This window comes from Chiloscyllium plagiosum, unplaced genomic scaffold, assembly GCF_037043375.1.
Source record: "Chiloscyllium plagiosum isolate Xiang-an unplaced genomic scaffold, Cpla_swu_hap1 HiC_scaffold_39, whole genome shotgun sequence".
In the NCBI taxonomy this organism is placed as follows: Eukaryota; Metazoa; Chordata; class Chondrichthyes; order Orectolobiformes; family Hemiscylliidae; genus Chiloscyllium; species Chiloscyllium plagiosum.
The window spans coordinates 74830237-75118594 of record NW_028270177.1 but is presented as its reverse complement, the minus strand read 5'-3'; the positions used below and the strand labels follow the sequence as shown (position 1 = coordinate 75118594).

At 45.9% G+C, this 288358-nt stretch overlaps 1 protein-coding gene across 1 annotated transcript; it reads right to left on the bottom strand.

Moving 5' to 3' along the window:
• Positions 1–141399: 141399 nt before the first annotated feature.
• Positions 141400–264619, bottom strand: LOC148138770 (putative G protein-coupled receptor 139). Its single transcript, XM_087981262.1, has 2 exons — positions 264481–264619; positions 141400–142310 (listed from the first exon to the last, which is right to left on the bottom strand). Exons 1-2 carry the CDS (start codon positions 264617–264619, stop codon positions 141400–141402), a joined length of 1050 nt encoding a protein of 349 aa, XP_087837388.1.
• Between the last annotated feature and the right edge of the window lie 23739 nt (positions 264620–288358).

The window sequence follows — 288358 nt, the reverse complement described above, 5'->3', positions numbered from 1 at the left end:
TAGGCTGCTGCTTCTGAGGCAGGTAATATTTTTCTCCCACCCTGTGCTAAAATATGCAATAATGCCAACTGAACACCAAAAAGGACCATGTGTGATTTCGTTGAATATTCTCTGGAATGGATGACAAGGTCCTATATGCAAATGCATCAATACTGCTGTTGTACATTGAGCCTTTCCTTAGCAACAACAAAAAAACAAAATCCCAGCTGTATAATTTGACGGCATGTTTACATGTGTCTGCATAATTATAAGAAATCGGTTGATGTCTTCATTACATCTGCGTTAAAATCAATTTTACGACAGAGCGTGAAGCCCTTCGTTGTGGTTGTGTTCGCCGAGCTGGGAATTTGTGTTGCAGACGTTTCGTTCCCTGTCTAGGTGACATCCTCAGTGCTTGAGAGCCTCCTGTGAAGCGCTTCGGTGATATTTCCTCCAGCATTTATAGTGATTTTGCAATTCCCATGCATGGACTGCACAAAACACTCCATAGGACAAACAGGAAGACAGCTAACAATCCGCATCCATGGACACCAACTCGCCACGAAACGAGAAGACCAGCTAACCTTAGTAGCCACACAGGCAGATGACAAGTAACATGAGTTCAACTGGGAAAACACTACTATTATAGGACAAGCCAAACAGAGAACAGCCAGGGAATTCCTAGAGGCATGGCACTCATCCACAGATTCAATCAATAAGCACATCGACCTGGATCCAATATACCAGCCACTGCAGTGGACAGCTGGAACTGACAACCGGAAGCGGCAGAGATAGACTACTGCAAATGCCGGAGGAAACATCACAGAAGCGCTTCACAGGAGGCTCCGAAGCACTGAGGATGTCACTGAGACAGGGGACGAAACGTCTGCAACACAAATTCCCAGCTCGGCGAACAGAACCATAACAACGAGCACCCCAGCTACAAATCTTCTCACAAACTTTGAAGCCCTTCTGCTAATTTAAACCAGACCCACAGAAAAAAAATCACCTCGCCTCATAGTCGAGGTAAAAGTGTGAGTGACAAAGAACAACCAAATCCCACTATTTATAGAAAACAATAACAGTTTATTCTTTAACTCCAAGAAAGAAAGAGAACGTCGATTTTCCTGTAAATCTACCTCTGTCGGTTTTCCTGGGTCTTTTCTTTGGTTTTCTGCTGCACTGATTTCATAGAAACAGGTACGTTTCAGAGAGCGATTCTGCAGGCAGTCTGCATTTGTTAGTGCTCTTTGCTGCTCTGACTAACTGTTCAAAATGCTCGCTTTTATACCACAAAACATCAAATTGTCTCATTGGTTTTATATCATTAAAATTCAAATTCAATAATACTCAGCTCAGTTATTTGTTTCAGCCAAAGGTTACTTTTTAAAAAACTTTTCAGCACACTTTGTGCTTGTTACGTCCTTGCCAACTTTCACTCTCTTTAAAAGGTACAGTACCCGCCTATGCATTCATAACAATCAATGCAGTTTATTCTTAAAATGTATAAATGTATTCCGTAGTTTTAAACACTCTTACAAGAGAAAATATGTATCCAGCTGATTTTCTCAAAATCGTGTATGGTTCAAAAAAGATTTCGCTTCCAATACCTAAATTGACAATTATTCATATCCCAGGAACGTGTGTACAGGGAGGAGGAGAGTCATGTTTCGGGCACGTTCCTGATGAAGGGCTGATGCCCGAAACATTGAATTTCCTGCTCCTCTGATGCTGCCTGACCTGCTGTGCATTTCCAGTGCAACACGTTTCGACTCTGACCTCCAGCATCTGCAGTCTCGCTGTCCAGATGCAGTAAAACATTGCTACGACTAAACCCGATACCCTTTCCCAGAAGCAACATCATTTCCAACCAATTGCTACATCTGCAGACTAACTTCATGGATAGGAGCAGCAGTTGGCCATTTGGCTGCACCATTCAGAATGCTCATGGCTGATCCGAGTGCATCTGACCATCGGACTCCGGTCTGTTCCCAATAAACATTGACTCTCCTGTCCAGCAAAGATCACTCGAGCTCAGCCTTGAATATCGTCAATAATCGCGTCTTTACTGCTCTCTGAGGAAAAGTGCACCACAGATAGCACAGCACTAAAGGGAAAGGAACGTCCTTTGCAGGACCCGCTATTTTAAAACTGTGTTAACCTAACATCAAATTGTCACCTTGTTAGAAACATATGGACAGAATAATTAGGAATAGACATAGACTATACAGCCCTCTAAACGTGTCCAACATTACCACTGACTCATTCTCTGCTCCTGTCCCAGGAAGAGAATACCAGATAGCATAACACCACACGAGCATTTAAAAAAGGAGCAGAATTAGGCCATTCGGCACATCGAGTCTGAATGTCATTCAATAATGTCTAAGAGGTTTCTCAACATCATTCTCCTGACGTCTCTCTGCAACCCCTGCTACCCTTATTCATCACAAACCTATCTGTGTCTGGCTTATAGACTCAAGTGCCTGTGTTTCTTTGTGTCTGTCTGCGTGCGTGTCTGTTTGTTCATGTGTTTGTGTGTCTGTGTATTTGTGTGTATACATTTGTTCTTCCGTGTGTTAGCCTCTGCGTGTTATCTGTTTTCGTCTGTTTGTGTGTGACTGTGTATGTCTCTGTATGCCTCTACATGTGTGCGGGTCCTTCTCAGTGCATGTGCTGTGAGTGGTAGTATATTGGGGTGTTTACATATGTCTCTAAGTATTTCTGTGTCTGCATCTTTCTGCAATGAGATATTTGTTGTTTTCGGAGGGAAAGAAGTAGCAGAACAGACATAGCTGTTCAAGTGAGTATTGCCCTCCACAGAACCTTGTTTCTTACTCAGTTGGTTGGATGTGGATATTACGGAATCTCCGTACGATTAACTCGGTCCCCTCCAGCTCATGCTAGAGTCCTCCCAACATGGCGGGAAGAGGGAGGAAAGGGAAGGAATATCGGACACTCCACCACCCGGCTTGGCCTTTTCTGTCTTGTTCCAGGCTGTTTATCCTGTAATGGGAGAAAGGGAAGCGGGGAATGAGCTGTTCGTACTGTTTTAGGTGGTGGTAGGGGAGAGGGTTGCTGAATGGTGAGGTGTCTGGAGGGAGTCAGTCCATAAGGCGTTATTGGTGTGGAGGTATTGCATAGGCGACAGACAATATGATGGAAGGAAGGTGCTGAATTCAACAGTGATAGTGGTTGTACATGAACGTTATTTGGAGATGGCGAGTGAGCCTTGTTCGGCAGTAGGTGCGAGAACAGATATACAGTGAGTGTGAGGGAGCAGAGAGAATACGGTGACACTTATCCTGGCAGAACGAGGATACAGTATGTACTGTATTGCTGGACAATTCTTCAGATTACCTCAGCGTCGAGATGAGCCTAAATGAACGTCTTCTCTAAGTCTGTCACTAATAATGCCACCGATCCTGTCCTTCAGATCCCACAGAATCGGTTTGGGAGGATCTTAGCAATGAGAAACAAGCATTGATGTTTTCTGCCGTGCAAAATTGTCGTGCAAGTTTTGTATATATTATACTGTGGAAAATTGGTATTGTTGGTGCTGCAGTAATACTGAATTATCTCACGTTACATCTAAACTGCATAAACTAAGTCACTGCTAATGCTGTGAAAAATAAATTCCAGAAGTGTGTATCAGGTAGCTTGAAGAGTATGTTGTGATCCAAACTAGAGACAAGTTTAGTTTGGATTTGGTGATGTGTGCTCAGAAGGACTAATTAATAACCTTGTTCTGAGGAAAAGTGACAATAATATGTTGTGTTTTACACGGCATCTGCATACAATATCGAATGCTGAACATGATGGTCAAACATAATGGAAGCCTGGAGGCTGGAAGCTCAAGTTCGCTCCAGTGAAATGGGAAAGTACAATATAGCATTCAGTGGGAGACAAATAATGGTTGTCAGAGTCATAGAGTCCTAAAGCACAGAGGAAGACCCTTTCTTCCAAACCGGTCCATTCCGACCAAAATGTGCATTCACACTAACCCCATCTCCCTGCCATTGCCCCGTTTCCATCTAATCCTTTCCTATCCGTGTATTTGTCCAAATTTCTTTTAAATTTTGTTAATGTAACCCCCTCAACCACTGGCTGCTCATTCCATATGTGAAACAGCCTCTGTGTAAAAGAAGTTGCCCCTCAGGTTCCCTTTAATTCATTCCCATCTGACCATAAACTGATGCCCTTAAGTCTATGATTCACAACACTGAGAAAAGATTGAGTGTATTTACCCTATCTATGTCTCTCATGATCTTATATACTTCTGTAATATATCATCTCAGTCTTGAACACTCTAAAGAAAAAATATCCAGCCTGTCCAAACTCTCCGTATAACTCAACTATTGAGTACTGGCGATATCCTTGTGAATTTCTTCAGCACTCTTTCCAATTTCATCACATCCTTCATGGACCAAATTGAACAAAACCGAACACAGTACTCCAAGCCCAGCCTCACCAGCATCCTGTACAACTGCAACGTAACTCCCCAACTTCTATGTTCAATTCCCTGACTAATGAAGGCCAGTGTGTCAAAAGCACTCCTCTCTGTCGTCTACCTGTGACTCTACTTTGAGAGAACCGTGCACCTGAATTCCAAGAACTCTCTGTTCCACTGCACTCCTTCAGGCCCAACTGTTAACCATGAAACTCCTACCTTGATTGGATTTTCCAAAATGCAAGAATTCACATTAATCTATATTAAGCTCCATTTGCCATTTCTCGACCCACTACCCCAGCTGATCAAGGTCCTGCTGCAAATTCTGATAACCTTCCTCACTATCCACGATACCGTCTATTTTAGTGTCATCAGCAAAATTACTAATCATGCCTTGTCCATTCTCAACAAAATCATTGATAGAGATAACAGCAATGGTCCCAGCACAGACCCCTGAGGCACTCCATTTGCCACAGGCCTCCAGTCCGACAAGCATTCTTCCACTATTACACTCTGCTACCTACCATCAAGCCAATTGTGTGTTCAGTTTTCCAGCTCCCTCTGGATTCCTTGAGATCGAACATTTCAGAGCAGCCTATCATGTGGAATCTTGGGGCGACACGGTGGCTGAGTGGTTAGCACTGCTGCCTCACAGCGCCAGGGACCTGTATTCAATTCCCGCCTGAGGCAACTGACTGTTTGGAGTTTAAACATTCTCCCGTGTCTGCGTGGGTTTCCTCCCAGTGTTCCGGTTTCCTCCCGCAGTCCAAAGATGTGAATTGGTCATGCTAAATTGCCCGTAGTGTTAGGTGCATGAGTCAGGGTGGGTTGCTCTTCGGAGGGGTGATGTGGACTTGTTGGGCCGGAGGGCCTGTTCCCACACTGTAGGGAATCTAATCTAACCTAAAAGCCTTTCTGAAATCTATGTAGACTACGTTTGTCACCCTACTCTCGTCAACATTCCTGGTCAGTTCATCAAAAAACTCTAAAAATTAGTAAATTGTGATCTTCCATGCACAAAGCCATGCTGACTCCTCCGCGTCTTTCCAAATGTATGTATATCTAATCACGGAGTCTTCTCAAGTAACACACCTATCACAGTTGTGAAGCTAACTGGTTTATAGTTCCTATGTTCTTTGTTGCAGCTCTTCTTGAATAAGGCACAACATTCGCTCCCCACCAGTCTTCGCTGACTTCAGCCGTGGCTAACGATGATGCAAAATTATCAGCCAGGGCTCCCGCAATTTCTTCTCTCCCCAATTGCTGTGTTCTTGGATAAATCTGGTCAGGACCAGGAGATCTATAGAAATATTGCATAGTCTGAAAAATACGTCTATTTTTTTAAGGTACAATTACCAAAGAAAGGGGAAGTTATGATGGTTAGCATAACAAATTAAAAATTATATTAATCATAGGAAATGACTTCACAAGAATTTCAGACATTGAGAAAAGGTGAGAATACTCAGACATTCGTCTGTGTGGAGTTTCCAATGCACACCACATATCTGACCCAGAGTTTTGGTTGAATTTGCGGAAAACTATTTATTCTAATCTTTGCATTTCCACTTCGGCTCTGAGTCGAGAGATGGGTGAGCGAATGGGTGTGACGTTGATTTGTTCATATATTTGGTTGTTGAATGTGAAGTGTGTTGTGATGCACAGGTCCAGTAGTTTGAGTATGCCGTCTTTGTTGATAGAACAAAGAATGAAACCTGAAAGCAACAACACCCCCAGATTCTATGGATTACCTAAAGTTCACAAAGCAGACATCCCACTCAGACCAATAGCATCACTACCAGGGACACCATCACACAAACTGGCTAAACAACTACAGCAGAAACTGAAACACCTGACCAGCGGATCCAGACACTCTATACAGTCAACACAGGAATTCTTGGACATCATCAGAAATATACACATAGACAAGGAAGAAACTATGGTCTTATTCGATGTAACGGCACTGTTCCCCTCGATCGACAAATCCCTAGCAAGAGAAACAATAGCCAACCTGCTGGACATACAGAACAGACAACAAGACGGGGAACCTATCAACAAAGAATGCATACTCAGACGACTGGACCTGTGCCTCACAACACACTTCACATTCAAAAACCAAATATATGAACAAATCAACGGCACACACATGGGCTCACCCGTCCCTGGACTCATAGCAGAAGCTGTAATGCAAAGATTAGAACAAACAGGCTTACCACAAATTCAACCCAACTCTGGGTCAGATATGTGGATGACATCTTTGTAATCATTAAAAATACATAAATAGAGAACACACACCGGATCATCAACGCCACACTCACAGAAATCCGATTCACGAGAGAGGAAGAACAGGACAACCAATTCCCATTCCTAGACGTGATGGAACAGAGAACACCGAACGGGGAATTCACCACAAAGGTATACAGGAAAGCCACACACACAGACCATGTCCTGAATTACGAAAGCAACCACCCCAACACACACAAAAGAAGTTGCATCAAGACACGTTTCAAGAGTGCCACAACACACTGCAATACACCAGAACTGCAAAAAGAGGAAGAAGAACACCAATACAATGTATTCGTCAAAAACGGATACCCGCGCAATTTCATCAACAGATGCCGAAGGGAAAGACAACGGAACGAGGAGATGCCGCAACCCAAAGGACGAGCCACACTACCATACATCAAGAGCATTTCCGAACTGACAGCCAGACTACTGCGACCACTAGGACTCATAACAGCACACAAACCAACAGCCACTCTCAGACAACAACTCACCAGAACGAAGGACCCGATACCCAGCCTGAGCAAAACCAATGTAGTGTACAAATTCCCATGCAACGACTGCACAAAACACTACATAGGACAAACAGGAAGACAGGTAACGATCCGCATCCATGAACACCAACTAGCCACGAAACGACATGACCAGTATCTTTAGTAGCCTCACACGCAAATGGCAAGCAACATGAATTCGACTGGGACAACACTACTATTATAGGACAAGCCAATCATAGAACAGCTTGGGAATTCCTAGAGGCATGGCACTCATCCACAGATTCAATCAATAAGCACCTCGACCTGGACCCAATACACCGACCACTGCAACGGACAGGTGGAACTGACAACCAGAAGCGGCAGATTCAAACCATTACAAATGCCGGAGGAAACATCACAGAAGCGCTTCACAAGAGGCTCCCAAGCACTGAGGATGTCACCTTGACAGTGGACGAAACGTCTCCAACACAAATTCCCAGCTCGGTGAACAGAACCACAACAACGAGCTCCCGAGCAACAAATCTTCTCACAAACTTTGAGTTATTCCTTCGCTCCGTTTAAAAAGGTGTTCCTTTACCTTAAGGCTGTGTACTTGGGTACAAGTCTCCCCCAAAAATGAAAACATTTTTCCAACAGCTACTCTGCCTTTGCCATTCCGTATTCTTTATGTTTGAAGGAGACCCCGTCTCACCCTTCGATCCTCCATCGAATAGAGTCCCAAAGTCCACAAACATCCATAAAATCTGAAGCTTGTCATTTCTTGGATCATTCCGCTGAACCTCCTCTCAAACGTGCCTCGTAGCGATTGCTAAATGAGAATCATCACTTCATGAATGTCTCCTGATTTGTCACCTTAACTTTGCACAGTATTTCCATCCATATAATTACCCAATGGTCTCTTGATTGCCGCAGTTGTTTTTGTTTCCATGACGGTTCGATCTCGTGCATCCCATTCCCTAATTTCTCATTGTTGTTAAAGATGCACTCATGGGATGATTATGTGGCTGGCTATGTCAGCATTTATTGTCCATTCCGAATTGCTCAGAAGGCATTGAGTCTCGACGAGATTTGCGTGGATGTGGAGTTACATTGTATCTGGGCTCCCACCGCAAAGAAAAATGGTCACCACTTGGTAGCAGAACAGACGCGACATTGCCAGCATTGAAAAAAGCCTTACTTTCAACTATTGCCTGTAATTAAAAGGGAATTTATAGACAGATGCCGGTGGATGAAGCAGAAATTGAAAGGATGTGGTTTTATACTTCTCAATCCTAAGTGCAGACATTTAAGTAAGTTGTATTCTGAAGAAAATGGGATTGTGCATCAAGAAAAGTAAGTCCTTCTGCATGCTATTTCAGTTCATCCTTTTATTTTTTTTTATACAGCGTCACAAAAACGAAATTTCAAGCATGAATTTTGTCATACCTCGCACGGAGTGAGTGCAAAATTCGTCATTGAAACATTTCGTTCTATTTTTCTCCTGTCCCTGAACCTCTATTGCTAAATAATGCAAGAATCACGCACAATCCAAAAATGTGCAGGCTTCCAAAGCTGTGCATGCGACTTTCCTCATAGGGTTCAAGGATTTGTTGGTAAGGTGCATTTGTCACGTGTAGGATAATGGGGAAGGCAATAGGTCTGATTGGGTTACACTTGCAGAGTCGGTGTGGACATATTGGGACGAAGAACCTGTTTCCGCACCATAGGGATTTTACTTTTTTTAAAAAAAGTGCTAAATCTCGCTATCATGCATCTGCACGTATTCAACAGGCTATCCATTCCCTAGCAACCCCCCAACCCACCACAATGGCAGTCCACTAGCGCGGTGTCCTGCGTGTATGTAAGTTGAAAAATGCTGAACTTTAAGGAAGATATACACTATAAAATGAAACGTGATGTCGAGAATGTGGAGGAGTGATATTGTGAAACTTAACCAGAATCGCCCAATTGAAATGATGTTCCTGCAATCAAAAAGATCGGTTTTAACAGACTTAAGTAGTGAAATTTGGAAATTGCTTCAGTTCTACAAAGATTGCGTATTAGGTCTTTTCCCATGCGTCCGGTGTAGTTCATGAACTGTGATTTGTCTTTTTTATGTCAGTGCATGAGGAAGATGCAGCCTTTCGAATCCTTGATCACACTTGCCTGAGTGCACTCAAGATGTTTGCACTTTGCACGACGCGCATAAGATTGAATCGAGTGGAGGTATCCTTGAATATTTGTGACAATTATTTCCTTCCATCGTGAAGACAAAGTATTTCTTTTTTTGTTCAGAAACAAATCTCATGCAACCGAGAAGACAGCTTCGAAAGCGCAATCCCCTGAATAGGAATCGAACGTGAGTCACAGTAGGGAAAAAGTCAATTGCTAAACACTAGACTTACAAGGAACGACAATAGCAGGCATCTCTAAAAGTCAGCTAAAGCACATTGCTTCGACAACTTTCCACTGACCTTGAACTGCAAGGAACTGCAGTAATGTTTGTTTACATTGGTAACTAACAAATTGCAGTCTCAGAATCACTTGTAATGGCTTCTCCTGATCCGCACAATTAACTCTGAAGACCCAACTGGATCTATTTACGGCCTCACGATTAATGATCTACATTGGTCTCTTCAGCATCAGCATCAGAAACCATAACACTCAATTTCCACTGAAGCCGTTGACACTTAGCTCCACTCCCTGTCCAAGTCAGTCATCTCCAGGACATCTGCATTCAGAGAATGTAATATTAAAGCTAGAAGCAGGAGTACTCACTTCAGCATTTCTCTGTCATTCTATATTTTCTTCGTTAATCCTCTTTCTCCATACCATATTCCTGTTTTATTTTCACGCCCTTTGAAGCTTTTGATGTCAAATAAAATTAATGTATTCTTGCAAATATTCGGTGACTTGGGCTCCACAACCTTTTGTGGTAGCGAATTACAGAGGTGTCCTCTCTGACTCAAGAAATATTTCTTCATGTCAATTAAAGTTGTTCTACCCACTATACGAAGTCTGGTACTCCTCGTTCTATACTCTGCAATCAGGGGAAAACATCCAGCTAATCTCTCTATTCCTGTGAGAATTTTATGTGTTTCAATCAGATTCTGTTCCTTGTTTCCAAACTTTAGTGACTATGTACCTAGCTGAACCAATCTCTTTTTAAATGACAATACTATCATTTCCAGTGTCAGCCTGGTTTTGTTGCTGTACTCCCTCTCCATCTTTCAGTTTTCAAATCAGTTTGCATAAATTCATAATAATTAACACTGCACTGCATCAGCTTGCTTGCACCTGCAATTTCTTTTCCAAACTGCCCTTATACTTCCTTCTATCTTCCTCAAAACTCACAACCCCAATTTGTTTTAGTTTGCAGCAATATGCTTTTAGACAATGCGTCACCGAGAAAAAAAAAGACAATTTGAATCCATTCTGCTTATTTTTGCCAACTAATTCAAAATCCATATTACAACATTCCACCAATTTTAAATCGTTCAATTTTCCCAAATAACTTTACCATGTGAGACCTGATCAAAAGCATTCTGAGAATCTATGTCATAACCAGAGAAGCAATTGTGTTGATGATTAGTTCTCTTGAAGACAAGGAAGGAAGGAAGGGGGTGAGTTGAATATGAAGGAACTTGATGGAATTGAATGTCTATTCGAAACTGTGGGCGGAGGACAGACTTCACATTGAACTTGGAGCATAGCCGAAAATATGACAGTGTATACTCTTAAGAAAGTATGAACGAACTAACTTCAATTAAGAGAGAGGAAGAAGTGCCAACGTTTTCAAAATAGGGAGCTGACATGCTACCAATTCAGAATTTATTTGGCAATGACATACATGTTCCTGGTTGTTATTTTCAATGTTGGTCAGCATGGGAGAATCAGTAGGAAGCAGATCATCGTCTCTAAAATTTGAAGCTATAAATGAAGTTCCTGTCTGCAAACATCTGGAAATATGGTTAGTCGCGTCTAAATAAGATAAGACTATAACCTTAACGATTCTGAACGATGATACAAAATGCTATCATAGAATTTCTCAATATGATCTGTGCTCCTGATTAATTCAGCGAATACCCTCCCAGAGTAGGTGATCTATGAACTACACAGCGCAGTACATTTGAACATTTTTTAGTATTTATCTTTGGACCAATTTGTCTTTGAAACGCCTATGGTGTCCCCTTTCATTACTACAATATTCTCCTGAACCAATGCCACCTTTTCCTACCTTTCCTAACTTTTCTGAACACCTTGCACTCAGGGGCAATTAAGAATCAATTCTACTCCCTTAGGTAGTAGATTTACATAAATTATTTAAAACTTCAACCAGACCATAACTTACTAACTGAATCATATCTGCAATGGGGGTCGGATATCAGATAAGACATATGTAAACCATAACCTTCCCTCTGTGACACGTTTTGAATACTTTGAGAACAGTCGGAGAATTTCTAACAGTTCATCTCTTTTGAATAACACCATGAACTATTGACTGGACACATGGCTGCTCTTGATGTAGACTGATATTACTCCTTTAAAGGTGGGAGAGAGAAAGGATGGAAAATTATCGAAATGCTCAGCAAATCTGGCAGCATTTTCCAATTCGAATGTAAGGTTATCAGCTTAAAAGTCGAATCCGCTTTTGATTCCATGATGCTGTCGGCGCTGCTGTGTATTTCCAGCAGATATAGATCATTTTTGTGTGAAACTGAGGAATGGCTGTTTTTTTTTTCTCTTTGGTATGCATCAGCAGCGTTCGGAGCAATCTAACCGACCACCCCTTGGTCTTTATCTGTGGTGACAGTCACAAGATACTAATGATTTTGGCATTTTTACGTTTCAAAGTTCTAAAGGTTTTCTTGTCTCTGTATGCAATAGGCGAATATTTGCTTTTGTAATGATTTCCTCTCCATATACATTATTGTTGATTCCTGGAGTATATAATTCTCAAATGAGCAATGAGTTCATAGTTCATCTAATTTTCATAGCTTATACCGAGTGGAATATGTATTAAACGATTTTAAAGGTCTGCATAATAATATATTGTTAATGAAATGCAACTTTGTCATCTGCAGAATGAGGGTATTACCTCATAATTTTTGACCACATGTGTTAAGGCACTCTGGGGCATCGGAGATCAATTTCTCACATCCTGAACTGTCAAAGAGCTGGAATCGTGAAAGGTAAATATACATTTCAGGGTCGATATGTCACATTGTTTCAACTGATATCATTTATGAAATTCTCTTTCTTTGACTTTGTCTCTTTGTCTACCCTGTGTCGCTGTCCGGAATTTAAAAGAAAATCCCTCTCGGGTAGATGTTTGGATTGACAGGGTTTTTTTTTACGATTTGATTGGCTAACTATATGAAATATGGAGCAGGAAATACTACCAGTGATTTGCTGTTATTGCATTAAATATCCCTGCCGGATATTGCAAGGCCAGGATAACGCGAGAGTAGTTATTTTAAGCTGAAAATCTATGTTCAGATATCCCGTCAAAAATTTCATTTTAAAACAGCTCCCGTGAAAATGAACAAAACACAAATACTATCTATTAGATTTTAATTTATCCATCTCTCAAGCAGCTATATATGGTAGTCATGGGCCATCAAAGAGGCAAAGCATGCATAAGCACAGAGAATATACAGCCTTTACCAGTACAGCCGTGAAATGCAGAGCATGTAGAAGAGTATTAAAGCCATCACCAACTACAGCGCAGAACCATCTGCATATGCTGGTGATGCACCCCCCTCCCCCCTACCCCCCCCCCCCCCCCCCCCAAGCACCCCCACACCTCGCGGATGAGTTGAACAACTTCTATGCGTGGTTTAAGGCATGAAATAATGTGGAAGCAAGGAAGGTCATATCACCATATCAATGACCAGGTGTTGAGTCTTATCACGACTGATGTGACGCAAACCCTTTGCAGAGTCAACGCACATAAGGCTGCTGGACCACATAAGATCTCTCGCAGAATGCTCAGAGGATGATCGGACGTGCTGGTGGATGTTCATGGACATATTTAACATTTCCCTGAGTTGTGCCACAGTCCCAACGTGCTTCAAGGCCACTACTATCGTCTCTGTGCCGAAATATTCTTCAGTATCTTGCCTCAATGACTACTGTTCCATTGCGTGAACACATCAGCATGAAGAGTTTCGAGCTGCTCGTGATAAGGCAGATTAATACCATGTTGTCCACTGCCACCACCCACCGTCACTGGACAATCTGCAGTTTGCATATTGTTCCAAACTCTCAACAGGTGATGTCATCTCCACCACCCTGAATCTGGCCCTCACCCATGTGGTAAAGAAGGACACCTACATCAGGTTACTGTTTATTGACTTCAGTTCTGCATTCAACAGCATCATTCGTCAGCACCTGTTTGGAAAGCTGAGTCTGCTCGGCTTGAATACGTCCCTCTGTAACTGGATCTTGGACTTACTGACTGGGAGACGCCAGTCAAACCGGATTGGAAACAACATCTCCAGCAGCATCACACTGAGCACGGGGTCACCACAGGGCCTTGTGCTCACTCCACTGCTGTTAACCCTGCTTTCACACGACTAAGCATTGATTTCCAGCTTAAATTATTTTATTATGTTCGCTGTTGACACGACGGTAGTGGGTCTCATTAGCAGGAACGAAGAGTCAGACTACAGAGAGAAGATGCTGTGGCTAACGGACGAGTGCAGAGCCAACAACCTGTCTATGAACGTGGACAAAACGAAAGAGATGGTTGTTGACTTCAGGAGAGCACACACCGATCACTATCTGTTGAATGTCGATGGTTTCCCACATGGAGATTGTGAAGAGCACAATCTCGTTGCATCCATCTGGCAGATAATTTCACCTGGACTCTCAACACCAGCTTCATAGCCAAGAAAGCCCGGCAACAACTCTATTGTCTGCGTAGTTTGATGAAAGCCCATTCGACATCCCCTATCTTCACCGCGTTCTACAGCTGGTTAATTGAGAATACGGTGCGCAGCTGCATCACTGCCTGGTTCGGGAATTGCATCATCTTGAATTATAAATCCCGTCAACCGGAGGTGAGTACAGCTGAGACGATCATCGGATCCTTCTTCTATCCATTACAGACATGGTTAAGAGACGCTGCATCTGCAAGATCAACAGCATTGTGGCCGGCCCCAAACATCTTTGATTCAAATTCTTCGCCCTCCTGCCATCTGACATAAGATACCAGAGAATGCAGTCTCTCACGGCCAGACTCTGCAAGATTTTCTTCATCTAAGCCATGAGACTTCTTAACACTGTATGATCCCACACTCTTCTATTTACAATTTTTCGACTACTTTTTGAATGGCTGCTAAAGCAATGTTTCATTAATGATCATTCATTAATGCAATGCAATTTGTCACGCGTTGTCTCTATTGTCTTGTCTTGTCACTGCACTGTCTTGTATGTTTTGCATGTGTATGCACTTTATGCTGCCCTGTGTATGACTGTGCTGTCCTGTTGTCAATGTGTTCAAATAGAATCTTGGTCCTAGAGCAACGCTGTCTCGTTTTTATTGTACCAGTTGTATATGGTAGAAATGACATCAAAACTACTCCACTCTCTCTCTAACACACTCTACAATTGGTCAGTTTTGAAATTACTTCTGACTCTTTACAGCCGAACATTAACTTCAAATTGAATGGAAGCTCAAGCTCCACGATATCCAAAAGATTGAGACGGTAGTGGGTCTCATTAGCACTTCAACGCTGTGAGCAGGGAGACCCCATTGGATTTCAAATCCAAACGCCTTAACCACACGGTCATGTCAATTTTCATAGGCAAGCAACCAAACGTATGAAAGATATAAGTTGTCGGAAGAACAAATTTCAAGATGCAACGATTTCTCCAAATCCTTTGCACAGACCGTGACGAAGGTCACCTTTTCAGGTTGACCGGCTTTCATCATAACCTGGATTCTGACATAGCTGAATTTTCAGGAATGGCATTCGTAGAGTTATAGAGGCACGGAATTTACACCATACGAAATGAAGTCCTTTGCCTCATTGTGTCTGCATTTCCAATCGGTTTTGACTCAATTGTCCAGCATCTCGTGCCGAAATAGATATGCTGCTGAGTTTTAATATTCAGCGCAATATGGTGTCAGAAATATCCATGCCAAGTACTTAAACACTGGTGCGCATTCGAGAAAAGATATAGGAATTAGAAAGAATGCAGAACCGTTTTACAGGAATGGTTTCAGAAATCAAACTCATAAATTCAGACATGAGCTAAAGAAAGTGTGAGTATAAGAGAGGAAGATTAACCAAAGATTTGGAACTGGAAACTGTTTTCATGGAACCGGTTCCATTATTTTTGTTGCTGTTCTATAATCATCAAGTCATAGAGCAATACATCATGGAATACGGCCCTTCGGTCCAACCTGACCATGCTGGACAGATATCCTAAATCAACCAGCTTCCATTTGCCAATATTTAGCCCACATCCCTCTAAAACTTTGTTACTCATGTACCCAACCAGATGCCAATAAATGTTGCAGTTGTAACAGTCCCCACCACTTTCTCTGACAGCTCATTCAAGACACACGAGAAAAAAAAGTTGCCCTAAGGTCCCTTTTAATTTTTTAACCTGTCATTTTAACTTGCACTTTATAGTTTTGAGCTCGCTCACCAGCAGGAAAGTACTTTGTCGCGTCACACTATCCATGTCCCTCATGATTTAATAAATTGCAACTATTTGCCTTTAACATACTTGTCAGGTGGGAAAGGTGTGTAGATTATTATTTCGAAGGTAACAGTTTGAAAACTGACTGATGTAGAAAGTCTGATGTGCAGACTTGTAGAAATGCATATTGGCGTCGTTTTCAATAAGTCATTGAAGTCTAGCAGTAGTTACAGAAATCTGTTGTAAAAGCTGCAGAATGACAAACTTTCCAGCTGAAGGATTTTAGAGCACGAGAAAGAAGTCCTATTTCCAATGTATGGTAGCTCAGCGAGACCGCACTTGGAGTACAGTATGGGGATTTATAATCCTCAGTATAGGAAAGATACTATTGCCGTATGAGTAATACCACGAATGTTGGTTAGCCTTGTCACCATGAATGGACGTTTGTACTTTGCGTTGAAAGGACGCAATACGGCCTTAACTAATTTATTACTGTTTCAAAGCATGTGAGATAATCTCATCGAATGTTGCAAAATATTGGAAGAGACAAATAGGAATGGTGCAGTTTAATTGTGTTCACTCCTTGATGAATCTGTAAGCAGGCAGGCAAAATTTTAATTTTAATTGTGATTTATGACCACGATGAGGTCTTTTTGATTTTAGTCTAAGCCATGAGAAATTTTACAGTTCTCCACTGAAGTGAGCCTTGGATATTCAGTCTTTGAGTTCCTTTAAGTTGTTCATTAAATTTTGGAATTAACAACGGTCTGAAGTTTTATGTGGTTGTGCCTGTACAAAGCTTACATCTGTTTGAACGCCCATTATCAACTTAAATAGCTGAGCAGGCTTTCCCGAATAAATCGCTCTTCTGTCCTTTCATAATTACACTGCGTACACTCTAAAGATACTTCTTTCAGAGTGAACCAGATCCATTGACAACACTCTCTCTCTCTCTCGTGTAGGGCTGTTCCTTGGGCTGAAAATGCATTTTAACGATAAAATTAATTTAATTTGATTTTTTTTTTGTTTGTGAATGTAAAGGTCATATTTCATGCACTTGAAAACTGCCCTGCAGCCAAAAGTCCAACGTTGAGATAACTTTGACTGCGTCACAAAAATAGTCACAGAATGTTGCCAAACAAAGCTATCTGTGCCGTTCCATAAGCCCACTATGCGTTGAAGCACCTGAAGTCAGATGGAGATAAAGGCCCGATTGGATTGAAGACAGTTAATAGAATCACAACACTGTTATGGTGGTAAAGGACGACATTCGTCATGTCGTAGAGCATAAGGCATAGGAACAGAGATTAGGTATTAAAGCCCATTGGGTCTACTTCACCGTTCAATCATGACTGATCAGTTTGTCAACCTTTGTCTCCCGCCTTCTCCCCGTAATCCTTAATTCCCTTGATACTCATTAACCTATCTATCTCAGTCTTAAATATACTCAATGACCTGCACTCTATAGCACTCTGTGGCTATAAATCCCCTTGACTTAACACACGCTGGCAGAAGACGTTCCTGCTTCATTCCGTTGTAAAAGGTCTTCTCTTTGCCCTAAGGCTGTGCAAGGACAAGTCTCTCCCAAAAATGCGAACATCTTTGCAACATCTACTCTGCCTTGGCCATTCAGTGTTCTTTATGTTTGAATGGCATCCACGTTCATCCTTCCAGACTCCACCGTGTGTAAACCCAGAGGGGTCAAACATTCCTCAAATGTGAAGCATTTCATTATTGCGACCATTCTATTGAACCTGCTCTGAAACGTGCCTGGTAGCAATTGCTAAATGAGAATCATTACCTCATGAAAATCTCCTGATTTTTCGCCTTTACTTTGCACACTATTTCTATCCGTATAACTACCAAATGTTGTCTTGAATGCCTCAATTATTTTTTGTCTCCAGGACATTTCCATTTCATGCTTTCCATTCTCTAAATTCTCACTGTCGATTTTTGAAAATTCATTCATGAGTTGATTATGAGGCTGGCTATGTCAGCATTAATTGTCCAGCTCGAATTGCTTAGAAAGCATTGAGTTTCAACGAGATTTGTGTGGATCTAGATTACATTATGCCTGCTCTCCCACCGGAAAGGACATGAGTGATTCTAATGATGAACCTATGACAGGTACCTCGACTCACCACCTTGGCAGCAGAACACACGTAACATTATCAGCACTGAAAATAAGTTTTATTTAAAAATATTCTATGTAATCATAATGGAATGTACGGACAAATTCTTATCGGGTGAAACAGATATTGAAAGCATATTGCATTATATTTTTCATCCCAAAGGACAGTCTTGTAAGTTGGCTATATTCTGAAGAAGATAGGAGTAGTCATCAAGGAAAATATGTTTTTCTGCATGCTAGATCAGTTCGTTCTTTCCTTCTTTTAGACAGTGTCAAAAAGAACGAAATGCCAAGGACGCCTTTTGTCATAACTCGGAGGTAGTGAATACAAAATGGTTCATTGAAATGGTTCATAGTTATATTTTACCTGCACGTGAACGTCTACTGGTAGATAAAAATCTCGCACAATCAAAAGATTTGCAGGTTAGCGGGACTGGCCATGCGAAATTCTCCATACTGTTCAGGGATGTGTTGGTTAGGTGCGTTTGTCACATGTAAACACAGTACAACGGGGTAGGGGAATGAGTCTGGGTGTGTTATTCTTTGGAGGGTTTGTGTGCACTTGTTGGGCCGAAGGACCTGTTTCCAAATTCTAGGGATTCTATTTTAAAAATGGAACATTGCTCATTTCAGCTAACATGCGCCTGCACATATCCTCCAGCCACCACCCTCTTCACCCCAACTATACCCTACCACAACCACAATCAACTGACGCGATGTCCTGCGTGTATGTAAATTGGAAAATGCTGAAATTTATGGAAGATACACGGTATAAAATGAAACGTGATTTTCCAAATATGGGGCAGTGATCTAATTAAACTTAATCAGAATCGCCCAATTGAAGTGTTGTTACAACACGTAACAAAATCGGTTGAAACACGTGGGGGCTGGATTTGGTAAATTTCTTCAGTTCCAAAAAGACTGCATTGTAGATCTTTTCCCAGGTGTGTAGTGTAGTTTATAAACTGTGATGCATCTTTATTTTTATATCAGTAAGTGAGGAAGATGTAGCCTTTCGAATCCTTGATTGCCACTTGCTTGAGTGGGGATAGAAAGTGAGCACGTCCACAGGATTGAATGGAAAGTCAATACTCCTTCAATATTTCTGACAACTTTTCGCTTCCATAATGAAGAGAATGATTAGATTACATTACAGTATGGAAACAGGCCCTTCGGCCCAACAAATCCACACCGACCCGCCGAAGCGTAACCCACCCCTACCCCTACATTTACCCCTTACGTAACACGGTGGGCAATTTAGCATGGCCAATTCACCTGACCTGCACATCTTTGGACTGTGGGAGGAAACCGAAGCACCCGGAGAATGTGCAAACATCACACAGTCAGCCGCCTGAGGCGGGAATTGAACCCAGGTCTCTGGCGTTGTGAGGTAGCAGTGCTAACCACTGTGCCGCCCACAATGATGCAATTGTTTCAGAAGCAAATCTCGTGCAACCGAGAAAAAAGCTTCAAAGCTTAATTCCCGGATTAGGTATCAAACCTGAATTACATTGGAGAAAGGACGAACTCTTAAACACTAAACCGCCAGGGAACTACAATCACAGGCATCCGTCAAAATTAACTGGAACATGTTGTTTCAACAATTTTCCAATGTCCTTGAACTCCAAGGAACTGCACGAACATTTGTTTCCATTGTTACCGAACAAATGACAGTCAGAAACACCTGTAATGGATACTTTTGGCCCACGCAATCAACTCTGACGACCCAAAATAATACATTTATGTCCCCGCTATTCGTCATCTACATTCGCCTCGTCAGCATTAACATCAGAAAACTTCGTATTCGTTTTTGTGTGATGCTATTGCCTTTTTCATGCACTCCATGTGGGAGTCAGTCACCTTCAACACATCGCCATTCAGACATAGTAACGCTAAAACTAGGAGCAGGAGTAGGTCCTTCAAACGTAATCTGTGATTCAAGATAATCTTGTTTAACCCATTATCTCCTCACCGAATTCTTGCTTTCTCTCCACGCTCTTTGAAGCCTTTGATTATCAAATAAAATTAACATATTCTGCCATATACTCGGTGACCTGGCCTCCACAACCTTTTGAGGTAGGTAATTACCGTGGTACCCTCTCTGAATCACGAAATGTTTCTTCATGTCAGTCTTACCTCGAACGTCGGAACCCTCGATTTCAGTTGCCAGCAACAGGAAGAGCGAGAACTCGGACCAGGCAAGGAGAGTCACAGTTTTAAAACGTTAAAAGCTTGCATCGAGTGTCGGCAGTGGCAGCACCTCGGACTGTATATGATCTTTTTTAAACCCTCAGCGATATAGGAGCATGCTTTCTAAACCCACGACACTACCTTTGTAGAGCCTTCCATCCATCCACCTCCTGTAACCTTATACATCGGGGACACGTCAGGTAATCTGCTATTTTTGTCTTACCTTTTGATCAGGGCATGAGCAGGGAGAGGAATGTTCATTCTGCATGATATTAGAGGTGAGGATCGCCTTTAGTGTCCTATCCAAGTACAACTGCAGGAAGTGTACCCAACAATTGCTCCTCCAAGACCGCATCGGGGAGCGAGAGCTGGAAGAACTTTGGATCATTGGGGAAGCAGAGTCTCTGATAGGTACGAGTTACAGGGAACTAGTTACTCCGAGACACAAAGAAAGCTGGATAACTGTTAGCAGGGGAAAAGAAACTGTCAGTGCAGAGATCTCTTGAGATCGTTTCCCTGAAAGAAAACAAAAGTATAACATTTTGGATACTGTTGGGGCGACGACTTACCAGGGGCATCCACTGGAAGGCAGTTAGTTGGCACAGCGTCTGTCGCTATCGCACAGAGTGAAGGGGAAAGCAGGAGAACGTTGTTCATTGGGGACTGAATACTGAGTGGGTCAGAGAGAAGGTTCATTGTGAACGATAGAGACTCACTGCTGGTGTGTTGCCACCCAGGTGCCAGGGTCCGTGATGTCTGAGATCATGTCTTTGGGGTCCTTAAGGTGACCAGCCCACGTTTTGTTCTACTTAGGTGCCAACGACATATTTAGAAAGAATGGTAGGGATCTATGGCAGGATTTAAGGGAGGTAGGATGGAAGATGAGAGCGAGATGAGTGTGCTTCCAATTAAACCTGTTGAACTATAACCTGGTGTCGTGTGATTTTTAACTGAGAGTAGACAGAGTTGTTATCTCTGGATTGTTAGCCATGCCGCGTGATAGTGAGACAAAGAAAAGGGAAATATATCAACTGAGCAATTGGCTGCAAGAATGGTGTAGGAGGGAGGGTTTCAGCTTTATGGATAATCCGGGCTCATTCTGAGGAAGGTGGGACCTCTACATTCAGGACGGACTTCACTTGAATTACAGGCATACAAATATCCTGGGTGGGAGATTTGCTAGTGCTATTCAGGTGAATTCAAACTAGCTCCGCGGTGGGATTTGAACTTGTGTTGTAGTTCCAGTACACAGGTGGATGACAGTAGGGAGGCCATCGACAAGATTTCACGGGGACAGGATTTTGCTGTCAGGCAGCAAGCTGCTTCAATGCCAGGAGTCTACGGAATAAGGTAGGTGAGCTTGCAGCATGGCTAGGTACCCGGAGTTCGATGTTGTGGCCACTACTGTGACATGGATAGAGCAGGGTCAGGGATGGGTGTTGCAGTTTCCAGGCTATAGATCTTTGATTAAGATTAGGGAAGGTGGTATACGATGGGGAGGTATGGCTTTTTTTATTAGTCAATGACGCTATGACGCCGGCTGAAAGAACATTTGACGAGGTCAAGTCTACTGAGATGGTATGGATTGAGCTTAGAAACAGGCGTGGAGAGAGTACACTGTTGGGAGCTTTTTATAGGCCTCCCCAAAGTTCCAGTGATGTGCAGGAGAGGGTTGGCAAAACTATTCTGGGCAGAAAAAAAAATAACAGTGTGATTATTATGGGGGGACTTTTAACTTCCTCAACATTGACAGGAAATGCTATAGTCCCAGTAAGTCAGAAGGATCACCTTTTGCTCAATATGTACAGGAGAGTTTCCTGACACAGTGTATCGAAGGGCAGACAAAAGGGGAGGTCACATTGGATCTGGTGGTGAGCAATGAACCAGGCCAGGTGATTTGATTAAGTGATAGGTGAGCACTTTGGAGACAGTAGCCATAATTTGGTTACATTTAATTCAGCGATAGAAAGGGACAGATCCATGCCAAACGGAAAGAATTAATTGGGAGGAAGGTCAATTATAATGCGATTACGCAAGACGTAGGAGGCATAGAATGGGTCAGAAAAATGCAGGGTATTGGGACAATCGAAATGTGGTGCTGGTCGAAGGAACAGATATTGTGTGTATTTGATAGCTGTGTCCCTGTCAGGGAAGGAGGAAGTGATAAGGTCAGGGAACTGTGGTATCTCCCATTAAGCGGAATAAGCATGTTTATGTGACATTGAGGCGAGATGCGGCCGATGAGGCGATGGAGAGTTACAGAGTAGATTGAAAGGATTTAAAGAGAGAATTGAGAAGAGCAATGAGGGGACATGAGCAGTCTTTAGCAGGTAGAAAAAAGGAGAACGCTAAAGATTTCTTCAGATACGTGAGGAATAAAAGGATGACGAGGGTAGGAATACGGCCTGTCAGAGACAGGAGTGGGAGGTTCTGTGTCACCCTGTAGAGATCGGAGAGATGCTAAACAAATATGGTTAATCGGTATTCACTCAGTAAAGGAGAATATTGTAGAGGGGAAGACTGAAATAGGGGCTATTAAAATTGAAAAGATTGCGTTTAGTCAGGAGGAGGTATTATCAATTCTGGAAGGTGTGAAAGTAGATAAGTCCCCTGGGACGGATGGGAATTTTCTTATAATTCTCAGGGAAGCTAGGAAGGAGGTGCTCGAGACTTTGGCCTTGATCCTAGTGTAGTCATTGTCAACAGGTTTAGTACCAGAAGACTGGAGGATTGCAACTGCCATGCCCTGGTTCAAGAATGGCAGTAGAGATAATCCAGGTAGTTGTAGACCTGTGAGGTTTACGTTTGTTGTAGGAAAACGTTTGGAAAGGAGTATAAGAGATAGGATTTATAATCATAGAGAAAGCAATAATTTGATTGGAAATCGTCAGCACAGATTCGTCAAAGGCAGGTCATGTCTCACGTGTCTCTATGGATTTTTTGAGATGGTGACCAAGCATGTAGATGAGGGTAGGGCAATTGAAGTGTTGTACATGGACTTCAGCAAATATGTTGCACGTTGTGACTGCATGAAACATTATATAGGACAAACAACTCACGACAGGCATTCATGAAAACCAACTAGACACTAAATACTACTGCCAGGTGTTCTCAGTAGGTGTACTCATGACACTGCGTGTCACTGATTCCATGGCTGGAAGTTCGGATTGTGTGACAGTCTGCAGCAATGGAGAGTGTGTTGCTGGAAAAGTACAGCAGGTTAGGCAGCATCCAAGATGCAGGAGATTAGACGTTTCTGGCATGAGCCCAAAACGTCGATTCTCCTGGTCCTCGGATGCTGCCTGATCTGTTGTGTTTTCCAGCACCACACTCTCGACTCTGATCTCCAGTATCTACAGTCCTCAGTTTCTCCTCCGTCTGCAGCTGTAGTCAATTCCTTGTGTGAAGGAACTGTTGATATAACCAATGTAAAATTCGATTGCTGATTGAGAAATACAACCAGGTCCGTCGTCCAAAATAGTCTTTCTGTTGTTTCTCATGTGCCGTTACTGGCACGGCCTCTGGCTCTGTACTTATTTTTGAGTTTCCTGGCTATTCAATGTGTGCTTCTGTGACCGCATAGGTGCGAGTACTCTGGGGAGCGGCTGCAATTATCGGCGTTCGCAACTGAGATGCTATTGATGTGGTTTCCGTTGTTCTTGATTTGTGCAACAGTAACACATTGATGGATCAATTGAAATTACAAGATGGCAGACAGGCGTGGAGAATGTCGAGGCTCTGGTGACATTTGTACACTGATTAGCGATTCCCTAGATTCAGGAGAAAAGAATGTTGAATTCTTTCGAGTCGTGATGAATAACAGTCAGGGAAACAAGTCATCAGAGGGTGTAGTTTCGAAGCGCACTCACAGGTACCACAATACGAAATAAAGTGGACAAACGAACATGAGGAAGACAGATGAAGGATGATAGTGATCATGGGTGACCTGACGTCCACTCCCCATCTCCTCCAATACCCACTCCCAGCTCCATTGTAAACAAATTTTAGAGAGCCATAAGCATCAACGTTGTTCATTAGAACGACTCAAGTATTTTCTTCATTTTCGAGTATTAGTTACATAGGCTATTAGTGTCAGTTTATTTTACTTTCCAGAGAAACCATCTCTTTCATTGTGAGCATTCGGAAAGGAAGCCATCCATTTTGCCAGGGAAAGAATATGATACTAAACTTTGTTTGTGTCATGCAGAAGATTCCTCTGTGTCTCATTTTTTTTCTACTTTCTGTCGATTTTCATAGTACTCTGTCTTTTGACTCTTCAGACCAAAGTGCATGACCTCATAATCCTTCACTCTGCCACTTGCTCCATGCTATTAACAGAGAGATAATTGAAGCCTTGAATATACCCAGTTTCTGCTGTAAATACTTCTTCATACTTGCTGCCCTCTGAATGTGAGAACATCCTCCTCATCTGTGTCTTAAGTTGGTAACCTCTTCCTCTGACAGTAGGACCTCCGGTCCAGCACTATTCTAGATATGAACCAAAGCAGAGCAAACGCTTAAAGTGAAGCATAAACTCACTGGCGTCTCCAGTGCCAGTTCTGAGTATTCTGTTTTGACCGCTGGTTGAACAAACTGCCCTGATTAGCACATTAGATTTGACAATGACACATCTGCTTCAAAGGTACTTCAGTGCCTGTGACTGAAGTGACACTGAAAGGCGCAATAAAAATACAAGGACACCTTTATTACTCGAACATCGCCGTATTATTACTCTCTCTGCTCATGAAGATGGATCCATCCCATCCACTCTATGTCTCATCAATACCGAGCATGTTTCCCTCACTGCTGATTTTAAATGGTTTCCTGTTGGATAAGTTATCCCTGCAACTCCAGAAAAATCGGCTCAACACTTCGACATTTTCTCAGGTCAGTTCATTTGTTGACATTCAGGAAACTTGTGGTCTGAACCAGAAACAGACCTGATTCAAAACGTTAGCAATGTTCCTCTATGCAGAGATAATAACAAACGCATTTGATTTCTGCAGGTTTTGCTGGGTTTTTTCCAAACAAATTGTGTTTTCCATTACATGTCTTCACTCCTCGTCTTCTGGTCATTTGCCGTGGTCAGAGGTAGCAGTTCCTTCTGACGACTAACCCACCCATCCACACCGCTTTCTCACACATCATTATAAACGTCCCCAGGAAATCTCCCATTAAACTTCTTTGCTCCAAACAAAACATTCCCAGAGTCAGGAATCTCTCCTCAAAAGGAGATTTATTTATCTCTGGACATGGTGCAAAGCAAAGAATTGTGAAGAGATTCTGGGAAAATGTTGCCAAGTGGCAGGTGGGAAAACTGACAAGAAGAAAAACAGAAATCCCAGTCTCGAGCTTTGTGAATCTTTAGATCCGCCTTGGGAAGCGGATTCAGAAGAGAATGAAGGGTGAACTGTCCGACTGAGCAGAGACAGTTTAGAAAACTTCCCGTACTTTTGGAGGCCGGTATATTGACTCTGATGTTCACCGGACATGAACTGACCTGTGACATTGAAAGGATTTTCGTTCCTGCACGTCAGGCGGTCCAATCTCAACTCAGCTCCAGGACAATGTGAAAACGCGGGAACAGACAAAACACTGAAAGGCTGGAAGGGAGATGATCCCGGTTGGAGGAGAACTAGTACCCGGTGCCATGGATGTGGCTATAGAGAGTGGAATCAGACAATTCCCATGTCTTCACCACGAATTTCCCAGCATTTATTTCGTAAAAGTAAAGCGAATTGATGACGATTGTTAATCCAGGAGAGAAGGCAAAAGCTTGCATTCGAAAATCAATGACGCTGTTGGCTCATCAGTCTCTATGGCGATTAGGTCAGTGCGTTTGGCTTTTCTACGACAGGTTGCTCTTCTCCCACTACCCAGGAACGAAGCGACAGCTGTTCTCTCACCATATTTTCTTTGCTGCACAGTTCCGGATTTTTAATGCTGTCAGGAATAGGTTACTCATAAGGCTCGAAGGGAGACGATCCCAGTTGTGGGAGAACTGGTTCGCCGTGACATGGGTGTGTCTGCAAAGGGTGAGAACAGCCTATTCCCATTATCGACAATGAATGCCCAAGGCTTTCTTTTGGAAACGTAAAACGACTTGCGGACAGTTGTCATTTGGTGAAGGGCAGGCAAAAGCTTGAATTCACTAACAATCTGCTTTGTGAGATCCTGCAAGGGACCTGCAGCAAGGGACTCCCTCGTCTCTGTGTTGCAATTAGTCCTCTCGTTCACGGATGGGTGCACCTACGGCAGTCGCTGTCCTTATCCATCTGAATCCTTTGCTCTGCAGTTCCGAGTTTTTAATACAGTCAGGGATATGTTCCCCAAAGGGAAACCTTATGCAGTGAGGAACCAAAAGGTGGTTCTGTGTTTTGTAATGGCTCACAAAGGGTTACAGATGCTGGGAATCTGAATCAGAAACAGAAACTGCTGAAGAAACTCGGCAGGTTTGGCAGTAACTGTGGGAGAAAACAGAGTTCTGAGAAACGTCTGAAGAAGCAACGAATCGTTGTCTCTGTTTCTCTCTCCACAGATGCTGCCAGACCTGCTTAGTTTCTCCTGCAAATTCTGCCTTTGGTTTCAATTGAATGACCATTCCAACTGTTGGGATTGATCACCCAGACCAAAAATGTCCTGACCCTTAATCCTGTCGAAGCTGTGGTGATTAAATTGAAACAATGGCTCCTTGTCCCTCAGCTCCACAGGTAGGGAGAACTTGAAAAAACTCGCGTGCACTGCAGTTGTGGCCAAGTGTTTGATATAATAGGCTTTAAATACACCGTTGTTTCATCGTGCAGTTAAGCAATTAGCTGACTGTGATTAAGAGGTGAGAGTGAACTCGAACAGTGCTTGTTCTCTGCTTTCTTGTTTGAGATTCAAATCGCAGGATGAGGTAAAATGCATATAACCCAGATAAGGAATGTTGGGAATCTGCAAAGAACTGCCTGTCAGGATGGAAAAGGCAGAAACCTCCAGAGCAGGAAAGACCCATTGAGTTGTCCACTTCCATTACTGAATTCCTTTTGTGCCTCTGAGCCAATTGCTGCGAAATGAGAAAAGAACAGTCAGGGAATTGTCTTGAACGGTTGCAGACATAGTAGCCCAGAGGGCATTTTCTGTGCTAGACACCTCCATGACCAGCTGTGAGGAGCTCAGTTAGTGAAGTGAAAGGACATTGTTTGCAAAATGTCCCTCAGCGAGGAAGGGGGTCGAAACTACTCTCGGCTGGTCTGCCTGTCAGTTACGGGACATTGGGACATTTCCATTGGTAATAACTGGTACGGTGCAAATTGCTGGAATCAGTCTAGAGGGTAATCAGGAAGATGAAACCGTGGTGTCTTATTATCCTTCCGTGAGCAAGCCCTTGTGTCTTACATTCTCTGGCTCTGATTTCGAGATAAAGATTGCTTTCACGATCTGCCTGCATTTTTAAGGCAGTTCATTGAACTCGGGACTGGACGTTCAGAGGAAGCTGGAGCTGTGACAGGGACAGAAACAGAACGAGACGAAACGTGAAAGTAGTTAGTGTTGGTCATGTGCCAGTTGTTTTTAGTGAGGAATGTCTGCTGGGCGCTATCCTGTCAGATCCCAGGAGCCGCAGGGTCTGCATTGGTGGGACTTGTTTAATTGAAAGTTGCACATGAGAAGCGCGTGAGACTCTTTCGGCTCAGTATCCACTTCATGTCCCAGCTCAACCCAACGGTTCACATTTTCTGGAGAAGTGGCTTGTGTTCCACGATAAGCCGCTTTTTTCTCGGAGAACCTTGTGAACTTGACGCACGTGGAATGGGGATAATGCTATGGCCTCTGTCATTGTCGGGGGGTGTGCCTGTTTACCGCCTGAGTGTGTGAACCATAAGAATGCGTTCCTCGTGGAGGTTATAACGCGTCAAACTTCAGTCCCATTGTTGTGTCATATAAGATCACAAAGAGAATCACATTGACATTTTACCTGGAAACATCAAAACACTCAAAGTTATGGTCCAAATGCTGCAAACGCGGACGAGAATAGATGGATGTCTTATAACCTGCGCTGCACTATGGACGAATGGCCCTTCCCCACCATCCTTTTAAAACTCGAGGACAGAGAGAAACTGACCTGACGAAAAAATCTCTTAACAATCTTACATAACCTTTTTTTTTCAATATCCCCTCTACTATTTGAGTGGGAGCAGCGGCCGAGTTGAGGTGAACCCGGGAGACTACAGCTAAGGTAAGAGTTTTTTTCAAAATTACTTACCTGTAGCGGGCATCGGTGTTTTGTTTTCTCTCTCCTTCACAGAAAGAGCGGGAGCAGCAGAGGAAGTGACGGCAAGCAGAGGGGCAGCCGGGAAGGAGAACTGTGAGTATAAATACTCACTGTTTCACCACCAACGGTCATTTGAGTGGGAGCAGCGGCCGAGTTGAGGTGAACCCGGGAGACTACAGCTAAGGTAAGAGTTTTTTTCAAAATTACTTACCTGTAGCGGGCATCGGTGTTTTGTTTTCTCTCTCCTTCACAGAAAGAGCGGGAGCAGCAGAGGAAGTGACGGCAAGCAGAGGGGCAGCCGGGAAGGAGAACTGTGAGTATAAATACTCACTGTTTCACCACCAACGGTCATTTGAGTGGGAGCAGCGGCCGAGTTGAGGTGAACCCGGGAGACTACAGCTAAGGTAAGAGTTTTTTTCAAAATTACTTACCTGTAGCGGGCATCGGTGTTTTGTTTTCTCTCTCCTTCACAGAAAGAGCGGGAGCAGCAGAGGAAGTGACGGCAAGCAGAGGGGCAGCCGGGAAGGAGAACTGTGAGTATAAATACTCACTGTTTCACCACCAACGGTCATTTGAGTGGGAGCAGCGGCCGAGTTGAGGTGAACCCGGGAGACTACAGCTAAGGTAAGAGTTTTTTTCAAAATTACTTACCTGTAGCGGGCATCGGTGTTTTGTTTTCTCTCTCCTTCACAGAAAGAGCGGGAGCAGCAGAGGAAGTGACGGCAAGCAGAGGGGCAGCCGGGAAGGAGAACTGTGAGTATAAATACTCACTGTTTCACCACCAACGGTCATTTGAGTGGGAGCAGCGGCCGAGTTGAGATGAACCCGGGAGACTACAGCTAAGGTAAGAGTTTTTTTCAAAATTACTTACCTGTAGCGGGCATCGGTGTTTTGTTTTCTCTCTCCTTCACAGAAAGAGCGGGAGCAGCAGAGGAAGTGACGGCAAGCAGAGGGGCAGCCGGGAAGGAGAACTGTGAGTATAAATACTCACTGTTTCACCACCAACGGTCATTTGAGTGGGAGCAGCGGCCGAGTTGAGGTGAACCCGGGAGACTACAGCTAAGGTAAGAGTTTTTTTCAAAATTACTTACCTGTAGCGGGCATCGGTGTTTTGTTTTCTCTCTCCTTCACAGAAAGAGCGGGAGCAGCAGAGGAAGTGACGGCAAGCAGAGGGGCAGCCGGGAAGGAGAACTGTGAGTAAAAATACTCACTGTTTCACCACCAACGGTCATTTGAGTGGGAGCAGCGGCCGAGTTGAGGTGAACCCGGGAGACTACAGCTAAGGTAAGAGTTTTTTTCAAAATTACTTACCTGTAGCGGGCATCGGTGTTTTGTTTTCTCTCTCCTTCACAGAAAGAGCGGGAGCAGCAGAGGAAGTGACGGCAAGCAGAGGGGCAGCCGGGAAGGAGAACTGTGAGTAAAAATACTCACTGTTTCACCACCAACGGTCATTTGAGTGGGAGCAGCGGCCGAGTTGAGGTGAACCCGGGAGACTACAGCTAAGGTAAGAGTTTTTTTCAAAATTACTTACCTGTAGCGGGCATCGGTGTTTTGTTTTCTCTCTCCTTCACAGAAAGACCGGGAGCAGCAGAGGAAGTGACGGCAAGCAGAGGGGCAGCCGAGACCCGGAAGCAGTTAGTGTAAGCTTAGCTGGGTTAGTTTTTTCCCCCTTTAAAAGCGTGAAGGAGAGGAACCCGAGGCACTACACGGGTAGTGCCTCCCACCCGCCCTCCTCCTCTAACCTAATAATAACATCTGTTGTGGCAAGCAGGTAAGTGCTGAATTTTGCTTGTATTATTTAGACACAGTTTTTGTTTAAACAGTTAGCTTTAGAGGGATGGCAGTGAAGGCAGTGCAATGTTCCTCCTGCAACATGTATGAGGTGAGGGATGCCATCGACGTCCCTGCCGATTACACTTGCAGGAAGTGCACCCATCTCCAGCTCCTCCAAGACCGTGTTAGGGAACTGGAGCTGGAGTTGGATGAACTTCGGATCATTCGGGAGGCAGAGGGGGTCATAGATCAGAGTTATAGGGAAGTAGTAACTCCAAAGATGGCAGATAGATGGGTTACAGTGAGGGGGACTGGGAGGAAGCAGCCAGTGCAGGGACCTCCTGCGGCCATTCCCCTCAAGAACAAGTATACCGTTTTGGATACTTGTGGGGGGGATGACTTACCAGGGGTAAGTAACGGGGCTCAGGTCTCTGGCACGGAGCCTGTCCCCGTTACTCAGAAGGGAAGGGTGAAGAAGAGCAGAGCAGTAGTAATTGGGGACTCGATAGTTAGGGGCACAGATAGGCGGTTTTGTGGGAACGAGAGAGACTCACGTTTGGTATGTTGCCTCCCAGGTGCAAGGGTACGTGATGTCTCTGATCGTGTTTTCCGGGTCCTGGAGGGGGAGGGGGAGCAACCCGAAGTCGTGGTCCACATTGGCACCAACGACATAGGTAGGAGGAGTGCTGAGGATGTTAGACAGGCTTTCAGGGAGCTAGGTTGGAAGCTTGGAGTTAGAACAAACAGAGTTGTTGTCTCTGGTTTGTTACCCGTGCCACGTGATAGAGATTCGAGGAATAGGGAGAGAGAACAATTAAATGCGTGGCTTCAGGGATGGTGCAGGAGGGAGGGGTTCCAGTTTTTGGATAACTGGGGTTCTTTCTGGGGACGGTGGGACCTCTATAAACAGGATGGTCTACACCTGAACCTGAGGGGAACCAGTATCCTTGGGGGGAGGTTTGCTAGTGCTCTTGGGGGGGGTTTAAACTAACTCGGCAGGGGCATGGGAACCCAGATTGTAGCTTCAGGGTGCAGGGCCTGGAGTGTAGGGAGGTGAGGAACATGGCATCAATTTCCAAGGAGGGTGCCTGTAAACAGGGAAGTGGCTTGAAGTGTGTATACTTCAATGCAAGAAGTATACGAAATAAGGTAGGTGAACTTGCAGCGTTGGTTGGTACCTGGGACTTCGATGTTGTGGCTATTACGGAGACATGGCTAGAACAGGGACAGGATTGGCTGTTGCAGGTTCCGGGATTTAAATGTTTTAGTAGGTTTAGAGGTGGGGGTAAAAGAGGGGGAGGTGTGGCATTGCTTGTCAAAGATAGTATTACAGCGGTGGAAAGGACGATGGAGGAGGACTTGCCATCTGAGGTAGTTTGGGCTGAGGTTAGGAATAGGAAAGGTGAGCTCACCCTGTTAGGAGTCTTTTACAGGCCTCCTAATAGTCCTAGAATCATTGAAGAAAGGATTGGGAAGGTGATTCAGGAGATGAGTGACAGTAATAGGGTGGTTGTTATGGGGGACTTTAACTTTCCTGATATTGATTGGGAAAGCTATAGCTCAAGTTCGTTAGATGGGTCAGTGTTTGTTCAATGTGTGCAGGAGAGTTTCCTGACACAATATGTAGACAGGCCAACAAGAGGTGAGGCCATACTGGATTTGGTTCTGGGTAACGAACCAGGCCAGGTGTTAGAATTAGAGGTAGGTGAGCACTTTGGGGATAGTGACCATAATTCGGTGATTTTTACACTTGTGATGGAGAGGGATAAGTGTGTACTACAGGGCAAGAATTATAGCTGGGGTAAGGGAAATTATGATGCGGTGAGGCATGACTTAGGATGTGTGGCTTGGAAAAGTAGACTCCAAGGCAAGAGTGTAAATGATATGTGGAACTTGTTCAAGGGGCAACTATTGAGTGTCCTTGATAATTATGTACCTGTCAGGCAGGTAGGAAAGGGTCGTGCGAGGGAGCCGTGGTTTAATAAGGAATTGGAATCCCTTGTTAAATGGAAGAGGGCGGCCTATCTCAAGATGAGACGTGAAGGTTCAATTGGGGCGATTGAGAGTTATAGGGTAGCCAGGAAGGACCTGAAGAGAGAGCTAAAAGCAGCAAGGAGGGGACATGAAAGGTCCTTAGTAGATAGGATTAGGGAAAACCCTAAGGCTTTCTATAGGTATGTTAGGAATAAAAGAATGACGAGGGTAGGAATAGGTCCAGTCAAGGATAGTAGGGGGAACTTGCGTGTGGAGGCGGAAGAGATTGGGGAGACACTGAATGAATACTTTTCTTCAGTATTCACTCAGGAACAGGGCATTGTTGTCGATGAGAATACTGAGGCACAAATAAGTAGAATGGATGGCTTTGAGGTATGTAGAGAAGAGGTGTTGGAAATCCTGGAAAAGGTGAAAATAGATAAGTCCCCTGGGCCTGATGGCATTTATCCTAGGATTCTCTGGGAAGCAAGGGAGGAGATTGCAGAGCCATTGGCCTTGATTTTTATGTCCTCTTTGTCTACAGGAGTAGTCCCAGAAGACTGGAGGATAGCAAATGTGGTTCCCTTGTTCGAAAAGGGGAGTAGGGATAGCCCTAGTAACTATAGGCCGGTGAGTCTCACTTCTGTTGTGGGCAAAGTCTTAGAGAGAATTGTAAGGGATAGGATTTATGCACATCTAGATAGGAATAATGTGATCAAGGATAGTCAGCATGGTTTTGTGAAGGGCAAGTCGTGCCTCACAAACCTTATTGAATTCTTTGAAAAGGTGACGAAGGAGGTTGATGAGGGGAAAGCGGTAGATGTGGTATATATGGATTTTAGTAAGGCGTTTGATAAGGTTCCCCATGGTAGGCTACTGCAGAAAATACGGAGATATGGCATTGAGGGTGAGTTGGAGGTTTGGATTAGGAATTGGCTGGATGGAAGAAGACAGAGGGTAGTAGTTGATGGCAAAGTTTCTTCATGGAGTGCCGTCACTAGCGGTGTTCCGCAAGGATCTGTTTTGGGACCATTGCTGTTTGTCATTTTTATAAATGACCTGGAAGAGGGGTTAGAAGGTTGGGTGAGCAAGTTTGCGGATGACACGAAAGTCGGAGGAGTTGTTGACAGTGAGGAAGCATGTGGCAGGTTACAGCAGGATATAGAGAAGCTGCAGAGCTGGGCAGAAAGGTGGCAGATGGAATTCAATGTAGCTAAGTGCGAGGTGATTCACTTTGGGAAGAATAACAAAAAGATGGGGTACTGGGCTAATGGTCGGATACTTGGTAGTGTGGATGAGCAGAGGGATCTTGGTGTCCATGTACACAGATCTCTGAAAGTTGCCACCCAGGTAAATAGTGCGGTGAGGAAGGCATATGGCGTACTGGCTTTTATTGGTAGAGGAATTGAGTTCCGGAGTCCTGAGGTCATGATGCAGTTGTATAAGACTCTGGTACGGCCGCATCTGGAATATTGTGTGCAGTTTTGGTCGCCATACTATAGGAAGGATGTGGAGGCATTGGAACGGGTGCAGAGGAGGTTTACCAGGATGTTGCCTGGTATGGAAGGAAAATCGTATGAGGAAAGACTGAGGCACTTGGGGCTGTTTTCACTAGAGAAAAGAAGGTTTAGGGGTGACTTGATTGAGGTGTACAAGATGATTAGGGGGTTAGATAGGGTCGACAGTATGAACCTTTTCCCGCGTATTGAGTCGGGTATTACAAGGGGGCATAGCTTTAAATTAAGGGGGGGTAGATATAGGACTGAAGTTAGGGGTAGGTTCTTCACTCAGCGAGTCGTTAGTTCATGGAATGCCCTGCCAGTAACAGTGGTGGACTCTCCCTCTTTATGGGCATTTAAGAGGGCATTGGATAGGTATATGGAGGATAGTGGGTTAGTGTAGTTTAGGTGGGCTTGGATCGGCGCAACATCGAGGGCCCAAGGGCCTGTACTGCGCTGTATTCTTCTATGTTCTATGTTCTATGTTCTACTACCAATTCTCGTGTCATCTGCAAACTTACTTACCATGCTTTGTATATTTGCTTCTAAATCATTTCTATAAATGAAAAAAAAATGAAAGTGGAACACCGATGGTTCCAGTCCTCCAGTTTGAAATCTACCCTCCACCTCCATTCTAAGCCTCCTACTATTACTCTAATTTTATATCTAATTGGAAAGCTAACCTTAACTATATGTGATCTAACTTTATGAATTAGTCAACTATGTGGAACCATGTAAAAAGTTTTATTAAAGTCCAAGTGAACACTTTTGTCCTCATCAGTCTTCTTGGTTAAGTCCTCAAAAACGTCAATCATATTTATGAGACACAATTTCCAGCGCGCAAAAATATGCCAATGATCCCTATTCCTTCTTCTTTGTCAAAATGTAGAGAAATCCTATCGTTTAGAGTTGCATCCAACAACTTACCCACGAACATAGCCAGGCACACAGGTCTATGTTTCCCAGGCTTCTCCATGTAATCATTCCTAAACAAAGGCATTACATTAGCCACTCCTCAATTATTCGGCACCTCACACATAGTAATAGATGATGCAAAAACTTCAACGAAATGCCTAATAGTTTATTTCCCTAACTTCCCACAAAGTTCCGGAATACACGCGATAAAATCCTGGGGAAATATTCAACTTTATATTTTCCAAGTCCTCCAGCACTTCATCTTTTCAATGTGAACTTCTTTCAAAACATCAAAATCTACTTGCAGCCGCCATTTCGTTCTCGACGATATAAACTGATATGAAGTGAACATTCAATATCTCCCCCATGTGCTGAAGTTCAAGACAAAGGTAAGCTATTCCATCTTTTAGCTGTCGCATTTGGTCTCCAGCTCTTCAAGTACTTGTAGAATCTCTTTGGATAATCCTTAACTTTAAGAACTATCGCTTTCTAATGTTCTCGCTTTAAATTTGTGATGTTCTCCTGAAGAATGCCCCTCCACATGAAATCCCTTGAAATTCACTTGAAATCAAATGGTTTTATGAAAGCAGTGACTTTAAAAAAAAAATTCAGGTCAAGCCCTTCGTCCCTGCGATCAACTTTGTTCTAATATAATATCTACATTATGGGAGCAAGCCATTCGGCCCAAGAAGTCCCCACTAATCCTGTGATGGGCATCGCATCCAAAGTCACACCTCTAACCGATTCCTGTAACTCTGCATTTCCCATGGCCAAAGAAGGTCAGCGACACCTCTTCAGTCTGGGGAGGAAACCCAGACAGAAACAGAGAGGATGTGCAAACTCCAAATACAACGTCGTACAAAGTAGAAATTGAACCAACATCGCTAAGGTTGCAAGGCAGTCGACTCACCACTGAGACCATTATAAACCCGCCTCTCATTACACATCATCGCTTAGATATGGGGCCAAAAGCTACAACAATGATCCAAATGCATCTGTCCAGAGCCTCTTATTGATGCAGTTGTGAACCTCTGCACGTGTTTTTTTCACTCGCTTGAACTGAACGCCTACATTGTATTTGCCTTCCTAAACACCAACTAAAACTGCATGTTAAACATAAGAGAAAGTTGAACTGGATCTCAGAAGTGCCTTTTCGTTTTAGATCTATGAATTCCTTCCGCTTTCAGAAAAATTTCTATGCCTCTATTCTTTCCACCAAATGCATGACCTCATACTTTTCCACACAATGTTGCAACTATTTTATCCAAACACTCAGCCCGTTCAAGTCATTCTGAATCATGTCCGCTTCCTCTATAAGGCATGTTCTTCCACCTATCATTGTGTCTTCTGAAAATGGAGGAACAGTACCCTCAGTTCCTTTCACCGTTTCATACATAACGTGAATAGCTGTGGTGCCAACACTAACCCTTGCTGAACTCCACTAGTCACGGGCTGCCATCCTGGAAATGACCCCTTTACTCAACTGTAGGCCTTCTGCCTGTCAGCCAATTCTCCAGATATAATCTCTTATTTAGCAGTTTGAAATACTGCGCCTTGACAAATGCCTATTGGGAATTAAAGCTGGTCACCTCCACATGCTAGACTTCGTTGAACTTGCTCAGTACCTCCTCAAAGAATTCTAACATATTTGTCAGACATAATTTCCCATTGAGAAGCTGTGCTGGTGCTTCAACTACTCTGTAATCCCATTCTTCCATTGACCTTTGATACTGTATTTAACACAAAGCTGATTTATTTGATTGTAATCTCGAATATTAAAAATTTGCTTTCAGTCCTGAATGTGATGAGAAAAAAAGATCAATTGCTGTTGAGATCCGTAAATTCTGCGCTCCCTCAGCAGGGTACATGAGTGAGCTAACTGTTTTTCTCACATGCAGCAGGTAAATGCTTTCTGCCCAGTGAAAACTCGCTCGTGTACTGAGTGTTGAGATAATCACCTGGACCTATTCTGGAATAAATGCACTTGAAACGTATCTCATCTTGCAAAAATATCGATGGGACCTCAGTTCTAAAGAGACTGGAGAGCACATCCCACAGACTAGATATTTGATAGGTCTCTCCTCAATGTAAAGACGTTCATGATAAAGTGTCCCCAGGAACGTTTATAGTGATTATTGTCTTTTCTCAGTGTGAACACGTTGATGACACGTTCGTACCCGAGGAACGGGTGCAGCACTTCCCGCAGTCTGGGCACTTAGAAAGACCTGTTAATACTGTGAGGAAGTTCATGAGACATCCGGTGAATCGGACTTTTAAAGAAAGTCCCACACGTTTGGAATTGAATATGTCTTTCTTCGGGCGAGCACGTGGATCTGACGTCAGGTTTCTAGAAGTCTTAAAGGTCTCTTATTCATGTGAGCATATTTCTCAGAGATGATAGGGAGACACCTTGTCTACACCCACAATATGTGAACGATTTCTGTCCCATTGTTGCCAGAGCTTTTTCTTTCCACGTTGAAAATCTGATCAAGTTCTAATTGGGATAAAATGCGCGACTTCATCAGATCATGGTGAAGAGGCTGGTTTATGAATATTCCCATTCTCATATCTTGCGAAATTGATGTTATACAAAGAAAGAGAGTGTGAAAGAGTCTTTCAAAAGACTCTGGATTCTGTCTGAAGTTGTGGGCTGAAGGTAAGGGATTTTCGACACCAAAGATTTGACCAGAATTTTATCAGAATGTTTCATTAACACAGCCTCCTTCACAGAGAACTAGCAGGTTAGCAGGTGGATATGAAAACCATTACCTCCCCGTTCCCACTCGGTCAAATAATGCTCTGACTTATCTGACGTCCAGTCCTGTTGGAGCCGACATTTTTTTTACAATTGAGTGAGGGCAAAACTGGGTATTGTCTTCAATACCCAGCCCAAAATTCACTGCATCGCCACTTAGTGAGGAGTGTGATGCTGGAAAAGCACAGCAGGGCGGGCAGCATCCAAGGAGCAGGAGAATCGATACTTCGGGCAAGAGCTCTTCATCAGAAAGAGGCTTGTGAACCGAGGGGCTGGAGAAACAAATGGGAGGGGGTGTGGTTCCGGCAAGGTAGCTGAGAGTGTGATAAGTGGATGGACGTGGGGGTAATGGTGAAAGGTCGCAGAGCAGGGTGGAGAATAAAGTTGGGAAGGAAGATAGACAGATAGGACAGTTCAAGAGTGCGGTGGAAGCCCAGTACCTGCATTAACTTGGCTGAGAGGGAGGGAGAATTGACGTGTTCGGCCACGGGCCAGTTTTGTTATTTGTTGCGGGTATCCCGTAGGTATTTTCTGAAGTGGTCTGAAATTTGGTATCCTGTCTCTTCAATGCAGAAGAGACTGCATCGGGAGCAATGGATACAGTAAATGTCATGTGTGGGAGTGCTGGTAAAATTCTGATGGATGTGGAAGGCTCCTTTCGAGTTGAGGGCAGAGGTGTGGGTGGAGGTTTTGCAAATCACGAGTTGGAATGAGAGGGTGCCGAGAGGGAAGGGTGGACATGACAAGGGGTTCGCGGAGGGAATGATCTTTACAGAAAGCTGATTCCTTTTGACGACCATCCGTCCTCTCAAATTCCCTCTCTGCTCTGGTCTAACTCCGTCTGCCTCTATTAAAGGATGTATTTGCGTTCTATTCAGTGTTTCATTGTTCCTTGTCTGAATAACATTTTTTTCCAACGCCCATTTTCCCATTTTCGCAGCCTTGTATTTCCACACGGACTCCCACATGATGTAATGGAAGAATTGTGGATTTTTTCACCCAGTGATGTAATCCTGAGGTCTTCAAATAACTCTGCTGCATTTGGGAGAAATCACAACAAGTGTTGTTCACTCATCACCGGGTGGCTAATTTCCAAAGTTTTCATCATTTTCTGCAAATCTCTTGACAATCTTCACTCTATCACTGTCATGTCCTCCAGCAAATTCAAGAGGAGTTAGAGCTGTTCAATAAATGCCAACCCAGCCAACGGACATGTCGCCCAAGATTTTGTTTTAAAATGCACTCTCAGATATCTGCATTCCCTCGAATTCCCACCTCTGGAGTATGTTCGATTTGATCTGTTTCACGTTTGGTGCCTAAACGTCATCTACCAAGGCCATAAATTGTCAAATCCCTTCACTATGTAAATTTCACACTGCTATAGGAAAGGAATTACTCACGAAATGATGAAGAAAAAACTGTAATACATGCTGAAATCAAGGGCAATTAATTGCTATCAATACTACATCGTGCCTTTTACGTAATGGAAACTTCAAAGCTTTTCCTCTGGAGGGAGTTCAAACAAATTTTGATCCCAGTCACATAATGAGATGTTGGAAAACTGACAAAGTATTATATCAAACAAGTGATCAAAAAAGTGTCTTTCAAGTCGTATTTTAAAACACAAAACGAAGCTTGCATCACAAACCTGGGATGACCGAATTTGTTCTGGTAGAGGTGATCATTTTTTGTCTGTCTTACAACGCTTTCCTTGTTGATGTCTCCATCGCTCAGTGCATAGGGTTGTGATTCTGTAAACTAGAGGTGGTGTGTTCGGTTCTTGCTGAATTTTCTTACAAGCATCCAAACGTGCGTTCTCCATGTTTTTTGGAATTACCACTGATGGAACATCGCGAATTCATTTTCCCCACAGACCAGGCCTCATCTGTTTGAGTTTGGAAGCCCACGCCCGTGTTTCTCCTTCGAGGAGCAGGAGGCTGACAAGCTTCTGATGCAAAGAATGCTCGAGTTTGGCAGGAAGAACAACGTGACACTGTTGAACAGTAAAGTAACGGAGAAACAGTGGGGAGGAAAACCTTCACGGAAGCGGCTGAATGCTTCTGTTCGTTATGGAGCGACAGGAATCGAAATTAAACACGTAGGAGGCTGGAGGAGTACAGCTATCCAGGCAACCTAAAGCGGGGAGAAGTCAACGTTGAGCATGTACCAATTATTCACGACTGGGCTAGTCCTTGAAGGACAGACTCCTGCCTGTTTACTCCTTTGCTTCGCTAAATAGACTCGAGTTCTAAAGTTTGAAGTGAAGGAAGAAGATGACAAACGGTTCAAGTCCTAATTTTCTGAATGTTGGCCTCTCCTAAGGCCTTTGTCATTCTCACAAGATGTTTCTGTATGGGTGAAAATGAGGTTCAGTTCTCCCGCAGGTCATGAACAAATTTAATGATATCTGACTTCAGTCTCATTCGTTGGTTCATTTGAGATTAAACCTTTGCAGTGAAAGTATCTTTGAGATGAACACTTCAGACGTCAGGCTGCTGGAAGAGTACTGGAAACTGGAAATGGGAATGGATGGATGTTTGATGACTGGCAGTGACATGATACATTATTCTATGCTGTAAATGCTGGGAGTCACGAACATATTTGTTGGAAGAACCTTTTCATCGAAGGAAAAAAAGCTATGCTATGATGACGTCCGAAATGCCGACTAGTGGTTACGATTCTGCGCTTTCACCCCTGTGGTTTGGGTTCATTTCCTCATCAGAGAATCAAGATTTATTGTTCCTGATAACAAAAAAAGCAGAGCATCTCTGACAGGAATCGCATTTCACACGCTTCCGCACTTGCCTTGCAATATTGTTGCAGGGCAGCAAGTTGGCTCACAGGTAAGCACTGCTGCCTGACAGCGCCAGAGACATGTTTTGACTCCAACTGGGTCGACTGTCAGGAGCAAATGAAGAGTAATAGGGTAAAGAATTGTTCTGTGAGTTTGAATCCCTGCAGGGTCGGTCCCAATTTGTTGCATCGACGGGCCAGTTTCTGAACTGCAGGCATTCTATGATCCCTTACTGTGCTGCTTTAGCACATGTTCAGAGAGGGGAGAAACGTGAGGAAAAACAATCCCTTCCCAGTCACGGATTGATCCATTGTGTGACAAACAACCGATTCACCTGTGAATGAACTAAATCCCATCTCCCCGACACTGGCAATGGCAGTATAAACAATTAGAGTGGGTTTTAACGGGTTGCATTGGACCCAGCATCCTTTCTCAAGATGGACTTTACCGGGGTATAAAGAGATGAGAGATGGAAATGTGTTGCTGGAAAAGCGCAGCAGGTCAGGCAGCACCTAGGGAACAGGAGAATTGACGTTTCGGGCATTAGCCCTTCCTGAAGAAGAGCTAATGCCCGAAACGTCGATTCTCCTGTTCCCTAGATGCTGCCTGACCTGCTGCGCTTTTCCAGCAACACATTTCCATCTCTGATCTCCAGCATCTGCAGACCTCACTTTCTCCTATAAAGAGATGATAAAAGATATGGACGGCGATGACTGGAATCAAAAGACGTCAGGAAGAATGGACAGCGTTTATTTGGAAACAGAGAAATGTAAGGAAGGCAACGAGATGCTGGGGGACTACGCCATGAGAAAAGCCAAGGCGGGGTTTCATGGGATGGTGGAACAGACGAATAGATCGTGTGGCGTGAAAGCAGGTAAAACTGAATTGCGTCCATATGGAAGTTTTCTAGATGATGTGGATTTGATGAGAGTAAACAGGAGGGAAATTCACTCATTCAGATGGATCTATAACGAGAGTTTAGAAATTCAAATACAGCTATGAAAAATAAAGAAAAGTTTGGAGTATGGTTTTTCTTGTCATTCTACAGTTATTCAAATCGAACATGTTTTTTTTAATCTGGAAAAAAAGTTTCGGAAGCTGATTTTAAAATATTTGTTAAGTCACGTGCAAACACACAAGGAGTGAATTTCACCGGGACAGGGAGTCTGGGTGGCTGGGATGTGTACGTTTTAGGTGCACACTCTCCAATTGGTTAACATTAATTGGAAAGAAACCACATGCCACCTGCAACTGAGTACGACTAAGTATAGCATGAGCTGAGTACGAGGAAAGTTTTAGCAGCTCTTTCTACGTGAACTTCTATAAAATGTAAAATAACTGAGTTATTTGTGTTCGCTCAGCATTAAAGTGAAGCCGGTTATCTCATTCCGCTGCAGTACTGGTTTATGATTTAACGTGACGCCAAAATTTGGGATTAATTCTCGCAATGTCTCACCTTACCATCGGGATCCTGATTTCCCCACTTACCTAATCCTTTCGACGATGGTTACAACCAAAGTGAAATTACACTATAGTGAGTTGGAACTGACCTGTCGATATAACACACCTTTTTTTCATCTGTTGCCTTGGCCGCAATCACAGAGAAGAGAGTGAGTCTATTTGCTGCGCACCCATCTCCCCCCAAAATATCCAGCAACTAGACTTTGAAAAATGTTCCTATTTGAATGCTGTAATCTTCATTGCATTACGTAAAAAAAAACATTTCGATTCCAGTTTTTCCGACAACTCTCAAAATGTCCAATGAAATAAATCTAATACTTTTTGGATTGTTTAATGGCCTGTGAGAAGTTGCACAAAATCAGTAATATGAATTTAGCGAAACATCCTTTCCAGAATTTAACACAGCGCAGGATCAACGATGTGAAAAACGTCAGCGACTTCAAACGTCACCTTTGTATCTATATTGAGAGATCGATATACACTCAGAGAGTATTTCTGGCTGGTCTTAAGTAACTGAGGTATTTATCAAGGACAGGACTCTCCCCAAAATCATAAGATGTTGTTTTTTTAGAATAAATGCCGTTTTACTTAACGTTCTTTTGCAACTTTTAAATACATGTGCGCACACATATATGTGTTTATACACATATATATATATATATATATGTGTGTGTGTGTGTGTGTGTACGTGAATTCAGAACATTAGGAATGCATGGCCGTGCCATTTGAACGTTCTTCCTGTAGAATGTGGGAGGTAAGAGTCTTCAATAATGTCACTGATATCTGCATCTGTGCGATGTGCACCCAACTCCAGCTCCTCGGCAACTGCGTTAGGGAACTGGAGCTGGATGTCCGATCATTCGGGAGTTTGAGGGGAACTGATAGGAATTATAGGGAGGCAGTAACAATTCAGGTACAAGAAAAAGGTCGATGGGATACAGTCGGGAGATGAAAAGGGAACAGGCAGACAATGCAGGCATCCGCTGTGGCCGTGACCCTCAGCAACAAGTACACCATATTTGTCATTTTTTGGGGGATGATTTACGAGGGATAAGCGATAGGTTACAAGTCCCTGACACAGTATTTGTCCCTGTTGATCAGAGGGGTAGGGGATGATGAGGAGAGCATTAGTTATTGGAGACTCCATAGTGAGGGGGACAGAGTGCAGATTCTGTGGGCGCACTCATGATTGGTGTGCTGTCTCCCAACTACCAGGGTTTTTGATGTCTCACATCCTGTCTTCAGGATCCTTAAGTGGGAAGAGGAGCAGCCCCAAGTCATGGTCCACATATGCACCAATAACATAGGTAAGAAAAGTGACGTGGATGTATTGCAGAAATTCAGGGATATAGGGTGCCATCTTAGATCTAGATCAAACAGAGTTGTTCTCTCTGATTGGTTACCCATGCCACCTCGTAGTGAGGTGAAGAATAGGGAGAGAGCAGTTGAACATGTGGTTACAAGGATGATGCAGGAGGGAGGAATTCGGATACCTGGATAGTTGGGGCTCTTTCTGGAGTCGGTGAAACCTCTACAAACAGGATGGTCTTCACCTGAACCAGAAGGATAGAAATATCCTGTAGGGATAAGATTCTATTGCTCTTCAGGAGAGTTTAAACGAATTCAGCAGCGCCGTGGGAACCTGAATTGTAGCTCCCGTTTGCAGAAGGTTGTGAGTGATTAGGTCATGAATAGATTTTCAGCTTGACAGGAGTGGACCGGCAAGGATGAAGGTGGGTTGAAGTGTGTCTACTTCAACGCCATCTGGGATAAGGTAGGTGTCATGGGTTGTTACCTGTGACTTCGATGTTGTGGCCATTTCAGACACATCAATGGAGCACTGAAAGGAATGTTTTTTCTGGTACCTCCGTTTTGATTTTTCAGTAAAAACAGGAAGGTCGTTACAGAGGGGGCGATGTGGCATTATTAGTCAAGGACAGCACTATGGTAGCAGAAAGGATATTTGATGAGGTCTCGACTGAATCTGCTGAATGAGCATAGACTGAGATTAGAATCAGGAAAGGAGAGGTCACCACCAAAATATTCTAGAGATATGGAGGAAAAGATTGCAAAGATGATTCTGGACAGGCAAGTGAGTAACAGGGTAGTTGTTATGGGGAACATTATCTTTCCAAATATGAATATGAAATTCATACTTGAAAGCCACGAAACGCCACGACCAGCTATCCTTAGTAGCCACACACGCAGACGACAAGCAACATGAATTCGACTGGGACAATACTACCATTATAGGGCAAGCCAAACAAAGAACAGCTAGGGAATTCCTAGAAGTATGGCACTCATCCACAAACTCCATCAACAAACACATCGACCTGGACCCAATATACCGACCACTACAGAGCACAGCTGAAACTGACAACCGGAAGCGGCAGGGACAGGCCACTATAAATGCCGGAGGAAACACCACAGAAGCGCTTCGCAGGAGGCTCCCAAGCACTGAGGATGTCATCAAGACAGGGGATGAAACATTTGCAACAAAAATTTCCAGCTCGGCGAACAGAACCACAACAACGAGCACCCGAGCTACAAATCTTCACCCAAACTTTGAATTTCAAATTCATATTTGTAAAGATAATGTTCCCCATAACAGCTACCCTGTTACTTTCTTGCCTATCCAGAATCATCTTTGCAATCTTTTCCTCCATATCTCTAGAATATTTTGGTGGTGACCTCTCATTTCCTGATTCTAATCTGAGCCTATTCTCATTCAGCAGATTCAGTAGAGACCTCATCAAATATCCTTTCTGCTACCATAGGGAAGCCACACACACAGACCAAGTCCTGAACTAAGAAAGCAACCACCCCAACACACACAAACGAAGTTGCATCAAGACACTATTCAAAAGGACCACAACACACTGCAGCACACCAGAACTGCAAAAAGAGGAAGAGGAACACCTGTACAAGGTATTCGTCAAAAAGGGATACCCGCGCAATTTCATCAACAGATGCCTAAGAGAAAGACAACGGAACGAGGACATGCCGCAACCCAAAGGACTAGCCACACTACCATACATCAGGAGGATTTCAGAACTGACAGCCAGACTACTGCGACCACTAGGACTTACAACAGCACTCAAACCAACAGCCACCCTCAGACAACAACTCACCAGAAAGAAGGACCCGATACCCAGCATGAGCAAAACTAATGTAGTGTATAAAATCCCATGCAAGGACTGCACAAAACACTATTTAGGACAAACAGGAAGACAGCGAACGATCCGCATCCATGAACATCAACTAGCTACGAAACGCCACAACCAGCTATCCTTAGTAGCCACAAACGCAGACGACAAGCAACATGAATTCGACAGGGGCAACACTACCATTATAGGGCAAGCCAAACAAAGAACAGCCAGGGAATTCCTAGAAGCGTGGCACTCATCCACAAACTCCATCAACAAACACATCGACCTGGACCCAATATACCGGCCACTACAGCGGACAGCTGAAACTTACAACCGGAAGTGACAGGGACAGGCCACTATAAATGCCGGAGGAAACACCACAAAAGCGCTTCACAGGAGGCTCCCAAGCACTGAGGATGTCACCTAGACAGGGGACGAAACGTTTGCAACAAACCTTTCCAGCTCGGCGAACCAAACCACAACAATGAATTTGAAATGTTATCGTTTGAGTACCTCTGATTGGTCAATTTTGTCCAATGTTTGCAGGAGGGTTTCCTGGCGCAGCATGTAGACAGACCAACAATAAGCAAAGCCACATTGGATTTGGTACTGCGTAATGAACCAAGCCAGCTGTTCGATTCGAAGGTAAAGGGCAACTTTTTCACACAGAGGGTGGTACGTGTATGCAATGAGCTGCCAGAGGAAGTGGTTGAGGCTGGAACAATTGCAACACTTAAGAGGCATTTGGATGGATATATGAAGAGTAAGGGTTTGGAGTGATATGGTAGGTGGGACTAGATTGGGTTGGGATATCTGGACGACTAGGACGGGTTTGACCGAAGCGTCTGTTTCCATGCTGTACATCTCTATGACTCTATGACTGTTTAATTAATGATGGATAGATATATATGGAATAGATAATGGGATATATAATGATGGAATAGATATATATCGCAGAGCATGAAGTATCGTTGGGAGGAAGGTCATTATGATGCGATTTTGCAAACGTTAGGATGCACCGGATGGGGGAAGTAACTGTAGGGGTTGTGCACACCTGCAATATGTAGCTTGTTCAGGAAAGAGCTACTGCATGTCCTTGATAGGTATCTATGTGTCATGCAGAGAATGCGAGTTCGAGACAGGGAGCCGTGTTTACTGAAGGAGCTGAATCTCTTGTCAAGAGGGAGAAGGAGGCGTACGTAAACATGAGATATGAAGGCTGAGGCAGGGCGCTTGAGAATTAAAAGCTAGCCAGGAAGGTCCTCAAGAGAGAGCTACTTAGAGCGAAGAGGTGCATGAGAAGTCTCCGGCTGGCAGGATCAATGAAAACTCTGAAGCTTTCTATTGATATTTCAAGAATAAAAGAATGTCTAGGATATTATTTGGACCTGTCAAGAACAGCAGTTGCAAGTTGTAAGCGGAGTCCAAGGATAGGACAGGTAATGAATGTATATTTTTCATCATATCACAAATGAAAAGGACAATGTTGTCGAAGAGAATATGGACATGCAACCTATTAGAATAAAAGAGATTGATATTCATAAAGAGGAGATCTTCGCAATTCTTGAAAGTCTGAAAATAGTTTTATTCTCTGGGCTTGATGGGATGTATCCTAGGATTATCGGCTAATCATGGGTATAGATTGCTGAACCTTTGACTATGAACTTTATTTCGTCAGTGTCTGTGTGATTAGTGTGAGAAGACTCGAGTTTAGCAAATATTGTCACCTTCTTCACGAAGATGAGTAGAGACAACCCTGGTAATAATAGAACAGTGAGCCTTAATTTCCTTGTGGGGAAAATTTTGGATATGATTATGAGAGATAGGATTTATGATCATCTAAAGAAGATGATTCCCGTTAGTCAACACGATTTTGTGAATAGTAGTTTGTGTCTCACAAACCTTATTGAGCTCTTTGAGAATGTGAGCAAACAGGTGGATGAGAGTAAAGTGGTTGATGTGGTGGATATGGTTTTCACAAGACACAGTCGGCTGTTGAATAAAGTACAGAAACATGGGATTGAGGGTGATTTAGCGGTATGGATCAGCAATTGGCTCGTTGAAGGAAGACAGAATGTGGTCGTTGATGGGAAATTTTCATCCTGGAGTTCAATTCACTCATGGTGTATCACAAGGTTCCTTTTTGGATTCACTGAAGTTTATCATTTGTATAAATGACCTGGATTAGGGCATGGATTGATGGCTTAGTGAATTTGCAGATGACACTAAGCACTATGGAGTTGCCAACAGTGCCAAAGTCTGCTTAAGGTTACAGAGGGACATGGATAGTCTGCAGAGCTGAGCTCAGATGTGGCAAATGGAGTTTAATGTGGAAAAGTGTGACATCATTTATTTTGGTTGGAGCAACAAGAATAACGAGTTCTGGGCTAATTGTCATATTCTTCTAAGTTTAGATGAGCAGTGAGATCTCGGTGCCCATGTACATAAAATTTTGAAAGTTACTACCCACGTTGATAGGTTTGCTTGCAAGGAGCACGGTATGTTAGTTTTTTATTGGGAGAGGGATTGACTTTCGGAGCTCGGTGATCACTTTGCAGCTCCAGAAATTCTCTGATGTGGCCGCACTTGCAGAGTTGCGTGCAGGTCTGGTCGCCACATTATTGGATGGATGTGAAAGCATTGGAAAGGATGTAGAGTAGATTTCCTGGGATGTTGCCTTCTGCAGAGGGAATGTCTTCTGAGGAAAGGCTGAGGGACTTGAGGCTTTTTGATAGAGACAAAAAGTTTGAGAGATGATTTAATAGAGACATAGAAGATGACCAGAGGCTGCTGTAAGGTGGACGATGAAGGCCTTTTTCTGCAAATGGTAATGGTTGGCATAAGGGCACATCGATGTAAATTGAAAGTGATAGATGCCGAGGTAGGTTCCTTTCTCAGAGAGTGGTAATGTGCTGAACGCCTTGCCTTCAAGAATCGTAGACTCACCAACTTTCAGGGCAATTAAATGGTCATTGGATAAACGTACGGCTTATCATGGTAAAATGCTGGTCAGATGGACTTAAGATTGGTATCACAGGTCGGTGCAACATTAGGGCCAAAGGAACTATATTGCCGTGTCATGTTTAGTGTTTGAAATGTTTTTTCAGTTTGAAGTTGCAATCGTCTCTCTTCACTATCAGTAAAACCAAAACCTGGCGAGAATAGAATGCACAACTTTGGCAGCTCGTGCACTTCCATTCTGTCTTGCAAGTACAGCAAGCTGACGAATTGTACCACAGGAGCTGCCATATACTGATGATTAACGCCTTCTGATCTTACCAATGTGCCCCTCAAACCAGTTATTCAATTTTTGCTATGGATCTGAAATGGAACACAGTGGAGAGAAGGTTACTGATAATGGAACATCGATTATGGAGTATCAGGTTCAGGAAAATGACATATAAAAATATGGTTAAAATAGGCATTACCGGATACTGTGTACATTTTCCGTGGCTTCCTGCGTTGATCACTGGCAATGTTATGTCGCCACTTTACTGGGATTTTCCTTCTATCGGCTTCAATTCGTCAGAGAATCCCATTCACTGACACTTCAACAACTTCCTTTGGAATGTTCCTACGACACAATAAGCCACACTGCACACCACGGCAACAAACTTCAGAATTACTTCATCCAAGAGCACGTGGCATATCTTATTTTATAAAGAGAAGATTGAATAACGTTGTGCAAGATTAAATTAAATTTCAGTTTAATTCGTAAAGTCGCAAGAATCCAGAGTGAGATTCAAAATGAAATTCATGTTCATTACCTTGGCTAGAATTCCAGCCCAGCAAAGGGGAAACCTGTCCCTGAATCCCCAGCATCCATGTAATCGCTTGCTCCATGTGCCCACTTGGAAACCTATGTGAAGGAACATTCAACCTGACAGAGAACATGTGAGAATCCTCCACTGTGTGATCGAAAGCTGAAACAGGGGCTATCTATTTCAGCCGGGAGGGAAGCGAGGTTGAGGTGAGAACAAAATATTCCTTGGTGTATATTCACATTCTAGTCATTGTGATTGTTTGAAAACCTGGGCCAGAAATGGCACAGACAGAAAGGAGCAGAAACATGCCTTTCTTAACACCGCTCCTGCTTCACCACGCCATTCGATATCATCATGGCTGACAAAGCAATTTTATGTCTTTTTCCAGCATATCCACAGTATCTTGTTGCCTATTGGCTAACATATATTTATCGATATCTATCATAAAGAGACATCGAAATTGTTCATTTGTGAGAGGAAAATGTTGCGTTTCGAGACAGTTGGGTTTCTGCACGAATACTGTAGATTTTGCAGCTGAGCCGCCTAGTCTGATCTGACCACATTTCAAGCCATAAACTGAAACTCGACTCTGATGCGATTTTAGCCCACAGTCTTTGAATTGCAACCTTAACAAATACATAGAAGTTCAACCTGCTTTCTGTTGCGCCAGAGACACGCCAGCTGCTACCTTTAAGCACACAAGTTTGCCTTTGACACATTGCGTTCGGGGCATCCATCATGCATCTGTCTGTCCTCGTCATACTTTCCAATATCTGGTCCTTATCCAGGTGTGCTCTGGCTCTTCAACTGTTCGGCTACATACTGCTGAAATGTTATGACGGCACCTAGCTTTACCACACGTTCAGATAATAAATTCCAAATAAACAACACTCTATGGATGAAAGCGTTCTTCCTTAATCTACTCTAAACCTCTTGTCTCCTGCTTTACATCTATGTCACTATTTATTATTCTTTCCCATAACAGGCTTATTCCTGTCATACATATCTATTCTCTTCATAAAATGTGCACGTTAATAGGTTTCTCACAAACCTTGTCTGCGCTTAGATATACAGTCCCAGCATATCTCGCCTACCTTCAAAATGGGAATGGTCCAGCCCTTGGCATACTTTTCATCCCCTGCGAACAACTCCTCCTGCAATCAGACTCTTCCTGCAGAATGGCGGTGACAACGGAAAAAAAATTCTCTGAAGGAAAGCGAAAATGTCTAAACAAAATCAGCAGCTCTTGTCCAGCTATGATGAGAAAGGAGAGTGAACGTTTTGAGGAGAAAGTGAGGTCTGCAGATGCTGGAGATCAGAGGTGAAAATGTGTTGCTGGAAAAGCGCAGCAGGTCAGGCAGCATCCAGGGAACAGGAGAATCGACGTTTCGGGCATAAGCCCTTCTTCAGGAGCCCTTCCTGACGAAGGCCTCATGCCCAAAACGTTGATTCTCCTGTTCCCTGGATGCTGCTTGACCTGCTGCGCTTTTCCAGCAACACATTTTCAGCAGTGAACGTTTTGAGTCCAATGATCCGTCTTCGGAACTGATGTGATGTGCGGGTGGGTGAAGAATTTGGAAGAGGGTGGAGGGGTTTTAAAACGATTGAACTCGATGTTGGGTCCGAAAGGTTTCATTGTCTGTCAGTAGAAATTAAGTTGCCGTTCTTCCTGTTTGTGATGTACCTTGAAGGAGCACTGCAGCAGACCAGAGATTGATATGGTGGCTTGGGTACACAGTATAATGTTGAAGTGAGAGGAGACTGGAAGACTGGGATAATCTTTATTGATTCTGGACAGAACGAAATGATCTCAGCTTTGTCGCCAACACTGTTTTCCTCTCTCCATTGTAAAGTGATCATATTTTGTGCAGGAAATACAGTTGCCTACATTGAATGAAGTGCACACAAATCATTGGAATATGTGTCTGGAATCTTCCACAGCGAAGATAGATATCTGAAACCGGCAGGTAATGTAGCTTAGAACATAGAACGTTACAGTGCAGTACAGGCACTCCGGCCCTCGATGTTGCACCGACCTGTGAAAATAATGTGATGTCCATTTCAATGGAAAATTAAGATTTATTTTGAAACCAATGAAAACATAGGGAAACAAAGAAGCAAGGGCTTGACTTTGCAGAGGGCAAGTATTGCAGACAGACGAAAAAAAAACCTGTAAAGTTAAACCGAAATAATAGCAAAATTGCAAGGCCAGTAAACTACCACATCAACAGTCAAGGAATGAAAAGACAAGACCATATCTGAAAAGGAACTTGAACGTTTCAGGTTCCTGACCTTGGGGTGTTGAGAAGAAAAAGCGAATTACAGTATAAAGGGAACATGTGAAAGCTATCAGGCACCCATTATATGAGGCGTCTGGCCAATGTATTACCTGGGACACGGAAAAGTTGAATTTGATAGAACAACAAGCGGTTCATGCTGAAAATGTGCTGGCCCAAGGGAAAGATAAACGGAAATTAAAGTTGGAACAGTAAGCACATAAAGCTCAGCTTATTGTGATGCAAATGGTCGCCCAGCCTTTGGAGGGAGTTGATGCGTGAAAAGAGAGGCTGGCAGAGGTCGATCTGGCGGGTGCTTTGTTTGCAGAGCAATGGAGCACTGAGTGAGGCATTGCCCGCACAGACAGCCTAAGTCGGCCCTGGAAGCTGGACAGCAGGGTGACTGACAGAGGAAGGCTAAGGTGGAGGTGGGCAGCCCACAAGGAACAGGTAAGCCTCTTGGCTTTATTTTGGCAACGAAGCCTCGCTTATGCTAATCGCTTGAACGAACCTTACAGGCACTGAAACATGTCCCACCTCTATATTGAGCGCTGAGATTGCAAAGCGAGGACCATATTTTCAGTAAAACGATGATGCATATAAGTCAATGCCTTCCTCACTATTATATGTGGAAGGTGAGACAGTTACCTTTTTGGTAGATACAGGGGCAACATAGTCCGTCCTTAAATCAAGGCAGTTCAGAAGGTCAATTCCAAGAAAGCTGAGTAGAACGTTACTGAACTCAATGGGTGCTTCAGGAGTCGTGATAGGGGTGAGATTTATCACACCCCTATTGTGCGAAACCAGAAATGGGGAAACATTCCAATTCTCATTTCTGTTATCGGAGTTCTGTTCTTTAAATCTGATGTCTCAGGATCTCATAGTGAGACTGGGTTCGGATTTGCTCAGTACGCCGACGTGCTTGCAGGTAATACAAAAAGAAGATTTGCCAGTGCAGGATGTAAAATCCGACTAACGACCACTGATGCATGCCTATGAGTGGCGATTAAGCCAGAGAGCGATAGTTCAGTGAGCGATTCACTCGCTCAGTAAGCAAGTATCCATGTTAATCCCATTAACATCGATTTTCGTGATGGGGGTATGCTGCATTGCACAGCATACATACATCGCGATGGCCCTGACAAATCATATGAGATGGATTGGTTCAGGAGATTGGTTAAATCAGATCAGTCGTTATTGTGCGAATTTTATTGGAATTATCACAGATGCGCAGTCAGTGTAAACTTATCGAAAGTATCTGTAACGGCAAGTAGACCATGTCTTTTTGATGTGGAGGGCTCTTTTCCTCAAGTATCATAGGGGAAGGCTTCCAAGCGACAGGTGGCAAGATTTGGGACCAAGGGTACGACAAACACAAACATCGAAAGATTGTGTCTTCAGGGACGATGTGGGTATCTGCTTCAATGCAGATATGTGGACATATAAGGAGAAACTGAAATGGCTAACTCAGGCAGATAGGGCAGTCCAGGTAACTCCCACCAGGAGGGTAGTCTGGCGTTTAGGTATGGTAGATGTCACTAACCCAAGATTAGAAAGTATTCCTACTGAGTTCAGTGCAAATTGCAAACATGATGTGGGGTTCATACGAGGTTATGAATCCATAAGAATAATCCCGAAGTCTGAGTATCGTCCTTGCAGAGCACAAGGCACCTTAAAACCTGAGGCTGTGGTCGGAATTACTCCAGTCTTTGAATCCCTCCTAAAGGCTGGTTTGATAATCTCTTGTGGATAATCACCGGTGAGAAACACCACTTTTCCATCAAAAAGGCAAACATTCCAGGTTAATCCGGGGTATGGAGGCTTTTCGGCTAAACTCGATCCCGTAGCAGCAGGACTATCTAAATGCCTGCGACCCGTGTCTGCAGCTGAAAAGGCTGTTGTAGCGTCCAGGGACATAGGCGGATACATTGAATTAACCCTACTGATCCCACATGCAGTACCTTAATACTTTCCGAGCAAAACACAGCACACATGTCGGCAGCAAGTTGAGTCAGATACAAAACGGTGTTTTTGGAGATGCTTAACATTAAACTAAGAGATGTAACGTCCTTTACCCTGCTAGCCTTCTCCCCACAGAAGGAGACGGAGACCCACATGACTGTGTCGCTGTAATTAATGAAATTTACAGCCCTAGACCAGACGTGCAGGAATCAACAATTTCAATCCGTGTATGGCGTTTTTTGTGGATGAGTCAACATTCAGGAGCAAAGAGACAGGCCAGAATTGTGTTGGGTATGCTGTAGTAAATACCCACGAAGTAGTCAAACCGGGGTCACTCCCTTCTCATCTGTCAGCGCAAACAGCAGAGCTGATTGCCTTGACAAATGCATGTAAATTGGCTTAGGGAAGGACAGTGATTATTTTCCCCGATAGCAATTTTGCATTCGGCGTTGTACATAATTTTGGAAAGCTGTGGAAATACAGGGGCTTCTAGAACTCCCCTGGAAAACCCATCACACGCCGTGGCCTGATTTCTGACCTCCAGGAAGCTGTCCTATTGCCGAAATCTATCGCTGTATGTAAATGTGAAGCACACACGAAAAAGTATGATTCCATTTCTCAAGGCAGTGCGAAGGCACACTCAGTGGCAAGAACGGCAGCCAGCAGCCGCCATGTAATCAGTTTGACATGTTTATGTAAAATATTTGTAACCCAACAGCAGACATATAGGAGTTACAGTCGCAGGCCAAGCCGGAGGAGAAGCGTGAGTCGACAAGGGCAGGGTGCAGAATGAGAGATGGGGTGTGGTGTGGCCCCAATGGCAAACCCTGTCTACCACGATCATTATTCCCATTATATGCCAAAATAACAAACGGTAAGGAGCATGTGTCAAACGGGGAGATGTACGACAGTATTTCAGCACACTGGTATACTCAGGATTTACTCATTATTCCTCAAAATATTTTGAATGATGTGTTACTTGTGCCACTAATAATGTGGAGAGGGGAAGACAGACGAGTCAGGCAGAACATCCCCAATCCCAAAGACACTTTGAACATTTACAGATGGACTTTATTGAACTAGCATCCAGCGAAGGTAAAAGGCATTGTCTGGTCATAGTTGATACGTTTTTCAAATGGGAAGACGCGCTGCCCACGTCTAAACAGGATGTCAATGCAGTTACCAAGGCCTTACTAACAGAAATAATTCCGAAATGTGGTATCCATGAAAGGCTTTGCAGTGACAATGGGACACCATTTGTCAATATTGACCTACCGATCAATGATTACTTAGGAATAAACGTGAGACAACAATATGCCTACTACCCAGCGAGCGGTGGGGCAGTGGAAAGAGAGAATGCTACCCGAAAAAATAAATTGACTAAATGTGAGGAACTAGGCATGACATGGACAAAGGCACTTCCAATTGTGCTAAACTATGAGATCTAGATGGCGAAGAAGAGCTAATCTTAGCACGTTTGAGATTTTGTTTGGTAGGCTGCCCAATACAGGAATTGGCCCAAGACCTATGATAAGACAGATAACATACCACTGTGAGGATGAGATGTTATGTTACTGTATAAAATTCTCTACGCTTTTGTCTCAAATACAGAATCACTTGAAGTCAGCACTACCCCAATAGGCAGAAGGGAAGATGCACGACCTAGAACCTGGAGACTGGATAGTGGTGAAAGACGTCAGGAGGAAAAGCTTGAAGGTGAAGAGGTGGCTTGGAACGTTTCAGGTGCTCCTTACAACACAGACAACTGGAAAGATCGCCGCAAGAGCCACGTGGATACACATCAGTCATTGCAAACGTGTAGCTGGACTTGAGGAGACATCTGACAACACTGGAACCAAAAAAGTGCAAGTAGTGATTTGAAGCCTCATACCGGACGATCCATGAAGGCAGGGGTGTCTGGGACACAGTCACAGGCGGTAATCGTAACCGAGGATGTTAACGTGAGGTTTACATGCGCCCATGGACGTTTAGTAACCATCGCGACTATAAATGGGACGACAAATATTTATGCAATGATCCTTGTGGTCCCAGTGACTAGCACTTAGTAGTAGCCACCACGGCTACAGGGACATCTGACATGGGAAATAGGTATCTATTATCAATGAATCAATGAAGGAGGTGCCATGGCACGGGTAATAATAAGAAAGTCTCAGAAGAGCAACGAGGGAGCCAGGTGGTGTGGAAGAGATAGTCCCTTCTCCGACATCTATAGACAGGTGAATATAGTGGAACAGCACCCCCCCCCCCCCACCCCCACCCCCCACCACCGAGATGCATTGCAGAAGGTCCTACAGGAAATAGTAGAATCAGGGCAAGGCTACCATCCAAACCAAATCATGGACCTAACCCCAAGCCGGGTAGAGACCATTAATGTAACGCCAGAACCTGTAGGGAGTTGGTTGGATCTCAGAAGCAAGTCTAACTCGATAATGGAATTGACCCTTCATGCAATAAATGGCTTAAATGCGATGCCACTAAGTTGGGTGGTGCGAAGGGCCATCGCTAGATGTGAAGGGAAAAGAACGTATGCCTTGGGCCTAATGCCACATCGGAAATTAGAGGTTGGCTACCCTTGTTGGATATGTTTGCAAACAGCCCAACGATGGTCTGTCAAACAAATTACAGAGGGCCTAGCACGAAATGTTAGCTGCCTGATTCCGTTGGCGGGGACTACACTGGACACCCCACGACATTGAAATGGGTACACACTCGCAGAACCCTGGACTACGCTAGGAGTGAACATTGGGTGGTACATTCTCTTGGGAGCAGGGACAATGGTGGCATTCAACAAGATGAATGGTCTCGCATATAATATATTACTGTTAGCAGATGAGACGGACGAAGGCCTAACCCTTGTCAATACTGATTTAACGACATTAAGTGAAGCAGTGACACAAAATCGAATAGTACTAGACATACTGACGGCCGAGAGAAGGGGCGATTGTTAAACGTTAGGTACTTCATGCTGTTTTAATATTACTGATGAGTTCCAGAATATCACTAGTGTAATAAATCATATGAAGGCGGCAATAAGACCGCCTCCCCAGCAGATGACACCTGGTTCCAATGGCTTACCACACTTTGGGGAAAATGGGATTATTGGATTCTACATGCTCTACTAGTTGTAGGCCTGGTCTTACACATGGTGCTTTGTATATGACGCTGCTTGTGTACCTGCCTACGGCATTGGCTTATGAGTGCAGCGGAATACCAAATGGTAAAACGATCAAAGGCCCCACAGCAGGAAGTTCCGATTGCATTGATCCCACCATGCTGTAACGTTGAAGAGTATTACGTATGAAAAATGGGCTATATACAGGGCACACCAGAGCAAGGGACGTTACCATATGAAAGCTGTTTAGACAGGTAGCTGGTGTCTGAGGAAAGACTGGGACGCTAAGAATTTTGATGCATAGCTGTCTGGCTCGGTACACTTTTTTCATTGTCGTCATAAAATGACAAAAACGGAGGAAATGTAATGGAAAATTAACATTTATTGTGAAATCTATAAAAGCATAGAGAAAAGAAAGAACTAGGGGCAAGTATTGCAGACAGACAGAAAAATATGTAAAGGCAAACCTACCTAACAGAAGACTTACAAGGCCAGTTAAATCAACAACAACAGTCAAAGAATGAGAGAAACAACTCCACATCTGGAAAGGAAATCTAATTTTCCAAGCTTCTGGCCTTGAGGTGTTGACAAGGAGAAGCAAAGTGAATCTAATCAAATCCAGATTGCAATTGGTAACCTTCACGTTACAGTATTATTGCATAAAAGGAATATGTGAATGATATCAGGCGCCCCTTACATGAGGCGTCTTTCCAATGTATCAGGTCCCTTTGTGAAGGTCTAATGATCTAAAATAAACTTTTCTCTTTGGTCTTGCTACCATTTGAGTCGGATGAATTTAATTTCCACGACAGTATGAATGAGTGCTTCAGTGGCGAGCAGAAGTTGCAGTAGCTTGTTGGCAGGTGCAGAAGGTGCTCGCCTCTCAACCCGCGCATTTTGTTAGTTTTTTTTTGAAGGTGATTGGTTCGAAACCAACCAGAGATTAAGGTTTTCCGAACGTTTGCTGCCAATGACCATTCTTCTTGACACATTCTCAAGTTCTCCGTGAAAGATTTTAGGCTGTAGAAAATCGTTTAACACCCTCAGCTCTCCAGTGAATCCAAAAACTGACAGTTATTAATATGGAACAGAAACAGAACTGACAAAGATAACTTATTTCCTGGCGCACCGAAGCATGAATGCTCTCTGTGAGGCAGTGTGAGTCATCCGGGTCAAGGACTGCTCGCACAAATGGCAGCGAGGCAATTCCAAACGGTGCTCACAAACTCACTGGAGCCTTAGTGCACCACTGTTACCCGGAAAGTGCTCAAGTAATATAGAACAGAACAGACTAACAGTGAACCACGAAAAGTGAAGATTACCAATTGCAATCTGGATTAGATGACGTTCACAATGCGCTGTTGCCTCCACCGGATCAAGAGGGCCGATCACCAGCCTCTGTCATGTGGACAGAAATGCAGGAAATGAGAGAAAAGTAATTCAGTGTCATGTTGCGATTGCCCTCTTTTTCGCCACAACAACAAAAAACGGCGAGCGGATTCAGTACACAATCTGGTTTCACAACAGCGGTGAAATAACGATCTCTATTTACTTTCGGACAAAACAGTGAACAACGCAAATGACCTGAAATATGCCAGTCCCCTATTATGCGGAGGGCCTTTCCAGCTGGAGCTCACGTGATAACCAGAACGGGTGGGGAACAAAGCGTGGACACTAACACGTTGGAGGCTCTGTGCTATGCCACATCGCAGCGTGGTTTAGAAATGATTAGGTTTTATTCTGTACAACTTCAAGATAGCTTACCCCGCCAAACGTTGCCAGTCTAATCCATTAACAAAAGTGGCGACCATGGGATTCAAACCTGAGACCTAGAACTTAAAGGGTTGAATCTCAGCTTGCTCAGCCACCATGGCAAACATGTGCAAACTGGGAAGCGGAGACAATTTACCTGACAATACCTTGCAGCATGCTCACAACAAGTGCGCCTATTCTGCAGAATAAGCAGCAGAAACGTATTCCTGCACCTGAAAACTGCGCTAGCACTGGAATCCGAGAATGGCCGACCACGTAGCGAGGTTATTTGAAACGCAGTGCCACAACGAGTTGCAACTTTCCTTGTCTTTCTCCTTATCCGTATATTTTCCAGCAGAGCCATGAGCAAATGCTACCTGGCTGCCAGATGATTTGCAAACATATGTGGGAATCGAAGAGATGCGACTCACTTGCTGTCAGTAAATCAAACGGTTCTTACTTTGAGTTGTACAATAATCAGTTTCTAAACATATTGAAAGGTCAAAGGCGATCTGAGATGTGAAATAGGTGCTAACTGTACGTGATTGTTCTTTGTTCGATGTGCGAAATGGTCTCCCTCTTTAGTCGAATTCATGTCTCTGTTTGATGATTGAATCAGACAGAAGGTGCTTCACCAGTGTTGCATTTGATTTGCATTCCCCTCTCTCCCTGGTCATACTTTCCTACAACACTGTGATATCAGGAAAATAAAATGGATACAATGACATTCGGCACCCTGTCCGTAGTTTCGTCAATATCAGTTGGATTGATTTCAGACCACATCATAATATTAGTGACTGTATGCGAGTGTGAGTCAAGCAGCTCATCTGAGTGCGTAAATATTTTCATTCCTGTTGATGACTGAATGAGGTGTAAGCATGCCCAGTGCTTAGAAACTCGAATGTGCGAACTGCTCCAAAACACGATTGAGGATTTCTGGTTTTGGTTCACACAGGTTGAGTTACACCAGAGAGCGTCGAAATGAGGCGTTTCATAGCCCACTTTGGGATGCATTTGACAGAGACTACATCAGGAATCAAGTGCTCGCTGTGACAGGAGCAAATGAGTGTTCTCCTTGACACTGATCCAGGACGCCTTCACATGTAAAGCAAATGCCTTACTGCAGGTACAGAAAGGATAAATGCCCAGTAACTTGCTCTGAAAGTGGACGCCCATCGAGGTATTCAAGTCGAAGCATATCCCCAACCAGGGCGGAGAAAAATTTAGTTGAGAGTGTGCTGCTGGAAAAGCACAGCAGGTCAGGCAGCATCCGAGCATCAGGAGAAACGGCGTTTCTGGCAGTAGCGCTTCATCATCTCCAGTCCTCACTTTATCCGAGGAGAGAAGGTCAGCAAAGTTTCACACCGTGATAAATTGGAATTGTAATTCTTTTCAGCACAGCAGCAGATATGGGCGAGCAAACTCAAAGCAGGTTTGTTCATGAGAACAACAAGCACGAATGCTCTGTTCCCAACAATTCAAAAATCTACAGCATGTACCAAGGGGATAAACCAAACTCCGGCTTGATTTTGAACTGGGGTCGTTGAGGGTGTGACGTGAACGGGGAAACGACGTCACAATCGTGCAACCGTGCCTGCTGACATTCGTAGAGCACTGAAATTGGCAGCCGCTCAATGCACTGCCTTGCTGTTTCGAGTACATTAATGTTGTCCGGGGTTGTGAGCATGATTGAAAATGTTAGGAGAGGTAATAATAAAAGAGAAGCTGAGTATAAAAGTGGAAATCAGGAGATATCCAATAAAACTAAGTGTGCAGAACGGCACAGGGAGATAGACATCGAACAAGAAGTGTCACTGATCCCGAAATCTTAAATCTGTTTGGCTTTCCAGTTTACTTCCAGACCTGCTGAGATTTTCCAGCAATTTCTTTTGTTGGTACAGAAATAGAAGATGGGAGAGTGATCCTGGACCAATCCGCTCTTTCTGCTCTGTGGATATATGACTTCCCTGTTCAACCGGATCACTTCTGTCCCACAGTGAATCCTCACAACCCTGCCCCACCCCCACTCCTGTTACTGACAATAAACTGTTCATTACATAAACCCACATGAGCACACAACAAAATAATTTTCCTTGTGAATTGGGAAACAAGTGGCCATTCCCATTCAGTGTCTCGGAGCACTTTGGTTGGTGCACGGCTGGAGCGGAACATCACATTTTGAAAGGGTCATTGATAGACTTGTCTCTGGTACTTCCAGTGAAGTGGAGACTGTTTTCACTCAGAAATCGACCTATGATCAAAAACAGGGGGACCAACGTGTCAACAAAAGCAGCGCTGTCTTGTCATACTGCAAGTGGGATAGAAAGCCAGGGTTCTATCAACGAGGAAAATCGCCCACCGTGGGGCGTGACTCCACGACCTGAGACCAAGAGTTTTCTTCTCCACCGACTGAGCTAGCCAACCCAGGTGCACAGTGGCTTAGTTTGTCATTTCATACTGAGCATAATTCACGTGGCACTGCAATTTACAAGGTTCCATTCATTGCTCCCAATCGCAAATAGCAGTTACACCTTTCACTTCTCATTATTATTCCTTCAGAACATTAAAATTTAGTTCGCACTTGTAGCGGTATTTAAGATTCAATATTAATTCTTCAAAATGTTTTACCTCATGTTTAGGTCGCCGATGTGATCCCCAGTCAGTCTGGCAGACGGCAAATCAATCGGAAAATTACCTAATGAAACACAACTATTTCTGGTTAGAGTGTAGGAAACCCCCGACTGCCTGACGAGACGCAATCCTCACAATCAACACTATATAGTCAGTGCATTTGACCAATCAGCCATACTAGCACAGACGCGCACTGCGCTACATTTGCCATCATTAGTGTTTCAGCATTCCTTCACTTCACTCTGAATGAGTATACAGACAGGAAGGGTTTGGAGAAATAAGGGACAAATATTGGCAAATATGTTTCGATTGAATTCAATTGTCTTTTCAGCAGTGACAAGTTGGATTGGAGGGTCTGTTTCCATGCTCCGCAACTCTAAGACGCTGCAGCAGCTAACGCCAGTTTGAATGACGAGTGTTTCATCACAAAGACGCTGCTTGTTAGTCAGTCAGCGGGTTTGGTTATTTTTCTGGAGGGTGGATGTTTGTACCTGACCGAGAGCATGATTCAAGCTCCAGTCTCTATCGAATAGCGGCTTCGAATCCCACCTCTGCCAACATGACGAGTGAACTACTGCAGGCAGTTGTATACGACAGAACTACACAGGCGCTTTTCGCGTTCATTTCAGTTTTTCCGGATATTTTCTACCATTGACGATTCTACTTGACACATTCCCAAGTCCTCTATCAAAAGTTTTGTCTGTGCAAAAATACCTCAGAAATTGTGTTACGCCTTCAGCTTTTCATCGAATCCAAAAGCTGTCAGCTCTTCACGTGGAACAGAAACAAAACTGAAAAGGTGGAGACATTCTCAGACACGCCGAAGCATGAATGCTGTCGGTGAGGCAGTGCAAGTCGTGTATGTCATGAACAGCTCACACAAATGGCAGGTAGGCAATTCCAAATGGTGCTTACAAACATCCTGCATTGACAAGTCCCAGAAAGAGATCAAGTAACAGAAAATAAAACAGAACAACAATGAAACATGAAAAGTGAAGATTACCAATTCCATTCTTGATTACATTAGGTCAACATCTGAGCCTCCATCTGATCTAGAGAGCCAATCACCAGCCTCCCACACCAAGACAGTAATGAAGAAAATTAGAGAAGTATTCATAACAACGTTTCATAACGCAATTGGCCACCATTTCGCCACAGCAACAAAAAGCAGCGAGCAGATTCATTGCAGGATCTGGCTTCACAACAGCGATGAAATAACGATCTCCATTCACTTTCAAGGAAAACGATGCACAACGCAAATTGTGTGGAATTCGGCCCACCTCGCCCCGGCTGCTTTGGTCCCGTATTCTACTTCTGCCCTGTTTTCATATGAAAAGATAGTGTTTGCGGCTTTCCATGTGACAGTGGCAGCTGTTGCCCTCGCTCTTATACCGTCCTTGATAGTATTGTGGTTGGTATTCTCACTTTGCACGCGGGAGTTCAGGATGCAATTCTCTGCTGCAGAAAACCATAGAGTTCTGGAGCAGAAATATGTGAAGCTCGGGTACCTCGGAGTTGTTGGGATTTTCGGCGGAGCTGGGAAGACGGTTTGCAGCCTTTTCCTCCCTTTTCTCGGTGACATTCCCAGGGCTGCAGAGGCTCCTGTGAAGCGCTGCTGTCCTGTGGTGGCATGAATTGTATTAGTTTAAATCCCGATGCTTCCAGTTGTTGGGGTTGCAGATTTGTTCCAGATCAAAGTGGTTATTGATGGAATCTGTGGATGAGTGCCCTGCTTCCAGAAATTTACTGACTGCCTTCTGTTTTCCCTGTCCAATTATTGTTTTGCTGTACTTGTCGAATTTGTGGCCCTTGCTGTCTCTACGTATTGCTACTTGGGACAGCTAGCCGTGGCTATTATTTGACTGCCACACAAATTCTTTGGAAGAATGGATAAACCTACAACTTCATTTCCAGATGCCTGACACAGGAACTTCGCAACCAAGATATCCCCTGAGGTAATTTTAAAACCATGCTTCACTGTATTTAAAAAAAAAATTGGGATCTGACAGCCAGACTCATGCTTACACTCGGATTTAGAAAGGCACAGAAACCGATAGCCTCACTCAGACAACTCGCCAGAACACAATACCCATCGTGTGCAGGACAAATGTAGTTGACGATATTCCACGCAGGGACTGCACGAAGCACTATATAGGAGCGAGTTAGACAACTAGCGAGCTGCATTGATAAATTTCATCTAGCCCATAAACGCCACGGACAGCTGTTCCTCATAGCTATTTGCAGGACACTGAGTATCTCTGATTCCGGGAGTTGGAACTGGGATTACATGACCATCAGCAGCACTGCTTACTTCCTTGTGTGAGGTGACTCCTTATGAAACACATGCAAAACCATGTTGCCCATTGAGAAATACATCCAAAATAGTAGCCCAGAGCAGGATTTCTGTTGTTTTTTTCTGGTTCTGTACTTGACATGCCGTACAACACTGTACTTATTCTGTGCTTCCTGACGGATCAGTGAGTGCTTCCATGATCGTATTGTTGGCAGTGATCTGCGTTTTAGCTTCAATACCGTGCGTGTGAAGCCCAGGCCCAACAATGTCTTTTTTGTCTTTCTTTTATTATGTGCCATTGCAACACAGTAAAGAATCAATTAATATTGGAAGATGACATACAGAGGCGTGCGAAGTGCCGAGATTTTCGTGATATTTATGCAGTGGTTAGAGATTGTCTTGATTCAGGAAATAAGGATGTAAAATGTGTTTAGTGTCGAGATGATAACAGTGAGGAAAGAAGTCACCAGCATGTGTAGTTGACAAGTCTACTGGCAGTAACCACATTGTGAAATCAGCCGTGCAAGATAAAATACTGTGTGTGTGTTTGAAAAAAGATGACAATATCCATGGGTGATCCTCTCTCCCACTCCCGGTCCTATTGTAAAGAATGTTTGGAGAATAATAATCAATAAACTATGTATACCCCATAGAACAATACGAGCCATATCTTGCTCATTGATTACTTCACAGTCGACTTAGTTTCCGTCTTTTCTTGGAAACCATCTCTTACATTCTGAGCATCTAGAAAGGCAAATTCGTTTGCCAGAAAAAAAAAATTCGGTAACCTTTGTTGGTTTCGACTCGAAAACATTCCTTGAACCACACTTTTATTGGGCTTCTTTCGATTTTAATAGTAGTCAGTCGTTTGATTCTTCCTAACAAAATGCATGACCTCAACATGAAACTGCGAGATTCCTCCACTCACTCACACTATCTATGTCTTTTTGCAGATGTTCACGTCCTCATCAAAATAAGCCCGCCCACTGATTGCATATCGGCAGCAGCACTGGACACTTTTCACTCTGCCACTTGCTCCAACTCATTAAGACAGTTAAGTCATTGAAGTCCGATGACTGACAATTCTGGATTTCACTAACTATATCTTTTCAACATGAAAACTGCTCGATAATCCCGATGTGGTGACTTCTTATAAGTACACAGTGGACAGCTAATGCTGATTTATTACCCAACACCGTGAACTCCTTGATTGTCCCATGATATTTTATATGGCTCCTTATTGAGTGCTTGATAGAAATTCAAAAAGACTATACTGAGCAGCTCCCTTGATCAACTCTGCTGGTCATGTTAGCAAAGAAATCTGGCAAATTGGCAAGTGTGATATTCCTTTCAATAAATAATGTTGACTCAGTTTGCCTGCAAACATCTCTTCCGAACTTTGTGTTTTTATTCTTTTAAAATAGTGTCTAGCATTTTCCAAATGACAGCAAATACGTTAAAGCAGGTAGAAGCAATTTAGCCCATCAAGTCGGAGATAGCTTTCAAAGATATCCCTGCTTATTTGTTTAATCCTCAACTCCCCTTTTTAGCCTTATCTCCATGGCCTTTGATTGTGGACTGACTAAATGTCTGTCTATATCAGCCTTGAATACACACAGTCTTGATAGTCCTCTGTTGGATGGACTTCCACAGATTTGCTATCCTCTGAAAGAGAGAATATCTTCTTCATCTGAGACTTACATGTTTGATCCCTTCCGATGTGATAAGGCCCTCTGTTCCCACATCTTCCCAGGTATAAATCAGAGAAGAATAAACACCTGAAGGTCGGTCTGCACTCTGCAGAGCTAGCTGTGAGTATTTGAAACATTTTCATACCTGGACCTCTGATTAAACAATATACCGGAATTGCATATTAGATTTGCCAATAGTGAAACGTCATCAAGAGCACTTCATTGGCTGTAATTCAGCTGGCGGTGAAAGCGCCAGACAAATACAATGACTTTTTTTTCCTCGATTAATTGCTATGTTTATTAATCTCTCTGCACATGAAAATCGATCCTTCCCATCCACTTTAATGAATTGGATTCCCTCCAGGGTAGCTCTTCGGCCCAATTAGTTCGCACCGACCCTCTGAAGAGAAACCCACCCTGAATCATTTCCCTGTAAATAATGTACTTAACACTATCGGCAATTTACCATAGCCAATTCACCTGACCCGCACATCTTTGGACCGTGGGAGGAAACCCATGCAGACAGGGGGAGAATGTGCAATTGAACACAGAGAGTGGCCTGACGTTGGAAGAAAACCTGGGACTCTGGTGCTGTGAGGCAGCAGTGCTAACTGCAGAGCCATAATTATCTCTCATCAATGCGTGTAATTCAACTTGATCTCCCAGCATCCTACTCCACTGTGAACCAAGAGAGGAGGATAGCGAATACTGGGGTCATCATGTTGATAGGGCAACCAAATACTGGTGCTTCCCGGTTGGAAACGTCCATTCGATAGGATGTGCCCAGCACGGGCGGTAAATGTGTAGTCGGGGCCGTGTGGTTAATGCGATTGGTTAAAATTCCAGTGGGACTTCTCCAAGCAGTTTCGTAATCCTGCCGACTACGTTTTCAATGACTTCCTACAGGGCGATTTTGCGCTCAAACTTGAAAAAAAAACCCATCTCGACAAACCATGCTACTTATTCGATTAGATTTCGTAACGTCGAGTTCGTAATCAGAAAGGTACCACTATCAAAATGTTGAATCGGTTTCTCTTTCCACGGATACTGCTGGACTCATCGAGTTTCTGCAGTATTCTCTGAATGTACGATGAAAAAGTACAAGTTTACATTTGATTCCTTTAATCACAGTCCTCTGTTTCCTGATCCTGGTCAGTGGCAAGTTTTCTACCTGCTCGCAAAAGCGCCAATCCCCACCGCCCCCTCCCACATCATTATAAACAGCCGCAGGAAATCTCTGGTTAACGTTATTCGCTCCAAAGTGAAACATAACAACCTCTGGACTCTCTCCTCAAAAAGCAAATTCTCATTCCCGGACATGGTGCAAGACAAAGGATAGTGAAGAGATTTTGACGAAATATTGTCAGTTGACAGCAGAAAAATATTAAGGAGACAAAACACGGAAACCAGTTTCCAGCTTTGTGGATCTTCAAAAACACTTTGAGAAGTTGAATCGGAGGCGAATGGGCATGGGTGAACTGTCGGACTGAGCAGAGACAGTCAAGACAGCCTCCCCTTCTTTAAAGGGAGAGGACATTAACTCTGATGTTCTCGGGACACGAACTGATCTGAGACATTGAAAGATTTCTAGTTCTTGTACATTAGGAATTCCAACTTCATTTGGACTCCGGGACAATGAAAACGTGCGGGTCAGACAAACACTGAGAGGCTCCAACCCAGACTGTCCCGGTTGTAAGTGAGCTGGTTACCCGTTACATGGGTATGTCTGCAGTGGGTGGGATCAGACTCTTCCTATGTCTCCACAATGAACGTCCCTGGCTTTATTTTGGAAAAGTACATCTGATAGAGGACAGTTGTCATTCTGGGAAGGGCAGACTGAAGTTGAGATTCAGTAGCAGCCTACTTTGGAGGATCGTGCGAGATGCTGGATTGCACATATCACCGCATTCGGCTGCTGAATGAAATTTAGCTGATTCAAGAGTCCCCAGGGAGACAGTGATAGCTGTCTTTCATGCATCTGTTAGCTTTGCTGCACTGTTTCGGTGTCTAATGAGGTCAGAAAGATAGTCTCCAAATAGAAACATTACCGTGTGATGAACAACAAAGACATTTCCGCACTGCTTTCAAGATTAATGCCAAAAAAGAAACTGCTACAGAAACTAGCTGATTTAGGAGTACCTTTGGGAGTAAACACAATGCTGATGAAGTTCTGAAACATTGTCCCTGAAAGTCTCTCCAGAGATGCTACCAGATCTGCTGGGTTTCTCCTGCAAATTCTGTTTTTATTTTAACTGAATGCCCATTCCATCTATCAGAATGATACAAACAGTCTCACCATGCACCGACATTTTACGCGTTTGGAAGCTGTGAAATAGTTGGATTCAAATTAAACTAATAATGATTTACTCTCCCTCAGCTCCACAAGGAGACGTACCTGGAAAGTAAAGCCAGTGTCATCCTGTCGTCGTGGATGAGTGTTAAATGCAATGGAATTGAAATTTATATGGTTTTCACCATGCAGCCTCGAATCCTACTGATTGCGATAGAGAAATGTCAAACAATGCAATGGGAGATTGCTCTCTGTCTTCGACTGCAAGAGTCAACTCAAAACGAAAAACCAATATGGACAAATTGGAAATGGTGGCAATCTGCAACTCACTGCCTGCTAGGGTGTAGCAAGCAGAAATGTCCAGAGAAATTTGAGAAGCATTGAGATGTACACTTCTATCACCAACTGCGTTTGAAGCTGTGAACCAACAGTTGGAAAAATGACACGAGGACATTCAGGGACCTGTATTCGACTGGTGCAAATTGTTGAGCTGAAGTGCATTTTCTGTGCTGCAGAAATCTTTGACCGTCTGCGGTGATGTGCTTGGAGAATCTAGCGGATGTGAAGCACGTTAAATTAGTCTAATCCTGAGATCTCTCCTCCACTCGGGGGATTTGTCTCTGTGTCCACCTGTGAGGGTGAAAATGAGGATGATTTCCTCGGCAGGACTATAAAATAGCGTAACCATGTCAAAGTTCAGTCCCATTGTTGTGTCATTTAAGAGCACAGGGAGACTTTCATTGAAATTTAACCTGGAAACATCATAACAAGCAAGGTTATGGCCTCATGCTGGAAACTGGGACGCGAGTAGATGGATGTCCGATGAACCGTTCTGAAGATGGGCGGAAAGTCCTTTTCCACGCTGAAAGAAATGGAAGAATGAAAGAAACTCATATGCAGCTAAAATGTTCACAAGTGATAAAGTAAAAATGGATTCATTAATAAAACCTAAAGCGCCATTTTTCACTTTCCCTGGAAGTCTACTGGTAAGGATTTACTGCATTCATTGCTGTGGCTTTGGGAGTTTTCCTCTGACCCCTTATCTTGTTGACATCCTTCCCAAAGCAGGGAATGTTGTATGGAGCTGGCACTTGATCGAGTTTTGTGACCAGCACGATTCAGACTAGCATAAAACAAAGAACTGCGAATCCTGTAAATCTGAATCAAAAACAGGAATTGACAGCGAAACTCAGCTGGCCTGACAGCATGTGTGGAGAGAAAGAGATTGTATGCTTCACATCGATAGAATCAGGCGACTTATGCATTTAAAATGCTTTAGTTCCTGGGTAATTATCAGTTTCACTTCGCTTATCAGCATACTTATCAAAATTTCTCATTAGTTGACAAACGTCATCTGCAAAAAGTAAAATGGCTTTATCGGCTGTAATGCTGTTGCTGTTGCTTTGAGTTGGTGAAAGGCTGGCCTTTATTCATTACCTTCTTCTTCTCCTTTTTGTCCATGAGCAGCCACGTTGAAAGGAGACTTTCTGTTTTCAGTGTCTAACTTCATATGCCTATCTATTTGTTTCTGTTTGTTTCTCTGTACCATCTCACGCTCTTCGACATTCTCCCACTCTTTGTCTGTCAATATCCCTAATTTTCCATTTCTATTCCTGGAAAAGTCTGAAATTCAGAGACAGTTTGTGAGTATACCTGCTAAGTGGCTTTGTCCGCCCCGCTTGGCTGGAGTGTGTAGAACTGGGTTCACATTCTCCAGGTAATGTCTCTGTCACCCATTTCTGAAGTCAGGTGACATTTCTTCACTCAAAACATTACGAGCTTTTACAATTCTAAAAGTAATTCATAATCGATTCGAAAAAGAAAACCAGTTTCACTTCAATTATGCGATTTCAATGACGCCATTGCTGTTTGCCTAAAATTAATGAATGGTGACAGCAGACAATGAGAGCCAACATCTCGCAGTGGAAGTGTCATTACCACAACATTGCCTTGCAAGTCTGCAGTGTCGCCTACCTCACATCATCATTCCCAAAAAATCTCGGAATGGCTGATGGAGAATAAAATTAGAAGAGATGGAGATTTCCTTGTCGAACAAAGTAAAGAATCTCTGGCGTTGAATTAGCAGGACTGAACATTGACTAAAAAGTCCGCAGCAGGTTGAAGGGCTTGGTATCACGAAATAACAACAGGCTGAGCTCAAACACGAGAAGCATACTGAGCCTTCACTTTCGCGATGTTGGATCAACAATACGGCTTTTACAAGAAGTTGAAGAACTGAACTTTCAATGTACAGGGCATTTGACAGCATTTTACACCGTAGCGCCTGGTTATTACCAGATGCTTTAACTGACGAAGCCACAGACTCTGTTCTTCAAACACACATGTGCATTAAATTAACTATTTGATCACAGTAACTCGGCCTTCCTTTCTGTAATAAAGCTGCTCGACAAGAATTTAAATCAACCTCCGCTTATGCAGGAAAGAACAGTTCACAGCTGGTCATCTCCACTGAAAATACACAGAAGGAGGCAATCTCTTCTTGTTTGCTTTCAAACTGATGCCTTTACTTCTTTAATCTGACAGGAGAAAGAGGATGTGTTGATCCTCTTGGAGCCGATTAACCGCGTGAATATGGACAGAGGGAATCTCATACTAAGAGACGAGGGTAATTGTGGTGAATTTACCAGGAGTGGTGTGTGAGTCGGTGTTAACAGTGGGCAGCAAGGGCTAACATATTTGCACTGACATTGTGCCTTGCACCAGCAGCAACTCACTCACTCCCTGCCGCATGCCTCACAGTCATCATTGACTTTCAGTTTATCGTACTCCCCCTTCGAAACTTCTCACTTGTCCTGACCACTTTCGGGTGTCCACTTAGAAACAGTAGCTTTTAGATACGAACTTCTCGAGTATGCCCGTCACTCTTTGGGACAGGCTTCACTACCCATCCATAATTACTCCAGAGATTAAGATGTTAAGGTTGTTTACAGAATCCTGGAAGCACTCAGTACAGAGGTACAGCAATGATGTCGCTAGGGAGGGATTTCCAGGAATTAGAGCCAGCGACATTGATGGAACAGCGAGATAGTTTCAGCTCAGAAAGCAAGATCCTTAGATGGGATTTGCGGTGACAGTTGTCTCGTGTATCTGCCGCCAGTATCCTTCTAGATAGATGCAAACAATCACTGGATTGATTCCGGCAGGTTCCGCGTCTGTGCTCTGTGTGGAAGCAGGAAATGATTTTCATTCCGATAATCCACAAGAAGACAACGAAATCATCATTTCCTGACTGGCAATTGTATCCAGGTCTGGGTGATTCAAACTCAGACTCTGAAGCAGGGACTCTATTGATTCTAACAATATCACTTGTGACTTAATCTGTCGAAACTCTTATGCCTGTTGTTCTTTCTCCCCACATTTTGGTGCACCGGTCGTTTCCGTGCGTGGTGAAGGAGCTAACTAATCCCTCGCAGAAAATCAGTGGGGCCAGAGACCCGATCGATCTGTCTCGCAGCGGGGATTGCTTTGCTCAGAAATGACCGAATTTGCTGTATGGGACTGAAACTGAGCAGGATCACACACAGGCACGCTGTAACAGCTGCGTGCAGATGAGGAGATGGTTGGGGCGGATTCAGACCCACTATAAGATAAATACTGGATCCTAAATTCACGGGGACGAAGTGTCACAGAGAGAAGGCTGGAGAATTTATGTTGGGAATGACATCAGCCATGATCAAATAGCCGGACAGACTAGCTGGGCTGAAAGCTCTAATTGTCCTCCGATGCCTTCTGGTCTCTGCCCATCTGGTATCTAAGGAAATAGAAACAGAGTAAATTGTTCAGTTCGAAATCCTCCGGTCATAACTGGGTGAAGTGAGAAATGGAACAGGTCTGATATAAATTTAGAGACTGGGAAAATGGTAGATGAAGATGTCATAAAAGAAAAACTGAGTATAAAGTTGCAAGTCAGGAGTTATTCAATAAAAAGGAAGGGTGTGGTAAGGCAGAGGGAGATGGATATGGAAAAATAAGTGTCACTCGTTTTGAAGTCTTAACCCTGTTTCACTTCCAGAATGCAACCAGAACAGCTGAGATTTTCCAGAAATTTCATTTATTGGTACAGAAACAGAAAATGGGAGTGTGACCCTGGACCAATCGGCTCTCTCTGCTCTGTGGACGTTTGAATTCCTCGTTCGACCACATCACCTCTGACCCACAGGAAAACCTCACCATCCTGCCCCCACCCCCACCCCCACCCCCCGCCCCCCCTGTTTACTGGCAATAAACTGTTCATTACATAATCCCACGTGGGCACACATCGGGATGATTTGCGAGTGAATTGGGATACGTTCAGGGAGGGTTCCATTCGCTTTCCATCAGAGAATTCTGAATAATTTAAATTTGGTTCAGCTCCATTTGACATAGAAACGTCACTGTCAATCGCCCCAGCAAGTGACCATTCGCATTCCATGTGTCTGGATACTTTGGTTGGTGCACGGTTGGAGTAGAACACCACGGTTTGAAATGGAAATTGTTTTTCGTATATTCAGCTGCACAGATAAACTTGTCTCTGGCACTTCCGGTAAAGTGAAGAAAGTTGATCAAACGAACAGGTGATCAAAAGCAGTGGGACTAATGCATCAACAAAAGCAGTAAGAGAGAACGAATGCGCTCTTGTCTGGGGTTGCAACATGGTAAGTGGAACGAAGATCTGCGAACCTATAAACAGATGAAAGTGCACAGCTGGAACCCACCACACTGAGATTATAGGTCGTATGCTCCACGGACTGAGCTAGCTGGGAATGTCATGAGGGTGGTTAGATTATCATTTCATGCTGAGCATAATTCATCTAGCACTGCAACTTGCAACGAGCTAGTTCATTCTTTCCGGTTACAAGAAATATCATGCATACCTTTCACTTCTCAGCTGTTATTCCTTCAGAACATTCCAATCCATTTAGGACTTGCCCCGGGATTTAAGATTCAATGTTAATATTTTCATATTTTTACCCTGATCCTTGGGTCTCAAAGTGATTCTCAGTCACTCTGGCAGACAGCAAATCAATCGGGAAATTTCCAAGGGAAAACAAATCATTTCTGACGAGACTGCAGGGAATATCATCTGCTGACGAGACAGAGTCCTCACAATTAACACTTTGTTTGTAATTCCTGCCGACAAATTTTGCCAATTCTCATTTTCGAGACAGGTGTTTTGTTTATAAAATGTTACAAGAACGGGAACAATCTCCTGAAGCCATTTCCAGTTTACATTGGAATTTTTGCCCCTCTCACACTGGGACAGCTGTAACTGTGGAAGGAATTTCCATGAGCTGTGTCCTTGGGCTGGGCGTGAAGCCTCTGATTGAAGCTGCAGTGGCTGCTTTCTGTTGGCAGGGCTTGTGGAGAGTGGGGTCACATTCTGCTGCGCATAACTGTCTCACTCACTGCGGACTGAGGGTCAATTGTAGTTGCGTTCTCGTGATTGCAATATCGGTACATGGCCGCTCTCAGTGCTTGATCTGAAATATTTGAGGCTCTGTGCCCTGCCTGGGCGAGGAGTACCAACCTTTCAGCCAAATGCCCTGACCATTTGAGACACAGAAACTGGCACCAAAATTGGCCGTGCTTCTATCCGAGTGCAAAGTGGTCGAGAGGATTTAGACAGCAGCAGCTCTCACTATTTTCAGAGTCAGTCGCTAATCTTTCCTGTTTATCGCGTAGAGGATGAGAGGCCTGACAAGCTACAAACACTCCCTGGAGCTATGTAGCGCTGTCAAACATAACAGAATGCAGTGGCTTACTCGCAAAGTTGAAAACAGTGGGATTCGAACCCACGACTCACTGGAGACTGCAGCACAAACCCAACGCCTTAAACGACTCGAACACACTACCAAACAACAGCTTAGTGCCAAATGTGTCATGACTAACGTTTAAGCATCGCTTCACTTCAGGCACTTACCCCTAGCGCATTCAATGACTAAAATTAGCATAATTTAGAAAGTGTTTACAAAGATTAGGCTACGACAGTTTTCCCGGCAGCTTCATGGCTGAGGGATAGCCTTAGAAAAGTTTATACATTCATGAAGGAAACGGACAGAGAATATATTCAAGCAGTACTTTTTCACAAGGCACGCGAGTTCCAAGCTGGATAGCATAGTTATAATGTGGGAGCGGTAGAAGTTTAAAGGGATGTGGGAGACACTTGCTTTTCACACAGAAATCTTTTTGCATGTGGAATGAATTGCACATTTATTCGCAGAGTTTGGTGCACTCATGACATTTCAAATGTAGCTGGATGGGTAGACAGGAAGGATTCGGAGAGATACTGGACAACTATTGGCAAATATGTTTCGATTATTTACGGTTATTTGTTAACCAGGGGCAAGTTGGGTTGGAAGATTTGCTTCCGTGTTCGGCAACTCTGACACGCTCCAATTGCTGACACAATTTTGAATATACTATTTGCAAAAGCGCATGCTGTTTGCAACTCAGTGAGATTGTTTGGCTTTTTTCTGTTGGAGGCTAGATGGTTTGAACCGACCCAGAGCTGAAGATTTTCTGGACTTTTTCTGCCAATGACCACTCTCCTTGACACATTCCCAAGTTCTCCACCAAAGGTTTTGGTTGATAAAAAAAAACCCTCAAAAATCGTGTTACCCACTCAGCTCTCCAGCGAATCCAAAAACTGACAGCTCTTAACGTGGAGCAGAAGCAAAACTGAAAAGGCAGAAACATGATCAGTCACACCGAATCATGAATTCTGTCTGTGAGGCAGTACGAGTCGTGTATGTCATGAACTGCTCACACAAATCGCAGCGGCGCAATTCCAAACGTTGCTTCAAGGCATACTGGAGATTTAGTGCATTGCCAAGTCCCAGAAAGTGCTCAAGTAACAGCAAATAAAGCAGAACAACAATGAACCATGAAAAGTGAAGATGAACAATTACTTTCTCGATTAAATTGGGTTAACAATGCCCTGGTGCCTCCATCTGATCGAGAAGGCCAAACGCCAGCATCCCTAGCCAGGACAGTAATGAAGGAAATAAGAGAAATATAACAACGTTTCAATCCCGATTTCCCACCGTTTCGCCACTGTAAAAAAAAACAGCGAGCAGATTCAATGCAGGATTTGGCTTCACAACGGCGGTGAAATTACGACCTCCATTCACTTTCAGGAAAAACGGTGAACAACGCAAACTGTCTGGAATGTGAATACCAAGTGCAGGCTGTTTGGGTCCCGTATTCTACTGCTGCACCGACTTTGATATGAAAAGGTATCTTTCAAGGAAGGCGTTTGTGGCATTTCACTGACAGTGGCAGCTGTTGTCTTCACTCTTACTACCGTCTTTGGTACTGTAGGATTTGGTATCCTTACCTTGCACACGGGAGTACTGGTTGCAATTCTCTGCTTCGGAATAGCGGAGTGTTCTGAAGCAGAAAGGTGTGATGCTCGGGTGCCTCTGGAGTTATTGTTGAAAAGTTCGGTGGAGCTAGGAAGATGGCTTGCTGCCTTTTCCTCACCTTTTTGGGTGTCATGCTCGGGGCTGCAGAGGCTCCTGTGAAGTTCTGCTCTCCTGTTTTGGTACGAATTCATTTGGTTTCGTTCCCGCTGCTTCCGGTTTTAGGGACTGCAGATTGGTTCCTAATCAAATTGTTTATTGATGGAATCCGTGGATGAGTGCCCTGTTTCCAGAAATTCTCCGGCTGCCTTCTGTTTGCCCTGTCCTTTTATTGTTGTGCTGTTCTCAATGACCTTGTGGTCCTTGCCGTCTGTAGGTATTGCTACTCGGGACAGCTCGTCGTGGCAATTAGTGAATGCCACACAAATTCTTTGTCAAGAACCGCTATCCCCACTGCTTCATTCGCAGATGCATTGCACATGAACTTCGCAACGAGGATATGCCATGCGGTAATTTTAAAATCATGCGTCCCTGTATTTTAAAAAAAAATCTGTGAAACGATATCCAGACTCCTCCGAACACTTAGACTTACGACAGCACAGAAACCGACAACTCTCCAGAACATAAGACCCAATACCCATCATATGCAAGACAAACGTGGTTGACGAAACTCCACGCAGGGACTGCACAAGAAAGAGGCAGACAACTAGCGAGTGGATTGATAAAGTACATCTAGCCCGTAAACGTCATGGGCAGCTGTTCCTTGTAGTTATACGCAGGACACTGAATGTCGCTGATTCTGGGGCTTGGAATTGGGATTGTGTGTAGCACTGGTTACTTCATTGTGCAAGGTAACCCCTGATGGAATACATATGAAACTCTGTTGCACATTGAGTAATACACCCAAAATAGTAGCCCAGAGCAGTATTTCTGTTGTATTTTTGGTACTGTTCTCGACATGCCCTTGGCACTGTACTTATTCAGTCGTTCCTGATGGTTCAGTGGGCGTTTCCATGATCGTATGATGGGCAGTAATCTGCGTTTGAGGTACAATAACGTGCATGTCAAGCCCCGATCCATCAATCTCTATTTTATTGTCCTCTTACTATGCGCAACTGCAACACAGTAAAGATTCAATTAATATTGTAAGATGACATACAAACGCGTATGAAATACCGAGGTTTTAATGAAATTTATGCAATGGTTAGAGATTACCTTGATTCAGGAGATAAAGATGTAAACTCTGTTTGGTTAGAGTTGAGGAACAGTGAGGAAAGAAGTCACCAGCAGGTGTAGTTTAAAAGCACACTCGCAGGAACCACAATGCGAAATAAAACGTACAAGAAAATAAAACTGTGTATGAGTGATAAAAGATGGCAATAATCGTGTTTGATCGTAATTTCCCCTCTCCACCTCCGGGTTCCATTATAAAGAAAGTTTGGAGACCAATAATAAATAAATCACACATGTCCCATCGAACAACATGAGGCATATATTGGTAATCGATTACTTTACAGGAGACTTAGCTTTCATATTTTCTTGGAAACAATCTCTTTCATTGCGAGCACCAGAAAAAGCCATTTCTTGCAAGAAAGAAATACATTTGTCATTAACCTATGTGGAGTTCATTTCCAAGAACACTCAGACTCCTCTACACTGCACTTTTTTTTTTGCGTTTCTATCGATTTTAATAGCAGTCTGTCTTTTGCTTCTTCCGAAGGAAGAATGTCACCTCACATTCCCTACTTGAAACTGCACCTGCCAAGATTTCTCCACTCACTCATACTATGTATATACCTGTTTGCAGATATCACAATGTGCTCGTCCACCTATTGTGCATCGGCATCAAAATTGGACACATTTCACTCTGCCATTTCTCCAAGTCATTAAGAACGAGTTACAACATTGAAGCCTGATAACTGAACAATCTAATTAAAGTACACCTGCTATTCTTCAGCTTACTATCCCAGCGGTACTCTTAATTCTGTTGTATCATAGATAACTTTCTTCACTGTCCACTTTACCACCAATTTCAGTGTCACCCAAAAAAAAAACGTACTTACCAGGAAACAATTATTCCGATCCAAACCATTTCTCGAAATGACAAACAACAGTCGATCCACGACACTGCTGGACACATGCTTCCAGTCAGAACAACAACATGTCTCCCATCACCCTCTGTTTCCTACCATCAAGCCAATTTTGTATCCAGTCGATTAGCTGCTCCTGAATGCCATGTTATTTTCCATTGATCTGAGCTTATCCAAGTCTACCATACGAAAGTGGAACACAGACCAGTACAACACAAGCCCCTTCGGCCATGATGCCATGCCAACCGTTTTTCCGACTGTAATATCAAAGTAAGCTTAATACCCTTCATTTTGCGATCATCCATGTGCTTATCCAAGAGTCTATTAAGTGCCCCTAATGTATCTAATTTTACGACCGAAATTGGCAGTGCGGTCCAACAGTGTAAAGAACCGAATTCTGAAAGCACCCCTTATCCATCCTCCATTCACCTTGAAACTTATGCCGCCGTGTAACAGCCACTTATGCCATAGGAGAAAAAGTCTCTCACTATTCACTCTATCTGTGCCTCTCATCATCTCGTTCACCTCTGTCAAGTCGCCCCGACCCCTTCTTCACTCCAATTTGCAAAGCCTTAGCTCTCTCAACCTTTCTTCATAACAAATGCCCTCCATTCCAGGAAGCATCCTGGTAAGTCTCCTGTGTATCCTCTCTAAAATCTGCACATCCTTCTTTTAAAGAAGGGAACAGAAGTGAACAGAATATTCCAAGTGTGGTCTCACCAGGACGCTATAAAGATGCAGTAAAACCTCACGGCTCTTTAAATAAATCCCCTTGCTAAGGAAAGCCAACACAGCATATGCCTATTTAACAACACTATCAACGTGCGTGGCAACTTTGAGGGATATATAGACATGGACCCCATGATCTCTCTATTCCTCCACATTGCCAAGTATTCTGCCTTTTAACCTGTATTCTGCATTCAAATTCGACCTTCCAGAATTTTCCAGATTGTAATCCATCTCCCACTTCCAGCCCAGCTCTGCGTCCTGTCAATGTCCCATTGCAACTTATACAACAGCCCACCACATTACTCATTACTCCACCAAATTTCGTGTGATTGGCAAACTTACTAACCCACTCTCCAACATCAACATCCAAGTAATTTATAAAATCACAAAACGCAGAGTCCCAGAGCCGATTGTTACAGAAAACTACTAGTCACTGAGCTACAGGCTCACTACTGTCCATTTGTTGCTACCCGATGTCTTCTCTGGGCCATCCAATCCTGTATCCAGACAAACAGACTGCCCTGTATCCCATGACTCCTTATTATCTGAATGAACCATCAACGTATTCTGTCACTTCCTCAAACAAGTCAATAAGGTTTGTGAATCATGATCTGCCCCTCATAATCCCATGCTGACTGTCTCTAATTTAACAGTGGTTTTTCAAGTCGTCATAAACCCTGTATCTCAGAGTCCTCTCCAATAATCTGCACGCCACAGTCATTAGACTGAATCTGTAATTCCCAGGATTCTACCTCCATAACATGGCCCGTACTCTACAAATCTACCCTCCTCTGCCATATTACCCAGAAGGGCACTGGAGAATAGTAGGGATTACAGAGATAGTGAGGGATATCAGGACAGGAGGATTTTGCAGACATTAGGAGGTTTGCAGTGCAAAAAGCAGGCTTCAGTAATTGCAAGGTTTCATGATGATGAAGACATTTGAGGCTGAAGGGAGGGAGGATTTTCGGAAGTTGAGAGATTTCACATTTTAGGTGTTTTGTTAGGACGGCAAGTGGTTACTGAGTTGGGGATGTTTAAGCCCTGGTAGATATTACAGAAATATGGTTTTGGTAGCAATGTTAGGAAGAGGATTCAGGAAACTGGAGAGTATGCGGTCTGAACGAGGTTACAAAAATGGGAAAAGTAGTCAGGAGTGGAGGTATTTACAAGACAGCAATAGTTTGATCTGGGGAAGAGGACCCAGATTGGAAGGGTTGTGGGGACTAGAGGTGGTTTCGCAGTGAAGGAGGACCATAGAGCCACAGGATGTCACAGGAATGTGGAGAGCTGTAGGGCTGAAAGGGGTTCATGGAGTTGGGAATGTTGGGAGGGATGGAGAAGTTTACGGGGGTAAGAATGCTTGTAGGACAGGGTTGGATCACAGACAGGAAGTGTTTTAGAGAGCTGAGCAAATTACAGAAATAAAAATGTTTGTATTGACAGGAAGAACAAACAAACATATCGTGGGTCGACCTGACGGAAGATGTTTATAGAAAAAGAAAGGCTTAGATTCACGGGGTTATTTAGACATGGAGGCTGTGGAATCTGTATTGTTTTACCCAGAGATTGGGGTAGCAAATTTGGTTGAAGACAGTTTCACAGATATGGGTGCATTGCACAAACAGGAGGAAGTTCCTGCTGCGGGGAGGGTTGTAGGGAAAGTTGACGTTGACACAGATTGGGGTGTAAGAGCTGGAGAACGATATGAATATGGGTAGATGGATGACGAGACTGGAGGAGCTCACATTGAAAGGGTGGGTGATCGTGACGGGAGGGTGTTAAAGAGATAGTGGGTCTGGCAGGAACTGGATTGGCAGAGGCATTGGAGTGGGCTCTCCAGATCAGGAGTGCTGCACGGACCTGAGAAGATTACACTGATAGGGATGGTGGTCGGGTCTGATGGTGTTTAGGGACTGGAGGAGGTTTTGTCGACAGGGATAACTGTAAGAGCTGCAGGAGCTTATGGAGAGTTGTAGAGTTGGAGCAGCTTACATATGGAGGTTTCTAAGATAGTAGTGGGTTCCAGATAGTGAGGGTTGTGTGGTCTGAGCAAGTTAAAGGGGGGGGGGGGGTATTCGGTTCTGGAAGAGATTACACTGACAGGGACTGTTGAAGAGACAGAAGCAAAAATGCATGGAGAAGGTTATACAGATAGGGAGGTGAGTAGGGACTGAAGGTGAATACACAGACATGGAGGGTTTTATTGTTAGATGGAGCTGAGAGAGACAGGGACTGGTGTAGGGATTTGAACAGATAGGGAACGTTGCGTTTTTGGAGAAGGTAACACTGATACAGACAGTGTTGGGGAATGTTTAATGGACTACAGAGGAGCTCAGTGAGAATGTATTATGGGGGGTAGAGGAGATTACAGACACAGAGATGGTTGTAGATTTGAAAAGTGCTTCTACAGATCATGGAAGGCGGTTATAATAGTGAGTGTTGCCAATATTTAATTACTTTATTGATATTGAGCAAGTCTCACTACGTAACTGTCAAAACGAAGTTGACAAAGTCCAGGTGAGTTTTCAGAGATCCAAACGTCTATGGGAGTTTCAAGAGGGAACAGTGATTGGGGGTGCTGTCAAGAATGTAAATAATTTTAGGGAGGGTTCGAAGAGCAGGAAGAGGTGACAGTCATATCGATCTTTGTAAGGACTGGAGAATCTTACATCGACAAGGAGTGTTTTAGAGACTGGAGGAGATTACAGATGATAAGGAGAGTTTTGGGGATGAGGCAAGGTTCAAGAGACGGGGATAGCTGAGAGAACTGGACAATAATCTGAATAGAAACTCCACAGTGTGGAAACAGGCCATTCAGCCCAAGCAGTCCATTCCAAACCTCTGAAGAGCATCCTATCCAAACTCACCCCTCTACCTATCCATTAAACCCTGCATTTCTCATGGTGAACTTACTTATTCCACACATCCCTGAATACTACAGTCAATTTATGATGGCCAACCGGCTTATCGTGCAAAGTTTGGACTGTGGGAGGACACAAGAGCACCCGGAAGAAACCTACGCAGTCAGGGAGGAGAACATGCGGCCACACAGACAGTCGCCCAAGGCTGGAATTGAAACCAGTTCCCTGACGCTATGAGGCTGCAGTGCTAACTACTGAGCCACCCTGTACCTGATTACACAGAGCACTGCAGACATTAGACCAGGTCACAAAGTTCACAAGGGTTTATTGAAACTGAAGGAGAATATAGTCAGGAACAGGAGAAGATGCCCATGAGAGGGCCTGGAGGAGCTTAACGCAATAGGGAGGGATGTGGACTGTCTAGACAATTACATGCTTTGGGACAGTTGGGGAGACTGGATGAAGTTAGTAATATGCTGAGTTGTACACAGTGGGTGAGGTTACCGAGTTAGCTTGGATTCTATGGACTGGTTGAGGTTATAGACAGAGGCAGTTGTGTGAACGAAAGTTGTCACAACAACTGAAAGGACATTTCAGACACATGGATGAATTTCGTGTCTGCAGGATGTTCGAGAGGAGGAAGGCTAGTATTAACTGGAGGTGGTCAGAGGTAAGGAACATTGTAGTGATGGGAGTTAGTCACGGAGACAGACAATATTCAAGAGAGAGGGCAAGGATACAGATCACGGAAGCGTTCAAGTGGTTCAGAACGTTACACAAAGGGAGGATTGGCTGGAAACTCTGCAGGAACTGGAGGACTCTGTACAGACAGGGAGGTGAAATGGATGGTGGAAGGTTAGAGGTAATGAGGTGCTATACGACAGGATGGAGGAGTGCTGTCGGAACTGGTGAAAGTTACAGTGACACCATGTGCTGGAGAGGCTGCAAAAAATTACACAGATGGGGAGGTCAGTAAGGGCTGGATATTACAGACACAGTGGGCTGTAAGTGCTGGACAAGGTGACAGACATGAGGATTTTTATAGTGATTTGGCGATCGTGGACATAACACTTGGTTTTAAAGTCATTTTGGAATGATATAAGGATAGGGCAGAAGCGAAGTGGCCAAATTTGGGGAAACACCCGATTCGTTACAATATCACTGTCACTGGGCATTATCACTATAACGAGACAGGATCTGGCAAACACAGATTCTGAGGAACTATTTGCAGTTGGGTTCATATTCGGAAAGTGGAAGTATGTTAACGTGATACAGTGAGAATCCGGGGTCAGAGTGAACAGTGAATGCGAAAGACAGTTACTCCATCGAAAAGGGGGAGAGATAGGAGGATTTGTGGCGACGAGAGAGACTCGCGGTTGGTGTGTTGCCTCCCATGTGCGAGGGTTCGTGATGTCTCTGATCGTGTTTTTGGGATCCTTAAGGGGGGCGGGGAGGGGGAGCAGCCCAAGTCGTGGTCCACATCGGCACAAACGACATAGGTAGGAAGAGAGAAAGGGATTTAAGGCAGAAATTCTGGGGGCTAGGATGGAAGCTTAGAGTTCGGACGAACAGAGGTGCTGTGTTTGGTGTGTTGCCCGTGCCACGTGCTAGTGACGCAAGGAATCGGGAGAGAGAGGAGTTGAACACGTGGCTACAGGGATGGTGCAAGAGGGAGGGTTTTGGATTCTTTGATAAGTGGGGCTGTTTCTGGGGTAGGTTGGATCTCCAAAAGCAGGGTGGTCTTCATCTGAACCAGATGGGGACCAATATCCTTGGTGGGAAATTCGCTAAGGCTATTGGGATGAGTTCAATCTAATCCAGCATCGGGGTGGGAACCAAAATTGTAGTTCGAGTACAGAAATGGTTGAGAGTAGGGAGGTCCGAAATCAAGTTTCAGGGACGCAAGATGGCACCGACAAGCAAGACGTTGGTTTGAAGTGTGTCTACGTCAATGCCAGGAGCATCCGGGATAAGTTGGGTGAACTTGCAGCATGGGTTGGTACCTGGGACTTCGATGTTGTTGCCATTTCGGAGACATGGATAGAGCAGGGACAGGAATGGTTGCTAAAGTTTTCAGGATTTAGATGTTTCAGTAAGAACAGAGAAGATGGTAAAAGGCGGGGGGGGGGGGGGCGGAGGGGAGTGTGTGAGGGGCATTGTTGGTCAAGGACAGTATTACAGTTGCAGAAAGGATGTAGTATAGGATGAGGTAAGAAACAGGAAAATTCCCGGATGGGAATTTTCTATAGGCCTCTGAATAGTTCCGGAGATGTAGAGGAAAGGATAGCAAAGATGATTCTCGATAGGAGTGAAAGAGACAGGGTAGTTGTCATGGGGGACTTCAACTTTCTAAATATTGAACGGGAAATCCATCGTACGAGTACAATACATGGGTCAGTTTTTGTCCAGTGTGTGCAGGATAGCTTCCTGACACAGTATGTAGACTGGCCAACAAGGGACGAAGCCACATTAAATTTGGTACTGGATAATGAGCCCGGCCAGGTGTTAGACTTGGACGTAGGTGAGCACTTTGATGATAGCGATCACAATTCTGTCATGCTTACTTTTGTGATAGAAAGGGATAGGTGTATACGTCTGGGCAAGAGTTACAGCTGTGGGAAAGGCAATTACAATGCGATTAGGCAAGATTTTGGAAGCATACGATGGGGGAGGAAACTGCAGGGGATGGGCAAATTAAAGATTTGGAGCTTATTCAAGGAAAAGCTCCGGTGTGTCCTAGAAAAGTATGTACCTGTCAGTCAGGAAGAATCTGTAGAGCGCGGGAGCCGTGGTTTACGAAGGAAGTGGAATCTCTGGTCAAGAGGAAGAAGAAGGCTGATGTGAGGATAAGATGTGAAGGCTCAGTTATAGCGCTGGAGGGTTACAAGGTAGCCAGGAAAGACCTAAAGAGAGAGTTCAGAAGAGCCAGGAGGAGACATGAGAAGTTGTTGTCGGATCAGGGTAAACCCTAAGGCTTTCTCTAGGGATTTAAGGAATAAAAGAATGACGAGAGTAAGAGTAGGGCCAATCAAGGATAGTAGTGGGAAGTTGTGTATGGAGTCAGGGGAGAGAGGGGAAGCACTTAATAAATATTTTTCGACAGTATTCACTGTGAAAACGACAATGTTGTCGAGGAGAATACTGAGACAGAGGCTACTAAACTAGGTGTGATTGAGGTTAACAAGGAAGAGGTACTAGATATCCTGCAGAGCGTGAAAATAGTTAGGTCGCCGGGCCAGATGGGATTTAACCTAGGATCACCTGGGACGTCAGGGGGGAGATTGCCGAGCTTTTGGCATTGATCTTTAAATCGTCATTGTCTACAGGAATAGTGCCAGAAGACTGGAGGATAGAAAATGTGGTTCCCCTGTTCAAGAAGGGGAGTAGAGACAACCCAGATTATTATCAAACAGTGAGCCTTACTTCAGTTGTTGGTAAAGTGTTGGAAAAGGTTATAACAGATATGACTTATAATCATCTAGAAAAGAATAATTTGATTAGGGATAGTCAGCACGGTTTTGTGAAGGGTTTGTCGTGCCTCACAAACCTTACTGAGTTCTTTGAGGAGGTGACTAAATTGGTAGATGAGCGTAAACCGGCTGATGCGGTGTATATGGATTTCAGCAAGGCATTCGATAAGGTTCCCCACAATAGGCTATTGTACAAAATGCAGAAGAATTGGATGTGGGAGATATAGCAGTTTGGATCAGTACTTGGCTTGCTGAAAGAAGACAGAGGGTGGTGTTTGATGGGAAATGTTCATACTGGAATCCAGTTACGAGTGGTGTACCTCAATGGTCGGTGTTGGGTCCACTGCTGTTCATATTTTTTATAAACGACTGGGATGAGAGCGTAGAAGGGTGGGTTAGTAAATTTGCAGACGGCACTAAGGTCGGTGGAGTTGTGGATAGAGACGAAGGATGTTGTAGGTTACAGAGAGAGATAGATAAGCCGCAGAACTGGTCTGAGCAGTGGCAAATGGAGTTTAATGCGGACAAGTGTGAGGTGATCCATGTTGGTCTGAGTAACCAGAATGTAAAGTACTGGGCTAATGGTAAGATTCTTGGTAATGTAGATGAGCAGAGAGATCTCGGTGTCGTGGTACAGAGTTCCTTGAAAGTTGCCACCCAGATTCACAGGGTTGTGAAGAAGGCATACAGTGTTTTACCTTTTATTAATAGAGGGATCGAGTTCCGGAACCATGAGGTTATGCTGCAGTTGTACAAAACCCTGGTGCGGCCGCAGTTGGAGTATTGTGTATAGTTCTGGTCACCGCATTATGAGAAGGATGTGGAAGCTTTGGAAAGTGTGCAGAGGAAGTCTACTGGGATGTTGCTAAAGATGGAGGAAAAGTCTTACGAGGAAAGGCTGAGTGACTTGAGGCTGTTTTCATTAGAGAGAAGAGAGGTGACTTAATAGAGACATCGAAGATAATCAGAGGGTGAGACAGGGTGGACAGGGACAGCCTTTTTCCAAGTATGGTGACGGCGAGCACGAGGGGACGTAGCTTTAAATTGAGGGGTGATAGATATAGGACACATGTCAGAGGTAGTTTCTTTACTCAGAGAGTAGTAAGAGTATGGAATGCTTTGCCCGCAATGGTAGTATATTCGCCAACTTTAAGTATATTTACGTCGTAATTGGACAAGCATATGGACGTACATGGAATAGTGTCGGTAAGATGTGCTTCAGATTGGTATGACAGGTCGGCACAACATCGAAGGTTGGAGGGCCTGTACTGCGCTGTAATGTTGGATGTTCTATGTTATAAAACTGGTCAAGCGATATTGTGAGCTTGATTAAAAAATAGTACAGTGTGATGAAAACAGGTGATGCCCTTCAAAAGTACAGCCACCGCAAGGGGAATCCTTAAAAATGAGGTGGAAAGAATGGCCTTGAAATATCCTTGGCAGATACTTTTAAGGAAAGGCCACAAGGTATTTTATCAGATAGAGTTAGAGAAGGAGGGTTCTCAGATAAATAGGGGGGGGGCTGTTCGAAACCAAAGGAACAATTTGTACATGGAGCCAGAGGAAGTAGGTGATATCTTCAATGAATACTTCTCATCTGTATTCAAATCGGAGAAAGGCATTGTAGCGAGGGTTTTCAGTCGGGATGGTGAGGTTCTGGAACATGTTAAGATCAACAAGGAGGAGGTATTAAATGATTCCACTGGTTTAAAGGTGGAGAAATCCCCAATGCCCCATGAATTGTCTGCCGGCAGCAATGGGAGGTAAGTGAGGAGATTGCGAAGGCCCTGGTGATATATTTAAAACCTTGCTGGCCAAAGGTTAGGTGCCACATGACTGGAGGACAGCTAATATGGTTCCTTTGCTCAAGAAGAGCAGCAGGGATAGGCCAGGTAATTACAGAGCAGATAGCCTGACAGCAATGGGAGGGAAAGTATTGGAAACAATTCTGAGGATGAATCAACACATGCACAGGCAAGGATGAAATCGGCTGACTCATCACGGATTTGCCAGAGGAAGATAGTATCTGTGGAATTCAGTGGATTCTTTTGAAATGGTGTCTGAATATATTGATGAGGGCAGTGCAGATGATGTGGTTTACATGTACTTGAATAAGGCCTTTGGCAAGATCACACATGAAAGGCTGGTCCAAAACGAAAGAGCCTATGGGATCCAAGGAAAGTTGGTAAATTAGGTACAAAATTGGTGGATAAACTTCTTTCTGTTTGAAATTCTTTCACAAGCGGGTATACCACAGAGGTCCGTGCAGGAACCATTGCTGGCCATTCTGTGGAATAATAAAGTTGGATTTGAAAGCAGAAGGCATCATTAGTCGGTTTGAAGATGTAATTAAAGTTGTGGATGTTGTTCACAGTGAGGCGGATGGTCTCAAGCTACAGTCCAATGTCGATCAAATGATAATCTGAGCAGAGTTTAGTACTGATCAATGTCTTATCCTGCGGGAGGTATGATACGCGAAGGACAGACATAATGTATGGTCGGTCCTTGTGGAAAACTGAGGAACACAGGGACCATAGTGGACAAATCCCTAGATCCATGAATGTGACAGCACAGGGAAACAGGGTGGGGACTGAACTGGCAGTGGGAGGGGGACCTATATCTTGGTGGGCAAAATTGCTCAAGCTGCTCCAGAGAATATAAACTAGTCTGGCAGGGTGTTGGACCTTAAATAGCCATTCGCCCAGAAATAAGTTTGAGGCTGGAACACAAGGTAAAGAGAGCAATTTCAACAGACAAGACAGGCAAGAACATAACAGGGAATGGAGAAAAATCGATGATTAAACTGCATTTATTTCAACGCAAGGGACCTGACTGCTAAGGAAGTTGAACTCAGGGCATGGATTGGAACATGGGAATGGGATATCTTAGTTATTACAGAAACACAGCTGAGGGAGGGTCGGGACTGGCTGCTCATTGTTTCAAGGCTGCATGATGCATCAAAGCGGAGGCAAGGGAGGACACTAGATGTTGGGTTTTGATTGTATGAATCAGCCCAGCAGTACTGAGAGAGATATTCGCGTGGGATCGGCCAGTGAAGCAATGTTAGTGGAACTGAGAAATAAGACTTTGATACGATTGTACTGCTGAACCCGAATAATCAGTGGCAGATGGAGGAACAAATTTATCAGGAAAACTGAAATATCAATCATAATAATAAGGCTGTTAGGTTAGATTAGATTCTTTCCAATGTGGAAAGAGGTCATATCAGCCTAACTAGTCCACACCTACCCTCTAAAGAGCAACCCACCCAAACCTATTCCCCTTTATCTATCCCTAACACTGGACAAGTTTCCTGATCTGCACATTTTTGGACTGTGATAGGAAACCCATGCAGATGCGCGGAGAATGTGCAAAACTCCAAACAGGCAGCCCCCTGAGGCTGAAATTGAACCTGGGTTGTTGAACGCTGTAAGAGAGCAGCGCTAGCCACTGATCCACCGTGCTACCGCCTGCTAGGTAGGGTTTTTTGACTTTCCTAATCTCGACTAGGTAGGCCAGTGTTCAGTGTTTGCAAGGGAGGAATTTGGGAATTGCGTTCCAGAAAACTCCCAATCATTATTAAAATTGCCTAAAAAGAGAAAGAGGCAAAACCTGACCTCCCCTTGGGAAACAAGATAGGGAAAGGGACTGAGGTGTTAGTGGGAAAGCATTTTGCCAAAGTGACCACAACTCTATAAGTGTGAAAATAACGATGGAAAAGGACAGGCCTGGTCAACAAGTTCAAGGCATAAAATGGATCCGGATCAATCAAGATAGTATGAGCCAGGAAATTTCAGAACGTGGTTGAGGTGTCTACTTGCAAGGAAAGGGAAGTCTAGCAATTGAGAATATTTTAAAAGTGAGACAAATTGAGCATTCAACACCAGCATGTTCCTGTCTGTACGCAGGTCACAGATGACAGCATTAGGAAATACTGGTCGTTTATTGAGGGTTTTGTCAAGGAAAAGGGGGCACATGTCAGGTATAGACAGCTGGATCAAAGGAATCCATGGCGACCACAGGGGCTGGAGGATGGAAATCAGAAACAGGACCACATATGGGGCCCTAAAAATCAATGAAGCCATCGATGTGTGGAACTGCAGGACATAGCTAAGATCCTAAACAAAATATTTTCACTCCAGAACTTATTGTGCAGGAAGACTAGGGAACTAAGGGAACTAAAGAGAACGACATTGCACCACAATTGGTGTACTCTGTGCAATTCCAGTCTCCCTGGTCTCGGAAGGATGTTGTGAAATCTGAAAGGCCTCAGAGAAGATCATCAACGTGTTGTCAGTTTTATTGAAGAGTAAGCTGGGGCTATTTTCCCTGAAGCGTCGGAGACTGAGGGGTGACCCCACAGTGGTTTGTAGAAACATGAGGGACATGGATTGTATGAACATTCAAGGTCCTTTCCCAGGGGTTGTGGAGTCCAAAACAAGAGGGCAGAAGTTTAAGAGAGACTTAAGGGACAGCTTTTTCAAGCACATGGTGATGCATGTATGGAATGAGCTGAAAGAAAATGTAACGGAGAGTGATACTATGACAAAATGTAAAAGGTATCTGGATGGGTATATGAATAATAAGGGTTTAGAGGTACATGGGCCAAATGCTGGAAAATGGGACATATTTTTTAGATATTCTGGTCATCGTGGACGAGTTAGACCGAAGTGTCTGTTTCCATGCGATGCATCTCTATGACTTGAAAAGTGTGTGTGTTCTTGAAGAGGTGGTGCGAGAGGTTTTAAACACAAAGGTATGGAAAACCCCAGGACCTGATTAAGTGTACAATAGAACATTGTGGAGTGCTGGCAACAAATCGTGGAGCCATGAGCAAAGGTATTTGTACCATTGACAGCCATGTGCGATGTGCTGGAACCTGGAGGGTGGCATAGTGGACAGTGAAGAAAGTTTGCTAAGATTACAAAGGGATCTTGATGATGTGGGTGAATGGGCTGAAAAACTATGGATGGAATTCAATCTGAATAAATGTAAAGTAATGTATTTGGTAAAACGAACAAAAGGGTAGAGCTTATACAATTAATGTTAGGGCTCGGTTAGTGTTTTAAAGAAGAGGGACCCCCGGGTTCAAGTACATAATTCTTGAAGCTTGCATCACAAGATGGATAAGGCAGTGCTTGGCATGCTTGACTATTGTTCAGTCCATTGAGTGTAGGATCTGGGGCGTTATGTTGAGATTGTACAGACATTGGTGAGGCCTTTTCTGCAGTACTCTGTCCAGTTCTGATCGCCCAGTTATAGGAAGGATATTATTAAGCTGCAGAGCGTTCAGAAGAGATTTACCAGGACGTTGCTGGGTATGGAAGGCTTGAGTTATGAAAAATGGCTGGATAGGTTGAGACCTTTTTCACTGGAGCCTGGAGATTGAGTCGTGACCTTATAGAAGTTTATGTTAAAGAATTAGTGATATAGATAGAGTTAATGGCAGTTGCCTTTTCCCCAGGATGGGGGAGTCTCAAGAGAAGGCAAAATATTTTTAATGTTAGAATAGGGAGATGTTCAAAAACAATTATAGCGTTTAAAAGACATTTGGACAAGTACGGAATAGGAAAGGGTAGGAGGGATATGGGACAGCAACAGGCAGCTGGGACAAGCTTAGTTTTAGATTATAGTTGGTATCATCCGAAGTACATTTCCATGCTGTGTGACTCTATGGAACGAAAGAGCAAGTAGTCCAATGTCGATGGTGGGTACGTTCTGGAAGTGATCCTGCCAGACAGGAATTCATTCATTTGAAAATGCAAGGATTGTTGCAAGATAATGTGCCCAGCTTTGTGCATACAAATTCAGGTCTCACAAACTTGATTGCTTTTGCTGAAGTGGTGACTAAACATTGTCTACATTCATATCAGCAAGGTCTTTGACAGGATTTAGCATGATATAGTGGTTCATAAGGTTAGATCACATCTGATCATGGAGAGCTGGCAAACTGGGTACAAAATTAGCTTGACAGTATGAGACAGAAGGTGGTGGCAGAGGGTTGTTGTTCAGTCTGGAGGCATGTGACCAGCAGTGTGCTATAAAAATCGGAGCTGGGTCAACTGATTTACATCACCTACGTAAAGGATTTGGTTGTGAATATAGGAGCCATTATTAGTAATTTTGTAGATGATCAAATTAATGGTAGAGTGGGCAGTGAATATGATGTTCAAAGGGAATCGTGAACAAGGGGCCAGTGGACCAAGGAATGCAAGATGGAGTTGAAGTATGGTGATGGAATTTGTTTCGACAAACCAGGGAGGACTAACACAGTTAATGGTAGGGTCCTGGGCAGTGTTGCCGAACAGAGAGAGACCAAGTGGTGCAGTTACATTGTACCTTGGAAGTGGCATCAAGTTTCGACAGGGTGGTGAAAGCGGCATTTGGCACACTTACTATCATTATCCAGAGTTTTCATACATGAGTTGGAGATATTTGTAACAGTGTCTTAAATATTTCCCTTGGGCAGACTGGTCTACGGATTGACCTTTTAAATGGTTATAAAACCATCTGGGGCCTTAGGAAGGTGAAACGCCCAGGGCAGGTGAGTTCAAAATTGAAGTTATAAACGTGAGGTGAGAGAGCAAGGATGGAAAGAATGAGCTGAGGGTCAACATTATCCACAGAGAATGGTGCATAGGTGGAAGGGATTGTCAGAGGAAATGGGAGAAACATGTACAATTACAACATGGAAAAGGCATAGGAACGGTACATGAAGAGGAGAAGGTTTGAAGAGATATGGGTCAAACACAGGCAAATGTGACACATTTAAAATATGAGTCGTGGTCAGCATTGATGAGTTGGACCGAAGGTTCTGTTTCCATGCTGCATGACTCTGTAACCAGTTAAAGAGGAGGAGACTACTGAGATAAGGCATGTTGCAGACACTGAAGCAAGTTGCAGCGATAGGATTGGTTGTCTGAAATATAGTACGTTTCAAATATATGGAGGAACTGTAGGGAGGGGAGGAGGTTTCAGAGATAGCAACTGTTATAGAACTTAAAAACTTATTGAAGACAGTGGTCACCAAGAAATGTTATAGATACAGTGTTGCAGAGTAGTGAGTCTTAGTCAAACAGAACTTAGAGTAGAGGTGGTGATTGAGCCTGGGGTTTGTCTGTACTGTGCTCTCCCTTCAGCACTGTATCTATGTCATGTCTTGTTAAGCGATGTTTGGAGCCAGCTCATTGCTCTCTGCTCTGTGCACAGTGAGTGATCTTACCTCACTGAAGGATATATTGAAGGCTCCAGATCACCCTCCCCTAAGTCTCTCTGGCAAACCAACCATCTTTAATGAGGCGATGGACAAGACACCCAGAAGGTGGGAAGTCTAATGAGTCTGGAACTTCCTGAGTTCCTACAGGAGACAGAGAAATAGGCAGAATGGGAAGTTAGACTGATGCAGTGAGGGTTACACATGGAGAATGGCATTGAGTCCCACAAAGATCTGGAAAATCCCAGTTTCGATTACTGGCCTGTGCTGATGCGTTTCTCTTCAGTGGAGAATTCTGTTGGCTTAGGATCTGGAGTAGCTGCAAGAGCAAGAGGTGCTGACAGAGGCAGCATTAAATCCACACAGTGAGGGATACCACATGGAGAGATACTGAGTGATACAACCGGAGTGCAGGACGATTTCAGAATCAAACGATTGTGACAGAAGAACGGGTTTAGCTTCATGATATACTGGTATTAGTGCGCAGGAATAAGCAACCAGTGAGCAGGCGAAGTGATAGCCTATTGGTATTATTGTGAGAGCATGTTTCCCAAAACCTCAGCTAATGTTCAGGGGAGGCAGATTTGAATCCCACCATCAGAAATGGGGGGATTCGAAATCGATAGTTCTAAACATAGTAATTAACAATCCACAAATAAGTATGACACAATTGCTGATGTACAAAAAATCCAAACACTTGTTCGTTAGAGAAAAATGTCTGCGCATCCTCACGTTGTCTGCACGACATACCCACAGCAAAGTGTTTGCCTCTCAATTACCCTTTGAAATAGCCGAGCAAGCTATTCAGCTCAAGAGAAGCTAGAGCTGGGCAAGAAAGGCTGGTCAGTCAGTGACACCCAAATCCCATACCTGATTTTAAAAAATAACCCATTTGTATCCTGGCTAATCATGTCGGTAGGTTTATGGTCAGGGTATTAAACTGACAAAGATGATGCAGGGACAAGGACAGGGTTCAGGTGAAAGGAGCTTTCCAAATCCAAAGAGAAAAGGTGAAGCATCGGAACAGCATGGGATTGTGGCTGAAGACAAGCAGAAAGGAACAGGATGGGGCAGAGTTTAACTAAAACATTACATCAGCCAATAGGTTTGTGACAGGAACTTGTGGGAAAGAATAAATTATATTTTTTTGGAAAGGACCATGTCTCGTCAATATGATAGATGGATTTGCGAAACAGAGATAAAAGAGATTTAGACACCAGGGAGACGTGGCTACAGGGCGAACATAAATATTCAATGGTTCACAACCTTGCGGAAATTCAGGCAAAATGGGTAATGCTAACAATAATGGATAATAAAGGCATGACAGAGAAAGCATTTGGCCGCAGATCACGCAGTAGACTCAGGCTGAATGTAAATTTTAGCTACTACTTGCAAGGACACAAGCAACAGGACAGTTTCAAGCCACCTAACAGCATTACATTGTTCAGCACTACATTAAACAGGAACTCATCAGAATTTTATTAACAAAGGTGTTGTGATAATTTTGGGAAACCTCAATATTCGCATTATCTGGGCAACCACACTGACAAGAGTGATATTTGAAGAGGAGTTCGGAGATTTATTTTTCAGTGTTTCGTTGAATAACACATTGTGCAACAGGCTAGAGATGTAACTGTCTCAGATCGACCGTTGGGTGATGAAACTTAGTGAATGAGTAATGTCACCTGAAGAGATCTTCCGGGAAATTGCGATATAGAGCAGTCTAAAGGAATATAAAGATTTAAAGTGAATCACAGAGAGGACAAGCTACAACTAGAAACAAAAATAGCCAATTACATAAGTTTGAGAGGAAAACTGACCAAGGTATAGAACATAGAACATTACAGCGCACAACAGGCCCTTCGGCCCTCGACGTTGCACCGCCCTGTCATACTAATCTGAAGCCCACCCCACCTACACTAATTCTTGTAAGTCCATATGCCTGTCCAATGACGACTTAAATGCACTTACACTTGGCGAAACTACTACCGTTGCAGGCAAAGCATTCCATACCCGTACTACTCTCTGAGTAAAGAAACTACCTCTAACATCTGTCTTACACCTATCTCCCCTCACTTCAATGTTGTATCCCCTCCTGTTTGCTGTCCCCATACTTGGAAAAAGGTTCTCCATGTCCACACTATCTATCACTCTGATTATCTTGTATGTCTCTATTAAGTCACCTCTCAACCTTCTTCTCTCTAACGCGAACAGCGTCAAGGCCCTCAGTCTTTCCTCGTAAGACATTCCTTCCACACCAGGCAACATCCTAGTAAAACTCCTCTGCACCCTTTCCAAAGCATCGACATCCTTCGTATAATGCGGTGACCAGAACTGTACACAATACTCCGAGTGTGGCTGCACCAGAGCTTTGTACAGCTGCAGCGTAACCTCCTGATTCTGGAACTCAATTCCTCTATTAATAAAGGCCAAAACACTGTATGACTTCTTAACAACCCTGTCAATCTGGGTGGCAACTTTCAGAGATCTGTGTACATGAACACCCAGATCTCTCTGCTCATCTGCACTCCCAAGAATCTTACCATTCGCCCAATAGTTTGCATTACTCCGTCCAAAGTGTATCACCTCACAATTGTCCACACTAAACTCCATTTGCCACCTCTCAGCCCGGCCCTGCAGCTTATCTATGTCTCTCTGCAACCTACTACATCGTTAGTCACTATCCACAACTCCACCGACCATAGTGTCGTCCGAAAATTTACTTACACACCCTTCTAAGCTCTCATCCAGGTCATTTATAAAAATGACGAACAGTAGTGGACCCAACAACGACCCTTGCGGTACGCTGCTAGTAACTGGACACTAAGATGAACATGTTCCATCAGCTACAACCCTCTGTTTTCTTTCAGTAAACCAATTACTGATCCAAACTGCTATGTCTCCCACAATCCCATTCCTTCGCATTTGTATAATAGCCTACTGTGTGGAACCTTAACGATCGCCTTGCTGAAATCCATATACACCACATCAACTGGTTTACTCTCATCTACCTGTTTGGCCACTTTGTCAAAAAACTCAATAAGATTCTTCCTATTGATCAACAATGATTTTATGGTGGCCTCACCAATGTCCTGTACAGCCACAACATGATATCCGAACTCCTACTCTCAATGCTCTGACCAATGAAGGTAACCATCCCAAACGCCTGCTTCACCAGCCTGTCTACCTGTGACACCATTTTAAAGAAATGTGCAACAACATCCCTGGGCCTCTGATTGACAACACTACCGAGGGCCCGAACATTCACAGTACAAGTCCAGTCCTGGTTTGTTTCACCAAAATGGATCACTTCACATTTATCTAATTAAAGTCTATCTGCAATTCTTCAGCTCATAATCCCAATAGTACTGTTAGCCCTGTTTTATCATAGATAACTTTCTTCACTGTCTACTTTCCCACCAATTTCAGTGTCACCCAAAAAACGTACTTACCAGAAAACCAATTATCCGATCCAAACCATTTATCGAAATGACAACCACAGTCGACCTACGACACCCCTCGTCACATGCCACCAGTCAGAAAAACAACATGTCTCCCATCATCCTCTGTCTCCAACCATCAAGCCAATTTTGTGTCCAGTTGACTAGCTCCTCCTGAATGCAATTTCCTTTTACACTGATCTGAGCTTTTTACCCAGTTTACCATACGGAACGTAGAACACAGAACAGTACAGCACAAAATCCTTAGGTCATGATGCCATGCCAATCATTTATATGACCGCAAGATCAAACTAACCAACATATCCTTCAATTTAGTATAATCCATGTGCCTATCCAGAAGTATATTAAATGTCCATGATACATCTAGTTTTACTGCTACCGCTGGCAGTGCATATCACTCACCCAGCACTCATTGTTCCATGATCTGAGCTTATTACCAAGTCTACCATACGGAACGTAGAATACAGAACAGTGCAGCACAAGACCCTTCGGCCATGATGTCATGCAAACCTTTTATCCGACTGTAATATCAAACTAACGTACATACCCTTCAATTTACCATCTTCTATGTGCCTATCCAAGAGTCTACTAAATGTCCCAAATGCATCTAATTTTAATGCCACAGCTGGCCGTGTATTCCATTTATGCCACCCGAAAAAGAAGTCTCGCACTATTCACTCTATCTATGCCTCACACCATCTGGCTCACCTCGACCAAATCGTCACTCAACCTTTTTCACTCCAATGAGAAATGCATTAGCTCCCTCAAACTTTCTTCATGAGTCATGCTCTCCAATACAGGCAGCATCCTCGTAAATCTCCTTTTTATCCTGTCTAAAGCTTCCACATCCTTCCAGTAATGAAGGGACCAAAACTGAACACAATCTTCAAAGTGGGGTCTAACCTGGGCCGCATAGAGCTGCAGCATAACTTCACGGCTTTAAAACTCAATCCCCCAGCTCAGGAAAGCCAACACAACATATTCCTTCCTAACAATCCTATCAGCTTGGGTGGCAAATTTGAGGGATCTATGGAAAAGGAACCAAGATCCCTCTGTTACTCCACAATGCCAACAATCCCGCCTTTATCCTTCTATTCTGAAATCAAGTTCGACCTTCTGAAATGAATCACTTCACACTTTTCCAGATTGAACTCCATCTGCCACTTCTCAGCCCAGCTCTGCATCCTGTAAATGTCCCATTGCAACCTACAACAGACCTCCACACTACCCATCACTTCACCAACATTCGTGTCATTGGCAAACTTACTAACCCACTCTTCCACTCCCACATCCAAGTCATTTATAAAAATCACAAAGAGCATAGGTCCTGAAACCGATCCCTGCAACATACCACAGGTGACCGAGCTCGAGGCTGAATGCTTTCCATCTATCATCACACTCTGTCTTCTGTGGGCCAGGATTTTTGTATGCAAATAGACAGGCTTCCTGTATCCCATGCCACCGTGCTTTCTGAATGAGCCATAAACATGTTTGGTCACATTCTCGAAGGATTCGATAAGATTTGTGAAGCATGAACTGCCCCTTACAATGCCATGCTCGACTATCTCTAATCAAACTATATTTTTTCAATGAATCATAAATCCTGTCTCTCAGAGTCCTCACCAATAATCTGTACACCACAGACATAAAACTGAAAGGTCTGTAATTTCTAAGATTATCCCTATTCCATTTCCTGAGCAAGGGAATAACATTTGCCACCCTCCAATCATCTGGTACGACTCCAGTGGACAGTGACGATGCAAAGGCCATCGCCAAAGGCGCACCGATCTCTTTCCTCGCATCCTGAAGTAACGTTGGGTATATCCCATCTGGTGCACCAGTCTTATCTATCCTTATGGTTTTCAAAATTCTCAGCACATGCTCCGTCTTAATATCAACTTGATCACATATATCAGCCTGTTTCACACTGTCCTCATAAAAGACAAGATCCCTCTCAGTATTTATTTATTAGGAACTCGCCTACCTCCTCCAACTCCAGGCACAAGCTCCCTCTACTATCCCTTATCAGCCCTATCCTCACTCTAGCTATCCTCTTGTTCCTCACGTAAGTGGAGACTGTCTTATGCTTTTCCTTAATGCTTCCCAACAAAGCTTTTCCATGCCCACTTCTAGTTTTCCTAAGTCCAGTCTTCAGTTCCTCCCTGGCTACCGTCAGAGAATACTAACAGTGTGGAAACAGAGCATTTGGCCCAAACACTTCCATACCAACGCTCCAAAGACTATCCCATCCAGATCCATTCCCTCAACCGATTACTCTCAATTTCCCCACTAAAGGGCCAATCCTACACATCCCTGAACACTATGGGTAATCTAGCATGGCTGAGTCACCTAATCTGCACATCTATGAGCTGTCAATCGAAAGTGGAGAACCGGGAAGAAACACACACAGACGGTGTGAGAACGTGCAAACTCCACATACAGTCGCCTGGGGCTGGAATCAAAACCGGTTCCCGGGTGCTATGAGGCAGCAGTGTTAACCACTGAACCATTATGCCACCCCATGTAACCCTGTAGATGTCTATCAGATCCTTGCTTCATCAAACTCAAGGAAGCGTATTTCTTCCTCTTGACTAGATGTTCTATATCACTTGGAAACTTATCGAATGCTTTGATGGAGTCCATGTGGACAACATTGACTGCTCTACCTTTATTTATCTTTTGGTAACCTCCTCATTCCTGATGAAGGGCTCTGGCCAGAAATGTCGATTTTCCTGCTCCTCGAATGCTGCCTGGCCCCTTGTGCTTTTTCAGCAACACACTTTCAACTCTGATCTCCAGCATCTGCAGACCTCACTGTCTCCACCTCCTTGAAGAGTCAATCCGGTTTGTAAAACATGATTTTTCATTCACAACACCAAGCTGACTCTCTTTAATCAACCCTTGCCTTTCCAAACATGCGTCGCTCCTTTCTCTCAGAATCTCATCCAAAATCCTCCCTATCACTGGCGTCACTGGGCAGTAATTTCCTGTTTTTTTCCCTATAGCCCTGAAGTGATGGAACAGTATTAGTCACCCTCCAGTCTTCTGGCATATCATTGCGTCTGTTGATAAAGTAAATATCTCTGCTAGGGACACTGGCTTCCCACAATGTTCTCGGACCGACCCAATGAGCTACTGACGATTGATCTAACTTTACTTGTTTTAAGATTCCAGCACTTTCTCGTCTCTGTTGAGGATTGTTTCCAAGACATCACTATTTATTTCCCCATGTTCCCGAGCTTTCATGTCTTTCTCCACAGTAAACACAGACAAGACTATTTTGTCTAATATCTCACCCATCCCCCCTGGCTCCACATATACGCGACCTTCTTGATCTTTGAGGGGCCCTTTCTCTGTCAGGTTACTCTTTAGCCCTTATTGAACCTTGTATAAAGGCCTTCAGAAATTTCAAATAATCCATATCCTTCGTACCACCGCACAATTCCTACACTCTTATCTGTTCTGGCATTTATATTCACACCAACAAATAAAATCCAATAGGCTCAAAAACAAATTCTCTTGTATAAAATGTGTTAATATCGGTCCAGTTATTGTATATTGACATATACTTTTCAACAAATTTCAGCATGCTCCCGACTTACTGTCAGGCTAACAGTAATTGGTTTCAGACTGTCAGCTGAAAGGGTTGTGGGAGTTCTTTCTTATCAACCTGAAAAAGGTAGCTTACAGAGTTAGCAGGTAATAGAGAAAGCAAATCAAATGCTGCCAATCATTACAAAGGGAACAAAGTCTAAAAATAGGGAGATATTACTAAAACGATGTAAGGTATATGTCAGACCACACCTAGAATATTATGATCAGTCTGATTGCCCAAGCAAAACTATTGTCGCTTTGGAAGAAGGCCAGAGAAGGTTCACTCAGCTGATCCTGGGAATGGGGAGAATTTCCAATGAGAAGAGGTGGAGTAGATTGAGGTTGAACCCATTGACGTTCAGAAAAACATGAGAGAGAAATTGAATGAAACATTCAAGATTCTGAGGGGCTTTGCCAGGTTAAATGCTGGGAAATTAGAAAACAGAACAGTACAGCACAGCAATAGGACCTTTAGCCCACCATGTCTGTGCCGACAACGATGCTCTTCTCAAATCATACCATCTGCCTGCACATGGTCCATATCCCTCTATTCTCTACCTGTTCATGTGTCTGTCCAAATACAAAATCAAATATTGCTCATATTTCTGCTTCTGCAGCCTCCCTCAGTATCTTCAACTGTCTACATTTAAAAAAAAACCTGCCTCACACATCTCGTATAAACTTCTTCTTTCTCACCTTAAACCGATGCGCTCCAGTATATGAAACTTGCACATTGGTAAAGAGATTCTGACTATCCACATGATCTATCCCTGTCCCAATGTTATATCCCTGTACCTGGTCGCCTGTCAGCCTCTGATATTCTCACAAAGCAATCCAACTTTGTTTAATTTTCTCTTACACCCAAGACACACTTAAAAACCCTAACACAGGCATCGACGTAAGAAAACCTTTTTGCGCCCTCTCCAAAGCCTCCACATCCCTCCTATTGTGTGGAGATGAGAACTGCACACAGTACTCCAAATGCTGCCAAACAAACATTTTATACAATTACAACATCAGATACAAACCACTATACCCAACATTGTGACTGATGAAGGCCAGTGTTCTATTTGCTTTCTTTCCCATCTGAAATACTTCTGTTGCCATTTTCATGGAGTTACTGACTTGCACCAAGATCCTTCTATATATCCATGTCCCTCAGTATGATAATTTTCTTCTTGCATTTACGATGACCTCACAATTGTCCAGATTAAACTCAATTTGCCATTTCCCTGCTCACCTTTCCACCTGATCAGTAACCTCCTGCAACCTTGGATATGCTTGGTCATTAACCCCAACTACACTAATTTTCATGTCATCTGCAATAGTTATCTTTGTCACTCCTTTTCATTTCAATTGTATGAGAATTTACAACCAGAGGGCATAAAGTCCCAGCAAGGGCTCACTCATTCAAAACGGAGATGAGGAAGAATATCTTAGGATCGTGACTGTGTGGGAATTTCTGACTGTAGAGGACTGTCGAGGCTGGATCATTAAGAATATTTATAGCAGAGATGGTCAGGTTTTAATTAATCAGTGAAACAAGAGTTTTGTGGGAAAGGCAGGAAAGTAGAGTTGAAGATCTCAGATCAGACATGGTCTCATTGAAGGACAGAATCTACTCAGTGGGCCAAATAGCCTAATTCCGCTCCTCCATCCCATGGTCTGAACTCAAACTCAGTTTCTACGTTATAACGTTATGGGTCTCAAAATTCCTTTATAATCAGATACACTATACCGTTGGTCACATGCCCCCAGTCAGAAAAACAACAGGTCTCCCATCACCTTGTGTCTCCTACCATCAAGCCAATTTTGTATCCAATTGAGTAGCTCCTCCTGAATGCCATATCCTTTTACACTGATCTGAACTCCTTACCAAGTTTACCATATGGAACGTAGAACATAGAACAATACAGCACAACACCCTTCAGCCCTTGATGTCATGCCAACCAGTTATCCTACTGTAACATCAATCTAACCTACATACCCTTCAGTTTACTATCATCGATGTGCCTATCCAAGAGTCTATTAAATGCCCATAACGTATCTACATTTACTACCACCGCTAGCAGTGCATTACACCCACACACAACTCTCTTTGTAAAGAACCTATCTCTGAAATCTCCCCTTAACCATCCTCAAATCACCTTAAAATTATACCCCCCTCATAATAGCCATTTCTGCCAGAGGAAAACAAAATCTCACTATTCATACTATCTGTGCCTCTCATCATCTTATTCATCCGCACCAAGTCGCCCCTCACCCTTCTTCACTCAATCCCTCAGGTAAGGAAAGCCAGCACAACGTATTCCTTCTTAACATTCCTGTCATCTTGCATGGTAACTTTATGGGATATATGGACTTGGAATTCAAGATCCCTCTGTTGCTCCACACTGTCACGAATCCTGTCTTTCACTCTATAATCTGCATTCAAGTTCGAAATTCCAAAATGAATCACTTCTCATTTTTCCAGATTGAACTCCATCTGCCACTTCTCAGACAAGTTCTGAATCCTAGCATTGTCCCGTTGCAACCTACAGCAGTAGAATTCATTAAGGACCTCCAAAACCTCGTCACCCAACAAACAAAATCCAACAAAAACAAATTGTATTTTATAAAATGTGTTTCGAAGGGTGCAGTTATTGTATATTTACATATCCTTTCTAACACATTTCAGCATGTTCCTGACTTACTATCAGGCTAACAGTAATTGGTTTCAAACTGTCAACTGAAAGGGATGTGGGAGTTCTTACTTTTCAACCTGAAAAAGATAGCTTACAGTGTTAGCAGATAATAGAGAAGGCAAATTAAATGCTGCCATTGTTAAAAAGGAAATGGAGTCTAAAATCAGGGAGATCTTACTCAAATCTTGCTGACATTATACAAGATACGAGAGAGACCACACCTAGAATATTATGAACAGTGTGAGTGCCCGAAGGAAATATATTCTTGCATTGGAGGCAGGCCAGAGAAGGTTCACTGGGCTGGTTCTGGGAATGGATGGATTTTCTACTGAGAAGAAGAGGAGTAGATTGAATTTGAACCCATTGAAGATTGGAAAAATTGGTGAGAAATGGAAAGAAATATCCAAGATTTTAAATGCTTTGATCGGGTAGATCCTGGAAAGTAAAATAATAGAAGAGTACAACACAGATATAGGCACTTCGACCCACCATGGCTGTGCTGCCCATAATGCTATTCTCTACTCATAACATCTGCCTACACCTGTTCCATATCCCTCCATTCTCTACCTGTTCACACGTCTGTCTAAATGTCACTTCAAAACTTTACACCAGAATTTGAAATTTACACATTGGACAAGACATTCTGACTATCCACATTATCTGTCCCTACCCTAATGTTATATTCCTGTACCTAGTAGCCTGTCAGCCTCTGACACTGTCACAAATCCAACTTTGTTTAATTTCCTCTTACACCTAACACACCCTTAAAAACCCAAACACAGGCAATGAGCTGATGAACCCCTTTTTTTATTCCTTCTCCAAAGCCTCCACATCCTTCCTATTGTGAGGAGATGAGAACTGCACACAGTACTCCAAATGTGGCCAAAGAGAAGCTTTATACAATTACAACATCAGATGCAAACCACTGTACCCAACATTGTGACCGATGAAGGACAGTGTTCCATTTGCTTTCTTTCCCATCTGAAACACTTCTGTTGCCATTTTCAGGGAGTTACTGGCTTGCACCAAGATCCTTCAATACATTACGAATTAACAGGGTTTCTGAGGTAACTTCCAGCAGCAAAAATCCTCAACTGAGAATCTGGGAAAATTTCACGGAGTATGGTCAGTTGGAGCAAAAGTAAGGAAGTCGTTCGTTTCTGCAGTGTTTCACAATACTACCTTTCCCGTGTGCAGTAGAACACACGAAATGATTGTGCCACAGAGTGCGACGGCAAGCTCCGCTAAAAAGTAATCCTTTAAATCCGGTGTAAGCGACACGACGGTATTGGGGTACACCGCGTGGAAACAGATACTTCGGTGTATCTCGTCCATGCTCAACACATAGCCAAAATTAAACAAGTCCCGTTCCCCAGCATTTGGCCCCAATCCGTTTGAACCCATCCTACAGAAACTCATCCGATTACCTTTGCAATTTTCTGAGTGTAATAGCCCCCTCCACTTCCTCTGGTAGCTCATTCCAAACACGCACAACCTTCTGTGTGGGAAATGTGCCTCAGGTCATTTGTCAATTTCAGCTCAGTCACCTTAAACCTAAGCTCTCGAGTTTTCAACTCACCCCAACTTGGGTAAAACACGTAAATGCTCAGTTTACAACCCTTCCATAAGATCATGTCGCAGTCGTCCCAACCTATTCCACCTCGCCCTACCGTCCAAACATTGACGACATCTTTGTTTATATTTTGTCATCAATTTCACGTGTCTTTTCTTTTACGTTTTCAAGATGTCAATTACGCTGGACAACAACGAGCTTTTGGAAACAGAAAGGTGCAACGTAGAATGGCTTCAACTTTCAGTGCTGGATGCCAGTGAGCCGCAGCACGGCCGGTGGAGGAGGCTTGTTTGTGTAGTGTCGTGGTCATCACGTTCGCCTAACATGGGAAGTATCCCCAGTTCGAAACTGGGCAGGAAACTGCTTTGTTCTTCAACTGCAGCCTTTAACATGGACAAGAACGGAGCTTTCTTGCTTGCTTTCCCATCTGCAAACCTGCCTTCGACTTTGCTTGAACAAATCTGCTCTCGTAGTGAAATGTAAGGCAATTCCATTTAATTACTGTGCAAAGCATTGTAAAGTTTTTCTCCAACCTGGTTCTGATCATATGCCATTCTGTTTGAGAGTTCTGATCCTTCCACAAAAAGCAGTACCGCATTTGCATTCCTTGCGGAGGCGGCTCGGTTCAAAGACAGAGAAGAAGCTGATGCGCTGGTGTCACAGCGCACCACGGATTCCTGAACTTGTCTGTCTGTCAAATGTACCCCAAAGTCGTCTCTGAAAGGCCTCATTTGGAAGCTGTCTGTCGTTATTGAACGTGCGAGAATTGGCACCAGAGGTCCTGAGTCATGTTTTGGAGCAGTTCACTCGTTAGTGGCTCATTCAATCAGCAACAGCAATGAAAGAAATTACACTCTTAGAGGAACCTTTGGACTTTCACCAGAGCTGCAACTGCCTCACTTCCCCACTCGCCCTCCCCGTTTACATTTCCCTGCTCGTCAGTGATTTAAAGAAAACCAAATGGATGCGATGTCATTCTGTAGCCTCTCTGTAGATTCCTCCGTTTCAGTTCCAACATGACTTAGGTCTCGGAGCGGACCGTAATACGAGCGACGCCACGAAAGCAACCCTGTTACCTCAGTCTGATAACAGGCCATTTGTTTGAAAAAAAAATGGCCCTCTAAAGAGTAACCCACCCAAACACTTTTCCCGATCATATTTCTTCACATTTACTGCTGACTAATACACATATCCTGAACACAATGTGCAATTTAGCATGGCCAGCTCACCTAACCTGCACATCTTTGGATTGTGGGAGGACACCACAGCAAAGTCACATCGACTTGGGGAGAACGTGCAAAGTCCTCACAGTCACCCGAGGAGGGTATTAAACCAATGTCCCTAGCGCTGTGAGGCAGCATTGCTAACCACTGAGGTACCATGTAATCTTATGCAATAAGTAAAATCAGTGAAAGATACGAAAAAACAAGTTTCAAATGAACACTCTCCGATATTGTCAAAGCATGTCAATCTTACATTCAATACGAATAATTGTATTGAAAACAAAAAAAAAAACAAAATCCCAGCAATTCACGAATGAACAATAATTAAAAATTTAATTTGATCAAAGGTCATAACAATATTTAGACGAATTGCAATTTTTAATAACAAATATAGGTAATTAGCTGACTAATGAATAATCACCCCCAGCCTGACCCTCACTGCCATCAACACACCGTCCCAGCCTGACCTCCACCGCCGATCCCACACAGCCAACAGCCTGACCCCGACCACCGTCCACATACTGCCCCCGGCCTGATGCTCACTGCCATACACACCACCCCCAGCCTGGCCATCACCACCGTCCACATACCGCCCCCAGCCTTACCCACACCCCCGTTCAACAACGCCCCCAGCCTGAACCTCACCGCCGTCCACACACCGCCCACAGCCTGACCTTAACGCTATACAACAACATCCCCAACCTGAATCTTAATTCTGTTCACACACCGCCCCAGCCTGACCATCACCGCACAACCACACACCGCCCCCTGCCTGAACCACACTGCCATCCACAAACCACCTCAAACCTTATGGTCACCGCCATCCACACACTGCCCACAGCCTGAACCTCACTGCCGTCCTCACACCGCCCCCTGCCTGACACTCACTGCCGCCCAAACACTGCCTCCAGCCTGACTCTCACCGCCGTCCAACAACGCACCCAGCCTGAAACTCACCGCCATCTGCACACTGCCACAAGACTGACCCCCACCACCGTGCACCATCGCCCCCAGCCTGACCCTCACCGTTGTCTACACACCGCCCCCAGCCTGACCCTCACTGCCACGCACACACCGTCCCCAGACTGACTTCATCGCCGTTCATGCACCGCCTCCAGCCTGAACCTCACTGCCGCGCACACACCGCCCCCAGCCTGACACTCACCCCTGTCCACACACCGCCCTCCAGCCTGACCCTAACCTCCGTCCACACACCGCCCCCAGCCTGACCCTCACCACCGTCCACACACTGCCCTCACCCTGATTCCTCCGCCGTCCAACATCACCCCCAGCCTGACCCTCACCGCCGTTCACAAACCACCCCCAGCCTGAACCGAACGCCGTCCAACATCGCGCACAGCCGGACCCTCATCACCATCCACACACAGACACAAACCAGTCCCTCACCGCCGTCCACACACTACCCCCAGCCTGACCCTCACATCCGTCCATCCACCTCCCCCAGCCTGTCCCTCACCACTGTCCAACTCCCCCCAGCCTGTCCATCACCGGATTACAAAACCATCCCCAGCCTGAACCTCTCTGACCACACGACATCCCCAACCTGACCCTCACCACCGTCCACGCAACATCCCCAACCTGACCCTCACCACCGTCCATGCAACACCCCCATCCTGACCCTCACCACTGCCCATACACCTCCCCCAGCCTGTCCCTCACCACCATTCAACACTGCTCCAAGCCTGACCCCCCACTGCGGTCCACACACTGCCCCCAGCCTGACCCTCACTGCCATCCTCACACCGCACCCAACCTGACCCTCACTGCCGTCCACACACCGGCCCCATCCTGACCCTTACAGCCATCCGCGCACCGCCAGTAGATTGATCCTCACTGCCGTCCAACATCGCCCCTAGACTGACCCTCACTACCGCCCACATACTGCCTGCAGCCTGACCTCACCGCTCCCAGCCTGAACCTCACCGCCGTCCACACATCGTTCAACCCCACCCATAGCCTGACCCTCAATGCCGTCCGACACTGCCCCAGCCTGACTGTCTCCGCCGTCCACACACCATCCCCAGCCTGATTGTCACCGCCATCGACACACCGTCCCAGCCTGGCACTCACCGCGCCAGCCTGAACCCCTCCGCTATCCACACAGGGCAGCCAGCCTTACCTTCACCACCCCATGCCTGACCCTCACAACCCACAGCCTGACCCCCTCCGCTGTCCACACACCGTCCCAAGCCTGCCCCTCACTGCTGTTCAATACCACCCCAGCCTGACCCCCACCACCGCCCACACACCGCCCCCAGCCTGGCACTCACCACTGTTCAAAACCGCCCCCAGCCTGACCCCCATCGCCGTCCACACACCACCTGCAACCTGACCCTTACCGCCATCCTCTCACTGCCATCCACTCACCGCTAGCAGCCTGAATCTCACCACCATCCACACACCGGCCGCAGCCTGACACTCAATGCTGTCCAACTCCTCCATGCTGACCCTCATTACCGTCCACACACCACCCCCTGCCTGAGACTCACTGCCATCCACATACCACCCACAATCATGACACTCACCGTAGTCCACACACCGCCTCCAGCCTGACCCTCGCCGCCGTTCAACATCACCCCCAACCTGACCCTCACCACCGTCCACACACCACTCCCAGCCTGAACCTAGCGCTGTCCAACCTCGCCCACTGCCGGACCCTCATCACCATCCACATTCGGACCCAAGCCTGTCCCTCATCGCCGTCCACACCCCACCCCCAGCCTGATCCTCATATCTGTCCTGACACCTCCCCAAGCCTGTCCCTCACCACTGTCCAACTCGGCCAGTCTGTCCATCACCGGAGTACAAAACTATCCCCAGCCTGAACCTTTATGCCATCCAAAACATCCCCAACCACACCCTCACCACCGTCTACACAGCGCCACCAGCCTTACCCTCACCACTGACCACACACCGCCCCCAGCCTGACCCGCACTGCCGTCCACACACCGCCGCCAGCATGACCCTCACGACCGCCCACACACGGCCCCCAGCCTGTCCCTCACTACCGTTCAACACCGCCCCAGCCTGACCCCCACCGCCGTCCACAAACTGCCCGCAGCATGAATCTCACTGCCATCCACTCACAGCCACCAGCTTGAATCTCACCACCGTCCACACACCGCCCCCCCGCCTGGACCTCACCGCTGTCCACATACCATCCCAAACTGACCCTCACTGCCGTTTAACACCACCCCCAAGCCTGACACTCACTGCTATTCAACACTGCCCCAGCCTGCTCTCACCGCCATTCAACAGCACCCCCAGCCTGACCATCACTGCCGTCTATACATCACCCCCAGCCTGACCCTCACTGCCGTCAACATACCGTCCCAGCCTGACCTTCACCGCCGACCCCACACAGCCAACAGCCTGACCCCGACCGCCGTCCACGTACTGCCCCCGGACTGACGCTCACTGCCATAAACAAACAACCCCCAGCCTGGCCATCACCGCCGTCCACATACCGCCCCCAGCCTTACCCTCACCCCCGTTCAACAACGTCCTCAGCCTGACCCTCGCCGCCATCCAAACACCGCCCCCAGCCTGAACCTCACCGCCGTCCACACACCGCCCCCAGCCTGACCTTAACGCTATACAACAACTTCCCCAGCCTGAATCTTAATTCTGTTCACACAGCGCCCCAGCCTGGCCATCACCGTACACCCACACACCACCCCCTGCCTGAATCACACTGCCGTCCACACACCGCCCCCTGCATGACACTCACTGCCGTCGACAGACTGCCCCCTGCCTGACACTCACTACAGTCCACAAACCACTTCAAACCTTACGCTCACCGCCATCCACACACTGCCCCCAGACTGACCCTCACTGCCATCCTCACATCGCCCCCTGCCTGACACTCATTGCTGTCCACACACTGCCTCCAGCCTGACACCCACTGCCGTCCTACACTGAATCTCAACACCACCCTCACACCATGCTCAGCCTGACCCTCACCACCGTCCACACACCACCCCCAGCCTGATCCTCATATCTGTCCTGACACCTCCCCCAGCCTGTCCCTCACCACTGTCCAACTCCGCCAGTCTGTCCATCACCGGAGTACAAAACCGCCCCTAGCCTGAACCTCTATGCCATCCAAAACATCCCCAACCAGACCCTCGCCACCTTCTACACAGAACCCCCAGCCTGACCCTCACCACTGCCCACACACCGCCGCCAGCCTGACCCGCACCGCCGTCCACACACCGCCGCCAGCATGACCCTCACGACCGACCACGCACGGCCCCCAGCCTGTCCCTTACTACCATTCAACACCGCCCCAGCCTGACCCCCACCGCCGTCAACAAACCGCCCGTAGCCTGAATCTCACTGCCATCCACTCACCGCCACCAGCTTGTATCTCACCACCGTCCCTCACCACTGAGTTAGCTGGGCACTGAGTTGTTTAAAGAGTTAGCTTTAGAGGGATGGCAGTGAAGGCAGTGCAATGTTCCTCCTGCAACATGTATGAGGTGAGGGATGCCATCGACGTCCCTGCCGATTACACTTGCAGGAAGTGCACCCATCTCCAGCTCCTCCAAGACCGTGTTAGGGAACTGGAGCTGGAGTTGGATGAACTTCGGATCATTCGGGAGGCAGAGGGGGTCATAGATCAGAGTTATAGGGAAGTAGTAACTCCAAAGATGGCAGATAGATGGGTTACAGTGAGGGGGACTGGGAGGAAGCAGCCAGTGCAGGGACCTCCTGCGGCCATTCCCCTCAAGAACAAGTATACCGTTTTGGATACTTGTGGGGGGGATGACTTACCAGGGGTAAGTAACGGGGCTCAGGTCTCTGGCACGGAGCCTGTCCCCGTTACTCAGAAGGGAAGGGTGAAGAAGAGCAGAGCAGTAGTAATTGGGGACTCGATAGTTCGTGGCACAGATAGGCGGTTTTGTGGGAACGAGAGAGACTCACGTTTGGTATGTTGCCTCCCAGGTGCAAGGGTACGTGATGTCTCTGATCGTGTTTTCCGGGTCCTGGAGGGGGAGGGGGAGCAACCCGAAGTCGTGGTCCACATTGGCACCAACGACATAGGTAGGAGGAGTGCTGAGGATGTTAGACAGGCTTTCAGGGAGCTAGGTTGGAAGCTTGGAGTTAGAACAAACAGAGTTGTTGTCTCTGGTTTGTTACCCGTGCCACGTGATAGAGATTCGAGGAATAGGGAGAGAGAACAATTAAATGCGTGGCTTCAGGGATGGTGCAGGAGGGAGGGGTTCCAGTTTTTGGATAACTGGGGTTCTTTCTGGGGACGGTGGGACCTCTATAAACAGGATGGTCTACACCTGAACCTGAGGGGAACCAGTATCCTTGGGGGGAGGTTTGCTAGTGCTCTTGGGGGGGGTTTAAACTAACTCGGCAGGGGCATGGGTACCCAGATTGTAGCTTCAGGGTGCAGGGCCTGGAGTGTAGGGAGGTGAGGAACATGGCATCAATTTCCAAGGAGGGTGCCTGTAAACAGGGAAGTGGTTTGAAGTGTGTATACTTCAATGCAAGAAGTATACGAAATAAGGTAGGTGAACTTGCAGCGTGGGTTGGTACCTGGGACTTCGATGTTGTGGCTATTACGGAGACATGGCTAGAACAGGGACAGGATTGGCTGTTGCAGGTTCCGGGATTTAAATGTTTTAGTAGGTTTAGAGGTGGGGGTAAAAGAGGGGGAGGTGTGGCATTGCTTGTCAAAGATAGTATTACAGCGGTGGAAAGGACGATGGATGAGGACTTGCCATCTGAGGTAGTTTGGGCTGAGGTTAGGAATAGGAAAGGTGAGGTCACCCTGTTAGGAGTCTTTTACAGGCCTCCTAATAGTCCTAGAATCATTGAAGAAAGGATTGGGAAGGTGATTCAGGAGATGAGTGACAGTAATAGGGTGGTTGTTATGGGGGACTTTAACTTTCCTGATATTGATTGGGAAAGCTATAGCTCAAGTTCGTTAGATGGGTCAGTGTTTGTTCAATGTGTGCAGGAGAGTTTCCTGACACAATATGTAGACAGGCCAACAAGAGGTGAGGCCATACTGGATTTGGTTCTGGGTAACGAACCAGGCCAGGTGTTAGAATTAGAGGTAGGTGAGCACTTTGGGGATAGTGACCATAATTCGGTGATTTTTACACTCGTGATGGAGAGGGATAAGTGTGTACTACAGGGCAAGAATTATAGCTGGGGTAAGGGAAATTATGATGCGGTGAGGCATGACTTAGGATGTGTGGCTTGGAAAAGTAGACTCCAAGGCAAGAGTGTAAATGATATGTGGAACTTGTTCAAGGGGCAACTATTGAGTGTCCTTGATAATTATGTACCTGTCAGGCAGGTAGGAAAGGGTCGTGCGAGGGAGCCGTGGTTTAATAAGGAATTGGAATCCCTTGTTAAATGGAAGAGGGCGGCCTATCTCAAGATGAGACGTGAAGGTTCAATTGGGGCGATTGAGAGTTATAGGGTAGCCAGGAAGGACCTGAAGAGAGAGCTAAAAGCAGCAAGGAGGGGACATGAAAGGTCCTTAGTAGATAGGATTAGGGAAAACCCTAAGGCTTTCTATAGGTATGTTAGGAATAAAAGAATGACTAGGGTAGGAATAGGTCCAGTCAAGGATAGTAGGGGGAAGTTGCGTGTGGAGGCGGAAAATATTGGGGAGACACTGAATGAATACTTTTCTTCAGTATTCACTCAGGAACAGGGCATTGTTGTCGATGAGAATACTGAGGCACAAATAAGTAGAATGGATGGCTTTGAGGTATGTAGAGAAGAGGTGTTGGAAATCCTGGAAAAGGTGAAAATAGATAAGTCCCCTGGGCCTGATGGCATTTATCCTAGGATTCTCTGGGAAGCAAGGGAGGAGATTGCAGAGCCATTGGCCTTGATTTTTATGTCCTCTTTGTCTACAGGAGTAGTCCCAGAAGACTGGAGGATAGCAAATGTGGTTCCCTTGTTCAAAAAGGGGAGTAGGGATAGCCCTAGTAACTATAGGCCGGTGAGTCTCACTTCTGTTGTGGGCAAAGTCTTAGAGAGAATTGTAAGGGATAGGATTTATGCACATCTAGATAGGAATAATGTGATCAAGGATAGTCAGCATGGTTTTGTGAAGGGCAAGTCGTGCCTCACAAACCTTATTGAATTCTTTGAAAAGGTGACGAAGGAGGTTGATGAGGGGAAAGCGGTAGATGTGGTATATATGGATTTTAGTAAGGCGTTCGATAAGGTTCCCCATGGTAGGCTACTGCAGAAAATACGGAGATATGGCATTGAGGGTGAGTTGGAGGTTTGGATTAGGAATTGGCTGGATGGAAGAAGACAGAGGGTAGTAGTTGATGGCAAAGTTTCTTCATGGAGTGCCGTCACTCGCGGTGTTCCGCAAGGATCTGTTTTGGGACCATTGCTGTTTGTCATTTTTATAAATGACCTGGAAGAGGGGTTAGAAGGTTGGGTGAGCAAGTTTGCGGATGACACGAAAGTCGGAGGAGTTGTTGACAGTGAGGAAGCATGTGGCAGGTTACAGCAGGATATAGAGAAGCTGCAGAGCTGGGCAGAAAGGTGGCAGATGGAATTCAATGTAGCTAAGTGCGAGGTGATTCACTTTGGGAAGAATAACAAAAAGATGGGGTACTGGGCTAATGGTCGGATACTTGGTAGTGTGGATGAGCAGAGGGATCTTGGTGTCCATGTACACAGATCTCTGAAAGTTGCCACCCAGGTAAATAGTGCGGTGAGGAAGGCATATGGCGTACTGGCTTTTATTGGTAGAGGAATTGAGTTCCGGAGTCCTGAGGTCATGATGCAGTTGTATAAGACTCTGGTACGGCCGCATCTGGAATATTGTGTGCAGTTTTGGTCGCCATACTATAGGAAGGATGTGGAGGCATTGGAACGGGTGCAGAGGAGGTTTACCAGGATGTTGCCTGGTATGGAAGGAAAATCGTATGAGGAAAGACTGAGGCACTTGGGGCTGTTTTCACTAGAGAAAAGAAGGTTTAGGGGTGACTTGATTGAGGTGTACAAGATGATTAGGGGGTTAGATAGGGTCGACAGTATGAACCTTTTCCCGCGTATTGAGTCGGGTATTACAAGGGGGCATAGCTTTAAATTAAGGGGGGGTAGATATAGGACTGATGTTAGGGGTAGGTTCTTCACTCAGCGAGTCGTTAGTTCATGGAATGCCCTGCCAGTAACAGTGGTGGACTCTCCCTCTTTATGGGCATTTAAGAGGGCATTGGATAGGTATATGGAGGATAGTGGGTTAGTGTAGTTTAGGTGGGCTTGGATCGGCGCAACATCGAGGGCCCAAGGGCCTGTACTGCGCTGTATTCTTCTATGTTCTATGTTCTATGTCCACACACCGCCCCCAGCATGACCCTCACCATCATCCACACACCATCCCCAGCCTGTCCCTCACTGCAGGCCAACTCCCCCAGCCTGTCCCTCACCGCAGTGCAACACCGCCCCCATCCTTGCCCACACCCCTGCCCACACACAGCCCCCAGCCTAACCCTCACTGCCGACCACACACCACCCCCAACCTGACCCTCATTGCTGTCGACACCCTGCCCACAGTCTGACCTCACCACCATCCAATACCGCCCACAACCTGACCCTCACCGCCGCCTACGCACCGCTCCCAGCCTGAATCTCAACACCACCCTCACACCATGCTCAGCCTGACACTCACCGCCGTCCAACACAGCCCCCAGCCTGACCATCACCGCTGTCCACACACCGCCCCCAGCCTGACGCTTACCGCTGTCCACACTTAGCCCTCTGCCTGACCTTCACTGCGGTCCACACACCGCCCGCAGCCTGACACTCATCGCCGTACACACACCGCTCACAGCCTGATTGTCACCATTGTGCACACACCGCCCCCAGCATGACCCGCACCACCGGTCCCTCAGCCTGTCCCTCACTGTCCCAAATACCACCCCTAGCCTGACCCTCACAGCCATCCACACACCGCCCCCAGCCTGACCCTCAACGCTAAACCCATCGTCCCAAGCCTGACCCTCACCGCCGCCCACACATCGCTCCCAGCCTTACTCGCAACGCCAAACACACCACCCCCAGCCTGACCATCACCAGCGCACACACACCACCCCCAGCCTGATTCTCACTGCCCCTCACACCGCCCTCAGCCTGAACCTAACCACCGTTCACACACAGCCTCCAGCCTGACCATCACCGCTGTCTACACACCACCCAAAGCCTGGCCCTCATCGTTGTCCTCGCACCGTCCCCAGCCTGAACCTCAATGCCACCCACGCACCGCCCCCAGCCTTAACATCACAGCCTTCCAACTCCTTCATCAGCCTGATACTCACCGCCATCCACACACTGCCCCCAGCCTGACCCTTACCACTGTACACACATCGCTACTAGCCTGACCACCACCACCGTCCAACACCGCCCCCAGCCTGACCCTCACCGCAGTCCACACACCGCATGACCCTCAATGCCACACACACACAGCCCCCAGCCTTACCATCACAGCGTTCCAACACCGCCACCAGCCTGACACTCACTGCCGTCCACACAACGCCCCCAGCCTGACACTCACCACCATCCAGCACTGCCACCAGACTGACCCTCACTGCTGACAAGACATCGCCCCCCAGCCTGACCTTCACCACCATCCACACACCGCCGCCAGCCTGACACTCACCGCCTCCACCCACCGCCACCAGCCTGACCCTTACCGCCGTACACACATCGCTGCCAGTCTGACCCACACCGCCATCCACACACCGCTACTAGCCTGACCACCACCACCGTCCAACATCGCCCCCAGCCTGACTCTCACCACCATCGACACACCGTCCCCAAGCTGACATCACCACCGTGTACACACCGCCCACAGCCAGACCCTCACGGCCGTCCACACACTGCCCCCTGCCTGAACCCACCGCTGTCCAACATCGTCCACAGCTGGACCCACACCGTCGTTCAACACTGCAACCAGCCTGACCCTCACCGCCGTCCACACACTCCCCTCAGCCTGACCAACCGCTGTCCAACATCGCCGACAGCCGGAACTTAACTGCCGTCCACACACCGCCCCCAGCCTGTCCCTCACCGCGGTCCACACACCGCCCCCAGCCTGACCCTCACCGCGGTCCACACACCGCCCCCAGCCTGACCGTCACCGCGGTCCACACACCGCCCCCAGCCTGACACTCACTGCCATCCACACATTGCCCCAGCCTTTCACTTACCACAATCCAACTCCCATAGCCTGTCCCTCACCGCCATGCAACACTGCCTCCAGCCTGACGCTCACCTCCGTCCACACACTGCCCCCAGCCTGACCCTCACTGCCGTCTACACACCGCCCCCTGCCTGACACTCACTGCCGTGCACACACTGTCCCATGCCTGTCCCTCACCGCTGTCCACACACCGTCCCCAGTCTGACCCTCACCACCGTTCAACACCACCCCCAGCCTGTCCCTCACTATCTCCGACACGCCATCCCCAGCCTGACCACCACTGCTGTCCACACACCTTCCCCAGCTTGAGCATCAGCACCGTCTACACACCGCCACAAGCCTGACCCTCACCGCCATCCACACACAGCCCCCAGCGTGACCACCACCACTGTCCAACTCCCATAGCCTGTCCATCACATCCATACAACACCGCTCCCACCCTGATCCTCACCGTCATCCACACTCCGCCCCCAGCCTGACCCTCACTGCCGTTCATCACCTCTCCCAGCCTGACCTTCACCGCCGTCTACACACCACCCCCAATCCTGACGCTTACCGCCGTCCACATACTTCCCTTAGCCTGACCCTCACCGTCGTACACACACCACCCCCTGCCTGACCCTCACTGCCATCCACACATTGCCCTCATCCTGATCCTCACGGCCGTCCATACATTGCCTCCAGCCTGACCCGCAACGCCGTCCACTCAGCGCCCCCTGCCTGAAAATTACTGCCGTCCACACACCGCCTGCTGCCTGACCCACACTACCGTTCACACACCGTCTCAAGCCTGAAATTCACCGGCATCCACACACTGCCCCCAGCCTGTCCCTCACCGCTGTCCAACTCCCCCAGCCTGTCCCTCTACGCAGTACATCACCGCCACCAGCCTATCCCTCACCCCCACCCACACACTGCAACCAGCCTGACCCTCACTGCCGACCACACACCACCACCAACCTGACCCACACCGCCGGCGGAACCCTTCCCACAGTCTGACCTTCACTGCCGACCAATACCATCCCCAGCCTGACCCTCACCGCCGCCTACGCACCACCCCCAGCCTGACACTCACCACCGTCCAACACCACCCCCAACCTGGCCCTCACTCCCTCCTACACCCACCCCCAGCATGACAATCACCACCGTCCAAACAGCGCCCCCCCGACCCTCACTGCCATTCATCACCGGCCCCAGCCTGAATCTCACCTCTGTCCAGAAAGCACCCCCAGCCTGATGCTTACCATTGTTCACACACTGCCCTCAGCCTGACCTGCACTGCCGTTCGCACACCGCCCCCTGCCTGATCCTCACAGCCATCCACAAACGGTCCCCAGCCTGACCCTCAACATCGTCCACACCCCGGCCCCAGCATGACCCTCACCACCGTCCACACACCGTCCCCAGCCTGACTCACTCAGCCGTCCACGCAATGCCCCCATCCTGAACCTCACGGCCATCGACTCACTGCCTCCAGGCTGACCCTCACTGCCGTCCAAACAGCGCCCCCAGCCTGACCGACACTGCCATCCACACACTACCCCCAGCCTGACCCTCACTGTCGTCCACACACCGTCCCCAACCTGCCCCTCACCGCCGTTCAACACTACCCACAGCCTGACCCTCACTATCTCCGACACACCATCCCCAGCCTGACCACCACTGCTGTGCACACACCACCCCCAGCTTGAACCTCACCGCCATAAACACGCTGCCCCCAGCCTAACCCTCACCGCCGTCCACACACCGTCCCAGCCTGTCCCTCACCGCAGTCCAAATCCCATAGCGTGTCCCTCACCGCATTACAACATTGCCCCCAGCCTGACCCTCACCGCCTTCCACACACTGCCGTCAGCCTGACCCTCACCATCGTGCACTCACCGCCCGCAGCATGACCCGCACCACTGTTCCCTCAGCCTGTCCCTCACTGGCCCCCACACCGCCCCCAGCCTGACCTTCACATCCGCCCACACACCACCACCAGCCTGACCTTCAACGCCAAACACACCGCCCCCAGCCTGATCATCACCGCCGCACACACACCGCCCCCAGCCGGACGCCCACTGCCATTCACACATCGTCCCCAAGCTGACCCTCATCGCCGTTCAACACCAACCCCAGCCTGAGCCTCCCAAAACCAACACACCGTCACCAGCCTGACCCTCACCGCTGTTCAAACACCGCCCCAAGCCTGACCCTCACCACAGTCCACATTTCGCTTCCAGCCTGACCCACACCGCCATCTGCACACTGCCACTAGCCTGACACCCACTACTGTCCAACATCGCCCCCAGCTTGACCCTCACCGCTGTTCACACTCCGCCCCCAGCCTGACCCTCACTGCTGTCCACAACTTGACCTCACTGCCGGATTCACAGCACCGCCAGCCTGACCCTCACTGCCGTCGACACACTGCCCACAGTCTGTCCCTCACGGCCGTCCAATACCGTCCCAGCCTGACTCTCACCGCCAACCTTACACCACCCGCTGCCTGACACTTACCACCGCCCAACACCGTCCCCAACCTGCCCCTCACTCCCGCCCAGACACCACCCCCAGCCTGACCCTCACCGCCGTCCACACACCGCCCCCAAACTCTCCCTCACCGCAGTCCAAATCCCATAGCATGTCCCTCACCGCAGTACAACACCGCCCCCAGCCTGACCCTCCCAGCCCTCCACACACCGCCCCTGGATTGAACTTCACTGTTGTACACACACCGCCTCCTGCCTGAACCTTACTGCCATCCACACACTGCCCTCAGTCTGATCCTCACCATCGTGCACACACCGCCCCCTGCCTGAACCTTACCGCCGTCCACACACTGCTCTCAGCCTGACCCTCACCATCATGCACACACCGCCCGCAGCATGACTGCACCACCATTCTCTCAGCCTGTACCTCACTGGCCCCCATACCGTCCCCAGCCTGACCCTCACATCCGTCCACACATCGCCCCCAGCCTGACCCTCGCCGCAGTTCAACACTACCCACAGCCTGACCCTCACTATCTCCGACACACCATCCCCAGCCTGACCACCACTGCTGTGCACACACCACCCCCAGCTTGAACCTCACCGCCATAAACACACTGCCCCCAGCCTAGCCCTCACCGCCGTCCACACACCGTCCCAGCCTGTCCCTCACCACAGTCCAAATCCGGTAGCGTGTCCCACACCGCATTACAACAGTGCCCCCAGCCTGACCCTCACCGCCTTCCACACACTGCCGTCAGCCTGACCCTCACCATCGTGCACTCACCGCCCGCAGCATGACCCGCACCACTGTTCCCTCAGCCTGTCCCTCACTGGCCCCCACACCGCCCCCAGCCTCACCTTCACATCCGCCCACACACCACCACCAGCCTGACCTTCAACGCCAAACACACCGCCCCCAGCCTGATCATCACCGCCGCACACACACCGTCCCCAGCCGGACCCCACTGCCATTCACACATTGTCCCCAAGCTGACCCTCATCGCCGTTCAACACCAATCCCAGCCTGAGCCTCCCAAAACCAACACACCGTCCCCAACCTGACCCTCACCGCCGTTCAACACCACCCCCAGCCTGACCCTCACTATCTCCGACTCACCATCCCCAGCCGGACCACCACTGCTGTCCACACACCAACCCAGCCTGTCCCTCACCGCAGTCCAAATCCCATAGCCTGTCCATCACCGCAGTCCAACACTGCCCCCAGCCTGACCCTCACCACCGTCAACACACCGCCCCTAGCTTGATCCTCACTGTTGTCCATACTCCGCCCCCTGCCTGACACTCACTGCTGTGCACACATCGAACCCATCCTGACCCTCACGGGCATCCACACACCGCTCCCTGCCTGATACTCACTGCCATCCACACACCGCTCCATGCCTGACCCTCACCGCCATCCACACACTGTCCCCAAACTGACCCTCACCGCCGTTCAACACCATCCCCAGCCTGGCACTCCCTATCTCCGACACACAATCACCAACCTGACCCCCACTGCTGTCCACACACGTCCCTAACCCTGAGCATTAGCGCTGTCCACACACTGCCGCCAGCCTGATCCTCACTGCCATCTACACACTATCCCCAAACTGACCCGCACAGCTGTTCAACACCGCCCCTAGCCTTACCCTCACCGCCGTCCACTCACCACCCCCAGCCTGACCCTCATCGCTGTTCAAACACCGCCCCCTGCCTGAACCTTACTGCCGTCCACACACTGCCCTCAGCCTGACCCTCACCATCATGCACACACCGCCCGCTTTTTGACTGCACCACCATTCTCTCAGCCTGTACCTCACTGGCTCCCATACCGTCCCCAGCCTGACCCTCACATCCGTCCACACACCGCCCCCAGCCTGACCCTCACATCCGTCCACACACCGCCCCAAGCTTGGCCCCCACTGCTGTCTACAGCCAACCCCAAGACTGGCCCTCACATCTGTCTCCATACAATCTCCAGCCTGACGCTAACTGCCGTCCATACACCGACTCTAGCCTGACCCTCATTGCTGTTTGCACACGACACCCCGCCTGCCCCTCATTGCCGCCCACACACCGTCCCCAACCTGACCATCATGGCCCTCCAACACCAACACCAGCCTGACCTTTAACACCGTCTACAAACCGCCCCTAACCTGACGCTTACCGCCATCTACACACTGCCCTCAGCCTGACACTCACTGCTGTCCACACACCGCCCCCTGCCTGACCCTCACAGCCATCCACACATTGCCTCCAGACTGATCCTCACCACCGTCCACACCCCGCCCCAGCCTGTCCCTCACCGCAGTCCAAATCCCATATCCTGTCCTTCACCGCAGTACAACACCGCCCCCAGCCTGACCCTCACCAGCGTCTACACACCGCCCCGAGCTTGAAACTCACTGCCATCCACACACTGCCCCCTGCCTGACACTCACTGCCCGTCCACACAACGCCCCCTTCCTGACCTTCACGGCCGTCCTCACACCACCTCCAGCCTGACCCTCACTGCCGTCCACACAGCGCCCCCAGCCTGAACCTCATTGTCATCCACACACCGCCTCCAGCCTGATGCTCACCACCGTCCACACACTGCCCCCAGCCTGACCCTCACTGCCGTTCACACACTGCCTCTGCCTGACCCTCACCACCGTCTACACACTGTCACCAAACAGATCCTCAATGCCGTTCAACACCACCCCAAGCCTGGCCCTCACTATCTCCGATACACCATCCCCAGCCTGACCCCCACTGCTGTCCACACACCTCTCCCAGCCTGAGCATCAGCACCGTCCACACACCACTGCAAGCCTGACCCTCATCGCCATCCACACACAGCCCCATGCCTGACCTTCACCGCCGACCACACACTGCCTCCAACCTGACCCTCACTGCCATCCACACACCGCTCCCAACCTGTCCCACACCGCTGTCCAACTCCTCCGGCCTGTCCCTCACCGCAGTACAACACCGCCCCCAGCCTGTCATTCTCTGCCGTCCAACACCGACCCCATCCTGGCGCTAACCCCTGCACATACACCGCACACAGCCTGACCCTCACTGCTGAACACACACCACTACCAACCTGACCCTCACCACCGTCGACACCCTGTCGCCAGACTGACCCTTCCCCCGTCCACACACTGCCCCCAACTTGACAATCACCGCAGTCTACACACCGCCCCCTGCCTGAACCTTACCGCCGTCCACACACTGCCCCCAGCCTGACCTTCACCATCGTGCACACACTGCCCGCAGCATGACCCGCACCACCGTTCCCTCAACCTGTCCCTCACTGGCCCACACTCTACCCCCAGCCTGACCCTCACAGCCATCCACACATCACAACCAGCCTGACATTCAACGCCAAATGCTCCGCCACCAGCCTGACCCTCAACACCGTCCAGACACTGCCCCCAGCCTGACCCTCACTGCCGTCCACACACTGCCTCCAACCTGACCCTCACCGCCGTCCACACACCGTCCCCAACCTGATCCTCACCGCCATTCAACACCACCCCCAACCTGACCCTCACTATCTCCGACACACCATCCCCAGCCTGAGCCCAACTGCTGTCCACACAACTCCCACAGCCAGAACCTCACCACCATAGACACACCGCCCCCAGCCTGCCCTTCACCGCAGTCCAAATCCCATAGCGTGTCCCTCACCGCATTACAACACTGCCTCCAGCCTGACCCTCTCCGCCATCCACACAGCGCCCCCAATCTGAACCTCACTGCCATCCACCCACCGCCCCCTGCCTTACTCTCTCCGCTGTCCACACACTGTCCCCAACCTGACCGTCACCGCCGTTCAACACCATCCCCAGCCTGACCCTCCGTATCTCCGACACACCATCCCCAGCCTGACCCCACTACTGTCCAAACACCTCCCCCAGCCTGAGCATCAGCGCTGTCCACACACTGCCGCCATCCTGACCCTCACTGACATCCACACACTATCCCCAACCTGACCAGCACAGCCATTCAACACCACCCCTAGCCTGACCCTCACCGCCGTCCACACACCGCCCCCACCCTGACCCTCACTGTCGTCCACATTTCGCTTCCAGCCTGACCCACACCGCCATCTGCACACTGCCACAAGCCTGACCCCCACCACTCTCCAACATCACCCCCAGCCTGACCCTTACCACTGTCCACACTCCACCCCCAGCCTGACCCTCACTGCTGTCCACACACCATCCGCAACTTGACCTCACCGCCGGATACACACCAACGCCAGCCTGACAGTCACTGCCATCGACACACTGCCCACAATCTGTCCCTCACAGCCGTCCAATACCGCCCCAGCCTGAATATCACCGCCACCCGCTGCCTGACACTTACCACCGCCCAGCACCGCCCCCAACCCGGCCCCACTCCAGCCCACACACCACACCCAGCCTGACCCTCACTGCCATCCACACACCGCTCCCAAACTGTCCCACACCGCTGTCCAACTCCTCCGGCCTGTCCCTCACCGCAGTACAACACCGCCCCCAGCCTGTCATTCTCTGCCGTCCAACACCGACCCCATCCTGGCGCTAACCCCTGCACATACACCGCACACAGCCTGACCCTCACTGCTGAACACACACCACTACCAACCTGACCCTCACCACCGTCGACACCCTGTCGCCAGACTGACCCTTACCCCGTCCACACACTGCCCCCAACTTGACAATCACCGCAGTCTACACACCGCCCCCTGCCTGAACCTTACCGCCATCCACACACTGCCCCCAGCCTGACCTTCACCATCGTGCACACACTGCCCGCAGCATGACCCGCACCACCGTTCCCTCAACCTGTCCCTCACTGGCCCACACTCTACCCCCAGCCTGACCCTCACAGCCATCCACACATCACAACCAGCCTGACATTCAACGCCAAATGCTCCGCCACCAGCCTGACCCTCAACGCCGTCCACACACTGCCCCCAGCCTGACCCTCACTGCCGTCCACACACTGCCTCCAACCTGACCCTCACCGCCGTCCACACACCGTCCCCAACCTGATCCTCACCGCCATTCAACACCACCCCCAACCTGACCCTCACTATCTCCGACACACCATCCCCAGCCTGAGCCCAACTGCTGTCCACACAACTCCCACAGCCAGAACCTCACCACCATAGACACACCGCCCCCAGCCTGCCCTTCACCGCAGTCCAAATCCCATAGCGTGTCCCTCACCGCATTACAACACTGCCTCCAGCCTGACCCACTCCGCCATCCACACAGCGCCCCCAATCTGAACCTCACTGCCATCCACACACCGCCCCCTGCCTTACTCTCTCCGCTGTCCACACACTGTCCCCAACCTGACCGTCACCGCCGTTCAACACCATCCCCAGCCTGACCCTCCGTATCTCCGACACACCATCCCCAGCCTGACCCCACTACTGTCCAAACACCTCCCCCAGCCTGAGCATCAGCGCTGTCCACACACTGCCGCCATCCTGACCCTCACTGACATCCACACACTATCCCCAACCTGACCAGCACAGCCATTCAACACCACCCCTAGCCTGACCCTCACCGCCGTCCACACACCGCCCCCACCCTGACCCTCACTGTCGTCCACATTTCGCTTCCAGCCTGACCCACACCGCCATCTGCACACTGCCACAAGCCTGACCCCCACCACTCTCCAACATCACCCCCAGCCTGACCCTTACCACTGTCCACACTCCACCCCCAGCCTGACCCTCACTGCTGTCCACACACCATCCGCAACTTGACCTCACCGCCGGATACACACCAACGCCAGCCTGACACTCACTGCCATCGACACACTGCCCACAATCTGTCCCTCACAGCCGTCCAATACCGCCCCAGCCTGAATATCACCGCCACCCGCTGCCTGACACTTACCACCGCCCAGCACCGCCCCCAACCCGGCCCCACTCCAGCCCACACACCACACCCAGCCTGACCCTCACCGCCGTCCACACACCGCCTCCAAACTGAATCTCAACGCCGTCCACACACCGCCCCCTGCCTGACACTCATCGGCTCCACACACCACCCTCAGCCTGAACTTTACTGCCTTACACACTCTGCCCTCAGCCTGTCCCTCTCTGCCGTCCAATACCGACCCCATACTAATCCTCACCGCCACCCATACACTGCACCCAGCCTGACCCTCACTGCCAACCACATACCACCACCAACCTGACCCTCACCACCGTCGACACCCTGCCGCCAGCCTGACCCTTTCGCCATCTACACACTGCCCCCAACTTAACACTCACCGCCATCGATACACCGCCCCCTGCCTGAACCTTACCGCCGTCCACACACTGCCCTCAACGAGAACCTCACCATCGTGCACACACCGCCCGCAGGATGACCCACACCACCGTTCCCTCAGCGTCTCCCTCACTGGCCCACACTCCGCCCCCAGCTTGACCCTCACAGCCGTCCACAGACCACTACCAGCCTGATCCTCAAGGCCAAACGCACCACCCCCAGCTTGACCATCACCGCCGCCCACAAACCGCCCCCAGCCTGACCCTCACTGCCGTCAACATACCACCCCCGCCTGAGCTTCACCTCTGTCCACACACCACCCACAGCCAGACCCTAACTGCCGTCCAGACACAGCCACCAGCCTGACCTTCAACGTCATCCACACAGCGACCCAGCATGAACCTCACTGCCATCCACACATTGCCCCCTGCCTGACACTCACTGCCGTCCACACACCGCCCCCAGCCTGACCTACACTGCCGTCCACACACCGTCCCCAGCATGACCCTCACCACCACCCAACACCTCCCTCAGCCTCACTCTCACTGCCGTCCAAATACCGCCCCCAGCCTGACCTTCAATGCCAAACACCCCGCTCCCAGCTTGACCATCACCGCAGCACACACACCGCCCCCAGCCTGATTCCCACTACCCCAGACAACGTCCCCAGCCTGACCCTCTCCGCCATCCACACACCTCCCACAGCCTGATGCTCACCGCTGTCTACACACCGTCCCCAGGCTGAGCATCACTGCCAGCCACACACTGCTCCCAGCCTGACCCTCACTACTGTCCACACACCGACTCCAGACTAACCCTCATTTCTGTTTGCACATCGTCCCCAGTCTGACCCTCAATGCCACCAGCACAGTGCCCCCAGCCTGACCCTCACGTCCTTCCAAAACCGACACCAGCCTGAAACTCACCGCCATCCACACACCGACCCCAGTCTGACCCTCACCACCATCCAAGACTGCCAACAGCCTGACCCTCACCGCCGTCCATGCACAGCGCCCAGCTTGACCCTCATTGCTGTCCACACACCGCCTCCAGCCTGACCCTCACCGCCATACACACGCCACCCCCAGCCTGACTTTCACCACCTCCCACATCACCCCAGTCTGACCATCACCACCGCCCACACGCCGTTCACAGCCTGAGACTCACTGCTGTAAACACACCGCCCCCAGCCTGGCACTCACCGCCATCCACACACCGCCCCAGCCTGTCACTCACCACAGTCCAACTCCCATAGCCTGACCCTCACCGCCGTCTACACACTGCCCCCAGCCTGACGCTTACCACCGTCCACGCACTGCCCTCAGCCTGATCCTCACCGCTGTCCACACACCCCACCCAGCCTGACACTCACTGCCGAAAACACACCACCACAATCCTGACTCTCACCATCAACACCCTGCCGAGATTCTGACCCTCACCGCTGCCCAATACCGACCCCAGGCTGACCCTCACCGCCGCCTATGCACCGCCCCAAGCCTGAATCTCACCGCCACCCTCACACTATCCGCAGCATGACACTCACGCCGTCTACACACCGCCTCCAGCCTGACCCTCACTGCCATTCATCACTGCCTGCAGCCCAAATCTCACCGCCGTCCACACACTGCCCCCAGCCTGATGCTTAATGCTGTCCACACACCGCCCCCACCTGACCCTCACAGCCATCCACAAAACGCCCCCAGCCTGACCCTCACCGCCATCCACACACTGCCCTCAGCTTGTCGCTCATCACAGTCCAACTCGCACAGCCTGTCCCACACCACAGTACAACACCGCCCTCAGCCTGACCCTCAACGCCGTCACACCGCCCACAGCCTGAACCTCACTGCTGTCCACACATTGCCCCCTTCCTGACACTCACTGCCGTGCACACACTGCCCCAATCCTGAACCTCATGACCGTACACAGGCCACCTCCAACTTGACCCTCACCGCCGTCCACACAGCACCCCCAGCCTGACTCACTGACGTCCACACACCGCCCCCAGCCTAACCGACACTGCCATCCACACACCGCCTCCAGCCTGAAGCTCACCGCCGTCCACACACTGCCCCCATCCTGACCCTCACTGCCGTCCACACACTGCCCCCAGCCTGACCCTCACCGCCGACCATACACATCTCCAACCTGACCCTAACAGCCGTTCAACACCACCCCCATCCTGACCCTCAGTATTTCGACACACCATCGCTCGCCTGACCCCCACTGCCCTGTCCACACACCGACCACATCCTGACCCTCACCGCTGTCCATACACCGCCCCAGCATGTCCCTCACCGCAGTCCAAATCCCATAGTGTCCCTCACCGCAGTACAACAGCGCCTCCAGCCTGACCCTCATTGTTGCCCACACAACGCCCCCAGCCTGACCTTACATGCCAAACACACTGCCCCCAGCCTGACCATCACCGCTACACACACGCCGCCCCCACCTGACCCTCACCGCCATCCACACACTGCCCCAGCCTGATCCTCACCGCTGTCTACACACCGCCTCCAGCCTGATGCTCACCGCTATCCACACACTGCCCCCAGTTTGACCCTCACTACCTTTCACACACTGCCCCCTGCCTGACCCTCACCGACGTTCAACACCACGGACAGCCTGACACTCACTATCTCCGACACACCATCCCGAGCCTGACCCCCACTGTTGTCCACACACCTCCCCTAGACAGAACATCACTGCCGTCCACACCGCCGCCAGCCTGACCCTCACCGCCATCCACTCACTGCCCTCATCCTGATCGTCACCGCTGTTCAACCACCACTCCCAGCCTGACACTTTCCACCGCCCAACACCGCGCCCAACCTGCCCCTCACTCCCACCCACACACCATCCCCAGCCTGGCCCTCACTGCCATCCACACACTGCCCCCAACTTGACACTCACTGCCGTCCACGCACCGCCCCCTGTCTGACACTCATCGCCATCCACACTCCGCCCCCAAACTGACCCTTACCGCCATCCACACACTGCTCTCAGCCTGACCCACTCCATCGTGCACACACCGCCCGCAGCATGACCCGCACCACAATTCCCTCAACCTGTCGTCACTGGCCCCACACCACCCCATCCTGATCCTCAACGTCAAACACACAGCCTTCAGCCTTGCCCTCACTCCCGCCCACACACCACCCCTAACATGACACTCACCGCCGTCCACAGGCCACCCATCGCCTGAACCTCACCGCCGGCCAACCCAGCATCCCCATCCTGACCCTCACTGCCATACAAACACTTCCCCCTCTCTGACACTCATTGCCGTCTACACAACGCCCGCAGCATGACCCGCAACACCGTTCCCTCACCCTGCCCTCAGTGGCCTCCTCACCGCCCCCAGCCTGACCCTCACAACCGTCTACACACCACAACCAGCCTGATCCACAATGGCAAACACACTGCCCCCAGCCTGACCCTCACTGCCATCCACACACTGCCCCCAGCCTGACCATCACCACCGCACACACACCGCCCGCAGCGTGACCCCCACTACCCCATACACTGTTCCCAGCCTGACCCTCAATGCCATTCACACACCGCCCGCAGCTTGACCCACACTGCTGTCTACCCCCCGCCTCAAGACTGGAATTCACCACTGCCTGCACACCACTTCCAGCCTGACTTTAACCGCCGTCCACACACCAACTCCAGCCTGACCCTCACTGATGTTTGCAAACGAACCCCAGCCTGACTCTCATCGCCGCCCACACACCGTCCCCATCACCGCCATCCACACACTGCTCCAAGCCTGACCCTCACCACCATCCACACACCGACTCCAGCCTGACCCTCATGGCCACCAACACACCGCCCCCAGCCTGACCCTCATGACCACCAACACACCGCCTCCAGCCTAACCCTCACGGCCTTCCAATACCGACACCAGCCTGACTCTCACCGTCGTCCACACACCGCCTCCAGCCTGACGCTCATCACTGTCCATGCACAGCCCCCAACCTGACCCTCACTGCCGTCCATGTACCGCCCCCAGCCTGGTCTTCAATGCCTAACACACCGCCAAAAGCCTGATCATCGCCGCCGCACACACACCGCCCCCAGCCTGACCCTCACTGCCCCCATAACCTCCCCAGCCTGACTTTCACTGCCATCCACACACCTCACCCAGCCTGATCCTTACCGCTGTCTACACACCGCCCCAAGACTGCCCCTCGCCGCTGTCTACACAGTGCCCCCAGCCTGACCCTCACCACCATCCGCACACCGAATCCAGCCTGACCCTCATTGCTGTTTGCACACGACTCCCAGCCTGACCCTCATCGGCGCCCACACACCTCCCAAGCTTGACCCTCACCACCATCCAACAGCGCTCCCAGCCTGACCTTCACCTCTGTCCACACACCGCCCCCAGCCAGACGCTCACTGCCGTCCAGACACAGCCCCAGCCTGATCTTCAACCCCGTCAACACACCGCCCCCAGCCAGACCGTCAGTGCCGTCCAGACACAGCCCCCAGCCTGACCTTCAACCCCATCCTGACCTTCAACCCATCCACACACCGCCGCCAGCCTGACCCTCACCGCCATCCACACATCGCCCCAAGCCTGACCATCACCGCTGTCCACACACCACCCCCGGCCTGACCCACACCGGCATTTGCACACCACCCCAACCTGACCCTCACCGCCATCCACACACCTTCCCCAACATCATCTCACCACCGTATACACGCCACCCACAGCCAGACCCTCATGGCCGTCCACACACTGCCCCCAAACTGACCCTCACCACCATCCCCACACCCCCCGCAGCATGACCCGCATCACCATTCCCTCAGCCTGTCCCTCACTGTCCCCACACCATCCCTAGCGTGACCTTCACTGCCATCCACACACATCACCCAACCTGATCCACACCGCTGTCTACACACCACCGGAAGCCTGGCCCTCACCGCTGTCTACACACCGCCCAAAGTCTGACCAACTCCGCCATCCACACACTGCTACCAGTCTGACCCTCACCGCCGTCCACCCACCGACTCCCGCCTAACCCTCATTGCTGTTTCCTCACTGTCCCCAGCCTGGCCCTCAATGACACCAACACACCGCCCCCAGCCTGACTCTCATCCCCCTCCAACACCGCCCCCAGCCTGACCCTCACCACTGCCCACACGCTGTCCCCCCTGAACCTCACTGCCATAAACACATCACCCTCAGCCTGACACTCACTGCCGTCGACACACGGCCCCAGCCTGTCCCTCACCGCAGTCCAACTCCCACAGCCTGTCCCTCACTGCAGTACAAAACTTCCCCAAGCCTGATCCTCGCCACCGTCCACACACCGCCCCCAGCCTGAACCTCACTGCCGTCCACACACCACCCCCTGCCTGACGCTCACTACCATCGACACAACATGCCCAGCCTTTCCCTCACCACTGTGAAACTCCCCCAGCCTGTCCCTCACCGCAGTACAGCACCACCTCCAGCCTAAGCCGCACTGCCTCACTGCCCTCCACACACTGCCCCCAAGCTGACCCTCATTGCCATTCATTACCGACCCCTGGCTGACACTCACCGCCGTCCACACACTGCCCTCAGCCTGACCCTCACCGCTGTCCACATACCGCCCACTGCCTGGCATTCACGGCCATTCACACACCGCCCCAGCCTGACGCTTACTGCCGTCCACACATTGCCCTCAGCCTGACCCTCACCGCCATCCACATACTGCCCCCTGCTTGCCACTCACGGCCATCCACACCCCCCCTCCCCAGCCTGACCCTCGCACCGTCCACACACCGGCCCTAGCATAAGACTCATGGCCAGCCACACAGCGCCCCCAGCCTGAACCTCACTGCCGTCCACACACCACCCCCAGCCTGCCCCTCACCACTGTCCAACTCCCCCAGCCTAACACTAATCGCCATCAACAAACTGCCCTCAGCCTGACCCTCACCGCAATCCACACACCTCCCCCACCCTTACCCTCATCACTTTCCACACATCGCCCGCAGCATGACCTGGACCACCATTCCCTCAGCCTGTCCCTCACTTTCCCCCACAACGTCTCCAGCCTGACCTTCACCGCCATCCACCTACAGACCCCAGCCTGATCCTCACCGCTGTCTACACGCCGCCCCCAGCCTAACCATCACCGCCATCCACACACTGCTCCAAAACCTGACCCTCACCGCCATCCACACACCGACTCCAGCCTGACCCTCATTGATGTTTGCACACCGTACCCAGCTTGACCCTCAATGCCACAACACCCCGCCCCCAGCCTGACCCTCACAGCCTTCCAAGACCGACACCAGCATGACCCTCACCGCCGTCCATGCACAGTCCACAGTCTGACCCTCATTGCTGTCCACACACCGCCCCCAGCATCACCCTCACTGCCGTCGACGTACCGCTGCCAGCCGGACCTTCACCGCTATATACACACCGCGCCCAGCAAGACCCTCACAGCCGTCCAGACACAGCCCCCAGCCTGACCTTCAACACCGTCCATACACACCCCCCAGCCTGACTCTCACCGCTGTCCAGACACCGCTTTCAGCCTGACACAAACCGCCATCCGTACACCGCCACTAGCCTACCCCACCACCTTCCAACATCACCCCCAGCCTGACCCTCACCGGCGTCCACACTCCGCCCCCAGCCTGACCCTCACCACCATCCACACACCGTCCCCAACCTGACCTCACCACCGTATAAACACCATCCACAGACAGACCCTCACGGCCGTCCATACACAGCCCCCATCCTGACCCTCACTGTCATTCATCACCGCCGCCAGCCTAAATATCACTGCCGCCCACACACCGATCCCAGCCTGATCCTCACTATCATCCACACACCTCCCCCAGCCTGAAACTCATTGCAGTTCATCACCGCCCCCATCCTGACCCTCGCCGAGGTCCACACTCCGCCCCCAGCCTGATCCTCACCCCCTCCAACACTGTCCCCAGCCTGACACTCACCGCTGCCCACACACTGGCCCAGCCTCTCCCTCACCGCAGTCCAATTCCCATGGCCTTTCCCTCACCACAGTAAAAAACTTCCCCAGCCTGACCCTCACCGCCGTCCACACACCGCCCCCAGCCTGAACCTCACTGCCGTCCACTCACCACACCCTGCCTGACACTCACTGCCGTCCACACACTGTCCCCAGCCTGACCCTCACCGCTGTCCACACACTGCCCCAAGCCTGAATCACACTGCAGTTCATCACCGCCCCCAGCCTGACCCTCACCGCCATCAACACACATCCACCAGCCTGACGTTTACTGCCGTCCACACACTGCCCCCAGCCTGACCCTCACTCCCTCCAACACTGTCTCCAGCCTGACACTCACCGCTGTCCACACACTGGCCCAGCCTCTCCCTCACCACAGTCCAATTCCCATAGCCTATCCCTCACCGCAGTACAAACCTTCCCCAGCCTGACCCTCACCGCCGTCCACACACTGCCCCCAGCCTGAACCTCACTGCCGTCCACACACCACACCCTACCTGACACTCACTGCCGTCCACACACTGCCCCAGCCTGACACTCACCGCCGTCCACACACCGCCCCCAGCCTGAATCACACTGCAGTTTATCACTGCCCCCAGCCTGACCCTCACTGCCATCCACACAACACCACCAGCCTGATGCTTACTGCCGTCAACAAACTGCCCTCAGCCTGACCCTCACCGCTGTATACACACCGCGCCCAGCAAGACCCTCACTGCCGTCCAGACACAGCCCCCAGCCTGACTCTCACCGCTGTCCAGACACCGCCTCCAGCCTGACCCAAACCGCCATCCGTACACCGCCACTAGCCTACTCCACCACCGTCCAACATCACCCCCAGCCTGACCCTCACCGGCGTCCACACTCCGCCCCCAGCCTGACCCTCACCACCATCCACACACCGTCCCCAACCTGACCTCACCACCGTATAAACACCGCCCACAGACAGACCCTCACGGCCGTGCATACACAGCCCCCATCCTGACCCTCACTGCCATTCATCACCGCTGCCAGCCTAAATATCACTGCCGTCCACACACCGCCCCCAGCCTGACCCTCACCACCGGCCACACACCGCCCCCAGCCTGACGCTTACTGCCGTCCACACACCTCCCGCAGCATGACCCGCACCACCGTTCCCTCAGCTTGTCCCTCACTGCCCCCCACACCGTCCCCAGCCTGACTACACCGGCGTCCACACACCGCCCCCTGCCTGTCCCTCACCGCTGTCTAACTCCAACAGCCTGTTCCTCACCGCAGTACAGCACTGTCTCCAGCCTGGTGACCCTCACCGCCATCCACACACTGCCCCAGCCTGACCCTGAACGCCATCCACACACCCGCCCCAGCCTGATCCTCACCCCCTCCTACACTGTCCCCAGCCTGACACTCACCGCTGTCCACACACTGCCCCAGCCTCCCTCTCACCGCAGTCCAACTCCCATAGCCTGTCCCTCACCGCAGTACAAAACTTCCACAGCCTGACCCTCACCGCCGTCCACACACCGCCCCCAGCCTGACCTTCACCGCCATCCACACACAGCCCTAGCCTGATCCTCACGACTGACTACACACCGCCCCAAGCCTGGCCCTCACCGCTGACTACACACCGCCCCCAGCCTGACCATCACCGCTACCCATACACCGACTCCAGCATGACCCACGTTGCTGTTTGCACACTGTCCCCAGCCTGACCTTAACTGCCATTCATCACCGACCCCAACCTGAATCTCACTGTCGACCACACACCGCACCCCAACCTGATCCTCACCGCCATCCTCACACCGCCCCCAGCCTGACCCTCACCACTGTCCAACTCCCCCAGTCTGTCCCTCACCACAGTATAGCACCGCCTGAAGCCTGACCCTCACTGCCATTCATCACTGGTCCCAGCCTAAATCTCACTGCCATCCACACACCGCCCCCAGCCTGACCCTCACTGCCGTTCATCACTGCCCCCAGCTTGAATCTCACTGCCGTCCACACACCACCCCAGCCTGATCCTCACCGCCGTCCACAAACTGCCCCCAGCCTGACACTTATCGCCGTCAACAAACTGCCCTCAGCCTGACCCTCACCGCTTTCCGCACATCGCCCGCAGCATGACCTGCACCACCATTCCCGCAGCCTGTCCCTCATCGCTGTCCAACTCCCCCAGCCTGTCCCTCACCACAGTACAGCACTGCCTCAGCCTGACCCTCGCCTCCAGCCCCACATCGACCCCAGCCTGACCCTGACCGCCGTCCACACACCAACCCTAGTCTGACCCTCACCCCTCTTGAACACTGCCACCAGCCTGACTCTCACCACAGTCCCCAGCCTCAACCTCATTGCCGTAAATACACCGCCCTCAGCCTGACCCTCACCGCTGTCCACACACCGCCCCCAGCCTGAAACACACTGCAGTTCATCACCACCCCCAGCCTGACCCTCACCACCGTCCACACACCGCCCCCAGCCTGTCCCTCACCGCTGTCCAAATCCCTCCGCATGTCCCTCACCGCAGTAGAGCACCGCCCACAGCCTGAATCTCACTGCTTTCCACGCACCGCCCCCAGCCTTATCCTCACTGCTGTCCACACACCGCCTCCAGCCTGACTCTTATTGCCGTCAACGAATTGCCCCCAGCCTGACCCCCACCGCAATCCACACACCACCCCCAGCCTGACGCTTTCCGCCGTCCACACACCTCCCGCAGCATTACCCGCACCACCATTCCCTCAACTTCTCCCTCACTGCCCCCCACACCGTCTCCAGCCTGACCTGCACCGCCATCCACACACATCCCCCAGCCTGATCCTTACCGCTGTCTACAAGCCTGGCCCGCACCGCTGACTACACATCGCACCCAGCCTGACCTTCATTGCCATTCATCACCGACCCCAGCCTGAATTTCAATGCCAACCACACACTGCACCCCAGCCTGTTTCTCACTGCCGTTCACACACTTCCCCCAGCCTGACCCTCACCCCCGCTCACACACCGTCCCCAACATGACCCTCACCGCCGTTCACCACCATCCCCTGTCTGACTCTCACTAACTCTGGCACACCATCCCCAACCTCACTCGCACTGCTGTCCACACACCTCCCCCAGCCTGACCCTCACGGCCGTCCAACATCGCCCCCAGCATGACCCTCACCACCGTCCACACACTGCCCCCTGCCTGAACCTCACCGCCGTAAACACACTGTCCCCAGCCTGACCCTCACCGCAGTCCACACACCGCCCCAGCCTTTCACTCACCGCAGTCCAACTCCCATAGCCTGTACCTCACCGCAGTACAACACTGCCCCAAGCCTGACCCTCACCGCCATCCACACACCACCCCTAGCTTGAACCTCACTGCCGACCACACCCCGCCCCTTGCCTGACACTCACTGCCGTCCACACACCGCCCCCATCCTGACCCACACGGCCGTCCACACACCTCCTCCAGCCTGACCCTCACCGCCGTCCACACAGCGCCCTCAGCCTGAACCTCACTACCATCCACACACTGCCCCCTGTCTGACACTCACTGCCATCCACACACCGCTCCCAGCTTGACCACCACTCCTGTCGACACACCTCCCCCAGCCTGAACCTCACCACCTTAAACACACTGCCCCCAGCCTGTCCCTCATCGCAGTCCAACTCCCATAGCCTGTACCTCACCACAGTACAACACCGCCCCAAGCCTGACACTCACCACCATCCACACACCGCCCCTTGCTTGAACCTCACTGCTGTCCACACACCGCTCCCATCCTGACCCACACTGCCGTCCAGACACAGCTCCAGCCTGACCTTCAACACCGTCCATACACCGCGTCCAGCCTGACCCTCACCACCGCCCGCGCACCGCCCCCAGTCTGATACTCACCGCTGTGCACACAACGCCACCAGCCTAACACTCACCGCCGTCCAAATCCAACTCCAGCCTGACTCTCACCGCCACAAAACACCGCCCCCAGCCTGTCACTCACTGCCGTCCACACATCGCCCGCAGCATGAACCTCATGCCGCCCACACACCGCCCACAGCCTGACCCTCACTGCCGCCCACACATCGACCCAACCTGAACCCTTACTGCCGTCCACTCACCTCCCCCAGACTGACTCCATCACTGCACAACACCACCCACAGACTGACCATCACCACCGTTTAATACTGTCCCCAGCCTGACCCTCACCACCGTTCAACACCATCCCCAGCCTGACCCTCACCACCGCCCACACACCATCCCCAGCCTGACCGCCACCACCACCCACACACCGCACCCAGCCTTACACTCACTGCCATCCATACACTACCCCAGCTTGACCCTCACCGCCCAAAACCTGACTTTCACCCCTTTTCAACACCATCCCCATCCTGACCCGCACCACCACCCACACACCAACCCCAGCTTGACCCTCACAGCCGTCCACACAATGCCCCAGCCTGACCCAAACGCTGTCCAACACTGCCCCAGCCTGACCCACACAGCCGTCCAACAACCACCCCTCGCCTAACCCTCACCGCCATACAACATTGCCCCCAGTATGAACCTCACCATCTCCAACCTGACCCTCACTGCCGTCCAACACCTCCCCAGCCTGATCCCACTGCCGTCCACACACCACTCCAGCCTGATACTCACCGCCATTCACACCGCCCCACTGCCTGACCCACACCGCCGTTCAATAGCCACTCCAGGCTGACCCTCACCACTGTCCAACACCGTCTCCAGTCTGACCCTCACTGCCATCCAACACTGCCCTAAACCTAACCCTCACTGATGCACACACAGCGCCACAGCCTGACCCTCACTGCTGTCCACACACCTCACCTAGCCTGAATCTCACCGCTCTCCACACACCTCGCCCAGCCTGACCCACACCAACGCCTACCCACTGCCCCCAGACTGACCCACACCACCGCACAACACCGCCTCCACCCTGACCCTCACCACCATCCACACACCGCCCACACCCTGACACTAATCGCTGTCTAACACCGCCCCAGAATGAACCTCAATGCCCCTCCACACACCGCCCACAGCCTGACCCTCACCACCTGATCAACACCGTCGCCAGCCTGACCCTCACCACTGCTCGCACACTGTCCCCAGCCTGACCATCACCACCGTACAACTCCGGCCACAGCATAAACCACACCACCGTCCTCACACTGCCCCCACCCTGACCCTCACCGCCTTCCAACAACACCCCCAGCCTGACCCCCACTACCGCACAACACCGCTCTCACCACCGTTCAACACCATCCCCAGCCAGACCCTCACCGCCGCCCGCTCACTGCCCCCAGACTGACCCCACCACCGTTCAACACCGTCCGCAGCCTGACCCTCACCACCGTTCAACATCCCACCCAGTCTGACCCTCACTGCCATCCACACACCGCCCCCAGCCTGACTCTCACCACCGTTCACACACCACCCCCAACCTGACCCTCACTGCCATCCACACACCGCCCCCAAACTGACTCTCACCGCCATCCACACACCGCCCCCAACCTGACTCTCACCGCCATCCACACACCGCCCCCAGCCTGACTCTCATCGCCATCCACACACCGCCCCCAGCCTGTCCCTCACCGCCATCCATACACCGCCGCCAGCCTGACTCTCACCGCCGTCCACACACCACCCCCAGCCTGGCCCTCACAGCCATCCACACACCTCCCCCAGCCTGACTCTCACTGCCGTCCAACACCGCCCCAACCCTAACCGTCACTGCCGCCCACACACTGCCCCCAGCCTGACCCTCACTGCTACACCTCTCTAAGCCTGACACTCTCACCAACGCCCACTCACCGCCTCCATCCTGACCCTCACCACTGCAAACACCGCTCCCAACCTGACTCTCACCGATGTCTACTCACCGCCTCCATCCTGACCCCCTCCACCCCCAGAATGAACCTCACTGCCGTTCACACACTTCCCCCAGCCTGACCCTCACCCCCGCTCACACACCGTCCCCAACATGACCCTCACCGCCGTTCACCACCATCCCCTGTCTGACTCTCACTAACTCTGGCACACCATCCCCAACCTCACTCGCACTGCTGTCCACACACCTCCCCCAGCCTGACCCTCATGGCCGTCCAACATCGCCCCCAGCATGACCCTCACCACCGTCCACACACTGCCCCCTGCCTGAACCTCACCGCCGTAAACACACTGTCCCCAGCCTGACCCTCACCGCAGTCCACACACCGCCCCAGCCTTTCACTCACCGCAGTCCAACTCCCATAGCCTGTACCTCACCGCAGTACAACACTGCCCCAAGCCTGACCCTCACCGCCATCCACACACCACCCCTAGCTTGAACCTCACTGCCGACCACACCCCGCCCCTTGCCTGACACTCACTGCCGTCCACACACCGCCCCCATCCTGACCCACACGGCCGTCCACACACCTCCTCCAGCCTGACCCTCACCGCCGTCCACACAGCGCCCTCAGCCTGAACCTCACTACCATCCACACACTGCCCCCTGTCTGACACTCACTGCCATCCACACACCGCTCCCAGCTTGACCACCACTCCTGTCGACACACCTCCCCCAGCCTGAACCTCACCACCTTAAACACACTGCCCCCAGCCTGTCCCTCATCGCAGTCCAACTCCCATAGCCTGTACCTCACCACAGTACAACACCGCCCCAAGCCTGACACTCACCACCATCCACACACCGCCCCTTGCTTGAACCTCACTGCTGTCCACACACCGCTCCCATCCTGACCCACACTGCCGTCCAGACACAGCTCCAGCCTGACCTTCAACACCGTCCATACACCGCGTCCAGCCTGACCCTCACCACCGCCCGCGCACCGCCCCCAGTCTGATACTCACCGCTGTGCACACAACGCCACCAGCCTAACACTCACCGCCGTCCAAATCCAACTCCAGCCTGACTCTCACCGCCACAAAACACCGCCCCCAGCCTGTCACTCACTGCCGTCCACACATCGCCCGCAGCATGAACCTCATGCCGCCCACACACCGCCCACAGCCTGACCCTCACTGCCGCCCACACATCGACCCAACCTGAACCCTTACTGCCGTCCACTCACCTCCCCCAGACTGACTCCACCACTGCACAACACCACCCACAGACTGACCATCACCACCGTTTAATACTGTCCCCAGCCTGACCCTCACCACCGTTCAACACCATCCCCAGCCTGACCCTCACCACCGCCCACACACCATCCCCAGCCTGACCGCCACCACCACCCACACACCGCACCCAGCCTTACACTCACTGCCATCCATACACTACCCCAGCTTGACCCTCACCGCCCAAAACCTGACTTTCACCCCTTTTCAACACCATCCCCATCCTGACCCGCACCACCACCCACACACCAACCCCAGCTTGACCCTCACAGCCGTCCACACAATGCCCCAGCCTGACCCAAACGCTGTCCAACACTGCCCCAGCCTGACCCACACTGTCGTCCAACAACCACCCCTCGCCTAACCCTCACCGCCATACAACATTGCCCCCAGTATGAACCTCACCATCTCCAACCTGACCCTCACTGCCGTCCAACACCGCCCATAGTCTGACCCTCACCGACGCCCACTCACCGCCCCCAGCCTGACCCCCACCACCGTCCAACACCGCCCATAGTCTGACCCTCACCGCTGTCCAAACAATGCGCCCAGACTTGCCCTCACCACCATCCACCCACCGCCCCCAGTCTGACCCTCACTGCCGTCCACACATTACTCCCAGCCTTACCCTCACTACCACCCACACACCGCCCCAGCCTGACCCTCACTACCGCCCACACACCACCCAAGCCTGATACTCACCACCACACACACACTGCCCCCAGCCTGACCCTCACCACCGTCCAACACCTCCCCAGCCTGATCCCACTGCCGTCCACACACCACTCCAGCCTGATACTCACCGCCATTCACACCGCCCCACTGCCTGACCCACACCGCCGTTCAATAGCCACTCCAGGCTGACCCTCACCACTGTCCAACACCGTCTCCAGTCTGACCCTCACTGCCATCCAACACTGCCCTAAACCTAACCCTCACTGATGCACACACAGCGCCACAGCCTGACCCTCACTGCTGTCCACACACCTCACCTAGCCTGAATCTCACCGCTCTCCACACACCTCGCCCAGCCTGACCCACACCAACGCCTACCCACTGCCCCCAGACTGACCCACACCACCGCACAACACCGCCTCCACCCTGACCCTCACCACCATCCACACACCGCCCACACCCTGACACTAATCGCTGTCTAACACCGCCCCAGAATGAACCTCAATGCCCCTCCACACACCGCCCACAGCCTGACCCTCACCACCTGATCAACACCGTCGCCAGCCTGACCCTCACCACTGCTCGCACACTGTCCCCAGCCTGACCATCACCACCGTACAACTCCGGCCACAGCATAAACCACACCACCGTCCTCACACTGCCCCCACCCTGACCCTCACCGCCTTCCAACAACACCCCCAGCCTGACCCCCACTACCGTACAACACCGCTCTCACCACCGTTCAACACCATCCCCAGCCAGACCCTCACCGCCGCCCGCTCACTGCCCCCAGACTGACCCCACCACCGTTCAACACCGTCCGCAGCCTGACCCTCACCACCGTTCAACATCCCACCCAGTCTGACCCTCACTGCCATCCACACACCGCCCCCAGCCTGACTCTCACCACCGTTCACACACCACCCCCAACCTGACCCTCACTGCCATCCACACACCGCCCCCAAACTGACTCTCACCGCCATCCACACACCGCCCCCAACCTGACTCTCACCGCCATCCACACACCGCCCCCAGCCTGACTCTCACTGCCGTCCACATACCACCCCCAGCCTGACCATCACCGCCGTACACACACTGCCCCCAGCCTGACTCTAACCGCCGCCCACACACACCACAGCCTGATCCTCACCGCCGTACAACATGAGCCCCGACTCCCGCACTCAGCACCACACCCCACACCCAAACCCATGCCCGCTGCTCCCATCAAACACTGCTACCCCGCCACGAATCTACTCCGCAACCCCTTCCAACATCTCCCCCTCCCCCAACCCCGTCCCCTCCCCAACCCCATCCAACACCGCCTGCTCCCCCAACCCCGTCCAATACCGCCCCCTCCAACAACCCTGTCCAACACCGCCCCATCCCCCAACCACGTCCAACACCGCCCCTACCCAAACTCGTCCAACACCGACCACTTCCACAACCCAATCCAACACCGCCCCCTTCCTCCAACCTCGTCCAGCAACACCCCTCCCCAACCCCGTCCAACACCACCTCCTCCCCAACCCCATCCAACACCACCCCCTGCCTCAAACCCCTCTCTCACACTCCCTCACCCCTCTCTCCACCTCCTCTCTCCCCCTCTCGCTCTCCCCTCTCTCTCGCTTCCCCTCTCTTTCTCTTCCCCTCTCTCTCCCCCTCACTCTCTCGCCCCCTCTCTCTCTCTCACCCACCTCTCTCGCCCCTTCTCTCTCTTGCCCACTCTCTGTCGCCCCCTCGCTCCCCTCTCTCTCTCAACCCCCTCTCTCTCTCCACCCCCTCTCTCCCTCTCTCTCTCAACTCCCTCTCTCTCTCGCCCTCACTCTCTCTCTCACTCGTCCCCCACTTTCGCCCCCCTTTTGCCCCCTCTTTCGTCCCCCTCTTTTGCCCCTCCTTTTGTCCCCTCTCTTTCGCCATACTTTCTTTCGCCCCTCCTTTCGCCCACTCTCTCTTTAACTCCCCCTCTCATTCGCCCCCCTCTTTCGCGCCCCTCTCTTTTCCATCCCCTCTTTTGCCCCCTCTCTTTCTCCCCCGTCTCTTTCGACATTCCATCCCCCGCTCTCTCTCACCCCCCCTCTCTCGCCCCCTCTCCCTCGCCCACTCTCTCTCTCGTCCCCCTCTCTCTCTCGCCCCCTATCTCTGCCCCCTCTCTCTCTCTTGCGCGCCTCTCTCTCCCCCTCACGCTAACTCTCCCTGCCCATTCACTGTCCCTGCACATTCTCTCTCTCTCGCCCACTTTCGCTCTGTCGCTCTCTACCTACCATCTCGTCCCTCTGTCTGTCTGTCTCTCTTTATTTCTTTGTCACTCTCTCTCTCTCTTTCTCTCTCACTTTCTCTCTCTCTCTCTGGACCCATCTCCCCCCTTGCTCACACACACTCTCTCTCTCTCTCTCTCAAGTCACTATCACCTTGTCTCTCTCTCTCTCTCCCCCTTCTCTCTCTTGTTATCGCCCCCTCTCTCTCTGTCTCGCTTTGACTTGCCACCATCCCCTCCCTCTCTTGCCCCCTCTCTCTGTATTGCTCTGCTCCTCTCTTACTCTTGCTCAGCCTCTCTCTCAATCCCTCTCTCTCATCCTCTCTCTCACCCTCACTCTCTACTGCTCGCCCTCTCTGTCCTTCTCTCTCTCTCTACTCGTATGTCTCTCTCTCCCTATCTCCCTCTCTCACCTCCTCTTTCTCGCCCCACTCTTTCGCTCCATCGCTCTCATCCTCTCTCTTCTGCTGCCCCCCTCGTCCATTCTCTCTCACTCTCGACAACCCTCTCGCAGCCTTCTCTCCTTCTCACCCATCCTCTCTCTTTTCTCTCTATCACCATCGCTCCATCGCTGTCTCACTCGCCCTGTCTCTTTATTTCTCCCCTATCTATCTCTCTACCTTGCTCTCGCTGACTCTCTTCGGTCCCCTTATTCTCTCTCTCTCTCGTTTCTTTTCTCCCTCTCTCTCACTCTGTCTCTCTCTCTCTCTTTCTGTCTCGCCCTGTCTTGCCCCTGCGATCTCGCTGTCACCCTTTCTCTCTCCCACCCCCTCTCTGTCAAACCCCCTCTCACGGAACCCTCTCTCCTTCTTGACCTTCCTCTCTCGCTCTCTCTCTCGCTCTCTCGCCCTCACTCTCTTTTTTGCGCTCGCGCTCTCTCTCTCGACCCCTTTCTCTCTCCCTCGCACACCTCTCTCACCCCCTTTATCTCTCTTTTGCCTCCATCTCTCTCGAACCCCGTTTCTCTCTCTCTTGCACCTTCTGTCTCTCCTGCTCCCTCTCCCTCTCTCGCCCCTCAATCTCTCTTACCCATCTCTCTTTCTTGCTCTCTTAACGCCTACCTCTCTCGCTTCTTCTTTCTCTCAACCCCCTCTCTCCTTGCCCCTCCTTCTCTCTGTCTTGCCCTCCCCTCTCTCACTCCTTCTCTCTCACCTCGATATCTCTCTCGTCCCGTTTTTCTCTTTCTCACTCACCTCATCACTCTGTCACCCACTCTAACTCTCTCTTGCCCAGTCTGTCTCGCCCTCACAAAATCTCTCTCACTCGCCGTCTCACTCACTCTCCCGCCTGCTTCCTTGCCCCTCTCTCTTTCTCTCTCGACACCCTCTCTCTCGACCCTCTTTCTCTTGCCGCCTCTATCTCTCTCGACCTCCCACTTTTTTGCCCCTCACTCTATCTCTCACCCCTGCATCTCTCTCTTTCTCTCAGCCCTCATTCTCTCTCTCTTCCCTCTCTCCTCTTATCTCTCTCTCTCTCGCCTCCCCATCTCTGTCTTCCACTTTCTCTCTCTTTTTCCTTCTCTCTAAGACTTGCCCCTTTTCTCTCTTGCTCCCTCCCTCGCACCTCTCTGTCTCTCTCTCTGTCTCTCTCGCCTCTCTCTCTCATTATCTTCTCCCCGTCTCTCTCTCTCCCTACTTCACCCTATCTCTCTTTACCCTCTGCTCTCTCTCTCTGCTCCTTCACTCTCTCTCCCCATTCTCTCACTCTCGATCCCCCTCCCTCTGTGTCTCTCTCTCCCCACCTCCCTCCGTTTCTCTCTGACTGAATCTCTCTTCCTTCTGTCCCTCCCTCTCTCTCTGACGCACTCTATCTCCTTGGTCCTTCCATCTCCCTCTAGCCCAGAGCCTGGGGTTTGGTAGTGAGTCTGCGTGTGGGGGGTGGGGTGAGATGTTAGAGAGATGTGGGAAGTGGGAGGAGGGGAAAATGAGGTAGAGACGGAATTGCGGGAGGGAGACAGAGACGGCAGGAGAGAGAGAGAGAAAGGGGAGGGGAGAGGGAAGAGTGGAGGCAGGTGGAGAATCTCGTGTTGGGGGTGTGAGAGGGGGAGGGGAGGGTGAGGGAGAAACAATAGGGGAGGCAGGTGGAGAAATCGGGGTTGAGGGGTGCCTGAGAGGGGACGAGAGAGTGAAAGGGAGAGGAGGTGAGAAAGAGACAGTGTGTAGAAAGAGAGGGAGAGCGGGAGAAGTGATGAGAAAGAGTAGTGCACAGGACGTGAGGAGGCCAGGTTGGAGTGGGAGGGGACAGAGGGAGTTAAAACTAGCTCCTGAGGTCAGGGAGCGGTGCCCTCCCCTTCCCTGAGGACCAGGACTTGGGGCTGAGTCTGTCTCTCTCCAGCTCAGCTTCTCCAACACAAAGACACACAACAACATCGGTCACTCTGCTGCTCGGCACGCTTTAATGAACATTTTTATTGTTTACAAATGGAAATGATGGATACAGTCAGTGGGATGGTGCCTTTTCTCACTGGCCCCTGAGTTATGAGAAACATTGAAATGTGTCCCTGTAACCCCACTGTGGGATAAGGATGGACAAACCAGCGCTACCCTCAGTCTGTTACCATAGCGACAGGCTTCTCCATCGCTGAAACACTGAACTGAAATGAGAAAAACCCGGACGGATTGATTAATGAGGGAATTTGATTGATGGATGGATTTTGGTGAAAGGATATTTCAGCACATTCTTCAGCTGCTGCCTGAACTTAGTCTGGGTCACGGCATAAATCGCGGTGTTTGTGCAGCAGCTGAGGAGCTGCAGCATGAAGCCCAAATCAAGAACAAAGTAATCGAGATGCACAGTCCAATACCCAATAAACCACATCCGGCTCCATATAGAATACAGCATTAACGTTGACCATAACAGGATGAAATTGGCCGAGATCAAAAACAGTAAAATTATGGATTTTTTTCGGTTTCGCATTTCTGTGTCAGACTGAGCGTCCCCATTGGTGTGAGCGCGGAGTCTCCTGCGGGCTCTGCTGGTCACGAAAATGTGTCTGACGGTGAGAACATTGAGCAGCAGAATCAGGAGAAATGGGACACACGGGGTTAGAATGTGGTAGATGAACTCGATTGTGACCCAGACACTGGAGTATGTAACAGCGTCTGTTACATCACAAAACCAGGGCTGGTTCCCCAGCGAATACCGAGCCGTGAGCATAAAATATCGGGAAATGTTCTTTAAACAGCTCAGCGCAGTCACTGCTCCCAGAACCACAGCCGCCGTTTTCTCACTGCAATATTTACTTTTCAGCTTCTGGCAACAAATGGCCACAAACCGATCAAAGGTGAAAGTGACGGTGAACCAGACAGAGCAGTCAGTGGCTGCATAAAGCAGGACGGCGTGGATATTACACACTGGGACTGAGTCCTTCAGGAAATAAAACTGTTCATAATAAGCAATGGGAATGTGTCTCAGAATCAGGTCGAGGATAATGACCAGGAGATCCGCCGCTGCCATTGCCCCCAGGTAACGTCTGACACATGGAGACAATCCACAATCTTTATAAAGCAGGACGTAGATGGTCACTACGTTAACTGTGAGGAAGGAAAACAAACCCATTATCCATCAGCCTGGAGGCAAAGGGACCCGTTTGATCGGGGACCCAGTGAGACTTTCAAATGTGTCCCTGTATTCAGGGATTTATTAAAATAATTGGAGCTGGAATAACAAATGGGAATGTCGGAATTACTGACAAAAATCTGACATAAACCACAAGAAACTTTCCCTCCCCAAACACACAGAGACACATCCACAAGGACAGATGGTTTCTAGAACATTCCCACACACACGATCTCGCGAGAGCAGACACACGTCAGTCCTTCCCAGTTCCTAATCCGGAGGGTGGAAACGTTGCTGTCCTGAAGACAAACGGAGTTTGGGAATTTTTGTATTTTGGTCTAAATTGTGGTCGATTCTGTGTCGTGGAGAAATGTAAACGCAGGGAAAACGTACTCACCCCTTTAACTGCCTGAGAGGCCTTCGGAACAGTGTCTCCTTCTCCCTGGAACGGGATCTCTTCCTCTGGATTTACCGTTTTTTTCAATTCACGAACGTCCAGCCGTTCACAACAATGTCAGGGACAGAACGTTCCGGGGAATGTCAGTTATAGAATGTCGGGGACAGAATTTTCTGGGGAATGTCAGTTATAGAATATCGGGGACAGAATGTTCCGGGGAACTCCTTGACCTTCCATCACTTTTCCCCCCTATCCACCCCACCAACATGATGTACTGTGCCTGGGCACACTGAAACATTAATGGGGTGAGAGACGGAAGGTCCAGTCACAGGAATGGGAACTAAAGGCATTGCCAGATCAGCTGAAATGGTTAGATATACCGCATTCTCAATCCACCTCACAGAACCAGCCCAGGCACCATCAGCCCAGAGGAGATATCTGTTCACCGTGGAACACTTGGTAGACCAGGCCAGTGTACTGCTCATTACAACCCAGCAATTGTTCCGGATTCATCCATTGCACTGGTCAACGCAATCCAGCAATCTGTCCAGAATGGAACACTGCACAGATCAGATCAGGGCATTGGTCCATAAACCCAGACCATATATCTGTGCAGGGCAGTGAGCTGTGCAGACCACAGCAGTGCGTTATCTATAAAACTCAACCAGATCGTCTGACCAGCACAGCGACCTGCGCAGTGATCACCCATGAATTAATCTATAAGCCAGGAGCAGTTACCCTCTCAACATGTGGGACTGTGTACACCACCCCAGTACATTGATCTCTAAACCAGGAGCAGTTACCCTCCCAGCATGTAGAGCTGGGTACAACACCACAGTGCATTGATCTGTAACCCTGGAGCAGTTACACTCCCAGCATGTAGAGCTGTGTACAACACCACAGTGCATTGATCTGTAAACCAGGCGCAGTTAACCTCCCAGCACGTTGAGCTGTGTACACCAACCTAGTGCATTGCTCAGTAACACTGTGTTAAATCACTGCCCAGCGTGGGGAAACTTGCAGCCCATCCTGGAAGTGACAGGATGGGCAGCTCCCATCCATGTCCAGCTCTATCTCTCCATGGAGCCATGACAAGGGGGTGCTATGGGTGTGAACATCACTGCCAGAGAGAGATGGCGGGCGAATCAGTTTAAATATCACCACATGGGATGAGTTTGGGGTAGAGACAGAGAGGGGGAGACTGAGAGAAAGTGTCATGGAAGGTGTGTTCCCAGGTTTCAGAATGCTGAAATGTGGACACTTCGAAAGCACCCTGTAACATGAGCCTGTCTTCCCAGGAAAGATGGGTAAAAGGGATATTGGTGTGAGGTCAGCTTAGTATTTGTTCTGCATCTTTGTCACTGGAATTAGTTTCAACAGAATCTATGACTCACTGGGCAGATTCTAACAATAATTTATCTTTGTTTGATTTTCCTTGAGTGTGACAGAGAGATTTTCTACACCAGCTGAGCTAATTTCCTGGTGCTATCATATCAAACTCACCTCATTAACTAATCATCCCATCCCTTGGTGTCCCGCTCATTCAATACCAGCCCGAATCTCTGACCCATCATGGCTGGAGGTACTCACCATTGTCCGGGTACCCCTGGATATTCTGTGATCCCTGGCACTGTTGCCATCTTTAAAAGGCCAATGGGCACATGTTTGAGCTACCTCCGTTTACCCCGGGCATGGCAGATAAGGGGCAATTACTTCACGGTTTGTCGACAGGGGCACGGAGTTCCTGGTGGAGGGGCTAGTACAGATGGGGGCCATTCTCTTCCCAGAGGTGGCCACGCCACCAGACCCACCGAGCATGGTCTGAGCTCCCCGCCCAGCTCAGTGCAGTGTCTGCGGTTTGAGGAAATGTTCAGCAATGCAGGACAAGCATCAATAACCTTCCCCGCTCTATCAGGATAAGGATCACTGTATTCTCTCTGCTCCCTCACACTCACTGTATATCTGTTATACCACCAACCCTCAAACGAGGTTGCTGCTCCACCACTCTCACTGCCGCATGCAGCACATTCTCTCTCTCTCCCTCCCTCCAGTTTACCCCCTGCATAGATACAACACTGTGGACTGACTCCCTCCGGACACCCCAACATATCTCCACCAACCCCCACCTACAGCAGCACTAACAGCAGGTCCTCCCACTCCCTCCCTCCCTTCCTCCATTCCAAGAGAAACAGCCTGGAATAGAACAGGAAGGGCCAAGCCGGGCGGTGGAGTGCCCGATATCCGTTCCCTCCCCCCTCCCCCCGCCATGTGGGGAGGACCCTGGTAGGAGCTGGAGAGGACTGGGACGCCTCGTGTGCAGATTCTGAAACATCCACGTCCCACCGACCGAGTAAGGAGCAATGTTCAGTGAAGGGCGATTCTTACTTTAAACACACTGGCAGCTCTGTTTCCCCCAGGCATAACTTAGAAGCCTTGGCCCTGATGCCATCTATCTTTTGTGTCAAGCTGGTACAAATGGAATCCCCACGGTCTCGGTGGGCAGGAGGTTGGGCTCACAACACATCGTCACCACCACCTCCCAGGAAGGGAGCACGGAGGCTCCCTCCCACAGCTCCTCCTGCAAACAGCTCAGATACTGAAACTAATCTTTGATAGTTCCTGCTCTCCCCACTTGTCCTGACATCTTCAACAATCTGTGCTCATACACATGCAGAGCTCTCTGCTCCTGCACCCCCTTTATAATGGAACAGGCTGTTTTAAGCTGTCTTTCATTGTCTTTCCTAACAAAGTGCATCACCTCACACTGCTCTGCAGTGATCCCCATCTGTCATAAAGCTGAACACTACACTGTCCTGTTAGAGTTCCACACTGTCCTCCATAGACATCAGAGTTCTTCCAGGTTCGGTGCCATCTACAAACATTGAGATTGTTATAGCATCACAGTCCTCATAAAACAACTGAAATCCTGCCCCATAGTCACGAGTTTGAGCAAGTGAAATATTGCTATATTCCCACGGGCAGAGTCGAATAATGACATGCTGTCAATGGAGCAACAAAAGTCCTGATACATACGAGACAGAGTAGATAAAATATTGACAAACCACAGAACAGGAGAAATCTGGATAGGTTCCACTTATCTATATTCACCAGGGTCTAATGAAGTTGAAAGCGTGTCCTGTACCTTTAAGAGAGGGTGAATGCTGTTCTGATCTGAGAGCTTACAAGCACCTGTGCATATGAGAGGATGGCAGACACAGAAACAGTATATTGTTATAGAGCTGGAGTCGGGTAATAAGCAGTTAAGAGGAAGAGGGTCCCAGAGTTGTGAATAGTTGATGTAAAATGTCACACATACTTTAACAGTTTACAAGGCAAATTGAGCATTTCTTTATGTTTAGTTTAAGTTACCAGAGGAGCTTCACGCCGTGTCCTAACAATTGCTGTGTGTATATCTCTATGTCTCTGTGTGGGGCAGGTCTGGCAGGCTCTGTGGGGCTTAAAGTGATGCAATGCAACCCTCTACTGGCCTCCTCACGCCACTGCACAGATATTGGCAGAGAGTGAAAACCAACAGGGATTCATTCAGAGAGGGGGAGGGAGAGGGCAGCTGCTCACAGCACCATCCAAACTGATGTCTTATCCATGTACTGATCTAAATATCCTTTAAACATTATAACTGTCCCTGTTTTCACCACTTCCTCTGGAAGTTCATTCCACACACAAGCCAGATTCTGTCTAAAATAATTACCTCTCATGACTTGTGTAAATCTTTTTCCTCTCACCTTAAAATATCCCTCAGTTTTGAATTCCCAACTGTAGGGAAAAGACATCAGCCCTTCAGCTTATCTGTACCCCTCATGATTTTGTAAACCTCTGTAAAGTTACTCCTTAATCTCATACTCTCCAGTGAAAAAAGTCTCAGCCTACCCAGTCTCTCCTTATAGCTCAATCTCTCCTTTCCCAGCAACATCCAGATTAAGCTCTATTGAACCCTCTCCAGCTTAATAATATCAATGTCAATAATATCAAAGTGAATCGCGAAGGTATTTTCTAAGGGTGCGGGAGCACAATACTAGAGGACATAGGCTTAAGGTGAGAGGGGAACATTTAAAAGTGACCTAACGGGCAGCTTCCTCACCCAGACGGTGGTGTGCCGATGGAATGAGCGGGCAGGGTGACCAGACTAGACACAGTATTCCAGAAGAGGTCTCACCAATGTCCTGTACAACCTCAACATAACGCCCCAATTCCGATACTCAAAGGTCTGACCTATGAAGACAAGTGTGTTAAACACCTTCTTAACCACACTATCAATATGAGATACAAATTTTAAAGAATTATACCTGACGGCCTTTGTCTCTGTTCTACAACACTGCCAAAGACCTTACTTTTAATTTATGGGTCCTACTCTTCTTTGATTTACCAAATCCCATAGCTCGCATTAATCCAAAATAAACTCCATCAGCCACCCCTCAGCCCAGTGTGCAATATTACTGCCACCTCACTCTCCCCCTTCAATTTTAAAATGCCCATCCGTCTCCAGGAGGCCTGCACTCTTCCGCCTTGATTTTCACAAAGACTCTGAGCTTGGTTTGCCTTGTGTGGTTAGGGAGAGAAGGGACAGATTGCAGACACAGCGGGGTGGGGAGGAGAGGCTGGACAGTAATCACCGGTCTGGTATCATTTCATGGTTTTAGGAAGAGAGCAGTCACACGTTAGAGGTGGGTAAGTGTGATCGGTGTTGTGGGCCCAGAAATTAAACTCTTCATTCATCTCTGGTGTTCATTAATAAATATCCATTTGAGACCCTTCATTGGGCAGAGTGTGTCTGCAGGATTTCTTTCCCTAATATTGCAGACTACAGATAATAGCGATTAAAGTTGTACACAGTTAATTTCGATAGTGTAGCACATACCCTCAATATCCTTCAGTTGAGACAAATATCTTACATTTGTGTAACAATACAAAGTGTTTTTTGTAGTTCAGTAATGGTAATCTGATTATAATAAATCCACACCAAGCTGAAAGCGGGCACTAAAATATGGCCCAAAATCTGGGTATGGTAGTGTAGTGTGTAGTGTCCCTGCCTCTGAGCCATAACTCTGTGTTTGATACCAATTCCTGAACTTGTGTGGTAGTGCTCCTAGCTCTGGACTAGAAGGCCTGGATTCAAGTCCTACCTATTGCAGAGGTGTGTCACAGCATGTCAGGAGAGTCTGATGAGCAAACACACTGGAGAATACTGTTACAGCTTTGTGGGTATTGCTGAGTGATGCCAGTGCCCCTACTTCCGGGCACAAAAGTCGAGGTGTAAAGCCCACAGAAGTGTCTCAGGATACATATGAACAAACTGATAAAAATGCATTTGGAATTGTGACTTGATGGAGAAGGAAGAGGTGTCAGTATTGAATTTCAGAATTTAGGCCCAGGATGACTGAAGGTACAGCTATTTGTGCTGATTGGAGTCACATTTCGCAGCAGTAGCGGTTTATAAAATCAGAATGGTCATGGATAAGGTGAGTAGTCAGGTTTTTGTTTCCCAGGTTAGGGGCGTCCAAAACTAGAGGGCATTGTTTGAAAGTCAGAGGGGAAAGGTTTTGATGAGGCCTAAAGGGCACCTTTTCACACAGAGGGTGGTGTGTGTATGGAATGAGCTGCCAGAGGAAGTGGTGGAGGCTGGTACAAATACAGCATGTCAAAGGCATCTGGGTACTGACAGGCCTGCCGAGCTTTTCCAGCAATTTCTGTATTTCTTTAAAAAATGAATTCATTTCAACACAGGTATTCTTAATAAATTAAACATTTTATTTTTAATGGCGCAGGGCCATGTAAACATAATTCTGCTAAGGGTGCATGATGGCAGCAATGTTGCACCTACATGGAGCAGGGAATGTGATGGAGACACAGTTTGGACAATGTGCAAAGAGACCTCACATGGGAGAGGATAACATTACTGTGTGATTCAGCTCAGAGAGGGAGAAAATGTAATCTGCCCGAGAAGAAACGGCATATTGCACTCTCTCTCCTTCATTGTTCGTCATCACAGCAATGCGTGCAAGCTAAAAAAAAAGCTCTACAGTCATTGTTACCATTCTTATTTTTATAGAATCCCTGCAGTGTGGAAGCAGGCCCTCCGGCCCAACAAGTCCACACCAACCTTCCGAACCCTTTCCCCTATATTTACCCCTGACTAATGCACCTAACCGAGAAATTCCTGACGACAGACAATTTCGCATCGCCAATCCACCTAACCTACACAGTTTGAGCTGTGGTAGGAAAATGGAGCACCCATTAGAAGCTCACACAGACACAGGGAGAATGTGCAAACTCCACACAGACAATCACCCAAGACTGCAATCGAACCCAAGTCCCTGGTGCTATGAGGCAGCAGTGCAAACCACCGTGCTACCGTTTGGGTGATCCCTGATCAGAATTCACTGGAATTTACTCACTGCCTAAAGCAAAGAGAATTAAGCCAAATCCAACTCTCCCAGGATGAAATCCCATTGCTAGCAGCTGTGTGAGAGTAGATTATTTTCAGAAGCAGAATAACATTTTGGACAATCTCAATTTTTACTTTTGTCATGAGTTACACTAATATTTAGACAAAGGTCTTTCAAATTAAAATTGCAGAGATTTTGTTAACCTGTGTGTGTTTGTTTGTGTTTTAAACAGGGAACTACCTATTATATATTTGCAATACCCAAACACTTTTCCATTCATCTTTCCATCATAGCTTGAGTAACATTGCTGTGGAAAATAAACATGTTAAAGAAACTAGCCTGACTTGTTGCTAAAACTGACCCTGACCCAGTCTCAGACCGATATCATCGGCCATATCACCAACCTGGTTCCATGTAACATTTATTGTGAGCAGTGGAGCAGTGGGACGACAAAAGGATACAATGACCCAAAAAATCGGGGAACTATAGACCAATTAGCCTGATGTCAGTGGTGGGTAAGTTGTTGGAGGAGATTCTGAGGGCCAGGATTGACATACATTTGGGAAGGCAAGGGCTGATCAGGGTAGTCAACGTGTCTTGCTGCATGGGAAATCATGTCTCATTATTTTGGTTTAGTTTTATGAAAAGGTGACAAAGAAGACTGATGAAGACAGTTTGGTAGATATTGTCTATGTGAACCTCAGCAAGGTGTTCATAACATTCTGATTGGTAGACAGATTAGTAAGGTTCAATCACTTGGGATACATGGGAAGCGAGTAATAATTTGCTTTAAGGAAGAGGGTATTTTTCAGATTGGAGGCCTGTGAGCAGCAGTGTGCTGCAAGAATCAGTACTGTGTTCACTGAATTTCATAATTTATATCAAGCATTTGGATGTGAACATTGGGGCCATAATTAGTAAGTTTACAGATTACATCAGAAATGTGGTGCAGTAGATTATCTCAGAGTACAACGAGACCACAATTAAATGGTACAAAGGGGCAAGGAGGGAGAGATGAAATGTAATTTAAATAAATACGAGATTTTGCATTTTGGGAAGGAAAATCAGGGCAGAAATTGTACACTTGATGGTAAGGTCCTGGGGAGTGTTGTGGAACAAAGGGACATAGGGCTGCAGGTACATTGTTCCTTGAAAGTGGTGTCGGAGGTAGATAGTGGTGCAGTACACATTTGCCTTAATCAGTAAAAACATTGAGTATAGGAGTTGTGGGTGCATGTTGCATCTGTGGTAGGAAACTGGAGCACCCATTAGAAGCTCACACAGACAAGGGGAGAATGTGCAAACTCCACACAGACAGTCACCCAAGGTTGGAATTGAACCCAAGTCCCTGGTGGTGTGAGACAGCAGTGCTATCCACCGTGCTACCCTTTGGATGATCCCTAACCAGAATTCACTGGAATCTCCTCACTGCCTAAAGCAAAGGGAATTCAGCCAAATCCAACTCTTCCAGGATGTTGGTGAGGCCACTTTAAGAATACTGCGTGCAACTCGGTTGTCTGCAGAAAAGATTTACATGGATGTTCCAGGACTGGAGGTTTGAGCGTCGGGGAAAGGTTGATTAGGTTGAGATTTTTCTCCCAGGTGTGTCAGAGTTGAGGGGTAACATTATAGAGGTTTATAAAATCATCAGGTGTATGGATATTCTGAATAGCCACGTTCTGATCCCAGGATAGGGGAGAATAAGAATGATTTAGAAGGGACCTGAAAATAAATGTTTCAGACAGAGAGTTTTGTGTGTACAGAAATTGCTACCAGAGGAAGTGGTCCAGGCGGGTACAATCACAGGAGGGATATTGGCCAAATGCTGGCAAATGGGACTAAATCAGATTTGATATCTGATCGGAGTGTACAGATTGGACTAACGGGTCTGTTTCCGTTCTGCATGACTCTCTGATACTATAAGAGGGATGACGAAAAATTCTTAAAGGACCTTTCAAGTGGGAATTCTCTTAATTGGAAGTTTTTATTGTGCCTCTATGTTCACATGAACTGAAAGCTGTGTTAGTTAATTATTTGACACGGAAGTGAGTCACAGATAATTGGTCACAGACAGCAAAGTGGGGCTGAGACCACAACTTGATCAGGCACAATATCTGTGCCTGGTGGAGAAGAGTCAAAGTATCTAATGCCCCACTCCTGCTCCTCAGTCCCATGTTTCTGTGTTCCATTCAGGCCCTCAAATCTGCTGGACAGGCACAGTTGGAGGCTACCTTCATCTATAACCTGATAAACAGAAATAGAGGAGACCATTCACCCCTTCAAGGCTGTCACGTGCTTTGCGTATGAAAGAAGCCCGTCTCTGAGCTTCCCGTCTCTGAAACTTGTGTTTCATTTGTTGATCATGTTATAGAACCAGATTCACTGTGAATACAGCCCCCATATCTCACCCAGAGATGGCTCACAAAATCCTCTGGTCTCCTGACTGCAATGTTCAGTAATTGCACATTCATGAAAATAACACCCAATAACTTTCCAATAACAGCATGTGAGAGCATCAGAAACAGGGGCAGGTCGTTCACTCCCCAAGCCTGCCTTGCCCTTCTCTAAGATCATGACTGATCTGCTCTTGGTGCAAATCTTCTTTCATACCCAATTCTTCATTGCCCTCACCTCTCTGACAGATCAATATCCACAGACCTCCTCTTCAAACACTTTCAGTCACCTAGCTCCCAGAACACTCTTGAGAAGAGAAATCCTGACATTCAACACCAGCTGTTTGAAGAAAACACTTGCTGCTCCTATACCATGGCCTCTTGATATGAACAAAAGATGATGACGCAAGGGTTCAGGTAATAATGACTGGCTCTGATATCAAGGCAATGGTTGCCTTCTGTTGATATCAAGGAGCTGAACAAAACTGGACATAATGGGAATCAGAGTAAACTCTCCAGTGTTTAGAGTCAAACATGGCACAAAGGAAGATGTTCATCATCTCAGTCATTGGTCACCTCTGTGAGAGATCCTCAGGGTAGCTTCCTCTTCAAAAACAGCTTCAGCTGCTTCATCAATGTCTGCCCGCCCCCACCCTCCCCACCATATAATGAGAAGTGGGAATGGTCACTGGAGATTCCACAATGTTCAGAACATTTTGTCCCCCCTCACCTCCTGAACTGGTCTGTGGCCATGTGCAGCAAGACCCAGACACTACTCAGGTTTGTTCTGTTAAAGTGTCTGTAACATTCATGTAACTGCACTGCCTGGCACTGCACATTTCCACAGTAAAACAAAAGTACATTCAGCACCTCACGCTGGCTTCACAGGAATATGAGGAAGTCATTCAGCTCATTGACAGTATTGGAGAAGAACAGGGACAACACATTCAGTGCCACCAGCCTAATACTCAGGAACAGAAGGAGTCTAGTGTGATGGGCCACAGCAGAGCCCCTCGAAAATATTTGAAGGCGGTAGACTAGACTCTAATATTTTCATATTTTAAAGAAAATGTAAACTGTCTGTTCCAGATGCAATGTGAATGGTCAAACCACTCGGTGTGAAGCGAAACACCGTTTATTTAAACTCGGAAGATAAAATGAAACCAAAGAAAGGGGAATTTAGAATAACTTAATTCTACTGGACAAGTTGACAGAATAATAGATCTCGGAATTATTACTAATGAACTGTTCGAATATAGGAAAATCGCATAAACCCAGCCCCTAGCAAAAATGAATATTCAGACACAGATTGTAACAAACATTTCTCCAATCCAGGAGTTAAAAACAGCAGCAAGAGAAAATTCAGGGAGAGGAGCAGCCAGGAGACATCCAATGAAGCTTCCAACTCTGTGGAGACCCCAATAGTTTCTGATGTTGCTGAGATCCTAATCTGTGATAGCTGGTCACACCCAAGGCCTCCTTAGCTGTTTACTCAAGTGGTTATGAAGTAGCCAGCTTGGTACCAATCGTTAAATCTCTGTCTTAAAGGATTCCAGAACAAAATAACCTCTTATAGCTACAGCATCATTACACTTGTCAGCACATTGAACGGTGAAACAGGAATCAGGGGTAACCCAGTAAGGCCCTTGGCCCTGCCCAATCGGACAAAGAAGAAGCCAGTCAGTCCATTGAGTCACTGACACAGCAGTAGGATGAGGCCATTCAGCCCCTTGAGTCAATTACACAGGAACAAGAGGAAGCCATTCAGCCCCTTATAAAGGAACAGGAGGAGGCTATTCCCCCTCAACGCACTTACACGGGGATAGAATGAGAAAATTGATGCTGATTCCAGATGAACTGCTTATGCCCGAAACATCAATTCTCCTGCTCCTCGGACACTGCCTGACCTGCTGTGCCTTTCCAGCAATCCATTCTCTACTCTGATCCCCAGCATCGGCAGTCCTCACAGTCTCCAGATTGATGCTCTAAAATGATGAGGAGAAAGTGAGGTCTGCAGACGCTGGAGATCAAAGCTGAAACTTTATTGCTGGAACAGCACAGCAGGTCAGGCAGCATCTAGGGAACAGAAGATTCGACGTTTCGGGCACATTCCTGAAGAAGGGCATGTGCCCGAAACGTCGAATCTTCTGTTCCCTAGATGCTGCCTGACCTGTTGTGCTGTTCCAGCAATAAAGTTTCAGCTCTAAAATGATGAACAAGTGGAGCAGAGGCTGCACAGACAGACTGCTCCACGTTGTTCCTCGTGGCTCCGTTGCTCATGACACACATATGGGACTTTAACGTGGTGACCATGGAAGCCATATGTCTTGTGTGAAGGCTCAAGAAGTCATCTTTCATCTCCGAGAAGGCAGCCTGGTGTTCTCTATGTAGGGCGGAAGCTGGTGGGAATGGCTACCTGTTTCAGAGGAAAGGTATTGTGGCTGCTGCTGGGGATTGTGAGCCACATGCGTTCAGTACGGGTTCACACGCCGACTTCACATTAATGTGGGGAGAGTTAATTTAGGCATATAAACTATTAGGAAAGTCACGTTAGACTGATGAATGGACTCTCTAAGTTCAAATAATGATGATATTACTCATGTTGATCTTGTCTAGTTCAGGTAAAAATGACTGGCCCTGATATCAAGGCCGTGGTTCACTTTTGTTAACATCAAGGAGCTGAACAAAACTGGACTTAATGGGAATCAGAGTAAACTCTCCAATGTTTGGAATCAAACATGGCACAAAGGAAGATGTTCATCATCTCAGTCCTGGGTCATCTCTGTGGGAGATCCTCAGGGTAATCTCCTCTTCACAAACAACTTCAGCTGCATCATCCATGTCTCCCCGCCCGTCACCACCCCACCGTCACCCTCCCCATCATAAGATCAGAAGTGGGGAGAGTCACTGAAGATTCCACAATGTTCAGAACATTTTATCCCCCGTCAGTTCCTGAACTGGTCTGTGTCCATGTACAGCAAGACCCAGACTCCATTGAGGCGCGTGCTGTTAAAGGGTCCATAACATTCAGGTAACAGCAGTGCCTGACACTGCACATTGCCACAGTAAAACAAGAGTTCATTCAGCACCTCACGCTGGTTTCACAGGAATATGCGGAAGTAATTCAGCCCATTGACACTATTGGACAAGAACAGGGACAGCCTACTCAGTGCCTCCAGACTATTACTCAGGAAGAGAAGGAGTTTAGTCTGATGGACCACACCAGAGCCCCTCGAAAATATTTGAAGGCAGTAGCCTAGACTCTAATGTTTTCTTATCTTAAAGGAAATGTAAAGTGTCTGTTCCAGATGCAATGTGACAGATCAAACTACTCGGTGTGAAGCAAAGCACCATTTACTTAAACACAAAAGATTAAATAAAACCAAAAAAAGAGGAATTTCGAGTAACGTAATTCTATTGGACAACTTCACAGAATAATAGATCTAGGAGCTATTACAAATGAACTAGTCCAATGTAGGAAAGTCTCATAAACACAGCCCTTGGCAAAAAGGAAAATTCAGGAATTGAAAACAGCTTCAAGAGAAAATCAGAGAGAGTAGCAACCAGGAGACATTCTCTGAAGCTTCCAACTCTGTGGAGACCCCTATAGTTTTTGATGTTACTGAGAAAACAAAACCCAGTGATCCTAATCTGTGAGAGCTGGCCACACCCATTCAGGCTGCATTGAAATAAACCTAAGGCCTCCCTCGCTGTTTACACAAGTGGTCTTAACTCGCGAGCTTGGTAACGATCATTCAATCTCTCTCTTAAAAGAAACCAGGACAAAAAAACTCTTAAAGCTACAGCATCATTACACTTGTCAGCACATCAAGCTGTCAAGCAGGAAACAGGGGTAACTGGTCAGGCCCTCGGCCCTGTCCAATCGGACGAGGAAGAAGCCAGTCAGTCCCTTGAGTCACTTATACAGGAACAGTTGGAGGCCATTCTCACTTCAATGCACTTACACAGGGACAGAGTGAGGTAATTGATGCTGATTCCTGATGACCAGATTATGCCCGAATCGTCGATTTTCCTGCTTTCGGGATGCTGCCTGACCTGCTGTGCTTTTCCAGCAATCGACTCTGTACTCTGATCTCCAGCATCGGCAGTCCTCACTGTCTCCAGATTGATGTTCTAACATAATGAACAAGTGGAGCATAGGCTGCACAGACAGACTGCTCCACGTTGTTCCTCCTGGCTCCGTTGCTTATGATAAACACGTGGGTCTTTAACGTGATTTTCTAGTGGTGAAGAGGGAAGCCATATGTCTTGTGTGAAGTCTCATGAAGGCATCTTTCATCTCCAAGAAGACAGCCTGGTGTTCTGTATGCAGGGCGGAAGCTGGTGGGAATGGCTACCTGTTTCAGATGAAAGGTATTGTGGCTGCAGTTGGGGATTGTGAACAACCTGACCTTCAGTACGGGTTCACTCGCCGACTGCACAATAACGTGGGGAGAGTTAATTATGGCTTATAAACTATTAGGAAAGTCACGTTAGACTGATGAATGGACTCTCTAAGTTCAAATAATGCTGATCTTGTTCATGTTGATCTTGTCGAGTGCACATCCTGTTCAGTGTAGCCTGTATGCCTTACTCTGTCCAAGTCTGTTTCCACCCTATGATCTGTCTGGCCATGCTTACTAATATTCAAAGTTTGTGAGAAGATTTGTAGCTCGGGTACTCGTTGCTGTGGTTCTGTTCGCCGAGCTGGAAGTTTTTGTTGCAAACGTTTCGTCTCCTGTCTAGATGACATCCTCAGTGCTTGGGAGCCTCCTGTGAAGCGCTTCTGTGGTGTTTCCTCCGGCATTTATAGTGGCCTGTCCCTGCCGCTTCCGGTTTGTGTTGGCCACTCTCAGACAACAACTCACCAGAACGAAGGACCCGATACCCACATTAACATAACTAATGTAGTGTACAAAATCCCATGCAAGGACTGCACAAAACACTATATAGGACAAACAGGAAGACAGCTAACGATCCGCATCCGCGAACATCAACTAGCCACGAAACGACACGACCAGCTATCCCTAGTAGCCACAAACGCAGACGACAAGCAACATGAATTTGACTGGGACAACACTACCATTATAGGGCAAGTCAAACAAAGAACAGCCAGGGAATTCCTCGAAGCATGGCACTCATCCACAAACTCCATCAACAAACACATAGACCTGGACCCAATATACCGGCCACTACAGCGAACAGCTGAAACTGACAACCGGAAGCGGCAGGGACAGGCCACTATAAATTCCGGAGGAAACACCACACAGGCGCTTCACAGGAGGCTCCCAAGCACTGAGGATGTCACCTTGACAGGGGACGAAACGTTTTCAACAAAAACTTCCAGCTCGGTGAACAGAACCACAGCATGCTTACTAATATCTTCCTCCACTACTCATAAATAAAGTGTTTCCCTGTACTGACGTACACGTGGCAATAAATCAAACTAATCAATCCTGGGTAAAGTGTGGAATTTCTCACCCTATCAATGTTTCTTTTGGAAATAAGTGATCGCAGCCACTCCTCGTGTTTCAGCATCACCATTTCTTCATCCTTCACAGCTCTACAGATTAAACACTTAGCTTCTTCACTCTATCCTCATGTTACCATCAACCGTCTGTGGGAAGGAGATCATTCCTTACAAAAGAGATGAACTCTGTAGAGAGTGCCCCAAATGCTCTCTCAGCAAGGATCTACAACTGCAGGAAGCTGGCTTTACTTATGTACTCGAATCATCTTACAATGAAGGACAGCATACCATTGACTGCACCCATTACTTACACAGGGATTGATTCGGAGCAGTCAGTGTAGTCTTCTGAGTGGGAGATCATGCTTCCCAAATTTGTTTGAGTTCTTTGATGAAGTGACTAGGAAGGATGCTGAGGACAGAGCGGTAGATGTAGTCTCTATGGATTTCAGTAAAGCCTTTGATAAGGTTCCACATGGCAGGCTGCTCTGGGAGGTTCCAACACGTGGAATGCTGGGGGGACTGAGCAATTGGATACACAGTTGGCTTGATGGTAGGAAGCAGAGGGTTTAGCAGAAGGATGCTTGTCAGACTGGAGGCTGGGTCCATTCCTGTTTGTTATCTATGATTTGGTTGAGAATGTACAAGGTATGATTAGTAGTTTGCAGATGACACTAAAGCAAGTGGTATCGTGATCAGTGAGGAATTTATCAGAAATTGCAGCGGGACCGTAATTAGGTGGGGAAGTGGGCCGAGAAATGGCAAATGGAATTTACTATAGATATGTGAGGTTTTGCATTTTGGAAACTCAAATTAAGGTCGGAGTTTCATGGTAAATGGGAGGGTCTTAAGGGCTGCAGAGGGAAGAGAGACCTTGGTGTTCAGGTGCACACGGTTCTCTAAGAGTGGAGTCACAGATGAACAGGGCAGTGAAGAAGGCTTTTGGCATATTGGCCTTCATCAGGCTGGATATTAAGTATAGAAGTTGGGAATTTATGTTGCAGTTACACAGGACTTTGGTAAGGCCGCACTTAGAGTATTGTGTTCAGTTTTGTCACTTTGTTATAGGAAGGATGTTATTAAATTAGAAAGAGTGCCGAAGGAATTTACAAAGACGTTGCCAGGACCCAATGGTCTGAGTTATAGGGAGAGATTGGACAAGCTAGGAGACTTTCTTTAGCGTGTAGAAGACTGAGGGAGTTCTGATAGATCTGTATAAGATCACGAGGGGTATGGTTCGGATTAATGTTCTCAGTCCTTTTCCAAGGTTTTGAGAATCGAGGACTGTATGTGATCAGTTTACGGTTAAAGGGGAATGAATAAAAGGGAACCCGAGTGGCCACTTCTTTACCCAGAGGATGGTACGTGGTTGAGCTGCCAGCAAATGTGGTTGAGGGGGGTATATTAACAACATTTCAAAAGCATTTGGATAAATACGTGGATAGGAAATGACTAGAAGGATAGGGCTAACTGCAGGGAAATAGGGTTAGCGTGGATGGACATTTACAATGTAAAGTCGAACTTCTCTGTTAATTAAAATCAAACACCCAGAAAAGCTCACCTAACCTCGTAATCTGTTAAAATATGAGCGACACAGATCTCCTACATTCCAGTATTTAAACAAAAAAATAACAAGTTCGTTTCTTAACTTTAATAGTGAACACTAAACAACAAATATTCACAAATACAACCCCCTCTTTTCTTAGCTTACTATCTTACTCCAACTTGGTAAAAACATGCTAGTCCAACAACCCACATCTTAAGCATCACAATCTCAAGAGCACACAGAATCCATCTTCCCCGCTGTGTGCATTCTTCCAGCTGCTGATCTCCCTGGGTCATTTTTCTTTTATTGCGAGTAGGTTTTACATGGGCATGTATCTTGGATAGAAAGTGTTTGAGATGGCCAGTTAGCACTCCTGCTCTACAGCAGTTACTCTGCTGTTGGATGGCAGTGGCTCTCCCTCTAGTGTTCAAAATGCTGGGTTTATATACTTCCCATGATACAATAATTCTCATAATTTGATTGCTTTCCAGATGTCCTAACAATAATATTCAAATCCCGTTGGCTTCTGGTATCCTGAGCATTATTTAAACTGTCTGGTTGCTTTGGAATTGTTGTCAAAATAGCAACCAAAACTCAGGTATCCATTTCCCAGCTAATGGTGACATGTGGACCAGGCTGACCTTTAGCTGGCATCTGTGGCTGCACTTTCTATTCAGCAAAACCCGTTCTGATTTAAAGTGACCTGACATGCTTTCGGCTTCATAACAACTCCCCCCTTCAGAAAAAAACCCATGAACAAGCAGAATAAAAAGATGGCTTCATTTTTTCCCTCTAATTCTTAATCCCATTATTATGAATTACAAAAGTATCAATCTCAGCTATACTATACATATTAATTCTGCACACATTTATAACACTGCAATAAGTTAAATCTTATCTTTTTTTTCCTTTAAATCTGCGATAACACATCTGCTATCACATTTTAGAACACACAGCATGTATATTTTGTAAGTTTAAAGTCGGTCAACCGACCATGGGGTCAACCTTCCATGGCCAATGTAATGTCCCAAGAACATCACCTCGACCTTCGCGAATTCTGTTTTCTTTAAGTTTCTTACCAAGTTTGCTTCTTGTAATCGTCCAACATGCTCTGCCAACTGTTACGTGAGCTATCAATCACTTGCTAAAGATTACTACATCATACAGATGAACTGCACACTTTGTTCATCTGGTCACAACTCTGTTCCTGAGTCTTCAATGTGTCTGGAGCATTATTCATTCACATGACATTCTCTAACTTTTTTGTCATATCCGGTATCTTTAGCAGATAGTTGAACTGTCTCAACACTTTTTTAATTTGAAAGGGGCCAGTAAACCTGGCTTTGAAGGGATTTCTTACCATTGGTAGCAATACTAATATGTCATCCCCACGGGAAATCGTCAAAGTTTCAGACTTTTCATTTGCCACCTGCTTCACGCTCTCCTGTGCCATCTTCAGGTGCTGTTTAGCTAACTCACCTACTCCATATAATTTCTCCCTCACCATAATCCAAGTGTGAGATCTCTAACTTTGGTCCTGTCAATTTATATTTAATGAATTTCAAAGGACCTCTCACTTCATTAACGAATATTAACTCAAAGGATGTAAAGTGAGTAGCTTTTTTGGGGGCATCTCTAATGGCAAACAATATTATGAGTCGCCTTTATTCCAATCATTTTGGTAATTCGGACAGTACGCTGTTAATATTATCTTCAGCATCTGATGCCAACTTTCCAAGACTCCCTGGGATTCGGGATGCGACGCCCTTGATTTAAACTGCTGCATGCCAAGGTATCCAAGACGTCCTTAAACAGCTGATCGGTAAAATGAGACCCTTGGTCTGACTGAATCACACTAAGTCGCCCACAGCGAGTAAAGAAAGCTACCAACTCCCTTTTTGCCTTAACACCCCATCATGGAATTATCCCTGGAAATCGGGTAGACAGATCCATTATGATCAGCAGATATTGGTTTCCACTTTTGTTATTGAAAGGGGAGCTCCACAATTAATCATAGCCCCATGTGAAAGGTTCTTCGAATACAGGAATTGGCAACAAAGGTGCTGGTTATATTACTGCCTGTGACTTACCTGTCATTTAGAATGGAGGACATGCACAACAAAAATTAACCACGTCCTTGTGCATTCCAGCCACTAGAAATGCTTTAGCCTGAGTCTTCCATGCATCAACTCTTTTGTCGTTTCTTTCAGTTTTCCTTCCTGTTGGAACTTACGACAGTGGGATCTTGTTACTACACGGTCTGCAAAAATCCCTGGGCATTTTTCTTTTAATTCCCCAGTTCCCTGGTCTTACTTTGGCTTCTCCACGACAAGGGTGACTTTTCCACCTTGGATCCTGCTAAATCATTCCCAAGAACAAACTGTATTCCTGGAACGGACACTCTATCACTCACTCTCACTGTTACTTCCCCAATTGATCTGCCAATCTGACCATTCCATCCGCGTCTTCATGTAACTTAAGGCCTTCCTCCTCACTGCTAACCACCCAGTCAATCTTTCTGTCAAAAATACATTTACTTATCACACCTCCCCCACTCTGCACCTGGCCCTCTCCACATTCACATTTTTTTTATGAATAACACAAACAATAAGGGACACAGCGCTGAATCTTGTGGTACACCAGGGGGCACTGGTCTCCAGTCACACAAACAGCCTTCTCCCACCACCCTCTGTCTCCTGCTACTAAGATAATTTTCGATGTAACTTGTCAAGTTATCCTTCATGTTGTGAGATTTTACTTTATTTTTCAGTTTCGCAGGTGGAAATTTGTCAAAGACCTTCCTACACAACTAAACAATCGACCTCCTCAAACTTATTCAATCAAATCAGAAGGATGTGACTTCCTTCTGATAAAGTCATGATGATTATCCCTGATCAAACCTTGTGACTCTGATTGGATTTCGATTTTCTCCTTCCTTTTTTCTCCTGTAGTTTCCTTAACAGTGATCTAATACTCTTTCGTCTATAGTCTCCTGGTCTATCTTTCCCACTCTTACTGTGAAGTGGAATCGTATTAGCAGTTCTCCAGTTCTCTGGCAGCTCCCCTACGGCCAGATTCTAATTAAAATATTCAGTCAGTGTCTTTCCTCACTTGACCCCAACAACCGCCTGTGATACAACCCATTCAGACATGGAGATTGGTCCAAATTTATACAGAACAAAGCCTCAATTCCTTTCTCGTATTTTACATCAATCTGTTCAAGAGCTTCCCAGTCCACCTTCTTGCATTCTGCCTGCCTCCTCCTTCTCCCAAGTAAAATAGATGTGAAGGTCTCATGTAACAATCCATCAATGTTCTCCAGCTTGACACACAGATTGCCCCTTTAGTTTCTCATGGACACTAACTGTTTGCTGATTATTCTGTTCTACTTGTCCGTGTAGAATATCGTGGGATTCTCCTTGATCACACCTACTTGAACTTCTCCATGTCTCTCTGTTGTTCAGTCCCCTCTATGTTTCTAAGTTTCACTGCGCTCACCTCTCACAGTCTGAGTTCCCACATCAGACAATCTTGCCATCTTAGGGATTAATCCGCATAATACCTTTTGCAGTTCCTCTGTAGTCAGTACATTTTTTTAGATTGTGACTCCGAACGATATGCAATACTTTTAAGTTTAGTCTCACCAGCACTCGATGCAACTGGTGCACGACATCCTATATACTCCAAATTCATTCATATGAATGTTAACCTAATTTTTACTTTCCCATTTGCATATGTTCTTCCTAATACCTCTCGCTTTAACTTTTCTTATGAGCTTACTGTGTGAGTTCGTAAAAAAAGCTCATGAATATCCAACTATACGTTATACATTGGTTCTTCATTGCCTATGACCACAAGAACCATCTTCATACCGTTCCCAAAAAAATGTTTGCCACTTCTGGTTTTCCTTTCATCGGTACATTCTCACACTCCCTAGTTATGGTATTACCTTCTAAATATCTAGTAGCATGTTCTTTGTAATCGAGTCCAACAGATGCCCGGCTGCGGATGACAAGATAACTGGTCTGTAGTTCACCACTCTCCATCTTCATCCTTTCTTAAACTGTTGGATAACATTTATAACCTTTTCCTTATCCAGTTTGGCTAAATGCCTTTCGGGAATGTGTCGGATAATAAAGTGAAAATGCGCAATGCAATCAATATGTCTATTGCTGCTTCCTCTGAAATTCTTGAATGAAGTACATCTAGTCTGTCAGATTTATAAATACTCGATCCAGCTTTCTTTTCAAAGATGACCTCAACACTGATAAGAATGATCTTAGACCTTACTTACACAAGTCCCATGGTCACTTGGTATTTCTGGAAGAATTTCTGGACCTTCTTCCATGAAGATAGACACAAAGAAACTGTTTCTTTTCCCTGTCATTTCTCTGTTCACTGCAATAAATTATCCTGAACGCGCAGCAACTGTTCCACATTTGACCTAGTTTTTATTTTTTTATATACATTCATATACGCTTTTTAGCAGTCTTTATGTTTTTCTTTCACTTGCACGCTTTTTCTCTTTTTGATTTTCTTCTCAGTTTCTTGGTCATCCTTTGCTGGGTCCGACATTTCTCTGAATCCACTGGCTTACTGCAACACTTGGCATTTTTCTAAGCTGCCTCCTTTCATCTAATAGGTATATGAAGGTGAGGTTGAAAGTGATAGTCGGAAATGAGGGTGGATCAGATTGATAGGAAGGAAGGTGGACACATTGGAACGTTCAAAAGGGTGGTGCTGACTTCGAAGGCTGGAGTGGGATAAGTTGGGAATAGGGGAAATGGGGAAATCCACTATGATCCCCTGTGGTTGGAGGGTCCCAAAGCAGAAGAGGAGGCTTTCTTCCTCCAGGCTTCTGGTGACTCGGGTTTGGCGATGGAGCAGGCCCAGGACCCTCATGTCCTTGGCAGAATGGGAAGGGGAGTTAAAGTGCTCAGCCACAATGCAATGGAGTTGTTCAATGTGGCTGTCCCAGAAATGTTCTCTGAAATGATCCACAAGTTGACCTCCTGTCTCGTCAATATAGAGAAGACCACATCGGGTTTAATGGATGTCGTGAATGAGCCGTTCTGTCTCCTTTCATCACCGATCATCTTCATCTACCTATCGCAATCTCAGCTACCTCCCCCCTGCCGCACCCCCTTCTCATTTCTCTCTCAGCTCCCTTGGCCCAGAAGCTTCATTCCTGTTAAAGAGATTATGCCCGAAACATCGATTTATCTACTCTTAGTGTGCTGCCTAACTGTGCTTTTCCAGCACCACACTCTTCGACTCTGTTCTCCAGCATCTGTAGTCCCCACTTTCTCCTCACACCTTCATGGCTTACATGACTCAGATTTATATCGGTTACTTCAAATAAAACAAAAATTGTCGTGTACTCAAACAGCATAAAAGAAAACCAATACATTGTGGTCACTGTTCCTAAAAGGTCCTTTCCAGAAAAAAAATCAATTAGCTCTTCTGTTCACTACACACCAATTCCTAAATAACCTGCTCTCGAACTCAGTAGTCGACATAATGTTATGGGGATGTGGCTACAGATTTTAATGGTTGTTGGTCGTCGACCGGTGCCTATGTAGTCAAATTTGTATTTTATCGGCTGCAAAGTTGGTCGAACCTCCACACGGTTCCCCCGGAAACGACCTTTAAGAGGAAGCTCCAGACAGGGGAGTGGTTTTAACTTGTTTGGAGGTTAGGTTAGAATGTTTTATCGTTGGTTTTATCACTGATATTATAATTGGTTTTACCTTTGGTTTTAACCTATGTTGTATTCCGCTGACAGTTTTACTATTTCATTCTATTGTAAGAGCATTACTCAGATCAAGTCGGCGAATACGACAGGCGAAAGGATACGAGACGGCTGGTGACCATTCGGTCAATGATAGAAACCTAGTTTTGGCAGTGGCGATCATGTCTAACTCCAAAATTTCTGGTTGGGTGGGAGACCAGGAAAATAACCACCCCACGCGGTTGTTATTGGTGGCACCGTGTGCTAAGTGTGTTAGCCAAACATGGACCAGACAATCCGTTTCGACACAAACGGAAGAGACCTTTAGAGTTACTTTGGCATGGCTGCCCTCTGGCAGGCACGAGGAAGCGAATAAGAAAGTCCAGAGTAATCAGGCCCAAATTCGAATGGAAGAACCCTTAGAGAAGGCCCCTCTAGAGCCAGGTTCCTTTAATAGCCGGACAATTTTTAATACGAATTTTAAAGGGCCATTGATTTTAGTCAAATTGGAGAACTAGAGAGCAACAAAGAGAGGAGTGAGAGTAAGATTATTCATCCGGTTATTAATGAGGAAGATAAATTAGAGACAATAATAATGTACCCGTTCGATAATTTTATGTGTAAATTTTGTAACAATATGTATAATACTATGGGAATGTTTAGGAAACATCTAAAAGTATGTAAAGGGATTAAAGCTGCAAGAATTAAATGTAGTAACTGTGGCTGGGAAGGTAACTACCACGCAGTCGCATGCCACTACCCTAAGTGCAATAGTAATAGTAATAGTATTGATAATAATATAAAAGAGAAGGAAGACGAGAAATCATATCAATGTGAAATGTGCCCATTGAAATTTACAACAGCTAGAGGATTGGAACAACACGAGAGGCATGTGCATTCCAATTTGAGAAACGAAAGAGGAAAAAAGAGAATAAAGAGATAAAGGTAGCTCGAAAAAAAGTGAGAAAGATAAAATAGGTATATGGTCTAATTCTGACATTAAATTGGTACAACAATTAGAATTGGAATTCAGAGTTTGTAAAAATATCAATAAACTTATTGCGGAAAAATTGGAAACTAAAACAGCAAAACAGATTTCCGATAAAAGGAGATTGTTAAAGAAACATAATAAGAATAGCGATAAAGTTGTGGGCACGAGTCAGGAAGTGGTCCTCACTAATGATAATAACAGTGAAGGTGAGGATAGTGATCTAGACATAGATACTGTAATAGAGGAGATAGGAATTGGTGAGTATAATCATCAAGGTAACAAAAGACTAATGGGAGTGTAGGATATAAAGATAGATCACTAATAGAATTGGTAGATATAATAGAGGATAAAGAAAGTAGGAGTAAAGGTATAATAAAGGACTACGATAGCATCATGGATATGATCGTTGGTAAATTAAAGATTGATAAGGAAAATAATAAGTCAAAGAAATTGAAGTATGAAAAACAAGTAGGTACTCAGCAGAGGATAGTAGACAAGTTTGTAATAAGGAGGTAAAGAATGCTAAGAGAAGATACAGTAGAAAAAAGGAAAGTTCAAAGAAGTACAGATTTTATATAAAAGTAAAAGGCAATACTTAGCTAGAACCTTGATAGGGGCTCCGGCTAAGTGTGAATGGCCGCTTGGCAAGGAGGAATTAGAGGTATACTTTAAAGATAAATTATCTAATTCCAACGATAAAAGTAATTTAAGATGTTTTGCTACATATAAAGCTCAGATTGAGGGATCAATATGCGACATACTGACTGGTCCTATAATGGTAGAAGATGTAAATAAGGCCGTGAAGGAGATGGACTTTAAAACCGCGGCGGGGTCAGATCGGATGACGCTGAAAGAAATAATTAGAATATTTAACAAATATCATGTGGTAATTCCGAGAATATATACCATTTGGTTAAAAACAGGTAAAATTCCGAATAAAGTTAAAATATGTAGAACAGTGCTGATTCCTAAAGTTAGTGATGAGGATGGATTAAAAGATATTAATAACTGGAGACAAATTACTCGGCCAAGATAAAGAGAGCTATCATTGTGCAACTTTAGCGTTCGCCAATGATATAGCTTTAATTAGCCAATGCTACGATGGAATGGCATACAATTTAAAACTGGTTGAGAAATTTTGTAATAATACAGGGATGGAGGTCAATATAAGAAAACCAAAAGGGTTTTACTTTACCTATAAAAAATTAAACGTTTATATATAATGAGAAGGCAAATTGGAAATTTAACGAAGGAAATATTCAATTCATAGATCCAGGAAGTACTGATAAATATTTAGGAGCAAACATAGACCCGTGGATTGGTGTAAATCAATCGGATTGGGAAAACCAACTCGGTATATGGATTGAAAATCTTAAAAGATCCCTTTAAAACCTGTCCAGAAATTGGAACTTTAAAAAATTTGTTTTATCCCTAGATTATATTATTATCTAATTTTATCAGAAGTATCAGTAAACTAACTTAATAAACTGGATTACATAATTAAAAATGCAATTAAGGAAATATTACATCTCCCACAATCCATCACGGATGGGATATTATATACAAAGTCCCGGGATGGCGGCCTTGCGTTGAATAGATTGTCAACTTTTATTCCAATTGCGATTCTGAGGAAATACGAGACGCTATACAAATCCGCGGATGAACTCCTACATTCCTCGTTTTCATTCGAGGGTGGTAATATGGAGACGAAGATGCACATGTTCAGTAAATTGAAAGTATTAGAAAATATCTGGAATCAAAATATAAATCGACAGTTGGGAGAATCTGATATTATCGAGGAAGGGAATGATGGAATAGAAGAATTTAGCAATAAGAACTATGCTAATTGGAGATCCATGGAACGTCATAGATGGATGGCCTTGCCCTGTCAAGGGGTTGGTACCCATTATTTTAAGAATTATAATATCTCAAATAACTGGTTGACAAAAATACAACACATGAAGACGTCCAAAGTAATAAATTCGATTTTACTGCGAATGAATTTCACATTATGCATCGCTAGCGTATGGAAGGTCTTTTAATATCAAAAGTTGTTGGAGATGTAGTGATAATTCTGAAACAATTGCGCATATCTCAGGATGTGTCCCTATGTTAAAACTATGAGGATAAAAAGACACAATGGGGTACTGGAAGAACTAACAAAGTTTATGAAGAGAAAAGGATGGATAATATATGTGGAACCACGTATTAAAGATAATACCAGGAAATTATGGATACCGGACTAAATTTTTAAAAGGGAAATCAGATTATCGTGGTCGATGTAACAATTAGAACAGACTTACAAATCAACTCACTCGAACAAGCCTGGGAGGAAAAGAAAAACAAGTATAAACATCTGGAAAAAGAGATAATGGAACTTACAAAAGGAACAAAAATATCCTTTTATGGTTTTGTGATGGAATCCCGAGGAAAATGGTTCGAGAAGAATAAATTAATGAAAGACCTCGGGACCAAGAAATTTAAATCTTTTGCTCAGAACATTGCAAACCTTGTGTTTTCTTTAAGTCTCGAGCTTTTAAGGATTTTATGGACACTTAGGATTCTCCAGTTGACAAAATTTAATAACTTTTTAAGTTTGATTGTTTTCAAACTTAATAATTCCTAATTTTGATTGATTTTAAATTAGGGTTTTAGGTTAATTTTCAATTACCATTGATTTTAACTAGTATTTTAAAGTTTTAATATTTTATTAATAAAATTAGAGTATTTTAAGTCACATAGTAATTGGTGGTGGGTAATTAATGTGTTAAGAATTAAAGTGCACGCAACATACGACAGATGATGAGTGGTAACGTAATCTAACAGTTGAAAAAATCAGCTCATCCCTCGCTTTGTTGATATTCTGTTCCACATTATTTTAATCCGATCCCTTGAGATCATCTGGCTGTGGTTAGCTAGATCGGGGTATCCATGCGTCGAGGAGCGATGGTAAAACTCGAAAAGGACATGATCCAATCATATGGTGCGTGCATGAAAATAAACAATCTCACATGTGGTCATGAAATCTAATTTTCCCAGCATTAGCATTCAATTGGGTTAACACAGTTTTGACACAATTTAAACAGTATATTATTACTACAGTACCCAGAAATGTGTATATCTCATTTCCTGTTTTATAACATGTCCAGCATTTGTACTGCAGCTTTCTCTTTGATATATAACTCCCATCTATGTTTGCTCCTCCTTGCTGTTTTTGCGCTCCACCTTACTATTTTCTGTGGAATCTGAGCGACGTGGGCTCTGGGGAGATTAATGGTAGAGAGCATCTCGCCACATCATTTATGATCTTCTCAACCTTTAATTTCTCCAGATCTCCCGTTATGCTGTGGAATGGAGAAAGACAATGATCTTCCAACAATGCTCTGTATTCCCCCAGAGAGCCAAGACAGCTGTAACCTGGGTGGGAACTTTACAGCAGGCTGGTAAAGTGTTGCTGCTGCGGTACAGGGTCTTAATGAGATCACACCTGGAGTAGTGTGTACAGATTATGTCTCTTCAATGAAGAAAGGATATTGGAAGCAGCTCAGAGTTGATTCCTGCAATGAAGATGTCTAGCTTATAACGAAAGGATGATCAGGTTGACCCAGTAGCCATTGGAGTTTACAAAAATTAAAGATGATCTTATTTCAACATAAATGACAGAAGGAATCAACAAGTGAAGCGAATTACACAGATAATGGAGGAATCCATTCCGTTCTCCAGCCTGTTACACAGGAGAATATTCAAGCCTTCAAGCCTGTTACACCAAAACAGGACGAGGCTATTCAGCCCCTGGAGCCTGATATACATTTATTGAAGAAGGCTAATCAGCCACTTGAGCCTATAACAGTAGGCCATGCTGCACCAGTATCCTGTTAAACAGCAACAGGATTAGTCCATTCAGCCTCCTCAAGTGTGTAACATAGGAACTGGAAGAGGTCACACAGTGACTGAAGATTGTTACACTGGGATAACAGGAGGCCATTCAGACCAACCGAGCCTATTGCAAGGGAACTGGATAAGGATAAAAACTATCTGAGACTTCTTTCATGAGAAAGGAAGTGGTAATTTAGACACGTGTCTGTTGTATGTGAACAGGAGAAGACCAATCACTCCCTCGCTCCCATCTCCGGGATACATGTGAAGACCGTTCAGTATTTCCACCTGTTATGGAGAAGTATGAGAAGACCCATCAGCCCCTCAAAATGTCACACACCAACAGGAAGATTCCATAATCTCCCAATCCTCTAACACATCAACATGAGGAGGTTATTCTGGCGTTGGAGGCGACAACATGGGAACACCAGAAAGACATCAGCCCATCGAGTTTGTACACCAGCGGGATGATGAGTCCAGTCAGCCACATGTACCTCTTACACAACAATTGGAGTAGACCTCTTAAAAAACGTGTGCCCATTAGACAGGAATTCAAAGAAAACGTGAAGGTTTTCGAAACGGAAGTACTTATAACAACTGTATGCATTAGGGAGTAAAACGTAACAATAAAACTATTGTAATTTAAGACAATTATTAGAATCCATTGTTGAGGACATTTGCAAAGGTAAACTGCAATCTATCGGCGTCAACATGGTTTTACAAAGGATAAATCAGGTTTGAAGTGTTTGCTTGAGTTTCTTAAAGACATGACAGACAGGGTGGACAGTGGGAATCCTGAAGATTGATATATCTGGTCTTCGTGAAGGCATTGGATGTGTCACTTCTCCAAAGAGTAAGTGGTAAGATCAGTCAATATGGATTTAGGAGTAATTTATTAGCTCGGATGGAGGATTGGTTAACCAACAAAATTCAGTCAGATATAATAAATGTCTAATTTTCTTTTGGCAAATGCAATTTGTGGGGTGCCATTGATTTCAGTTCTCATGCCTCATATATTTGCGATCGATAGTATTACTGTACTCAGTTGACGGGATAAAAAATACAATACTACATTTTCAGATAACACTAACATCGGTGAGAAATTACTTCGGAATGATGATGCAAGAGGTTTTAAGACTATATGGATAGGTTGGGTGAATGGGACAACATTTGGCAAGGAAATTAAAGTGAATAAGTACGGGGCTATTCAAGTTGGCCAGCATAATAGAAAGACAAATTATTATCAAAATGGAGAGAAACATCACAGTGCTTAGGTGCAGAGGGATCTGGGTGTCTGTTTGCATATCACAGAAAACTTGCATGCATGTTCTGCAAGTAATGAGAAATGCAAGCATGATTTCAGCGTTTATTTATAAAAGGATAGAGTAGAAAGGTAGGGAGTGTTGGTGTAGCTATGCAAGGCATGTGTGAGGCTGCAACTGGAATACAGTTTGGGTGTCCTGCAGAATGAGGTATTTGCATTGGAGGAAATTCAGAAGAGCTTCATTAGATTGATTTCATATTTGAAGTGTTTGTCTTATGAAGAGAAATTGAGCAGTTTAGTCCTATACTCTCGAGTTTATAAGAATGAAAGGAGATCTCATTGAGGTCTGTAAAATGCTAAAAGTAATTGAAAGTGTAGATGTGGAGTGATTTTTTTTCACGCAGTGCAATCTACAAGAGACGAGAGTTTTTGGATGGAGAGATGGCAGGAAAGTGGAACAGAGGCCGCGTTGACATCAGCCTCATCGAGGGGTTGGATTCCTCACAGATACTTCTTGTTCTTATTCAACCCTTCGACTGTGTTGCACAGGAATGGGGGAGGACTGGATATCATACTGGAAGCAGGCACTCAGGATAAATCAGTTAGAGAGAACGTAACCAGTAGGGTCACACAGTGACCAGCGCTGGGTTCTCAACTATTTACAGTCTATATTAATGATCAGCAGGACGGAACAGATATACAGATGCCGAGTTTGGTGATGTAGCTAGTGATAAGCAAAATATTAAATTATCAAGAGAGGGTGGAGAGTCTGCAGATAGATTCAGACCGGTAAAGACAATAGATAATAATTTGGCAGGTGGAATTTAACATGATATAACCTGTTATTTCATTAAGAGGAATAATGGAAGGCAGCATGTTACTAAAATGTAGAGGGATTACAGGACTTAGTAATCCTGTGTACTGGGGGGTTCACTCAGACCCGTTCAGACATGGGAGGTTTTGCTCCATCCCTGATCGTCTGCTCCTCGACGCTCCAAGTGACTCCATTGCTCTCCGTACACATGGAATGTTTTGATGTGGCTGAATGGTGGTGGGGATGATGTTTTGAAACATGTATCAAGGGGAGCGCCTTTGTCTAATATATATTAATTTCTTTCTACGTGAGACCCGATGACGATGGGAATGGCTGACCGCTTCTAAATGAAGAGGCCGTGATTGTTGCCAGGACAGTGGATATCCACCAACATAATGCTCTGTGTTTGGGCACACTGGAACATTAATAGAGAGAGAGCTCTTTCAGTTCCTCTACCTCTCCCCATTGACATGGCTACTCTGCAGTTGCCATGTACACCATCGGGGAGTGTCAGTGTCACTCGGAGTGTCATTGTGGACTTGTTGGGTCGAATGGCCTGTTTGCAAATTCTAAACCCAATTTGGTATTATCGATTTAGAACCAGACAAGAGTCCCCAGTTTGCTATAGACCAACTAGAGTACCTCAAACTCTTTTAAGAAGTTAGCTTGGATGCCAACCTTTCCTTATTTTAAAGTAGATGTGTGTTGGGTGTTCTGGATGTGATGCTCCTAGTCAAACTACTCACCATTAAGCAAAACACAATATATTTAAATACTCTAATGAAAATCCATACAAAATGAAGATGAATTTAGAATAACTTAACTATTGGAAACCTTAACCGAATAATGGATACAGTACGTTCTACAAATGAACTGTTCCAATATACTAACATCACCTAAACACAACCCTTGGCAAAAACGAGCATTCAGACATGCATTCTTACACACAGTTCTCCAATCCAGGAGGAAACAGCATCAAGTGAAATTTCAGAGAGAATAGCAGCTGGGGATAATTTATTAAAACGTCCAACCCTTCTGGGACCCCAAACACCTGGTGATTGTTACAGCTACAAGAAAAAAAACTAGAAAGGCTTGTCTGTGTGAGCTGGCCATTGTTACTACTATTTACTAAAAACCTAAAAAGCCCGGTAAGTTATTTACTTGAGCCGTTTTCAGTAGGCAGTTTGGCCTTTAAGACGTCTTACAAACAAAAAGTGAAACTAACCTTTTATTTAAAAAGTGACAGCATTGTCAGGCAATTTAGATGCCTGGTCCTTCAAGTGGGCTTCCTCGTGTTACTGATCGCAAGGTCACCTGAGATGGACAACCACAGATATCGACCAAGTTGCAAGGATGTGTCTCATAACTTCTAATACACGCCTGTCCATGGACCATTATATGGGACATACTGGGAAATGAACAACAGCCTGACACACACCATTTCATTATTTCTGGGCTACACAATACCAGCACTCGACACACTAGGGAGCCAAAACTCAAGGCCAGGGAAAGATACAGAGGGACAGAGAGATTCAAATTTAAGACAGAAACAGACAGTTAATTAACTGAAAAGATGTTGTGGAAATATGGGGAAAAAGACAGAGCAGTGGGACAAACTGGAGAAGTGAGATCTTCGGGAATAAAATGACAAGAATGAGAACATTGAATAAAGGCATTGTCAGATCAGCTGGAATGGTTTGTTACATCAAATTCTCAATCTGCTTCAGAGAACACCACAAACAACATAAACTGGGACAATGTGACGGCCCAGCATGGAGAGCTGTGCAGACCATGCTAGTGTGTTGCTCAGTAAACTGCACTATCTGCCCAGCATAGAGAGTATTGCAAACTTTACTATCATATGCTAACTATACTCGCAACAGATTACTGCCTACAATGGGAAGGTTTGCTGTCTGTGTGTTTTGTTCGTGTGTGTTTGCGTGCGCATGATTGGCGTGGTTGAATGCGAAACTCATTGTTTGAGAAGGAACACACATGGAGGAAATTATTTTAAGTACGAACAACTGGCAGCCTTTTGTTAATCGACAGAAAGAACGAGAGAAGTTTCATGACAGATGAGGCAAAGTGTTAGAGAATGTTAAAATAAAGGCATTGCCAGACACAATAGCAATATACATCGGCGTGCACAGGAATGACAGATGAATGGGAGTTTGGTGTGTGTTAGAATCAGATTTGCTTTGGCAGGCTTGAAGCCGGGAGAGTCAGCAGCAGATTATTGGTTGCGTTAAGAATGTACTTCATAGCTCAAGATTCAAACAGCAGATGGAATAAACCAGTGAGATATATTCTGGAGTGGTGAGTATTTCAAGTTAGAAATGGTCAGGAATGATGTCAAGAATCAGCTCATAGTCAAAGGGATCTCCCACAGTTGTGACTTGTCTGCTTCAGCTGCAGATATTGGCCAGGAATGGGATGGAAAAAGTAGAAGGAAGTGGAGTTTGTAACCAGAACAGTAGACAGTGACCTCCATGCTCTTAATAGAAAAGGCAATGATACTATACATTGTGGTTCTCCACTGAAACTGAGTAGGTCAATATAGAGACCCGTGAGTAACACGTCCAGAGCAGAGACCGAGACAGCAATTGAACACCTTCATTGTTATAGTTAGTCGTGGTCTGTAGAGTAAATATCTGGATTCAGAGTTAAAACAGGAACAATAATAGTGGCAAGACGTGCGGACTATATGAAAGAACAATAATACAGTCATGACTGGTTTATAGAAAAATAAATCTGGACAGTGACACTCATCAGGAACACAAACGATAGCTCAGAAGAGACAATAAAAGTATTGAATAATCAGAAGAGCGTAATCGCGCTGCGATGATAATGACAACCAATCAAATGCAGAACGATACCAAACATAATCAGATAATCTCCTGTCTATTATTGGAACATTCCAGTCTAATGTTCTCAGATTCTGATCCATTGTTGGACCATTCCAGTCTAATGTTCTCAGATTCTGATCCATTGTTGGACCATTCCAGTCTAATGTTCTCAGATTCTGATCCATTGTTGGACCATTCCAGTCTAATGTTCTCAGATTCTGATCTCTCCTCCCCCCCCCCCCCCCCCCCTCTAGATCTGCTGTCGGTGATGCTCCCGCTCATGTTATAGATTAACACATTAAACGCAGCCCATTTATCATTAAAAGACTGAAACCCTCCACTGGGATAATTAGAAACCATGGAGATTGGCATTAATCGCAGTCACTGAACAAATAGGCTCAGTTAACCAATTCCATACATCACTTTTCATTTACTGGTTTTGGATGGAGTGGATGAGGATTGCTGAGGGATGGACCATAAATCTTTCAATCTCCTTAATCTTTCTTTCCTTGTATACGAGAGTATTAACAGAACACTGCAGCGGTCTATATATGTTCCACCCTGTTCATGAAAGGAGGCAGTTATAAAATATCAGATCAGCTGCATAAAAAGGTCGGGTGGGCAAGTTTGTAGATAGCTGAACACAAAGTATGGTACTTAATTACCTGTGTGAGGTAACTCCTGGTTTTAATGTCCTGTTGTCAAATCTTTCATAACCTTGAGTTAGAGCATTGAGACTGCTGCTCAGGAACAGGCCGAAACAATTCTGCCTCTATGGACCTCTTAGAGAGGGATAAGAGAAGGCCATACAGCCCATATTAGCCTGTTGCTACTTGAAAAGCTGGAAAGCTGGGATATTGGCACATTTTGCCAACAGAATCATTCAAAACAAAGAGATGTGTCGCTGCAGCTATATGAAGTGTTAATGAGAGGGCAACTGGAGTACATTGTGTTGTCTGTGTGTCTGTAACTGAGAAAGGATGGACCTCCATTAGATATAGTTTACCGGCTGCTCGTAATCCATTGCTTGCTCTGTCATTTGATGTCTCGGGTCTGTAACACACGAACAGGAGGAGGCCATGAAGCCTTTTTTGTCTATTTCAGAGGGAAAGGAGGAGACCATTCAGCCTCTCTACTCTATTACAGAGGGATAGGAGGAGGTCATTCAGCCTCTCCACTCTATTACAGAGGGACAGGAGGAAGTTAATCAGCCTCTCCAGTCTATTACAGAGGGACAGGAGGAGGCCATTCAGCCTCTCGACCCTATTTCAGAGGGAGAGGAGGACGCCATTCAGCCTCTCCAGTCTATTAAAGAGGGACAGGAGGAGCCTATTCAGCCTCCCAACCCTGTTATTTGGCAGGCAATGTTTATTTAACCTTCAAGGCTGCTACGCATACATATTAGATTTAAACTAGTTGAGGAATCGGAAAACACTGATGTAAACATTAAAGTTCTAACTTTGAATAAGGCCAATTTTGAAAGTGTTAGGCGAATCCTATGAAAGGCTGATTGAAATACTCTCTTCACAGGTAAAGGGATGGTTGGAAAATGCAAGGCGATCAACACTTGGTTTCAGAGAGTCCAGAGCCAACATGTTTCTATAAGTCAGATGAGCAAGGCTGGTGGGTGCAGGGAGTGCTGGATGGCGAGATATATTGATGCTCTGGTCAAGGTAACGAAGGAGGCATATGTCAGGAAAACAGAGATGATATCAAGTGAATCCCGAGAAGAGTATAAGGGCAGTAAATGTATAGTCAACGGGGAGCTCGGGCCAGAAAAATGTGGACATGAGATGGCTTTAGAAATAGGGTTAACGAGGCATTGAAGCAACTGTACAATCCTTTAATGGCAAAATATTAACTAGGGAGAGAATAGGGCACCTTAAAGATCAGTAAGGCTATGCATGTGTGGAGCCATAGGAGATGGAAGGGATGCTAAACAAGTATTTCTCCTCAGTATTTAATGTAGAAGAGATTACAAGAACGAGAGAATGATGAAATATATAGTGATATCTTGAAAAGTATATATATTACAATGAGATGTTGGACATTTTAAAACATATAAACGTGAACAAATTCCTGGGACCTGATCAGTTGTATCCCAAAAGTTTGTGGGAAGCTAGGAAAGAAATTGTTCAGCATTTTGCTGATATATTTTTAACATTGATTTCAACGGGTGATGTGTCAAAAGACTGGAGGGCTACTAATGTAGTGTCATTATTTCAGAAATTAAGGAAAAACCAGGTAACTATACACCAGTGAGCCTGATGTCAATGGTAACTAAATTGTGGGAGGGGATTTTGAGGGAAACGATGTTTCTGCATTTGGAAGGCCAAGGACTGAAGAGGGCTTTGTACATTGGAGAGCATGTCTCACTGACTCGGTGGAAACCTTTGAGGAAGTGGTGAAGATGATTGATGAAGGCAGGACAATGGATGTTGTCTTTATGGAATTCAGTAAGAAAACCAAAATTTTCTACATGGTGGTCTGGTTAGCAAGGTTAGACTGCCTGGGATCCAGGGAGAGCCCGCCATTTAGATCCAGAATTTTCTTGAATATTGAAGATAAGGTGTGACAGTGGACATTTGTTCATTGAACATGGAGACTTGTGACCAGTGGCGTGGCGCAAAGATCAATAGTGGGTCCACTGCCTTTTGTCACTTATACAAATCATTTGCATTTGAGTATATGAAGTACGGTCAGTAAGTTTGTAGATAATTCCAAGTTTGGTTGTATATTCAACAGTGAAGAATGATATCTCAGAATATAATGGGACATTGATTAGGTGAGCTGAGGAGTGGCAGATGGAGTTTATTTTAGATAAATGTGAGGTGTTGCATTTTGGCAAGAAAAATCAGGGCAAGACGTTTAGGTAGGGTCCTGTCGAAAGTTGTCAATCAAGGATAACTCCATAGAAATTATAGAATCCCTACAGTTAGGAAACAGGATTTTCGGCTCATCGAGGCCACACCGTCCCTCTAAACAGTATCCCACTGGACAAACCCCTATCCTATCCCTCTGAGCTGCATTTCCCATGGCTAATCCACCTCGCCCACACATCCCAGGGTACTAAATGCAATTTAGATGGCCAATCTACTCATACCTGTATATCTTCATACTGTCAGAGGAAAACATAGCACCGCAGGAAACTCACACAGAAACGGGGAGAATGTACAAACTCCACTTAGCCAGTCATTCAAGAATGGAATAAAGCCCAGATCGCTGCCCTGTGAGGAACCTTGTGGTGCAGGTTCTCAGTTCTTTGAAAGTGCTGTCACAGATAGACAGCACAGTGAAGAAGGCACTCGGGCGTTTTCCCTTTATTGGTGCGTGCTTTGAGTCTAAGCATTTGCATGACATGTTGCATCTGTACAGGACATTGGTTTGGCCACTTTCGTAATACTGCCTTCCGACACCCAGCTGTCGGAAAGATGTTGTCAAACTTGAAAGAGTGCAGAAGAGATTTAAAAGAATGTTGCAGGTATTGGAGGGTTAGTGTTACAGGGAGAGTTTTAATAGGCTGGGACCATTTTCAAGTGTTAAGGCTGATGGGGGACCTCAAAGAGGTTTATAAAATCATGAGGGGCATAGAAATGGTAAACAGTCAAGTCAATGTCTTTTCCCCAGGATATAGAAGACAAAGGTTTAAGGTGAGAGGAGAAAGATTTAAAACGGGGCGTGAGGGATAACATTTTCACACAGACACCACTGTGTATGGATTGAAAAGCCAAAAAGAGGTAGTGGAGACAGGTACAGTCACACCATTTAAAAGGCATTTGGATGGGTACATGCATGAAAAGTGTTTAGAGGGAGATGGACCAAACGATGGCAAGGGGGACGAGATTAACTTAGGATATTTGGTCGGTATGGATGACCAGACCGAAGGATCTTCTTCCATGCTATACATCTCTGAGAGTCTATTGACTCTTGAGTGTTTAACATGGGAACTGAAGGAGGCTATGCAGCTTCTGGATTCTGTCAGTCAGCTTGTTTGCTCAATTACTGACAGTCAAATACAAAAATAAATCATTCAGATTTTGATGGTGTTTTACAGCAACAGGAGAAATGCTTTTCGTCAAGAAAAGCTGTAAATAATGCGAAGAGTCCATTCAGGCACTCAACTTCATTCCACAGGAGCAGCAAGTGAGCACAGAACTATTGCAGCCTGTTATTCAAGAGCAGAAGGAGGACATATATTTTCACAAAACTTCGATTAGGAGGCAGTCAGTGAGCTCCTGAAGACTGGAACACAGGACGAGAAGGATGTCATTCAACTGCTCGAGACTGGGACACAGGAACAGGAGTCAGTCATTCAACTGCTCGAGACTGGGGCACAGGAACAGAAGGCTGTCATTGAACTGCTCGAAACTGGGACAGAGGGAAATCTGGAGGCTAGTGAGGCCCGAGGATCCTGTTACGCAGGAACAGGAGGAGGGGACTCACTCCCCACCAGTATGGGACACTGGGAGAGAAGGGGAGTTTGCTTTGGAACGAACATAAATATATGAATAAGTTGCATGAATGGTCCATTTAATCCTGCCTCACAATTCACTAAGAGCACGGCTGATCTGATTGTGATTTCCTCATTCCATTTTACGGAGATTGTCCCCTCTGTAGCTTCTGCTTAATTTGTTGGTCATGTTGCAGACCCAGATGCTGTAATAACAGTCACCATGACTCATCCAGAGTGTCAGGTCTAACCGGATGAGTCAGAATTTGAAGGGTCCAATCACAAGAATGAAAACACAAAATAAAGGTATTGCCAGATGTTTAGTTCTCTCACATTCGCAATCAAACTCACATAACCAGCCCATCCATTATACTTTCAGTATGGAGCAATGTGTAGATTTGTCTAGCGTACTGCTGAATGCAACCCAGCAATATCCAGAATGTTACTCTGTGCAGCCCACACCAATGCTTGATCTTTTATCATGTGTTAAATGTCCAGCTTGGGGAGCTGTGCAGACCGCACTGGTTCATTCATATATAAACCGGCTGTTGCATTATTCGATAACACTGTTTTAGATCACTGCCCAGTGTGGAGAATCTTGCAGCCAATGTTGGAAGTGAGAGGATATGCAGCTACCATCCATTTGCAGTTCCATAACTCCACTGCGCCTTGACAAGGGGTGCATTGGATGTGAAAATCACTGCGATGGAGAGATGTAAATGGAAACAGTTTAAATACCAATAGTTCTGATTAAGGCGAGAATCACACCAGTATTTAAAGTTGAAATAACTGAGATAATATCCCATGAGGTTTCGTGAACGGTGCAAAGTAGTTAGAGGGGGAGGGTAGTGTTATAGTGTTTGCACTATAAGCCTCCAAATCATCAATGGGAATTAGAGGAAGAAATATGCAGGGAGACTGGGGAGACTTGCATGAACAATAGGGTTGTGATAATAGGTGATTTCAATTTTCCTAACATAGATTAGGACTTCCAGATGGTTAAGAACTTAGATGGAACGTAATTTGTTAAGTGTGTTCAGGAACGTTTCCACAATCAATATATAGAGTATCCTACTCGGGAAGGGACAATCTCGACCTACTGTTGGGAAATAGGGCAGGATAGGTGAAGGCGATAAAGTGAGGGAACATTTTGGGAAAAGTGATTAGAGTTGTAGTAATTTTGAAATAGTTATGGGAGGGACAAAATTGGTCCACAGATTCAAGTTCTAAATTGGGGCAAGGCGTATGTTGTTGGAATTAGACAGGGGATTGCAGGGGATGATTGGAGTTGTTTGTTTCGAGGTAAAAGGAACTCAGACAAGTGGGAGGGTTACAAAAGTGAGATAGCTCTACTTCAAGCTTTCCATTTTCCTGTGAGGGTGAAGGTAAAGTGAGACTGGAAGAGCGAACCCTGGATGTTAAGAGATATTGAGGCTCTGACCAGAAAAAAGGAGGCTGGCTCAGGTTCAGGCAGCTTGTATCAAGGGAATCCCTGAAGGTATACAGGGGATAGAGAAGTTTACTGAAGAAGGGAATCAGCAACGCGAAAAGGGGGTATAAGCTAGTCTTGGCTGAGAACATTAGAGTGAATCCAAATTCAGTACAGTAAAGATAAAGAACAACTAGAGAGAGAATAGGATCTTTTAAAATCCAAACTAGGCATGCATGTGTAAAAGCTCAAGAGATGGGTGAATTCCTCAATTTCCTCTCTGTGTTTACCATGAAGAAAGACATGAAGACCTGTGACCTTTGGGAGGTTAGTTGTCATATCTTGGTACTGTCCATATCACAGTAGAATTGCTTTTGGATATGTTAGAATGCACAACGTCAGATAAATCTCTTGGTACTGACCAGATATATCCAAAAGCGCTGCAAGAGGCGAGAGAAGACAGTTCAGTGGCCAAGGTCCCGGAAGACTGGGTGGTAGCAAATGTTGTGCTCTTCTTCAAGAAGGGTTGCAAAGAAAACCCTAGGAAATATCGACCAGTAAACTTCACATCTGTTTTCGCTAACCCACTTGAGAAGCTTCTGAGAGATAAGATGTGCCTCCATTTGGAAAGACAGAGTTTGACTTGGAACAGTCAGCATGGCTTTGTGTGTGGCGTATCATGCCTTACAAATTTTGTTAGAGATTTTTGAGGAAGTGACCACGAACGTTGACGAGGGCAGTGTGGTAGACATATTCTATATGAATTTCAGTAAGACCTTTGATAAAATTCCACATAGTAGGCCGCTCTAAAAGGTTAGATCGCATGGAATCCAAGGTGAACTGGCAAATTGGCGACACAATTGGCTTGATGTGAGGAAGCAAATGGCTATGGTGGATGTACGCTTGTCGGACTGGAAGCCTGTGAAAATTGGAGTGCCTCAGGGGTCGGTGCTGGGCCCATGACTGTTTGTTCTCTATATAAATGGTTTGGACCAGAGTGCACAACGCAGATAACACTAAAATTGGAGACATTATTTACAGCGAGGAACGTTATCAGAAATTGCAGCAGTACCTTAACCAGCTGGGAAAGTGGGCTGAGAATTAGCAAATGGAGTTTAATATAGATAAGTGTGACGTCTTGCATTTTGGAAAGTCAAATCCAGATAGGAGTTTAATGATGAATGAGAGGGCCTTAAGGCGTGTAGTGGAACAAAAGGACGTTGGAGATCAGGTGCACGGTTGTCTGAAATTTGAGTAACAGATATGCAAGACAGTGAAGAAGGCTGTTGGCACACTGGCCTTCATCAGGGCATTGAGTATAGAAGTTGGGACGTTATGTTGCAGTTGTACAGGATGTTGGTAAGGCTGCAGTTGGAGTATTGTGCTCAGTTTTGTTCACCTTTCTCTAGAAAAGATATTATTGAACAAAAAAGAATGCAGAAGAAATTTACAAAGATGTCTCCTGGGCTAAAAGGTTGAGTTTAGGGAGAAGTTGGACAGTTTAGAACGTTTTTCTTTACAGAGTAGGAAACTGAGGTGGTTCTTATGGAAGTATAGATTTTATCAAATCATGGGAGGCGTGCATAGGGGTGAATACTTCAATTTTGTTTGCAAGGTTGGGGAATCGAAGACTAGAGGACATCCGTTAATGTTTGGAGAGGAAAAAAATAAAAAGGAACCTGTGGGTCAACCTTTTTACACAGAGTGTGGTATGCATATGGACTGAGTTGCCAGTGGAGTGGAAGTGTTTGAAGTGGGTACAATATCAACATTGAAAAGGCATTTGGACAAATACACAGATAGGAAAGGATTCGATGGATACAGAACATAGGCAGGAAAATGGCAGATTGGCAGATAAGGGGCAATTGCACCATGGTTTGTTGACTGAGCTCAGTGGGCATATTGGATGGGCTAGTACAGAGGGAGAACATTCTCTTCCCAGAGGGAGCCACACCACTAGACGCACTGAGCATGGTTTGAGTTCAACGCCCAGCTCAGTGCACTATCTGAGGTCTGAAGAAATGTCCAGCAATACTGTACGAGCATCAATAACCTTCCCCGCTCTGTCAGGATAACTGTCACCGTATTCTCTCTGCTCCCTCACACTCACTGTATGTTTGTGATAGCACCTATCCCCGAACAAGGCTCATGGTCCCCCACTCTCACTACTGCATGCAACACTTACTCTCTCTCTCTCTATCACTATATCACGCCTTTGCAAAACATCCCACACAGTTATAGAATATTCTGTAGAATGCCGATTATGGATTGTTCCAGATAATGTTCCAAATAATTCCCAGTTTCAGGAAAATGGCAGTGTCCCAGTATGTAACACATAAGAGGAAGTAGCAGAGGAGCACGTTTTTCAAATCACACACAATTCAAAACATGCTGAGACCATTCAACCCTTCAAACGTGCTCTAGCATTTAATAAGGTCCCCGCTGAACTGATGGTCTTCTCAGCTCCACGTTACGGGAAGGTTCAGTCATTCAACCCCTTGTCCCTGGCCAGACAGCACTCTGGCACTTTTCGCCCATTTTTTTTTTCAAGCGTCTGTTTGAGGGCATTTCCCATGGGATGGAGACTCCAAACAGTATATTCCATCATCTTTATACTTTCATGCAAATGCCAGCATGCTTTACACAGACCGAACAAAACTGAACACTTATTTTATGGTTATAGATATCTAATCACACTTAGTAATTCTGGTTATTTCACTTGACTAACCTTAATGATATTAAACCAAAAACAGCTTCTAAACACGTCTTGTTATAAAATACAATTTCGAGCAGAGAACGTTTTTACCCTCAGGCGCTATCTGAATTGTACCACTTTCTTTTGTTACGAATGTTTCTCTTACCCTTTGTCTGTGACTGTTTCTGTCTGTAACAGTTACACAGTTCTCCCATTCAGTTGGACAAACGGCTGGGTTGTGATGCAGAGGGAGGCCAACAGCGCAGGTTCAGTTCCTCACACTGATAGAGAATACCATGAAGTAGACGTTCTCTCATCCTCACCCCAACACCCGAACTGTGGTGATCCTCAGGATAAACCACCATGAGTGGTCTCTCTAATGCCAGTTATTTGAGACTCTATTCTATCAATGTTAGCATTTTAATTTTGCAAAGTATTTTTATTGAAAAAGAGATTTTTAATATTATAATAAACCAATAACAACACAACTCAAATAACTGAAAAAACTTACATCCAATTGCATGTACATACAAAACAAGTTAAAACACTACACAGACAGAAGAAAAACAAAACTAAACAATAAATAATGAATAAATAATACAGCTCAGCAGAACAAAACGATAGCTCTCGTTCAAGATCATTAACTGATACATATTTTTATGTTAATAGTTCTTCATCGCTGGATATTAGATTCATTAGACAATATCGTCATGGCTATATAAAAGCCCTTCTTAGAGTGGCAGGTAAGCCTGTATCGCGGTAATCCAAAAAGGGCTGTCATGTCTCATATGTTTTTTGTGTTTTTTGGTGCAAAATGCCAGTGAGAAAGTCCAAAGGGAAATTCTCCATGAAGAGCTTACGACGACCCAACGGACCCGAGAAGGGGGAGGGGGGTGGCGGGGGGGGGAGGGGGGTGCGCGTTCAGGCATCCAACACAACTGAATATTTTTCCTAGCACGGAAAGTACGGAAAGTAAGGATTTTTTCCCAAGTTCATCTATGGAAAGTACCCTGGGCAGGCCCAGGAAAGGAGAAACCAGGTCCATCTCTAATTCAGTCCCCAAGACCCACTCTATCACACCTGTCACAGTGCCCCAGATGAAGCCTGCAACAGGACCACAAGCAATGAGTAAGAGTCTGCATTTAGGACATGCTGAAGGTAATCCCACTTTGCATTTTGAGAGACAATCTGGGGTCAGATAGACACTATGAAGAATTTTCAACTGCATGGAATGGGTCCTATTACAGATCAGAATCCTTCGAACATTTTCACAAATATCCTCCCATGTCTCCGAAGTGTTCTGAACCCGCAACTCTCTCTCGCAGACATCACAAATCTGCACAGTCTCGTCTGAGCGGACATTCTCCAACTAATGATAAAGGGTACTGACAGAGAGTGTATTCTAAACAATAAGCACCCGCTTCTCTCTATCGGATTTGTAAGAGTCTGTTAAAAGTGTGTTTATTTTTAAATCAATCTCTGATCTGGAACAAACTACAGAAGAGGACTCTACTAGATATTCCATACTTACGAGTTATTTGATCAAATGATGTCATTCTTTCTAACTCAAATAAAACGTGGTGTCTCAGTAGTTAGCACTGTGGCCTCACAGCACCAGGATCCAAAGCTGTGCAGATTAGATGAATTGGCTATTGATAAATCACCCATAGTGTTCAGGGATGTGTAGGTTGGGTTATTAGTCAGGGTAAATATAGGATGGTAGGGAATGAGTCTGGGTGGGCTACTCTTCAAAAGGTCGAAGTGGACTCGCTTGGCCCAAGGGTTTGTATCCGCACTGTAGGGATTCTACTAATTATAAATCACTCAAGCAAGGCACACCCCTGGCTTCCCACAGTTTATACATGAAATCAATTATCCCCGGTTGACAACTCGGTATACCAATCATAGGGGTAAGAAACATGGTTTTGGCTGTATTGTCCTCGAACTGACGCATTGTCATTCATGTTTTAACTTTATTGATAATTATTGGGTTATGATAATACTCCATAAATGTTGTCATTTTGTCGAAGAACAACAGACTACTAAGAGTTCACTTTGTCGGAGAGGGTTCAATATCTAACCATATTGACGCCGGGTCCTCAGCGGCCCTGCCACTAACATAGGATAATAAAAAGCTTAATTGACAGCTTTTAATCTGGGAGATCTACTCCCCACAATCTGTGGGGTAGTTGCAATTTGTTTAGATTGATAAAGAGTCGCTTATGGTGCCAAATAAAAGAGCTAATCCAGCCATTAAGTCTCCTAAATATCTGTCTGGGAAACATCAAAGGAAGCATTCAGACGGTGTATAGCAAATAAGGAAGGACATTCATTTTAAGAACAGCTATCCGACCTAGCCAGGATGTTGGAAGTGCCTACCATCTTTGAAGGTCTTATATATTTTTGTCAAACAAATGGACATAGTTCAAGTTAAATAAATGATCAAAGATGGATGTAATCAATATACCGAAATAGAGAAACCCCCTCCCCCACTCCCGTGACCATTTAAAAGGAAACCAGGATTTACCTTCAATATCAGGTATTTCCCTAAGACCTCCCATAGGCATGGCCACAGACTTTGTAAAATTAATCTAATAGCCTGAAAAGGCGACAAGCGAATTAATGCATTACATCACGTGAGCTGCTGAAATTGTGGGATTTGACAAAAACATAAGTCCCTCATCTGCATAAAACATAATCTTATGTGACGTCTATCCCACTTCTGGGATAGGTATGTTGGGGTAATATTCCCAATTGTGCGGGATGCCACCGTGTCTGATACTGTTGCAGGGCTGGGGAAGAGATCAACCCTCGTGTATCATTTGTGCGGACTAAAGAAGAAAATAAAATCCCTCCTTGTGAGGTAGATCTGCATCCAGACATCCACCAGCTCTAGTTCTGCACACAAATCCACTAATTGCTTACATTATAACGAGGGTATTGGGGGACATTTGGACATTCTGTCCACCGTGGGGCCATAAGACAGTTGAAATCTCCTTATACAATAATGTTCCACGATGGAAAATAACTTACTTTGGGAAATGCATCTACCAGGATTTTAAGAGGGTGCGCCGGGTCGGGGGGTGGAGGTGATGGTGGTGATGGTGGTGGCGGCGGGCGCAGGAAACATTCAAAATACTTCAAGACTTTGGGAATGATGATCCTTCCGTGAGTGTCTAATACAATCTAGTAATTTAAGTGGAAGATTCTTCCTAACTAGTATGGCTTCTCCCCTACTTCTAGTATTAAAAGACGAGAAATAAAGCCGATCAAACCCGCCCTGTTGTAACGTCAAAGGTTCCTTGTCATCAAGGTGCATTACCTGAAATAGGACAACATCCACCCTCTCTGTTTTAAGACGAGAAAGTACATGTTTCCTCTAAACTGTTCCAGGTACACCATTTAAGCACATCATTATCCAAATTACACTGTAGCAACATTTCAACTCTAGAGTTTCGCATCGAATTACACATCGCTAATTATTAATGAAAAAAAACTCATCGACCATAAAAACTGTACAAACCTAAACTACTACAACTAACAAGCTCTCAAAACTTTCCAAAGCTAAACACATAAAAAAACCAAAGAACGAAACAAAATCCAAAGTTCCAATGACACTCGAAAGGGGAATTTAACTCCCCCGCCAACTGGGGACGTTTACATATCTTAAAACTTTATCTTGTGCCTGCTACCAATATGGAATCCAAGGCAATTAACAACAAATATCGCGCTTGAACTGCCCTTCGGTCGGCACTTAGTCATCACAACTACCTTTGTAACTCCCTCCAGCTTAAGCTGCACCCCAGACACAAGCAAAGAAAGAGAAAAAAAGTAGTAATACTAATGAAGAAGTTTAAAATGAGTACTCTACCCATCCCCGATTATAATTTAACTCTGGTTAATAACAGAAAAATCCAACAAACTTTCTATAAGGAGAAGCATGATTATCTCAATATCCAGCTTATGTTAAAATGTCCACAAAGTTTTCGCTTTCTCTGGAGAGTCAGACGAGTTCGTGGATCCATTGAAAGCAATATGTAATACCGCTGGGTACCGTATGGAATACTGAATCCAGAGTTCTCTTCCTCTTCTCTTGATCTCATCAAAAGATTTTCTTTCCTGAATCCGCCGCTGAAAATTCCCGAAAGAACATAATCCTGGAGCCCTCGTGAATTAAACCCATCGGATCTTTCCCCTGGGTTCTGAAAGCTTCCATCAGTCTTTGTTTGGCCCCATAACTATGTAATCGCACAAGGACAGAATGAAGGCATTGGTCTGAGTCTGACTTCTGCGCCGTAACCCGATGAACTCTCTCACTGTTCACCCGTCCCTTCGAATTGAGGGAATCGCTGCAGCTAAGTCTCGAAAAAACTCACCGGCTGACCACCTTCTGTCCGCTCCAGCAAACCGTCGATGTGAATACTCTTCATCCTACCCCTTTTCTCGAGGTTGTCACCTTGTTCCGTTAAGGTGCAGACCTGTTTTTCAAGGGCAAGGATCCTCTCCCGAGAGAAATCAATCACGATCTCTGTCGCTGCAGTTCGCCGCTTGGCATCGTCTGTTCTGTTTCCAAGGCTGTCAAGTTGCTGCTCATGTTTTTGGAGCACGGCTGAGAGCGGCTCTAGCCACTGCTGAACCCTTCTTCAATCATGGCTTCAATCATTTCACGTAACTTGATGAACTCAGTGACCAAGGCCTGGTGAGTAACTGGGTCCATTGAACGAGCAGAGTGGGTTGCAGATACAGCCTCAGACAGGCTCGATGCTTCTGACGGGTGCACCGTGTGTTGGGACTTACTCGATCCTTTCCCCGTGTTTTGTAATCCCTTTGACAAATCGGGATTACTAAAGATTCTGTCGCTCTTTTAGTGTTGAACTTTATGTAAATGGCTGGGATGAAGTGGGTTAGAGAACCACTTTGCCCGTGTGTTGTTGCAGACCTTCTGGATCGCTGCCACCTTGTATTCTCTCTTAAAATTTCGTCGATATTATCATTTCATATTGCATTATATTCCTGGAGGTTCTGAAGGCGTGTATTTGATACTACTGTCTACATTCCAACCCCCAACATTGCACATTGCTGCCCATTCCACAATAATCCTTGACTCTGTTGTTATTTATGAACCTTCCATCTGTGCCTCAAAAATATTCAATATTTCTGCCTCCAATGCTCTGTGGGGAAGAGTGTTCCAAAGACTCACAAAGCACTTTGAGAAAACAAGTATAAATATTATGATCTGATTGTGAGATTAGTTTTTTTTCTCCTTATCTTATAAAGGATATAATTCCATTGGAAGCAGTTCAGAGATATTTCATTTCACGCATTCCTGGGGTGAAGGGCTTATATTATGAAGTCTTTAACAGGTTACTCTTAGAATGAGAATGAAACATACAAGACGTTGATAAGAGTAGATGAAGTATGTGCCCACTGGGTGTTTGTTTAGTCCAAATTTATTGTCATTGTCATAGGATCTCGACAGTGTGGAGTCAGGGCATTCCGTCCATTAAGTCCACACTGACCCACCAAACAGCATCCCACATGGACGTGCCCTCCCGATCTTATCCACGTAGCCCTGCATTTCCCATAACTAATCCACCTAATCTACGCATCCCTGGGCACTCTGGGCAATCCACTTCAAACTGCACAGATTTGGACTGTGGCAGGAAACTGGAGCACTGAGAGGAAACCCACACAGTCACGGGGAGAATGTTCAAACTCCACGTAGAGGGTCGCCCGAGGTTGGAATTGAACCCAGCTCCTTGGTGATGTGAGGCAGCAGTGCTACCCACAGATCCAACATACTCCTCCGTTAGTTCTGTTAGTAACTTGTGGCTGACTCAAGAAATCTGCCTGACTTGTTCTTATCACTCAACCTGACCCAGTCTGAGACCTTTATTATCGGCCATATCACCAACCTGGTTACATGTAAAATTTGTTGTGAGAGTAGGACAAGAAAAGGAAAGAGTGACACCCTCCATCCTCAGTCACAACTGGAATGAGAAAAAAACACAAAGTGTGAATTCATTCAAGTGGGAATTCTCTTTCCCAGAAGTTTGGGATGTCTGAATATTTATATTATATCAAAGCTGACTTTGTCTGTATTTCCAGAGACAGGTGAATCAGGGATAATGGTGCATGGAGAGAAAACTGCAGCTGGAACCACAATGAAATGAGCCACGACTATATTGTCTGGTGTAGTAGTGTCAAAGGGCTGAATTACCCACTCGTGTCCCTCAGCCCTATGTTCTGATGTTCCATTCAGCCCTTTGGACCTGCTACACAGGGACAGATCAAGGCCGCTCCGATGGTTAGGTGAAGTTTTTGAAATGTACTTGTAAAATCAAGGCTGGTTCAGTAAGTGACACTCATCCCCAATCCCTGTTTCCAGGCTTCCCCTCTCCGCAACGTCTCTCGAGATGTGGATCGTGTCACAGAGCTGAAAATGTGTTGCTGGAAAAGCGCAGCAGGTCAGGCAGCATCCAGGGAACAGGAGAATCGACGTTTCGGGCATAAGCCCTTCTTCAGGAATCTTTTTTTCAGGGACTGGATGTCCATGGTGAAAATAAGGCGTTGGGGACCGGGGAAGCGAAAATCATGGAGCAGGTGGAGGGCATGCGTGGTGTCCCGAACGTAGATGGGGAGTTCTTGGACTAAGGGAGACAGGACGGTGTCAAGGTATGCGGAGATGAGTTCGGTGGGGCAGGAGCAGGCGGAGACAATGGGTCGGCCGGGGCAGTCAGGTTTGTGGATTTGGGCAGGAGGTAGAAGCGGGCGGTGCGGGGTTGTGGGACTATGTTACAGACCCAGATTTCCTGTGAAGTCAGCCCCCATACCTCACCCAGCGTTAACTCAAACAAATCCTCGGCTCACCCGAATGTAGCATTACACAACACAACTTACGAGAAATTAACCAGTTACTTTGCAAAAGCATGACATGTGAAATGAATAAATACGTACAAGAGTAGGCTATTCGGCCCCTCAAGAATCCCTGTCATTTAATACGAACATGCCTGATCTGCTCCAGGTCTAACTCCACTTTCTTGCCGATTCCTTGTATCCCTCCACACCTCTCTGGGTTAGAGAATTCCAGACATTCACTACCTTCTGAGAGAAGACATCACTTTGCATCTCAGATAGAAATCGATGTTCCATATTCGTTTTCTATGCCCTCGAGTTCGAGACTCCACTCAGGAATGGTAACAATTTTCAAAGTTTGTGAGACGATTTGTAGCTCGGGTGCTCGTTGCTGTGGTTCTGTACGCCGAGCTGAGTTTTTGTCTGAGTGTGGCTGTTGGTTTGTGTGTTGTTATAAGTCCTAGTGGTCGCAGTAGTCTGGCTGTCAGTTCAGAGATATTCTTGACGTATGGTAGTGTGGGTAGTCCTTTGGGTTGCGGCATGTCCTCGTTCCGTTGTCTTTCCCTTAGGCATCTGTTGATGAAATTGCGAGGATATCCGTTTTTGGCGAATATCTTGTATAGGTGTTCCTCTTCCTCTTTTTGCAGTTCTGGGGTGCTGTTGTTTTGTGTTGGCCACTCTCAGACAACAACTCACCAGAACGAAGGACCCGATACCCAGCATGAGCAAAACTAATGTAGTGTACAAAATCCCATGCAAGGACTGCACAAAACACTATATAGGACAAACAGGAAGACAGCTAACGATCCGCATCCATGAACATCAACTAGCCACGAAACGACACGACCAGCTATCCCTTGTAGCCACAAACGCAGACGACAAGCAACATGAATATGACTGGGACAACACTACCATTATAGGGCAAGCCAAACAAAGAACAGCCAGGGAATTCCTAGAAGCATGGCACTCATCCACAAACTCCATCAACAAACACATCGACCTGGACCCAATATACCGGCCACTACAGTGGACAGCTGAAACTGACAACCGGAAGCGGCAGGGACAGGCCACTATAAATGCCGGAGGAAACACCACAGAAGCACTTCACAGGAGGCTCCCAAGCACTGAGGATGTCACCTAGGCAGGGGACGAAACGTTTGCAACAAAAACTTCCAGCTTGGCGAACAGAACCACAGCAATAGTAACAATTTATCAAAATCTATCTTCTCAAGTCCCTTCCGTGTCTTGTATCTTTCAGCAGTATCACTCCTCATTCATTTAAACCCCAATGAATAATCGCCTCACCATTTTCGAGATTCTCAATAACACAACCCTTTCATCCCTGGAAGCCGGCTAATGAACCAACCTAGTTACTTGCTGCATCAGCATGCTGACTTTATATTTCATACACAAGAACACTCCAATCCCTTTGTACTGTTCTTTTTCTGGAAGTGCTCTCCATTAAATAACAGCCTGCCTTTTGATTCTCTGTGTCATCCACAAACTCGGCAGTATATTGCACTCAACTCCCTCCTTCAGATTATCAGTATAGAATGTAAATAACCGATGCCATCGGACTGATAGCTGTGGTCCTCCAGCAGATATACCTTTATCATGAAGATCCATCAATCCTGACTCTCCGATTTCTATATATTAAGCAATCGTCATCCCATGTTAATACATTCTCCATCGAGCTTCTATCTTATGTAAGAACTTTTATTTTGTAATATCTAGTGGGTGGAAAAACTCTGAAAAGCTTGGTGTCTAACAAGTCCCCTTTATCAAGTCCGCTTGTTACATTCTCAGGCATCTCCAGAAATACTTTGCATGATTTTACAGGGCAAAGTATAATTTTCCTTTCACAAACCCACTCTCACTCTGCGTGAAGTTTTTCGAAATGTCCATGCTGGCCAGGTTTTCCAAATTAAGCTCGTCCCACCTGCTATCATTTGGCCCATATGCCTCTAAATGTTTCCCATCCATGTATTTGTCCAAATGAGTTTTAAATGTTTTAGCTGTACAAGCATCTACCACTCCTCCTCTGGCAGCTCATTCCAAACCCACACCACCCTCTGTGTAAAAACACAGCCCCTGCGTCCCCTGTAAAGTTTCCCTCTTTCATTTTAAACCTATGCCTTCTACGGCTGAACTCCCCCATCCTGTGGAAAAGACCTTGGCTATTCACCCTATCCATACCTCTCATGATTGTAGAAACTTTTATAATGTCATCTCTTAACCTTCTGCACTCCATCCAATACTAACTTCAAGAACAAACATTTAAAGACAAATACTGCAAATTTGAAACTATAGTAAACATGACAGATAAACAATACTCAGCCCAAACGTCAAACTGTGATTTGTTTTTTTTTCTCCCTATTACAATACTAAGGCAGCCTGAAACGCTTACAAGTGCCAATAAGAAGTCAAGCACCTGATATCCTTTGTCTAAAGGTGGTGATGATCTCGACAGTGAAAATGTATTTATGGCCAGATCTTTATAATGCCACATAGTCAACCTTCTCCCTCCCTTGACCTTGTGTGATTGTTTCTTCTTTATCTTGCACTCAATAGAGAGAACCCCTTTCCCCGTTCACACATTAATTTAAACCCTTATGTCATCTTCTCGTTCAACACTGCTAAAAGCCAGTTTATCTTTGCCACGCCCACTTTTCCCTGTCACCTATCTCCCACCTCTGGCAAGGTATTAAAAAGCCAATTTTCCAATGCTTTTCAGTTGTGAAGACGTGTCACACTGGGCTTGAAATGCTAACTCTGTTTCTCTGTCTCTGCAGATGCTGACAGACCTGCTGAGTTTCTCCAGAAATGAATAGGCACAGAAAAAATTTTCGCAAAACAAATAACTATGGATATTGGTAATAAAAATACCAAAATTGCTTGAGAGACTGGGAGCTTTGTAGAGGGTCACTGGACCTGAAAGTTTAATACTGCATTCATTCCAGAAGATGCTGCAACATCTTCAGCAATTTCTGTTTTGGACAATTTCCAAAGAAATATGTCAAAGATGCTCAAACGTCCTGTCCAGCATGGAGTGCTGTACACTGGGAACGAAACAATAACGCATGGTGCACAAGTTCCTTGACTCTGAAACTACCTAGGTCTGGCATCACTGACACGACAGAGCTCTTAATCATGGTCAGGGACAAAAACAGAGGCAAACACATTCACTTCAAATACGGAAGGTGACATTGTGGAAGAGAAAAGATTTAGATCATTACTTTAAGTGGATTGAGTTAAAGTAACAAATTAGAGGCGTGACACCAGGGAGAGGCCCTCAGCAGAATGAGAATATGACAATGCAAGTGTTACCGCATCAGAAACCAGGTTAGGTACAGAATAGAGGGCTGATGGGTGAATGGGTCTCGGTTTGAACTGGGGGACAGTCAGTAGAATTGAATTGTAGATATTGCAACTCAAACTGGGTTATCATTTGATGCTGTAGACCACAGCAGCAGCAGAAACAGAATTGTAATCAACCACAATCTGTAACATTTTCCCACCGATAATTCATCAGTCTACCATTACCATCAAGCCGATCCATGGTTCAGTGATGAGTTTGGGTGAACATGCCAGGGTCGGAATCACGTGGACCTAAATCTGTTGACAACCCATTAAAGCTACCACACTAAACTGGTTAAATTCCGACCAGCAGAACTAATGTCTGATGGAGAGGGGAAATGATCCCGAGACTAACAGATCAGAACTAAGCTCTGTCGTCCTGCCAAATCCAAACATAAATGTCGATGGACTATTAAACAATTTACTGGAGGAGAGGACCTCACAAATATCCTCATCCTAAGTATCGGAACAGTTCTATATGTCAGTGAAAAATGTTAAGGATGTGGTGTCTGCACTGTCCTCAGCCAGACGTGTTAAGTGGATGATCCACCTCCCACTCATCATGAATCCCACAGAATCACAGATGGCAGTGTCCAAACAATTCGATTCACTGTCCGGTCATGAGGAAAAAGCTGAACACTATAGATACGACAAAGGCAATGGGCCCTGACCCCATTACTGCAATAGGACTGAAGACTTGTGCTGCACAGCATGCCGTGCCCATGGGGAAGACGTTTCATTTCAGCTCCAACTCTAACATCTCCCGGGCAATGAGGAAAATTACTCAACTATGTCCAGTCCTGATAGGAGAATAATTACAATCTGACCAATTACCACACCCTCAGTCCCATCTCGACAGTGAAATTGTTAGGAATACTTTTCGATAGAGCTGTCAAGTAGCACCGAAATAATCAAGTCAGTGTGGTTTCCGATAGGTCCCCATGTGAAGATGATGTTGTCGTGGACATATCATTGGATTACGAATCCAGACCATGTCAATGCTCTGGCAGCTGGTGAAAGTTAAAAATAATTAATAGAATATCGAGACCTAAAATCTGGTGTCAGTAATAGTGTCCAATGTTGATTGTAAACATGGATCTCCTTCCCCAATGCACTTTCAGGAAGTGAATCTCCCGTGCTTTCTTGGCCTAAAAGTGACTCTAGACACACAGACATGGTCTCTGAATCGGCCAAGTGAGACATTCAATAGTATCAAACTTCTCTGAGGTTTTAAAGGATAAAACCTGAGAGAACATCCGGCATCAACCTCGTTATCAGAAAAGGGAATGGGAAACACAGTTCTGTTGACCTTGCATAGACATCTTTCCGAACATCTGAGAGCTTGTGACAATATTTAGAGCTTTCCCACAGACGGCACAGAAACATCGAGAGGGGAGGAGGTCATTCAGCAAATTGAGCTTTTCCCATGCTAGTTCATGGCCGAACATTTCCTCAATGCAGTTTTCCCCACGCAATGTTCATATCCCAAAATATGTTTAAACATTATGAAATATAGTGCCTTCGGCCCATCAATATATAGGGAGTTCTCTGATAACGCTTGTTTATTAAGCATGATTTGACTGCAATGCATTTCATGAACCATTTTCTATAAAGTGAAATATCATCCCTGCTTCCAATCTGTCACACCCTGTCAGAGTTTTATATATCTCACTGAAATCTCTACCCATTTTCCTAAAGCCCATGGAATACAGGCCCAGTCACCCCAAACTCTGCTCCCACAACTAACCTGTCATCCCAGAGATCAGTCTGGTCATCCTTCACTGAACTCCCTCAATATTAGGTTTGCCCTTTATTAGTTAAGGACACCAAAACTGCACACAATACTGCACAATGTTCGAGACGGGGTCCCACCAAGGCCCTGTACAGTTGCAGTAAATGACGCTTACTCCTGTATTCCGAATCCCCCTGAAATGGAGGTGAATAAACCATTTGTCTTCCTCCTGCTTTCTGCTCCTGTAGTATTCCTTTCAGTGACTGGAATACAGGGAGATCCAGATTATTTTCAAGGTAACAGCTCCCTACTTGCTGAGTCTATGTACACTGTATGCAGCATGCCAATGCCATTCCCCGTATTGACTTCCGTGTTCAGAACTCACTGCCCTGCATGGAGTCGGAAGGCTGCGCAGAAATAAACAAAAATGCGGCTTAAGTTCATTTATTGATCATTTTTTTTCAACCAATCCCTTTTCAAATGATAGGCTGCCATCAAAGTACACAACCTGTCATCTCTATTATTGCTCTCCATCTTTATTCGGTGCACGAGCTTTCGAAGTGCTTCATCAAAGCGCACAACCACCTGATGAAGAAGCAGCGCCTCGAAATCTCCGAATAAATCTGTTGGAGAATAACCTGGTGTTATGCAATTTTGAGCTTTGTCCACCCCAGTCCAGCACCAACACCTCCGAATCACAAATATTAAGAGACACAGCACTGATCCTCATGGTATACCACTGGACACTAGCCTCCAAACACAAACAGCCTTCTACCACCACCCTCTGTCTCCTACCACTAAAGTTGATTTGGTTGCAACTTGGCAAATCAATCATGAGTCCTACTTGTTCCCTAGTTATTCTGTTCCGCTGGAGACTCTTGGAGAATATCTGGAGATTCTCCCTAATTTTGCCTGCCAGTAGGTTTCCGTGCCCCTGTGTTAATTAGTCCCCTCAATGTGATGAATTTCCTCCTTATTGCAGATTTAGCTGCCCTGTCCCAGATCCTTTAACGTGGAATAGAAAGCGAGGGAAGAGTTCTGTTGTCATATGTTTTGTGAATTTACGAAATTTCACTGTGACCCAGCTGTCATTCTTTGAACCTGTAGAGAACACAGGCCGAGTTTCCTCATCAGGTAATCTCACCATCTGAGGGATTAATCTGGAGAATGTCCATTGCACTTCCTCTGTAGTCAGTATATTCTTTCTGAGATGCGGTCACCAAAACTGTACACAATACTCCAGGTACAGTCCCACCGACACGCTGTGAAACTGCTTCAACATGTCTTTACATCAATGTTCTGATTCTCTTAAATAAAGGCAAACCAAACTTTAACTTTCCACATACATATATTCCTCCAAATACCCTTCAGATTCATTGCATATACGGACTCACTGAGATCTTACAGAAACCCCTCAGAAAATCCAGTATCTGCAACTTCTACTGGTTCCCCATTATCTATGTTGTAACAAACAATTTCAAACAATTCCGAAGTTTATCAAGTATGATTTCTCTACCAGAAACGAATGCTGATTCTGTCCATTGTTGCTATTAATTTCTAAATATCAAACATGTCATCCTGTGTAATAGATTCCAACAGTTTCCCTGCAGATGTCTATTAATTGGTCTGCAGTTCTCCACACTATGTCTTCTTCTTTTTGTAGCTGTTTGGATCCCTTCCATTCATCGATAGTGCTTGGTTCACGTTTATCCACAATAGTTTCTGGCCTCTGCAGAATGTACAGGAAAATAAAACAGTCATCAACAGTGCAATTAATACTACTGTTGGTGATTTATTTCTGACGTTTTGGTGGGAAGTACATCTGTTTCGTTAGACTTAGCAATGCTCAATCCAGCTACATGTTCAAGTACTACCTTGTTACTGATATGAATTGACTTTATGACTTTAGCTCCAGAAGGCCGATATGGTCACTTGGAATTATTGGGTGATTTCCTGGATATTACTCCATGAAGACAGATACAAAGTAACTGGTTATTTTCTTGGCCATTTCCCTGTTCTCCACAATAACCTCTCCTCTCCCAATGACAAATTTCCACATTTGGCCTTGGTTTTATTTTGTTTCCTTTGAAATATAGATCGTAGATTTATGCAGTCCTTGTGCTCCTGTTTGTTAGCAGTCACGCTCTCTTTTTGATTTCCTGATCAGTTTCATGGCCTTCCTTTTCTGGATCGTAAATTTCTGAGAATTCACAGGTTTCCACAATATCTGGAATTCTTCTGAAGTCACTTCCTATGATATATAAATTTTCCAATTTGTGATGTTAACCATCATTGAGTCACTTTCTCACTTTTTGGTGTTTGTACCTGAAATAAATAGACGTATTTTCAGACTTTGCATTATTTTGAAAACCTCCTGTTCTTGACCAGATATATTCAGGAACACTGCAGAGGATAGATAAGAAATTGCGGGAGCCCTGGTTGGTTATTTTTCATCATCGCTGACCAACGAGTCAGGTCCCAGACGACTGGAAGGTCACAAATGCTGTGCCCTTATTCAAGAAAGGCTACAAAGGTTAACCTGGGAACTCAACACCAGCAAACCTAAAATTCTAGTGGGTACGTTAATGAGAAGATTCGGAGAGATTGGATATACATGCATTTGGAAAGACAGGATGTGATTCGGAGTATGATTAGAATGGTGCTGGAAAAGCAGAGGAGTTCAGGCAGCAGCCGAGGAGCAAGAAAATCGATATTTCGGGCAAAAGCCCTTCATCTAATTCAGCACGGCTTTGTGCTTCGGAGATCATGACTCGTAAATTTGTTGGAGTTCTTTGATGAAGTGACCAGCAACATTGCGGAGGACAAGGTGGTATGCGTAGTCTATATAGATTCCAGTAAGGCCTTCAATATGTTTCCACATATTCCGCTGCTCTGGAAGGTTAGAACATATGGAATTGAGGGGGACCTGGGAAATTAGGTACAAAACTGGCTTGATGGTAGGAAGCAGAGGGTAATACTGGAAAAATGCTGGTCAGACTGGAGGCCTATGACTAGTGGAATGCCTCAGGGGTTGGTGCTGGGACCAAAGCATATTACATATATCTATGATTTAGATGAGAATGTACAGGCATGATTTGTAAGTTTGAAGACGACATTAAAATAGGCGGCATCATGGAGAGTGAGGAAGGTTACCATAAGTTTCAGAAATTACAGCAGTACTTTGATCAGCTGGGGAAGTCGACTGAGAATTTGCAAATGGATTTTAATATTGATCAGTGTAAGTTCTTGCATTTTAGAAAGTCAAATCAAGGTTGGAGTTTCATGGTGAATGGTTGGGACCTAAGGAGTGTAATGGAACAGAGGGACCTTGGATTTCAGGTGCATGGTTCTCTGAAAGTTGATTCAGAGGTATACAATGCAGTGAAGAAAGCTTTTGGCACACTGGCCTTAATCAGTGTATTTCACTGAGTATCAAAATTAAGGAGATATGTTGCAGTTGTACAGGACGCTGCTGAGGCCATATTGGTAGTGTCACGTTCAGTTTTGTTCACTTTGCTATAGGAAGGATGTTATTAAACTGGAAAGAATGCAAAAAAAAAATTATAAGGATGTTGCCAAGTACTCAATTGACTGAGTTATAGGGAGAGGTTGGACAAGCTAGGATTTTTTTACTTTTGTGTGTGTGAGACTGAGGGAGGATCACATTGAAGTCTGTAAGATCATGACAGTCATGGATAGAGTGAATGAACCCAGTTTTGTTTTTCCCCAGGGTTGGGCAATCACAAACTGGAGAGTATCAGTTTAAGGTCAGAGGAGAAAGAATAAAAGGGAACCTGAGGAACAACCTTTTTACACACAGGGGCTGGTATGCATATGGAATGAGCTGCCAGGGGAATTGATTGAGGTGGATACATTAAGAACCTTGAAAAGGCATTTGGACAAATGCACGGATAGGAAAGGATTAGAAGGATGCGGGCCAATGGCAGGGAAATGGGGTTAGCGTGGATGGACATTTTTGTCGGAATGGACAGTTTGGGCTGAAGGGCCTGTCTCCATGCAGTCGGATTCTATGATTCTAACAACCATTGCTTGTCTCCCACTGAATTTTATATTGTACTTTCCCAATTCACTGGAGCTATCTTGACCCTCTCGCCTCCAGTCTTCCATGATGTTAAACTAGAAAGTTCAATCTTTCTATATAGTACGCAGACGCCCTGTAAAATGCACCTTATTAATATTATTATTCCTTAAAACCTGCTTCAGTACAAGGTTATTAATTCGTCATTCTGACCACACAATACCAAATCCAAAATAAAATGCTCTCTAGTTTGCTTCACAACATACGCTTCAACCCATCTCATATACACTTACGTAATTTATTTTTCACAACATGAGCAGTCACTTAGTTAACGCAGTTTAGATGCAACTTGAGACCATCTAATAAGATTGCAGTATCCACAATACTTGCCTATCTAATTTCCGGAGCATATGATGCTGAAACCTTCTGCTAGCGTTTTGTTTTTGATATATAACACACCAATATTTGCTTCTCCTTTCTATCTGTAAGCTCTACCTAAACTGATTCTGTAGAAGCTGAGGGAAAAGTCTCTGTCGTTATTAGTGACAGATTTGGACAAGACATTCGGGGAGGCTCACCTCGACGCTGAGATGATCTGAAGAAATGTCCTGCAACACAGGATAAGCATCGATATCCTCCCCACTCTGTCAGGATAAGAGTTACCCTATACTTTCTGCTCGCTCACACTCACTGTATATCTGTCATAGCACCTACCCCCGAACAAGGTTCACGCTCTATTTCCAGATAAGGCTCAGACACTACCACTCTCACGATTGAATTCAGTAACTTCCTTCCTCATTTTCTCTGTCACCTACGCAATACCCCCCCACACTAATAATACTACATGGATTCAAAACTGACCCATTCCAGACACCTCACAATTTCCTCCAACAACACCAGCACTAACAGCAAGGTCACCCATTCCCACTCTCCCTCCCACCCTTCCTTTCTCCCATTTCAGGAGGAAGAGCCTGGAATCGGACAGAAAGGCAAAGCCGTGTGGTGGAGTGCCCGATATTCACTCCCTCACTCCCTCCCCTTGTCATGTGGGTAGGACACTGGTACAAGCCAGAGAGGACAGGGACGCCTCGTGTGCAGATTCTGAAACATCCATGTCCCACCGACCGATTAAGGAGCAATGTTAATTGAAAGACAATTCTCACTTTAACCCCTTTGGCAGTTCCAACGACAGTCCTTTCACAAAACAAAACACAGATACCTCACTGCACAGAGACGCAGACACAGAAATACACATAAGTATTGGTAAATGCCCCAATATACGAACACACACAATACTTATAAGGAGATAGGCATACAGGTAGAACCACACAGAGACATATACAGTCACATACAAATAGACACAAACACAGATAGAAACACACAGGATGATACACAGACAGACACACATAGACACACGAACACACAGATAACAAGCACATGGACACACACGTGTGTGTGTGTATATATATATATATATATATATATAATATACACACAGAGATACACACACACAGGCACACACAAACACACACAGACAGACACACAGAGGAACAGAAGATGCAAATCGATATGCTTCGGATTTGTAAGGGGATCAATGATTCTAAGGAGAAGGCAGAAGATTGAGGTTTAAGTACATATAAGAAATTATTGAACGGAATTTTAGACTCCATGGGCCGAATGGCCTCATTCTGCTCCTTGCTTTAATGTTCTTGTAGTATTATGCTATCAGGTATTCTCTTTCTGAGACAGCAGCAGAGGCTGGGTTAGGAACATATTTGATTGGAAAGGGTCAGCAGGAATGTGGGACAGGTTTGAAGTCCGGAATACTTTATGTTTATTCCTAATTATTGTGTCCTTATGTCTGAAAAAGATGGTGATTTGATGTTCAGTTAACACGGTTTAAAATAACGGGTCCCACAATGAAAAAACGTCCCTTTCACTTTCGTGTTGTGCTACCTGTGGTGTCCTCATCCTTAGGGAGCAGTGAAGACTCGGTTTTGAAGATATTCAATGCTGAGCTTGACTGATCTTTGCTGGACAGGAGAGTCAATGTTTATTGGGAACAGACAGGAGACGGATAGTCAGACACACTCGGATTAGTTATGAGCATTCTGAATGGTACAGCCGAATGGCCAACTGCTGCCCCTTCTCAATGTGTTGTTCCCTCAATCCACCCTTGATGCTGTTACAGAGATATACTGCTGCCCCTACCCATGTGTTTTCGCTCAATCCAGCCCTCGATGCTGTTAAAAGGTAGGGGACCACCTCTTTCAATCAGGCAGGATCGTTACAATGAGACGGGAGAAGACCATTCTGCCTCTCGAAGAAGTTACGCAGGAATAGAGAATGAATTAATTCAGCTCGTTGAGTACATTACACAGTCCAGGAGGAGACCTTTCAACCCACCTTAGGTGCTATACAGGAACGGAGAAGCGTCGCTAACAGGAAATAAAGAGTGGAGATAAATGCTTATTTTCAGGTTGCAAAGCTATAACTTGTGTAGTGCTGTAGAGATCACTGTGGGATCATCAATGACAAATAATCTGTATCAAAGTTCTGGAGGAAGGGAACTGAATGGCGTGAAGCTCAAATTAGTGCATCACGAGGATGATCGTTCAAGATGTCGTCAAATGAAGATACTGAGTCTGCAATGTGATACACACAGGGAAGGTTAGTGAGCAAACCATCAGCAGAAAGAACATAAGGTGAGTTGTCTACTGTGGCAGGAAGGATAAAACAATGGCAAACAATTTAAATGGAGAGAGTTTGCAGAATTCTGTAATACAGGCAGTTTTCATGTTCCTGGGACATGAATCATATGAAGTCAGTCTGCAGATGCAGCAAGCGATTTGGAAAGTAAGTGGAATGATGCTGTTTCTGGCAAAGGTTATCACGTTTAATGAGGAATGTTTTACTGCATCTGAACGGGCATTGCTGAGACCACATCGGATACACTGTGTGCACTTTTGATCGCCTAAACTTAAAAAAAGATATAATTCTTTCAGAAGATTTTCATTGATGTTTTCCTTCACACATTCCTAGAAGGAAGTCCTTTTGTTATGGGGGATTATCAGTTGTGATCTGAGATGAGAAATCTTCTTGAACCATACATGACTTTCTGAGAGGTGTTTCAGCTGGATGCATGTTTCCTCTTGTTAAGGAGTTTAAAGCTCGAGAATAAATTTAAGAACAAGATGTATTGATATCAACACACGTATTGCATATACATCAACCGATATTTACAAATTACACAGACGCATATAAACATGTCATCAGATGGTAAAGTGTGGTTCTGTTTTCTAATGAAAGGCACTGTGTACAACAACAGCGATGACGCAGCTGCATATCGTCCATTATCATCCGTTCCAGAGAATGCTCCAGGAGAGCACACATGGCCCAGTTTGATGTTCAGTTGACATTATTGTATGGTTCAACAGAGAGGGAGAAAAACGTTCCCTGCCTGAAAAGCAGCAGCTGATTGATCCCTCTCTCTTACTTTGTCCACCCGATAGCAAAATGTGAGACCATAAAATCCCTCAGTTATCTACACCACTTGTGAACGATTCCTAGTGAGGACTCAATGGAATCTCTCCACTGCTGGAAGCAAAGGCAGTTCAGCCAAATCCAACTGTTTCACAAATAAATCCCATTACCAGCAGCTGTGTGAGCAGAATAATTTCAAAGGCAGAAGAACATTTGAGACACTCTATCTTTTACTATTTGTTGTGAGCTCAACTTCCTGCATTTCACATTTTCCTCAAAAATGACCTAGTCTGAGTCCTATACAATTGGTCATATCACTAAACTGGCTACATGTAAAATTTGTTGTAACCAGTGGAGGAGTAGGACTGGAAAAGGACACAGTGACCCTTTAACATTTGTCGGAACACGAATAAGAAATTCTTATTGGACTGTTCAAGTGGGAATTCACTTTACAAAACGATTGTGGTGCCTGGATGTTTGAGTTTGTTAAAAAAAGGTGCTGTATTCAAACATTTGACAGACAAGTGCATGTAGGAAATTTGTATGCAGACGAAAAGTGCTGCTGAAACCATAATCAGAGCAGCTACAATCTTAGTGCCTTGTGGAACAGTGACAACATGTCTCATGACCCACTCCTGCTCCTCAGTCCTATGTTCCTATGTTCAATTCAGCCCCTCAAACCTCCTGCACTGGTGCTGACGGGGGTATCTTGCTCCAAATACCTGGTCCACAGTAACACAGGATCTCATTCATTCCCTCCAGTCTGTCACACATACTTTGGGGTGGGTTGGAAAATGTTACTTCAAAACCCAGGCTGGATTCGTATGACAACCCTGGTCTCTTTAAAGAGTGTCTCCTCTCTGTAACTTGTGCTTCATTTGCTGGTCATGGTATAGATCAAAATTCACTGTGAATTCAGCCCCCAGACCTCACTAAGTGATGACTCATAAAGTACTTTGCTCTCTCTGATTAGAATGTTCAATAACAGAACATGCAGAAAAATTACAACCATTAACTTTGTAATTAGAGAATATGAGAACATAAGGAACCAGATCCGGTAGTTCGGATAATCAAGACATAATATATGATCGTGGCCAATCTACTGTTCGCATTAACTCATCTTTAATGTCCAATTCTTCGCACCCCCTCAGCTCTCTGACAGTTCAAAAATCCATCTACCGCCTTTTTAAAATACTTTCAGTGATGTAGCTCCCCTACCTCTCGAGACAAGGAAATTCCTGACATTCACTACCCTCTGTGAGAGGAAAACACTCCCCACACAGACACCGTCACCTATTGATATGAACAAGAGGGGAACACAGGGGTTCAGCAAAGAGCGAGTAGCCTTTATATCAAGGCAGTATTTGACTGAGAATCTCATCGGAAGCGCCGCCACCTTATTTGTGCTTAATGGAAATCCCTTTCCCATTGCCTGAGGTCTTTCAGAGCACAAAGGAAGATATCTGTGGGTCGGGGCCAAAAAATCTTCTCAGTCCCAAGACATCTCTTCAGGAGATCATCAGGACAAACATCTTCAGCTGCTTCATCAATGTTTTTCCTCATCATAAGACCGGAGGTGGGGATGGTCACTGAGGGTTACACAATGTTCAGAACATTTTGTCCCCCATCAGCTCCTGATGCAGTCTGTGCCCGTGTTCAGTAAGACCCGGACAGCATTCAGGCTTGTGCTGTTAAAGTGTCGGTAACATTCATGTAATAGTGCTGTCAGACACAATTAAAAGAGGAGCTCATTCAACATCTTAAGCTGGTTACATACAGAAATGTGGAAGCCATTCAGCCCATCGAAACTACTGAACAAGAAGAGGGACAGCCCATTCAATATTCCTACTTGTTCCACTTAAAGAGAAGGGGTCTGGTCAGTACATCGAGCAGTTGAACAGGATCAGGTAGAGTCCAATCAGACCCTTGAACCTGTTCCATGGGACCTGGAGGAGGCCATTCTGCCCCACGAGTTTGCTATATATGAACAGGAGGGTGTTATTGATGTTCCAATACAACAAACCAATGGAGCAGGGACTGCACTCATGGATGGCCGTACGAGGTTCCTCGTGGGTCCATTGCCGGTGGAACATCTGCTGGCAGTGAGGAGGGAAGCAATATGTTTTGTATCAAGTCTCAAAGAGGCATCTTCCATCTCTGAGTAGACAGACCCTTGTTCTCCATGGAGGTCAGAAGATGATGGGAATAGTTAACTGTTTTAGAATGAATATATTGTGGCTGCTGTCAGGATTTTGGATAACGGGATGTTCAGTGTAGGATCACACACCAAATGCACTACATTCAAAGTCTGACTCTCTCTCTCTCTTTCTCTCTCTCTCTCTCTCTCTCTCTCTATCGATACAGGGAGTGGGGGTGGGGTGAGGGAAACGTCCTCAGAGGCTCTTGTAACCCGAGTAAAAACAAGCCATGGATTTTATCACCGTATCAATGTCATGAGAGACTGTCCATTCCCCTTAAGTTTCAATGCAATCATCTTTCATTCTCTCACAGCGCGAAAGATTAATCTTCATTCACCCCTCATTTTAACACCATCCTAGGAATTAGTCTGGTGAAAATAAAACCTTTGCACTCTCTCTGTGGCAGGGCGATTTTTTTTTTTTATAAAGGAAAGAAAATCTGTCCCCAATGTCCGAAAGACTGCCTCAACAACAATCTCATGTTTGATCACAATAATTCCTTTTCCTCACTGACACATCTCCGTTTCTTTCCTATGGTGTAAAATGCCTTTCCTTCTCACTACATTGCGACTGACGTGGAATTTAAAAGCTCTTTACATATATATGTGAGCATCAACAAAGCCAACACCAGAGTTGCTACGCGAGTTGCACATCACACTCAGGGAAAGACTAAGAAAGAATGCACTTGAAATAAGGAATGGTCACCCAGCTGAATGGAAATGAGCTGTAGGAATATGGGAAACAGGCAGAGGAAGGGAACTATCGTTCCTTTTGTTCTTCCCTCATAGGTCAGGCCAGCATATTATGCTTATTTTGAACTGAGTGGCTGATTCAGCTGTTCCACAGGACAGTAAATAGTAAAACACATTGTTATTGGTTTACAGTCGCATAGAGACCTGATCAGGGAAGGATGACTCATTGCCTTCTCTAAAGGACATGAGGCATGCAGATGGGGTTTTTATACTTAATGATGATGGTTTCACTTCAATGTCACCAATTTCCTTCCTATTAACATATTATTATTCTGTGGCTCTAGATCATGCATCAATGACTTGACAACATGCATTATCTTTCCGGCAGACAGCTTCTGTGCAGAGAACAAGTTAAACATTTTAAGTGCAATTATTTTGTGATGCACCTGTGGTTAGAAGGGGCTTGAAGCAGGTGATTCCGGATTTAACAGAGGCTCATGCGATGGTTTACTCAGAAGGTGCACTATTGCTGAGGAGGAGACAGGGATATCATGATGTGGTATTGGAAAGAATTAGTGAGTGGGGAGGATATGGAGATATAGATCTGTGCAGGGCTAGAAGGATTATGGAGTTTTAGAGTTCCTCCTCGCATTTTTGTGAGTAACTTGAAAGTAGTAATTTGCTCACTATAATTTCTAAAGACTGAAATTCTTTTTGGAGCTGAAAACGTAGACTTCCACCTTTCCAAATTTTAATTATATGAACAACAATTAAGTCTAACCTGCTTTAATGCACAGTTAGAATGACTTACCAGGAACGCCAACTATAGCGAGGATGTGATAGTAACCAGCTTGAATAACCATCAATATATCATAGATCCACCATGGGAAATCCAGTAAAGACCGTAGTTTAAACACCTGTCCATTGTTGGAACACTCCAGTCTAATGTTCTCAGATTGTGATCCATTGTTGAAACATTCCAATCTAATGTTCCAAGATTCGGATCCGTTGTTGGAGCATTCCAGTCTAATGTTCTCAGATTCTGATCAATTGTTGGATCATTCCAGTCTAACGGTCACAGATTATGTTTCTGCTCCCCCTCTCTCTGGAGCTGCTGCTTCCTATTAGTGCTTTGAATGATGCGCCCACTCATACTATGGGATAACACATTGAACTGTGTCCGTCATTAATACAAAAGCAAACCCTCTAGTGACACATTTATGATCCACGGAGACTGACATTAATCACAGTTAGTGAGCAAATAGCTCCAACAAACACCTTTCAATTCAATACTGTATTATTAAAATTCAAAATAATGATTGAAATTTACACATTTTGGATGAGATATGTGAGGGTTAGTGAGAGAACGAATGTTGGGGCTTGTCGATCAATTGAGTGTAAGCATTCAATTTGCAATGGATATGGGAGAAATGCTATATGTCGTTGTGGTTCTGTTCGGCCAGCTCGAAATTTGTGTTGCAGACTTTTCGTCCCCTGTCCAGGTAACATTCTCATTGCTTGGGAGCCTCCTGTGAAGCGCTTCCATACATCAAGAGCATTTCCGAACTGACAGCTAGTCTACTGCGAGCACTCGGACTCATAACAGCACACAAACCAACAGCCACTCTCAGACAACAATTTTCCAGAACGAAGGACCCGATACCTAGCATGAGCAAAACCAACGTAGTGTACAAAATTCCATGCAAGGACTGCACAAAACACTACATACGACAAACAGGAAGACAGCTAACGATCCGCATCCATGCACACCAACTAGCCACGAAACGACACGATCAGCTATCCTTAGTAGCCACACACGCAGATGACAAGCAACATGAGTTCGACTGGGACAACACGACTATTATAGGACAAGCCAAACAGAGAACAGCCAGGGAATTCCTAGTGGCATGGCACTCATCCACAGATTCAATCAATAAGCACATTGACCTGGAACCAATATAACAGCCACTGCAGCGGACAGCTGGAACAGACAACCGGAAGCGGCGGAGACAAACCACGATAAATGACGGAGGAAACATCACGGAAGCACGTCACAGGAGGCTCCCACGCACGGAGGATATCCCCTTTTCAGGGGACGAAAAGTCTGCAACACAAACTCCCAGCTCGGCGAACAGAACTACAACGGGCACCCGAGCTACAAATCTTCTCACAAACTTTGAAAATGCTTTATGTTTATTGGAAAATAAATATGCTTCTCTGTTTATAAATGGAAACATTTATCCTGTAACTACTGCTCAGTTATTACAATATCAGTAAAACACTGAGAGAACGTTTATAGTCCATGACTGACAAGAAAATGTGCCTCAAAGAGCGTGGGATTATAACAGATTTACGGTATGGATATGTTAACAGAGAATTGTAGCTTAGAGACAATGGGGACTGCAGATGTTGGAGAATTCAGTGTAGATAAAATGTGGCGGCGGAAAATGCACAGCACGTCAGGCAGGATCCGAGGAGCAAGAGAGTCAACATTTCACGCAGGACCCTTCTTCAGGACTGGGGAGGGGGAAGGGGGATGAAAGACAAATCGGTGGTGGGAGTGAGGCTGAGGGAAAGCTAGGCAATAGGTGAATGAAGGTAGGAGGTGATAGTGAAAGTTTAGTGGGGCGTACAGAGAGGATCATTAGGTCCCCTCGAGAGGGCGGACCTGAGTCATAAGGTTGGTTCTGGGAACTGGGTTGGGGAGGGAAGATTTGCAATTTACTGAATCCAATGTTCGTGCCGTGTGTTTGTCGGATCCCGAGGCAGAAGATGAGGTGTTCTTGGCAACATCCTGCTTAATCTCCTCTGAACCCTCTCCAGCTTAATAATATCAGTCCAATAACAGAACGCCACAGAGTACAGCAGAAGAGGCTTTATCAATGTCCAGCGCAATCTCAGCATGACTTCCCAACTTGTAAAATCAAAGGTCTGAGCAATAAAGGCACCTTAATCAGTGTCTCTATATGCCGCAAAGAAATAGACCTGTGCCCCTGGCTCCCGCTTTTCTACAGCACTATCACCGCACTACCATTAAATATATAAGCCCTCCCCTTGTTTGTTTTAACAAAATGCAATACCTCACATTTATCCAAGTTAAAATCCATCTGCCACACCTCAGCCCAGTAAGTGATATTACTGCCCCCTCCCCACCCCTTCAGATTTAGAAGACCCTCCCTCTCCATAAGGCCTACAAATACCAGCCTTGACTTTCCCAAAGACGCAGAGCTTGGTTTGCCTTGCGCAGGCATAGGGTAGAGTGGGTCAGGAGAGCCTGGAAAGAAAACAGTTGCCTTGTATCAATGAATCATTTTAGGGAGAGGGAAGCCACATGTTATAAGTTGGAAATAGTGACCAGTATTTGTTGTGCTCTTTCGCCATCTTACGCCATCTCGTATTGGGATTGTTTCGAGATACTTCATAGAGCAGACTGTGTTTACAGGATTTCTTTCCCAAATATTGCAGATCATAGATAATAGCCATTTAAGCTGGAAATCATAGCCAAGCAATTAAAGATGTTCATAGTTTATCTCAATAGCAAAGCACATGATCTCAATGTCCTACAGTTGAGGCTAATAACTTTGAGAAATAAAGAGAAATGGTGCCTGTGACTTTCAGTATTGATAATCAGAATTTAATAAATCCACACAGAGCTGAAACCTGACACTAAAAATATGACCCAAATTCTGGGCCTGGTTTAAGTCTTCTGTAGTGGATATCACTTCTGCTCATGTGCCAGAGTTCTGGATTCGATTCCTGTCCATGAACTTGTGGTAGTGTCACAATCTCTTGAACAGATGATCTGGATTCAAGTTCTGCCTATTTTGGAGGTATGTCACAACATGTCAGAACAGACTGATGAACACACAGGGGAATCACGTTGCAGCTTTAGGGGCTATTGCTGAGTGGTGGTAGTGTCCCTACCTCTGAGCCTAAAGGTCGAAGGTCAAATAACACAGAGATGTTTAACCCTATGTCGGAACTTGGATTTGATTTCCTACAATGTGGAAACTCGTCCTTCAGCTCAAAAAATCTACACTGACCCTTCGAGGAGCAACCCACCGAGATTCATTTCCCTCTGATTGATGCATCTAACTCAATGGACAATTTAGAATGGCCAATCCACCTGACCTGGATTATAGGAGGAAACCAGAACACCTGGAAGAAGCCCACGCAGACACAGTGCAAACTCCACAAAGACAGTCACCCAAGGCTGGAACACGTTGAATAAAATGGTTTTAGAATTGTGACTTGATGGAGACGAAAAAGATGTAAGTATTGAATCTCTGAATTTTGGCCAGTGATAACTGAAAACACAACGATTCGTGTTGACTGGAGTCACATCTGCACTTTCTAGAGCGTTAAAAAATCATGGGAAGGATGAATAGTCAAGGTCTCTTTCCCAGGGTAGGGGAGTCCAAAACTACAGGGCATAGGTTTAAGGTGGGAAGAGAAAGATTAAGAGGGACCTAAATGTCAACTTTATCACGCAGAGGGCGGTGCGAGTATGGAATGAACTGCCAGAGGAAGTGTTGGAGACTGGTACAAGCACAACATTTAAAAGGCATGGGTATATTAATAGGAAGGGTTTAGAGGGATATGGGATAAATATGGCAAATGGGATGAGATTAATTCAGAATATCGGCTTGGATGAGTTGAAGGAACTCTTTCTCTGCTGTACATCTCCATGATTTGTTAATTCAATTGATCAAGGTCACTTTGTAATGTTAGACTATTAACCATTAAGGAGAAAGTGAGGTCTGCAGATGCTGGAGATCAGAGATGGAAATGTGTTGCTGGAAAAACGCAGCAGGTCAGGCAGCATCTAGGGAACAGGAGAATCGACGTTTCGGGCATTAGCCCTTCTTCAGGAATGAGGAAAGTTGGTCCAGCAGGCTAAGATAAAAGATAGGGAGGAGGGACTTGGGGGAGGGGCGTCGGAAATGTGATAGGTGGAAAGAGGTCAAGGTGAGGGTGATAGGTCAGACTGGGGTGGGGGCGGAGAGATCGGGAAGAAGATTGCAGGTTAGGAAGGCGGTGCTGAATTTGATGGATTTGACTGAGACAGGCTGGGGGGAGGGGAAATGAGGAAACTGGTGAAATCCGAGTTCATCCCTTGTGGTTGGAGGGTTCCTAGGCGGAAGATGAGGCGTTCTTCCTCCAACCGTCGTTTCGCTGTGGTCTGACGATGGAGGAGTCCAAAGACCTGCATATCCTTGGTGGAGTGGGAGGGGGAATTGAAATGTTGAGCTACAGGGTGGTTGGGTTGGTTGGTCCGGATGTCCCAGAGGTGTTCTCTGAAACGCTCCGCAAGTAGGCGGCCTGTCTCCCCAATATAGAGGAGGCCACATCGGGTGCAGAGGATGCAATAGATGATATGTGTGGAGGTACAGGTGAATCTGTGGCGGATATGGAAGTTTCCATTGGGGCCTTGGAGGGAGGTGAGGGGGGAGGTGTGGGCGCAAGTCTTGCACCTCCTGCGGTTGCAGGGGAAGGTGCCGGGAGTGGAGGTTGGGTTGGTGGGGGGTGTGGATCTGACGAGGGAGTCACGGAGGGAGTGGTCTTTACGGAATGCTGATAGGGGAGGGGAGGGAAATATATCCTTGGTGGTGAGGTCCGTTTGGAGGCGGCGGAAATGACGGCGGATGATGCGCTGTACATGGAGGTTAGTGGGGTGGTAGGTGAGGACCAGTGGGGTTCTATCCTGGTGGCGGTTGGAGGGGCGGGGTTCAATGGCGGAGGATCGGGAAGTGGAAGAGATGCGGTGGAGGGCATCGTCGACCACATCGGGGGGAAAATTGCGGTCCTTGAAGAAGGAGGCCATCTGGGATGTGCGTTTTTGGAACTGGTAAGTACCAAAAACTTTCATGTAAAAGACAGTAAGTACCAAAAACTTTCATGTACTTACCCCCACACTCCGGATTCCTCAACTGTTCGAGAATCTTCCATCGGCCTCCGAAATCAGTCTGGCGCCATTACACACGCGGCCGCTACATCGCCCGCAGCAATACCTGCCGCCACCGCCGACGATGACGTCACCTCCGCCCCCACCGACCTCGCAGCCTCCGTGATCGCCACCCAAACAACCGCCTTCGCGATCACCGCCCAGACAACCGCCTGCACGATCGCCATGAAAACAATCGCCGGCAGATTCGTGACCTCCGCGGCTATGGGGAATAACTCTGTCTCTGCGGTCGCCGCAGCCACTTCCGCCCCCACTGACGTCACTAACCTACACGCCCACAACGCCGCATGTGTCTCCGCCCCCACGCCGATCTCCACGCCTAACCCCGCCCCCCCGGCGAGTTCCGTCACCTCGCCTAACCCCGCCCCTTCGCCGCTATCCGACTTCATGCCTAACCCCGCCCCCACGCCCATCTCCGTCACCACGTCTAACCCCGCCCCTTCGCCTATCGCCATCACCACGCCCGACTCCGCCCCCACGCCGATCTCCGTCCCCGTCCCCAGAACTAACCCCGCCCCCACACCCAGCTCCAGCCCCACACCAGGTCCTAGCTCCCAGCCCTGCCGTGTTTTCACTATCCCTCTCGACCTACCCCTCTCTGAGGATGAAAGATCAGTCCTCAGCAGAGGCCTCACCTTCATTACCCTACGCTCCCGGATTGATGAATTCAACACGCGGCGTGACATCGAACAATTCTAAATCAAAAAACCTGACAGCCTCGGCCGACCCATTGTCTCCACCTGCTCCTGCCCCACCGAACTCATCTCCGCATACCTTGACACCGTCCTGTCCCCCTTAGTCCAAGAACTCCCCACCTACGTTCGGGACACCACCCATGCCCTCCACCTGCTCCATGATTTTCACTTCCCCGGTCCCCAACGCCTTATTTTCACCATGGACATCCAGTCCCTGTACACCTCCATCCCCCATCACGAATGACTTAAAGCCCTCCGCTTCTTTCTTTCCCGCCGTACCGACCAGTACCCTTCCACTGACACCCTCCTTCGACTGACTGAACTGGTCCTCACCCTGAACAACTTCTCTTTCCAATCCTCCCACTTCCTCCAAACGAAAGGAGTAGCCATGGGCACCAGCATGGGCCCCAGCTATGCCTGCCTCTTCGTAGGATATGTGGAACAATCCATCTTCCGCAACTACACTGGCCCCACCCCCTCGTGCTCCCACGAGGAGGTTGAACAGTTCATCCACTTCACCAACAACTTCCAACCCGACCTCAAATTCACCTGGACAGTCTCAGATTCCTCCCTCCCCTTCCTCGACCTTTCTATTTCTATCTCAGGCGACCGAATCAACACGGACATCTCCAACAAACCGACCGACTCCCACAGCTACCTGGACTACACCTCCTCCCATCCTGCCCCCTGTAAAAACGCCATCCCATTCTCCCAATTCCTTCGACTCCGCCGCATCTGCTCCCATGAAAACGAGTTCCAAAAACGCACATCCGAGATGGCCTCCTTCTTCAAGGACCGCAATTTCCTCCCCAACGTGGTCGACGATGCCCTCCACCGCATCTCTTCCACTTCCCGATCCTCCGCCCTTGAACCCCGCCCCTCCAACCGCCACCAGGACAGAACCCCACTGGTCCTCACCTACCACCCCACTAACCTCCATGTACAGCGCATCATCCGCCGTCATTTCCGCCACCTCCAAACGGACCCCACCACCAAGGATATATTTCCCTCCCCTCCCCTATCAGCATTCCATAAAGACCACTCCCTCCGTGACTCCCTCGTCAGATCCACACCCCCCACCAACCCAACCTCCACTCCCGGCACCTTCCCCTGCAACCGCAGGAGGTGCAAGACTTGCGTCCACACCTCCCCCCTCACCTCCCTCCAAGGCCCCAAAGGAAACTTCCATATCCGCCACAGATTCACCTGTACCTCCACACATATCATCTATTGCATCCTCTGCACCCGATGTGGCCTCCTCTATATTGGGGAGACAGGCCGCCTACTTGCGGAGCGTTTCAGAGAACACCTCTGGGACACCCGGACCAACCAACCCAACCACCCTGTAGCTCAACATTTCAATTCCCCCTCCCACTCCACCAAGGATATGCAGGTCTTTGGACTCCTCCATCGTCAGACCACAGCGAAACGACGGTTGGAGGAAGAACGCCTCATCTTCCGGCTAGGAACCCTCCAACCACAAGGGATGAACTCGGATTTCACCAGTTTCCTCATTTCCCCTCCCCCCAGCCTGTCTCAGTCAAATCCATCAAATTCAGCACCGCCTTCCTAACCTGCAATCTTCTTCCCGATCTCTCCGCCCCCACCCCAGTCTGACCTATCACCCTCACCTTGACCTCTTTCCACCTATCACATTTCCGACGCCCCTCCCCCAAGTCCCTCCTCCCTATCTTTTATCTTAGCCTGCTGGACCAACTTTCCTCATTCCTGAAGAAGGGCTAATGCCCGAAACGTCGATTCTCCTGTTCCCTAGATGCTGCCTGACCTGCTGCGTTTTTCCAGCAACACATTTCCATATTAACCATTATACAAACCCCATCCAATATACAACCAATCCTGATGTAATATTTACATTTGCTAATCACGCCTTCTGTAATTCTCATCTAAATCATTAATATAAATGAAACAAAAACGTGAATCCAAAACATGTGCTTCACGGCTGGTCCCATGTTTCCAGTTCGAGACATGACAGCCCCATTGATGCACCTGCATGGGGCAGGGAATATGATGGAGTCATATAGTTCAGCCAATGTTAAAGGAGAGATCACATGGTCCAGTTTGGGGTCTGATAACATCACTGATTCAACTCAGAGAGAGAAAAATGTAACCTATCTGAGAAGGAACAGTCTATTGCTCCCTTTTGCTTTCCCTGTCCCTCATCACAGCAATGTTTGAGAGGTAAAACAAAAGTCTAGTCGGTTTTACCACTCATGAAGTATTCCTGATGAGAATCTCCCCACTGCTTGAAAGAAAGTTAATTCAGACAAATTCAACTGTTCCAGGAAGGAATCACATTGTCAACAGCTTGTGTGAACAGAATAAATTCAGAAGTAATTATTCAGACTCGATAGAGAGGGTGGCAGACAGGAGATTCTGTGACTGCAAATGGTAATCCGGGATGGTGTGCAGCCTCCCACGTGCCAGGGTCCAGGATTTCTTCAAGCGGGTGCAGTTTGTTCTCAAGGGGGCGGGGGATCAGCAATACGTCATTGTGCAGTTGGTACAAATGACTTAGGTAGAAATAGTGATGAGATCGTGCAGAGTGATTACAGAGGGCTAGGGAAAAGGATAAAAGCTAGGACCATGACCGCAGTAATGCCCATTGTTCTGGAGTGGATAGGTACGTGGGACTGGGATATAATAGCCATTACAAAAACACGGTTAACGGAGGGCCAGGTCTGTCAGCTTAATGTACCAAGGCACAGGTGCTTTAGGTGGGACAGAGATGGTGGAAGGAGGGGAGGGGGAGTTGCAATTCTGATTAAGGTGAGTATCACAGCAGTCATCAGAGATAAAATAACTGACGGATCATCCAGGGAGGCTTTGTGGGTGTAGCTAAGAAATAAGAAGGGAATGGTGACATTATCGGGCTTGTAATGCAGTCTCCAGAACAGTAAGCAGGGATTAAAGGAACGAAAGTACGTAGAGAGATTGGGGACACTTGCGGAACCAATAGGATTGCAATATGAGGAGATTATAATTTTCCTAATATACACTGGGACTGACATAGAACTAAGGGCTTTGACGGGGTGAATCTATTAAGTATGTTCAGGAAAGTTTACTGAAACAGTATGGAGAGAGGCCTACTCATGAACGGGCAAAACCTGTCCTACTCTTTGTACATAGAGCAGGACAGGTGACTGAGGTGATATTGGGGGAGCACTTTGTAACCAGTGCTAATAGTTCTATTAATTTTGAAATAGTTATGGAGAGGGACAAAATTGGTCATCAGTTCAAGTTCTAACTTAGGGCAAGGTGAATTTTGATGGACTCAGATAGGAGCTTGCAGGGGTTGATTGGAGTAGTCCGTTTGTAGGCAAAGGACCTCTAGCAACCGGGAGGCCTTTAAAAATGAGATAGCTAGAGTTAAAGCTCTCTACGTTAGGGTAAAGGGCAAGGTTGATAGGAAAAGGGATATTGAGGCCTGGCTCAGGTTCAGGCAGCTGGTATCAAGGGATTGCTGGAGGTATATAAGGGATACAGTAGTTTACCGAAGAAGAAGAAGAAGATCAAGGTGAATCCAAAGAGGTCATTTAAGCATATTAAATAAAGGAGAATCACTACAGTGAGAATATGACCCCTCAAGGACCAAAGTGGACATGTGTGTGTGGACTTGCAGGAGATGGGCAAAGTTCTCAGTTAGCATTTCTCCTGTGTGTTTACCATGGTTAAAGACATAAAGACTTGGGAGCTTGAGAAGTTAGTGGTGATATTTATGGGATAGTCCATATAATAGCTGATGACGTGCTGGATGTATCAGAATGCATGCAGGTGGATAGATCTCCTGGTTCTGACCAGATGTGTCAAAGAACAAGGCAGGAGGCTGGCGATGAAACTACGGGGACCACTGGATGATATTTTTACATCATCGTTATGTATGGGTGAGGTCCCATAGACTGGAGGGTAGTGAATGTTGTGCCCTTATTCATGGAGAGAAGCCAAGAAAAACCTGGGAACTATAAACCAGTAAGTTTGCTGATGAGAGTGAGGGAAGTTTTCAGAATTTGCAGCACGACCTCGTTTAGCTGGGGAAGTGGGCAGAGAAATAGGGAAATGGAGTTCAACATAGGTAAGTGTGATGTCTTCTATTTTGGAAAGTTAAAGCAAGGTTGGAATTTCATGGTGAATGACAGGGCCTTAAGAGTATACAATAACAGAGGGTCTTTGGAATTCAGGTGCACTGAAAGTGAGTCACAGGTAAGGAGGGCAGTGAAGAAGGATTTTGGCACATTGGCCTTCATCAGTCAGGGCACTGAGTTTCAAATTTGGGAGTTTATGCTGTAGTTATACCGAGTGTTGGTGAGGCCGCACTTGTAGTGTTGTGTTCCATTTTGGTCACGTTGCTATCGGAAGGATGTTGTTAAACTGGAAAGAACACAGTCAAAATTTACAAGGGTTTTGCCAGGACCTAATCATCTAAGTTACAGGAAGGGATTGGACAAGCTAGGACATTTATCATTAGAGCATAGGTGACTGAGGGGGAGGGGGTCCTTAAAAGGGTGGCACATTGGCTCAGTGGTTAGCACTGCTGCCTCACAGCACCAGGGACTCAGGCCTTGGCCGACTGTCTGTTTAAAAGACACTTAGACGAGTACATGGATAGGAAAGATTCAGACGCATATTGGCCAAATGCAGGGAAATGGGGTTAGAGTAGATGGACATTGGGTCAGCATGGACCAGTTTGGACCAAAGGGCCTGTCTTCATGCTGTACATCTCTATTACTCTATAAGTTGAATAACATTTGTGCCAAATGCTCATTTTCATTTTGTCATGAGTGTGAATAGTACTGACACAAAGTTCTTTCAAGTTAACTTTGCAGAGATATTGCTTTTCAGTTTGTTATCAAACGTGTATGTGTGTGTGTATGTGTGTGTGTGTGTGTGTGTGTGTGTGTGTGTGTGTGTGTGTGTGTGTGAGAGAGAGAGAGAGAGAGAGAGATCAATGTACATACTTGCAATATCCTCTCATCATTCTTTTTCGATCATAGCTTGAGTAAGTTTGTTTTGGTCATAAACGTGTTGTTTTAGCAGATTAGAGAAATCTACGTGACTTATTTCTAACACTGACCCTGACACCCTCTGAGAACTATATCCTTGGCCATATAACCAACTTAGTTATATTTAAATGTATTCGTGACCAGTGAAGGAGAGGAACTAGAAAAGGGAAGAGTGATCCAAAAACACAGGGATTTATGGATTCAATGAACCAAATATCAGTGTAGGGGAGGTTGTTGGAAGTATTCTGAGGGATAAGATTAACATGCACTTAGAAAGAGAAGGCCTGATTAAGGACAGTCAACATGGCTTTGTGCGATTGAAATCATGCCTCATTAATGTGATTGAGTATTTTGAAGAGGTGACAATGACTGTCAATGGCACTGTGTTGTACAATGTTACACAAACTTCAGCAAGGCGTTGACTGAGGCTCCTCATCGTAGATAGATTACTAAGGTTAGATCACATGGAATCCAGGGAAAGCTAACCAATTGGATATAAAATTGGATTGAAGATAATGGATTTTTTTTCCAGACAATGGGCTTGTGGCCATAAGTAGTGTTATGCTGAAAGAATTAATGCTGAGCTCACCGTTTTTCATCGTGTATATAAATGACTTGGATGTGAATATCGGAGGCACGGTTAGTAAGTTTACAGATAACATCAACAAAGTGGTGCAGTGGACAGTGAAGGAGATGAGTAGGACGGCACCCTTGACCATCAAAGGGCGAAGGACTGGCAGATGGAATTTAATCTAGATATTTGTGAGGTTTTGCATTTTGGTAAGTTATAGCATGGTAGTGCGCTGGGGAATGTTGCTGCACAAAGAGATCTATGAGTGCAGGTTCATACTTCCTTGAAAGTGGAATTGCAGGTGCATAGGATGTTGAAGAACACGGTTGGAATGCTTGCCTGAATCGGTCAGAACATTAAGTATAGGAGTTGACGTGGCATGTTGCGCCTGTAGAGGACGCTGGTGAGACAACCTTAATAATACTCAACACAATTCCTTTGGCTCTGCTGGTGGGAGGAGTTTGAGACGGCGCAGTAAAGGTTTATCAGGATTTTTCGGTACTGGAGGGTTTGAGCTTCAGGGAAAGGATGTAAAGTTAACGCTTTTCCCCCTGGATGAGCAGAGGCTGAAGGGAGACAGAAAAGTGATTTATAAAATCACGAGGGTCATGGATAGTCTGAATGGCCCAGGTCTTTTTCCCAGGGTAGGGAGGGTCCAAAATTAGACGTCATAGGTTAAAGGTGAGAAGGGAATGATATGAACTGGGCCTTCGGGGTAACATTTTCACGCTGAATGTGGAGCAGTTGCGGAAAGTTCTGTCAAGAGAAAATAGTGAAAGCGTGTACAGTTACACATTTAAAATATATTGGGATAGGAGCATAAATAGGAATGATTCAGAGGGATATGGGCCAAATGGTGGCAAATGGGACGAGATCAGATTACAATGTCTGGGGGTTGGCGTGGGCAAGCTGGAATGAAGGATCTGGTTCCATGCTGTATGACTCTCTGATTCTGTAAGAGGGATGAGGAAAAGTCTAAAAAGGGCCTTTCGAGTGGGAATTCTCTTCCCCCGAAGCTTGAGGTGACTCTTTGTTTACATTTATTCAAAGCTCAGTTAGTAGAAAGGTGATAATGGGATAGAGACAGGAAAGTGGGGCTGAGACCACAACCTGATCAGCCACAATCTTAGTGCCTTGTGGAGAACGGTTAAAGTGTCTAATTACCCACTCCAGCTCCCAAATTCCATGTCCCTATATTCCATTCAGTCCCTCAAACCTGCTAGACAGAAGCAGTTAGAGAGGCCACTTACTGCTATCACCTGGTGCACAGGAACAGAGGAGACTATTCTGCCCCTCAAGACTCTCACACACGGTGTGAGGTGATTTAGGAAATGTAAATGGAAAACCCAGGCTGGGTATGAAAGAGGCTCCTCATCTCTCTTTACAGAGATTCCCGTTCCCTGCAACTAGTGCTTCATTTGTTGATCATGTTGTAGAGCCAGATTCACTGTGCATACATCCCCCATACCTCACCAAGCGATCCCTCACAAAATCCTCTGCTCTCCCTGACTGCAACATTCAATAACAGACCTTCCAGGGAAATAATACACACTAACAGAATGTGAGAACATCACAAACATGAGCTGGTTAAACGCCACCATGCCTGCCTTGCCCTTCACGTCAATCATGGCTGATCTGCTCTAGGTCTTAAATCCTCTTTAATGCCCGATGCCTCATAGTTCTCACCTCTCGGACAGGTCAAATCCACCTAATCCATATTTAAATAGTTTCATAGAACATAGAACATCAAACAGTACAGCACAGTACAGGCCCTTCGACCCTCGAAGTTGCACCAACCTTTTATCCTACTCTCAGATCAGACTAACCTACATACCTTTCATTGTAATATCTTCCATGTGCCTTAGATTCGCTTACATGTTCCTAATGTGCCTGACTATACGACCACTGCTGGCAGTGCATTTCACGAACCCACCATGCACTGTGTCAAAAACCGACTTCTGACATCTCCTCTAAACCTTCCTCCAAATGATGCCTCCTTGTGATAGCCATTTCTGCCCTGGGAAAAAAAAAATTCTGGCTATCCAATGTACATATGCCTCTCAAAATCTTGTACATCTCTATCAAGTTATATCTCATCATTCTTCCTTCCAATGAGAAAAGCCCTGGCTCCCTCAAACATTCTTCATACGACCTGCACTCCAGGACAGCCAACATCCTGGTAAATTTCCTCTGCACCCTTTATAATTTTCCACATCCTTCCTATAATAGGGTGAATAGAATTGAAGAAAATGTTCCAAATGCGGTCTAACCAGGGCTCAATTGATTTGCAGCAAACCTCTGCAGCTCTTAAAGTCAATTCCCCTGCTAATGAAAGTTAACACACCATTCATCTTCCTAAAAATCCGATTAATTTGGGTCATAACTTTGAGGGATCCATGGACATGGGCCCCAAGATCCCTCTGTTCCTCCATGCTGCCTATAACCCTGTATTCTACATTCAAATTTGAGCTTCAAAAGGGATCACTTCACACTTTACCAATTTGAACTCCATCGGCTACTCCTCAGCCCAGCTCTTTATTATGTCAATGTCCCATTGCAACCTACAACAGCCCTCCACACTATGTATCACTCCACAAACCTTTGTGTTGCCCGCAAACTTACTTACCCAGCCAGCCAGTTCCACATCCAAGTAATTTATAAAAATCTCAAAAATCAGAGGTCTCAGAACTAATCCCTGCGGGACACCACAGGTCCCTTGCATTGATCTCGCTCCCCTAACTCTCTGTGTAAGAGAATTCCTGACATTCACTACCATCTGTTTGAAGAAAACATTCTTTGCTTCGACACCATGACTTATTGATATGATCAAAAGAGGAAACACTGGGGCTCAGGTAATAGGGACTGTCCCTGAACACAAGACAATATTTGACTGAGGATGACATCAAGGATCCTGAGCAAAATCGCACTTAATGAGAATTGATTGTGACCTCTCCACTTTTTGGAATCATTCACAGCACAAGGGAAGATGTTTATCATCAGTGGACATCACTCATCGCAGCCATGGGACACAATTATAGAGATCCTCATGGTAGCTCCCTCAGCTCAGGCATCCCCAGTTGGTCATCATAGAATCCCTACAGTGCGAAAGAAGGCCATGCAGCCCATTGAGTCCAAACTGAGCTGAAGTGGGAATATTCACTGAAGTTTACATAACGTTTAGAACAAGTTGTCTGTCTTCAGCTCTTGAAGCAGTCAGTATCCAAGTGCTACAAGATCCGGACAACACTCAATATCGTGATGTTAAAGTCTGAGTAGCATTTATGTAACAACACTGTACATTTCCACAGTAAATGTACTCATTCAGCTCCTCAATCTGGGTTCACAAAAATATGGGGTAGTCATTCGCCCATCAAACTATTACAAGATGTATGATAGTTTACTCAATGATAGTTTACTCAGTCCCTCCTGCCTATTACACAGGGAGAAAAGGAATCTGCTCAGTCCCATGCATCATTTACACGGGATCAGAAAGAGATTATTTTACACCTAGAGTCACTTACAAAAGAACAGGAAAAGGTCGTTCAGCTTCTCAAGTCACTGATACAGGAACAGGAAGGTGTCAGAGATGCTCCGATATCACAAACAAATGTAAGGACTGCACAGATAGACTGCTCTGACCTGGTCCACATGTTTTAATTACTCATAGTACATATGTGCTACTTTAACATGGATTTCTGGCAGTAGGAATGAAACCAAGTTTTTTTTAAACATTCTCGACGGTGTCTTCCATCTTCAAGAAAGCAAACCCATGGTCTCCATGGAGGTCAGGCGCTGATGAGGAATGGTTAACTGTTTCAGAATGAAGTTATTGTGGCTGTTGATAGGATTGTGTACAAATTTACATTCAATGCAGTGTCACACAGTAACTACGCAGTAAAGTGTTCAGAATTCATTCTGAGCCTGTACCTCTCTGACAGACAACATGGGGACTCTACAGAAGCACTTAAACTATCGTGAATCAAACATCCAAATAAAGGTATGAAGTTTTCACCCTATTCAGCTGTTTGGGACATCATGAGTATCCATCCATAACCATCAAGTTTCTACTTCGTTATTCTCTCACAGTGCTACAGATTAAACACATAGTTCCTGTACTCTCTGCTGATGGTATCATCATGCCAGGGTTTAGTCTGGTGAAAGTCTTTTGCACTCTCTCGGTGACAAAGTAATCATTATTTATAAAACAAACCAAATATGTACACGATGCACCACATACTCTCTCAAAAAACACGAGCATTGGGAAAGATACATGTACTAATTCTGATACTTCAATCATTTTGTATGAAGAGCTACATATAATTTACTTCCTGCTCAGTAAGAATTCAGTTATTGACTTATGACCAAGGACATCCAGGTCCTTTTCAACAAAAGCACTTCCCAAACTCTCACAATTAAAAAAAACATATGTGAATTATGATATTTGTTGTTCCCATCTGAAACATTTTTATACCTTTGAACAGCTATTGTTCAAAAACTGATCCTGCTGATACCCAACAAGCCCTCAGTCCAGAGAAAAACACTGCTCTTCTCGTATCGCCATTGTCCATTTTTTAATCCATCTGGTATATATGCCACCTCTACCTACCCATTGACACTAACATTCCCCACTCACCTGTATTCAAACATGTCAAACATGTTCTGAAATTCAAAAACTCTGCTTCCACTGATTCTCAATTGTCCATGTCACAACGGACAATCTGCACAAACTCCAGCAGGTTTTTCAAAGATCATTTCCCTTTCCTCAAGCGAGGAATCTACCAAATAAGATCATTATTTTCCAAGCGACTGGGTGTCACAATCCTTCTTAAATTTTCCAATGTTTTACTCACATCTGACATCAAGCTATTTAGTTTTTTTTTGCCCTCTCCGTCCGGTTTTAAATGTTTAGGTTTACAATACCTGCTTTCCAGTCTGCAGTATCCTTTCCAGAATCTAACCAGCTTTGAAGAATAATCCGTAATTCTTTCACTAACTCAGTTGTCACCTGGGTTGAAGATCATCACATGCAACAACATCCTAAACTTCAATTCGATTAGATTTTCAAAAGCATACTCTTCATTAATTCTACTTTCCTGCAGTTTCTAATCAGCTCCACCGGCCAATAGTTATAGTTACTGAGATATAGATTTCCTAGTATTTCACTCTGTTTCCTAGTATTTCTGGAAGTTAGTTTCTGTAAATTCCGCTGTGGAAATTGAGCCATTGTATTCCTCTCAGCAAGCAGGTGTCTTCTGTCAGCTCGTGATATATCGGAGGATTGCCCTTCAGAGATGCTGGGTGTATAACCCACTCTGTATGGAAAGTTCCAGAATCAATCCAGTTTTCTTCATCGTGAGTGTCACCACAGTCCTGTCCCTTGTTTGAGACCACAGGTTATACTGAAGGACGGGGCACAGCTCAGTGAACGCATAATTTTTGAAACAAGCTGGTTTCAAACTTTACACCTGAATGGGTCCAGCGTAGAAAAGTGTTCATGGAAATCCCAGAGAGAATAGTGCAGTGCCTTGCCACCCTCCACCCCCCACCCCTGCTGTCAGAGCTTGCCTTCTGTGTAGTCTCCACTCCATGTGTTTACCATGGACCCAGACACTCTGTAAATGCAGTGTCCAGAGTGCGATCACCAGACCCTTGTGTCTCCCTAAATGAACCCAGCAGCTGACAATACAAACCCGGGGAAAGCATCCACAGAACCTCACCTGATTTTCTAATGACAGCAACAAGTCAATTTTCCCACACCCATGGTGCACCCATTCAATCTTGAAAATGCCTCCGTCTCCTCAGTTTCTCTTCCTGGCTGAGAAAGCTGTTACATCTTCACGCAGTCGCACATTAACAGTTCCTCTTGCCAAAGAAGCAGTTGACATTATAACATTACGTTTCTCATATCTCAGTAACTATAAGTATTGGCCAATGGAGCTGATCACCACACTCAGAGAAGAGAGATAGAGGGAACATGACTCATGTTAATCAGGGACATCTCAAAATAGATATGATATGCAGGAATATGCAAAAAGGGATAATGTTAGAATAACTTTCCATTCTATTCTCCTTCCAGTCCATCATCAGCAATCCCTTTTCTTGCTTTTCCTTTCATTCTCTCTCTTTCTCTCTCTCTCTTGCTGGACATTTCCCCATCCATTCAACACAAACCTGCCGCTCACCCTTCCAACCATCTCTGATATAATAATATTATTTACCAGTTGCATTCAGTTTTGACAGGGTCAGTAAAGTCAAAACTTAATCTGTGTTTCTCCCGACAGACTGCCATACCTGCTGAGATTCATCAAAATTCTTTCAGACGCTGGAGAATTTTATTTCAGATCTCCAGCATTCATAGTTCCTTGGTTTATTCACCTTAAATGTTGTTGTTTCCCGGGATGCCAGCATCACTGGCAAGGGCAGCATTTGTTGTCCATCCTAACTGCCCTTGACCACGCGGCCATTTGTCAAGGCAATATGGAGGCAGCCACATTGTAGTGGGTCTGAGGTGACACTTAGTGCAGACGGACCAAAAATGTTAGGTTTCTTTACCAAAGGTTTTCAGTAAAATAAGAAAGGAAATCCTGATGGTTTATGGTTGCCATGAGTAAAATCAGGTTTCATTCCAATTTTTGTCATTCGAATTTAAGTTTAGTCATCGGCTGTGGTAGGATTTCAAACAATGCTTGTAGAGTCATACACTGTGCCTCTGAATTACACAGTCAGTGACATTATTACTCTGATACAGAGTCCCTGTTGTGAAGTAACTGTGGTGACAAGAGCAAGTTTGTGGTCAAAATATTTGTAACTGCAAGAGAGGTCAGATGAGAACTGGAGCCATATAATCTGCCGTTAACAGTTGCTTACTGTTGTGAAGTAAGCAACAGAACTCAAGCAGAGTTAGAGAGTGGGAATATCATGTAGGTGTGTGTCGGCAGGTTTGATGACACAGAGAATATGAAGATATAAAACAGTTCACGGTAAAAAGGAGACTCAAGGTTCCGAGCAGTGTTTTCCCTTCTCAGATGCCTTTGGGTAAGTAGTTTGGAAATGCATGAAAAGGAAGTGGAGTTTGTGACTGAAAGGTTATGCATTTACTAAATATAATAAACCAGAATAGCAATAACATTCAGCATCATTTATAGAATTGACAGAGATAAGCTTACTAGGAACACTAACATTAGCGAGGATGTGATAGTATCCAGCTTGAATACTCATCAGTACGGCTCATATCCGCAACTCTAACCGTGGCCAATCCTGAGAAATATAGTAAAGACCCGAGGATAAACTCCTGTCCATTGTTGCAACTTTCCAGTTTAATGTTCTCAGATTCTGATCCACTGTTGGAACATTCTCACGTTCTCAGATTCTGATCTCTGTCTCTTTCTATGTAGCTGCTGATCCCAAACTTGTTGAGGTTGACTCTGCCCCGAATACTATGGCATAAAAAGCCGAACGAATCCCCTATTTATCGAAGAGGCTAATCCTCAAGTAACGAAATTAAGTTCAGGGAGACTGATACTAATCACAGTCACTGAACAAACAGCTCCAGTTAACTCTTTTCATGACAACTCTGACCTACCACAGTAATACTTGGACTTCATGGGATGTTGATATCACTGACAATTGGGCTAGTGGCACATCACCAATTGTAACATTAGAGGTGAGAAGCAAGGGATAATGCTTTCTCTTCGCAATCTGGATGGGATCTGCAGTGTTTTGCCAGAATAGGAGTTACTGGGCTCCTGAGGCCGGCTCTGTCTGATCACCAGGCCTGCTGCATCTTTTCGTTTTATTTATTTATGTTTAACTTTGACATTTATCTGGCCCGAATTAAATGGCTTGGATGGGTTTAGACATTTCTGAGAGACTACTACAGTGCCAGTAACGGCGTAGATGTGGTCAATTCCTTGTAGATTTTGTAGCTGTGGCCTGGTCCTGTGGAGTGATAGTCAACCTCTCATAGAACCAGGATTCTTAGTTTTACCTTTCGCCCGTTATTGCTGCGGTCTCAGCAGGGTTGGAAGGCAGTAAATCTCTCCCAGCTGCTTCACTCTCTTTCTGACATTTCTCTCGGAATTGTCGTTTGATGATCTTTCCACCTGGATCGGAGAACTGCATGTTTCCTGAATTTGTTTATCTGAATTTGTGTTTATTGGAAATACCATATTGCAGCAGTTCCTCTAAAGTAGTTAAATAACCCATTATTCTGCTAAATTTTCCAACAGAATTAAGTTATTCCAAGTTCCTTTTCCTTTTGTTGTATTCTGAAGACAGTGTTTGAACAAATTTTGTTATGTTTAATGTCGAATATTTTGACCAAGTGAATTGTATCTGGAACACAGCAACTCACATTTACCAGCGGAATGGGCTAAGCTGGAAGAGGAACAGGTACGTCAAGAATTGTATCGGATACTAAATACACCTCACAGATCCCGCCCAGGAACATATAAGCCCGGATGAGATACCTGCTCAGCATGAAGCACTGTGTAGACCAGGCTAGTGTAATGCTCAGCAGAAGACCGAACACTGTTTAGAGCTCTCAGTTCACTACTTATGTGTCTATCAGTGCACTGATCTATAAACCTGGACTCGATGATCTGTTCAGCACATGCCCCTGTACAGAACACACAAAGACATTGTTCTATACGCACGGAATGGGTATCCGTGCAGCATGGGGAACTGTGCAGTGAATAGCAGTGAATTTATCTGTTAATCTGGAGCAGTTACCTTCCCAGCACATATATAGCTGTGTACAGCAACCACTGAATTGTTGAGTAACACTATGTTAGATCGCTGCACAGTGTGGGGAAACTTGCATCCCATGCTGGAAGTGACAGGATGTGCAACTCCCATCCATTTTCAGCTCCATATTTCCATGGCGTCAATACAAGGGGTGCTGTGGGTGCGAAACTTACTGCCAGAGAGAGGCCACAAACAGTTGAAATACCACCAAATGGGAGGAGTTGGTTAAAAGAGAGGGGGAGATTCAGAGAGAATATAAGAGAAGGATCTGATGGTAGATTTAAAAATTGTGAAATGAAAATATTTCGATAGCATCTTTCAATATGGGCCTCTGTTTCCAGGAATGATGGGTGATCAGGATATTGGTGTGAGTTCCGATGTTGCAGTGCATTGGATGAGCATTTGTTCTGCAGCTTTGTAACTGGGAGCAGGGTCAACAGTCTTCGACTCATTGGGCTGAATCTGATAATAATTTGTCTCAGTGTCATTTTCATTGAGTGTGACAGAGGGATTGTCTTTCCAAGGCCGAGCTAGTTTCCTAATGCTATCTTATCGATCTCACCTTATTTACTACCCACCCAACCCCATGATGTCCCTCTCATTCAATGCCAGCCCAATTCTCAAACCCATCATGGCTGGAGGTACTCACTATCGTCCGGATGTCTCTGGATATTCTGTGATCGATGGCATTGGTGCCATCTTAAAAAGGCCATTGGGCACACGGTTGCGCTTTCTCAGTTTGGAACTGCCCTGCACAGTTTACCCCGAGCATGGCAGATAAGGGGCAATTACACCACGATTTGTCGATACGGGCATGGAGGTCCTGGTGGATCAGCTAGTACAGAGGTGAACCATTCTCTTCTCGGGGGAGGCAACACCACCAGACCCACCGAGCATGGTCTGAGCTCACCACCCTGCTCAGTACAGTATCTGCGGTCTGAAGAAATGTCCAGCAATACAGAACAAGCATCAATAACCTTCCCCACTCTGTCAGGATAAGTGTTACCGTATTCTCTTTGCTCCCTCACACTCACTGCATATCTGTTACAGCGCCATCACCAGAATAAGGCTCCATCACTCTCACTACTGCATGCAGCACCTTCTCTCTCTCTCTCTCACCTACGCAACACCCCCGCATTGTTATAAAATGTTCTGGAGAGTTTCTAGAATCCTCTGGATGATGTAGTTTGTGCAATGTTCCAGACAAGTTTCAAATTAATACACAACTTCAGCAAAATGTTCGTCCCCAATGTGTAATACATCAACGGAAGAAGCAGAGTTTTACTTTTTTAAAAAATCACTCAGGACGGAAATGCGTCATGAGGCCATTAAGCTTCTCGAATATACTCCACTATTCAGACAAAGGGAGCACCTAAACACTTGAAGACTCACTCTCTTCTTGAAGACAGGCGCCACATTTGGAGGTTCTCAAGTTTTGTTGGAACACTCCAGCCATCCAGAAAGTTATGGAATATTTCACACAGTGCCACCAGTCACTCTGAAACCACTTCTATTAAAACCAGTTTTGCATTGCTGACGACCTGTTTACCCTTGGACTTATCTGTTGGGTAAAGCCTTGTTTGTTTTATTAGATACAGTGCAAGAACTTCCATCTGACTACAATTTTGTTTATATTATTGAAACTCTTTGTGACTTCCCCTGTGAGGAACGATTTAAAATAATGTTTTAAATTATCTGTCTGTTCCCTGAAACCAAATCCCCAGTCACATCCTCCAGGTATCCCACATATTCTTTCCTGCCTTTCTTCCAAGGGTCACACACACATCATGAACGTTTTGTATTCGATATGGGAAAACTCTTGCGGTTAGACTTTTTTTCGTGTTTCTTGCCAGTGTTGGAATACTTTTCTTGGCATTTTCCTTTATACAATCTGCTTCTGGTTCCAAAAATAAACTTCCGAAAGCTGACGGATGCTCGAGCTCCCCAATCTGAATTATTTAGTTTGTGATTGATTAGTATCATTCACAGCCTTTGTGTATCATGGGTGGTTCATCTTCACATCTTCTTTTGTTTGATCAGAGTCAATCATTGCTGAGCGTTATGAAGTATCTGCTTAAATGTCTCCCCCACATATCTACTGACCTTCACCTGGGTCTATTTTCACATTCCGTTTAGACAATATATGAGATATAAAGCTGCAATTGAAATGTTTGGCTCTTCTCAATCATTCAGGGGGAACTTCTGTATGTGGTTGAACACATAATCAGCTCAGAGTGACTTCAGTCTTCCAGTTTCTCTGGCTCCGTCATTTCTGTTCGATGATGCCACATTCCAGTGGGAAGCTTCCTACATGTCATCCTTTTCTCTGAAACGAGAAATTCTCTCACCCTGGTGGACTGAAAATTCAACTGTGACTGTATCATCTCCCTCACTTCTGCCCTCACTCTGTCTCCTCCTTCCCAGAATAATGATGGATCTCGCCTTGTCCTCACTTCCTCCTGCACTCGAGTCCACATTCACAGAATCATCCAGCGGGATAGCACCTTCAAACACATCTTCCCCGCCCATCTACTGTCAGCATTTCACAGGGACCATTCCCTCTGTGACACCTTTCATCACCCCGAACTCAACCCCTCCCTCCATGTCACCTTAGCATGCAATTACAGAAGCTGCAACACTTGCCCATTCACCTCTTCCATCCTCAGTGTCCAAGACCCCAGTCACAACTTCCAGATGAAGCAGCATTTCACTTGTACACTTTCAATCCAGTCCCCTGGCATTGCTGCTCACAATGCAGTCTCCTTTACATTAGTTAGCTAAACAGAAACTGCTTTGAGGAACATCTCCAGACTCTCTGTTGGAAAGACCCTGTTCTTCTGATTGCTCCCCAGTTCAATAAACTACATTGCTCTCAAGCTAATGAGAATTCTTTGAAGAGGTAACGAGCAGGTTAGATCAAGGTGAACTTCTGGAAGGCCTCTGATAAGGTGCCATGCAGGAAGCTGCAGAGTAAGATAAGGGCCCATGGTGTGAGCGGCCAGGTACTAACATGGATGAAGTTGGCTGTCTGGCAGAAAGCAGAGAGTGGGGTAAAATTGTCCTTCTCAGAATGGCAGCGGGTGACTAGTATTGCTCCACAAGGATCAGTGGTGGGACAACAAAATCTCTCTTTATAGTTTAATCATCTGAATGGCAGAACTGAGGGCACTTTGGCTACGCTTACAGATGATGAGAAGATAGGTGGAGGGGCAGGTAGTATTGAGGAGGCAGGAAGACTGCAGGAAGATTTCGACAGTTTAGGAGAGTGGGAAAATGAGTGGTAGATGCAACATAATGTGGCAGAGTGTGAGGTCTTGCATGTGGGTATGAAGAATACAGGTAAGGACTGTTTGCTAAATGGGAAGAAAATTGTGAAATCTAAAGTGCAAAGGGACTTGGGATTCCAAGTCCAGGATTCGCCAAAGATAAACTTGCAGTTCGAGTCAGTAGATAAGAAGGCAATACGTGAGGACTAGAATATAGAGATGGTGATTCTGAGGCTCTGGTCAGACCACAGTTCCAGTATTTTGTGCGTAATTCCTCAGGAAGAATGCATTGGCCTTGGTGTGTGTCTACAGGAAGTTCACGAGAATAATCCCAGAAATGAAAAGCTTAACACATGAGGAACGTTTGAGGACTCTGTGTTTGTACTTGATGGAGATTAGAAGGATGGCGGGATAGAACATAGAACAGTACAGCAGAGAACAGGCCCTTCAGCCCACGATGTTGTGCCGACCATTGATCCTCATGTATGCACCCTCAAATTTCTGTGACCATATGCATGTCCAGCAGTCTCTTAAATGTCCCCAATGACCTCGCTTCCACAACTGCTGCTGGCAACGCATTCCATGCTCTCACAACTCTCTGTGTAAAGAACCCGCCTCTGACATCCCCTCTATACTTTCTCCAACCAACTTAAAACTATGACCCCTCGTGTTAACAATTTCTGCCCTGGGAAAAAGTTTCTGGCTATCAACTCTATCTATGCCTCTCATTATCTTGTACACCTCAAATAGGTCCCCTCCCTTCCTTCTTTTTTCCAATGGAAAAAGTTTGAGCTCAGTCAACCTCTCTTCGTAAGATAAGCCCTCCATTCCTGGCAGCATCCTGGTAAACCTCCTCTGAACCCTCTCCAAAGCATCCACGTCTTTCCTATAATAGGGCGACCAGAACTGGATACAGTATTCCAAGTGCGGTCTTACCAAAGTTTTATGGAGCTGCAACAAGATCTCACGGCTCTTAAACACAATCCCCCTGTTAATGAAAGCCAAAACAACATATGCTTTCTTAACAACCCTGTTCACCTGGGTGGCAATTTTAAGGGATCTATGCACTTGCACACCAAGATCCCGCTGTTCCTCCACACTGCCAAGAATCCTGTCTTTAATCCTGTACTCAACGTTCAAGTTTGACCTTCCAAAGTGCATCGCTTCGCATTTATCCAGTTTGAACTCCATCTGCCACCTCTCAGCCCATCTCTGCATGCTGCCAATGTCACGCTGCAGCCTACAACAGTCCTCTATACTGTCAACGACACCTCCAACTTTCGTGTCGTCTGCAAACTTGCTAACCCATCCTTCAATCTCCTTATCCAAGTCATCAATGAAAATTACAAACAGTAGAGGCCCAAGAATAGAGCCCTGTGGAACACCACTCACCACTGACTTACAGGCAGAATATTTTCCTTTCACTACCACTCGCTGTCCTCTGTCGACCAGCCAATTCTGTATTCAGACAGCTAAATTTCCCTCTATCACATTCCTTATGACCTTCTGAATGAGCCTACCATGGGGAAACTTATCAAATGCCTTACTGAAGTTCACATACATTACACCCACCCCTTGACCCTCATCAACGTGTCTAGTCACATCCTCAAAGAACTCAATACGCTTTGTGAGGCATGACTGCCTTTAATCACGCCATGCTCTTCCAGATGGTCATAAATACTAACCCTCAGAATAATTTCTAACAGCTTGCAGACGACAGACGTGAGACTGACTGGTCTGTAATTGCCGGGGATTTCCCTGTTTCCTTTCTTGAAGAAAGCATCTGATTGAAACTCACAGAATACTGAATAGCCCGGACACAAAGGACTTTGGGAGGATGTTTGCACTGGCAGGAGAGCCAAGGACCTGAAGGCATGGGCGTAGAGCAAAGCGAAGACCCTTTCAAACAGAAAAAAGATGTAACTTCTTTAACTAGATAGTTTTGAAACTGTGGAATTCCTTACCACAAAAGGCTGTAGAAACCAGATCATTTCGTATATTTAAAACAGAAACAAATATGTTCTTGATTGCCAAGGGGATCGATGGTTACTGAGAGAAAGCAGGGAAATGAGTTTCAAAATCGATCAGTCATGATCGAATGTTGGAGCAGACTCGATGGGCTGAATGGCCTAATTTCTGCTCATAAAGTCTTGTGGGATAATTTTTTCCAGTCTTGGGTGGCACGGTGGTTCAGTAATTAGCACTACTGCCTCACAGCACCAGGCCCATGAGTTCGATTACCGCCTCGGATGAGTACCTGTGTGGCGTTTGTACATATCTGCATGGATTTCTTCTGACATTCAAAATGGGCATGTTAGGTGAACTGGCCATACTAAATTGCCTTTGATTAAGATTTAACCACAATCTGTAACTTTTTTTCCCGGATAATCCCTCAGTCTCCCATTACCATGAAGCCAATCTATGGTTCAGTAACAAGTATGGGTGACATGTCAGGGTCAGAACCATGTGTACTTAAACCTGATGACAACTCATTAAAGCTACTGCACTTACTGCTTACATTAACACACAACAGAACTAACATCTGATAGAGAGGGCGCAAAGATCCATTCTATTGAAACCAACTCAGAATTGCTGCTGACCTGCCTACCCTTACCCTTATCTGTTTGTTAGAAACGCTGTTCGTTCTTTAGAGACGGTTCAAGAACTTCCCTCCTATTAACATTTTGTTTATATCATTGAAATACTTACATTTCCTTCCCCTGTGAGGAATGATGTAACACGCGGGTATAAATTAGCTGTCTGCTCACTTTAGCCAGTTCCCCAGTCACACCCTCCAAATGTCCTCAATATACTTTTCTGACTTCATTTCTACCTAAAGGTCAGACACTCATATTGAAAGTATTTTTTTATAAACAGAGAAAAGTTTGTGATGCTTGTTTTTGTATTTCCTGCCAATTTGATTACATTTTTTCATCCCTTTTCCTCACTTTTTAAATTCATAGTCATATAGCGCACAAACAGACCCTTTGGACCAACTTGTCCATGCTGACCAGGTTTTCCAAACTAAACTAGCCCCATCTGCTTGCTATTCCCCCATATGCCTATAAGCATTTCACATTCATACGTTTGTCCTTTGAAATGTTGAAGATGTACTTGCATCTACCACTCTTCCTCTGCAGCTCATTCCATACACACATCACCCTCTATGTGAAAACGTTGCCCCTTCGTCCCTTTCAAAGGTCTTCCCTTTCATCTTAAAGCTATATCCTCTATGTTTTAACGCTCCTATCCTGTGGAAAAGACCTTGGTTATTCACCCTTATCCATGCCTCTCATGAATTTATAAGCTTCTATAATGTCACCCCTCGAACCCCTACACTCCATCTGATACTAGCTTCAAGAACAAGCATTTTAAGATAAACACTGCAAATTTGAAACAGCATTCAAAATGACAGGTAAACAACACTCAGCCCAAACTTCATACTGTGATTTGTTTTTCTCCATATTTCAACACTAAGGCAGCATGCAACTTTTACTAGTGCCAATAAGAAGTAAAACACCTGAATTCCTTTGTCGAAAGGGGCAGATAATTTCTACAGTGAAAACGTATCTCAGGCCAGATCCATGTAAGAAAGGGAATTCCAATACCACACTGTCAGCATGCGGGTTGCTTTTAACAGAGTGAGATGAAGGCTGAGTGTACTTTTGGAAATTTGCAGCAAAGTGTGAATTCAGAGCAAAGGGGGAGAGGTGCTTTCAATAACGTTTCCAAGAAAGTTTCCTCCAAGAAGGAAACTTTCCAGAATGAGATGTGAGTGGGAGGTGTAAAACAGCAAGAATGGAGAGGCCGAGCCACAGTGAGACCAGAGGCAAAGTGGCACCCCAAAGGCAGCTTGATGCCTGTGCAGGGAAGATAGACTCGATCAAAGAGCTTCAGGTAAAGTCGGGAGGGACCATAATGTGAGAGAATGTGCTCTGTAATTGGAGAGGGAGAACCTGGAATCAGGAAGGGGAGACGAGCAGGGAAGAGGATGGAGCAGCAATGGCAGGGGTTTCTGGGATAATTCAGGAAGCACAGCTGAAAGTCATGCCGAACATCTGCTTCTGGTCCCTGAAATATACATCCTACATCTGTCCCTACACTAATACTCATCAAGTTGTGATTGAATGCAGCTTAGCAGCTTATCCTTAGCAGCTTTTGGCAACAATGGGTGATCCATATTCTTATCAAGTCCTTCTTTTTGAACAGAAACAATAATTTCTGAGCATTGTGGGACATCTGCTTGAATGTCTGCCCATGTACACCCACTGACCTTCCTCTCGGTCTACTTCCAAATCCCACTTCAGACCAGATGTGAGACAGAACCCTCACTTTAGACGTCTGGTGATTTTCTGGGGGTCCTTCTTCAAGTGGTTGAACACATTATCAGCGGAGGCTGACTCATTCTCCCAGTTTCTCCAACTCTGTTGTTTCCGTTTGATGATGCCACATTCCAATAAGCTGCGCCTGACGTGAGCTATTTTTCCTTCAAACCAGAAATCCCCTAAATCCAGTGGATAGGGCCTTCAGCTATGACTGTCCCATTTTCCGCGCTTCCGCCCTCACTCCTCCCCCCCCCCCCCAATCCCTTGTACACTTTCAATTCAGTCTCCTGTCATTTCTGCTTACAATGCCATGTCCTTTACACTGGGGAGACCAAACAGAGACTGCTTTGAGGAACATTCCCACTCTGTCTGTAGGAATAACCCTGACCTTCTCATTGCTTTATATTTCAATAACCTACCTTGCTCTCATGCTGACATTTCGGTCCTGGGCTGCTGCAATGTTCCAGTGAAGCACAATCGAAGCTCGAGTAGCACCTCACTTTACACTTTGGTATGTTACAACCCGTAGGTGTTAATATTCGATCCCATAACTTCACAGCCTTAACCCCATTATGGCCTTTGTCCATTTATCATTCATTCTCCCTTTTAGTTTCCCCATGACCTTGTGTGGTTGTGTCGTCTTTATCTTGCACACAATTGAGGGAAACCGTTTCCCCCATTCGCATATTAATTGAAATCCGTTTTACATCATCTTCTCGTAAAAGCCCGTTTATCTTTTGCAAAAGATAAACGGGCTTTTACGAGAAGATGATGTAAAACGCCCTCTATTCCCCGTCACCCATCCCCCACCTCTGGCAAGGGATTAAAGAGCACAATTTACAATCCTTTTCAGTTCCAAAGAAGTGTAACACTGGACTTGAAACGCTAACTCTGTTTCTCTGTCTCTGCAGATGCTGTCACACCTGCTGAGTTTCTCCAGAAATGAATAGGCACAGAGCAAATTTTCAATTAAACAAATAATTATGGATACTGTAAATAAAAAGACAAACATTTCTGGAGAAACTGGGATCTTGGTAGAAGGGTCACTGGACGCAAAGGATTAACTCAGCTTTCACTGCACAAGATGCTGCCGGACCTAGAGTCATATAGATGTACAGCATGGAAACAGACCCTTCCGTCCAGTGTGTCAAAGCTGGCCAAACGCCCTGTCTAACACGGAGCGCCATACACCAGGAAGTGAACGATAACACAAGGTGCACCCATTCATTGGTTCTGGAACTACAAAATGCTGACGTCAATAACTACAGAGCTCTTAATCGTGGTCAGGGAGAGAAAGAGTGGGAAACACATACACATCAAACAAAGATGATGAAATTACGGGAATGGAAAAGATTCAGGTCAATATGTTAACGAGTTTGAATATTGTAACAAATTGGAGGCGTGACACCGGGGAGTGACCTAACTGAATGAGAATATGGAAATGGAAGTATTGCCGCATCAGAAACCAGGTTAGGTCGCTGAGTACAGGACTGATTGGGTGTGAATTGGGGGTCAGTCACTAGAATTGAATTGCAGATATTTCCGCTCAAACTGGGGCATTTTTGTGATGATGTAGATAAAAGCAGCAGGAGCAGAAGCAGAATTGTGTTCAATCACCATCTGTAACTTTCTCCCCCGGGGTAATCCCTCAGTCTATCATTACCATCATCCGATCTATGGTTCAGTGACAAGTGGGGGTGAACATGCCAGAGTTAGAACCATGTGCACCTAAACCTGATTACAACCCATTAACGCTAATGCACTTGAATGGTTGCATTCCAAACAGCAGAACTAACACCTGGTGAAATGATCGCCAGACCAACAGATGAGATCTAAACTCTGCCGTCCTGCCATATCCAATTATAAAGGTCAATACACTCTTAAACAACTCACTGGAGGAGATTACTCCACAAATATCCCAATCCTAAATAATGGAACGGCCTTGTACCTCAGTGTAAAAGATATGGATGTAGCATCTGCACCGTCCTCAGCCAGAAATGTTGGTTCGATGATCAACCTCACCCTCCCCATCATGTCCACAGAATCACAGATGCCAGTCTTCACCCAATTTGATTGGCTGCAAATGACATGAAGAAACAGCTGAACACAGTAGATGCGATTGAGGCAATTGGCCCTGACACCATTCCTGCAATAGGACTGAAGACCTGTGCTGTACAACAAGGTGCTGAAGCTGTTTCATTCCATCTCCAACTCTGACATCTCCCTGGCAAAGTGGAAAATTACTCATCTATGTCCCGTCCCCTAAGAGGGGAATAATTACAAACTTGCCATTTACCACGCCCTCAGTCCCATCGCTATAGTGAAATTGGTGGGAGTTCGTTTTGATAGAGCTATCAAGCAGCACAGAAATAACCAACTCAGTGTGGTTTTTGATAGGTCCCCATGTGGAGATGAGCTGTTGTGGAAATGTCACTGGATTAGTAATCCAGACCAAGCTAATGATCGGGCAGCTGGTGGAAGTTAAAAGCAATTAATAAAATATTGAGGTCTAAAATCTGGCGTCAGTAACAGTGACCCTGAAGCCAATGTCAATTGTAAACACCAATTGCCTTCCTCTAAGTACTTTCAGGAAGTGAGTCTCCCGTGCTTTCCTAGTCTGGTCTAAAAGTTACTCCAGACACTCAGGCATGTGATAAACTGAATCGGACAAGCAACACGCTAAATTGTGTCAAAATGTTCCAAGTTCTTAATGGATAAAACAGGACAGGACATCAGCCCTCGGTATTAGGAATAGGGAATGGAAAACATAGTCGTGTTGACCCTGCAAATGTCTCCTTCCTAACATCTGAGAGTTTTTGACAGCTGTTCAAAAGCTTTCCCACAGACTGCACAGAAACATCCGGAAAGGAGTAGCTCATTCAACACATTAAGCCTTTCCCGTTCTAGTTAATGGAGAAAATCTCCTCAATGCAGTTTTTCCACATACAGTGTTCATATCCCTTAGTATGTTTAAACATAGGGATATATAAAATAAAAACAAAACCTGCTGTAATCCCTTCAGTCCATCAATTTTGCTCCTCCATTCGAAATACAGGCAGTTCTCCGATAATGTGCGTTTATCAAACCCGACTTCAATACACACAATTCGTGAATTGTGCAACTGACCTTATAAAGCGAGCTCACGATTACTGGGACACGAGTCCTTTCCTGGCACCAGCTTAACAGCAAATCCAGCCTCAGGATCCTCTGACTGCAAAATGCACCCTCAGCGTGTTCAGCTAAAACATGAATGTAATCCGCTCTGCAGGCTTTGAACCTGAGCCTGAAACTGGGAATTGCAGTCAACATTGAGAAGGAACTTTATTTTAAACTGGGGGAGAATCTTGATGCAAACTGGAATTCTGCGTCTGCATCATGTGGTCAGTCAGCTTGTGCGCCTCCTGGTGAAGAGTTTGGTGAAAGGTGCAAGGCTGTAGTCAGCTGTTGTTGTGTGAAAGTGTTACATTTACTGTACTATTACATTACAATATATCATTTGAATATTTACGTACACTGCTATCGTTTGTGTTTGGCTGACCTACTTTTGTTTTGATTTTTCCTGATAGTATTGGGGCTTCGCCCATTATCCTCTTTTCCCCCATAGGCCCCATTGTTTATATTGCACCGTTTTCTATAATATGGTGTTCCACAGGAACGCAGCTGCTGCAATATTGGAAAACCAATAATTGAAATGATCGGTGATTCCCGCCTCAGGCAACTGTCTGTGGGGAGTTGGCACATTCTCCACGTGTCTACGTGGGTTTATGCCGGGTACTCCAGTTTCCTTCCTCAGTCCAAAGATGTGCAGGATAGGTGAATTGACCATGCTAAATTGCCCATAGTGTTAGGTGAAGGGGTAAATGTGGGGGAATGGGTCTGGGTGGGTTGCTCTTCGGAGGGCCGGTGTGGACTTGTTGGGCCGAAGGCCCTGTTTCCATACTTTAAGTTATCTAATCTAATCTAATGCACTATCTCCACAACATACTCCTGCTCTCCCCCATCCCTTTCGTGTCTTGAAATCCTTATTTATATTCAGTGCCTTAACTTCCACAGCCTTATGTTGTACAGAATTCCCAAGGTTCACAGTGTCTGAGTGCAGACATTTATCTCACCTCAGTGCAGAGTGGCCTGCCTGCACATAATACTGTGGGTCCTTGTTTTAGACCTCCCAGCCCGTGGAATTATCATCCCTGCTTCCAATCTGTCTCACCTTCTCAGAGTTTTATATATTTCACTGAGATCTCCACTCATTTTCCTAAACCCCATGGGATACAGGCCCAATCAACTCAACTCTGCTTCAACAACAAGCCTGTCATCCCAGAGATCAATCTGGTCATACTTCGCTGCACTCCCTCAATGTCAGGTTTGTCCTTTATTAGGTAAGGAGACCAAAACTGCACACAATACTGCACAATGTTCGAGATGGGGCTTTATCAAGGTCCTGTTCAGCTGCAATACGTTACCCTTACTCGTGGACTCAAATCCCTGTGAAATGAAGGTCAACACACCATCTACCTTCCTAACTGCATTCAGCAACCACAGAAGCATCGGCTCTGTACCGTCAGGAAGGCAGCACCATCTATTTTAATTCCACTCTCTTACTTGAAATACGAAGCCATAAATGTTATGATACTTCAAGTGCTGACTGAATTGCTTTTTAATTGTTGTGAGCTTACCAGTCACAACAACCCTCTCAGGACATGTATGCCTGACCCCAACATCCTCTGAGCGAAAAACAATCCTCAAATCCTCTATCAACCTCAAACCCTTGACTTGAAAGGTGTGCTCCCTTGTTCTTGGCCCTCTGACTAAAAGGAACAGCTGCTGTCTATATATCCTGTCCATGCTCCTCATAATCCTATCGTACTGAATCACGTCGCGCTCAGTTTTTCTGCTCCAAAGTAAACAGCCCGAGCTTATCCAGTCTCTCTCCATAGCTGATATGCTCCATCCCAGGGAATGTCCTGTTGAATCTCCTCTGCATCCACTCCAGTGCAATCACATCCTTCCTGTAATGTGGCTCCCAGAATTGCACACAGTATTCCATCTTGGCGAACGAAAGTCCTGTATACACTTTAATAATCTATATCTCGATGAGTAAACACTATGATTACTATCTCCAGTGCCATATTAACTAACATATTACCCTGCCTATTGACATTTAGGGATGTATGGAGAGGCACTCCATGAGATTCCTGGTGTGCTGCCATTCATTGAGTACTCTCCTGTCTGGTTCCTTCTTCCAAAGTGCATCACCTCATATTTATCAGGGTTACATTCCATCTACCGTTGATCCACCCATCTGACCTTTCCATCTGTATCTTCCTGAAACAAAAGGCCTTCCTCTTCATTGCCAACCACTCGGACAATATTTGTATCAAACACAAACTTACTTATCATACTTGCCCCACCCCCTCCACATTCACATCTATATCATTTATAAATGCCACATATAATAATGGATACAACAATGATTCTTGTGGCACACCAGGGGACACTGATCTCCAGTCACACAAATAGCTTTCTACCACCACCCTCTGTCTCCTGCTACTAAGACAATTTGAATGCCAGTTGCCTAATTACCCTTGATATCATGATCATGAGATTGTACTTTCTTCATCAGCTCTGTTAAAGGTCTGAATGAAAAACCATATAAATAACCTCTTAGAAAAAAGTAAATAAAATTCGTTTGGTATGACTTCCCTCTAATGACTTCATGCTGACTATCCCTGATCAAATACTGCCTCTGTAAATGAAGATCAGTTTTTTTCCATCCCTATTATCCCCAATAGTTTCCCTCACACTGATCTGATACTCACTGATCTACAGTTCCCTGGTCTATCTCCACCAGCTTTCCTGTAAAGGGTGCGCTCCAGAACGTTGGCACCCTCTCCTTTGACCAGAATTTACTGAACATTTGTTTCAGGGCCTTTCCTCCCTCTCTCCAACAGCAGCTTGTAATGCAACTCATCCGTACCTGGGGATTTGTCCAATTTTATACCAGTCAAATCCTTCACTTCCTGCTCGCATTTTATATCAATCTGGTCAAGAGCTTCCCATTCCATATTCTCGTATTCTGTATCTGCCTCCTCCTTCTCCCAAGTAAAACAGATGTGAAGTTCTCATATCACAATTTATTAATGTTCTCCACCTTCACACACAAATTGCCCCCTTTGGTTTCCAATAGGCCCTGATTATTCACTGGCTATTCTGTACTGCTTGATGTACTTGTGGAATATCTTGAAATTGTCGCTAAACTTGGTCACACTTGTCAATGCCCCTATTTTCTTTAGTTCCCTCTGTTTCAATACTTTAAATCTTCACTGGAATCATCTCTATTCTCTGAAACATTAGAGATCAAAGGCTGAGTTTCCTCAGCAGACAATCTTCTCATCTGAGGAATTATTCTGACGAATGTCCATTCAGTATTCAGTTTGTTTTACTTAGATCAGGACATCAAAACTGTAGCTGAAAAATGTGTTGCTGGAAAAGCGCAGCTGGTCAGGCAGCATCCAAGGAGCAGGAGAAACGATGTTTCGGGCATAAACCCTTCTTCAGGAATCCTGCCTGCCCTGCTGCGCTTTTCCAGCAACACATTTTTCAGCTCTTATCTCCAGCATCTGCAGTCCTCACTTTCTCCTACATCACAACTGTCCACAATACTCCTGATACAGACTCACCAAAACTATGTGTGACTGGTGCAGAATGTCTTTGCTTCTAGTCAGAGCAAATTACTCCAGAATCTGGGATCTGTACTGAAACCAACACATGCTGGAGATTACAGTGAGTCAGACAGCATCTGCGGAGAGAGAGCATGGAGCTCTACATCGGCTATACAGTGATTCCCTTTAACGCAGTCAAACCTCACCTTTACTTTCTCTGATTTGCATATGTTCCTCCCAATACCCGTTACTTTTTTTTCTGCTAACGTACCGTATGAATTCTTTAAAAATCCTCCTGAATATCCAACTATACCACATCCACTGGTTCTCCGTCATTTATATCTATAAGGGATATCTTCAAACAAGAGGTTTGTGAATGTTGACTTGCTTTTGAGATATCTAAAATCATTCTCTTCATGTTTGCTATAATTTTCGAAGTGTTCGAAATCGCATTCTTTACAATAAATTCCAGCAGATTCCTTACTGTAAGTGACAAGTTAACTGGTCTATAGCTCTCCACTCTCCCTCTTTTTCCCTTCTTAAGTTATTGAAATGCATTTGCAACCTTCCAAACTGAATATGGAAAATCACAGTGATCCCTAATGCAATCAACCTGTTTATTGCTGCTTTCTCTGAAATTTTAGTATGATGTAATCTGATCCAACAGTCGTATCAATGCTCAATCCAGTTGAGTTTTGAAATAGTAGCCGATATGAATGATTTTAGTTTGTGGTTATGCAAGTCCATGGTCACGTTATATTTCTGGGAGATTTTCTGGATCTCTTTCCATGAAGACAGACATAAAGTAACTGTTTAGTTTCCTGTCATTTTTCTGTTCTCTCCAACAAATTATCCTGTCCCCACATTCAGTATTCCACATTTGACCTTGTTTATTTCCCTTTCAAATATTCATAGAGGTTTTTCCGTCAGGCTTTTTGTTTCTGGTTAGTTTGCATCCTTGTACTCTTTTTGATTTACTGAACACTTTTTTAGTCCTCTTTTGTTGTGTCCTAAATTTCAGTGAATCCATAATATCTGGCAATTTTCTGAGGCACGTTCTTCGATCGAATGCGATTTTGACATCTTTTGCTATTTACACCTTGGAGGGATATATGAATATTGTATGCCTTAAAGTGCTTCTATAAGTAACAGACATTGCCTGTATTTCATTAAATATTTTTCAAGTACTTTTCAAATTCGTTGAAGCCAACTTATTCCCCATATTTTCATGTGTTACATGAATCAGGAATATACATGCAATTTAAGAAAAAAAAACTGCCTTTGTATTCAGACGTCATGTAAATTTCAATGTATTAATATAAGTAATTTAGAATAACCAGCTTCACTAGGGGCATGGAAAGTAATGGGCAAACTATTGGGACTGGAGACAAATTGTTAGAATCTGTTATTGAGGAAATAATAATAGGAGATTTTCAAAGTCAAACCATTATCCATCACTGTCAACATGATTTTATGAAGGATAAATCTTCTTTGAATGATGTGACAAAGTTTCTTTTAATAAAAAATGACAAACAAGGTGGATAAAGGTAATGCTATAGATGTATTATATCTGGACTTCCATGTTGCATAATGTTTCGCACAAAAGATTAATATGCAAGACAAGAGCACATGGGTTAGGAAATGTATATTTTCTAGGAGAGAGGATTGGCTAACCAATAAATGCCATGATATGGAGATGCAAGAAGCCATTCTTTCTCTATGCACTACGAATGATGTGGAATTTAAAAGTTCCTTGCATCTCTATGTCAGCATCAATAAAGCCAGCACCAGAGGTGCCTGTCCAGATGAATATCACTCTCGGGAGATGCTCCGTCAGAAATAATTCACTCAAAGCAGGGAGTGGTCAGCTGCCTGACTAGAAATGAGCTGTAAATATATGGGGAGCAGGCAGAGGATTGGAGCTATCGTTGCTTTTGTTCTTCCCTCATAGGAGGTGTGCAGCCTTGTTCAGGCCAGCATGTTGTGCTAATATTGAACTGAGTGGCTGGGTGGCTGGTTCAGCTGTTCCACAGGACAGTTAAGAGTAAAACACATTGCTGTGGGTTTACAATTACACAGCGATCTGACCAGGGAAGGATGACCCATTGCCCTTTCTCTAAAGGACATGAGGAAAGCAGATGGGCTGCTTCTCACAAATGATGATGGTTTCATTTCAATGCCCCAATTCAGTTCATGAGCTATCTGTGCCTCTCGATTATGAGTCAATGACTTGACCACCATACACTCCTTTGGACTGTGTGATCTGTGTGTTGTCATTCCCAGGGAACAGTGAAGACTGCGTCATTGAAGATATTCAAGGCTGACCTTAACTTACTTTGAATGATAGCGCAGTCAATGCTTATTGGGAACAGATAGGAAAGGAGGTAGTAAACTGCAAACAGACTAGTCATGATGTTTCTAAATTTAGTAGCAGGCTGGAGGGGCCGAATGGCCAACTGCCCCTCCTATCCCACATGTTGTACTCCCAATTATTCCTTGACGCTGTTATAGAAAGAAAGGTAGACTGCATTCAGCCAGTCAGCGTTTTTATTATGAGACAGGAGGAGGCTATTCTGTCCTTCAATGGAGTGATACTGAAATAGAATGCAGTCTTTCAGCCTATTTACTAACTTATACCATTTGGAGGAGGCCCTACAAACTTTCTGGTCAACTACAGTTGAACAGGGGAGCCCTGGTTCGTCAACCTGAAGTACAGTGTAGAGATAATTTCTATTTTTCAGAGTGGACAGCTGTAACTAGTGGAAGTCCTCAGGGATCAGTGTGAGTTTATCAACATCTTACAATCTGGATTAATGATTTGGATGAAGGGGATGAATGGATGGGAGTTCAATTGCCTTATACACCGGGATAGTTTTACAAAAAGCTGTCAAGTGGAGACAGAGCTTCTGCAATGGGATAGAGACAGGTGAGTGTAGAGCGTCTACAATGGGATACAGAGAGGGGGAGGGCAGAGCGTCTGCAATGGGATTCAGACAGAAGGAGGCAGAGCGTCTGCTATTGGATACAGACAGGTGAGATCAGAGCATCTGCAGTAGGATACAGACAGGGGGAAGGCAGGGTGGCTGCAATGGGATATAGACAAGCGGAGGGTAGAGTGTCTGCAATGGGATACAGACAGGGAGAAGGAATAGCGTCTACAATGGGATACCGACAGGGGCAGGGCAGAGCATCTGCTATGGGATACAGAGAGGGGGAGGGCAGAGCGTCTGCAGTGGGATACAGACAGGGGGAGAGCAAAGCATCTACAATAGGATACAGAGAGGGGGAGGGAAGAGCATCTGCAATGGGATACAGGCAGGGGGGGGGCAGGGTGTTTCCAATAGGATATAGACAGGAGGAGGGCAGGGTGTCTGCAATGGGATACAGGCAGAGGGAGAGCATGGTGTTTGTAATGGGATACAGGCAGATGGAGGCAGTGAGTAAACCTTCACCAAAAACAGTGCAATGTGGGTGACAGAAACTTTGCGTTTTGAGGTCGGATAAGAAAGCATTTAATTATTTAAATGAATAGAGATTGCAGAACTTGGTCGTGCAGAATGATTTGCTTGTCCTGGTATACGAATCACATCAAGTTATTCTGGACTTGCAGTAAGTGATTTGGAAGGTAAACAGAATGTTGCTGCTTTCATTGCAAAGGGTATTGGGTTTGATCTGAGGAATGATTTTTCTGCATCTGTGCAGGTCAGTGCTGATAACACATCTGATGTTTCCTGTGTAGTTATAATTCCCTAAACTGGAAAAAAAAATACAATGGTTCACGAAACTTTCCAAGATGTTCATTTTTCTTGTTCTTGGGATGAACGCATCATGCATTGAAGGATTAACAGTTTAGGCCTGAGAATGGGAGATGCTCTTATTGAGCATAGAAGATCACGAGAAGATCACGAGCTACTGAATACCTGATGGATATTTCCTCTTGTGTGGGAGAATGTAACTGGGGAAGTAGTGTAAAACTGATTCTGAGGAACCGTCACCAGATCAGAAACGTTAACTCTGACTTTTGGTCTCAGGTGCTGTCGGACCTCCAGAACTTTTCCAGAAATATCGGTATTTGTTTATGTTTAGGATGCATTCATTTCAACAAAAATACTGTGAAAGCATTAAATATCTCATTTTTTAAATTACACAAGCGCAAATAAACATATCTTCAAATCAACCGGGACCATTTCCTGCAAAGGAAATGGGAAGGTGCAGCTACATGAAGCAGGGAATGTGACAGAATACAGCTTGGGCAATATTCAAGGAGATCTTATATGTTCCAAGTGGGGGTTGGATAACATTATTATGTGATTCACTTCAGAGAGGCAAATAAATGTAACCTTTCTGAGGAGGAATGACATATTGATGCCTCTCTCTTTCCTTGTTTTTCCTCCCAGCAATGTGTGCGACCTAAGAAAAGAAATCCATCAGCCATCTTTACCAGACATGGAGGATGTGGGAGGTAAGGGTCGTCACTAGAGTCCCTGCTGACTTTGCCTGCGCGAAGTGTAACTAACTCTACTTCTTCACAGACCGCGTTTGGGATTTGGAACTGGAGATGGATGAACTTCAGATCATTTTGGAGGATGAGGGGAGGAGAGAGAGAGGCGTTATGGGAAGGTAGTCACACCTCAGTTACATGGCTAGGTAACCGTCAGGAGATGGAAATGGAATAGGCAGAGAGTGCAGAATATCTTTTGGCCGTTTCCCTCAATAACAAGTATACCGTTTTGGATGCTGTTGGGGAATGGGACCAACGAGGGGAAAGCATTAGCGGCCAGGTCTCTGACACGGAGCATGGCACTGTGACTCAGAAGGGAATGGGGGAGAATAGGAGAGCGACAGTAATCGGAGATTCAGAAGTGAGAGGAACTGACAGGTGATTCTGTGGTCGTGAGCAAGACTCCTCGATGGTATATTGCCTCCTGAGTGCCAGGGTCAGGGATGACTCAGATTGAGTCTACGGGATTCTTCGGGTGTGGGGCGGTGGGGTGGGAGAATAATCAGAAGTCGTGGTATGCATCGGTACCAATAAGCCAGGTATGGAAAGGGAGGAGGACATGAAAAGTGAATATAGGGAGTTAGCTTGGAAGCTAAAAGTCAGGACAAGCAGAGTAGTAATCCCAGGATTGCTACCGCTGCCACCTCCTACTGAGACAGGAACAGAGAGAGTGAGTGCAGCTGGCTACAGGGGTGGGGTCAGAGGGATGTTCTCATATATGTGTGTCATTGGGATACCTCCTGCAGAAAGTTGGATCTGTACAAGAAGGACGGGGTGCACCTGAACTGGGTGGACAACAATACCCTGGATGGGAGATTTGCTAGAGATCTTTGGGAGGGCATAAAATAGTTTGGCAGGTGTGTGGGAACCTGAGGTACGGATCACGTGATGCAGTCGATACCGACCAGTTGATACAGAGTGCAAAGAGTCTATGAGGAAGTATGGGAACTTGATAGGGCAAAGGTGCAGTCAGTGTGATGGGTTGAAGTGTCTCTATTTTAATGAGGACAGCATGAAACAGACTGATATGCTAGAACCCGTTGATGTAAAGAAAGAGGATGTGCTGAAAACTTTGAAAAACGTAAAGATAGATAAATCCTCTGGCCCAGATGGGATGTACCCAAAGTTGTAAAACGAAATGAGGGAAGAGATTGCTATTTCTTCCGTGATGATGTTTGTGCCCTCACTATCCACTGGAGTCGTACCAGAAGATGGGGTAAAAACTATGACTGCTGATGCTGGAAACCAGATTCTGGATTAGTGGTGCTGGAAGAGCACAGCAGTTCAGGCAGCATCCAAGGAGCAGCGAAATCGACGTTTCGGGCAAAAGTCCTTCATCAGGAATAAAGGCAGAGAGCTTGAAGCGTGGAGAGATAAGCTAGAGGAAGGTGAGGGTGGGGAGAAAGTAGCATAGAGTACAATAGGTGAGTGGGGGAGGTGATGAAGGTGATTGGTCAGGGAGGAGAGGGTGGAGTGGATAGGTGGAAAAGGAGATTGGCAGGTAGGACAAGTCCGGACAAGTCACGGGGACAGGGCTGAGCTGGAAATTTGGAACGAGGATGAGGTGGGGAAGGGTAAATGAGGAAATTTTGAAGTGCACATTGATGCCCTGGGGTTGAAGTGGTCCGAGGCGGAAGATGAGGCGTTCTTCCTCCAGGCGTCTGGTGGTGAGTGAGCGGCGGTGAAGGAGGCCCCGGGTTCTCCATGTCCTCGGCAGAGTGGGAGGGGGAGTTGAAATGTTGGGCCATGGGGCGGTGTGGTTAATTGGTGCGGGTGTCCCAGACATGTTCCCTAAAGCGCTCTGCTAGGAGGCACCCATTCTCCACAACTTAGAGGAGACCACATCGGGGGCAACAGATACAATAAATGATATTGGTGGATGTGCAGGAATAACCTTTATGGATGTGGAAGGCTCCTTTAGGGCCTTGGATGGATGTGAGGGAGGAGGTGTGGGCGCAGGTTTTACAGTTCCTGCGGTAGCAGGGGAAGGTGCCAGGATGGGAGGGTGGGTTTTAGGGGGCGTGGAACTGACCAGGTAGTCACGGAGGGAACGGTCTTTGCGGAAGGTGGAAAGGGTGGATTGCAAAGGACCCACTCTGTACTACATCCTCAGGAGAATTCATACTCTCAACAAATAGTATTTTAATTCCATCTCAAACATCAAAAACTGTAAGTACAACAAACTAGTATGTACCTACCTCCATAACCAGCACTCCTCAAACATTCCAGAAGATTCCCCTGACTTCGGAAACTACACAGACGCCATTAGCCATGAGGCTTATGCAGCTGCCACCCCCACGCTCATTGATGATGTCACTTCCTCCCCATCATGGTCAATCTCACAATCCGCACCTCACAATTCCTCATGCATCACACGTGACATCACTTCTGCCCCTCACATAATCGCCGATGCCACATGCTGAGTGACTTTCGCCATCCCTACTGCCGTGGTCACCACCACTTCCGCCTCCACCTGCGCCGCTCACCTGCATTCTGCTGATACGACCCCCACAGACCCCACTGTCACTATCCCCACCCACCAGAACCCCGAGGGGAACACTACCCCTGCTCATGATTCCACCCCCATTCCCCCTACCACCACACCCACTCCAGTTACACGTTCTGCCCCCACTCCCAGCTCCACACCCACACCAGTTCCCAGCTTCCTGCCCTACCGACTTTTCACCCTCCTTCCCGACCTCCTCCTCACCGAGGACAAACGATCAGTCCTCTGCAAAGGACTCACCTTCATGCCCCTCCATCCACGCATCAATGAATTTAATACACGCCGTGATGTCGAACAGCTCTTCCCCGCCTCCGCCTCCCAGCTTACTTTCACAATCAGGATTCCCGCCCACCTTCCGAGGACCCCTTTGCCCACCTCCAACACACTGCATCCACCTGGACACCTCACGCTGGCCTATTACCTGCCCTCGACCTCTTCATTTCCAATTCCTGCCGGGACATTAACCGCCTAAACCTGTCTACCACCCTCCCCCACTCAAACCTCTCACCCTCGAAACGCGCCATCCCTCTGCTCCAATCCCAACTTCACCATCAAGCCAGCGGATAAAGGGGGTGCAGTGGTAGTCTGGCGCACTGACCTCTACACCGCTGAAGCCAAACGCCAACTCGAGGATACCTCTTCCTACCGCCCCCTCGACCATGACCCCACCCCCATCACCAAACCATCATCTCCCAGACCATACAGAACCTCATCACCTCAGGAGATCTCCCACCCACAGCTTCCAACCTCATAGTCGGGGAACCCCGCACTGCCCGGTTCTACCTCCTTTCCAAGATCCACAAGCCTGACCACCTTGGCCGACCCATTGTCTCAACATGCTCCTGCCCCACTGAACTCATCTTCACCTAGCTCGACACTCTCCTATCCCCCCTAGTCCAGGAACTCCCCACAAACGTTCGAGAAACCACCCACGCCCTCCACCTCCTCCAAGACTTCCATTTCCCCGGCCCCCAACACCTCATCTTCACCATGGATATACAATCCCTCTACACCTCCATCTGCCATGACCAGGGCCTCCAAGCCCTCCATTTTTCCTCTCCAGACGTCCCCAACAGTACCCTTTCACCGACACTCTCATTCGTTTGGTCGAACTGGTCCTCACCATTAACAATTTCTCCTTCGAATCCTCCCAATTCCTCCAGACCAAATGGGTAGCCATGGGCACACGTATGGGCCCCAGCTATGTTTATCTCTTTGTTCGCTATGTAGAACAGTTGATCTTCCGTAATTGCACAGGCACCACTCCTCACCTCTTCCTCCGCGACATTGATGACTGCATTGGCACCACCTCGTGCTCCCGCGAGGAAGTTGAGCAATTCATCAACTTCACTAACACATTCCACCCTGACCTTAAATTTACCTGGAACATCTCTGACACCTCCCTCCCCTTCCTGGACCTCTCCATCTCCATTAATGACGACCGACTTGACACTGACATTTTTCAATAAACCCACCGACTCCCACAGCTACCTGGATCACATCTCTTCCTACCCTACCTCTTGCAAAAATGGCATCCCGTATTCCCAATTCCTCCGCCTCCGCCGTATCTGCTCCCTGGAGGACCAGTTCCACTACAGAACACACCAGATGGTCTCCTTCTTCAGAAACCTCAAGTTCCCTTCCCACATGGTTAAAGATGCCCTGCAACGCATTTCGTCCACATCCCGCACGTCCGCCCTCAGACCCCACCCCTCCAAGCGTAACAAGGACAGAACGCCCCTGGTGCTCACCTTCCACCCTACCAATCATCGCATAAACCAAATCATCCGCCGACATTTCCGCCACCTCCAAAAAGACCCACCACCAGGGATACATTTTCCTCCCCACCCCTTTCCGCCTTCCGCAAAGACCGTTCGCTCCGTGACTACTTGATCAGGTGCACGCCCCCTACAACCCACCCTGACACCTTCCGCTGCCACCGCAGGAACTGTAAAACCTGCGCACAAACCTCCTCCCTCACCTCTATCAAAGTCCCGAAAGGAGCCTTCCATATCCATCAGTTTTACCTGCACATACACTAATATCATTTATTTTATCCGTTGCCCCCGAAGTGGTCTCCTCTGCATTGGGGAGACTGGGCGCTTCCTAGCAGAGCGCTTTAGGGACCATCTCCGGGACACCCGCACCAATCAACCACACCGCCCCGTGGTCCAACATTTCAACTCCCCCTCCCACTCTGCCGAGGACATGGAGGTCCTGGGCCTCCTTCACCGCCGCTCACTCACCACCAGACGCCTGGAGGAAGAAGGCCTCATCTTCCGCCTCAGAACACTTCAACCCCAGGGCATCAATGTGGACTTCAACAGTTTCCTCATTTCCCCTTCCCCCATCTCACCCTAGTTCCAAACTTCCAGCTCAGCAGTGTCCCCATGACTTGTCCAGACTTGTCCTACCTGCCAATCTTCTTTTCCACCTATCCACTCCACCCTCTCCTCCCTGACCTATCACCTTCATCCCCTCTCCCACTCACCTATTGTACTCTATGTTACTTTCTCCCCACCCCCACCCTCCTCTAGCTTATCTCTCCACGCTTCAGGCTCTCTGCCTTTATTCCTGATGAAGGACTTTTGCCCGAAACTTCGATTTCGCTTCCACTTGGATGCTGCCTGAACTGCTGTGCTCTTCCAGCGCCACTAATCCAGAATCGTACCAGAAGATTGCAGGGTGGCAAAAGTTATACCCTTGTTCAAGACAGGGAATAGGGTTAACCTTGGGAATTAGATACCAGTCAGTCTTAGGTCGGTGGTGGGCAAATTATTTGAGAGGATTCTGCGAGGCAGGATTTATGACTATTTGGAAATCAATAATTGAATGAGAGATATTCAGCATGGCTTTGTGAGGGGCAGGTCATGACTTATGCATTCTTAGTTAATTGTTTGAGGATGTGACAAAACAGGTTGATGATGGTAGAGCAGGGGATTTTAGCAAGGCGTTTGATAAGGTTTGATTAGACTTGATTCCCTACAGTGTGCAAACAGGCTCTTCGTCCAAACAAGTCCACACCGACACTCCAAAGAGTAACCTACCCAGAATCATTTCCCTCTGACTAATGCCCTTAACCCTATGTGAAATTTAACATGACCAATTCACCTGGTCTGCACATCTTTGGACTGTAGGAGGAAGCCCATACAGACACGGAGAGAATATGCAGACACTATACAGACAATCGCCCGAGACAGGAACCAAACCCGAGTCGCTAGTGGTGTGAGGCAACAGTGCTAACCAATGTAGTACCCCTAGTAGGCTCATGATAGGCTCATTCAGAAAGTAAGGATGAATGGGATACAGGGAATACTGTCTGTATGAATACATGATTTGCTGTCCCATAGAAGAGAGAAGGTGGTGATAGATGGAATATATTCAACCTGGAATTGATGACCAGTGGTTTTCAGAAGGGATCGGTTCAGGGAACTATGTTGTTTGTGACTTTTATAAGTGACTTGGATGAGGAAGTTGAAGGGTGTGTTAGTAAGTTTGCCGATGACAGGAAGGTTGGTGGAGTTGTGCATAATGTGGAGGGCTGTTGTAGGTTGCAATGGGATATTGATCGGATGCAGAGCTGTGCTGATTCATGGCAAATGGAGTCCAACCGTGGAAGTGTCAAATTATTCACTTTAGAAGGTCGAATTGGCATGCAGAATACAGGGTTTAAGGAAGGATTCTTGGCAGTGTGGAGGAACAGAGGGATCTTGGAGTCCATGTCCATAGATCGCTCGAAGATGCCACACAGGTTGACAGGATTGTTAAGAAGGTGAATGGTGTGTTCGCTTTCATTTGCAGAGTGATGAGTTTAAGAGCTGCGAGGTTATGCTGCAGCACGATAGAGTTCTGGTTCGATCACACGGAGTATTCACTTCTGGTTGCCTCATTATAGGAAGGATGTTCAAAGTCTGTGAGAAGATTTGTAGCTCGGGTCCTCGTTGTTGTGGTTCTGTTTGCCGAGCTGGGAATTTGTGTTGCAGACGTTTACTCCCCTGTGTAGGTGACATCATCAGTGCTTGGGAGCCTCCTGTGAAGCGCTTCTGTGATCTTTCCTCCGGTATTTGTAGTGGTTTGAATCTGCCACTTCCGGTTGTCAGTTCCAGCTGTACACTGCAGCGGTCGGTATATTGGTTCCGGGTCTATGTGCTTATTGATTGAATCTGTGGATGACTGCCATGCCTCTAGGAATTCCCTGTCTGTTCTCTGTTTGGCTTGTTCTCTGTAGTGTTGTCCCAGTCGAACTCATGTTGCTTGTCATCTGCATGTGTGGCTACTAAGGATAGCTGGTCGTGTCGTTTCGTGGCTGGTTGGTGTTCATGGATGCGGATCGTTAGTTGTCTTCCTGTTTTTTGTATGTAGTGTCTGGTGCAGTCCATGCATGGGATTTTGTACACGACATTGGTTTTGCTCATGCTGGGTATCGGTTCCTTCGTTCTGGTGAGTTGTTGTCTGAGAGTGACTGTTGGTTTGTGTGCTGTTATGAGTCCTAGTGATCACAACAGACTTCACAAATACAGACAAGAAATTGCGCACCAGCAATCGTTAATTTCAAAAACCACCAATCAGGAATGGACCCGGACCATAGAACAGGCGGTCACCATAGGACAGAAGAGGATCACACACCGCAAAAAAGGCACAAAAAGAAAAAATGGTCAAACTTTTACACCACAACACACACTTGGGTTAGAGACCTCTCCCACAGACAGCTCACAGACACGGAAAGAACAATACTGGCCAAGGGACTCAACTACAACCACAGGGACGCCAAGACAGAAGATTTCCTAGCAGCACTAGAATGCACACTCAGGAACAATGGACTGACAGAAGAGACACAACAAACAGTGAGACAAAGTATCGTACCCCTGATAACAAGGAAAAGATAAACACATAACCTCAACACCAAGGAGAGGGAAGCACTAAAAGCACTAAGAAACGATAAGAACATAATCATACCAGCAGAAGACAAAGGCAGAATGACGGTTATTCTCGACAAAGCAGAGTACATCCAAAAAGCGCAACAACTACTTGCAGATACCAACACCTACCAAAAGAGGGAGTTTGACCCCACCCCACAGCTCACCAATAGGATAAACAACACACTGAGGAAACTACAAAAACAAAACGGACAGATAACCAGGTTTGACCTACAAAGAATGAAACCTGACAGCAACAACACCCCCAGATTCTATGGACTACCTAAAGAGCACTAACCAGACATCCCACTCAGAACAATAGTATCACTAGCAGGGACACCATCACATAACTGGCTAAAGAACTACAGCAGAAACTGAAACACCTGGTCAGCGGATCCAGACACTCTATACAATCAACACAGGGATTCTTGGACATCATCAGAAATATACACACAGCCAAGGAAGAAACCACGGTCACATTCGATGTAACGGCACTGTTCACTTCTATCGACAAAACCCTAGCCAGAGAAACAATAGCCAACCTGCTGGACATACAGAACAGACAACAGGACGGTGAACCTATTAACAAAGACGGCATACTCAAACTACTGAACCTGTGCCTCACAACACACTTCACATTCAACAACCAAATATATGAACAAATCAACGGCACACTCATGGTCTCACCCATCTCTGGACTCATAGCAGAGGCGGTAATGCAAAGATTAGAACAGTCTTACCGCAAATTCAACCCAGACTCTGGGTCAGATATGTGGATGACACCTTTGTAATCATTAAACACACAGAAATAGAGAAACACACCGGATCATCAACGCCACAGTCACAGAAATCCGATTCACTAGAGAGGAAGAAAAGGACAACCAACTCCCATTCCTAGACGTGATGGTACAGAGAACACCTAACGGAAAATTCACCACAAAGGTATACAGGAAAGCCACACACACAGACCAAGTCCTGAACTACGAAAGCAACCACCCCAACACACACAAAAGAAGTTGCATCAAGACACTGTTCAAAAGGGCCACAACACATTGCAGTACACCAGAACTGCAAAAAGAGGAAGAAGAACACCTATACAATGTATTCGCCAAAAACGGATGCCCGTGCAATTTCATCAACAGATGCCTAAGGGAAAGACAACGGAATGAGGACATGCCACAACCCAAAGGACTAGCCACACTACCATACATCAAGAGCATTTACGAACTGACAGCCAGACTACTGCGAACACTAGGACTCATAACACCACGCAAACCAACAGCCACTCTCAGACAACAACTCACCAGAACGAAGGACCCATTACCCAGCATGAGCAAACCAATGTAGTGTACAAAATCCCATGCAAGGACTGCACAAAACACTACATAGGACAAACAGGAAGACAGGTAACGATCCGCATCCATGAACACCAACTAGCCACGAAACGTCACGACCTCAGTAGCCACTCACGCAGATGATAAGCAACATGAGTTCGCCTGGGACAAGCCAAACAGAGATCAGCCAGGGAATTCCTAGAGGCATGGCACTCATCCACAGATTCAATCAATAAGCACATTGACTTGGACCCAATATACCGACCACTGCAGTGGACAGCTGGAACTGACCAACCGGAAGCAGCAGATTCAAACCACTACAAATAGCAGAGGAAAGATCACAGAAGCGCTTCACAGGAGGCTCCCAAGGTTGTCACCTAGACAGGGGACGAAACATCTGCAACACAAATTCCCAGCTCGGTGAACAGAACCACAACATAGAAAGGATATGGAAACTTTAGAGAGGGGGCAGAGGAGATTTATCAACATACTGCCAGGACTGAAGGGAATGTCTTATGAAGAAAGGTTGAAGGAACTCGAGCTTTTCTCTTTGGAGTGATAGAGGATGAGACGGCGTGCTTGTACCTCATACTGTGACACTGTGTTTTAGGCGTCCCAGCCAGGGGAAGTATCATCCCTGCTTCCAATCGGTCTCGCCCTGTCAGTGCTTTACATCCCTCTCTGATGGCCACTGATTTTCCTAAATCTCATGGAATACAGGCCCAGTCGTCCCAAACTCTGCTCCCATAACAAACCTGTCATCCCAGATATCAGTCTGGTCATCCTTCACGGCTTTCCCTCAATGTCAGGTTTGTCCTTTATTAAGGAAGGAGACCAAAACTGCACGCAATATTGCACAATGTGCAAGATGCAGTCTCACCAAGGCTGTACAGCTGCAGTAGGACACACTTACTCCTGGACTCAAATCCCCCTGAAGTTAAGGTCAACACACCATAAATCTTCCTAACTGCTTTCTGTTCCTGCAATATTACTTTCAGTGATTGGCGTGCAGAGAGATCCAGGTCCTTTTCAACGTTACAGCTATCCCCGAGGTGGATCTGTGTACACTGGACAGCGTGCCAATGCTATCTCCAGTATTGACTACAGGCTTCAGAACTCACTGCCCTGCATGGACCTCGGATCTCTGCTGCAGAAGAAAGCAAATAATTGAGCATAAGTCCCTTTATAATCAACATTTTTCAACCAATACCTTTTCAAATGGCAGGCTGATGTTCTCGTTTACTAACAAAGTACACAATATCAAATCTACCCACATTACTCTTCATCTGCCACAATTTTGACCATCCATTCTACTTCTCTCAATCAATTTGGAGGGTTTTGTTTAACATCGTCTTCATAAAAAAAAATCCAAAAGAGCTTGATCTCTAACTCAGTGCTGACCATCCGGTTAAAGCAGACCATCTCACATAGGCTCGTGAAATCGATTTTCCCAGTATTACCATTCGCTTGGGTTAACACAGTTTAGATGCAATTGAATCTGTCCATTTTACTGCAGTACCCACAAACTTGTATGTTTGTATGTCTAATTTCATGTTTTATGACATACCCAACATCTGTATTGCAGCTTTGATATACAACTCCCATCTTTTCCTTGCTGTTTCTAAGTTCCACCCGAGCAGATTCTGTGGAATCTGAGCCACGTGGGGTCTTGGAAGATAAATGGTTGATTCAGGGAGATAGTTGGTGAGGCCAATGTACACCGTGAGATCATCTTGTCACACCTTACCTGTTCTTCTTAAGTGTCACTGTGACATTTTCACTAGATCTCCCGTAATGCCGGTGGAGAATTGAAGGAGAATGGTCTCTCAGCAATGCTGTGTATTCTCCCAGACAGCTGAGATAGTTCTAACCTGGGTGGGAACTTTACAGCAGGCTGGTACAGTGTTGCTGCTGCCGTACAGGTTCTTAGTGAGATTACGTCTGGTGTAGTGTTTACAGATTTAGTCGCCTCACTGAGGAAAGGATATTGTTACTCTGGACGCAGCTCAGAGATGGTTCCTAAACTGATTCCAGCAATGCCGGTGTTAGCTTATAAAGAAAGGATGTTCAGGTTGATCCAATGCCCATTGGGCTTTACAAGAATGGAAGATGATTTTATTTTTGCATAGAACACTGGAAGGTGTCAAAAACAGAGGCCAATTACACAGCAAATGGAGAAATGCATTCCGTGTCTCCATCCTGTTACACAGGTACAGCAGAAGGATATTCAGGCCTTCGATCCTATTAGACCAGAACAGGGAGGGTATATTCAGCCCCTAGAGCCTGATTTACAGTTACAGGAGGAAGTCAATCAACTACTCGTGTCGACAACACTGGGCCCAGAATAGGCCATGCAGCACTAGTAGCCTGTTACACAGCAACAGGATCAGTCCATTCAGCTTCCTCGAGTCTGTAATACAGGAACTGGAAGAGGTCCTACAGTGACTGGAAATTGGTACACTGGGATAACAGGAGGCCATTCAGCCCCATGGAGCCTGTTGCATGGGAATTGGATAAGAATGCAAACTTTATGAGACTTCTTATTGGAAATGAGGAAGAAGTTCACGTTACATGTTGGGGTTTGGGGACAGGAGACTAAATACTCCCTTGGGCCCATTTTAGGGATGCGGGAGTAGACCATGTAGCAACTCCAGCCTGGCTTTGATAAAATGTGAGTAGACAACTTCAGCCCTTCAAATTATTACATAGCAACACGAAGATTGCATAAGCCCTCCAGCCTCTTACACATTAAGAGTATGCCATCAACATAATACCGTCGGGCCATCAATTTTGTACACAAGGAAGAGCGTTAGTCCAATCAGACACTCATATCTCCTAAAGATCAATCAGACCAGGTCATTTCAAGCCATTTGCGAATCATACAGGATTGGAGGGAACGTAGAGATTATAGAGAGGTAAAAATTTACATTATCACCTCCAAGATGGAATAAAAAGTATTGAGAAAACTCTTTGAATTTAAGAAAGATTCTTAGAATATATTATTCAGGAATTAATGGCAGAACGTTTGCAAAATCAAAACCAATCGATCAGAGTCAACATGATGTTGTGAATGATAAATCGAGCTTCAATTATTTGCTCGAGTTCGTTAAAGATGTGACAAGCAAGATGGATATTGAGAACCTGGAGATGTAGTACTTGGACTTCAAGAACGCATTTCATAAAGTGTGCACAAAAGATTAATCTGCAGAATAAAGACATGTGATTAGAAGTAGCCTTTAGCTTGGAGACCGGATTGGGGAACCAACAAAATGCAGTGAGATGGATTAAATGGGTCATTTTCTGTTTGGCAAAATGCAACTTTCTGTCCCCAGGCCCCAACTATTGGCAATCTGTACTATTACATATTTGCAGCGATAGACAGGTTGAACAAAATTTTCAGTTGACACTAGCATAGGTGTGAAATTGCAATGAAGATGTAAGAAATTTTGATATGGATGGTTTGGAGCAACATTTGACAGATGAAACTGAACAACTGATAGTATGAGTCTACCATTTTTGTCAGCGCAACAGATAGAAAACGTATTATTCAAATAGAGAGAATAACTTCAGAGTGTTTAGGTTCAGAGGGATCTGAGTGTCCTCATACATGTCACAGAAATCTCAGATGTAGGTACAGCAGGACATGAGAAAGGGAAGTGCAGTTTTGGCATTTATTTATAAAAAAGCAGATTTTACAAGGAGGGAGGCGCAACTGGAGTACACTGCACATTTTTGGTGCCCAGACTATAGGAGGGATGTAGCTGCCATTGAGCTAGTTCATAAGTGGTTAACAATTTGATTGCAGAAATGATGTGTTTTTCTTCTGAAGAGAGATTGAGCAGTTCAGGTCGAGACTGTCTGTAGTTTAGAAGAATGAGAAGAGATGTCACTGAGGTCTGGAGGATGCTGAAGGTGATTGATAGTATTGATGTGTGTTAGATAGTTCCTCGTGTGGGCAATCTAAAACAAGAAATCAGAGTTTTAGGGTAAGGCAGAGCAGACCAAAAACAGGGGTAAGGAAAACTTACTTCTCTCAAAGGGTTGCTCACTTCTCATGATAAGGCACTTAATTCACTGCCCCAGAGTGCAGTAGAGGCTGGGACATTGAGTAAATGAACGAATATGAAGAGCGTGCAGGAAAGTGGAACTGAGGCAGCAATGATATCAGACATGATTTTAATCAATGGCAGAGCAGGCTTAGAGGCTGAATTGCCAACTGATGCACCTCGTTCTTATTCAGCCTTTTGAATATGTTATACAGGAATGGGGAAGACTGGTTATCAACCAGGAAGCAGGCACTCTGGGTAAATCAGTCTTAATTACTTTGTTAGAACGTAACCAGTAATGTCACCCAGTGACCAGAACTCGGTCCTCAGCTAGTTACAAACTATATCAATGATTTGTAGTAGTAGAACAAATGTTCTATCACTAAGTTTGACGATGTCATTAAGTTAATCAGGACATTAATTTATGAATGGAGGGTCTGCAAATGGATATTGACAGGTAAATTCAGTGGATAATGGTTAGGCAGGACGAATTCAACGTAACATATAATCTGTATGTTTTTTCAAGAAGAATGGTAGACAGTACACTACCAAAATAGAGAGAGATTACAGGACTTAGTGATACCGTTTGTACTGGACGGTTCGCTCTGACACGTTCAGACATGGGAAGTGCTGCTCCATCTCCCTGATGGTCTATTACTTGATGTTCCCAGGGCCCCATTGCTCTTATTCATCATATGTATCCTCTGTTGCAAAATTATGATATTGATGTCGACATGCTGGGCGATGATGGATATGACACCCAGTCCTGCATGGAAAGCTCCAGATCAATGAAACAGTGACCCTTATAGCCTCTGGCAGCACCGTCCTCCCCCTGGTGTGAAGCTGCAGGTCACGTTGAAAGAGGTGATACCGCTCTGTGACCAGCTCCTTGTTCAGTCAGGGTTCCCTCACACTTTGCTCCTGAGTTAAGTGTAGCTTGGGAAGGTGTTCCTGGAAAACCCGGGATTGATACAGGGGACCCCTTTCTCCAGACACACTCACTGTGTGGTTTCTGAGCTTTTCCTGTCTGCATCCTCTGATCCATTTAGTGTTCATGTTGCAGACCCAGGTGCTGTAACTACAGTCCCCATGTTCCATCCAGAGTTGGGTCAAACATCCTCAGGTCTCCATGAATGTCTGAGACAGTTCACAGCACAACCTCTAGCAAACCATTCGCAGCCCCTCTACTAACTTTTCAATAACAGGTGTCAGTCACAAGCCCCTCAGCTGCACGTTTTTTGGGACCAGACCAGGCCAGACCACTCAGATATTTCAAGAAGGCAGCCTAGACCCTAACATTTCCTTATTTTAACCTTAGATGTGAAGTGCGTGTTCCAGATGTGTTGTGACTGGTCAACCCTCTCAACGTTAAGCAAAATGTAATCCATTCAAACGTTCTAGTTAAAACACAATCAAAGAGAAGAACAATTTGCGATAGCTTCTTTACTGGAATACGTATGCAAACAATACATATACTAGAACATAGAACATAGAACAATACAGCACAGAACAGGCCCTTCGGCCCACGATGTGGTGCCGAACATTTGTCCTAGCTTAAGCACCCATCCATGTACCTATCAATTGCCGCTTAAAGGTCACCAAAGATTCTGACTCTACCACTCCCACAGGCAGCGCATTCCATGCCCCCACCACTCTCTGGGTAAAGATCCCACCCCTGACATCTCCCACCCCTGACCTTCCACCCTTCACCTTAAATTTATGTCCCCTTGTAACACTCTGTTGTACCCGGGGAAAAAGTTTCTGACTGTCGACTCTATCTATTCCTCTGATCATCTTATAAACCTCTATCAAGTCACCCCTCATCCTTCGCCGTTCCAACGAGAAAAGGTCTAGCACTCTCAACCTATCCTCGTATGACCTATTCTCCATTCCAGGCAACATTCTGGTAAATCTTCACTGCACCCTCTCCAAAGCTTCTACATCTTTCCTGAAGTGAGGCGACCAGAACTGCACACAGTAATCCAAATGTGGCCTAACCAAAGTCCTGTACAGTTGCAACATCACTTCACGACTCTTGAATTCAATCCCTCTGCTCATGAACGCTAATATACCATAGGCCTTCTTACAAGCTCTATCCACCTGAGTGGCAACTTTCAAAGATCTATGAACATAGACCCCAAGATCCCTCTGTTCCTCAACCTCACTAAGAACCCTACCGTTAACCCTGTATTCCGCATTCTTATTTGTCTTTCCAAAATGGACAACCTCACACTTGGCAGGGTTGAACTCCATCTGCCACTCCTCAGTCCAGCTCTGCATCATATCTAAGTCCCTTTTCAGCCGACAACAGCCCTCCTCACTATCCACAACTCCACCAATCTTCGTATCATCTGCAAATTTACTGACCCACCCTTCGACTCCCTCATCCAAGTCATTAATAAAAATTACAAACAGCAGAGGACTCAGAACTGATCCCTGCGGAACTCCACTTGTAACTGGGCTCCAGGCTGAGTATTTACTATCTACCACCACTCTCTGACTTCGACCGGTTAGCCAGTTTTCTATCCAATTGGCCAAATTTCCCTCTATCCCATGCCTCCTGACTTTTCGCATAAGCCTACAATGGGGAACCTTATCAAATGCCTTACTAAAATCCATGTATACTACATACACTGCTCTACCGTCATCCACATGCTTGGTCACCTCCTCAAAGAATTCAATAAGACTTGTAAGGCAAGACCTACCCTTCACAAATCCGTGCTGGCTGTCCCTAATCAGGCAGTGCCTTTCCAGATACTCATAAATCCTATCCCTCAGTACCCTTTCCATTACTTTGCCTACCACCGAAGTAAGACTAACTGGCCTGTAATTCCCGGGGTTATTCCTATTCCCTTTTTTGAACAGGGGCACAACATTCGCCACTTTCCAGTTCCCTGGTACCACCCCCGTTGACAGAGAAGACGAAAAGATCATTGCCAACGGTACTGCAATTTCCTACAGCATTCTACTAATTAACTGTGCTAATACAGGAACATCCCATAAACATACCCTTTCGCAAAAAGGTAAATTCAAACACAGAATCTTACGTGCAGGTGGAAGCAACTTCAAGAGAGTTTTCAGGGAGAATAGGAGCTAGGGATAATGTATTGAAACTTCCAATCCTTCTGGGACCCCAAGCAGATTCTGAATGCTGCAGCGTAAATCAAAACGAGAAAATCTGTCTGAGAGAGCTGGCCGCTGCCCTTCCATTGTTACCAGCGTTTTAATGAAATCTAACGTAACCTCGATTACTTACTTCAGCCATTTTCAGTCGGCAGTTCGGCATCTCTGCCTTTACGACTTCTCTTAAAAAAAACAAGGGAAAATAACCTTTTCAAAATGACAGTATCGTCACACCTCCCCCTTTGACAAAATGAACCATCCATACACAATGGCAGCTTCATTTTAAACCAATTATTTTACTATATTAGTAGACTACAATGTGTATATATGACATTGAAACTAAGCATGCAAGCATTCACAACTCTATTCGATTTCAGTCAGTATATTCCTGCCACAGAACGCCTTTGTCCTTCTTCATTCAAGGCTCGACAACTTGTCAGCAAGTATGGTTTCTCGTCATGTCACCTGTATAACTTCCAAATTGAATAGCAGCAATAATAACCTCTATCAGAATAGAGTGGAAGTTTTCTCCAGAAATTTCTCCAAAAACGTTTAGGAGTATATTGATTTGTCTCAGATGGCAATTGGCAATTTAAATGCTGAAATGTTGCAACATCAACACCAAGCTCAAGGCCTCCTTCCCAATTGTGAAATATTTCTACTGATGATTTCACCGGATACTCCAACCACACGTTACATAATGGAGCAAATCTTACCTCTCCAATAGTCCTCCTGAATGACATGGCTTCTCATCTCTCAGCATCAAAGATTTACATGCCTCTGTACTTTTTAATGTTGTAACATCTACCTGCTAGGCCTGGTCTATGCAGTAAACCTTACTCTCACAGGTATTGGTTTTAAGAAGATCTCGCACATTTTTTCTATCCATCACGGAAACCAAATTTTCATTTATGGGCCAACTGATAATCATCAGCCATTTCCACTTCTAATCTTGCCATTGTAACTCTCTGCTCTTCCACACGAGTTCGCACGAATGCAGGAAGTTAATTTTTGAACTCCTCCAAAGTAAGAATCTCTTAAGAGTGTCATAGGTTGCTCTGCTTTTACTACTCTAATTCACCTTTCAACATTACTATGTTTGATTCTTTCTCTCCTTTTCTTTTAATTCTACTTTTAATCACATTTCAAACTGCTTCAATTCCTTTTAGGATTCAAGCTGCCTCATCTGCAATTGAATTCTAGCCATTTCCAAAGACTCTGATGGTTTTTCCACCAAAATTAAAATGCCAATCTATAGCTGTAATTATCTGTCCTTTTCTCACAAACCCAACTCCAGCTTGTCTGCCAATTCTTACAGCTTTACCTTGCTCACATTTTGTAAAATCTCCAACTTCACTTCTTCCAAACCCAAAGAACTCTTAGAGACAGAAAGAACCATTAGCAACAAAGCATTATTCAAACAACCCGAATTCAACACCCGGAACAAAAGACACTAACAACGACAAAACACCGCCTTTAACTCAACAATCTCCCTGCACACATTCTCCCCCACCCCACCTGGGTTTCCTCTCAGTTTTCCTCCCACAGCCCAAAGATTAGATTACTTAGAGTGTGGAAACAGGCCCTTTGGCCCAAAATGCCCACACAGACCCTCCGAAGAGCCACCAACCCATTCCCCTACACGCAATTAGTGATTCTAATCCTGAATCCCATTTGACATTGTCGATTTCGAACCGGGAAAGAGTCCACAGTTTGCTATGGACCAAACTGTCTTAAAATACTTTAAGTTGGTAGCCTGGACACCAACCTTGTCTTATAGCAAATGTAGATGTGAGATGTGATGCAGCTGGTCAAAACACTCAAATTTAAGCAAAACACGATTTATTTAAACACTCGAATAAAAACATATACAAAAAGAAGAGAAGTTTAGAATAACTTAACTACTGGAAATCTTAACAGAATAATAGATACAGTACCTCCCACTAATGAACTGTTCCAATGTATGAACATCCCATAAACTCGTCCTTTGGCAAAAAGACGCATCATAGGTCATTCAGTCTCGAATGCAATTCTCCAATCCAGGAGGAAACAGCATCAAGACAGATTTCAGAGAGAATAACCACTCGGGATTATTTACTGAAGCATCCAACCCTTCTCCCACCCAGGCATCTGGTCATTGTTACAGCTCAGAAAAATTGGAAAGCCTGGTCTGTGCGAACTGCCCATTGTTATCAATATTTATTTTAAAAACCTAAAAGCCTCCTAAGTTATTTACTTCAGCGGTTTGCAGTACGTAGTTCGGCATTTAAGATCTATCTTTAAAGAAAAGGAGCAAATAATATGCTTTAAAGTCACAGCATTGTCAGAGATGTTAGATGCCTGGTCCTTTACAAGAATACTCAAGGTGCTTCCTTGTGTTACTGACCACACGATCAACTCAAAGGGCCAAACACAGACGTCAGACGTTTAATGGACAGGCACAGATCAAGTTTAAAAGACGTGAGTCAAAGCTTCTGAAACCCTTATCCAACATGGTGCACCAAATGGGACATACCTGGAAGTGAACAACAAACCGATACACACCCCCCTTTCCAAAATGAAGCACCAATGGGATACACCGGGAAGTGAACAACAGCCAGATACACACACCCATGTCCAACATGGAGCAGCATATGGGACACACCGGCAAGTGAGCAACAGCCCGACACACACTCCCCGAACATGGAACACCACATTGGACACAACGGGTAGTGAACAACAGCCCGACTCACGCAGCCATGTCCATGGAGAACCACATGAGACACACCAGGACGTGAACAACAGCCCTACACACATTCCTCTGAACATGGAACACCACATGGGACACACCGGGAAGTGAACAACAGCCCGACACACACACCCCTTTCCATGGAGAAACGCATGGGACACAAAGAGAAGTGAACAACAGCCTGACACACACCATGTCACTGTTTCTGAACTTCACAATGCCAGCATTCGACACACAAGGGAGCCAGTAACCCAGGCAATGGAAAGGTACAGAGGGCCAGAGAGATTCACATTAAAGACAGAAACTGAGAACATCTTCCGGAAATATGGAGACAAAGACTGGGTCGTGGGACTAACTGGATGATTGAACCCTTCGAGAGCAACCTTACAAGAATGAGAACATTGAATAAAGGTATTTTCAGACCAGCTGGAATGGGTTGTTTCATCACAGTCGTTGGGTCAAAATCCTGGAATTCCCTCCCTAAAGGCATTGTAGGTCAACCCACAGCATGTGGACTGCAGCGATTCAAGAAGGCAGCTCACAACCACATCTCAAGGGCAACTAGGAATGGGATATTAATTCGGGCCAGCCAGTGATGCCCAAGACCCACAAATGAATAAAAAAAGATGTAGGCCAGGGATGGGATGGAGTCCCAGGAAGGAAATTGAGTTTGTATACACAATAGAGGACAATGACCTCCACACTCCAAATATTTAAATAACAAGGACAGTGAGGAAATTGTTCACATCTGAAATTGAGTCGAGCTTAAAAATGTGTTGCTGGAAAAGCGCAGCACGTCAGGAAGCATCAAAGGAGCAGGAGAATCGATGTTTCGGGCAAAAGCCCTTCTTCAGGAATTGAGTCGGTCAACATAGAGACCCATGAGTAACACTGCCAGAAGCAAGGGGGGAGGCATTATTTGAACAAGTTCCCTGATGCAGTTAGTAATGTTCTGCAGTGCGAATATCTGGCTGGAGGGTCTCAACATGAACAATAATAGTGGCAAGAAGTGAAGACTACATGAAAGAACAGTAACGCAGTCATAACTGGTTTATAGAAAAAAAAATCTCGAGGATAAGACTTACCAGGGACACCAACGATAGACAGGAGAGGATAATAAATATATTGAATAATGAGAAGTGCATTATAGATCCGCGATGATAATGACATCCAATCATAATATAGAGAAAGAAACCAAACATCATCGGATAACCCCCTGTCCATTGTTGAAACATTCCAGTCTAATGTTCTCAGATTCTGATCAATTGTTGGAACATTCCAATCTAATGTTCTCAGATTCTGATCCATTGTTGGAACATTCCAGTCTAATGTTCCCAGATTCTGATCCATTGTTGGAGCATTCCAGAATAATGTTCTCAGATTATGATCTCTCCTCCCCTTTTCCATCTGATGCTGCTGATCCCTACAAGTACTGATGGTGATGCTCCCGCTCTTACTACGGGATAACACACTGAACAGAGCTCATATATCATTAAAAGATGGGAACTCTCCACTGGGAGAATTAGGATCCATGGAGACTGACATTAATCGAAGTCACCGAAAAAACAGGCTTAGTTAACCCCCTCATTACATAACATTTCTTATTCATACTGAAAGTGAATATTTTCTCAGTCTCGATGGAATGGATAGGGTTACTGACGGACGGACTATAAATCTTTCATTTTTTTTTAAACTAGAACCAGACCACACACCATGAACCCAGAGGAGATATGTGTTCAGCATGGAGCACTGTGCAGACCAGGCTAGAGCACTGCTGAACACCAAACTGCAATCAGTCCAGAGTGGAACACTGAGCAGACCTCAGCAATGCATCGATATATAAACCCAGATGAGACATGTGTTCAGCAGGGAGCACATTGCAAACGGACTAGTGGACTGAGCAATATAACCCTCAATCTAACCGAAGTGGAAAAGTATGCAGACCACAGCAGTGCATTGATCTATAAACCCAGGTGAGATACGTGACCAGGGTGTGGAACTGTGTCCACCACCCCAGTACATTTCTCGTAACACTGTATTGGATCAGTGGGGAAACTTGCAGTCCATGCAGGAAGTAAAAGGATGCGCAGCGCCCATCCATTTACAGCTCCATATCTCCATTGTGCCATGACACAGGGGTGCTGTGGGTTTGAAAATCACTTAGAGAGAGATGGTGGGGGAATCACTTTAAGTATCAACAAATGGGAGGGGTTTGGGGGATAGACAGAGAGAGGGAGATTGAGAGACAATGTCATGGAAGGATGTATTCCCAGGTTCCAGAATGCTGAAATGAAGAAATTTTGACGGTATTCTGCAACATGAGCCAGTGTTTCCAGGAATGCTAGTTGAACAGGATATTGGTGTGAGGTCAGATGATGGAGAGTATTGAATGAGCATTTGTTCTGCAGTTTTGTAACTGGAAGTAGGGTCAGCACAAACTTCGACTCATTGCATTGAATCCAACAATAATTTGTGTCAGTAACATTTTCACTGAGTATGACAGAGGGATTGTCCGCACGAGGCTGAGCTAGTTTCCTGGTGCCACCTTATCGAACTCATCTCGTTAACTACCCAGCCCACCCCATGGTGTCCGTCTCATTCAATGTCATCCCGATTCTCTCACCCACCATGGCTGAAGGTATTCACCATCATCCGCATGATCCCAGGTATTCCGAGGCACTGGTGCCATCTTAAAAAGGCCGATGGGCACATGTTTGAGCTTTCTCAGTTTGGAGCTTCCCTTGCACTGCTTACCCCGAGCATGGCAGGTAAGGGGCAATTACACTAAGATTTGTCAACAGAGAAATTGAAGTCCTTGTAAATGGGCTAGTTCAGAGGGCGGCCATTCTCTTCCCAGTGGAGTCCACACCATCAGACCCACCGTGCATTGTCTGAGCTCACCAACCAGCTCAGTGCAGTATCTGAAGAAATGACCAGAAATACAGAACAAGCATCAATAACCTTCCCCACTCTGTCAGGATAAGAGTCGCTGTATTCTCTCTGCTTCCTCACTATCATTGTATATCTGTTACAGCACCTTCCCCTGAACAAAGCTCATGCTCCACCACTCTCAGTGCAGCATGCAGCAACTTTCCTCTCTCTCTCTATCTCTTTCTCTCTCTCAACGCCCCCCCCCCCAACTCCACTTCACGCCCCACACTAATGAGACTGCATGGATAAAACACTGTATACTGAATCCCTCTGGACAACTCACCATGTCATCCCTCCCCATCTGCACAGGCACTAACAGCAGGGCCACCATATCCCACACTCACTCCCACCCTCCCTTTCGCCCATTCCAGGAGAAACAGCCTGGAATAGGACAGAAATGACCAAGCCTGGTAGTGGTGTGCCCGATATCCATCCACCCACCCCCCTCCCCCCTCCTCCTCCACCCCCGCCATATGAGGAGAATCCTGGTACAAGTCGGAGAGGACTGGGACGCCTCGTGTGGAGATTCTAAAACATTCACTATACACCGACTGAGTAAGGAGCAATGTTCAGTGAATGTCAATTCTCACATTAAACCCACTGGCAGTGCCGTTTTACCCGGCACAATTTAGAAGCCCTGGCCCTAATGCCATCTCCATTTTGTGTCGAGCTGGTACAATTGGAATCCCCTCGGTCTCGGTGGGCTGGACAGTGGGCACACAACACATTGTCTCCACCACCACCCAGAAAGGGAGCACAGAGGCTCTCTCCTACACCTCCCCCCTGTAAACAGCTCACTAATCTGTGATAGTTACTGGTCTCCCAACTTGTCCTGATATCACATGCACCCAGAGCCCTCTGCTTCTACAGCGCCTTTAAAATGGTACAGAACGTTTTATATTGACTTTTAGAGTTATTTCTACCAAGGTGCATCACCTCACACTACTCTGCATTGATCTTGATATGCCATAAACCTGAATACGAGACTAATGTGTCACTCACAGGCTGGAGAACTGGGAAGAAAGGCTGGAAAATAAGAAGAGGGCAGTCACACATTATAGGCGGGAAAGAGTGATTAGTGTTTTTGATCCAGAAATGTGCTCTTTCTTCGACTGTGGTGTTCAGTGATAAGTATCTTTTCCAGATCCTTTATGGTGCAGAGTGCGTCTTCAGGATGTCTTGCCTTCATATTACAGAGGTCCGATAATAGCCACTTAAGGTAGAAACCATAGCCAAACAATTAAAGATCTTCATAGTTCATCACGAAGACAGAGCACATAAACTCAACATCGTACATTTGAGGTGAGTACCTTTCATCTGTTGAAAAACGTAATTCTTTGAACTGTGTAATTGAGTAAAGGGAACCAAATTTTAATTAATCCACACTGAGCTGAAAGCTGACGTTTAAAATATGACTCAAAATCTGGGAATGGTTGAAGTCTTGTACAGTGGCCAGAGCTCTGGGTTATATTGCAATACCTGAACTTGCGCAGTAATGTTTATTACTCTGGACCCGAAGGTCTGGATTCAAGTCCTGCGTGTCACGGAGGTATGCCACATTATTTGAAAACAGGCTGATGAATAAACACAGAGGTGAATAATATTGCAGCTTTAGGGACTATTGCCAAGTGGTGGTAGTGTCCCAACCTCTGAGCCCAAAAGTGTAGATTCAAATCCCACAGAAGTGTTTCATATTGTGGCTGAACAAGTTGATTAAATAATTTTAGAACTGTGATGTGTTGGAGAATGAAGAGGTGTCAGTATTGAATTTCAGAACTTAAGCCCGGGATGACTGAAAGCACAGCCATTCGTGATGATTGGAGTCACATTTGCACATTCTAGAGGTTTATAAAATCATGAAGACCATGGATAGGGTGAATAGTCAGGTTCTTTACCCCAGTGCAGGGAAGTCCAAAACTAAAGGACATAGATTTAAGGTGAGATGGACAAGATTTAAAATGAAACTAAGGGGACTATTTTCACACAGAGGGTGGTGCATGCATGCAATGAGCTGCCAGACGAAGTGGTGGAGGCTGTTACAATTACAACATTTAAAAGGCATCTGGATGGGGACATGAATTGAAAAGGTTTAGAGAGATACGGAACAAATGTGGAAATTGAAACTAAGTTAATTTATGACATCTAGTTGGCACGAATGACTTGGACCAAAGGGTCTGTTTCTGTGCTGTGCACCTCTATGAATCATCGATCCAATTATTAAAGCTTTGTAATCTTATGTAACCTTCTTCACCTTCCACTATATAACTCATCTTATTATCAGCCGTAAACTTGCTCCCCATGCCTTCTATAATTCTCATCTAAATCACTGAAATAAATGTCAACCAAAAGTTGATCCTGCACCAATCCCTGTGGAACGCCACTGGTCACAGGCCTCCGTCCCAAAGACAACTCTTCTCCACCACACTTTGCCCCCTGCCAATATGCCACACACACATGCAGACATACAGAGACACCGACACATTTCGGTGTTTAAGACAGAGATAGATATATTCTGATTGATAAGCGGAGCAATGGTTACAGTGAAAATATGGGAGAATTTGGTTGAGCCAAATGTCAGCCATTGTTGTCGTCTGTTCGCCGAGCTGGAAGTTTTTGTTGCAAACGTTTCGACCCCTGGATGGCGACATCATCAGTGATTGGGAGCCTCCTGCGAAGCGCTTCTTTGATGTTTCCTCCGGTGTTTATAGTGGTCTGTCCCTGCCGCTTCCGGTTGTCAGTTTCAGCTGTCCGCTGTTGTGGTTGGTATATTGGGTCCAGGTCGATGTGTTTGTTGATGGAATGTCAGCCATGATCGAACAGCAGATCAGACTCGATAGACCAAACACTGTCGTTCTGCACCAGTGTCATATGCTCTATGGTTTATGCTTTCTGGAATGTCGACCCAAAAGAGCACTGGAGGCTGAATTTGATAAAATCTTCACAGAACAGAGTAAATGGGAATGTGAGATAGGTTAGAGGGGCTGAATGGTCTATGTATTACCTATTGGTTGTGCCTTCATTTTTTTTTTAAAAGAGAAGCTGACTGTGAGGTTCATACACTTATAAATTTCGATGTTCTACCATTTAAGATTGAGATAAGGATGTTCCTATCGCCTTAGGAAAGAGATGTCTGTGGCATTCTCAACCCGAGGGAACAGTGAAGGCTGGGCCATAGTGTCATAGAGTCATAGAGATGTACAACACGGAAACAACTCAACCATGCCGACCAGATATCCCAACCCAATTTAGTCCCTCCTGCCAGCACCTGGCTTATATCCCTCCAAACCCCTGCTATTCACATAGCCATTCAGATGCGTTTTAAATGTTGCAATTGTACCAGACTCCATAACTTCCTCTGGCAGCTCATTCCACACGTACTGCCCTCTGCGTGGAAAAGGTTGCTGTTTAGTTCTCTTTTACATCTTTCTCCTTTCACCCTATACCTATGCCCTCTTGTACTGAACTCCCCCACCTATGGAAAAAACATTGTCTATTTATCCTATCCATGCCCCTCATGATTTTGTAAACCTCCATAAGGTCACCGCTCATCCTCCGATGCTCCATGGAAAGCAGCCCTAGCGTATTTAACCTCTCACTGTAGCTATAATCTTCCACCTCTGGTAACATCCTTGTAAATCTTTTCTGAACCCTTTCAAGTTTCACAACATCCTCCCGATAGGAAGGAGACAGAATGGCACGCAATATTCCAACAGTGACCTAACCAATGTCCTATACAGCTGCAACATGACCTCCCAACTCCTGTACTCAGTACTCTGACCAATAAGGGAAAGCATACCAAACACCTTCTTCACTATCCTATCTACCTGCGACTCCACTTTCAAGGATCTATGAACCTGCACTCCAATGTCTCTTTGTTCAGCAACACTCCCGAGTGTATAAATCATGCCAAGATTTTCTTTCCCAAAATGCAGCACCCCACATTTATCTAAATAAAGCTCCATCTGCCACTTCTCAGACCATTGGTTCAACTGATTAAGATCTCATTGTTATCTGAGATAACCTTCTTAGTTGTCCACTACATCTCCAATTTGGATGTCATCTGCAAACTTACGAACGATACTTCTTATGCTCACATCCAAATCTGTTATGTAAATGACGAAAAGTAGTGGGGGGTCATTGAAGATATTCAAGGATCACCTTGACTGACCTTGAGTGTCAGTGTTTATTGGGAATGGACCGGAATTTGTTTTCTGCCGCAAACAGACCAACCATGATCTTTATAAACTGAGGAGCTGTCTGGAGCTCCTATCCAATGTTGTTCTGCCACTGCACCCCTTGAGGCTGTTACAGAGGGAGAGGAAGACCCCATTCAGCCAGTTAGTGTCACTGCAATGAGCTAAGAGGAACACCACTCTGCCCCTCTAAGGAGATAAACAGGAATAGAATGAAGGATTCAGTCACAGCGCAATAGAGATTTTCATCTGGGAAACACACCCTTTGGTCCATCTCATCCGTGCCAACCATATGTCTTCATTTGCCATAATTTCGCCCATATCCCTCTGAATCATTCCTTTCTATAAACCCATCTGGATGACTTTTATATGCTGTAATTATACCAGCCTCCAACACTTCCTCTGGCAGCTCTTTCCACACACACACACCATACACTGTGTGGACAAGTTGTCCCTTATATATCCTGCCCCTCTCACCTTAAATCTATGCCCTGTAGTTCTGGACTCCCTTACCCAAGGGAAAAGACCTGGTCTATTTGCCCTATAAATGCTCCTCATGCTTTTATGAACCTCTATAAGGCCACCTCTCAAAGTGAACAGTTTATTTCAATGTGTAGTGACTGCGGCAATTATTCAACATAGCAGCAACAACCAACAATGAAATTAGTGATCTGGATTATTGGTTGTGTTGATAAGTGGACACATGTTAATCAGGCTATAGGAAATCTCCCCCCTTCTCAGTGTCTAAAGATCAAAATTGAGCACATGACTGATATTCTAGAATGATTCTATTGCTGCATCAGTAAGACAGCATGTTTGACCGGATAGCGATCCCCCCAAATGTTAGTCTATATTCTGTGCTCATCTTTTAAACTTTCAGGTATCTGGAACATTTACAGTACGAACTCCACCTGATTATCTGACAACAAATGGCCGGAAGGAGGATCACTGAGATCAGAAACAAATCGACAACCAGCTACACAGCATAGCAGGAGGCCATGCAACATTTCTAGGCTGCTACACAGGAACAGGGAGTCCTGGTCAGGTACCAGGAAATACCGAATAGAGATAATTACTTATTTTCAGGTTGGAAAGTTGTCATTAGTGAAATTCCTCGGGGATCAGTGTGAGTTATCAACGGATTACAATCTAGAATAATGATTGGGATGACAGGGCTCAATGGATTGGAGCGCAAATTGCCCTCACACCAGGATAGTCATTTAATAAGATGTCAAGTGGAGACGCAGTGTCTGCAATGTGATACAGACAGGGGAGGGTCGTGAGCAAACCTTCAGCAAAAAAAAAATGTACAATGTGGATGATGGGAAGTTTGTGTTATGGACGAAGCATGAAAAAACAGTAAATTGTATAACTGGAGGCAGAATGCAGAACTCGGTGGTACAAAGGGATACCAGTCGAGGATTCACTGGAATCGCCCCACGACCTGAAGTAAAGGGAAGTCAACTAAATCCACCTGTTCCAGGAAGTAATCCCATTGCCTGCAGCTTGTAAGAGCAGAATAGCTGTATAAGGTGAATGATATTTGTAGCAATCACTCATGTTTCATTTGGTCAGTTCTTTCAAGTTAACGCTCTGCAGAGACTCTGCAGAAAAGGGTTTACTGGAGCTGTTTGTGACTGTGATTGAAGTCAGTCTCCATGGATTCTAACTGTGTCATTCGACAGTTTCCCTCTTCTACTAGTAAGGAGCTTCCTTCAACCTGTTGTGCCATTGTATCAGCGGCAGTGTCATCCACAAGATGATTGTGCTCAGCAGTTACAGGGAGAGGGAAAGGAAGAGAATCTTAGAACAACAGACTGGAATGTTCCAACAGTGGCTCAGCATCTGAGAACATTAGACTGGAATGTTACAACAACAGACAAGAGTTTATCTGATGGTTGTTATTATCTTTCTCGGGATTGACCATGGTTCGAGTTGCGGATACGAACCATCAGATTTGGCTTTTGATGTTTTTTTCCTCCTGGATTGGAGAACTGCATGTGAGACGATGTGTTTCCTGAATTTGCTTTTTGACAAGTGTAAGCTTATGGGATGTCACTATGTTGGAGCAGTTACTGTAGAGTAGATAAATAACCTATAATTCTTTTAGGTTTTCCAGTAGAATTAACATATTCCAAGTTCCACTTGATGCTGTTGTATTTGAATAGATTGTGTTTTGCTTAAAGTCAAATACTTTGATCAAACAAATTGTATCTGAAACACAGCACCTCGCATTTTCCTTTAAATTAAGAAACCGTTCGGGTTGCGACTACCTTCGTCATGTACTGTGAGGGGCGTTCTGCTCGGGTCTAAAGCAAAAAGGAAAGATTTTCACGTTTTGATTGGAGAAGTACTTAATGGACAATATGTTGCAGAAATACGTGCTTTGACAGCGGAATGCACCGAGATGGAGGAGTGATAGCTCTATCAGGAATTATATTGCATACACAATCCATCTCACAGGTCCAGCCCAGACACGGATAAGCCCAGATGAGATATCTGCTCAGCATGGTGCACTGTGCAGACCAGGCTCAGTACAACCTAACAATCTGTTCAGGATGGAGCATTTTGAAGACCAGACTCAGTATAATCCAACAATCTGTCCAGGATGAAATACTGTACAGACCAAGGTTCAGTACAATCCAGCAATCTGTCCAAGATGGAATACTGTACAGATCAGGCTCAGTACAATCCAGCAATCTGTCCCGGATGGAGCATTGTGCAGACCAGGCTCAGTACAATCTAGCAATCTATCCAGGATGGAGCACTCTGCAGGTCTCACCGGTCCACTAGCTGTATGTCCAACATAGGGAGCAGTGCAGATCACACCGGTGCATTGATTCAGAAACCCGGACGAAACATTCTGTCCAGCATGGGGTGAAATGCAACCCACACCAATATATTGCCCTTTGAACGTGAACAAAGAACCTGTTCAGTATGGGGATCTGTGCAGTGAATTGATCTGTAAACTTGAGCAGTTACCCTCCCCGCATGTAGAGCTGTGGACACCACCCCAGTATCAGTAACACTGTGTTAGATCCCTGCCCAGTGTGGAAACTTGCAGCCCATGCTGAAAGAGACAGGATGTGAAGCTCCCATCCATTTATGGCTCCACATCTCCATTGTACCATGACAAGGGGGTGCTGTGGGTGTGAAAACCACTGCCAGAGAGAGAGATTAGATTAGATTACATTTCATTACAGTGTAGAAACAGGCCCTTCGGCCCAACAAGTCCACACCGACCCGCCGAAGCGAAACCCACCCATACCCCTACATTTACCCCTTACCTAACACTACGGGCAATTTAGCATGGCCAATTCACCTGACCCTGCACATCTTTTGGACTGTGGGAGGAAACCGGAGCACCCGGAGGAAACCCACGCAGACACGGGGAGAACGTGCAAACTCCACACAGTCAATCGCCTGAGGCGGGAATTGAACCCGGGTCTCAGGCGCTGTGAGGCAGCAGTGCTAACCACTGTGCCACCGTGCCGCCCACGGTGGTGGGGGAATCAGTTTAAATTCAAACAAACGAAAGGATTTTGGGAAAACGAGAAAGTAAGATTGATAGACAATTTCATGGAAGCTCACAGTTTTCAGAATGCTGAAATGAAGATATTTCGACAGAATCCTGCAACGTGAGCCAATATTTCCAGGAATGATGGGTGAATGGGATTTGGTGTGAGTTCAGATGATGGATTTTTGGATGAGCATTTGTTCTGCAGCTTTGTAACTGTGAGTGGGAACAGCAGAGTCTATGCCTCGTTGGACTGAATGTAACAACAATTTATATCAGTGACATTTCTATTGAATGTGACAGAGGGACTGTCTGCACGAGGTCGAGCTCGTTTCCTGGAGCTATCTTATCAAACTCACCTCATTACCTACCCACCCGACCCCATGATGTCCCTCTCATTCAATACCAGCTCGATTCTCCCACTCATCATGGCTGGAGGTGCTAACCATCGACCGGATATCCCTGATTATTCCGTGATCCCTGGCCCTGGTGCCACCTTTAAAAGGCCAATGGGCACACTTTTGGGCTTTCTCAGTTTGGAGCTGCCCTTCACAGTTTAGCCCCAGCATGGCAGATAAGAGGCAAATACACCATGATTTGTCGACAGGGATATGTGGATGGGCTAGTACAGATGAGTACCATTCTCTTCTCAGAGGTGGCCGCACTACCAGTCCCACCGAACATGGTGTGAGCTCACCACCCAGCTCAGTACAGTATCTGCAGTCTGAATAAATGTCCAGCAATACAGGACAAGCATCAATAACCTTCGCCGCTCTGTCAGGAAAAGAGTCACCATATTCTCTCTGCTCCCTCACACTATTGTATATCTGTTACTGCACCCACCCCAAAACAAGGCCAATGCTCTACTACTCTCACTGCAGCATACCGCATCTTCCCTATCTCTCCCTCTCTCCACTCTCTCTCTCTCTTTCTCTCTTTCTCTTTTGCCTTTGCAATACCCCCACATGGCAATAGAATGTTTGAGAGAATGCCGATTATGGAATGTTCCAGACAATCTTTCAAATAATTCCCATTTTCAGGAAAATGTCATACCTAAGGAATAGCGATGCATGTTTTTCAATACACAGACAATTAAAATCAATCATGAGGCCATTCAGCCCTTCATTATATGCTCTAGCATATCATGAGACCGCAACTGGTCTGTTGGCTCTCTCAGCTCCATGTTACATGAACTTTCAGTCATTCAACTCCCTGGGTTTCTGTCACTGAGTGGATGACACTCAGGCACATTTACCATGTTTTCTTCAAGCGCCTGTTCGAGGGCATTTCCGATACAGACGGACTCCCCTCATAATATATTCCATCAGCTTCATACTTTTATGTAATGATAAGCACATTTTACACAGGACAATAAAAAATATACACTTATTTTTTGGTTATATATATTCAATTTCAATTAATAATTCTGGTTATTTCACTTGTCTCATCTTATTGTTTTCAGCCAAAGACCGCTTCTAATCACTTGGCTTGTTATAATATACAATTTCTAGCAGAGAACGTTTTCATCCTTAGCCGCTATCTTGACTGTTATCTTAACTGCACCTTTACCTTATTATGAAAGTTTCTCTTTTCCTTTGTCTGTGACTGTTTCTGTCTGTAACAGTTATACTTTTTTTTTTTTTTTTTTTTTTTTGTCTGGTTTGTGATGCAGAGGGAGGTCAACAACATAGGTTCAGTTCCTCACAATGACAGAGATCACCATGAAGGGGACGCTCTCTCAACCTCACCCCATCTCCCGACGTGCGGTGACCCTCAGGACAAACTACCACGAGTGATCTCTCTCTAATGGCAGAGCAGCCCCATGGTCCTTTGATACTGTATTCTATCATTGTTCCATTTTAAATTTTTATCTATTTTATCATTTCGTTTTGCATTATATTCCTGGATGTTCTGGACCAGTGTAATTTGTACCACTGTCAGAATTTCCCACACACTGCACATTCCTGCCCATTCCTCAATAATCCTTGACTTCGTTGGTATTTGTGAAGCCTCTGTCTGCGCCTCAAAAATATTGGATATTCTCTGTTTCCAATGTACGGCGGGGAAGAGTGTTACAAAGACTCACAACACTGAGAAAACAAAAACTTTACTCATCTGTGTGTAAGATTTTGTTCGTCTCCTTACCTGAGAAAGAATATAATTACATTGGAAGCAGTTGAGAGTTGTTTCACTTCACGTATTCCAGGGATGAAGGGCTTATATTATGGAGACTTTAATAGGTTAGACATGGAATGAGAGCTGATCCTATTGAAACATACAAAACCTTGAGGAGAGTGGATCAGGTAGATACCCGCTGTGTGTTTGTATAGTCAAAACTTGTTATCATTGTCATAGAACCACAACAGTGAAGAAGCAGGATATTCTGCCAATTGAATCCACACCTACCCACTGAACAGCATCCAACCCAGACTTGCCCCGTATGTAACCCGATATTTCCCATTACTAACCCACCTAACCGACACATCTCTGGGCACTATAGCATGGCCAAACCACCCTAAGCTGCACATCTTTGGACTGTGAGACGACACTGGACCATTGGGAGGAAACCCACTCAGGCACAGGGAGAATGTTCAACCTCCACATAGAGGGATGCCCAGGATTGGAATTGAACCCAACTCCTTTGTGATATGAGGCAGCAGTACTAACTACAGATTCACCATGCTCCTCTGTTAGTTATATTAGTTACACACATCTATATTATATTTTATCGAGAATGGCTTCGGCTGATTGTCCATTGGCAGGTGAATCAGGGATAATGGTGCATGGAGAGAAAAGTGCAGCTGGGACCGCAATGAGATGTGCCACGACCTTATTTACTAGTAGGGTCGTGTCAAAGGGCCGAATGGGCCACTCGTGTCTCTCAGCCCTCTGTTCTGATGTTCTATTCAGCCCATCGGACCTGCAACACAGCAGCAGATCGACGCCACTACAATGGTTAGGTGTAGTTTTGGAAATGCACTTGGAAAATCCAGGCTGGGTCGGGAAGTGACCCCTACCTCCAGTCCCTGCTTGCAGGCTTCCCGTCTCTGTAACTTCTGCTGCAGCTGTAAGTCATGTCCCAGACCCAGATTCGCTGTGAATACAGCCCCCATACCCCAACCAGGGTTAACTCAAATAAAGTTTGTGAGAAGATTTGTAGCTCGGGTGCTCGTTGCTGTGGTTCTGTTCGCCGAGCTGCAAGTTTTTGTTGCAAACGTTTCGTCCCCTGTCTAGGTGACAGCCTCAGTGCTTGGGAGCCTCCTGTGAAGCGCTTCTGTGGTGTTTCCTCCGGCATGTATAGTGGCCTGCCCCTGCCGCTTCCAGTTGTCAGTTTCAGCTGTCCGCTGTAGTGGCCGGTATATTGGGTCCAGGTCTATGTGTTTGTTGATGGAGTTTGTAGATGAATGCCATGCTTCTAGGAATTCCCTGGCTGTTCTTTGTTTCGCTTGCCCTATAATGGTAGTGTTGTCCCAGTCAAATTCATGTTGCTTGTCATCTGCGTGTGTGGCTATTAGGGATAGCTGGTCGTGTCGTTTCGTGGCTAGTTGATTTTCGTGGATGCGGATCGTTAGCTGTCTTCCTGTTTGTCCTATATAGTGTTTTGTGCAGTCCTTGCATGGGATTTTGTACACTACATTACTTTTGCTCATGCTGGGTATCGGGTCCTTCGTTCTGGTGAGTTGTTGTCTGAGAGTGGCTGTTGGTTTGTGTGTTGTTATAAGTCCTAGTGGTCGCAATAGTCTGGCTGTCATTTCAGAGATGTTCTTGATGTATGGTAGTATGGCTAGTCCTTTGTGTTGCGGCATGTCCTCGTTCTGTTGGCTTTCCCTTAGGTATCTGTTGATGAAATTGCGAGGATATCCGTTTTTGGCGAATACCTTGTATAGGTGTTCCTCTTCCTCTTTTTGCAGTTCTAGTGTGCTGCAGTGTGTTGTGGCCCTTTTGAATAGTGTCTTGATGCAACTCCGTTTGTGTGTATTGAGGTGGTTGCTTTCATAATTCAGGACTTGGTCTGTGTGTATGGCTTTCCTGTGTATCTTAGTGGTGAATTCTCTGTTTGGTGTTCTCTGTACCCTCACGTCTAGGAATGGGAGTTGGTTGTCCTTTTCTTCCTCTCTTGTGAATCGGATTCCTGTGAGTGTGGAGTTAATGATCCGGTGTGTATTCTCTATTTCCGTGTTTTTAATGATTACAAAGATGTCATCAACGTATCTGACCCAGGGTTTGGTTTGAATTTGTGGTAAGACTGTTTGTTCTAACCTTTGCATTACCTTTTCTGCTATGAGTCCCGAGATCGGTGAGCCCATGGGTGTTCCGTTGATTTGTTTGTATATCCGGTTGTTGAATATGAAATGTGTTGTGAGGCACAAGTCCAGTAGTTTAAGTATGCCGTCTTTGTTGATGGGTTCAACGTCCTGTTGTCTGTTATGTCTATTCAGCAGGTTGGCTATTGTTTCTCTAGCTAGGGCTTTGTCAATAGAGGTGAACAGTGCCGTTACGTCGAATGAGACCATGGTTTCTTCCTTGTCTATGTGTATATTTCTGATGATGTCCAAGAATTCCTGTGTCGATTGTATAGAGTGTCTGGATCCGCTGATCAGGTGTTTCAGTTTCTACTATAGTTCTTTAGCCAGTTTGTGTGGTGGTGTCCCTGGTAGTGATACTATGGGTCTGAGTGGGATGTCTGGTTTGTGCACTTTAGGTAGTCCATAGAATCTGGGGGTGTTATTGCTTTCAGGTTTCATTCTTTGTAGTTCCGACCTGGTTATCTGTCCGTTTTTTTGTAGGTTCCTCCGTGTGTTGTTTATCCTATTGGTGAGCTGTGGGGTGGGGTCAAACTCCCTCTTTTGGTAGGTGTTGGTATCTGCAAGTAGTTGTTGTGCTTTTTGGATGTACTCTGCTTTGTCCAGGATGATCTGCCTTTGTCTGCTGTTAGTATGATTATGTTCTTATCGTTTCTTAGTCATTTTAGTGCTTCACTCCCCTTGGTGTTGAGGTTATGTGTTTGTCTTTTCCTTGTTATCAGGGGTACGATACTTTGTCTCACTGTTTGTTGTGTCTCTTCTGTCAGTCCATTGTTCCTGAGTGTGCATTCTAGTGCTGCTAGGAAGTCTGCTGTCTTGGCGTCCCTGTGGTTGTAGTTGAGTCCCTTGGCCAGTATTGTTCTTTCCGTGTCTGTGAGCTGTCTGTGGGAGAGGTTTTTAACCCTGGTGTGTGTTGTGGTGTCCTCTTTGTTGTGTGTTAGTTTGGCCATTTTTTCTTTTAGTGCCCTTTTTTTGCAGTGTGTAGTCCTGCTCTGTCCTGCGGTGACAGCCTGTTCTATGGTCCGGGTCCATTCCAGATTAGTGGTTTTTGAAATTAACGACTTTTGGCGCGCAATTTCTTGTCTGTATCTGTGAAGTCTGTTGTGAGCGTCTGTAATCATTACCTGGATCATCCTGAGTCCGTTCTGTCTGGCTGTGTTTCTGGCTTGTGGATTGTTGACTGGTGGTCTGTATCTGACACATGGTGGAAGGATTCGATTCTTTCGGCATTCATGCAGAAACCGGAGTTGTTCGTATGCGGCGCTTAGGCGGTTAGCGCAGGATTCCCATTTCGTGGCTTGTCGTCGCGTCTCTCCCCTATAGGTCTCAGACAACAACTCACCAGAACGAAGGACCCGATACCCAGCATGTAGCAAAACTAATGTAGTGTACAAAATCCCATGCAAGTACTGCACAAAACACTATATAGGACAAACAGGAAGACTGCTAACGATCCGCATCCACGAACATCATCTAGCCACGAAACGACACGACCAGCTATCCCTAGTAGCCACACACGCAGACGACAAGCAACATGAATTTGACTGGGACAACACTACCATTAAAGGGCAAGCGAAACAAAGAACAGCCAGGGAATTCCTAGAAGCATGGCACTCATCTACAAACTCCATCAACAAACACATAGACCTGGACCCAATATACCGGCCACTACAGCGGACAGCTGAAACTGACAACTGGAAGCGGCAGGGACAGGCCACTATAAATGCCGGAGGAAACCCCACAGAAGCGCTTCACAGGAGGCTCCCAAGCACTGAGGATGTCACCTAGACAGGGGACGAAACGTTTGCAACAAAAACTTGCAGCTCGGCGAACAGAACCACAGTAACTCAAATAAATCCTCTGCTCTCCCTGAATGCAACATGTACAACACGACTTCCAGGAAAATAACCAGTTACTTTCCAAAAGCATAACATGTAGAATTAATAAATAGGAACAGGAGTCGGCCATTCGGCCCCTCAAGCTAGCCCTCTCATTTAATAAGGACATGGCTGATCTACTCCAGGGCTCAACTTCACTTTCTTGCCGACTCCTTATATCTCCCCATACTTCTCTGGGTTAGGGAATTCCAGATATTGATTATCTTCTGAGAAAATACATCACTCTGCATCTCAGATTGACATCGATGTTCTCCATATTCGGTAACTATGTCCTCGAGTTCGAGACTCCCCTCAGGAGAGGAAACAGCTTCTCAACATTTACCTCCTCAAGCTCCTTCTGTGTCTTGTATTTTTCAGCAATATCACTCCTCATTCATTTAAACCCCAATGAATGATCGCCTCACCGTTTTAGAGATTCTCAATAATTCAAACCTTTCATCTCAGGAAGCTGCCTAATGAACCAACCTAGTTACTTGCTGCATCAGCATGCTGATTTATGTTTCATACACAAGAAGACTCCAATCTATTTGTACTGCTCCTTTTCTGGAAGTCGTCTCCATTAAATAACAGCCTGCCTTTTGATTCTCAGTCTCATCCACAAACTCGGATGTATGTTGCACTGAGCTCCCGCCTTCAGGCCGGCAGTATAGATTGTGAATAACTGATGCCATTGGACTGATATTTGTGCGCTCCAGCAGATATACCTTTATTATGAAGATCCATTAATCCTGACTCTCCGATTTCTGTGTTTTAAACAATCATCATCCCATATTAATACATAATCCATCATCCTACGAGTTTCTGTCTTGTGTCAGAACTCTTATTTTGTAATACCTTGTGGAAAACCTCTGGAAAGCCTGGGGTCTACCAGATCCCCTTTATCAAGTCCGCAAAGTATAATTTCCCTTTCACAAAACCACACTGACTCTGCGTGAAGCTTTTCTAAATGTCCATGCAGGCCAGGTTTTCCAAATTAAGCTCGTCCCACCTGCTTTCATTTGGCACCATATGCCTCTAAATGTTTCCCATTCATATGTTTGTCCAAATGAGTTTTAAATGTTTTAGCTTTGCATGCATCGCATCTACCACTCTTCCTCTGGCAGCTCATTCCATACTTACACCACCCTCTGTGTAAAAACGTTGCCCCTGCGTCCCTTGTAAATTTTCCCTCTTTCACCTTAAACCCATGCCGTCTATGGCTGAACTCCCCCATTCCGTGGAAAAGACCTTGGCTATTCACCCTATCAATACCCCTCATGATTTTAGAAACTTCTATAATGTCGCCCCTCATCCTACTACACTCCATCCAATACTAACTTCAAGAACAAGCAAATAAAAAATATTACTGCAAATTTGAAGCAATATTAAAAAGACAGTTGAACAATACCCAGCCCAAACTTCATACTGTTATTTGCTTTTCTCCACATTACAATACTAAGACAGCATGAAACCCTTATCCGTGCCAATAAGAAGTCAAGCATCTGAATTCCTTTGTCGAAGGGCGGTGATGATCTCGACAGAGAAAACGTATTTGTGGCCAGATCTTGAAAATACCACATAGTCAACATTCTCCCTCCTCGACTCCCTATGACTTTGTGTGGTTGTGACTTATTTATCTTGTACTGAGTAGAGAGATCCCCTTTTCCCCATTCACATCTTAATATAAACCCGTTTTACATCACTTAATCCTTCACCACTGCTAAAACCCCATTTATCTTTGCCACACCCTTTTTCTCCTGTCATTCGTTCCCCCGCCTCTGGCAAGGGATTAGTAAGCCCATTTCCAATCGTTTTAAGTTCTGAAGAAGTGTCACATTAGACTTGAAATGCTAACTCTGATTCTCTGTCTCTACTGATGCTGCCAGACCTGCTGAGGTTCTCCAGAAATGAATAGGTGCAGCAGAAATTTTGAATTAATCAAATAACTATGGACAATGGAAATAAAATACAAAACATGCTGGAGAAACTGTGAGCTTGTCGAGGCTCACTGGACTGAAAGTGTAACTCTGCATTCACTCCAGTAGATTCTGCAGCATTTTCAGCAATTTCTGTTTTCGAACAATTTCCAAAGAAGTATGTGAAAGATGCTCAAACATCCTGTCCAACATGGAGCGTCATACATTGGGAACTGAACGATAACGCATGGTGACAAGTTTCTTGACTCTGAAACTGCATAAGACTGTCATCACTGACACTATACAGCTCTTAATCATGGTCAGGGAGAAAATCAGAAGGAAACACATTCACTTCAAACACAGAAGATGGCATTATGGAAAAGAAAAGATACAGATTAATACCTGAAATGGATTCAGTTAAAGTAACAAATTGCAGGCGTGACAACAATGAGAGTCTTTCAGCAGAATGAGAATATACTATTGGAAGTATTACCGCATCAGAAATCAGGTCAGATCACTGAGTACTAGGCTGATGGGTGAATGGGTCTCAATGTGAACTGGGGGACAGTCAGTAGAGTTAAATTGTAGACTTTGCAGCTGAAACTGGGTTATCATCTGATGCTGTAGACCACAGCAGCAGCAGAAACAGAATTGTATTCAAGGACAATCCGTAACATTTTACTCAGGATAATCTATCAGTCTACCATTACCATCAAGCCGATCCATGGTTCAGTGACGAGTGTGGGTGAACATGCCAGGGTCGGAATCATGTGCACCTAAACCTGATGATAACACATTAAAGCTACCGCACTTGACTGGTTACATTCCAAACAGCAGAACTAACGTCTGATGGAGAGGAAGAAATGATCCCAAGACTAACAGATCAGATCTAAGCTCTGTCATCCTCACACATCCAAGCATAAATATCGATGGACTATTAAACAATTTACTGGAGGAGAGGACTCCACAAATATCCTCACCCTAAATATCGGAAGAGCTCTTTGCGTCAGTGTAAAAGTCAAGCCTGCACTACCCTCAGCCAGACGTGTTGAGTTGATAATCCGCTTCACCCTCATCATGATGCACACAGAATCACAGACGCCAATCTTCAACCAATTTGTTTCGCTGCACGTGACATGAAGAAACAGCTGAACACAATAGTTATGACAAAGACAATGGACCATGACACCATTCCTGCAATAGGACTGAAGACTTGTGCTGCACAACAAGCCATGCCCCTGGGGAAGCTGTTTCATTCCAGCTCCAACTTTGACATCTCCATGGCAATCTAGCAAATTACTCAACTACGTCCAATCCCCGAAGAGGGAAATAACTGCAATCTGACCATTTACCACCCCTTCAGTCCCATCACGACAGTCTCATTGGTGGGAGTTCTATTTGACAGAGCTGTGAAGCAGCACAGAAAAAACCAGCTCAGTGTGGTGTGTGATAGGTCCACATGTGGAGATGGTGCTATTGTGGAAATGTCACTGGATTACGAATCCAGACAGGCGAATGCTCTGGCAGCTGGTGGAAGTTAAAAACAATTAATAAAATATCGAGGCCTAAAATCTGGTGTCAGTAATAGTGATCTAGTATCCAATGTTTATTGTCAACATCAATCTCCTTCCCCAGTGTACTTTCAGGAAGTGAGTCTCCCGTGCTTTCCTGGTCTGTCCTAAAAGTGACTCTAGACACACAGACATGTGATACACTCATCAATAGTCTCTGAAACGGCAAAGCAAGGCACTCAATTGTGTCAATCTGCTCCATTTTCTATAAAGTCAATTCCCATTCACTGTTACGCGGGCACCAGCTGAACAGCAAAATGTAGCCTCAGGATCCTCTGTCTGCAAAATACACAATCAATGTATTCAGCTAAAACAGGAATACAATCCGCTCTGGATGCCTTGAAACTGAGCCTGAAACTAGGAATTATAGCCTACAATTAGGAGGAACTTTATTTCAAACGGGGGGTGGGGGGTGGCGGTGGTGGTAGATTCTTCAGGAGAAATGGAATTCTGCATCACGTGGTCAGTCAGCTTGCGCACTTTCTGGTGAAGAGTGTAGTGAAAGGTACGCTGTTGTGGTTAGTGTCTGTTGTGTGAAAGTGTTAAATTTACAACACAGTTTCATTGCAATATGTGAATTAAAGAGTTATTTAGACAGTGCTAGTGTGTGTGTAAAACTAAATTTGATTTTTGTTTTTTACTGATATTTTGGGAGGTTCGCCCCTTATGCTCTTTTTTCCATAAATCACATTACTAATATTGCACGATTTTCTACAACACAGTTTTGCACAGGAACACAGCTACCGCTTTATTGGAGAACAACCTAGAATGATAGCTGATCTTCTATCTTCACACCACACTCCTGCTCTTTCCCTATTCCTTTAGTTTCCAGAAATTCTTATGTATATTTAGCGCCTTGGCTTCTACAACCTCATCTGCGAGAGAGATCCCGAGGGTACCATCTCTGAGTGCAGACATTAATTCTCATTTCAACGCAGAGTGGCCTGCATGAAGCTAGAACTGTGGCCCCTTGTTTTCGACATCCCAGCCTGGGGAATTATCATCCCTGCTTCCAATCTGTCTCACACTGACAGGATTTTATATATTTCAATGAGATCGCAACTCATTTTCCTAAACACCATGGAATATAGGCCCAGTTGCCCCAAACTCTGCTCCCACAACAAGCCTGTCATCCCAGTGATCAGTTTGGTCATCCTTCGCTTCTCTCCCTCAATGTCAGGTTTGTCCTTTATTAAGTAAGGGGACCAAAACTGCACACAATACTGCACAATGTTCGAGATGGGGTCCCACTAAGGCCCTGTACACCTGCAGTAAATGACCCTTATTCCTGTATTCAAATTCCCCTGAAATGGAGGTGAATATGCTACTTATCTGCCGAACTGCTTTCTGCTCCTGCACTAATGCTATCAGTGACTGGTGTACTGGGAGATCCAGATTCTTTTCCATGTTACAGCTCCCCATTTCTGGGTCTATATACACTGGTAAGCGTGCCAATGCCATTCCCAGTATTGACTACTGGTTTTAGAACTCACTGCCCTACATGAACTCGGAGGCTGCGCAGAAATACACTAAAATGCAGCTTAAGTTCATTTATAGAGCAACATTTTTCAACCACTCCCTTTTCAAATGAGAGGCTGCCATTCTATTATTCCCATCAAAGTACACAACATCTCATCTCTGCCATTACTCTCCATCTGCTAGGTATTTGCCTAGTCATTCCACTTTTCTCAATCACCTTGGAGCTTTTTTACATCTTCCTCACCCACTCACAAGCTGACATCGATTAGTGCTGTTAACAATCATCGGAATATTGCATTTGAGCTTCTCAACTAAACATATGATGTGTATTGGGAATAGCTGGAGCCCAAATCCCGATCCTTGCCATATCCTCCAAGTCTTCCATTTAAAAGAAAACATGGTTTTATTCCTACTCAGTGTTTCCTGCCAGCTCTGCCCTTCGAAAACCATGACCATATATTAGCCCCAGTCCCACAGAATTAGAATTTGCACAATAGGCTTGGGGCTTTACCAATACCTTTTCTGAGCTTCAAATTGTATTGCATTAATTCCTTTTCCATAATTTTGCTAAAACCCAATTTTTCAAATATGATTCCCATTTCATAAATCTCTGTTGACTTTGTCTATACCCATTAATTTCAGTCCAATACTTTCTCTAAAACTGTTTAGTTGCTAATTTCATTCTATTGCTTTTTTCTCACCAAGCTAAAGTTCCCTAGTATTGTTGGGAAGTTTTATTTTTGTTTCTTCTGTGAAGACATAACTGAAGTATTTGCTTCAAATTTCTGCTATTTCCCTGTCTTCAATCATATGGTATCAGACTTTAAGAAAGCTGCACCTTTTTCTCTTAATTTTGTTATTGACATATTTTCAGAAAATATTACAATATCACTCATATAAACTCTAATAAGATATTCTTCTGAAATCGATCAATTCCTATCTTAAGCTACTCAGTGATTGGCCTTCCACAGCCATACAATTACAGAAGCACAGACTCTGTACCATCAGTAATACAGCACAGTCTACATTAGTCCCACTTTCCAACACAAGACCCGTAGCCGTGAATCTTATGGCATTTCAAGTGCACAACCGTGTATTTTCCAATGGTTTCGAGGTTACCATGACAACTCCCCTCTCAAGAATCGTATTCCAGACCCCAACACACTCTGGGTGAAAAACAGTCCTCAAATCCTCACTAAACCTGAAACTCTTCACTATAAAAGTGAGGCCTTTTGACGAAAGGAACAGCTGCTGTCTATCCACCGTGTCCATGTCCCTCGTCATCCTATCCTTCTGAATCACGGACCCCTCAACCTTCTCTCCTCCAAATTAAACAACCCGAGCTTACCCAGCCTCTGTCCATAGCTGATATGGTCCATCCCAGGGAACATCCTAGGCAATCTGGTCTGCACCCCCACCAGTGCAATCATATCTTTCCTGTAATGTGGTTCCTAGAACTACACACCGTATTCCATCTTGGCCTCACCAAAGTTCCGCATAGCTCTTATAATCTATGCCACTTTGTATTAAGGCTGTGTTTACGCTCCCCTATGCTTTCTCAAATTGTGTATTAACCGGTGCAATCACATTCAGGGAGGTGTGGAGAAGCACCCTCTGAGCTTCCTAGTGTGCTGCCATTCATTGAGTCCTCCTCTGTCTGGTTCCTTTTTCCAAAGTGGATCACCACATATTTAACAGGGTTACATTCCATCTGCCATTGATCCACCCATCTGACCATTCCATCTGTATCTTCCTGTAACATAAGGCCTTCCTCCTCACTAGGAGAAAGTGAAGACTGCAGATGCTGGAGATCAGAGCTGAAAAATGTGTTGCTGGAAAAGCGCAACAGGTCAGGCAGCATCAAAGGAGCAGGAGAATCGACGTTTCGGGCATAAGCCCTTCTTCAGGAACGAGGAGCGTGTGCCAAGCAGGCTAAGATAAAAGGTAGGGAGGAGGGACTTGGGGGAGGGGCATTGTGAATGCGATAGGGGGAAGGAGGTTAAGGTGAGGGCGATAGGCCGGAGAGGGGGTGGGGCAGAGGTCGGGAAGAAGATTGCAGGTCAAGAAGGTGGCGCTGACTCCGAGGTTTGGGACTGAGAAAAGGTGGGGGAGGGGAAATGAGGAAGCTGGAGAAATCTGCATTCATCCCTTGTGGTTGGAGGGTTCCTAGGCGGCAGATGAGGCGCTTTTCCTCCAGGCGTCGTGTTGCCATGGTCCGGCGATGGAGGAGGCCAAGGACCTGCATGTCTTTGGCGGAGTGAGAGGAGGAGTTAAAGTGTTCAGCCACGGTGCGGTTGGGTTGGTTGGTGCGGGTGTTCCAGAGGTTGTCTCTGAAACGTTCCGCAAGTAGTTGGCCTGTCTCCCCAATGTATAGGAAGCCACATCGGTTGCATACCTTTTCTTCCTCCTCACTGCCAATCACCCGGCCAATCTGCGTATCAAACACAATTTACTTATCACACACCACACCCCTCGTCCATATTCACAGCTGCATCATTTATGAATACCACAAATGATAAGGTTTAAAATCACAAGATATCAGGTTCTAGTCCAACAGATTTATTCGGAGGATTTATTCAGTGGTCGTGTGCTTGATGAAGAAGCAGCACATCAAAAGCTAGTGCTGCTGAGTAAACCTGTTGGACTATAAAATGGTGTTAGCTTTGTACACCCCAGTCCAACACCGGCACCTCTGAATCACAAATAATAAGGGATCCCCGGGTTCACCATTAGACACTCGGCTACAGTCATACCAGCAGCCTACTACCCCTGCCCCCCGCCCCGCCCCCCCCCCCGCCTCCTACCACTAAAGTTGTTATGGATGCAACTTGGCAAGTCACTAATGAGTCCTACCTGTTCCCTGGTTATTCTTTTCCGCTGGACACTCTTGTAGAATATCTGGGAATTCTCCCTAATCTTGCCTTACCAACAGGTTTCCATGTCCCTGGGTTAGTTAGTCCCCTACGCGTGCAGAATTTGTTCCTTATTGCAGTCTTAAATGGCCTGTTCCTTATGTTGCCATTATTTACCTTGAATGTGGATTAGACAGCCAGAGAAACATCCTGTTAACTTCCAACTTGTCATCTGTTTTGTGAATTTTCTAAATTTCACTGTGATACATCTCTCATTCTTTGAAACTCTGGAGAACACGCGCCGAGTTTCCTCATCATGCAAT

Bases quoted from the DNA above. Each gene is read 5' to 3' on its own strand.
- LOC148138770 (XM_087981262.1), bottom strand. From the start codon at position 264,619: ATGGACAGGGGGTTATCCGATGATGTTTGGTTTCTTTCTCTATATTAT. The intron at 142,311-264,480 runs GTAAGTCTTATC...CCTTCCTCACAG, and splicing joins GTCTATCGTTGGTGTCCCTG to TTAACGTAGTGACCATCTAC.